The sequence below is a fragment of the Miniopterus schreibersii genome (assembly GCF_964146895.1).
Source record: "Miniopterus schreibersii genome assembly, chromosome: 4".
Lineage (NCBI taxonomy): Eukaryota > Metazoa > Chordata > Mammalia > Chiroptera > Miniopteridae > Miniopterus > Miniopterus schreibersii.
In genome coordinates, this window is record NC_138105.1 from 66768738 (window position 1) to 67038583 (window position 269846).

General features: G+C 50.0%; 6 protein-coding genes across 17 annotated transcripts; 3 read left to right on the forward strand and 3 right to left on the reverse strand.

Annotated features, from left to right (window-relative positions):
- The first annotated feature begins 2039 nt into the window (after positions 1 to 2039).
- FEM1A (fem-1 homolog A) lies at positions 2040 to 5995 on the forward strand. Its single transcript, XM_081134164.1, has one exon. The coding sequence runs from the start codon at positions 2180 to 2182 to the stop codon at positions 4172 to 4174; it is 1995 nt and encodes a 664-aa protein (XP_080990290.1). The 5' UTR covers positions 2040 to 2179; the 3' UTR covers positions 4175 to 5995.
- A 3447-nt stretch (positions 5996 to 9442) lies between these two features.
- On the reverse strand, positions 9443 to 21791 carry TICAM1 (TIR domain containing adaptor molecule 1). Of its 4 annotated transcripts, none has more exons than XM_081134162.1 (2): positions 21666 to 21791; positions 9443 to 17903 (listed from the first exon to the last, which is right to left on the reverse strand). In XM_081134162.1, exon 2 carries the CDS (start codon positions 17763 to 17765, stop codon positions 15690 to 15692), a length of 2076 nt encoding a protein of 691 aa, XP_080990288.1. In that variant the 5' UTR covers positions 17766 to 17903; positions 21666 to 21791; the 3' UTR covers positions 9443 to 15689. The 4 variants fall into 4 exon arrangements, with proteins under 4 accessions (XP_080990288.1, XP_080990286.1, XP_080990285.1 ...); XM_081134160.1 differs by lacking the exon at positions 21666 to 21791 and adding an exon at positions 21447 to 21534; XM_081134159.1 differs by lacking the exon at positions 21666 to 21791 and adding an exon at positions 21373 to 21534.
- A 7293-nt stretch (positions 21792 to 29084) lies between these two features.
- PLIN3 (perilipin 3) lies at positions 29085 to 45312 on the reverse strand. Of its 4 annotated transcripts, none has more exons than XM_081134170.1 (8): positions 45235 to 45312; positions 42337 to 42418; positions 39890 to 40088; positions 39650 to 39732; positions 36860 to 37157; positions 33659 to 33858; positions 33060 to 33185; positions 29085 to 29898 (listed from the first exon to the last, which is right to left on the reverse strand). In XM_081134170.1, exons 2-8 carry the CDS (start codon positions 42400 to 42402, stop codon positions 29557 to 29559), a joined length of 1314 nt encoding a protein of 437 aa, XP_080990296.1. In that variant the 5' UTR covers positions 42403 to 42418; positions 45235 to 45312; the 3' UTR covers positions 29085 to 29556. The 4 variants fall into 4 exon arrangements, with proteins under 4 accessions (XP_080990296.1, XP_080990294.1, XP_080990297.1 ...); XM_081134168.1 differs by having other exon boundaries at positions 29085 to 29901; XM_081134171.1 differs by having other exon boundaries at positions 45210 to 45306.
- Positions 45313 to 60075: 14763 nt separating this feature from the next.
- Positions 60076 to 69841, reverse strand: ARRDC5 (arrestin domain containing 5; the record flags this gene model as incomplete). The annotated part of the gene is made up of 3 exons (XM_081135449.1): positions 60076 to 60603; positions 68138 to 68343; positions 69589 to 69841. 3 exons carry the CDS (start codon positions 69839 to 69841, stop codon positions 60076 to 60078), a joined length of 987 nt encoding a protein of 328 aa, XP_080991575.1.
- On the forward strand, positions 68207 to 106414 carry UHRF1 (ubiquitin like with PHD and ring finger domains 1). Of its 6 annotated transcripts, none has more exons than XM_081135963.1 (17): positions 68207 to 68292; positions 74849 to 75015; positions 83056 to 83319; positions 83990 to 84150; positions 86938 to 87153; positions 92370 to 92470; positions 92583 to 92769; positions 93549 to 93672; positions 93770 to 93877; positions 94156 to 94260; positions 95045 to 95151; positions 96503 to 96665; positions 96743 to 96880; positions 98857 to 99016; positions 99092 to 99249; positions 101513 to 101611; positions 104968 to 106414. In XM_081135963.1, exons 2-17 carry the CDS (start codon positions 74863 to 74865, stop codon positions 105112 to 105114), a joined length of 2391 nt encoding a protein of 796 aa, XP_080992089.1. In that variant the 5' UTR covers positions 68207 to 68292; positions 74849 to 74862; the 3' UTR covers positions 105115 to 106414. The 6 variants fall into 6 exon arrangements, with proteins under 6 accessions (XP_080992089.1, XP_080992087.1, XP_080992090.1 ...); XM_081135962.1 differs by lacking the exon at positions 68207 to 68292 and adding an exon at positions 73429 to 73587; XM_081135961.1 differs by having other exon boundaries at positions 98857 to 99249.
- A 4615-nt stretch (positions 106415 to 111029) lies between these two features.
- KDM4B (lysine demethylase 4B) lies at positions 111030 to 240583 on the forward strand. Its single transcript, XM_081136619.1, has 24 exons — positions 111030 to 111141; positions 140150 to 140247; positions 144980 to 145145; positions 150598 to 150773; positions 151855 to 151969; positions 154744 to 154937; positions 178666 to 178715; positions 183433 to 183536; positions 187878 to 188015; positions 207425 to 207621; positions 215770 to 215871; positions 216231 to 216430; positions 223375 to 223817; positions 224079 to 224199; positions 226188 to 226366; positions 228887 to 229106; positions 230694 to 230770; positions 231079 to 231134; positions 231367 to 231475; positions 235227 to 235412; positions 235491 to 235655; positions 236076 to 236195; positions 237082 to 237174; positions 238421 to 240583. Exons 3-24 carry the CDS (start codon positions 145005 to 145007, stop codon positions 238592 to 238594), a joined length of 3360 nt encoding a protein of 1119 aa, XP_080992745.1. The 5' UTR covers positions 111030 to 111141; positions 140150 to 140247; positions 144980 to 145004; the 3' UTR covers positions 238595 to 240583.
- Positions 240584 to 269846: the final 29263 nt, after the last annotated feature.

The window sequence follows — 269846 nt, forward strand, 5'->3', positions numbered from 1 at the left end:
GTTCAGTCCACAGCAGTCACTAAGTCTGGGATAGTTTGTTAAGCCAAACTAGATAACTAGAATGATATGGGCACTGCTTCTTTCAACAACTCTGCCTGAAAAATTCCCTATCAGTGAAACATCTCCCAACTACCTCCTTCCCTCCCGAGTCAGGTACAATATATTCGTCCTCTGCGGTCCCACATCCCACACACCTGACTTAACCTACCTTCCTTGATCAGATTCTGGGTTCTTGAGAACAGTTGTCTTGAGAACAGCTTGTAGCAACTGACCCAAAACATAGTAGGTGCTTAGAATATCAATAAATATGGCCGATTGAATGAAATAAAGGCATATATCAATACCTCAGGCTGAGCTAAACGGAATAGATCTATTTAGTCCCTTCAGAACACAATGAGACTGTTTCTTAGAAACTAAACCATGGCATATTTACCCACTGAACAGGCATTTCCCCAGAGAGGAAACAGACATAGTAAACAAACTCTTGTGATTTGATTAGTAATTATAGGCAGGCAAATTAAAGCCACAAGCTACATTTAACATGCTTCCAGTTACTATTGCTGCATTACAAACTACTCCAAAACGTACAGGCTTAAAACAATCATTTTCTTATATGTCATGGATTCTGCAGGTCAGGAATTTGGGCAGGGCTCAGTTTGGGGGTGGGGCAGGGAGCTTCTGTTACCTGTGGGTGGTATCAACTGGTGGATGACTGGTATGGAAGATCCAAAATAGCTTCACTCACAGGGGGAACACCTCAGAGGGGATGGCTGGAAGGCTGGGCTCAGCTGGGAGGGTGGACAAGAGGGTCTCACTGGTCTGTCCAGCATGATGGTCCTGACTTCTTTCATGGTGGCTGGCTTCCCCAGATTGGGCATCTCAAGAGAATAGTGGATTTCATAGAATTGATCATGAGTACCTCTGATTAGTACCAAAATTGAGAAAAAGACTTTTCTGTAATCCAGTTGAGTAAAAAATTCTTTCAGAACCTTAAAAAAAAAGAGAGAAAGGGGAAGCTGGTGAACTTTTATGCCCTAAATTCAGAAATCCCAGTGCCACTTCTGTCTTACTCTATAAGTAAAGCAGGCACGTGTCCACCCACATTCAAGGAGGGGGTATGTAGTCCTCACCTCTCATGGGAGCAGTGTCAGGGATCAAACTGTGGATTTGAACCCTCGTTTGCACAGAAATGGACCAATCAAGGACATGGGCCAGCATTCTTCTCTATATAAGCCAGATTCACTTCTGCCTCGACGGATTCCCTTTCAGCTTCCTCAGCAGGAGCTGTAACCCCTGAACTGAAGCAGCAAGAGACGCTCCCCGGAGCGGTTTGGGCTGAGCGGTCTCGCAGCTAAGATGTCTCACAGCCCAGCCCTTCCACACTCAGGCTGTATCACAACTGAGCTATTTTCACTAAAGCCTCCCCGCATTACCGCGCCTCAAGAACTTCTGGTGGTATTGACATGGTGGCAACCACCTTCAGTTGACGGATTAATGGGTGAGTGAATGAAAGAATCAATGAACGAGAAATGAGTGCAGGAGATTGACCCTTAGGGCCACCTGTACTTCCGGCACCCCTAGCAACCTCGCCCCGCCGGCTTTCCTGCCTCTGCCGAGAGCCCCCTATCGGTCAGCAGCCAGAGTCAGACCGCTTGGCCGGTTCACTCTCACTCTCGATAATAGTCGCCACGTTGCTCCCGATGCCTTTTGGAGAATGTAGTCTTTGGCCCTTGCTTGCGTTTCCTGTTGGCACCGGCACTGAGACAGCCACAAAACTTCCTTGGGTCCCATAAGCTATCGCGATGGCGATGCATCTCGGGAACTGTAGTCCTCCGTTGACAGATCCCGCTATGATCGGCTGCACATGGAACGACAATTCCCACCATGCACCGTGCTACCAGTACGCCGGGACTACCCCGCGAACTTCTGGGAGACATAGTCCTCAAACCTCACAGTTCCTTCTCTATCCTACCGAGTAGGCTGGCTCAGAGGACTACATTTCTCTCTGCGCTCCCATTAGACGACGGCACCAGGCAGCGGCAACCATTTTGTTCCGCCTAAGGACCCCTAAGATGGCGGCGGGGGAGACGGTGAAGGTTGCAGTCAGCCTCTCCGGGCTCTAGCCTGCAGTTTCCCGGTCTCCCGGCGGCCGGCCCATGGCCTGGCAGAGGTCCGGACCATGGACCTCCGCACCGTCGTGTACAATGCCGCCCGCGACGGCAAGCTCCAGCTTCTCCAAAAGCTGCTCAGCGGCCGGAGCCGGGAGGAGCTGGACGAGCTGACGGGCGAGGTGGCCGGCGAGGGGACGCCGCTGCTCATCGCCTCCCGCTACGGCCACCTGGACGTGGTCGAGTATCTGGTGGACCGGTGCGGCGCGAGCGTGGAGGCAGGAGGCTCGGTGCACTTCGATGGCGAGACTATCGAGGGCGCGCCGCCGCTGTGGGCCGCCTCGGCCGCCGGCCACCTGGACGTGGTGCAGAGCCTGCTGCGCCGCGGGGCCTCGGTGAACCGCACCACGCGCACCAACTCCACGCCGCTGCGCGCCGCCTGCTTCGATGGGCACTTGGAGGTGGTGCGCTACCTGGTGGGCGAGCACCAGGCCGACCTGGAGGTGGCTAACCGGCACGGGCACACGTGCCTCATGATCTCCTGTTACAAGGGCCACCGTGAGATCGCCCGCTACCTGCTGGAGCAGGGCGCCCAGGTGAACCGGCGCAGCGCCAAGGGTAACACCGCCCTGCACGACTGCGCCGAATCCGGCAGCCTGGAGATCCTGCAGCTGCTGCTCGGGTGCAACGCCCGCATGGAACGCGATGGCTACGGCATGACCCCGTTGCTGGCAGCCAGCGTAACTGGCCACACCAACATCGTGGAGTACCTTATCCAGGAGCAGCCTGCTGGGAAGGAGGCGCAGCCAGGGCTGGCCCAAGAAAGTCCCTCCACCAGCCCGGGATGCGTGAAGCCCCGGGAGGCCAGCTGTTGCAGTTCCTCCCCGGAGGAACCCCTTAGCAGTGAATCTTATGAGAGCTGCTGCCCTACCAGCCGGGAAGCTGCGGTGGAAGCCTTGGAATTGCTGGGAGCCACGTATGTGGATAAGAAGCGTGATCTGCTTGGGGCCCTGAAACACTGGAGGCGGGCTATGGAGCTCCGTCACCAGGGGGGCGCGTACCTGCCCAAGCCAGAGCCCCCGCAGCTGGTCCTGGCCTATGATTATTCCAGAGAGGTGAACACTGCCGAGGAATTGGAAGCACTTATAACCGATCCGGACGAAATGCGGATGCAGGCCCTGTTGATCCGAGAGCGCATCCTGGGTCCCTCTCATCCAGACACTTCTTATTATATCCGTTATAGGGGTGCAGTGTATGCTGACTCAGGCAATTTTGAGCGCTGTATTCGCTTGTGGAAATATGCCCTAGACATGCAGCAGAACAACCTGGAGCCTCTGAGCCCCATGACCGCCAGCAGCTTCCTTTCGTTTGCTGAACTTTTCTCTTACGTGCTTCAGGACCGGGCGGCCAAGGGCAGCCTGGGCACACAAATTGGCTTTGCAGACCTCATGGGGGTGCTCTGCAAAGGGGTCCGGGAAGTGGAACGGGCCCTGCAACTGCCCAAGGAGCCAGGGGACTCTGTACAGTTCACCAAGGCGCTGGCCATCATCCTCCACCTGCTCTATCTGTTGGAGAAAGTAGAGTGCACGCCCGACCAGGAACATCTGAAGCACCAGACCGTCTACCGGCTGCTGAAGTGTGCCCCCCGGGGCAAGAATGGCTTCACCCCTTTGCACATGGCCGTGGACAAGGACACCACAAATGTGGGCCGATACCCAGTGGGCAGATTCCCCTCCCTGCAGGTGGTCAAGGTACTGCTTGACTGCGGAGCTGACCCAGACAGTCGGGACTTTGACAACAACACCCCGTTGCACATAGCCGCCCAAAACAATTCCCCGGGGATTATGAATGCCCTGATTGAAGCGGGGGCCCACATGGATGCCACCAATGCCTTCAAGAAAACAGCCTACGAGCTGCTGGATGAGAAGCTGCTGGCTAAGAGCACCATTCAGCCTTTCAACTATGTAACCCTACAGTGCCTTGCAGCCCGCGCCCTGGACAAGAATAAGATCCCCTACAAAGGCTTCATCCCTGAGGAGCTGGAGGCTTTCATTGAGCTGCACTGATAGGATTCTGAGAGGGGAGAAACCCAGAGAGGTGTAGCCCACACCAGTCCTTGCCCTCTCTTGGTGAGCACTTCAGGTGGCATGAAACAGGAAGAAGGGCCCTCCAACCTCCATGGCCCTTCACCTCTGCACAGAGTGGGGAAAGGAGTTAGTTTGGTGCTAGAAGCCTTCAGAATCATGTGCTCAGAGAACTGTCTTTCTCCAGGAGGGTACGCACCCATCCATAATTGGGAGAAGATGCACGACTTTCCACACATCCCATCTGCCTGGGTCTCAGAAGATTTTGCCTTCTTACTGAGAGACAGAGGGATTGAAGCCATTGCCTTCCTCTGCTAGAAACAGAATTGGGTCTGTCCTTCTTTGCCCCTTATGTGGCTGGATAAACTCAGCCACAAAATACAGTATTAGGACTGGGGGCTACCAAGGTGGAAAGTTGGAGACTCTCACAAGACCATCTCTCACTTCTTCCAGCACAGTCACACCCTGCTCCCTTCTGCGTTTCCATAGTTAGCCTGCACAGGCAGGGCGCTCTGTTCAGGGCAGCCTGCCACTTGCATAGCTTTGGGCTGGTTTGGTGTTCTGTTTATTTAGTAGGTGGTCAGGCTACAGGCATTGCACAGGAGTTCTGAGGTTTTGCTGCCATATTTTTTTTCTTAAGAATTTGAAATTTTCTTTTAAGACTTGATAACTTAATTTTGTGCATCAAGGGTTTTGTTGTGCCTGAGGTAGCCGAGGCCCTCAGGAGCGAGCTTTATTGTGTGAAGAATTTGGTGGAGGTGGGAGACCATGGTATTGGTTCCTAAAACGCAGGTGGCTGTACATTTCTTAAAACTTCACTAATTTGCCTTTTACTTGGGCCTCTCGTATTCCCATCCTCATTAGGGAAGTGTTTTTTCGAAACAGGTTCAGGCCAGATGCCCAAGGCACTGAGCTTGATGTGAGTTTCCCACTGAGTGAGAACTAGCAAGGTTGCTTTGGGGGTTGGTTTTTCACAGACTCTGAGAACTGCAGGCTGCTTCAGCCCCACAAATCACGTACAAGTGCACAGTATTGTGGGCATAGCCACCCCAAGTGGCTTTAGCCACTCTTACCACTGCTCAAGCACCTGAATCCAGGTCTTCCTAAGGAAATCCTAAGTGCAGCGTTAACTCAGTAAATCAGCTGGGTGAGACAGTGAATGCTGAGAGCTGAGGTGATGCAAAATCTTTGCTTCCCATCACTCAGGGTATAAAGTGCCTGTGTTAGAGAACCTGCTGCCGGGCGGTTTTTCTTGGGTAGTACTGCGTTTGCCCTGACAGGCAGAAGGGGACTGTTCCTGGCCTCTTTGGACAAGAGTGAATAGCAGAAGGGGACAGCAGCATCCTCACCCCACACCTCTCCTTCAGCCTTGTCAAATGGCAGCTACATGGAGGGCTTCAGACACCACAGCAGGTGCCTGGGTATTCTGCCCTCTGAGAAAACTGGGTCTCTCCTGTGGATTTGCAGTATTACTTAGGATGCTCTTTATTTACAAGACCAGGTTTTACCTTCTGTCGAGGTGGGAAACAGCACGGAATAAAGAAATGAGGCCGTTTAAATTGTGAGTCCTGGTGCTGGTGTTTAAGTCATTAAAAAGACAACATTAGAAGAAAACCACCAGACAGTTCCTTGCTGGGGGAGAAGGGGGAAGGAGGATGCCCCTGAGAGTAAAAGGCCATGGTGCCAGTCCACTTAAAAAAGCAGCCCTTGGGCCTCCATCTCTAACTGGAGGAGTTTCTGTGTACTGGGGCTCTGTGTAAGGTTTCATTCAAATGGAGTATTATGCATAAAAAGAAAAAGTGAATACCACTGAGAGTCCAAACCCCTCACTTTGCAGTACGGTTGCCATGGAAAAGAGGGTGGCTTGACCATCCTGAAAGGCAAGGAAGGGCTGAGGAAACAGGAGGGCCGCTAACTCAATGAGACCCAGCGATGGAGCCGGTGGAGCGCTGTGGCCCAAGAGGTCTGTCCATGAACTTGGGTTTCCTGGAGCTGATTCCAGCTTAGGAAAATCCAAGGTTCTTTTTTTTTTTTTCTACTGCCATCTCACTTGTGAAATTCTGGTTTCCTCCACATTAGTACAGTCAAACTCCTACCCAAAAGTACTGCCTCACTAGGTGGCCGTTGAGTTTTCCCCGAGCACCCACTGTTTGCCAGTCCCCTCAGAGGTAAGGATTGAGCCGTTAGGTCAATGATCTCTCCCTGTTCTCACCTCCTCTGGCAGTAGGGAAGGACATGCCCTGGTGACATTTCACCTCTAATAGTTCATTGGGCTGGAGGGTCCTCCGTTTCTGGTTTCTCTGGGCGTCCAACAACTCTCAATAGCTAACACCCACTGAGGTACAGCATGAATATATCCTTGTCTTAAAGGAGTGGATTTCAAATCAGCAGATGCTCTCAGAGCCATGTTCTAGGAGACATATAACAGTGCAAAAGCATTTATTGAGCCCCTACTGCATGCTGGCACCATTCCATGTGCCACCTCATTAACTCACAGCAGCACTGTCAAGTAGGTTTCATTATTCCTGTTTTGAGGTGATTCAGAGGTGTTATGAGGCTCACCAAAGAGGAAAACTGATCTGTGCCAAATGCTTTCTTTACAAGCTCAGACTCCCCAATCAAAGCCATCTTAAAACAGCTCAGGTAGGTTCAGGTGAGGGTTTCAGGGCTCAAAACAGGAATAACGGTTCCTCCAGGTGTCCCAACATGGCAGCCAGCAGAATGGAAGGCATCTTTCTGCCAACCAAAGTCCTAACGTTCACTTGGATTGGACCAATCAGTAGCCCAGAAATGGGGGATGGAGGAGGAGTCCACCTCCCCAAAACTTCTGTACCCCAAGTGATGTTGGGGTGCTGTAAAATGGAACAGATCCCACGGAGGGGGGTCAAAACAAAAGATAAAATTATTACCTATAACTTTTGGGTGAAGAAACAAGCTCAGAGAGGCCAAGTGGCCTGCCCAAGGCCACACAGCCAGGATAATGACCCACTTCACTGATAGCTGAGCAAACTGAGGCTCAGTGAGGGGTAGGGGTTGCTCAAGCTCAGCCAGGATGCATGCAGCCCACCTCTGGTGGGAGCCACTACCCCCACTCACTGTCACTTCCCACCTTCCTGCCTCCACAGAAGTGAAATTCTTCTCATTTGCTCATCTACTTGCTTAATGCTTTCCTCAGAACTTCTAGAGCTTTGCGAGGGTCTGTCTTAGTCACTGCCATATCCTTAGCACTCATGTGTTGAGTGAGTAAATGGGTGAATCTCTCTCAACTCCCAGAATTCTAGTAGAGGCAGGATCAGGGGACACAAGGAGCGGGCCTGACGGCTTGGCCATGCACAGAGCCTGCCACCCCCCACTGGATTCCAGCTCTGTCATCTGAGCAGTGTTTACCAGAGGGGAGGGGAGCGGAGTGTCCTGGCCCAGAGTTAAAGATAGCACAGCTCCGAATCATCACAGGCTGGAAAGGTGAGATGACCAGCCCCTGGGACGGCTGGCACAACAGGGCACTACATGTGCCTGGAGAAAGGATGGGTGGGGGTGTGGATTCCTGTGGGAGATTCTGTTGGGACTGGAGAGAGGGTGATTCCATCTAGTGGTTGTCACAACACGTGTTAGGCAATTCCCAGCCCCAATTCAGGCAGCACCACCCCTCTTGCAGGGCTGGGGAAGAAATGTTCCCTCCCCTGACCCCAGCACCTGTGGTTCTTGTAGGTCACAGAAGAGACTTTGAACTTAGATATTGAACGAGACATCTGAGATCCCCCAGGGCAACCGTCTCTCTCTGACCTATGCCCTAATGTCCTCTACTGTAAGCCCATGAAGCAATGATCTTGATAAAATGTCACCTCCTTCATGAAGCTCTCCCAGATCATCAAAGGCACAGCCCCAGCCATCCTCCCTTGTGTATTTCCTTCTCAATCCTTATAACCTTAACTCCTATAATTATCTTTTTCTTTACACGCTTCCTTTGTTCATCATGTCCCTTCCCTAGAATGTCCACTGCACAAGCTCATTCCCTGCTGTGTTCTCGGTGCCTAAAAGAAGGCCTGACACAGAGTAGCTCTTTAAACGTTTGTTGAATGAGTAAATGAACTCACGTGGTTCGTTTTAAGAGCAAGGAGGCCTGCGTGACTGAGGGAGAGCAGGAGGAGCTGGGGGACGCAGGCAGATGGTGCAGGGCTTTTAGGCCCCAGGGAGCTGTTTGGGTTTTATCCTTAGGGAGACAGGCAGCTGTGGCAGTTTCAAGCCGAGGAGAGGGGAGATCTGATTTAAATTTTGAGGTGGTGGTGGGTGAGGCTGGAGGAATGTTTGGGGTAGATCTAGACACCGTGGGGGGTGGCGGGGTGAGCTATGCAGGTGACCCAGTGAGCACTGGGGAGAAGGCTGGACCAAGTTGTGCCATGGGTGGAGAGAAGTGGACAGATACCAGATCTGCTTTGAAGTTGGGCTGGCAAGAGTTGTTGATGATCTAAGTTGGAGAATGGAGATTGAGAGGAGTCAAAAATGTACTCCTAGGTCTTGAGCCAGAGCCAGACCAGTAGGTGGGTGGATGGTGGGGCTGTTTAATGGGCTGGAGAGAAATGGAGCAGAGTTCTGGACTCGATGTGGCTCAAGGGTCTCATCAGAGCCCCACATAGCTGCCTTGTTCACCACTGCATACCCAGTCCCAAGGAAAATGATTGGCACATAGTGGGCGCTCAATCAGTATTTATTAACTAATAGAAGGCTCTCAGTCCCAGGGAAAATAGGCCTTTGAGTTGCTGAAGTGGCTTAGTGTTGACTTCTAAAGGACCTCAAACTCAGATGTCATTTGGGGCTAGCAGGTAACACAGGGTGGGCAGCTGTGACCCAACTTCAGTCAAAGAAGAAATCACAAAGAAAACTAGAAAAATATTTTGACCTGAGAATAAAACAGAACATATGAAATGTGTGGAATGCAGCAGCTAAAGCAGTGCTAGAGAGAAATGCATAGTTTTAAATGTTTAGAAGAGAGTAAAAATGGAGAATCGATTATCTATGGCAAGAGTCTGCAAATTCAGGCCCGTGGGCCAAATCCAGCCTCCTTTTTGTAAATAAGGTTTTATTGAAACCAAAAACTGCTTCAAAAAAATTATTGATTGATTGATTTGAGAGAGGAGAGAGAAACATCAATTTGTTATTCCACTTATTTATACATTCATTGGTTGCTTCTTATATGTGCCCTTACTGGAGATCAAACCCATAACCTTGGGGTGTCGGAAAAATGCTCTGATCAACTGAGCTACCCAGTCAGGGCTTTTTTTTTTTTTTTAAAGTTTAAATTGAATGAAACACAAGGTGAGGACAGGGGTATGGATTCGGCCGGGGCCACCAACTTGCCATCATTTCTCTGATTTAGCTGTTTCCTCTTTCAGAGCATGGGCATACTCATTGAGCGGTGTGTCAGTGGTGAGAACACAGGCCACATGACCTTGGCATCATCATTTCCCCTCCCTGCGCCTCAGTTTCCTCATCTGTAAAATGGGGTAATGGTAGCAGCTGCCTCCTGGCGTGCGAAGGATTAAATGAGTTTACCCATGAAAATGTCCTGGCACACAATAAGTGCCCAGTAGAGCTCTCATAGTTACAGGGCACCTACTGTCTGCATGCCCATTTGTACATTAAGATGTGGATGAAGTTTTAAAATTTTTAAATAGTTATGTATTTATTTGAATGTGTCTTAAGGAACAAAGTATAGCTAGCTCCACCTAACATGTGAGTTCACAGATGCAAGTGACCCAAGTTTAAAACTAAAGACGAGTTTGTATTCTATACAATTTTTTTCTGAGATAAAATTTGCCATTGTAAAGTATACAATTCAGTGGCTTTTAGTACAGTCGCAAGGTTATGTAATGTCACCATTATCTGATTCTGGGGGAGGGGAAAACATTAATTTTAAAGATTGCTTAAAGAAAATGATCTAACTACTCGAATAGAAAAAAATAAGAGGGCAGATGGCCAGCAAAGATCATGAGTACAGTAAACAGATAGGCAAAGTTTGGGGATCAGCAGGAGAATGCCAAAGAGCCGCACAGCTCCGTATGAAAAAACGGACTCAGACCCCGCAGGGGATGGGGTCAGGCACACCGCACCACTCCCGCCTGCTGGCCTCCAGCACCCAGGTACCAGTAGAGGAGATGGGCTTCACAGGGCGGGGATAGGCACAGAGCCCCCTGAGGGGCCTGAGGGACCCCAGGGGAGCCTTGGGGAGGAGAAAAGATTGGGCCAGGCTCCCTTGAGAGGTCTCAGGCAGCTCCTTTTCTTGGGAAGAAAATTTTTTTTAACTTCCCTTGGAAATTGGAAACCCTGGGTGCCTCCCAGGGCTATAATAAGGTTGTGTTCACTGACCGGGTTAAAAATAAAAGATCCCCACCCAGGGGCACTTGGGGCTGGGAGGAGGTACTGTGTAGGCAGGGCAGGGATAGAACCTGCTCTGTGACTTAAGGCACGTGCCTGCCCTCTCTGGCCTCTGATCCCCAACAGCATTAGGCTGAACGATTTCCAAAGACCCGGTTAATGGGGAGATTTATATGGCTGCTGTGTTAAGAAGGCTGTAAGCTGGAAGAGGGGGCTGTAGGTGTGGTTTGGAACTTGGCACTCTCTGGGAGTCCCTGCCCCGCGGGGCTCTCTTGGGAGGACGACCCCACCCCAGCCACCCGCAGGGGAGAGGCAGGAAACACTGGCCGTTAGCGCCACCTGGTGGCCCGGAGCGCTCATCGCAGCACCTTGGTCCCCACAAAGGAAGCATCCCGTTCCCCTGGCCAGGCAGAGCCAGGTCCTGCACCCAGGTCATCACGCTGGCTCCTCGCCCTCCCTCGGAGGCACCAAGCTCCCTCCCACCACAGGGCTTTTGCCTGGACTGAACCTTCCGCCTGGAGTAACCTTTCCTCCCTGGACTGCCCCCTCCCCTGTCAACCCCCCAGCAACTTCTGTGTGACCCATCACACCCAGGACTACCTAAGTTGTAACCGCCTTATGTTTGATTCCCTTACAGAGCTTTGAGCCCTGTGAGGGCAGGAACAGAGTATGCTTTAGTCAATATTGTGTCCCCTGAATCTGAAACTGCCCTGGCATGGGTGCTTAGGCACATACTGTTAAGTGAATAAATTAATGGATGATGGAATGAATGAACTGCCTGCCAGCAGGCAGGAAGAGAACACGGAGTCAAGAGGCTGTTTTAAAGATAAAAACAAACTTAAGCAGTAATTCAAATTCATTTATTGAGCACCTGCTGTGTGCCAGGCACTGGGATCCAGCAGTACAGTCAACAGACAAAATTCACATCCTCATGGAGAAGGTGGACAACAACGTAGGCAATAAATAAATGATTTATTTTGTCCAAAAGTGCTAACTGTTATGGAAAAATAGAGCAAAGTCAGGGGGATCTGGTGGAGGCAATTGTAAATGAATTTTAAATAAGGTGCTCAGAGAAGCCTCCATTGAGAAGGTGGCATTTGAGCAAAGATTTGGAGGAGGTGAGGAGGTTTCTGGCTGAAGGATGTTCCAAGCAGAGGAAACAGTCTGTGCAAAGGCCCAGAGGAGGCCTGTGTGGCTGGAGTGGAGTGAGGGGGAGAGAGGAAGTGAGGGCAGGGGATGGGGGCAAGTCATGCAGGGCCTTGTGGGCCTCTGGGATGGCTTCGGATTTTATCCTGAGGGAGGGAGTTGGGAGCCCTGGAGGGCTGTAGGCAGAGGGAAGACAGGACCTAACTTGGGTGCTCAGAGGCGTCCTCTGGCTGCTGCAGGAGAACACACTGTGGGGGCAGGGATTGAATACAAATCAGTAGCGTCTCTGGAATGGAGAACTGGGTGGCTGGGGACAGGGAAGAGAGGGCAACTTTACCCGCATTCCTCTTTGGTGCCTTTTGAATTTTGAACCATGGGAGTGTACTCCTTGTTCAACAGAAAATAATTTTAAATACACATCTGTTGATTGCATATTTGTGTGTAGTGTTACATTGATTTTGGGGGAGGCTGGTGGGTGCGGGGGAGGTCTGTCATCTCCTCTGTGCCTCACCAGGCAGTAGAACAACCAGACTGTGCTGGATATATAAATTTGTGAGATTCAAATGCGGCCCACCTCCCCTCCCCGAGTTCTGCCCAAGCCAAGTCACAGCTGCACATATGCTGTGACCTGGGCAAAGCACTACTCTCTGTGGGCCCAGAAGGTGGGAGAACATTTGTAAACTATCTAACCGTCTTAGAAAGACATCATTCCAAGCAGGGACACAGTACTGACCTCAAACAACAAGTATCTGTTATTTAGTCACATTTCACAGTTTTTAAAGGGGAAAGTTTTGAAAAAAATTTCCCTAGTTTTCTTTAAGGCTGTTTGGCCTAAAGGGAACATGGGACTTCCCCAGGAAACACCCAGGCCTATGGGGCCATGTGGGGAGGGCTGACCTTGGGGCTGGCAGTGGTCACCAGGGGGCGCCGATGCAGCAGGAATTATAGCTGAGCCCTCAACTCTGGGAAACTGTGGCCCTCCTGCCTGGAGTTGCCCTATCCTATGTGGTCTTCCCTGCAGGCTTTTGCCATACTCTGCTCACCTCCAGGAACACTTTTCCCAAGCCATGACTCATTCCTCAGGTCTTAGCTTACCTTATCCTTCCAGAAGCTTCTCAATCCCCTCAGGCTGACCAAGGGTTCCCTTTGGGCTCCAGCAGCCTCCTACATTTCCCCATCATAGCCCTAATTACCCCATAACAGTCTGTCTCTGGCACTGGGCCATGCACACTGAAAGGACAGAACGGGTTTGTCCTGAGTCACCTCCAGGGGCAACCACTCAGTCATCACTGTGCCCACAGGGCCTGCACAAGTAGGATCTCAATAAATGTTGGCTGGATGAGCAGATAGATGAACCGACATTTTCCTCACTCACTGCAGGAAGTAGGTCTGTGTAGCCAGAGTCCCCCACAGGCTCACACACAGCAGGTGCTCAATAACTGTCTATCAAAATGACTCAATTACCACCCACTTAATATGTGCCACACCCTGTCTGGCTTCTGAAAACACCACAGTGACCAAGGCAGATCTGTCCCCAGTCTTCTCAGGGTAGGAAGGGTGTGGTGGAGAAACCACGAATAGTAAAATTAACAAAAATATTTCAAAGAATTTAAAAATCAAGACAATGAATTAACAGGCTGCTCAGTCTCTGTATGGGCTAGAGTTCAGCAGAGACCTCTGGCTCTTTCTCCTGATCCTGAAGGTTACATATGTGCTGTGTGACCTTGTATAAGTAACTTCACCTCTCTGGGCCTCAGTTTCCTCATTTGTAAATTGGGAACAATGACACTCTCCAGCTCCTGGGGCTGTTGGGAGGATGAAATGGGCCCATCTGACCTAGTCCCTTAGCTCCCATCCTGGCCTCTTCTGTCCTTCCCGCAGCAGCCACCAGAGGACACCTGTGAGCACGAGTCAGATCCCAGCCCTTCTCTCCCAGCCCTCACCTCCTCCCTCCCTCACTCCCCTCCAGCTACATGGGCCTCTTAGCTGTTCCTCCAACAGGTCAAATGTGACCTTATCCCAGGACTTTTGCACTGCTGTTTCCCCTGCCCAGATCATCCCCACCCCATTCCACCCAGTTCTTTCCATGGAGAGCTCCTTCCCTTCCTCCAGATCTTGGCTCCAACACCATTTCCTCAGAGAGGCCCTCTTTGGCACCTGGGCCAAAGGTCTCTCTCCTGAGATACTCCCATCACCTCCCCTGTTATCTTGCTTCCTTATTTGATGACTCATTCGCTGCTCCACTTCCAACTGAAAAGAAAGCAAGGGACAATCACACCCACCCCTCCTGTACTCCACTCCCTGGGGAAATCGTGGCAGGATCTCAATAAATGGTCAGATGAGCAAATATTCACTGCCACTGTCCAATTATTTGCCGGTGGCTCTTACCTCCAAAACCCTCAATCTCCAAAACCCCATCCTGCCCTACCCCACCGCAGAATCTAATTTCAGGCTTTCCTCCCCCAAGTTTCACTTCATCATGGCTGGGAGGCCGGGAGCAGAGCCCTCACAAAATCTGAGTCAGCCACTAAAAGCAAGTGGGGAATGACAGACTGGGTGATTCACACCAGGCCTGACTTTTTGGGTGGCAAACACTAGAGAAAATGGAATGCAAAGTAAATGTTCAAATCAGACAGTTGGGTGAAGGGGGCCGTCAGCTATTTGGCTCAGCCCTCCCCAATTCCGCCTTCCTGGGCCCTCCTGTAATTTCCTCCCTTGGAAGTTTGGCTTCTTCAGTCGTAATCTCCCCAGTTCCAACCCATGACTTTTGGGACCAGAACTCACCTCTTTGGGTCTCAGTTTTCCCCTTCTGTAGAATAGGCCCAAACATAGAAGCTTCTACGTCGGGGATCACTTGGGGAGATTAAAGCCTCTAGTATCATTAAGTGTTGAGTGCTCAACAAACCTTAATTCTATTTTTCTCAAGAAAAGATGAGCCCTAGCCGGTTTTACTCAATGGTTAAAGCATCGGCCCTCGGACTGAAGGGTCCCGGGTTCAATTCCAGCCAAGGGCACATACCTCGGTTGCAGGCTCTCCCCAGCCTCGGCTGGGGTGCATTCGGGGGCAACCAATCAATGTGTCTCTCTCACATCAATGTTTCTCCCTCCCTTCCACTCTCTGAAAAGCAATGGGAAAAAAGAAAAGATGAATCCCCTCCTTGACGGCATGCAGTTAACAAGCCCTTACACTGACCCTGGTATTTCAGTGTTATGGAGCGATTTACTGATGACCTTGAAACACAGGAATCATAAAACCATTTCTGAGAAAGCAGAGGCTCAGGAGAGGTGAAGACACTTGCCCAAAATCACACGGTGGGATCTGAGCCCATTCTTGATGAGGGCATCAAGGTAGACCCATCGCAACCCCCCAAAAAGAGCTACAGCAGAAATTGCTAAATATCCCCCAATATCTTTTCTCTCCACCTCCTTTGGTATTAAAAGTAGTTTTAGCAAAGTATATAGCCCATCAGAAGACTGCTTTTCCCAGTTACGCTTGTAGCCTGAGAGGAGCCCTGTGACTATGTTCTGGACAATGAAACGAGCAAATACAGGAAACTTCCAGTTCATGCCATTCACAGGGAGAAGTGAGTTTCTCTCTTCAGTTTCCCTTTTTTGGGTACAGTAGGCATGTTGTTATCTTAACAAATCGCCTAGCAGAGGTCTCCCAGAGAAGAGTACTAGAGAAGCATTCAATAAATATTTATTATAATTAAAACACAGTACTAATATCCCCTAGCCCATTCCCTACCACCACCATACACAGAGTTTATAAGTACCGTGTCCAATTCTGGCTTCTCCAAGAGCCAGAAAGGCATCAGGGCCCATTTTGCACAATTTCCTGAGACATAAAGGTGTCCCCAGGAATGTCCTGAAAACAGCAGATGACCCCATCTGCCACTGCACCCCCTGGAGATGGGGGGTCTCCAAGGTCCAGCCCAGAGGGGGTCTAAAGTCAAGGTCATCAGGCTTTGTAACTTGGTCATTCCGCTTCCTGTGTCTTGTCCTCAGGGGCCTGGGCCCCTCTTTGGTTCCACATGTGGTTGTTGAGCCCCAGTTGCACCATCTGTGCGTGGTGGATGATGAGGGGCTGCAGCCCTGGGCTCTGAGGGGGCCCAGGCGAGGCTTGTGGGAAGACCGGAGGCTGAGGGAAGGCTGGGCTTGTGGTGCCAGCTGGCTGTGGAGGCAGGGTTGGCGGCTGGTGGCCGGGCCAGGTAGGAAAGGGTGGCTGGGCTCCCAGGGGCCCCTGAGCCCCATAGGGCACCTGAGCCCCAGAGGGCAACTGAGCCCCAATTGTCATGTGGTTCCTGAAAGCTAGCTGGAGCTGCTCCATCTGCATCTGCCAGGACAAGTAGGTCTGGAGGTAGGCTGAGTATGTGGCATTCAACGCCGCTGCCTGCTGTCGCTCGTTCTCCAGATGTTGGCGCTGCTCCCGCAGGGCCCGAGCATCCTGTTCCTTTCTCCAGTTGGCCTTGCGAGCCCGCAGCTTATGAGGTGTGAAGGTGTTGGCTACCCTTTTGGAAAAGACCGAGGAGTGCTCATCCAGCCACACCAGGCTGGCGAGCAGGTTGGCCGTATCAGGACTGAGCTGGGACAGGGAGCTCTCCTCTGGCAGGAAAGGGACCACGCAGTCTTGCCACCCTTGCCGTGTAAGGCTGCACATCAGCGCCTGGTTCACCTGGTGCAGGCTCAGGCGACAGTCGAAGTTGGCAGTAAGCAGCAGGACGGTGAAGGCCGAGTGGTCTATGGCATCCTGCAGGCAGCGCAGCTTGCTGCGCCCAGGCACCTGGAAATCCTCGCAGAAGGTGGCTCCATCAGGCACACCCAGGGCCTCAAGCTTCTCCCGCACACGCAGGGCAATGTGCTCGTCCGCCTTGGCATGCAAGACCACAAAGTTATAGAATTTCTGCTCCGACAACTCTAACTCGGAAGAAGGGGGACATGGGGCCAAGGGGGCCGGGTGAGCCGAACAAGGAGTCGATTGAGAAGAATAGGGAGGGGATGTCTTTGGGGCCGAGGAAGGTGGTGGGCATGGCTGGACTGTCGGGGAAGTGGTATCTTCTACGGGAATTTGTAGTGGTATCTGGTCCTTGACAGGGCAGGTGTCTCTGGAGGGCGAGGAGAGAGATTTGGGGGCTGGTGACACTTCTGTACATTCCACTGGGTAGTGGGTGCTGGTGTCTGGAGCGTCAGGGGGGTTGGAGAGGCCAGCAGGGCTTACATCTAAGGCCACCTCAGGAAGCATGGGGGCTGGGCTATCTGGTGGCACCAGGATGTCAGCAATTTCTTCCGACATGGGCCAGCTCATCTCCTCAGGCTCCTGGAAGCCTGCAGGGACAGACTTGGGCACCGGGGGTTCATCACACAGCTTGCTGGGCCCACGAGGGCTGCAGTGCTGGCTGAGGAGGGCCATGGTAGGTGACTGGCTAATTTCCAAGTTGCTGGCCAGGGAGGCTGGGCTGCCGGTGGATCTCAGGGAGCATCCTCTGCTCCAGCCCAAGGGGTCCTCAATGGGCTGAGGACAGCTGCAGGTCCCAGAAGGCGATGCTGAGGATGGTGAGAGGCAGCCCAGAGCAGAGTGGAGGGGCTGGAAGTCCCCAAGGTCTCTGACGATGTCCCACCCGCACAGGTCCCGGGCCTCCTCCCGGAGCTGCCCGAGCTGGGGGTCATCCCTGGAGCTGAAAGAGTGCAGGGCTGCCCGGTAGGCCACATCCCGCATTGAGGCTGGGCACAGCTTCTCCTCAACGAGCAGGTGGTACAGCCGGGCAACAGCCCAGGATTCATCTGGGGGCTCCTCCGTGGCCTCAGCACTGATGTCCATGCCAGCCCACTGGCGGGCCACACGCTGGGCCACCGCATCTGCCTTGAGGGCGTCCAGGGAGATCCTGGCCTCTGTCTCCTGGCCCAGTGTCAGGAGCACCATGGCGTGCAGGAGGTCTGCCCCCTGCCAGCCTGGGCGCAGGGTCTTCAGCTTGTGCTTAAGATACAGTAGCTTGTCCTGGCCCGCCGTGCCTAGAATGCTAAAGGCATTGGAGAGTGACGGGCCCGTGCAGGCCATGGGCAAGACGGGTGCGGCCTCTGATGGCAGGAGAAGCGCTGGCTGGTGGAGGCATGTTCCACACCGCCTGCCTTCCTGCACGCCCAGCGTCCCCTACTCGCTCACCATACCAGACTCACGGGAACTACGGGAGCAGACCTGTGGGAAGCAGGAAACGCGTGGTCACCACCAGAAAGGGGGAAGCCCTGGGAAGCAGCCCAGACACCCATGCCTGCCTGCTTTCAAAGGCCACCATGACCTATCATATCAGTAGGACCTTGGGTCACCTTCCTCAACCTGTTTCCTCCTCTGCAAGAAGAGAGTGTCCAACACTTGCCTGATGTCACCAGGTAGACACTACTATTCCCCCACTTGCAAATGAAGAAAGTGAGCCAAGAGGTAAAGTCACTTGCCCAAAATCATACAGCCAGTGACAGAGCTGAGATTTTAATCCAAGCAGTCTGGTTCCAGAGATTGTGTCCCTAACAGTAGGACTATACTGACACTTATGGGATTGTTTCAGGGAACTGAGTTGTGTTAATATATGGAAAGTTCTGGGTCCACTGACTGGAAGCCAACAGGTGCTCAATACATGTTTGAAAGGAAAGTAGTCTGCCTCCTAGATGGCCCCAGTGAACCCCACACCCTGGCGTTCACGGCCTTAGGTAGTCCTTCCAACACAGTGCCAGAGCTGACCTCTGTGACTGAGAGACAACGGCAGAACTGATGGGGTGTCACTCATGACATTAAGTTATAAAACACACTGGCTTTCTTCTTAGTCACTCTTTCTCTGTCATGCTGTTGGGGGTAAACCATGTTGTGAGCAGCCCTGCAGAGAGGCCCATGTGGTGAGGAACTGAGGTCCCCACCACCAGCAACATGGGAAGCAAGCTTGGACTCCCATCGAGTCCAGCCCCAGTCAAGTCTTCAGATGAAGCAGCCCAGCTGACAGCTTGACTGCGACCCTGTGGAAGACTCCGAGACAGAGCCACTCACCTATCTGCCCCTAGACACCTGACACTCAGAAACTGTGAGATCATACATGTTTGTTGATTTTTAAGCCACAAAGTTCTGGGGTGATTTGTTACACAGCTATACATAGCTAACTGATATAAGTAGCATTATTAATATGGTGTGCTAACAATTACCGCATGCTGGCTCTATGCCTAACAGCACTGCCAACCCATATGGAGGCTACATCTTCTTCTCTCTCAAAAAATGCCATGCTGATTCCCACTTCTGGCTCTTTGCAGACACTATATTCCCTCTGCTTGGAGCACCTTATCCCCAGACCTTTACCTGAGTAACCTTACTGTCGAAGCTCAACTCTCAGGTACAACAGCACCACCTCAGGTACAATGGAGCCCTCGAGGACCACCTCAGCTCCCCATACCAGTCTGTCTCTCCCACATCACCCTGTTCCCCCCACAACAGAGTCTGCCACTGGGCAAACTTTTCTTGTGTATTAAACTTTTTGCATTTATTATCTGCCTTCTGACCAGTGGGCATCAGAGTATAGGCTGAGTGTTTCCTGGGCACTGCCGGGACTCTGAACCACAGAACAGGTACCTAACAAATACTTGTTGAATGAACAAATGAGCCTAGTACTCATATCCTCCCAATGTTGTGGAGGGAAAACAGGGTCAGGGAGAAGACCTTTCCAAGGGCATATAACAAAGACATCAAGGAGGGTATCCCAAACTCTGTAATTTAAGTCACCAAATGCTTAAAGCATGTCATATTCATGGGAAAAACACAGCCTTAGCTCCATTCCAGGGGGCCAAGGACACTGTATCTGCCCCTTAGCTTGGCAGGCTGAGGCCTACTGCCTGTTCCTGACCAGTACCCACAGTGGGTATTTACAGACTAGAGCAGTACTTCTCAACTGGGAGCAACTCTTTCCCCCAGGGGACACTGGGAGATGTCTGGGGACATTTCTGGTTGTCATGACTATGGGGAGAGGTGCCCCTGGCATCGAGTGGGTGGAGACCAGAGATGCTGCTCAACACCCCACAGTGCCCAGCACAGCCCTCCACAGAGAATGATCTGGCCCCAAATGTTGCTAAGTGCTGATGTTGAGGGACCCTAGTCTAGGATTCAAGATTTTAAAAAAATTCATTTTAAGTAGATGTCATATGGTCCACTGGGGCACCAGGGCCAAGGTCGGTGTTTCTAGGAAGGTCAGCCGCAGGGAAGAGAAAGCATGGGGGTTGCCAGCTTCAGGGAGTAGAGGCTTGAGGGGGCCTGACTGGGCAGAGGACAGGAGTGGTGCAGACAAGAATGGCAGCGCTGGGGGGAAGGAGGTAAGGAGGTAAGTGGCTGCCTGGAAATGGCCTGACGTGTTGAAATGCTGGTCAGGAGAAGGAAATAGCAGAGACCCAAACAGAAGAGCTGACTTCCTAGTGTCGGGGACAATCAACGAGTCTAGTCTGCTCCCACCAGCACTGGTGCATAGTACAGGCACAATTCACTCCTTTTGGCTAATTAAGAAATATTACAAGACCTGGAAAGCAAAACATAACCAGACTGCCTCTGAAACATGTATAGGAAACTGAAGGGGCAGTTATTCAATAAGTGTTTACTGAGCACCTATGTGCAGGCCAACTTTCCATGCCTGGCTCAGAGGAATCCTCACGCCAGGCCAGCGGGGAAGCTGCCTGACATCCACCCTCTGCGTTTGGCACACACTGCTGTGACCTTTCACAGTTTTTGCTTATTGTCTTGACTGTGGGCTCCATGGGGGCACTACTTGGTCCCTACTGTGTGCCCAGCATACTGAACAGTGTCTCCTGGCATACAGCAGGTACTTTATAAACATTTGTTGGAGATTTAATGAATACTCCTTAATCAGAGGGGAAAACAGAGGCCCAGTTTCGGACCCTGCTCCATTCACCTACCCAACCCCAAACTCTGGAACCCACACTCTAGACCTCCAGCCTGCCAGGGTCACAGTGTGGCACCCCTCCCCCAGCCCTCTACCTTAGCCACACTGAGAGGGAAGACAGATGTGTCCGCCTGGGGCCACCTAGGCCCTGACTGGTGCCAGCCTCAGTCCTGAGCAGACTTGCAGCGGCTCCTAGTACCAGCCCCCTACACCCCACGGAAGAGGAGGAGGGGTGGGGGGCTAGACATTCCCGAGCTCGGCTGACCCAGGGTGGACCAAGGCACCTACCGCGGGAGGGCGGTTCTGGGGGCGTCTGGGAAAGGTGGGGATTCGGGGCTCCCAAGGGGCTGAGGAGGGGCTGCAGGGGCAGCAGGGGCGACGTTCCTGGGGCAGAAGGTACAGGGGCCGAGGCAGAGAAAGCTCTGAGATTTGGTTAGAAATTAGAAACATGGGGGAGAAATGCGGAGTTGGGGGAGATCTGGGAGGCTAGGAAGAGATCTGGGGGGCTGGGAAGAAATTCGAGGAGTTGGAAAGGAATTCAGGGTGTGGGAGGGATGGGGGGTTGGGGAGGACCGGAGCCACCGTGGAGTGGAGCTGGAGACTTGAGGGGGGCCCTGAAAAGGCGGTGCACGGACGCCAGGAGCTCTGAGGGCGGGGCGGCTGGCCTCGAACCCAGGCGAGCAGCCCCGGGCGCCGGGCTGCCAGCAGGTGCCCCCGACACACCCGCGCCCCTCCTCCACTCACCGGGGCTCCGGGGCGGCCTCGCCCCTCCTCCACTCACCGGGGCTCCGGGGCGGCCTCGCCCCTCCTCCACTCACCCGGGCTCCGGGGCGGCCTCGCCCCTTCTCCAGTCACCCGGGCTCCGGGGCGGCCTCGCCCCTTCTCCAGTCGCCGAGGCCCGTCGGCCGCGCCCCTTCTCCAGTCACCCGGGCTCCGGGGCGGCCTCGCCCCTTCTCCAGTCACCCGGGCTCCGGGGCGGCCTCGCCCCTTCTCCAGTCACCCGGGCTCCGGGGCGGCCTCGCCCCTTCTCCAGTCACCCGGGCTCCGGGGCGGCCTCGCCCCTTCTCCAGTCGCCGAGGCCCGTCGGCCGCGCCGTCGGGGCCCGGGGTCTGCGGCCGGACGCGGGCGGGCGGCTGGGCGGCGGAGGGCCGGGCGCAAAGGGCGCCGGGCGGGCCTGCCCTCGGGGTCCGCCCGCCCCTTCCGCGCCCCGGCGGAGGGCGGAGGGAAGTGAAGTCACGCTCTCCCCGAGGCCCGGGAAAGTCCCGGGGACGCCCCGCGGCGCCGCCCCTGCGCCCCGCGCCTCGCCCGACGGCCGCTGGGGCACCGCTGGCGCGCGGCGCTCCGGGGACCGCAGCAGGGGCAGGAGGGACAAAGCCGGGCCCTGGGGAGGGCGAGGCAGCCCAGTGAGAAAAGAACCACAGTTTAAAATTAGATCATTTCAATTAGTGATCAGTACTGTCCAGGAAATCAAACAGGCTGGGAAAATGGTCGGTGGGGCGCCCCCAAAGCAGGAGGAAGGGGAATTGTGGCCATCCCGGAGGAGTTGGGGGAAACCCACGTGGTGGGAAGAGGGGAAGCGAGATAGCGTACCTTGGAGCTGCTCACAGGGCGTCTTAGAATTCGCAGGGGCCTAACCTGTCGGGTGTCCTGTACCCAGAGGGACAGATCCGCGGGGAATAGCTAAGACACCCTACTCAGGGCCATCCTACTTTTAGGGGCACACAAAAATGTTTGCATTTCTTTTAAAATCAAAAAAGTGAATAGAATTCCCAGCTGGATTATATTCATCTTTATGCCAATGCAGTTGTAAAATGTATTATTTATTTATCTATTATTTATTTATTTAAATGGAGAAAGGGGCCTACAAAATTATAAATGCCTTTGTCTGGGCCCCTTTGTCTGCCTGGAGATCTGAGGAGCCTATTCTCAAAATACCGTTTGTAGATTCATAAAACAAAATACGGGAGGTTACAATGACATTATGTTGAAATGCATTTATTAAAATATTTTCAAAAACAAATTAGTAATCCTTCATCGGATGAATGGGTAAACAGAATGTGGTGTATCAATCCAATGGCCTTTGTATTGTTCAGACTCAAAAAGGGAGTTCTGACACCTGCTATAACATGAATGAAATTTGAGGACATTAAGCTCAGTGACATAAGCCAGACACGGAAGGACAAATACTGTGCGATTCCACTCACAGGAGGTCCCTAGAGGAGTCGGAGTCAGAGACAGAAAGAAGACGGTGGAAGCCAGGGGCTCCTGGGGGGGGGGGAGTGTTCAGTGGGGACAGTTTCATTGGGAAGATGGAAAAGCTCTGGAGATGGATGGTGGTGACGGTTGCGCAACAGTGTGACTGTGCATAATGCCACTGAGCTGAGCACTGAAAAATGGCTAAAATGGTAAGTTTTACGTTAAGTATATTTTACTACAATTTTTAAAGCTTAAAAAAAAAACTTGTAAGACAATCACTTTAAAAATACTTTTGAAATAGAGCTATACTGAAACAAACAACACTTAGGGATACACTTTGTCACAGTATTCCCTAACAAGACCTAATAAGTGCAGGGACTCTAGTGTCAGCTGTATTTTGAGCCACCTGCAGCAATGCAATCTGATGTGAAAATACCTATGGTTTTCAATTAGGGACAAAGTCACAAGTCCTGCTGTTGCCTTTGTTCATAATTAAGGAAACGACAAATATCAGTTAAAGTCAGTGAAAATAAAGATGTGCATTCCCCCCCCCCCCCCCCCCCCCCGCAGTTCATGGACATCCTGAACTCCAGTATCACGTTCCCCAAGATGTCCATGGATCTCAGGACAAAGTTCACCTAGAGGTTCATGGGCAGGGTGGGGTGGGGGTGCTGCAAATGAAAGTTATACAGATATAAACCCCCAGGGGGCCATTACTCAGTGCTTCACTCTGGTGAGAGATAAGTTTTAATGAGCACCTACTGTGTGCTAGGCATGGGCAGGCTTCAGGGATACATCAGGAAGAAAGAAGTGGTGCCTGCCTTTGGGGCTTCCGGAGCTGGAGGGGGAGAGTGCATTGAACCTACCTTCCTTTGCCTCTCTGCCCCCGCCCCACCATCACTGATTTTTGGTTCCTGTCCCTAAGCCAAACACATCTGATCCATGTCTTAACCTTTCCAGGAAGGTTTGAATATGCCCATTTTATAGGTGAGAAAACTGAGGCTCAGAGGAAGTAACAGGGCTGGAGCATGCCAGCTCCCAGGGGAAACCCTGAGCTCCAGATAGGTAAATCTGACCACTTGTAGCCAGGCTGCCCACTTCCCTGCTTCAATGAAAGAAAGACCACATTCCAGCTGACGTCCAGGTTCCCATCCAACTTCTCTTCCTCCTGCACCAGGAAGGGGGCCTTCCACTCGGGTGCCCATTACTTCAGTTTTGCATATATATATCCATGAATGTGATATTTATTTATTTATTTTTAATAATGAATATTTAATAATTTTTTAAAAAATTTATTGATTTTTAGAGCGAGAGGAAGGGGGAGAGAGAGAGAGAAACATAGATTTGTTGTTCCACTTATTTATGCATTCATTGGTTGCTTCTTGTATGTGCTCTGACCCAGGGATCTAACCTGAAACCTTGGTATATCGGGATGATGCTCTAACCAATTGAGCACCCAGCCGGGGCTCATGAATGTAATATTTAGTGTTCTTCAGTCTGGTTTGGCTTTATAATTCGTATTTGCCAGAAGTCAGCAAACTTTTCTTCTTTAAAGGACCAGATAATAATTATCATCAGCAATACTGGTCAGACCATCTATGTTACAACTACCTGATGCTGTCCTTGGAGCAGTCACAGATGCTGTGTCAATAAATGAGTATGGCTGTGTGCCAGTAAAACTTTATTTATAAAACCAGGTGGTGGGCTGGACAGTGGCTGTAGTTCACTGACTCTGGACATAGGTGGCATCAATATTTCGTTTTATTCCATGATGTCAACATCTCTTAACATTTTTGTAATCCACTATATGGAACCCAACCTTGTTCTTTTTAAGTGTGTTATGGTCTCACTAAGCATGGCTATATCACAATTTATTAAGTCCCCTGTCATTGGCCGTGCCGGTTGCTTCCACTATTCCCCAACAGGCATTGCTACCTTACAAGGTGGTGGTTATGAACACAGTGCTGGGTCGGGGTGGAGATCTGAGTGCTGAGTTTAAATCCTTACTTAGACACTAACTAGCTGTGAGGTGGGGCCAAGGGCCAGCACTCTGAGTTGTGCCTCAGTCTCCCTCCTTTGTAACATGGAAGTGATAACAGCATCTTTCAACAGGGTTTCTGTAGGGTAGCTGCCGAAAAGGGGACCTTCTGGGACTTCTCCAATGCGGAAAAGGTACATTCTCGCTCTTACTAAATACCACTGATTGTTCTCCAAATCGGCACTCCCTGTTTGGACTCCCACTGGAAGTAAACATAGGGCTCATTTCCTCCATCCACCACTGCATGTTACTTTCACTTTCTTAATTTGTGTTGAAGTATAATTCATAGGTGCTATAGCATATAAGTCTTAAATGAACAGCTCAGTGGACTTTTGCATATGCATACACTTCCTAGAGCCAACACCCAGACCAAGATGTGGGTCATTTCAGCCTTGAGAAGTCCCCACCAGCCCCTTCTTCATCTTTACCCACTGGGCAACCACTGTGCAGTTTTCTTTCATTATAGTTTAGTTTCACCTGTCTTGAAGCTTCATTTAAATGGAACCAAAGTGTGGATTCTTTTGTGTCTGGCTTCTTTCACTCAATATCATGCCTGAGTTTCATCCATGTGGTTACAAAATGGAAAATTTTATTCCCGGCTGCATAATATTCCGCAGAGTGAATCTACCCGTTTGCTTATCAGTTCTCTTCTGGGTGTACACTGTGGTTGTGCTAAGCTGGGGGCTGTTACGAATAAAGCGTCTATGAACGTTTGGGGCAGGTCTTTTTGTGAATTTTGCCACAAAGCTTGGGTACAAACACAGGAATGGGGCTGCTAGAACATAGGGGAGGTGCCCCAGGTTGCTTTTTATTTTTTAAATATATCTTTATTGATTTCAGAGAGAGGAAAGGAGAGGGAGAGATAGAAACATCAATGATGAGAGAGTCATTGATCGGCAGCCTCTTGCAGGCCCCCGACTGGGGATCAATCCCGCAACCTGGGCATGTGCCCTGACCGGGAATCGAACCCCGATCGCTTAGATCCTAGGTCGATACTCAACCGCTGAGCCACACCCAGCCTGGCCCAGGCTGCTTTTTAAATAAGGCTTTGTAAATCCTGGCCCATCCTACCCAGAGCCCTGAAGAGAAAGCGGCATTGCCCTGCCCTCGCTAATGAGAAAGCACAAGTCATTTCCGCCCTCTAGTGGGGGTGGGGGTGGGGTTGGGGGTGGGGGTGGGGGTGGGGTGGGGTGTGAACCAAAGTCCCCCTCTCACTTTTGTGCCTCAGCTGGGAACAGACGTCATGCTGGTTCACCCCGTTGCCCCTCAGCATCACCATTGTGAGCCACTGCTGGAGAGGCGCTACACCGTTAGCCCTAAGTGTGGCACGATGTTTACCATTACTGTAGCAACACACATGGCAGCTTTTAAATCCTGGGAGGAATCGTTAAGTCTAAGCAGTAAGATATAACAGGAAGCACAGTACAGTGGTCTCCAGCAGAGGCTGGCAAGCTTTTCCTACAAAGGATGGGATAGTAAAAATTTTAGGCTTTGTGGGCCATGCACTTGGCGAAAGAGAAGATCCTCCCTCTTCCCATCCCACCCGTTAAGATAGAGGGGATTTCCCCAGGGCCACCAACAGTGTTCTTTTTATTAAGAAAAGCCTGCAGGCCCTGGCTGGGTAGCTCAGTTGGTTAGTCCCAATATGTCAAGGTTGTGGGTTCAATCCCGGTCAGGGAACACACAAGAAGCAACCAATGAATGCAGAAATAAATGGAACAACAAATCGATGTCTCTCTCTCAAAAAAAAAAAAGAAAGAAAGAAAAGCCTGCAATTGCTCATCCATCAGACTAGGAATGAACACAAAAGAGCAGACTGGATGCTGCCTGTGATGAATTAACAGTCCTCTGACTTTATGAAATAATGTGGGAAAATGTGTTGAAAGCCACTAAGTTAATGTTAACTTGTTACATGGCAGTAGCTAATTAATGCATCCTATTTTGCAGAGGGGAGGGAGCAACGATGGGCAGAGGGGGAAGCTGGTCAGCCAAGCTCCTGCAGCAAGTCAGGGTACATACAGAAAGATAAGAACCCCAACTTGCTTGCCAGGCCCTCGTGGGCTCCAGGGCCGGCTGCCTTCATTCTGAGACCCAGGTCCACCACTTACTGACCAGGAGACTTTGAGGAAATTATGTTTTCTATCTGCCTCAGTTCCCCCACCTATAAAATGGGAAGATTAGTAGCAGCTACCCCAGAGGGTTGAGATGAGGCTGACATCCACAAGTGCTCAAAACAGCACCCGCCTCACAGCTATGCCCAGTATTAGCTTAGCATCAACACGAAGAGATTTGCCTACTGCCAGACTAACGGCCTAGTTTGGGGAACCCCAGTGACTCATTTAAGCAAAAGGCAGGAAAATAAGTGTTTGGGAGAAAATCAGTTAACTCAGTGGTTCTCACCCGGGGTGACTAAGTATCTGAGGACCACTATGGTTGTCATGACTGGGGAGGGGTTGTCCTGGCATCGAGTGAATGGGGGCCAGAGATGCTGCTCAACACCCCATGCCCACGGCGGCCCCACAGAGAATGACCCAGCCTCAAATGTGCACTGTGCCAAGGGGGACAGACCCTGAGATAACCTAAGCACCAGGCCCTTTAAATGTGCAGTCTTGCCCTAGCTGGTTTCTCAGTGGTTAGAGCGCTGGCCCGTGGACTGAAGGGTCCCGGGTTTGATTCCGTCCAAGGGCATGTACCTCAGTTGCAGGCTGGATCCCTGACCTTGGTCAGGGTGCAGGTGGGAGGCAACCAATCGATGAATCTCCCCCCCCCCCCCACTCTCTGAAAAGCAATGGAAAAAATATTTTCAGGTAATGATTAAAAACAATAATAATAAATGCACAATCTTTGCACCAGAACTATGCTGAAGCTGGATCTCAGATGATGACACTGAAGGATACGACAGGCAAAGGCCTCCATTTAGGGTCCCACACCAGGGACTGGTAACTGGCCAGTAGACCCATGTCCTGTCACTGAGTTGGAGCCCAGTGTGGCCCAGCCAGCACCGCGGAGCACAGAATGCCTGGCCCTCAGGACTGTGCAGCAAACAGAACAAGCACAGATTGGTGGCATTGCGGACATGGCCGAGAGGAGGCAATCCCGGAGCACGCAGTTCCCAGCTGTGTGCTTCCATTTTGTCATCTGTAAAGTGGGGACACCTAACCTGCAAGGCTGAGGCATTTAAAGGGATTTGCATGTGAAGTAAATGGAACAGCCTGGGCCAGAGTGGGCAATGAGAGGATTTGGGTTCAGAGTTGTAAGTAAAGGTCAGCACAGCAGTGGGAACACAGCCAGTGACACAAGTGGACAAGCTGAGTTCTGTTCAGTGGCAATTTGAATTCCTTGCACCCGGTGTGAGTTCCCTGCAGCTGCTGTAGCCAATGAACCACAAACTTAGAGGCTGAAAAAAAAATGCTTCATCTCATAGTTCTGGAGTTCGAAAGTCTGAAATGAGTCTTATGGGGCGAAAATTAAGGCGTTGGCAGGCTGATTCCTTCTGGAACCTTCAGGGAAGAATTGGTTTACTGCCTTTTCCAGCTTCTAAAGGCGCCTGCATCCTTGGCTCATAGCCTTGTCCATCTTCAAGGGGAACAGCAGAGCATCTTCACACCTCCGCTTCTGTCCTCACACCTCCTCCAGCTCTGACCGTCTAGCCTCCTTCTTACATAAGGACCCTTGTGATGATGTTTAAGGCCCACCTGGATAATCCAGGATCATCTCTTATCTCCAGATCCTTAACTGAATCCCATCTGCAAAGTCCTTTTGCCATGGAAGGTCCTGGGGATTAGGAAGTGGGCATTTTGGGGGGTCACCCTGCCACAGTGTTCCCCCACACACCTAGAAAGCTCCACTAGAAGAAAAGCAGAAGGCTTCTCGTTTCTGCCACAGACCTATGACATGGCATGACATGGGTCAAGGTTCCGGCATGCCAGGATAGGGCTGAAAGGCCCAGCACCCAGCTCTTCTCGGCAACGTCCAGGACCAAATTTGAAGACTCAAGGCTAAGCAAGAATGGAGAGCACATCGCTGACAACCAACATGGGCCCTGCCTGAGGCACTGAGTGCCAAATTTCAAGTTCAGTAGGAGGTCCATCCCTGTCCCACCTTTGTGAGCAAAGCAAAAATGGGGCCAAGGTGGCCACACAGAGACACCAGAACTGCTCAGCTGCTGGTAACACACACACACACACACACACACACACACACACACACACACACATTGTACTTAGCTGCAGATAAAATTTATTAAGGCAACACTGAAGCTCCAGGCACCTACGGCTTGCCAGGCAGGCCTCAGCCCCCTTCTGCTCTAGAATGCACCTAGGTAGCTCCACCTCCAACCTGCTGCAGAAGGCCCACTTCACAGACCAGAAGTCCAAGTCTGGTACCTAAACACTGATGTTTGTGGCCCTTGATGTAGTTTTTAAGAAAGAAAAAATAAGTTTTTGGAACCTTCTTTAAAACAATTTTTTTAAAACCTTCTAGAAAAAAAATTTCCACAAACCTCACATTAATAACTGATGAAGTAAGGTTCAGAACATGCTTCCTCCAGGCTCAGAGAGGAGGAGGGACTGGTCTGTTTGGAGGACCCCAGTTTCCCAAGGCAGTAGCTAAGATGAGCTGGGGGGCAAGGGGTCCAGGGCTCCTTTCTGGCCCCTCAGGGAGGGACTGAGACCCCAAGCCTCTTCCTGTCTATCCTACTTCTTCTCTTCTGGGGCTTTCTCAGTAACTCCGGGGGCGAAGGGTCCCACCACCCAAGTGATTGGTGTGTTCTGGGCCACATACTCGACAATGTGGTCAAGGGCCTCCCGGGCCTTGGCAACTCGCTCGCGGCTCTGCGTCAGGATGCTGCTGGACAGGTCCTGGAAGGAATGAATGCCAGAAAAGGTGGCTTGAAGGTCTTCCACCTGGTGGCGAGCCTGCTGCACCTGGTCCTTCACATGGGTGGGCAGCCCCTGGATGCTGGACCCCAACGAAGTACAGGTGGCCTGCAGCTGCTGGGCAATGTCACGGAACATGGTGAGCGTCTGGGACTCAACCTGCTGAGAAGGAAGAGGGGCGGGGGGCGATTAGGGCCACTGCTTTGGGGAAAACTGGCTCTAAAGCCAGGGAAAAAGAAAACGGGGGCTCTACCGCTCACTTTCAGGAAAACCCTTCCATAGGGAGGCCGCTCAGCACTGTTATTTGGGATACCCCAGCTCTTAGAGTTTTTGTTTGTTTTTTAAATAAATTTTACTGATTTTTACTGAGAGGAGGGGAGAGAGAGAGAGAAACATCAACTGGCCCCCTTCTACACAGTCCCCAACCAGTGATCGAACCCAAAACCTGTGTATGTGCCCTGACTGGGAATCAAACGCACCACCTTTTGGTGTATGGGCCGAAGCTCCAACCAACTGAGCCACACTGACCAGGGCTGGCTCTTAAGAGTTTTGAACCATGAGATATACACTAGTCACACTGAAAAACGGGCATAGACATTTCTCCAAAGATGACACACAGATGGCCAATAAGTACAAGATGTTCAACTTCATTAGCCATTAGAGAGATGCAGCTTAAACCACAATAAAACACCACTGCACACTCACTGGGGCTACTAGAATTACAAAGACATAGTAACAGGAGTCAGGAAGGATGGGGAGCAACTGGAGCTCTTGGACTGGCCAGTGGTGCAGTCACTGTGGAAAACAGACTGGTGGTTTCTCGAGATATTAAACTATAGCATTATAACCCAGCAGTACTCCACTGAGTATCTACTGAAGAGAAAACACATCCACACAAAAACTTATGCACCAGTGTTTTCATAGGGGCACCACTCACGACAGCCCAAAGTAGAAACAACCTACATGTCCACCAGCTGGTAAATGGATCCAACACAAGGTGGTCCCTCACTGGAATACTGCTCAGCTATGAAAAGGAGCGAAGCAGTGCCCTGGCTGGTGTGGCTCAGTTGGTCGGAGTGTCGTCCCGTACACCAAAAGGTGGCAGGTTTGATTCCCAGTCAGGGCACATACCCAGGTGGTTGGTTCAACCCCTGGTTGGGGCATGTGTGGGAGGCAACCGATTGTTGTTTCTCTCTCTCCTTTCTTTTAAAATCAATTTTAAAAGGGGGAGGGGAGGGAGAAAGAAGTGAAACACTGACACTTGCTACAACATGGATGAACCTTGAAACCATGATGCTCAATGAGAGCAGCCAGACACAAAAGACTACACAGTGTGTGATTCCATTTATGTGAAATGTCCAGAACAGGCACATCCACAGGGACACGAAGTGGGTTGGTGTCAGAGGCTGGGAGAGGGGGATGGGAGTGACTGCTCATGGGTACAGGGTTTCTTTTTGGGGTGATTTGAATGTTCCAAATAAATTGTGGTGACAGTTACACACCCTATGAATACAGATGGTCCCTGACTTGTGATGTTTCAACTTATGATTTTTTGACTTTATGATGGTGCAAAAGAGATAGGCATACTTTAAATTTTGAGTTTGGATCTTGCCAGGCTAGCAATATGTGGTCTGATACTGTCCCATGGTGCTAGGCAGCAGCAGCAAGAGGATCTTGCTCAACCGAAGGCTAATGTACGTGTTCTTAGCATGTTTGTGGTGGGCTGGGCTAAGCTGTCATGCTCAGTAGGTTGGAATGTATCAAATGCATTTTTGACTTATGATATTTTCAACTTAAAATGGGTTTATCAGGAAGTAACCCATTGTAAGTTGAGGAGCATCTATATACTAAAAACCACTGAATCATACACTTTAAATGGGTGAATTGTACAGTATGTGAACTATATCTCAATTATAACTTTTTAAAGAAGTACAAGACATTTTTATATCTCAAAATTGTTTTTCTTTTAAAGTTAAAAAAAAGAGGGAAGGTCTGAAAGAACTTTCTAGGCAGAAGTTGTAAGCAGTTTAGATCAGGTCCCTGAAAATTTCCCCAACCAGGAAAGAGTTCAGAGCAGACTGCCCTGAGCGCTGTCAGCTGAGCTCTGGACTTGAACCAGGAAGGGAGGTGTTGATAAGAGAGTCAAAATCTGTATCTCTGGTTGCTGCATTCAGCAGAGGGGGAAAGGAGGCAGTTTTCAGCAGTTTGGCTGAATGCTGAGCAGTTATGAATTTATAGATATTCATCATATTTTCATAAATATCACTTTTATAGCAGCATGTGCTTTACTTATGACCTCATTTAATCATATATATATATGATTCACATATCAGAAAATTCATTTTAAATGTATGATTCAGTGGTTTTTAGTATATTCATGCCATTGTGTAACCATCACCTCTAATTCCAGAACATTCCATCACCTCCAAAAGGAAATCCCTCCCCTAGCCCCTGGCAACCACAAATTCACTTTTTGTCTCTGGATTTGCCTGTTCTGGACATTTCACATAAATGAAATTATACAATACGTGGTCTTTTTTGTCTGGTTTCTTTGAGTGAGCATAATGTCTTCACAGTTCATTCATGTCTTAGCGTGTATTAGCGCCTCACTCCTTTTTATGTCTGAGTAATATTCCTTTGTATGGACGGGTCACATTTTGTTCATCCATCCATCAACGGACATCTGAGCTGTTTCCTCTTTTTGGCCACTGTGAATAATGCTGCTGTGAACATTCACGTACAAGTTTAGCTAATTTCATCTTAACCTTACAGAAAGCCCTATATCCCATTTACAGAGAGGCTAAGCTGAGAAGCTCTAGTGTTAGTACAGACCTAAGACTGGAGGGGTATCATTCAGAATGAGGTGTGAGAATTGCGTAAGGCATTGTTGATTCAATGAAAGCTGAGATGAGTGACAGTACAGGTGGCAAAAATTAGAGCAGGGTACAGAAGGCCAATGCTTGAGAGAGATTTGAGGAACCAGAAGAAGCTAGTAGTTACTAGGGGCAAGGTAAGTAACTATGAAGGATTCGATGGGACACTGTGATGGGGGAGGGAAGGTTACAAGAGTTTCAAGACATAGCTTAGAATTTAGCAGGTTGAGACACGTCACTATCAAGTGTCCCAAGTTCAGAAGCAACACCCACACCCAAGAGTAGAAAACTAGGCAGGCTTCCCAGAGGGGGTGTTGGTGAGTCCTGAAGGCGGTTAATGGGAGGCAAGGCTAGGGGAAGCATTTCAGGCAAGTGAGTCCATCAAGCAGAGGTGTGGAGAGGGAAGTCAGGGCCCCAAGCACCCTATGCCCCTCCCCACACAGGTACCTCTGGCTTCTCTGGGTCCCCCTCCGTGCCCTGGAGCTGCTTCTGGTTCCAGTTGAGCCACATCTGGTGTAGTTTCTCCTGACCTTCCACCAGCTTCTGATCAACTCCCTGCTTGACAGTTTCCATCTGGAGTAGGAGAGAGAGCAGTGAGAGAGGCTGCCTCCCCTGCTTGACCAAGGTCCGCAGAGCCCCTGCACATCCTGGGAGAGAGAGGATTCCAGAGGGAGCCTGGGGAGTCCTCCTCCTTTTATCTGAGATAAGGGGAGGAAAGGAGGGAGGGGCGCTGTTTTCACACATGGTTTCCAAAGTGGCCACAAATTTTCTGCAGCTCCACCCATTCTGTCTTGTTTCTTCCCTCCCCTTGCAACTGGGCCTGGACACCTGGCTGGCTGTGGCCAACAAAAACATGAGCAGAGGGAACAGAAGCAAAGGCTTAAACAGTGTTTGCGATAGAACATTGTTCAGCCTTAAAAAGGAAGGAAATGCTGTCCTGGCCGTTGTGGCTCAGTGGTTAGAACGTTGGCCCGCACACCAAAGGGTTGCGGGTTTGACTCCCAGACGCCGCCGTGCCATGCCCCACGCCGCGGGCGGGGCCTTACCAGGCTGAGTGCCTGCGCCAGCTGCAGCAGGGCCTCCTGGGCCCTCTGCCTGGTGTGCTGCAGTTTGCACAGTGAGTGCTTGTAGGCCTGCTGGCGCAGCCGCTCCGACAGTGAGCCCAGACGCACGAAGTAGCTCTGTTCCTGCCGCTGCTGCTGCACTGAGGTGATGTCGAAGCCTTCCACAGGTGTGGCGAGGTGGGCTGCATGGGGGAGGCGGGGGAAGCATCATGAGAGCTGGTCTGCAGACAGAGCAAGCAGCTCAGGCTTCCCTGGTGCATACTACAGAGTGTGGGCTTTAGTTTCACATGGACTACCCAGGTTTATGTGGGTCTTACGCTTGCAAGCTTTGAGGCCACGGAGAGACGGGTTTCCCTGCCTTACTTTTCCCCACCTGCAAAATGGGTACAATGAGAACCAAACTTCCAAGGATTAAGAGGCCTTAGACTAGCATAAGGGTCTGCAAACTATACCCTGCAAGACACATCCAAATTGTCTGCGGTTTTGTACAACCGGTGAATACAACTATAAATGTCCATTATGTATTATCTTTGACTACTGTCAAACTACAACAGTGGAATATGTGGTCTCTTGCCCAATGGCAACTAAAATATTTATTGTCTGATCCTTCACAGAGAAAAGTCAGCTGACCTAGTACTGTTGCCTGGAATATATTAATAGTGGCTAATCTTTCACAACGTTCTAGGTGCTTCTCGTGACTTCTTGTCAAATCTTAACAGGCATTCTTGTCAAATCTTAACAACTCTGTGAGGAAGGCACTGTTCTCTCACTTTTACAGTTGAAAAAACTGGGGCTCAGAGAGGTTAATTGTCTTGCCCAAGGTAACACAACTTGAAAGTAGCAAATCAGGATTTGACGCCCGGCCATCTGACCCCATGTTCTCAACCATACATGATGGGAGAAGTTTGAGTCATAGGAGAACCATCTTAAACACCTTGCTGACCGGTCACGAGTATACATGTGTTCCCACGTCTGAACGTTGCTGACCTGTCATGAGATAACTTGTGTCTGTACTTACGATAACTTAAGTAATTTTAAACACCTACTGAACGGTCACGAAAGAAAAGAAGTCAGCCACATGGGTCAGTTCTGGCTCAAAATAGCCAGTCAGCAAGGTGTTTAATAAGTCAGTGCTATCTAGTCCAGAAAGTGCTTATGAGGTTACAAGACATAGCTGCCTTCAGAAGCCAAGACCCATAGCTGAGTCTTATGGAGAAACTGAACACCTACTAGGGCCAGCAGGCACTGAACTTGGGGTTCAGCAGGGAAGACATCAGCCAGATCCCATCTTTCAAGAGGTTCAGAGTTGGGTTTTGGAAACTCAAAGGACAAGTAACATGCTACACTCAAGCCACATGCTGTAGGGCTGAAGCTCGCCAGCCCTGCCTGGAACATTGAGATTTTCCATAAAGCAAGGGACTTCTCCTTTCCACTGAGGGTTCTCAGGGAGAATCATGGGACTCACAGCTAGCTTGAGGGGGGCGCCAATTGGCCGAAAATAATGGGATAAAATAAACACTTCGGATTGGAATATGCCGTGTTAATCCATGTGTTCAAACCTATAAAGTAAAAAACCAAACCACTACAGACCCATGGAGGGCACTGATGAACCAGGCCATGATGCCAAAATAAATAAGTTAGCTATTTTCCCTGCTTTTCCTCACTAAACTGTACCTCGGGGTAATCAAAATTGGAGAGAACTTTCTCCATGGAAGTGTTCCAGCTACAGAGAAAGAAGTGACACTTTTAAGAGCTACCTGTAGCAATCCCAAATGGAAAAAGAGATGGAGATAAAGATTAGCTATTCACCCATCAGGGAACCACTGGATTCCACAGACTATATATGAAGTTCTAGAGTAGGCAAAGCAGCGATTCTCATCTGGGGGCAATTCTGGTCCCCAGGGGACACTGGGCAATGTCTGGGGATATTTGTGGTTGTCACAACTGGGGGTGCTCCTGGCATTGAGTAGGTGCTGCTTAACCCCCCCCCCCCCCCGTGCCCAAGATGGCCCCACAGAGAGTGGCCTGGCCGCAATGTTAGCAAGGCCACAGTTGGGAAACCCTGATCTAGCCTGTCTTCAACTTTTTTCTGTTCTCCCAAATATTTGGCTCCTCATTCAAACAAACCAGCTCTGGCCAATGGGCCAGGGCCACACTGTCCTCTGGATGGAGCATGGTGTCTAGTTACTTGCAGCCCTCATGGGCTGTTGCTGCCACGGGCATTGGAGGCTAACATGCCAGCACACTGAAAGTCCCTGGCATGTGTACAAAGGAGGGCCCTCTTTCATATGCAGCGTCAAGACCACCGCAAGAGCCATGGGTATGAGAGGACAGGTACAGACCATGAGTAGGGCTGGCTGCTTTGTCTCCAATGGTTTCATCCCCAGTTTGTCTACTTGTCTTCATTTCTACTCTGACCTGGTTCAGGCCCCATTTTCACTGCCCTGGTCCCTCTGCTCCCACCCTTGCCTCCAGGCCTGTCCTCCCCAAAGCAGCCACCTGAGGGCGCCTGTAAGCACCTTCCTCAGGTCAGTGTCCCTCCTCTGCCTTCAATCCCTCAGGGTAAGACCCTCAGTCTTCCCCTTGGCCCATACTGCCCTGCATGACCTGCTTCTGTCCCCTCTCCCTGCCCTCACTTTCTCTCTCTCTCTTCCTCGCTCATTCTTTTCCAGCCACTGGGGCCTCCTTGCTGTTCCTCCAACACACCAGGCAAGGTCCTGCCTCAGGGCCTTTGCACGGGCTGTTTCCTCTCCCAGGACCATTCTTAACCTAGACATCTAGATGGCTCACTCCTTTCTACCTCCACCTCTGTGCTCAAATGCCACCTTCCCATGGGTCCTCTAAAAAATGCAAACTTCCTCATCCCTATTGTTCCCTGAAACCCCTTCCCACCCCCTCAGCATGCTGTTTTTTTCTCTTGAGCACTGATCATCGGTTCTGTCATCAATTCAACAAAGCAGAGGCTTCCATCTTGCTCACAGATTGTGTCCCTATGTGCTCAGCAGGTACTTAAATCCCTGAATAAAATCACCCAGACTCTCCTCTGTTGTTCTCATGCCCCACCCACCCCGGCATTTATTTGTTCATTTAAACGTTCAATCAAGTGGACAGACTCCAGGTAGCCAAAAGGGGCCCAGGTTGGGAGGTGCAGGGAGGGGTCTCAGGCCCAAGGGCCACACTCACCCAGCTCAGAGTCTGTCATAGGCAGGTGGTTGTCCACCCATTCCTCCGACTTGCCCAATACTGTGTCCACCCCGCTCAGCACCATCTGGCCCACACGGGACCCCATGACTGAGTGGACACTGCTGGTCACCACGGACTTGGTCATGTCCATGCCGCTCTGAACAGCTCCCCGGGTCACGTCTACTGCCTCTGTCACTCGGGTGGCCACTGTGTCCTTGGCGTTGGACACCCTGTTGGATACAGCTTCTCGGGCCCCTGACACCTTGGATGACACGAGTTCCTTGGTATCCGCCAGGACCTATGAGTCAGGCCAGCATCAGCATCTCTGCATTCCCTCCATACCTGGGTAGCCCCACCCATGCACCCCAACCTCCAGGGAGCCCAAGGGGGTAGTTCTAGCTACCGGGTGATCTTAAACCCAAAGGGTCAATGTTGAATCCAGTATCGCAGTTAAGACCACTTGCTCAGAAGCCAGCCGGCCTGGTTAGAATCCCTGGCTTAATATTTCTTAGCTGTGTGGCCTGAGGAAAGTCACCTCCCTTTTCTGTGCCTCAATCCTCCCAAAGCTACACTGTCTAATAGAGTAGCCACTAGCTATAGGTGACTATTTAAATTTAAAATAATTAAAACTAAATAAAATTTTAAAATTTTATTGAAAGCAGGGTCTGAAAGATACAGACACCAATGTTTATAGCAGCCTTGTTCACAGTTCACAACAGACAAAAGACAAAAGCAGCCCAAAGCAATCCATTGACAGACAAATGGATAAATGCAGTGTGGCCCATCCAGACAATGGAGTATTATTCAGCCTTAAAAAGGAAGCCCAGCCCAGCCACGCGTGGCTCAGCGGCTGAGCATCGACCTGTTATCCAGGAGATTGCGGCTCAATTACCGGTTTGGGTGCATTCCAGGTTACGGTACATTCCCCGTTAGGGTACAAGCCCGGATGGTGGGCTCAATCCCTAGTAAGGGGCATGCAGGAGGCAGCCAGTCAGTGACTCCCATCATTGATGTTTCTATCTCTCTCCCTGTCCCTTCCTCTCTCTGAAATCAATAAAGATATATTAAAAATAAAAAAAATTACTAAAAAAAAAAAAAAAAAAAAAAAAAAGGAAGCACAGCCCTGTCCAGATAGCTCAGTTTGTTAGAGCATCATCCTGTGCACCAAAGAGTTGTGGGTTCGATCTCTGGTCAGGGTGCATGGGGGATGCATCCAATCGGTGTTTCTCTTTCTCTCTTCCCCCCTTCCTCTCTTTGAAATCAGTGGACATATCCTCTGGTGAAGATTAAAAAAAAAAGAAAGAAAGAACATTCTGACATGCTACCACATGGATGAACCGTGAAGATATTACACCCAGTGACATAAGCCAGACACAAAAGGACAGATACTATGTGATTCCACTCATAGGAGGTCCCTAGAGAAGTCATATTCATAGAGACAGAAAGTGGATGGTGGATGCCAGGGGGTTGGGGGAGGGGGATGGGGAGTGAGTGTTTAATGGGGACGGAGTTTCAGTTTGGGAAGCCGAAAAAGTTCTGGAGATGGATGGTGGGGATGACTGTACAACAGTGTCAACATGCTTATTGCTAGTGAGCTGTACACTTAGAAGTGGTTAAGACGGTAAACTTCATGTTGTGAAAACACTAATGTAACTTGTACACAAATGTTCATGGCAATATTATTCAGAATAGCCAAGAAGTGGAAGCAACCTAAAATGTCCATCAATGGATGAAAGAATAGACAAAACGTGGCCCATCCACACACTGGAATCTTACTCAACCATAAAGAGGAGGGAAGCTCTGACACTCACTGCAAGGTGGATGAACCTTGAAAACACAACCCTCAGTGACAGAAGCCAGACACAAAAGGCCACACAGTGTGTGATTCTATTTATGTGAAATGTCCAGACCAGGCAAATCCAGAGACAGAAAGTAAATTGGTGGTTGCCAGGGACTGGGATGTTTGATGGGAAGGAGAGTAACAACTAACGGGTGTGAAGTTTCTTTTTGGGGTGATGAAATGTTCTAAAATGGGTAGTGATGGTTACAAATTAAAAGTAGCTATTTAAATTTATAATAATTAGAATTAGTAATTGAGTTCTGCAGTCACCCTAGACACATTCTAAAGATTCAATAGCCTCATATGGCTGGTGGTTTTCATATTGGACAGTGCAGAGAAAGAACATGTATCTCAGAGAAAGTTCTACTAGGCAGTGCTAAGCTAGAATCTTTAAGAGGGAAGGGAAGGCCTCTGAAGAGGTGTGATTAGAACAGAGATCTAAAAACCTGATCCACGAAGAAGAAACTGCATGTGCAAAGATCCCAGGGTAGGACTGAGCCAGGTGTGTTCATTGTCTTTGCTTCTCCCACCTCCCTAGAACGAGTTCCATGAGGGCAAGAACTGTTTCCACCACTGTGTCTGGTACATACAGGCACTGATGTTACTGAACACTGAGTATGAAGGCCAATGTGTCTATAGTGGAGTAAGAGAGGTGCATGACAAGGGCAGGGAGGCAGTGGGGCCAGATCAGGTAGGGCGATGTGGGCTGTGGGGAGGGTTTGGCTTTTTCTCTGGGCAACGTGGGAGACACTTGGGGGTTCTGAGCAGATCTGGCTGGCATTGAGGACACTTGTCCAGCTCCCCAGTGGGGAACAGGTTTGCAGTGTGGGGGACACACAGAAGAGGGGTCAGGGAGTAAGCTGTCACACTTGTCTATTCTAGTTAAGGAGCACTCAATACCCAGGTAGGTCCCTGTTCCCACGGGGCTCCTGATGGTGGAAGTCTGTTACCTTCTCCGTCTGCTGCTGTAGGATGGGCAGGTTCTCCTCCAGCTTATCCAGCCCCCTATGGGCATATCCGCTGGCTGATGTGACTATAGGTGATGGGAAAAAGACAGAAAAATGATGGTTACTGCACATGAGCGTCCCTCAGGGTCCTGGGAAGGTCAGCCGCTGGCTGGATGGGGCAGACCCACCCCCCGCAAAAACAGCCAAGAAGGGAGGTCCCATGTTCTCTGGGGCTTCACTCACTCTGGGGCTCCAATTTGGACAAGATGGGCTGGGCCCCACTGACGGCAGCCGCTGTGAGGGTCTTCACACCTTTCTCTGCCACATCACAGACGGTCTTGACGTGGGGGTGGCTCTCCTTGGTGGAGGTGTAGGCTGCCGATACCATGCTGCAGGTGGAGCTGATGAGGGGCATGTTGGCCACTCGGTCCACCACGCTGGGCTACAGGGAGAAGTAGCTGAGGTGGGCAGGGCAGGGGGTGGGGAGGCTGGGCCTGAAACTCTGGTGCTGGCACTTCTGCTCTGGTGCTGGCACTTCACAGCTAGGGAAACAGCTTAGTTCACCCCTGCTTTGGATCCACACAGTTGCACAAGCCAGGAACTTCAGGGTTCCACCATGTGCTTCCTTTTTCTTAGGTCTGCAGCTCATTTGTTTGTGTCTTTGACACCTACTGTGTGCCAGGTAGTGACAAGAGAAAAGAACCCTACTCTCTCTGAGCTTACGGTCTAAAGCTGGGGTCTGCAAACTATGGCCCACAGGCCAAGTCTGTCCCACCAACTGATGTTTTTACTCTTGTCTGTTTTTTTCCTAGTAGCTTTATTGAGATCAAGTTCACGTATTATAAATTTCACCAATTTTAAAGTGCACAATTCAGTGGTTTTTAGTATATTCACAAGGTTGTGCAATCATCACCACTAATTCTAGAACTTTCCCATCACCCCAAAAGGAGCCCTGTACCCATTCACAGTCACTCATTCTCCCCTCCCTCCAGCCCCCGGCAACTACTAACCTGCGCTCTGTCTCTCTGAATTTGCCTATTCTGGACATTTCATATAAATAAAATCATGTACTCTGTTCTTTTTCTGTCTGGCTTCTCTCACTGAATAATGTTTTCAAGATTCATCCATGTAGTAGTGGGTGAATTTTTTTAAATTGTAGTAAAATACAGGTAACAATTTACCATTTTAACCATTTTTAAGTGTATAGTTCAGTAGCATTAAGTACATTCACATTGTACAACCACCACCACCATCCATCTCCAGAACTTTCTCACCTTCCCAAACGGAAACTCTGTCCTTATTAAACACACACTCCCCATGCCCCTCCCCAGCCCCTGGCTCCCACCACCTACTTCCTGACTCTATGGATCTGACTCCTCTAGGGACCTCCTGTACTTGTCCTTTTGTGTCTGGCTTCTTTCACTGAGCATATCTTCAAGGTTCATCCATGTTGCAGTACGTGTCAGTATGATATTCCTATATATGGCTAAATAACATTCCATTGCTGCCTGCTTTTGTAAATAAAGTTTTATTGGCATATAGCCACACCAGAGCAGGTAAATCCACAGACAGAAAGCAGAGTAATGGTTGTCAGGGGCAGAGGGGAGAAAGAAATGGGAGTGACTATTAATGGGAACGATGAAAAAGTTCTGAAATTAGATAATGGGGATGGTTGCACATTGTAAATGTACTTAATGCCACTGCACTGTATACTCTTTAAAATGGTTAAAATAGCCCTAGCCAGTTTGGCTCAGTGGTGAGAGCATCGGCTTGCAAACTGAAGGGTCCCGAGTTCGACTCCGGCCAAGGGCCCGTACCTCAGTTGCAGGCTTGATCCCCGGGTCAGGGCGCATTCGGGAGGCAACCAACTGATGTGTCTCTCTCACATCAATGTTTCTCTGTGTGTGTGTCTCTCTCTCCACCTTCCACTCTCTCTGAAAAGCAATGGAAAAAATATCCTCAGGTGAGGATAAAAAAAAAATAATAAAAAAATAAAACAAAATGGTTAAAATAGTGTATTTTTTGTGAGGTGTGTTTTACCACAAGTTTTAAAAAGGAATAAAGCACTGACACACACGACATGGATGAACGTCTACAACATCACACTCGGTGAAAGAAGTCAGACAGGAAAGGGTCTCAGAGACCAAAACTAGAGTAAGGTTGCTGAGGGAAAAGGGGGGTGAGGGGGGTGACTGCTACTGGGTAGCTGGTCTCTTTTGGGGGAGATGAAAAATGTTCTAAAACTGTACGGTGGTGACGGCTGCATAACTTGATAGCTCACTAAAGATCACTGAATAGCACCCTTCATAAGGGTGACTTTTATGCTATGTAGGTGATACCGTAACAGTCTATGAAAAGGTCTTTATTTAAATGGGGGAGGGGGGCATAGGGCCTGAATTCTTGGAAGGAGGACTCTAAGAGAACCTCCAGAGGCAGAGAACATTTTTTTTTTTTTTGGGGGGGGGGGCCATGCAGTTTCAAATCATACCCCTGTTCTTCTAAGAGCCTGAGAGTCCCAGTTGTCCTGCCCCCATCTGTTAGAGGGGCACCTGCTAGAGGTTCGTCGGCTGACTCTCCTCCACCCAGTCAGAAAGATCTCAACCCCCTTGTGCTGCCAGCAGTTCCCTGGCTCCCTTCCATGGTACCATGACACGGGAAGCCTTACCCCATAGATTCCAGACCTTCCTCACCTGCTGTACCGGTTCTTCAGCTGCCACCTGGGTGTTGGCAGGGGCTTCTGTCTCATTGGTAGACATTTCTCAGAAGCACGAACTGTGGAGAGATGGACTAGTCAGGTACAGCCTGCCCTGCCTCTCCCTCCAGGAGGAAGTCCGGGTCACGCCTGCACTCTGACAGCGTCCAGTTCTGAGAGCCCTGCCTCTCAATCGTTAACATGCACCCATGGGCTTGTCCAAGCGCAGGTGATGATTCAGCAGGGCTGAGAGTCTGCATTTCTAACAAGCTCCCGGTGCTGCTAATGCAGCTGATCCAGGGCTATACCTCGAAGGGCAAGGTCCTGGTACAACCCTTTGAGGGCTCACCTGTATCGGTACTCCAGAGACACCCATGGAGCAAAACCTCTGTGGATGGCAATTTGCCAATAGCTACCAAGTTTCAAGAGACATCTTCTCTTTGACCCAGAAACCTCACTTCGAGGACCATCCCACACTTGTACTGCCAAGTGGCCAGAGGCGAGTATATCTGTTTTGGCCACAAGAAGACACTGATGACCTGTTTGTCCAGCAGAAGGGGAATAAAGAAGATACCAGGTTAGCCCAGTGCCTGGCAAAAGAATGAGAATTTACATATAATTGACATGGGTCAAGATACTGTAGAGATAAAGGTGTGAATGGGGTAAACAGGTTTACTTGCATTTATACAGATTTTTTTTTTTTTTAAATCCTTATCTGAGGATATGTTTTTCATTGATTCTAGAGAGAGAGGGAGAGGGAAAGAAAGAGAGAAACACTGATTAGTTGCCTCTTGTATGCACCCCAACCAGGGATCGAACCCAAAACCTGGGTATGTGCCCTGACCAGGATATTGCTCCAACCAACTGAGCCTCACTGGCCAGGGCTATACAGAATCTTTAAAGAGACATAGTTAACTGTTAAAGGTGGCCACCTTTCAGGCAGGAAGATCGAGTAACTGGGGCAGGTTTCTGACTTTTGAGCTAGGTAAATATTACCTGTTCAAAAAAAAATAAAGCTTTGGAAAAAGAAAAAAAAAAATTAGAGACACCATGCCTGGCCCCACTGCAAACCAATCAAGTCAGACTCGGCTGTATAAAGGGTGAGGGAGGCTCCCCTGATAAGTCTAGTGCGCACATTTGCAGGTTAGGTGGGAGCCACAGGTGTGCTTCATTTTCCTGGCCAGGTGACATGAGATGGGTAGAAGATCCTCACACTAGATTCCAGGAGTCTCAGCTCTGCCCAGTCTGTGCTAATGTGTTGGGCAAGGAGCTTCCTCTGCCCTAGCCTCAGTCCTCTCACCTATAAAATGGGTCTAACAGTAGTGCTTAATAGCTGGTGCCACAGGCAATTCTGGAGTGAGCCTGTTGAGAACCCCTGACCTTGATTCTAAGAGTTTCTTTCTAGCGGAAAGAAGCCCAGATGTGTTTCACCATCTCCAAAGTGAAACTTGATGTTTTGAGAGTCTAAACTGGGTTCTTTTAAAAACAAATTTTTTTAATTGCGTTTGAGAGAGAAAAAGGCAGGGAGAGAAAGAGAAACATCAATTTGTTGTCCCACTTATTTATGCATTTGTTGGTTGATTCTTGTATGTGCCCTACAACCTTGGTGAATCTGGACGATGCTCTAGTCAACTGAGCCAGAGCTAAAGAGGGTTCTAATCCCAGCTTTGCACCTCATTAGCATTGGGAGCCTGGAACGGCAGCACCCTTCCTTGGAGCCACATCTATACCTATTAACTTAGATAACCATTCCTAGCTCAGAGTCCCTGTAGATTGGAGGAGATGCTGCATATGTGGCGCTTAGCCTGGCACAAAGTAGTTGCTCAATAAGCAGATCCATGCCACACCACTCTGGCTGCAGTGTACAAAGGGTGAAGCCAGCCAGAAATGAGATTCCTGCTTGTTACAGAGGTCCGAACTTGTTACAGAAGCTCCTCACCCAACTGGGAAGTGGGTTGAGGGGACACATGCCCCTGCTGATCACCTGAGTCCCCCTCCCCTTCCCCTGAGCCTGAGCTCACTTAGTCAGCTTAGAGGTCCTCCTTCCCATCCTCCTTGAATCGGTTTAACCAAGGGCGACCGAGCGAGCGACCGCTGTAGATGTCAGCACCCCCTAAAGTCCTTGGGGCCTAAAACCAGCCTGCAGCTGGCCCAGCTGCCAGAGCAAGAGCAAGAGCTGGCTGGAACTGGGTGGAGTCGTGCGGTGGCAGCCAGAACACGCTAAGATCTAACTTCCAAAGTTCCCAGAGGTCGAGGTCCCAAGCCCTCAGTCGTGAGACAGGTCCCAAGGACTCCGATAAGTTAAGGTGTAGGCCTCCCCTCCCCGCCGCCTTGTGCAATCCGCCGGCCACACCAGCCCAGGGGGGAAGGGGCGGGGTTTACCGCCGTCCTCTGGGGGTCAGGAGCTGGGGCAGGGGAGGGCCCCAGACAGCGACGGGATTGGCGGGGGAGGGGGCTGTGCCGGCGAGGGGGGCGGTCTCGGGCGAGGGGCGGGGTGGGCTCTGAAGCCCCCGCGAGGGCGGGATCCCGGAGCGGGACGGCCGCGGCTCGCCTCCAAACCGCGTCTGGAAAGCAAACACTCTCGGAATTTGGCGAGGATGTGGTTTTGGACGCGGGATTTGTCCCCCACCCCCTGATACTGCCATTTCTAGGGGCTCCTTCGCCACTCCCTCCCGAAAGTCCCAGGAGTTAAGAGGAGAGCGTCTGAGAGTGCGAGCCCGGCGCAGAAGTTGGACGGGGGGAGGGGAGGAGCGCTCGGCCCGGCCGGAGACCCCTCCCCAGGCCGCAGAGCCCAGCAGAGCCCCCGGGAAGGCCCTCCCCGCTGCTTCCAGCCCTGCGGCGCCCCAGCACTCGGCGGGCCCCGTCTCCCACCTCAAGCGGGCACCCCGCCTCTCACCGCGGCCAGCGGGACGTCCGGGGCGCGGGGACCGCGACTTTGAGGAGAGCTCCCAAACCTCGGGCCGGCCCGGGGAGGGCCTTTATACGGGGGCGGGCGCCCGGGACTGACGGTCCCAAGGGCCAATCCGCCTGGGGGCCTCCAGGCCACGCCCCCCTCCGTCCCGGGACCTTGGAGCCGCTAGTGAAGTCCAGGAAGGGCCGGACTTGGCGGGGAGCTGGGGGCAGCTGGAAGCGGGCGCCCGCCCTCTGCCTGGTGCCCAGGTTTGGAGGAGACTCAATACGACACGGGATCCGGCCAAGGGCGCCCCAGCCCCACCCCATGAGCTTGGCCCTGGGAGGTGAGCGCGATCCTGGGGTCCCCCGGGCTCCCTTTTCTCCAGTGGCCAAACCGAGGCTGTAAGAACTGGGTGAGTCAGGGACCATATCTCCACCGTGGGCACAAGGGTGAGGGAGCCAAACCCCACCCAGCATTATGAATAGCTTTAACCACAGGGGTGAAGAGATATCCAGTGCCTTCTGCCCTCCCTGACCTGTGTAGGCCCACTTAATTCTCTATCGCCTGTGTCCCTTTATCCCCATTTTACAGTAGAGAAAACTGAGGCTCAGAGACTGCCCACCTAGGGCAGTGCAGTGAGCAACTCCTGAATCTGACTCCTGGATCAACCCCTTCCTGAAGCCACACCCACTTGGATTTTTTTTTTTCCTCTCCCAAAAAACTAACATCTATCCTCTTGGTGTATAAACCAAGGCCTCAAACCCAGATGTCCCCAGGGGCCAGCAGAAGGTAAATGGGGTGGCAGCATGCCCTGCCTAGACAGGGCGGAACATTGCCCTGTGGAGAACCACCCAGCCATTCGTAGATCCACAGGAGTTCCAGACTGTAGGAGCACTGTCCTGCCTCTTAGAAAACTATTGGACTAAATAAAACCCAGTCATGGCCACCAGTTTGCCACCTCTGCTAAATTATGTGGGTTGAGGTGAGACTTCTGGAACCTCCAGAAAAAAACATGGAAAAAATTGGGTATCTATGATTAAGTGCATTTTATTGAGAGGTTCTACACTCACACTATGCAATAGAACTGTCTGAGATATTAGGAATGTTCTAGAACTCTGCCTCATCGAATATGGTGGCCTCTAGTGCCATATGGCTGTTGCACACCGAAACACTGAATATTCACATTTAAGTCACCATGTGTAGCTAGTCAGATTTGCAAGTGAGTCTGAGATCCCAAAGTGATTTAAGCAATAAACTATAACAGATACAAACTTCTCATTTGCTTGCATCCACTTTTTTCTACTTGTTCATTCTTTCACTCAACAGTTTTTCTTGAGCCGCTGTGCTGAGTGCTGGGGACACAGCTGTCAGTAAAACAGATCCTGGCCTTATGGCGCTCACCACCCAGTGAGAGAGACGGACAGTAAACAAAAGTGAGTAAAATGTGTAATAGGTCAGGCAGTGTTACGTGCTACTGTGAAAAGCAAACGACTGAGATCCATAATGTTGGGGCTCCACTTATTTTCTTTTTTAAAAAAAATATTTTTATTGATTTCAGAGAGAGAAAGAGAGAGGGACATAGAAACATCTATGATAAGAGAGTCATTGATTGGCTGCCTCCTGCATGACCCCTGCTGGGGAATCCAGCCCACAACCTGAGCATGTGCCCTGACCGGTAGCCCAACTGTGACTTCCTTGTTCATGGGTCAATGCTCAAGCAGCCAGGCTGGGGCACTCCACTTTTAATAGGATGGTTAGGGAGGCCTTTCTGAGTGCCATTTGAACACTGAAGTCGGAGGAGAGGAGGGAGCCATGTAAAGATCTGGGAAGAGTGTTTCTGATGACGGGAACAGCATGTGCAAAGGCTCTGAGGCTGGGCCATGTCTGGCGTGTTGGAGGTGCAGCCAAGAAGCCAATGTGTCTGCAGAAGGAGGGGGAGAGCTGGAAGAGAAGGGGTTGGGGGATTTATAATGCTTAGAGAGGTGAAGTGACTTATCCAAAGTCACACAGCTCTAAAATCACTAGGAGATATGCTTGGTAGTCTTCAGCTTCCATGTGGCCTTCTGTGCTGGGACATGGCCAAAATATTCCTGGTCAAGGGGATGTAATCCAATTCTGACTTGGAAAATAAGTCCTAGTGATTTTGCCCCACATCTGAACAAAAGGAGAAGAGTCACGTTCATTTCCTTCCCTGGGGTGGAGATCAACCCCCACCCTCCAGTCCCCTGTGAGCGAAGTCAAGGGCATTTGCCATTGAGCTTGTGCACATGTGGGTGGAGGGGAAGGAAAGCGCGGACCAGCCACTCCCTTTCCACGACCACTGCCCCCTCCTCCTGGAAGCCTTCCTGCCTGCCTCCCCAGTCTCCCCCATGGTAGGGTTGCCAGATGAGATACAGAATACCCAGTTCACTTTGAATTTCAGGTCAACAATGAATACATTTGGGGGGTATAAGTATATCACATGTGATATTTGGGATATACTAAAACTAAAAAATTATTCATTGTTGACCTGAAATTCAAATGGAGCTGGGCATTCTTTTCACTTTGCTGGTTTTGCTAAATCTGACAACTCTACCCCCCAAACCCATTTCCCTTTCTCTGCCCCAGCCATGTCTTCATGGAAAATCTCTCACCTCTCAGCCTTGGGGGGCTCCTCGAGGACAACACTTGTCTAGGAGCCCCAAGGTGGAGGTAAGAAATAGCTGCTGTTTTCTGAACTATTTCATCACATTGTTCAGAGGCCTGATTTTTTTTCCCCCCCAGCTTTCCTGATGAGGAAGCTGAGGATCAGAGGTGATGTCATACCCCCATCACACAGCCAGAAATGGGCAGCCAAGGGATTTGGACCCAGAGTTGTCTATCTTCAAAGTCTCTGTTCCTGAGATTTCTTCCTGCTGCCACCTTTGCCTCCTCTCCCCTCCTGCCCATCTTCCTCATTCCCCCTCTTCTGTTCCTCCCCCTCTTCGTCTCCTTCCTCCACTCCACCCCCTTCCAGTTGAAAACTTCCTTCTTTTCTAGTGTAGTGGAGGGAGAAGCAGGTCAGCATTGTGCCACAAGGTGGCGCTGCTGGTCGCAGATTGGTCTCTGCCTGGTCCAGGTATACTCTCTGCCCTCTGACCCTTCCCTCTGTCCATCCATCCATTTATCAAGCATCTTCTATATGTGTGAGCCATGCCAGGCCTGGCCTTGAGGACCCAGCAATCACTGGATTTTCATCCGTTCAACAAACAATTATTAAATACCTGCTGTGTGCCAGACCCTTGCTGGCCAGCCTTGGGACCCAATCTCCAACACCACCTTCCCGGCACTCATAGTTCAGTGGGGAGACACACATGGGACCAGCAGGACCACATTAAAATCTTCATAGGCCCAAGGCATTTTTGCCAGTACAGGTCCCTCCCTCCATGAAAAAATATTACAACTTACCTTTTACAACTGCGTTGGTATTTATGAATTTTTCTCTCCTGATTTTCAGAGAAATTAAAATAAAACAATTTTGTACATCCCTAAAAGTGTTGCAGGACCTGGGTCTCCTATGTCTGATGGGTGAGTTGGCTCTAGTGACCAGGTGGATAAAATAGAGGGTGATCAGGGGCTGTGATGGGGGTGCACAGGCATGGTGCACAGCCCAGAGGTGGGGCTGGACCCAGCTGGGTTGGGGTGGGAGGTCTTGGAAGGTTTCCAAGAGGAGGTGACTCTAAGCTGAGGCCTGAGAGATGAATAGGGGTCAGGCAGATGAAGGTATTGGAGAGCAGTTCTAGGCAGAGGGAACAGAGTGTGAAGGTGCAGAGTGAGGTTGGAGGGTAGAATGTGGTGGGGGCAGGGGTGTCAGGGAGGAGAGATGGAGTTAGAGTTAGGTTGGCAGGGCCAGACTGACAGAGTCCTGAGGGCACTGGGTAGCCACAGAGGATTCTGGAGCAAGGGCAGCAAGGGCAGTTTAGAGCATTCGAAAGATCTCTTGGGCTGCCCTGTGGATATAGAAGACAAGCCCACCTTTTTCAGGTGAGTCTTGAAGAAAAGGTAGTACTTAGAAAGGTGGAAGGGGGTGTAGGAGGACACATCCCAGACATCGTAATGTTGCGTCTTATAGGAAGTATTTATTAAGTGTCTCCTGTGTGCCCTTCTGGGGATATGACAGTGAACCAGGAAGAGAAAAATCCCTGCCCTCTTGGAGGCAGATGGACCAGATACAAAACTACAAAGTACACATTATATAGTCTATCGGAAGGTGGTGTGAGCTGTGGAGAAAACTACAGCAGGACAGGAGGACGGGGAGCCAGGGTGGTTTGCAATTTTAAATAAGGGGAACAAGGGAGACCTTACTGAGGAGGTGATGTTTGAATTGAGACCTTCAGGAGGGAGGCCGTTGAACTAACTGTGTGGCTCTCTGGAGGAGGTGTACATCAGTAACAGCTGGTGCAAAGGCTCTGGGGTAGAACTGTGCCTGGCTGTTGGAAGAACAGTGAGGAAGCCTGTGTGGCTGGAGCTGAGTGAGTAAAGGGAAGAGAGGGAGGAGGTGAGGGCAGGGAGGGGATGGGGCAGGTCCTACGGGGCCTTGGGGGAGTGGGGAGGACTTGGGCTTCTTCCCTGAGGAAGATGGGAGTGCTAGAGGTCTGTGGCAGAGATGGGAGCACTAGAAGGCTGAGGGCAGAGGAGGGACAGGACCTGACTCAGGTTGGGGCCGTGGGCCATGTCTGGGGTCCTGAGAGAACAGAAAGCTTTTGGGAAAGCACAGCTAAGCAAGGAAGAGCAGTAGTGTGGGCAGGTGGGAGCTCATGTCCCATGGCACAGGGTGCAGGTAGTAGGGGCAGATGGGACAGAGACTGCAGAGGGAGAGTGAACAGGCTATGGTTCAGAAGGTGAGGTTGACTTGAGCCTCTGGCTGGAGGCTCTGGAGTGTGGGAGGGAGGGACAGCATAGCCATCCCTGAGACTGAGACCAACTGAAGAGCAAGTTTCGGGGGATGATGGTGGGCTCAGCTTTGCCTCTCCCAGAGCCCCTGGCCAGGATGGCAGGCTTATCAAATAAAAATACTCGACACTCAGTTAAATGTGAATTCCTTATACACAATAAATACTTGTAGCATAAGTATGTCCTAAATATTGCAAAGGTCATGCTTCTGCTAAGAAATGACTTTTTTACGAGTGTCCTGTATTTTTTTCTGGCAGCCCAAACCCAGCCATCACAGGCTGCCCATGTCTTCCCCTGCACTGCAGAACCCGCCAGTGGGAGGAGAGCCTGACTGCGGCTCCATGGCCAGAAGGCAAGGTTTTGTCTCCTTTGGCCAGCTAGCCAGGGAAGCCGGGGTCTTTTAACAGGCAGGCCCTGGCCTGTCCTGCATCCTGCGCCACCCCCGAATCCCTCCCCTCAAGGCCTCCCTCATGGCGCCAGCTGTCCACTGCCTCCTGCCTGGTGGTGGCCAGGTTGGGGAAGGGGGAGGGGGAGATGTGCTAAGATACACTGTCCCCTGGGCCAGCCCATTCCAGGCCAGGCTGGTCCCACTGGGCACCCTCAGCCCCAGAATGCCAGGCCAGGGCTCTAGGCTGCAAGAAGGCCTCCACAGAACTTTCGTTCCTTCTCCCTGCACCCACCCCCCTTCCCTGGCCTTGGTGGCCCATCCAGCTCAGAGCCAGACATCTGAGGCCCCCTGGCCTTAACGTGAAGCTCTGCAGGCAGAGCGGGCAGACTTCCTTGTCAGAAGGTACCGGAAGGGCAGAGGCCTAGGGGCAGCTTACCAGGAACTAGATCCCTCCCGGCTACAGCCACCGCCCCCACACTGAATGGCCTTGTCTGAGGTGGCCAGGCCCAGAGACTCAGGACACGGCCTCCCAGTGCCAGCTGCCGGGATGTGCCAGTCACGTTGGCAGGGAAAGAACACGCAGTTCTTGACTCTCCTGGCTGCCCCTTTGTTCCCAGGCAGAGGTGGGGGGCTGTTGTCCTGGAAACCAGCTCCCCACCATCAAACTGTCTCTTGAGGTAAAGATCGGAGGCACCTGGGATCTGGGAGTTCTGACCAGAGAGGGTACCTTGTCACCCAGGGTGGCAAAGGAGGCCCCTCCCCCAGCCAGCCCTGTCTGCTCAGAGCTCATGAGTCTCAGACCAGGAGGGAGGCCAGGTCACCCCCTCGAGATTGGAATGCTGGAGGTAAGGAGGCAGGGGAAGGGGGGGCACATTCCCAGAAGGGCAGGCTTTGTGGTGGCAGTTGCTGGCCCCTGCCTGTTCTGTGTGTCCCCGGTTGGAGGCTGCAGCTGGTGCTGGTAGCTTTGGTTGGGAGTGGGGGTGGATCGGTGGGATATGTTATTTTGGGGGTGGAGGCAAGGGAGTGTGAGAGGCACCTCCTGGGGCAGGAAGTGGAACAGCCCCAGCTGTGTTCTCTGGTTGGCCCACCTGGTCCTGTGGGCACCACAGGCCACCGCACAGGAAATGTTCCCAACGCCTGCCAGTGTGGTGCCCTGAACCTGGGGGCCTGGAGGGGAGGCAGCCATCAGAGAGCGTGAAGGGGCTGCTGTTGGGGGTCCAAAGTGTCCAGAAGACCCCAGCTGTGGTAACAAGAGCGCCTGTGGAGTGACCACTGACTTTGGCTGATAAAGTTTATAGACGTTGGCTCGTTTAATTCTACGTCTTCAGGAGGGAAGGACTATTGAGGAATACAAGTTTTACAGCTGGGGAAACTGAGGCTCGGAAACAGAAGTGACACGTCCAAGATCACACAGCAAATAAACAGAACTGGGATTCTCATTAGCATTTACTCTCAGATATACTAACTCAGCATAGGCTCCCAACCCGATGATGTGAACAGGGTTTCCCAACCAAGGTGATCCTTGGCATCCTTGGGCTGTCTGGAGACATTTTTGGTTGTCCTGACTAGGGGGTGCTCCTGTCATCAAGTGGATGGAGGCCAGGGTCCCAGTACCCAAGATGGTCCCACCCAGGAAATAATCCAGCCCCAAATGTAGAGTCTTGCAGAGGTGAAAAAGTAATAGAATTAATAATAATAGTATTTTTATTAAATATTATCTCCATGTTACAGTTGAGGAAACTGAAGTTTGCCTATGTTTTGGACTTCTGGGTCTCCCCAGGTACCCTTCGCTGCTTCCATAGTGCCTTTTTAAGCTTTGCAGTAAGGGAAAGAGGCCCAAAGTGGAGATATAAATGAAGACTTGAACCTAAAACATCAGCACAGTCTCTTCTGCTCTGTGGGTGGAGAAGCCCCCTTTTCACACATCAAGCCTGCAGTGGCTGTGCCAGCTCAGACACTCCTGGGACCCCATCCCAGCTTGGGACTGATGCTGAGGGACCCTGGTCAGTGATGTCACCTGCCTCATCTGTGCATCTCTGTGACAGGTCCCTTCCTTTTTAGCTGAAGCAGTAATAATAAGGCTCTGTGGTTCATAAGTGGTATGTACAGTGGCTAGGGGATCTAATCCTGGCTGTGAGAACTTGGGCAAATCACTGTACTTCTCTGAGCCTCAGCTGTCCCATCTGTAGAATGGGAGTGATGATTGTTGTCCCTGACAAAGGTGATGGAGCCTTGGCTGGTGTGGTTCAGTGGTTAGAGCGTCAGCCCATGCGCCAAAGGGTCCAGGGTTTGATCCCCAGTCAAGTGCATGTACCTGGGTTGTGGGTTTCCTCCCCACCCCCGGTTGGGTTGGGGTATGTGCGGGAGGCAACCAGTCAATGTGTCTCTCTCACATCTGTGTCTCTCTCTCCCCCCCTCCCTTTCTCCCTTCCACTCTCTAAAAAGCAAAGGAAAAATTATCCTCATCAAAAAAAAAAAAAAGGTGATGGAGAGAATTAAATGAGGCAATACATATCTCAGCACAGTGCCTGGGGCACAGTAAATACCATATAATGGTTGGATATGATGATTATTATTATTATTTTAAAATTTTTAATTTGTGGTAAAATACACCCAACATAAAATTTACCTTATCTCAGCCATTTTTAAGTGTACCATTCAATGGCATTTAGTCCATTTACGTTGCTATGCAACCATCTTCATCACCCATTTCCAGAACTTTCTCGTCTTCCCAAACTGAAACTCTGTCCCCATTAAACACTAACTTCTCACTCTCCTCCCCAGCCCCTGGCTCCCACCATTTACTTTCTGTCTCTGGATTTGACTCCTCTAGGGACCTCCTATGAGTGGAATCACATGATATTTGTCCTTTTGTGTCTGGATTATTTCACTGAGCATAATGTTCTCAAGGTTCATCCATGTTGTACATGGGTCATAATTTCCTTCCTTTTAAGGATGAATAATATTCCATTGTCTGGATGGACCACATTGTGTGTATCTTTTCATCTGTTGATGGACACTTAGGTTGCTGGACCAGGGTAGTAACAATGGAAAGGTCAAGAATCTGGAAGAATTTTGAAGGTGGATCCAATAGGATATGCTGAGACATTGGTTGGGAAATGTGTTTTTAAAAAATAGATCCACAAATTTTTAGAAGGTGGAGGCTAATTCTCTTCTCCGTGCATGTGGGCTGAACTTAGTAAATTGTATCTCACAAACAAAATATGGTCTTAGTCACTTCTGAGACTTCTGAGACCAGGTCATAAAAGGCCTCTTGGCCTCCTTTCTCTCTGTCTTCGATCACTTCCTCCAGGGGAAGCCAGCTGCTGTGTTGTGAGGACACCCAAGAAGCCCACATGGTATGGAACAGAGACCTCCCACCAACAGCCATGTGAGGAAGCTATCTTGGAAGCGATCTCCTGCAGCCCCAGTCAAGCCTATAATCTCAAATGCACTTTGGAAAGCTCTCTTTCTGGCTGCTGCATTGAGAATGGACTGTAGAGGGAAGGAGTAAAAGCAGGCCACCTGGGAGTGGCTACTTTAATGGTCCAGGCATGCATTGATTGTAGCCTGAATTCAGGTGGTGGCAGAGGAGATGTAGAGAAGTAGACCGGTTTAATAATTATTTACAAAGCAACACAAACAGGACTTGGGAAAATAAAAGGTCAGTGATAACCCTTAGGTGGGGCCTTCATTGCAGTGGAGAGCTGAGGGCTGAGGGAGAAGCAGGTAGAAGTAGGAATGAGGGAAGATGGGATGACAGGTTTAGCTGTGGCCACATTGAGTCCGTGTCCCCGAAATGTCCAAGGGCTTCCATAAATGTAGCTATAAGAATAGATTAGATGCTCTCAACTGGGAGTGATTCTGCCCACCCAGGGGACACTTGGCAATGTCTGGAGACATTTTTGGTTGTCACAGCTGAGATGAGGGGATTGCTATTGGCATCTTGTAGGTAAACGCAGGAGATGGTAGTCAGTATCCTACAATGCACAGGACTGTTCCCCATAAAAAGGATCATATGACCCCAAATGGCATGTGGTGGTGAAGTCCTAGGGTAGACCAATGGCTGGAATAAACAAATCTCAATTTCAGTGGAGGTTGTTTACTCAATAAAGTTTTATTTCTTGTCATATGTGACAATCAAGTGCAGATCAAGTTTCCTGGGCAGCTCTCCTCCAGTCCTCTCCAAACAGCTGGCAAAAGGGGAAAGAAAGAACAAGACACCTGTGGAAAGTTTTTAATGGATCTGATTGGAAGGTATATCACTTCCTCTTACATCCCATTGGCCAAGTTAGTCACATGGCCTCTCCCAACTGCAAGGGATTCTGGGAAATGTAGTCTAGCCATGTGCCCAGGGGGAAACAACTTGACAGAGGTCCAACCTGTCTGTGCCACAGTATTATTGTCCTAATTATTTCTGTTATTATTCAGACCTAGCAACTTCCTGAATATATTTCTACTCCCATGTTCTTTCTCAACCCTATTCTATCCACAGGGTCAATGGAGTGATTTTCAAACCTATTTTCTGAAATCCTTACTCTCTATCCCATCAACAAAGAAAAACACTCCATTTCTTCATAAACCAAGTTCAGTGCCCTTGGCCTACCATTTCTAGAGTTCAAAATGTTGAGCAAACAGTGGAATATGGATGTCTGCGGAAGTAAACCTTGAAGGTCATATGTATTTCAGGACCTAGAATGGGAAGCAGGGAGGCTCTGCTTGTCGTGGCTGGAAGGCTTCCTGGAAGAGGAAGCACTGACCCTGTGGCTTTGAAATAAAGCAGAAGCCAAAAATCCAAAACTGAGATGTGGGAGAATGAGAAGGATGTGCCATCAGGGAAGCCATGGGAAGAGGATGTTTGAGGAAAAAGGGTATGGTCAGCTCTAAGGAATGCTGGAGAGAGACTAGAGAGGTCGCAGGGGTGATAGTGGGGTGGGAATGGCATAGGGAAAGCTCCTATTTGCAGAACAATTCAGGTAGCAGATATAGAAGGAATCTTTCAGATTAGAAAAATCATTGTTTTGCAACCACCAGTGAACTAACTGATTCAGGCAAGGGGCACCCATGGAGGCAAAACGTACTGGGTGACAGGTCGTAAGAGACAAGGTGGTCACAGGCTTGAAATATCCTTCCCACAGATTGCTTATTAATTGTAAAGGCAAGCCCTAGCCAGTTTTCTCAGTGGTTAGAGCGTTGGCCCTCAGACTAAAGGGTCCCAGGTTTGATTCCGGCCGAGGGCATGTACCTCAGTTGCAGGCTCAATCCCCGGCCACGGTTGGGGCGTGTGGGAGGCAACCAATTGATGTGTCTCTCACATCAATACTTCTCTCTCTCTCTTCCACTCTCTCTGAAAAAGCAATGGAAAAAATATCCTCGGGTGAGGATAAAAAAAAATAATAATTATAAAGGCAAAAAGGAACCTGCAATGGGGAGATCTGGTTGACACCACTGGAACCAAGTGATTAAGGTTCACATCACTAGTGAGCTAACAAAGCAGCATCATGTGCCTCCTGGTGTCATGCACTGAGGAGGACACAGAATCACTTCTGAAATCTCAGCCTGAATCTAATCAGGAAGAAACACCAGATTGTGGGTGATTCTACAGGACAATACAAGCAAGGCAAGGGGAATGTTCTAGATGAAAAAGGAGACAAAAGAAATGTGACCAAAAAAAAAAAAAAAGCAATGTGTGATCCCCATTGGAGCCTGGATTTGTCTCTACCTCCTTGCCACTCCCCTCCCCCCCCAAATTCCCAACTATAAACGATATATTTGGTGAGAATGTAAAATTATACAGTTGCTGTAGCAAATGGTATACCAGTTCCTCAAAGAATTAAATAGAATTACCACATGATCCAGCATTTCACTCTGGGTACATACATAAAAGAATTGAAAGAAGGGTCTCAAAAAATATTTATTTGTACACTCATGTTCAGGGCAGCATTATTCACAAGCACCAAAAGATGGAAACAACTTAAATGTCTATCATTGGGTGAGTGGATAGACACAATGTGGTCCCCATCTACGCACTGGAATACTATTCAGCCTTAAAAGGAAGAAATTCTGACCCATGCTACAACGTGGATGAACCTTGAGGACTTTATGCTCGGTGAAGTAAGCCAGACACGAAAGGACAAGTACTGTGTGACTGCACTCACAGGAGGTCCCTAGAGGAGCCAGGTCCATAGAGACAGGAGGTAGATGGCAGGAGCCAGGGGCTGGGGAGGGGGATGGCGAGTGAGCGTTTAATGGGAACGGAGTTTCAGTTGGGGAGGGTGAGAAAGTTCTGGGGATGGATGGTGACGATGATTGTACAACAATGTGAATATTGCTGAATGCCACTGAACGGTGTACTTAAAAAGGTTAAGATGGCCCGGCCGGTCGTGGCTCAGCAGTTGAGCATTCACCTAGGATCCAGGAGATCGCAGTTTGATTCCCGGTCAGGGCACATGCCCCGGTCTGAGGGCTGGGTCCCCAGTTGGGGACGTGCAGGAGGCAGCCGATCAATGACTCTCTCATCATTGATGTTTCTCTCTCTCTCCCTCTCCCTTCCTCTCTCTGAAATCAATAAAAAACATTTCAAAAATGGTTAAGATGGTAAATTTTATGTTACATATATTTTATTACAATAATAAAGATATGTGGGACAGCGGGCGATTGGAATACGGAGCACATGTCTGAGATGGCCGCGTTGCCCTGTGTAAAGCCCAGAGAGTGATAATGGCGCTGTGGTTTTCTAGGAGAAGCTTCTCGATCTTAGCGTGTGGGCTGGAGCACAAGGCCCAGCAGTGACGTCCTGTGATGCTGCAACTTACTTCAAAGCAGTTTGGGGGAGAGAGGAAGAGGTAAAGAGCAAAATTGGCCGATATTGCTGGAGAATTGAGGGGGGAAGATCAAGTGTTTATTGTATCACTCTCACCTCTTTTCCGTAGGATTGGGATTTTTCCTTAGGATTCTTATCCTAAGACAATAGAAGAAGACAAAGACAGTGAGGTGACAAGGTCCTCCAAACCCTAGTGGCGAATACTATTGTTCTCTCCATTTAATAGATGGAGAAACTGAGACCCAGAGAGGAGAAATCACTTGCTATAAAGCAGAAGGAAGTAGGGATAGGATAGTGAGGTGAAACAACCCGGAACAAAATCTGAGGCCTCCTCATTGACAACACCTGGCCTGCAGGGGACATTCACCAGCTGACTTATGACCTCCTCCTGGTGTGCCTGAATTGCTGCTTCCCAGCCCCCAAGATGAGTCCTCAACGCTGCTGTTATGCAGTTGACCCTTGAACAGCGGGGTTTGAATTTTGAGGGTCCGCTTATACACAGATTTTTGTCAGTTGACCCACGTAGTCCAAACTGGTGCTGTTCAGGGGGCAACTGTATTTCGTTCTACAAGTACTTGGGGGTTGGGGTGGTGCTGGGGCCCCGAGAAGGACTCTGTGGTGGTTCCCCTCACCTTAACTTCCCCCAGGCGCAGAGCAGTTAGACACGGTTCTTTGCAGTGGATGTGGTCAGGATTAGATGCAGGAAGGGGACTGGACATCTGCAGCTTTGAAGAACACAGCCCTTCTGGACTTAGTTCTAGGGATGTGGGGATGGCTCAGACTTGGCCTCCAGAGCCTCAAGGATGCTCAGGCTGGGGCTGAGGACATTAGGCCAAGTAAGACCATCCCCATGTCTCCCCTTCCCCCCAAAAAAGCTTTTTTGTGAGTTTCTGGGAAGCGGGTCAGCCAGATGATACCACCCCAGGGGTGGATCTTTTTGGCCTCTGCAAAGGGAAGATCACATACCCAAGCCAGCAGGGGTACATCATCACCCTGGCCCAGCAGCAACCTGCTCCAGGGAGCCAGGACCCACCCCCACCCCAACTAGCTTTTTTCAGATATCCTAAGAATGTAGTTATAAGTGAGGGGCCTCTCCCTCGACACCCCCAAAAGTTAAAAAATAATTAAGCCTGTGCATCCTATTCACTCTGTCGTCCCCCCCCAAATTTTTTATTTAAAACAGTGGCTCAGTTGGAACTACCCACTTCCTCTTCTGGAATCTTCCAGGATGCCAAGGGGGGGGGGCTGTATATGCCTCTTGCCTGCGTCATGGGTGAAGTAAGTGCAGGTATTTTGTAGCCTGTGGATACCTGGAGAAATATTTTAGAGTCATCAGCCCAAGACGACACACTCTGGTCCATTCCTCTATTCCTGACTATGCAGGGCCTTGTGGGCCAAGGTGAGTGCTATGAGGACCTGATGGAGATTTTAAGTCAAGGGGCGAGGAGGTCTGATTTGAGTGGGGAGTCTTCTAGTTGTTTGGGGAGTAAGATTACCAGATAAAATCCAGGCTGCCCAGTTAAACTGGAATATCAGAGAAACAATGAATGAAACAATGAAGTTTTTTTGTTCTGTTAATCCTTACCTGAGGACATTTTTTCCATTGATTTTTAGAGAGAGTGGAAGGGAGGGAGGGGGAGAGAGAGAAATATAGATGTGAGAGAGACACATCGATCAGTTGCCTCCTGCATGTGTCCAGACTGGGGCAGGGATCTAACCTGCAACCCAGGTACATGCTCTTGACTGGGAATCCAACCTTTGACCCTTTGGTGTGTGGGCCAACACTCTAACCATTGAGCCACACCGGCCAGGGCTGAATGAAGTTTTTTAAGCAAAGCTATCTCCCAGGAATGGTGTGGGACGGATTTATGCTAAAAAAAAAATTATTGTCCCTTTGAAATTCAAATTTAAGTGGGCATCCTAGATTTTTATTTGCAGGGAGGGAGACAAGGACAGGAGCCAAGAGATTCAGGTGCAGGTGACTACACTGGTCCAGGTAAGCGATGATGATGAACTGATGGGAGCAAGGCGGAGACAGAACAGGGGAGAGAAATGGGAGGATTCTGGATAGATTTAGGAGAAGGAGCCCCTATGTCTTGATGATGAATTGAACATAGCAGATATGCTTGCCCTTTGCTGGGAGGACTTCAGATGGTGGGGGGAGCCCCAGGAGGTCTGTGAGTGGATGAGGGGGAGGAGCTGATATGGGTTAAAGGCCTGCAAATGCAATCCTGAGACTCAACAATCACCTGCCCACCTGAATTGCTCCAGCCCAGGGTCTCCCCCCTCAGCATCACTGACATTTGGTTATGGGTCAGTCTCTAGGTTGGGGCCTCCCTGGACAGTATGGGGTGTTGAGCAGCATCCCTGAGCCCCCACCACTCGGTTAGTGCCAGGAGCGCCCCCTCCCCTAAGTCATCACCCAGTGTCCCCTGGAAGACAGAACCACCCCTGGCCGAGGAACCCTGGTTTGGGCACCAGAAGACCCCAGTGAGGAGATGGGTCTGGAGTTGGGGTCCTGGAAGGCTTGTCAGTTCCCTTTGTTCCCTCCTGGTGGTGAACTTTCTGGGAATGGGAGAAATGGATACCCAAGTGGCTGGAGCTTGGGAGGTTTAGGTAATGTGCTCCCCACACCCAGACTCATCTGAAGGCTATCTGTGCAAGACAAAGAAAGGGCTGCTGGTAGAGTGATAAAGCTTTTAATATTTAGAAGTTTGGGCACTTAATTCTGGTAATCCTCGCTCACGGGTAACGCTTCCTCATCCTGCAGCGTGCAGCTGTCTGAGTCCAGGGGGGTGCTGGTGATGATAATGGGAACCTTGGCCTTCACGCTGGTCAGGGACCAGGGCAGGTGGACGGTGCTGACCAGCTCGTATTGGGTGCTCATGATATCACCATCCTGCATGTCGCTGCTCACAGACAACACCTGAGGGAGGTTGAAGATACTAACGATCTTGGTGGTGTTGAAGGGTGTGATTTGGGTGTTGGCCTCCTGCCGGAGCAGCTCCCTGCTGTCCACCCGTGACCGCCGCTCCGCCCTGGGTGTGAAGCCCTCATACTGCACGTGGGTGTAGAGGGCAAAGATGACAGTCTTGATGCACTTGCTGGTCTGGTTGTTGATCTCCGTGGTGAAGATGACCCTCTCCCCTGGCATGAAGGTGTTATTTTCCATCTGGATCTGTAGACAGATGGTGCCCTGGATGCAGCAGTTGTAGGAGACTTTCTTCTCAGTCTCCACAAACACAGGATTCTAGAACAGGTTGGGTTGGGGGCAATGGACAACTGTGAGGGATTGTGGCCACAAGATCCACTCCCCTACCTTACATCCCACTATTTTAGCTCTTCCAAGCCTTGATTCTTTTAGGATTCTCCTAGTAAAAGGCATGGAGATGGAATCTGGAATCTTAGGGATTTTGTAGCCAAAAGCCTGGAGTCATCTCCCAGCTTCCTTTAATTAAAGCCCTTTGTCATTCTGAGTATCAATTTCCTTATATGTAAAATAGGGCTAAGAAATCCATAAGAGCCTAGCTTTATCCCCAGCTCCATTAAAATAAATGCTTCAGCCTGGCTGGCTGTGGCTCAGCAGTTGAGCATTGACCTAGGATCCAGGAGATCGCTGTTCGATTCCCAGTCAGGGCACATGCTTGAGTTGCGGACTCTGTCCCCAGTCAGGGCCATGCAGGAGGCAGCCGATCAATGACGACTCGCTCATCCTTGATGTTTCTATCTCTTCCTCTCCCTCTCCCTTCCTCTCTCTGAAATCAATAAGCTATATTTAAAAAAATAAAAATTAAATTAAAATGAAAATAAATGCTTCAAAATGCAGCCCTTATATCAACTAGTCAGCTGCTGGGTTGCAAACAAAGTCACATATACATTATATTTAATGTGTGGCTTGAGAAACTTTTTTTTTTTTTTTGTGGCTAATATTTAAAAGATTTGATGTAATGTGGGTGGGCTTAGAATTCGCCTGTGAGCTTATTCCCTTTAAGCATGGGGGTGGGGGGGAGAATAGTATAACAAATACTTGCAAACTCCCCTCCAACTTCCCATTAGTGACATGAGGTTGGTAACTTGAAACTGACCATGATGGGAGTATTTACACCATAGAAATTGGCAAACATTGCACATTAGAGCTGTCTTGCACCAGAGCAGGTTGTTAACCATTTATTGGCACAGCACTGCTGTTTCTGTTTTATTAGCAGGTAGGACTTCTCACAATTTGCTTCAGAGCTCTGTTCACTTAAGAAATAAAACATCAGTATTGCACAACCATGTGAATGTAAACACTACTGAACTGTATGCTTAAAATGGTTAAGATGGCAAATTTTATGTTATGTATTGTTGCCACAATTTAAAATAAAAATATATAAAACATCAGCAATCTAGTTGAAGCCCCCATGGACCTCTTCCCAATGCCATCATCTGCTCCCTTCCTGGAGGTAACCATTACCCTGAATTTGGGGGTTATTAAATCTATTCATTTTTTAAAAACTAAAAAATTACTTAAAAATACAATTCAGATACAGAAAACCCCACAAAGCAAATGTATAACTTTGTGAATTATTATAAGGCCAATACTCTGTAATAGCCACCCAAGTCAAGAAGTAGAAATTTGCCAGTTTCCCCCCAAAGTCCTTCATATATGCCCAGCCACCCACTCAGCCCCCCAAATGCAACTATCTTGAATTTTATAGTAATCACTTTCTTTTTAAAAGTTTTTTAAAAATTGATTTTTAGAGAGAGGAAGGGAGAGAGAGAAACATCAATGTGAGAAAGAAACATCGATCTGTTGCCTCCTTCACACACCCTGACTGGGGATGGAACCCACCACCTTTTGGTGTACTCCGGGATGACACACTAACCAACCGAGCCACTCTGGCCAGGGCAGTAATCACTTTCTGGTACCTGCACATGTTTATAAACAAGATATGTTTTAGGAAAAAAGCGTGTAAAGAATAATATAAAAACCTAAAATGTATCTTCCAATAAGTTTGAGAAATAAAGCAGCATCAATTAGACTGAAATTTTGTGGGTTCTGTGGGCTTTACCTCACTGCTCCCTCTTCTCTGCACAGGCAGCTATGATCTGAATTTGGCATTTGTGGTTCTCATAGAATTTTATATTATTTAGGAATACATCTATTTGCAACATAAGTATACATTATTGTTCTACATATTTTAATGTTTTCAATAAGTCAAACTGCATATGTCTCCCAGCAACTTGCTTTTTTTAGCTCAATATTCTGTGTTTGAAATGCATTCACGTTCGTGCCTGTCATTCTGAAGGTTCTTTGTCTTCACGAATGCAATTGAATGTGTTGCAAAATAATTTATCCATCCCCCATAGTGGACATTTATTTCCATGTGTTTGACATCACAAAAGTGCTAAAGGAGCAGCCTGAAGACAATTTTCTTGGGCTTACACCCACAAGTTTCTCTAGGGTATGAGTTGGCAAACTTTTTCTGTAAAGGAACCAATAATAATTATAGTTTAGGCTTTGCAAGCCACATACAGTATTTACCATATATTATTCCTTTTTTTTGGTAATCCTTACCCCAGGATATTTTTTCCCATTGCTTTTCAGAGAGAGTGGAAGGGAGCAAGGTGGGGGGGAGAGAAACATTGATGTGAGGGAGACACATCAATTGGTTGCCTTATGCAAGCGCCCCAACCGAGCCAAGAATTGAGCCTGCAACAGAGGTATGTGCCCTTGATGGGAATAGAACCCAGGACCCATCAGTCCGAGGGCTGACACTCTAACCACTAAGCCATTTGGCTAGGGCTATTCCTTTTTTAAAAAAATATGTTTTTATTGATTTCAGAGAGGAGAATGGGGGGTGGGGAGAGAGAGAGAAACATCAATGATGAGAATCATTGATCGGCTGCCTCCTGCATGCCCCCTACTGAGGATCAAGCCTGAAACCTGGGTATGTGCCCTGATCCAGAATTGAACCACGACTCCCAGGTTCATGGGTCCACGCTCAACAACTGAGCCATGCTGGCCCGGCTTATCCTTTTTTTAAAAACCACAATTCACAGTTAAAACATAGATTTTAACATTGCGGCAAAAAATAGAAACCTAGTATGTACATCTCCACCTAGACCTGTGAAAGAGAAACAAGTTTTATGAAATTCTGTTTATCCTTGTTACTTGCCTGCAGATATTTCCTGTTCTACTTTATTCTATTTATTCTATTCATTTAAAAACTGTTGGTTGCAACCCTCAGAATTTATTTTTGTTATTTCAAGTCTACTTACTCTATTCTATTATTTTGTTTTATATAAAATAAAAAATTTATAAAAATTAGCTGGTTGTAACTTACCAAGTTAAATTTTTTCTGGAAAACTCTGTTCTTTCACTTCAAGTTGATTGCAACCCACCAAACTGATTGTTAAAAATATTTTCTATTCTACTTATTTTATTCTCTGTTCTTTCTCCATATATATATAATTTTTATAAATTTATATAAACATAAATGTTTGCAACCCACACAATTGACATTTTCTATTTTGGTCTTTCCTAGCCTTTCATTTTGCAGAAATATGCTTGCAACCTGCTAAATTGATTTTGTAACCCACTTATGGGTCATGATCTGAGTGAAGTTTGAAAAGCACTGCTCCAGGGCCACCGTGTTTCCTTTTGGAGACCTCGGGCGACCCCTGACCCCTTTGGCCCGCATCTCCTGCCCCGTCCCTGCGGCCCCAGTTTCTCTTTAGCCTTCCCGTGCTTCCTGTCCTCTCGAAAGGCTCAGTGCGGGGTGCTTAGGTTCTAAATCCTTCTACTGTTATTCGAAATTCCGTTGCATGCGTTAGGACCCTGCAGCATTAAGGAACTCTCTGCTCTAACTCATGGCCAAGTTGGCAGTTCTGCCCTGGTCCTGAAGGAGGGGTCAAGAGGTACCAACTGTGGTTCAGGAGACCTCCACGCCTGACAGGCCCGGTGGGGCAACCGGCCCTGATTCCCGGTAACATTTCCAATGCAAAGCCAACACTAGCGTTCTTGGACCTGAGAGGTTTTTGAAACCTGTATTCCTTCAGCACGTATGAAACTTTGGGGGGCTTCGTTCATTCAACTGGTTTTTATTTGTATCTACTTGGTGTCAAGTTTAGGGAAAACCCATAGCAGGGAAGTCCTGCTCTGGTTGAGGAGATGGACATAGTGGTGCATGTCCATCATTGCTGTTGGACACGGCCATCAGAAGCGGTACTCTCATCATTGATGTTTCTCTCTCTCTCTCTCTCTCTCCGTCTCCCTTCCTCTCTCTGAAATCAATAAAGATATATTTAAAAAAAATAAATAAATAAGAGTGGAGGGGATGTGGAGAAATTGGAACCCTTTGTGTTGCTGGCAGCAAGGTAAAATGGTGCTGTGGCTGTGGAAAACAGGCAGTTCCTCAAAAGGTGAAACAGAGTTACCACCTGTCCCAGCAATTCCACTCCAGGAATCCACCCAAGAGAAAGGAAAACAGACACATGCCCACACAAAAACTTGCACTTGAATGTTCACAGCAGCATGATTCACAATAACCAAGGAAGCAACCCAAGTGTCCATCAATGGGTGAACGGATACACAAAGTGTGGCCCATGCATGCACTGATTTAACCATAAAAAGGAGTGAGGCTCTGACACTCACTACAACGCAGATGGACCTTGATGCTCAGTGAGAGCAGCCAGACACAAAAGGCCACACAGTGTGTGATTCCATGCACGTGAAATGCCCAGACCAGGCACATACACAGAGACAGAGAGTGGAGGCAAAGGGAGATTGGGTGTGGCAGCTAAGGGATGCAAGATTTCTTTTGGGGGTGATGAAATGTTCTAAAATCTACTGTGGTGATGGTTTCATAACTCTGTGTAAGCTTTAAGAGGGTGAATTCTAAGGTATGTGAATTATATCTCAATAAAGCTGTTAAAAACAAAAAGTGGAAAGGGAAAAGTTTCTTTGCTCTTTGCTCCCAGCTCCCCTGCCCCCTCCCAGGAGGCAGCATCTGTTGCCAGTTGCTCTGCTCTCCTTCCAGAGATGTTAGTTACACCTGCAAGGAAGTAATTTGTTTTCACCACCAACTGTACCAGGCTAGACCTGCTATTCTGAACTTTGCTTTGTATTCATTCAACCCAGTGACTTGGAGATCCTGACAAGGGGGGCTGGGCTGCCTCTTTCTGTCTCTGTCACTCTCTCTCACTATTGTGGGGTGGTTTTTTTTTGTTTTGTTTTTTTAATACTCCTATTAAAACAATTCCCTTAGCAACAAACATTAGACTTTCCAATTTTTTGCCACTATAAACAGTGCTGTGGGAAGTCATGTCGCACATGCGAAAGACTATCAGTAGGAGAAATTTCTAGAAGGGGAATGGCTGGGGCAAAGTGCATGTTCGTTTTAATATGGATAGATGTGGCTAAATTGCACCGCATGGGCTTGTGGCAGTTTATTTGGCTATCAGCAATGCAGGTTAGTGAAGACATGGCTTCTGAGCAAAGATCAGAAGGATAGGAAAGTCACATTATAGTGTTCCAAACAGAGGGAACAACTTGTGCAAAGGCCCTGGGGCAGGACTGTTCCTTATGTGTTGGAGGAACAGGGAGGAAGCCCATGTGGCTGGAGCAGAGTGAGCAAGGAGGAGAGAGGGAAGAGGTGAGGGCACAGAGGAGATGGGGGCAGGTCATGTAGGACCATGTGGAGGACTTGGGCTTTTACCCCAAGGAAGGTAGGAGCCCTGGAGAGCTATGGGTGGAGGAGGGTCATCGCCTGACTTTGACGGTCTGCTCTGAGGACAGACTGTTGGGGGTTAAGACTCTGCCTCTAGCCCTAGCTGGTTTGACTCAGTGGTTGGAGTGTCAGCCCTCAGACTGAAGGGTCCCAGGTTCGATTCCGGCCAAGGGCGCGTACATACCTTGGTTGCGGGCTCAGCCCCATTCGGGGTTCATGCAAGAGGCAACCAATTGATGTGTTTCTCTCACATCAGTGTTTCTCTCTCTCTTTCTCCCCCCACCCCCACTTTCACTCTCTCTGAAAAGCAATGACAAAAACATCCTCAAGTGAGGATTAAAAAAAAAAAATTCTGCCTCTACTTGAACTTGAGCCTCTTCCCTGGCCCCCCAGCTCCTGCCCTCTCCCTGCCCCATACACTCTATCCTGCCTCAGGACCTTTGTATATGTTGTGTCCTCTGCCTAAAACACTCTACCCCCATGGCTTTCCCCCTCTCCTCTTTCAATTCTTTACTAAAATGCCACCTCCTCCAAGAGGCCTCCTCTGACCAGTCTGGTTAAAACAGTACTGGGTAGTTGGAAAGAAAACAGAATTTTCATACTCTCAAAACTTATCTGTGATAACTCACTTTGTTGCTGTGATAGTGATTTTAGCTCTTCCCACTTCCTGGGTACCTCCTATGTGTAGACATTGTGCTTGGTGCTTAGCAGTCCTCATAGGCACCCACTGAGGGAAGTGTTTTAGTATTATTGTTATTATTGTTAATTATCCCCATTATACGGATCAGGACAATCTAAGCTCTGCAAGGTGCTCTTAATTGCCCAAGGCCATCTGGCTAATGAAGAGTCTGGCAGTGGAGATATAAAGTGGGGTCTAACTCAGTCAGTGTTTTGCCCCTAACCCCTGCCGTGTGCCCGCTGCACTCCAGACTACTTCTGAAGGGAGGCCCAGAGAAGGGACATAGTCTGCTCAAGGTCACACAGGGAGCAGGGAGCCAAGCAGGCCTTGAGCTCAGATCTGCTCATCTCAGGGCTGATCCACCCTCTAAGCATCTACCTCTCCGGGCAGCCCCGTAGACCATTCCATGAGGTTGGCCAAGCTAGAAATAACCCTTGTTACACAGATAACAATACAGGTGGTGGCAACAGCGACAAGATTTACTGCCCCTCGCCAGGCACTCTGTGAAGCCCCAGACTTACTTGCACTAAGTCCACTCATTGCTCCCTCCTCAACCTAGGAGGCAAGCACTATCTCTAAGCCCAGATGAGGACATGGAGGAACAGAGAGGCAAGATCACTTCTAGAGGGTCACACAGCAGGTAGGTGGGGGATTTGAGATTTTAATCTGGGCCTCAAAAAACGAAAATGCCAGCCCTCTCAGCCACCACACAGATAGCAAATGAGTCCCCAGGAAGGTGAAGTGACTGTGGCCAACGTTCCTCCACCCGCCCAACTTCCACCTCTGTACCAGGGCCTCCAGAAGCCATCCAGAAAACCTCCTCTGCTCAGGCAGACTGATGCGACATGACCTTCCTTCCCCTGGGATGGAGGCTACCCCCTTCCATTGCTTCTTGGGGGGAGGGTGGGAGACACCATCTGCTTTGTCTGAGTGCTCAAAGCCTGAGGAGAGTCACTGAGTGTCCAAGCCTCTCTCTCATCCAGGGGGTGACAAGGGGACCTCAGCTCAGTCTTGACTTACTGCAAGGTCAAGGATATTGGGGCCTGATAGTTCTCTGTGGGGGCCCGTCCTGGGCATGTAGGGTGATGAGCTGTATCCCCGGCCTCCACCCGCCAAAGCCAGGAGCATACCCAGTTGTGACAATGACAGATGTCCCCAGACATTGCCCAGTGTTCCCCGGTGGGGCAGGCCAGAATCACCCAGGTTGAGTCCACTGGCTTAGTTACTGCCCTGGTTTCTGATTCACACTTGTGAACTCATTGGACCTGGGGAGCCTCCAACACCTTTCCCTTCTTCCCTGCCAGGGCCTTCTCTGTCCTTTGCTCACACACATGCCCCCTGCCTCCCTGGAGTTTTGAGGACAAGCCCCACCACTGCTCCTTCCCCATTACTACCTGCAGTGGGTTTTCTCTGTGGAAGTCAGAAGTCCCTTGAACCAACAAGTACATTCTCTTCTTTCCTAGAATGTGCTCCCGGCCCATGCAGGAGGCTTGCATGAAGTAGAAGACATGGCCAATTTTGCTGGTGAAGGTAGAAGGAAGCCTGGGAGGTAAGTTGAAATGGAAATCAAAGGTGTGGCTGCCTGCACTTAACCAATTATCTGAAAGCAAAACACACCGACCCATCAGAAGATTCTAGAAGCTTTTTGTTTTCATTTTGTTTTCCTCTTTAGTTATTGTTTTGGTGGAGCGGTTGTTCGGGACCTGGTCTGTCTGTCCCTGAGCTAGGCCGAGCTATGTGTGTTTAGGGACCTGAATGGCCCATAAGTATTAGGCCTAGGCCTCAGCTGGGCTGGAAGGGGATGCCCCCAGTGGGTGACAAGGCTGGTGTGGTCACTCCAAAATACTGACAGGGACTTGCTCAGTTCTGCCTTGGGCCTGAGAAACTGGTCCCCATGATTCAGTCACACATTCATTCAACAAACACATCCTGAGGCTCTTTAAGGCTGCGTTTGCAGCAAGACAGCCAAATCTCCTTGCCCTCATGGAGCTCAGTCTTCAGTGCACTGTAAGCACAGCATACAGTAGGTGCTTAATATTTGTTGATTGACTGAGTGGTGACTGAGGACCAAGGAGAAACTCACACTGCCCCCATTTCTGTGAACTTATTTTTTTTTTGCATTTCTCCAAAAACCTCTTATGATTGTGTTTTTCCTGCCTGAGGGCAACCCAGTGACACCAGGGACCATATCAGTTTTCTTCACTGCTGTATCCCCAGCACCTGGCACAGTGTTGTATACAGTAGGTGCTCATTAAATGTTGTGAAATAAATGAATGAACCTATTGCGGGCTTGAAGCTGATGCTTTGAGGGGAAAGGCGGACTCTTGGAAATGGGGAAGGAGGGGTGGTGCCTAATGCTGGGGTGGTGCTGGGCAGGGGAGTGTTTTGGTTGAAAGAATTAACACTTATCAAGCACTTACTGTATGCCCTGCACTATCTAAACCATTAAATCATTAAGCCCTCAAAGAAATCTCATGAGGCAGGACTTGTTATTTCCATTTTCCTGATGGCTTAACTGGGACACAGAGAGACTACATGATTGCTGAATATTAAGATCTGGCATCTTGCTATTCCTCCCCCAGATACCTGCATGGCTAGTGTCCCTCCTATCACTCATATTTGTGCCCTTGTTGTCACCTCTTTGGAAAGACCTCCAAGACTAGCTCCTTATATCTTATTTCCGTGTATCTGATGATCATTGTTTTACATGGATTTCTTGCTAGGGAAGAATCGTATCTTTGCCCATTTCTGATATCTCGGGGATTTGTTGATAACTACAGATGTCTTTACCTTCCAGACCTAGGTTCCTATTATGGTTAGGGTTGGCTGCTGGCCTTGTCCTTACCCTTCACTGGGAACGTCTTTGACTTGTGTACATAGTCGGCCTTGTTGTTGCAAATAACATCTCTGCTATAATCACGGGATGCCCCAGTTTCTTCGTTCCACTCCACGTAACCCCTTCCCACAAGCTCCACCTTCACAACGGGGTCCACCAGGGTGCTGTTCAGGTTTAGAACTACCTGCCCTTTTATGCAGGAGCCGGCCAGGTAGACCGCATCCTTGGGCAGCACTAGTTCAATTGACTTCACCACAGACATGGAGGGTTGGGCTGGTAGAGAAACATCCTCCCCTCTCCTCCATGCCACTGAGATGCCGGATTCCTTGGCCTCAGTGAGGTCACCTGTCTGTGACATCATCCAGCCAGGGTTCTGGGAAGGGATCCCCAATAACCAGGAGGAGGGGAGGCAAGGTTGTTGCTTGGGAGGGGGCAGCAGCTTGGGAATCCCAGAGTCCTCACTGGTTTGTGACATGGTGGCCTGGCCACCTTTTCCTAGAAAATAACAAGCAAACAAAAACAACCATAAGACGCCAACATTCCTGCCACATAGGGAACACCTGTCGTCATGCCAGGGGTTTAGAGGCCTTGGGTGGGAAGAATTCATCCAACCACTCTGCTGAGGTAGGTGTTATGAGCTCCATGTACAGATGGAGAGGCACAATAGAATGAGCCCAGAGATGTTTTCTGCCCCATCAGATGGCCCCCAAATGTGGTATGTGTGCCTCTCAGGATTCATTGTTTTTGTGTACACACAATCATTTTCATTTTAATGGTGTTATATTCATATCAGTCTGTTAGGAAAAAATTAAAAATGTGACCAGGACATGAAATCTGATGTGAACTGAAGCTTCTCAGGGCACTGTGTGGTCCACCTACACATGGACACAGTCATGAAGAACCATCTCCCTGCACAACTGACATTTCTCTTTATGCCTGTGTCTCCCCCATTGGGAGAAGTGCCTCTAGGGCGGGACTTTGTCCAAGTAAGCTTTGTGTTCACCAATCTCTGCTGGATCCAGGGCCTGATTCCGACAATGGAGGTCAATAAAATTTTGTTGAATGTTTTACTGACCTTGAAGAGCATATCATTTTGCAAAAGGGAAACAGGTCTTTTGCAACCTAGTGGTTATTCCTGGTGTCTGATTGGCAGATGGGCCAGTGCCTAAGTGGGAGTGACACTAACACAGAAGAGGCACTAGAAAGTGTCCATTCTCCAGACTCTGGCAGGCCTCATTCATCATTTTTGCTGTATCTTGTTTTAATTTATGTTGTGTCTTTTGTGGATATCAACATCTTGTCTCCCTGAAGGGTTTGTGTCTTTTGGAGATTCTTGGCATAGTATTGTTTTGTTTTGTTTTATTAATCCTCATCTGAGGATATTTTTTCCATTGATTTTTTTAGAGAGAATGGAAGGGAGCAGGAGAGACAGAGAGAGAAACCCTTGACCAGAATCAAACCAGCGACCCTTCAGTCTGCAGGCTGATGCTCTAACCACTGCGCAAAACTGGCTAGGGCTCTCTCTCTCTCACTTTTTTTAAAAAATTGATTTTAGAGAGAGGAAGAGAGAAAAAGAAACATCAATTTGTTGCTCCACCCATCTACGCATTCATTGGTTGACTTCTTATGTGCCTTGACCAGAGATGGAACCTGCAACCTTGGCTCATCCAGAAAACACTCTAACCAACTGAGCCACCTGGCCAGGGTACTTGGCATAGTGTCTTATTCATGTTTGTTAATTAACCCAAGCAAACCCACTGTCTCGAAATGACTAGAGAAATGGGGCCATGTGTCACTAGTCCTCGTGGCTTTTCTGCAGTGAAAGCCAGACACCTCTTTTTGGTTTTCACTGCAGAAAGAGGTGTCTGGCGTGGGCTGTGCCCTTCACCAAAGGTACACAAAGAATGTATTACCCATTGGGCCATGCTGAGTTTTTGCAACAGCAGGCATAGTAGATGATATGTTCTCAGCAGGAACAGACCAGGTTCCTGCAGCAGGTGTTCGCAATTTGGAAGGTCTCATTTGCGTCACAGCTCCAATAGACCTGCTTGATACCTGCTCACACCTGTGACATGATCTTTATGTGGCTGATGGCTGAGCACTCAGAAATGCATTTGGTAATACAGAGTCCTGAGGCTGGAAAAAGTTAGCAGCATCTGGACTTTGTGTATTGGAGTGTATTAGTTTCCTATGGCTGCTATAACAAATGACCCCAAATTTAGTGATTTGAAACAACACAACTTAATTCTCTTACAGTTTTGGAGGTAAGTCTAAAATGGGTTTTAAGGGGCTAAAATCAAGATGTTGACAGGTGTTTTAGGGGTGTAGGAGAAAATGTCCCTTGCCTTTTCTAGGTTCTAGAGGCTTCCCATCTTCCTTGCCTATTGATCTTATTCCAACCACCACTTCTGTTGTCATATCTCCTTCTCTGACTCTAACCCTCTCTTCTCTCTTTCCACTTATTAGGATCCTTGTGATGATATTGGGCCAGCTTAGATAATCTAGGATATTTCCCCATCTCAAGAGCTTTCATTTAATCTCATCTGCAAAGTCCCTTTTACCATGGAAGGTATCCTATTCACAAACTCCAGAGATTAGGATGTGGACATCTTTGGCGAGGCATGATTCTGTCAACACTGGGAAAATCAAAGCAGGTGAGCCAGTGCCAAGATGGAACCTACTCTACACAGTGTCAGAGAAACCTTGTAAAAACATAAATGGTAACACGTCATTTTTCTACTCACAGTCCTCCCATGCTACTTGCTGCTCCCAAGAGAAAGATCAAAGTCCTCCTGGTGGCCTGTGAGGTCTTATCTGACACCCCTCTGACCTCATCCCCTCCTAACCGTCTGCTTTGTCTGTCCAGCTACATTGGCCTCCTTGCTGCTCCTCCTACACCTCTCGGCCTTTTCCCGCCTCTGAGCTTGCCCTCCCTTCCTGGACCCATCTGTCCTTGGTTTCTCCTCTCGGATCTCAGATCAAATATCATGTTCCAAGAGAGGCCCACCTCTCCATCTCAACTAGAATATTCTCTCTCCCCACCCCCACATGGCCACTGGTCACTCTCCAGCTGTTGCTTCATTCTGAAACATTTTGCTTCATTTATTCATTACTTGCCTGTCTCCTCAGATAAGAATTTACCCTCCTGGAGACCACCCACAGGGTCAGCCTTGCCCACTTGGTGGGCCCCTAGCTCTGATCTCTCTGTCCAGACGCTTTGTAGGTGCCCAGCATGGGTGCCCGCCAAGACTGGCCTGAGCAGAGCAGGCAGGGCAGAGGGGGCAGGGCTGCCTTTCCCGCCTGGACAGCTAGGAAAAAGCGGGAAAATGAGGCGGGGGGGGGGGGGAACCAGCAAACAAGTACCACGGGTGGGTAGAGTGGGAGTGCTGGCGGGCTCCGACGCTAAGAAGTGGGACTGGGGGCGATAAGGCTGGCCATCAGGATGCCGGAGGTCTCCTGGAGGCCCCCCCACATTTTCCTGCAGTGTTTAGGCATTGATTGCAGCCTTCCTTGCCCTACTGATCAATGCGTGCTCTGGGCGGGGGGGGGGGGGAGCTGCAGGAACAGACTTAGTAGATCAGTTGGTCTCTATTCTGGGGGGGTCCGTAGAGCTCCGGAAGGGCACGCATGGTGGGGGGACCCAGGTCCCACGACTGGGCCCCGTTGCCGTGTTGTACGCTGGGCACACCCAGCAGAGCGCGCAGGACGGGGCGGGGCCGTGGCCCGCTGGGAGGGGGGGTGGACTGAGGCGGGGGCGCCCCCCACCCCCTTTCTTGCTTGGCGCCACTGCGGCGGCCAATCGCCACGCAGGCGCCCGCCCCCGGCGTGGCCTCCCGCGGTCCCGCAACTCCCAAAGCCGAGTTTTCGCGGGAAAAAGATCAGAGCAGCTGGCAGCGCGGCGGGCAGTGTTGGCAGGCTGGGCGATCCGGGTCGCACGCACGCGGCTCTATCGCCATCCTCAGGCGGGCCAGGCGCGCAGGCAGGCGAGTGGTCCAGGCGGCCGGAGAGGTGAGAGGCCGGGCGGATTTGGGCACCAGCCGGACCGGTGTGTGTGGGGGGGGGGGTAGGGGAGGAAAACCCAGCGCACTGGGCGCTGAGACTTTGCAAAACTTTCAGGAGCGGCCAGAGACGCGCGGTCAGCTCCAGTGCCCGCGTGCCCCGCGCCGGGCCGGCCCTGCACGCGGTCTCGGGCTCTGCCCCTAGCCCCGCCCGCCCTAGGCAGTCGCCTTCGGAATTCCGGACTTGGGCTCGGGCGGGCGGAACATCCCCAGAGCTCCGCGGGGGTCGCGCCGGCTGGGTGGGGGAGGGCGGGAGAGCCGCGGGGGAGCGTGTCAGGCTCCGCGCCTGCGCGCGGGGCGCCCCGCGATTCAATTGTCGCGCCGGAGCCCGATTTCGCGCGCCCTTAGTTCCCCGGGCACGTCTGGGCCAATGGGGAGCGAGCGGGGCGGGGCGGCCTGGCGCGGCGGAGCGAATGAACGAGGCGGATCAAGTGAGGGGGCGGGACCTGGCGCGAGGGGCCCCTCTATCGGTCCCGGGGGTGGGGGTGGGCGTGGGCTCGCTGGCTTGGCCCACTCACGCGGGAGGGAGGATAAGAGGGGCTCCAGGACGTGAGTCGGGGTCCGGGAAACGGGAGCCGGCGCGCGTAGCCGCTGTGGGACTGAGGTGAGACGCGCAGCGCACTGCGGGGTGGCCGGGACGGGGCGGCCGGTTGCCATGGCCACCACTGGGACGGCCGAGTCGCGCGCGCGCGGGGAGGGGGCGACGGGGGTCGCGTGTCTCCGGTGGGGTTCTTCCCCCTTTGCACTTAGTGAGTTCCCAGGGACTTCTGAAGTTCCTACGTGCGTCGGACTTTTGGGTTTCCCTCTTGCGTCAGTATTAATTCAGGGATTGAATGAATGAATGAATGAATGAATGAGCAAACTCGATCCCTCACCGTTTTGCTGTGCCCTTCCTCTTAACGTTAGTGTCCTTTTCCTCTGAAGGGGGAGTGTGGGTTGGACTGAGTGGTCCAAGGTGCCGTTTGCCTTCCCCTAATTAACCCTTCCTCCTAAGCCGTACACGGGTGTTAGTCATTTATGCATTAATTTCTTAATTTACTCTGCCAGGCCCTGGGTTAGCTCTGGCAGTCTGTGGGGACTAGGGGGCTGGGAAGGCGTTCAGGGAGTTTCTGGGTGCCCACAGACTGGACAAAGCAAGGATGACCCAAGGATGGTACTGCCTGGTGGTGGCAGCGGTAGAACTGACGGAAGGATCCACTCTCTGCCCTCAGCACCAACAGGCACCATGTGGATCCAGGTTCGAACCATGGATGGGAAGGTGACCCACTCAGTGGACTCGCTTTCCAGGCTGACCAAGGTGGAAGAGCTGAGGAAGAAGATCCAGGAGTTGTTCCACGTGGAGCCAGGCCTACAGAGGCTTTTCTACAGGGGCAAGCAGGTAAACCCGCCCTGCAGGCTGCCCGCCGCCCAGCACCTTTGTTCTTGTCTCGTCCAGGCTTTGCTCCTCCGCCACCAGCACATTCAGTCTCCCCCCTCATCCGGTCCCGCTTCATGTCTCCACAGAAAACTCAAATGCCTGAGCCAGGAACAAAGGCTCAACTCACAGATTGACACACTGGGCAGGCAGCTGGCACTCGAATCTGTAGCATTTGGACTCTTAAACTCCCTCTTTATTTTATTGTTTTTGAAGCTTCTCAAAATAATTTCTAGGAAAAGAAAGCTGACTGAGAGCTGACGAATTTCAAGAAGAGCCTAGAATAATTATTTGTTAAACACTAGGACAGAAGGGACCAGTTCTTTGAAACATACACTGGTGGCCCACGGCCTGCACCTATTTAGAGTTTGACCCCACAGGGTGTGTTTTCTAGAAATTTGGATCAGCTTACTCAGAGGTGGGAGATGATGCTTGCAAATCAGGAATTTCTGCCACTCTGGGCCTGCTCTTGCTGGGGCTGCCTGTGAGCAGGGGCTGGTGCCGTGGTCTGTGGCCTTGCTCCTCTGCCTCCTTTGCACTCTGTCTTCAGCTCCTTGTAGCATTTAAAATGGCCACCCTTGTTTTAGTGGCTGCCCGAAATTGGGACGCTTTCGCCAGTGGCACTGGGTGAGGTTTCCAATTTTGTAGTTGCCCTTGGGGGGATGGTGGAATGTACTGTGAATGAGATTTCCCTGAGTGGGTGAAGATGGTATAACAAAGTACTGGTCCCGTCTGGTGGGACCGTCTGGATTTGGGTGGACTGTAGGGACAGTGGTATAGAGATTGTACAGGATTAAGTGTCTTCAGTTAGGCCGGGTGCCGGACTTTGTTGTTGTCGCATTTTGAACTGGATCCTGCCGCCATCTGGTGTCTAGATTGAAAAATAAACACTCTGCGCTTGGGCATGATTTTGGGGGGTTGGGAGGATCCTGTGTGCTTACTTGAAATGAGACCTGATGATTAATTTCTTGGGCTTGCAGCTCACTGGGAGACCTTTAGCCTCCTTCCTGTGAGAGATATGGTGACTTGAATGTCTTAAGAATCTGAGTTAACCCGCCCTGGCTGGGGAGGGAAAGCCGATCCTGCAAACTTGGGGATTTAACTGTGCAGTCATGTGCGTGTTGAGAAAAGGCAGGGCTGTGAGTGGAGCTCCGCTGGGCTGCTGTCTCCCACCTCTTCCAAGGGTGGATCATTTTTGTGGCATCCGCACTGATTATGATTTGCCACTCAGTCTGTTCAGCAGAGGTCCTTTCACAGAGTTTCTGAAAACCTCTTGCATGTGCCTGCTAAGCAGTTCATGGTGTAGTTCAAAAGCAGGTTGGATCGAGTCCTCTCAAGTTCAAGAAAGTGCGTAATTTTGTTTGCCTGTTGTGTGCCAAACACTGTTCATTTTAATTTTTACATTGCAAACATGCAGAAAAGTTGAAAGAACCATGAACACATAAATACCTACCCCTAGATTTTACCACTGATATCTTGTGTGTCACTTTATCACGCAGCTTTCTGTCTTGTTCTATCTGTCCACTAATTTTTCTTATTTTTTGGAATGCATTTCAAAGTAAGCTGCAGACTCTAGTTCATATTACCCCTAAACACTCAGCATGCCTGTCATTAACTAGAGTTCACTATTTGTTTGTGGTTCTTGTCTTTTTAGGTAATATTTGTATATATCAAGACACATCTTAAGCAGACCATTTGGAGTTCTGACAAATGTCTACACCCACATAACCAAACCCCTGTCTCCCTTTATTCATCACATAATATTTGGTCCATTCAAAAGTCTCATAACATCTGTGTAAATTACAAAGCATGATAATTACAGCAACACCAAAGTGCGTTAGACATGTCAATAGTGCTTTTAATTTTAAGGCTGTTGGCGATGAGATACAGGGCTCTAAATACTGCCTTTTCACAGTACAGCTTTTATAGTTACCAGAAGCTGCCCATTCTCCTTCCCTGTGCCCCACTCGGCGGCTTTGTGAGGGAACGAACGTGTAGTTGTTTCTGTCTTCCGGGTAAGGAAGCCAGGCCTCAGAGCCTGATGCAATTTCCCCAAGGTTGCCTGGCCAGGAACTGGCCTGGTCACTAGGAGGTGTGGACATTGACAGGAGGGTGGGTGACAAAAGCACACAAGCAGCAGCTTGAAGCAAGTAAAGTCTGCAAACAGACCAGACTAGTAGTGATAGAAAGCAGTGCAATTTCCAGTGGGTATAAGAGAGCTGTTGTTTTTCCAGAATGTTCTAGAGAGTCTACACACTCTCCCCCCACCCCTTTTTAAAGAAATACGGCATAGCAGTCCAAGTTCTGCAGTGAGGTTGACTGAGACCATAAAGCAGAACATAGCTGAGTCTTCAGGATATGGGAGGGTTTTGTGGCAGCTTATTTAGGCTGAATGGGTTGGCGGTTATGCTGCTTGATTGGCGGAAATACAGGGAGCATGGGGGGAAGGGACTTCAGGGGCAGGCCCAGCCTGGGCAAGGGGAGAGGCATCTGGCGCCTGTTTATTGGCTGCCCATAGAAATAACAATCGCTGTCATTTGTGGCAAAGCCTTGAACAGGCTCAGGTACAATACTTTTCTAGTTATATAATCTTCCCTAGTCCCCTGGCCAAGTAGCTTGGTGCCATTGACTCTCTCAGTTCAAATGGGGCTACTCTTTCTGTTCACATTGTGGCATGGTAGGAATTCAGTGAGGTAATGGACGTGAAGGAATGAGCCCCGTGCTTGGCTTACGATAAAGGTGCAATAAATCAGCTTAGCATCTGTCCCCCTGGGCACTCCTGATATGGGGACCCGGTCATTACCTGTGGGGGGGCCAACCTGGGCACTGTGGGGTATTGAGCAACATCCCTGGCCCCACCCACTCAGTGCCAGGGGCACCCTTAGTTGTGACAGCCATGAATGTCCCCAGCATCACCAAGTATCCTCTGGGGAACAGAATCACCCCCAATAGAGAACTACTAATTATGTAGATAATTTAGGAGAACAGCTAAATTGACCTTGTTGGGCTCAAAGGCTCTGTTTAGGTCAGTTTGAAAGATCAATTGAAATGGTATCCTGGGAATGGCCTTTCAAGGGTCACTCATGTCACAGTGACCCACCAAATGTCCCTGCTGTTTTGGCCTTTTCAGAATGCTGCCTATCTTCCCAAAGGGCAGAGTCAGGCAGCAAATAGGACAGTCCTCCTGCAGAGACCTGTCCTTTAGGCTGCATGAGGGAGGGTCCCTTTTTCCCCTGGAGAGCTCCCAACTGTAGAATATACCCTCTGAGCCAAGGGTCAGCAGACCCTGTCTCTAAAGAGACTGATAGTAAACATTTGCTTCTCTGGGGGCTGCTCACCTCCACCACTAGAGCAGGAAAGCAGCCATAGACAGTATATAAATGAATGAACATGTTTCAATAGGAGTCACAATACATTTTGTTTACAAAAGTCAAGTGCTTGACAGAACTGTCATGCTGGCTGTAGGGTGCCAATCACCCTGTACTTTGATCCAGGCTCCACTCTGGTGCAGCTAGGTTGTACTCTCAGGGAACTCAACTGCTGTGGAATGTGCTAGAACAGGTCCCCCGGGGCACTTTGCTGCAGGAATTTTTCCAGGGCAGGGGTGCTCAGACTGTTTGGTCTCAGTCTCCCTTTCCACTCTCCAAAGTGATTGAGGACCCCAAAGAGCTTCTGATGATGGGGATTAGGTCCATCGGTTTTTGTTGTATTAGAAATTAGAAATTAGGCCCTGGCCTGCATCACTCAGTGTTTAGACTGTCAACCTGCACACCAGAGGGTCACTGGTTTGATTCCTGGTCAAGAGCATGTACCTGGGTTGCAGGTTTGATCCCTGTTCCCTGTTAGGGCATGTAAGGGAGGCAGCCAATCTATGTGTCTCTCTCACATGGATCGATTGTCTCTCTCTTTCCCCCCCCCCCCCCGCCCGCTCTCTAAAAATCAGTGGGAAAAATATCCTCAGGTGAGGATTAAAAAAAAAATTAGAATTCACCATGCACACGTTTCCTTAGTCATCAGAAGGGTGGCATCATCCTATGTCATGTAGGCTCCTCTGTACCCCTGTGGCACAAGAGGAGTGAAAATGGCCAGTGACAGTGGTGACGTCAGAAGAATTTTGGCCTTCCAGATCACCAGAATGTTGCTCCAGGGCTTATCCTCAGCTGTGACCCTGCAGGGTCAAAGGACAGAGTTGAGTGGTCATGCCTGATTTGCCCTCTTCATGTCTGAGAGGAGCTAGGATGTGAGAGAAGGGTCGTGCTTGTCCTTGAGGTGCTGTTCACCCTGCTCGCTCCTTCCCAAGTGGGCAGTTGTGTCGCCTCTGCCACATCTGGGATCCTGCTCCCTGTGTTTTCTTCTCTTCCATCTCTCTGTCCATCTATCTGCACCTCAGGTTTCTGCGGAGGCCTGGAGGCTGTGGTGGGAGGGGTGGGGGTGGCTGCATCTCCTAGAAGAGGGGCAGAGCCGTTTCTCACTTCCTCCCTCTCCAAGTTCCCTTTTCTTCTTCAGCTCTGGGTCCATCTTGGTACAAGGCTCACACCACCCTCTTTATGACCCTGCAGTCTGGCTTATGTCCCCTCTACCTCTCACCCAAATCACCACCTCTTAAGCTAACCAGAGAACCACCACATGCCAAACCCGGTGGTATTTATTTCCCACTCTTGGGCGTTGGGGCAGCAGTTGGCACCCTGAAAAATACCACCTAAAAATGTAACGAAGGGCAGAAAGTGGGCAGAAGCAATAGGCATGGCAAGCTTATAATACAATTTTCCAAAAGGAACCAGGTGCTTAGTTGTTAAATCGTATATGTGTTTATTTAGATTTACACAATGCTTATGGCATAAAATTCCAAATGTCCAGGAAGCGTACTTGGATTAAAAGAGAGAGAGAGACATAACTTAAATACTGTAGGTAGTTGGCCCTGACAAGGTAGCTCAGTTGGTTAGAGCATTATCCTGGTACGCCAAGGTTGGGGTTTCAACCCCCAGTCAGGGCACATACAAGAAGCAATCAATGAATGCATAAATAAGTGAAACAACAAACCAATGTTTCTCTCCCTCCTCCTCTCTTTCTCTCTCCCCACTTTCTCTCTTTCCCTCTCGCCCCCCCCTTCATTTCTCTCTAAAACAAAAAAATACCATAGGGAGTTTTGCCCTCAGACCTGAATCTGCAGGGTTACTTCCCCATAAACCCATCCTAAATTGAAAATATTATAAGTCAAAAATTTATTTAATATACCTGATCTACTGAGCATCACAGTTTAGCCCAGCCCATTGTGAACAGAACACTTTTATTAACCTCTGGTTGGGCAAAATCTTCTTGCTGCTGCCGCCCAGCGCCACAGGAGAGTATCAGACTGCATATCACCAGCATGGGACAAGATCCAAATTCAAAACTTGAAGTTGGCTGCTACTGAATGCATATTGCTTTTGTACCACCAAAAAGTAAAAAATTTGTTAAGTTGAACCATCATAATTTGGGACCATCAGTAGCTGGAACTATATATATGCAGCCTTTTTGGACTGCCTTTTTTTAAAAAAACAAAACAAAACAAAACCCAGCTTTATTGATATTGAACTCATATACAGTTTACCCCTTTAAAATATACAGTTCTGCCCTGGCCGGTCTATCTTAGTGGTTGGAGTGTCAGCCCTCACACAGAAGGGTCTCAGGTTGATTTCCCGATCAGGGGCACATACCTGGGTTGCAGGTTCAATCCCCGGCCCTGGTTGGTGTGTGTGCGCGGGAGGCAACCAACCAATCAATGTGTCTCTCTCATATCAATGTTTCTCTCTTCCCCTCCGTCCCTCTCTTCCATCTAAAAATCAATGGAAAAAATATCCTCTGGTGACGATTAACAAAAAAACCAAAAAAAACCTCTCTCTCTTCCGGTGTGGATTAACAAAAAAGGAGATAAATAAAATAAAATTTGCAATTTAATATTCTACTCTATATTTATAGCGATTTTCAGCCATCACCAAAGTAAATTTTAGGACTTTTTCATCCAAAGGAAACTGCACTTTTTAGCTATAACTGCCCTATTCCCCGTCTTCCTCCCCCAGCCCCTGGCAACCATTGACCCACTTCCTGTCTCTGTGGATTTGCCTGCTCTGGATATTTGATATAAATGGAATCACACACTACGTGGCCTTTTGTGTCTGACTTTTCTTACTGAGCATGATGTTTTCAAATCCATTCACATTGTAGTGAGTGTCAGCGCTTCACTCCTTTTCATGGTTGAGTAATATTCCACAGCATGGGTGGACACATTGTGTTTATCCATTCATCCATCAGTGGACACTTAGGCTACTGTGAAACATGCTGATTTAAACATGGGTACACACAGGTTGACTTGTCTCTTCCTTCCCATTCATGTTACCTCTAACCCGGTGTCATGGTTGTTCTGTGTTGCCCCGTGTTTGAGGGCTGGTATTGCATCTAAGTCTCCCTGGCTTTCCTGTGGTAGTTGGGCAGTGCCAGGCACATTGGAGGCTCTCACTTTTTGCTGGGTGAGCAGGTAGAGTGGGCCCTGGACATCTAGGGGGGTTTCAGAGAGGCCCTAGCAGCCTCTGCAGCTGTAGGCAAGTGATGATGTGTTCAGATGCATTTTTCCTGGGGGGAGGGGTCATCCTCCATCAGATTCTCAGATTTGTGTTGAAGGAAGAATAACATGATGGGGGAGAGCATGAGGGGGAAGGGGTCAGTGGAGAAAAAAAGGGGGATATCTGTAATACTTTGAACAATGAAGATAAATTTAAAAAGAGAGAGAATAACAACCACTGGACTGAAGGATGACCTTGGACCCAGGTTCTTGCCTCCACTGGGACTCTGGTGCTGTTCACATATTAATGGCAACCAGGTCTTTGAAACATCAGCTTTTGGTAAAAATTGGGAAGGAGGGAAAGTTGATCTTTTGGGTATGTTTTCCTTTTTCCCCTTTTCTTTAGGGCACTGCTTCTGAACCAGGTTGTTCTGCTGCAAGGGGACACTGGAAGTTTGGAGACATCTGTGGTTTTCATGACTGGGGGAGCTCCTGGCATTATGAGTGGGGGCCAGGGATGCTGCTCCACACCTTGCAGTGCTCAAGATGGCCCCTCACTGAGAACGATCCAGCCCCAATGTCACAGTGCCTTTGGGGCATCTGCATAGAATAAGGTGTACTTGTAGGTCCTTATAGGGTGTTGGCAGAGTGCCTTCGGATAGTTTCTAATAAAAGGTAATTCCTCGGCCTTTGGTGCCCTCGGGATTCAGCTCAGAAGACAAAACTCCTACACACCTGCCTAGTAACACCCATGATAGATTGCTGAGCTGTGCTGTTTACAGGGTCCTGTTAGCAGGTGGAATTAACATAAAGGAATTAATAGAGAGGGGTGGAGTTAATGGGTCTGAGAAGCTGCCCTGTGTGGGTAAGACCTGAGCTAGATAGAGCCTTATACAGGAGACTTGTGGATGTTTGAGTGTATGTCTCCTTGGGCTCACATAAGGTGGATCTCCTCCCTGGGCACCGCTGACATTGGGACCAAGTCATTGTCTTGGGGGGCCATCCCTGGTACTGTTGGAGGTTTTGCAGCATTTCTGGCCCTACCCATCCCAGCTGATAACCATAGATGTCTCCAGACATTATGTGCCAGTGTCCCCTGTATGCTGGATTACCCTTAAATTGAGAACTAGTGATAAAGACAACTCATGTTTGTTGTAACAAAAGTTGCAAAACACAGAGTACTAAGGAGACCTCTGACACCTCATCTGTGTCTGTAGCACAGCAGGGTTATGCTGTGTGCTCTTGGGGACATTTATCGTATGACACCATGAGTCCTCATTTGAGAGGGCCTGGCAATCCTGGGAAAGGGATATCAGTGTGCATGTCCAGGAGGTGACAGGTTTTATTGCCCCATAATCCAAGGACATATTCGTTCCTTTTCTCACTGCTTGTTCTTGCTGCCTGGCACCCAGCGTACACGCTAAATGTCTGGCGGGTGAGTTACTCCTGTCTTGGTATCTCTGTAGATGGAGGACGGACACACCCTCTTTGACTACGATGTTCGCCTGAACGACACCATCCAGCTCCTGGTTCGGCAGAGCCTTGTGCTCCCCCCCAGCAGCAGCAAGGAGAGAGACCCCGAGCTTTCTGACACGGATTCTGGCTGTGGCCTGGGTCAGAGCGAGTCGGACAAGTCCTCGAATAGCGGCGAGGTGGCTGTGGAGGCAGATGGGAAGGCAGGCTTAGCAGATGAGGATGACTGTGTTGAGACGGAGCTGGGCCTGTACAAGGTGAGACTCCTGCAGAAGATTTGGGGTCTGGCCGGTCTCTGTACCCCTGAGGAGCACTCCCCACAGTCCTCTGTCTTCTTCGGCTTCCCCACCACCCAGCTGTAAGCTCAGGAGGGTGGGCAGCTCCCCTCTATCCCTGTGGTTGGGCACCCCCAGTTCTGCTGTGAAAACCTGGTTTCTTTGACAGAAACATAAGCTACTCCAGATTCCTTTCTGATACCCTAAAGCAAAATCCTGGGTCTAAGCCTGTAGGTGTCTGCATTGGCCTTTGCAGTGGCTGTAAAATTTCTGATTTCGCTGCCACCCTCTAAGATCATGAAATTTCACATGATCTGAATTCCCAGCTTCTTTTGAGAAATGGACAGTTCTGGCCTCCTTGGGCTGATCCTGCTTCCACGACACTGGCAACATCTTGGGACATCTGTGGATGTCATGACTTGGGGGTACTACTGACAGCGGTGGGGGCCAGAGATCCTGCTGAAGACCCCACAGTATCAGGATGGCCCCTCTCAGTGACCCCAGTGTCCACATTATTGCAGCCGAGAAACCCTATTCCAGGCATTTGGGTTTTCGTCCCAGGCCTGAAGCAGCCAGTGCCAAGAACCAAAACCAGCCCTTGTTAGTGTTCCTTTCCTGGGTCGGATGAGAGAGTGTCCTTTTCCCTTTGCAGGTCAATGAGTATGTCGATGCTCGGGACACGAACATGGGAGCTTGGTTTGAGGCGCAGGTTGTCAGGGTGACAAGGAAGGCACCGTCCCAGGACGAGCCCTGCAGCTCTGCCTCCTGTTCCACGCTGGAAGAAGACATCATTTATCACGTGAAATATGATGAGTGAGTGTCATTCCAGGCAGGTGGGCCTGAGCTATTGGTCCTGTATATATAGGACCTAGTTTGGTATAGCCTTGGGGATGATAGTCAGGATTCGAGGCCCCCATCCTTATGCTCCCAAACCACACAGGAGGCCACCCCTAGAGGACTAGCATTATGGGGACCCAAAGCTAGGCCAACCTCTCCTCAGGTCTCCTTGGAGAGCGCTGCTCTGATCTTCCAGTCAGAGCTACCCCCCTTCCCCCACCTTCCCCTCCATTTCATGTTTTATTTCACTGGTACCACGTGAAACCATCTTACATGTTTGTCACCTCTCTCCCTCACTGGAGTGAGTTGAGTATTTATTGAGCATTTATTCTGTATGTCAGGCCCTGTGCTCGGCACAGGGAATTCTTGTCTTGAACCCAGAGGGTGTCTTAGTAGGTTTGGGCCACCATAGCAACATACCACATGCTGGGCGGCTTAAACAGCAGACATTAATTTTCTCACAGTTCTGGAGGTTGGAAGTCCAAGATCAAAGTATTGGCAGGGTTGCTTCCTGGTGAGGACTCCTCTTGGCTGTCTTCTCACTGTGTTCTCATGTGGAAAGAGAGGGCTCTGGTGTCTCCTTTTATAAGTACAACAACCCCATCATATTAGGGACCCAACTGTATGACTTCATTTAACTTCAGTGATTTCCCTAAAGGCCCCATCTCCAAATATAGTCACATTGTGGGGGGTGGGGATACGGTTTAGTCCATAACAGGGCAAGCATGCCTGCCTACAGGGAGCTCACATTCTAGGGGGCAGAGGAGCTTCATCTGGTTCTCTCCTGTGTCTCTACTGCCGATCCCAGTTTCTGGCACATACTAAGCTTATTAGCGCCATAAAAATTATTCAAATAATTGAATAATGAATCACAGTAGACACAAGATTCCCATCCTCTCCGTTAGGGGAATGCAAACTAAGGCCCGAGGCCAAATCCGGCCCACCTCCTGTTTTTGTAAATAAAGCTGTATTGAAACACATCAACACCCATTTGTTTGCATATTATCTGTGAATGCTTTCTCGGAGATAGCAGCACAGTTGAGTATTCCTGATAGAGACCTAGCTCACAAAGCCAAAAATACAGTTAACCCTTGATTTTGTGGACCTTGATTTAACAGACTTCGGATTTAATGGACAAAATTTCTGGTCTGTATGTCATACGTGAAAATTAACACCCTGTTAATTTTAAAATGCTTTTAACCAAGATTTGTTTATAATTAAACTAACAGGTCATTTTTGTGTTACTAGTTCACCGTTATTTTAAACAAATTTTAGTGAATAAGCCATATGTTGGAAAAAACACTGTAGTAATTTTGCCGACATAAATAAATATTACATATCTACAACTATAGTCTACATATTTAAATCCAAGAGTCACCACTAGTAAACAATGTTCGAAGAATGATTAGCATGTGATCACACTGCACGGTTTGAGGTAACTGGTTCTGTTGTCGAGTGGTGTGACTCTGCAGCAGTTTTCATGTGTGCCGGCTGATGTTCCACATGCGCTAAGCCACGCCCCAGCCGTGTGCATTTGTTTGCTCTCGGTGACTGGTGAATGCACGCATTTTCTAGACCTGATATTCAGTATAAATTTAAAATTACAGTAATACATATAGAAAATTCTGTGAAATTAAACTTTTCATACATACTTAATTTAATTACACAAACATGCCTACATAAGTAAAAACAGGTAAACTAACCAATTTGTCAATTTTTAACATTTGCATTCAGAAAACCTACTTTATCATATAACGGACTTTTGGCTTTAATGGACACCCCCTCGCCCGAATTAGATCGCTATATCAAGGTTTTACTGTACTTACTATCTGGCCCTTTACAGGAAAAGTTTAGCAACACTTATTCTTGGTGGTTTACTAGCAAAACCAGGTGATAATAGCTACTTATAATAGGTTTGGGATTGTCCCCTCACAGTTGAGGTTTAACTTTGTTTCTGATAGAATATGTTTCTTTCAGCCCAATTATTTTATGCCTTTTATGTGGCTGCTGGAGTATTTCCGCATATCCAGCATGATGACTTCCTATTGTATCCTAATGCCAATGCATTATATTTACATAAGTGAGATAATGTATGTCCCTCTGCAGAAATCATTTTCAAAATGCGCATGTGGAAAAAGTTTACCTTTCCAGATTTCTTTCTATATCTGTTTCCTAGGGCTGCTGTAACAAGCTACCACAGACTGGGTGGTTTATAATGACAGTTCATTCTCTTACAGTTCTGGAGGCCAAAATCAAGCTGTCAGCTGGGCCATGATTTTCCCAAAACCTGTAGGAAAGAATTCTTCCCTGCCTCTTCCAGCTTCTGGTGGTGGCCTGTGATCCTTGGCTTCTGGCCACATTACTCTAGTCTCTGTCTCCGCCTTCATGTTATTCTCCTGTGTCTGTGACTTGTTCCCTTTTATAAGGACCCAGTTATAATGGATGAAGGCAGTGTAACTTCATCTTAACTTGATTACATCTGCAAAGACTCTTATTTCCAAATTAGGTTCCATTCCCAGGTGCCAAGGGTTAGACCTCCAGCATAACTTTTTTGGGGACACAAGATCAACCCATAACACCTTCTGTAATTGAAACCTGTCTTCTGTACCTGTGTATTTTCGACACCAGCAGAGGGGAATTTACTTGGTGCTGTGATGAGAATAAACCACACCTATGTTGTGTGCGGCCTTCTCGCTTCTCTCTTCGAGGAGGGAAGGTGGTCTGCTGTTACCCTGGGATCTGAGCATGGGGTTTTCCTCCCAGCTACCCGGAGAACGGTGTGGTCCAGATGAGTTCACGGGACGTCCGGGCCCGAGCCCGACACATCCTCCAATGGCAGGAGCTGGAGGTGGGCCAGGAGGTCATGGTCAACTACAACGCTGACAACCCAAAGGATCGGGGCTTCTGGTACGATGCAGTGATCCAGCGGAAGCGTGAGACCCGGACAGCACGGGAGCTGTATGCCAACGTCAGGTTTGGGTGAGTGGCTATCCAACCAGTGCTCTCTGGGAAAGGCCCTTAGCCTCTGCCTGGCCTCCCCTCTGGGGCTCCTTTCCAACTTCCTGCTGTCCCACTGGTGATCTTTCTGAGACTGACCCCTTCACAGCCCTGCTCAGGAACCATAGAGCCCTAGGTGGAAATTTCAGCCTTCCTTGTTCTCTTTTGTTTAATATTGTTTTAGATTTGGCAAATAGGTAAGAACTTAAAATGTGTCAAAATCAGAAGGTACTGAAAGCCGCACAGTGAATATTCTCCCTGCTCTTTGTCCCCTAGTCACCAGTTCTTCTTTCTGGATATATGACTGTCCCTGTGACCTTCCAGGGACATTCTGTGCATAAACAAGCATAAACATACACAAACAAACCCACATAGTGGTGTGGTCCACATCCAGAGTCAGCAGACTGCAGACCAGATCTGGCCCTTTGCCTGTTTTGGCAAATAAAGTTTTATTGGCACTCAGCCACACCCATCTATTTGCTGATTATCTGTGGCTTCTTTTGTGTTGGACTTGCACATCTGAGTAGTTGGGAGACTGAAAACATTTACTGTTTGCCTTTTTGCAGAAAATACTTGCCAGGCACTGTTCTACTTTGCCTTTCTCTCTCTCTCTCTCTCTCTGTCTCTCTCTTTGTGTGTATGTTAGAACAATACATAACAGAGCCCTGGTTGGTGTGGTTCAGTGGTTAGAGCATTGGTTGCGCACCGAATCACAGGTTTGATTCCCGGTCAAGGGCATGTACCTGGGTTGCTGGTTTGTTCCCCACCCCAGGTTGGGGCACGTAAGTGAGGCAACCAGTCAGTGTGTTTCTTTCACAGCTGTATTTCTCACTCTCTCTCCCTCTCTCTCCCTCCCTTCCACTCTCCCTGAAAAGCAATGGAAAAAATATCCTCAAGTGAGAATTAAAAATAATAATAATTAAGTTTACCATCCTAACCATTTTAAAAAATGTTTTTATTGATTTTAGAGAGAGAGAAGCCTCCATGAGAGAGAAACATCAACATGGAGGGGCTGCCTCCTGCACGCCCCCTGCTAGGGGTTGAGCCTGCAACCTGGGCTTGTGCCCTGACTGGGAATCAAACTGGTGCATGGGCCAACAACCACTGAGCCACACTGGCTGGGCCTCCTAACCATTTTTAAGTGTGCAGTTTAGGGCAGGGATGGGGAACCTTTTTTCTGCCAAGGACCATTTGGATATTTATAACATCATTTGTGGGTCATACAAAATTATCAATTTAAAATTAGCTATGAAAAAAAGCTCCTAGATTTATTGAATTTCAAGCCCTGCTTGCGGTTGCCTTGGCAGCGCCAGACCAAATGATTTTGCAGGCTATATATGGCCCGCAGGCCAGACGTTCCCCACCCCTGGTTTAGGGCCATTAAGAACATTCACATTATTGTGGAACCATCAGCACTATTCCATTTCCAGAACTTTTTCATCATCCCAAACAAACTATTTTCATTAAACACTAACTTGCCACCCCCCTCCCCCAGCCTGACACCCACCATCTTCTTTCTGTCCCTCCTCCAGGGACCTCATATGAGTGGAATCACATAGTATTTGTCTTTTTGCGTCTGGCTTATTTCATTCAGCATAGTGTCCTCAAGTCTCATCCATGTAGTAGCTTGTGTCAGATCTTCCTTTCGGTGGCTGAATAATATTCCATTGAATGTAGCAAATCTAGACACATTTCTGTACAACAGTGTCCCAAGCACAGATAGGTGCAGAGGTTCTGGGGCAGGGCCATTCCTGGACTAGTGAGGAGGCCAGTGGGTTGGAGTAGAGGGAGGGAGGGAAGGAGGGAGGGAGGAAGTGAGGAGTGGAGACTGGAACCCTCTATGCATTTGGATGTTCAGGGTATGGCCAGGTGTGGCACAGAACTGGTGTTTATCCTCTATTGCTGCCAGTCATTGGGGTGTTTTGAGCATGGGAGCCACATGCTTTGATCTACAATGGAGAATTATCACTCTGGCAGCTGAGCTGGGAACGGACTGCAGGGGGCAGCGTGGCAGCAGGGACACCAGGGAGGAAGCCACAGTGACGTTATTGTGAAAAAATAACCAGCTTTTTGTTTCACTGCTTTTCTGTCTTGTTTTCTTGTTTCCAATTTCACTGATTTCTTCTCTCATCCTTTTACTTTTCTCCTTTCCTTGGATTGATTTTGCTCTTCTTTTTCTAGTTTGTTGAGGTAGCAACTTAGACGAGTGAACTGAGAAAAATTTCTTTTTTAATATAAGCATTTCAGGGCTATAAATTCCCCTCTAAGCGCCACCCTAACGCTTTCCACACATTCTGCTGTTGGAGTTTTCTTTTCATTCAGTTCTCTATTTCTTTTATTTCCTTTGAGACTTCCTCTTTGACTTCTGGCTTATTTAGAAGTATGGTGTTTAATTGACAAGCATTTAGAGATTTTTGCATTGTCTTTCTGTTATTAATTTATAGTTTGACTTCATTATATCCAAAGAACATGCTCCGTATGATTTCAGCTCTTCTAAATTTCTTGAGGTTTATTTTATGGCCCAAAATAGGGTCTGTCTTGGTGAATGTTCCACGGTTGTTTGGGGAAAAAACCTTTCTGTCATTGGGTAGAATGTCCTCCATAACAGTTAGATTGTGTTGGTTGTGTTTGTTGTTCACATCTTCTCATTCTTTCTGATTTTCCGTCTAGTTTTCTCTCAGTTGATGAGGGCCTGTCACAGTCCTCAGCTATAATTGTGGATTTGTCTCTTTCTCCTTTGAGCTTCATAATTAAGAGACTGTTGTTTGGTGTGTACTCATTTAGGATAGTTTTGTCTTCCTGGTTAATCGATCTTTATATCATTACATAATGTCCCTCTTTGTCTCTAGTAATTTTCTTTGCTCTGAAGCCTACTTTATCTAAGGGGTGGTGTATGTGTGAGTGTGTTGAATACACTTGCTTTTTAAAAAAAGTTACTGTTTGCCTGGTGTATTTTTTTTATCCCTTTACTGTCAACCTACATAGTTGAATTTAAAGTTAGTTTCTTGTAAACAGCATATAAGTGGGTAATTTTTGTGTGCGTTAATCCTCACCCAAGGATATTTTTTCCATTTTCTTTTTAGAGAGTGTGGGGGGGAAGGAAGAGAGAAACATGGATGTAAGAGAGACATATTGATTGGACTAGGTAGCAGGGAGATTGAACCTGCAACCCAGGTACATGCCCTTGACTGGGAATCGAACCCACGACCCTTGGGCGTGTGGGCCGATGCTCTAATCACTGAGCTACACCAGCCAGGGCTAATTGGGTCATTTTAAATCCATTTTGCCAGTCTTTGCCTTTTAATTGGCATATTTAAACCATTCACATTTAATGTAATTATTGGCATGTTAGGGGTTAAGTCTGTCATTTTATTATTTGTGTTCTTTCTTTTGTTCTGTTTCTGGTTTCTCTTTTTCTGTCCTTCCTGGGAGTTACTTGAATTTTTTTTAGGATTCTGTCTTGATTTATTTTAGTCTTTGGAGTGTGTTGCTTTGTATAGTTTTCTTAGTGGTCTTTCTGAATTTTACCATATAAACATGTGACATACTGGTATCCCCGCCCCCCAGTCACCTCTTACTGTCTTGTGTATTGGATGGTGCTATGATTGCTCTTTCTTTTTTTTTCCTTTCCTTTTTGCTGGAAGATTCTTTATAACTTCCTATTTGAAGAACTCCCATTAATTATTCTGTGAGAGTGGGTCTGCTAGCATGGAGTTGTCTTTGTTTTCCTCCATCTGAGAATGCTGCCACCCCATTGCATTGGCAAAACTCCCATGCATCCAGTCATTTAATCTGTAAATATTTTAGGACATAGTTCTTTAAAATTACTCTTGAAGGGACGTAGCTAGAATGCTATTATTACAACCTAATAGTAATGTTTGAATAACACAGATCTATTGTACAATCTTCCAGTTATCTCTCTTTTTTTTTTAAACCATTTCTTTGATTAGGATCTAAGTAATGTCCACAGATTTCAGTTAGGTCGATATGTATGTTTTAAATCTTTTATATTTAGGTTTTCTGTCTTCCCCTTTTTTCCCCTTTTCTTAATTTATTTGGGGAAATCTGGTCATTTGTCCCATAGAGCTTCTGCAGTCTGGCTGTTGTCATCTGAATCCTCATGGTGTCATATCCTGTGAACTGGCAAACAGATCTGGACCTGTGCTGTCTAGTACCATAGCCATGGGCCACATGTGCTACTGAGAACTTGAAATGTGGCCAGTGCACATTGAGATGTGCCATGAGTATGCAACGCAAACCGGATTTTGAAAACTTAGTACCAAAAAAGACTATAAAAAGCCCTTAATCTGTACTTTCTGTTGAATTTGGTTGTGAACCAAATACTGCTCTAAAAAGTAAAGCCTTTTTTTAAAAAAAAAGCTATTAGTAATTCTTTACTATTCATTACATATTGAAATATTTTGTGTACATTGGGTTACATAAAACATATTTACATTAATTCCATCTGTTCTTTTTGAATGTGGTTCCTAGGAAATGTGGAATTACCCACTTGGCACGTGTTTGTGGCTCACAGTCATTTTTGTTGGATGTTGTGAATGTAGATGTCGAATTGACTGGAGGGTCGTTTTAACTTAGAGGAGCTTTTGTATTTTGATGGTGGCAAATTGATCAGACTTTACCTTTGTGATATATATATTTTTAAATATGTCTGTTGATTTCAGAGAGAGGAAAGGAAAGGGGGAGAGAGAGAGAGAAACATCAATGATGAGTCATTGATTGGCTGCCTCCTGCACCCGCCCCCCCCCCCCCCCCCACACACACACTGGGGACTGAGCCTGAAACCCGGCCACGTGCCCTGACTGGGAATCAAACAGAGATCTCCTGGATTATTGGTCGATGCTTAATCACTGAGCCACACTGGCCAGACTACCTTTGTGATTTTTGCTTCATGGGCTCTGTTCAATCTGCCTCTCCTGCCTGAAGGTTAGAACTTAACTCTCTGTATTATGTAATGAAACTTTTATATGCTGCTTTCTTTTGTCTTGTGTTTGGTTTAGTAGGACCTGAATGGGCAAGGACAGTAGCTATGTGAATGCACAAGGGTCCTGAGAAGCCTCTTATTTGATGTCATTAGAGGTGCTCATATACTCTGAGAATGTGATAGGTGGCCAAGTCCTCTCAGAGGAGCCCTAGCAGGGCTGGCCAACTGGAATGTTCTAACAACTTGTCTCTCACAGGGATAATTCTCTCAACGACTGTCGGATCAAATTTGTGGATGAGGTTTTCAAGATTGAGCGTCCAGGCGAGGGGAGCCCTGTGGTTGAAAACCCAATGAGAAGTGAGTTCTGATTCTGCCCCCTGTATCTCCCACTTTAGGGGTTGGGTAGGGCCTCCCATTTCTTCTTTGTTTGGCTGGCCCTGCCCAAGCTGACCCTGGCTCCTGTGTCCAGGGAAGAGTGGGCCCTCCTGCAAGCATTGCAAAGATGACCAGAGCAAGCTCTGCCGGGTGTGTGCCTGCCACGTGTGTGGGGGCAAGCAGGATCCTGACAAGCAACTCCTGTGTGACGAGTGTGACATGGCCTTTCACATATACTGCCTCTGCCCGCCTCTCAGCAGCATCCCCAAGGAGGAAGAGTGGTGAGTGGATGCCTCGAAAGCTCCAGAGACGGGTTCAGGGCTGTGGTGTTCAGCTGTTCCTGATAGGGGGCTGGTAGGTGTCAAGAAATGACACTAATGTTGTCTGTCACCTCATAAACCCACGAGGGGCAATGAGAGAAATGGGGTGAGGGAATGTTCTGTGTTCCCGGTGTGGCCTAGGCCTATGGGTAACTGTGGGGAAGGAGACTCTACAGGTAGGAAGCAGAGAACCAGGCATCTTGGCATCGCCCAGGAGCGCGTCTGTTGGCCATGGTGCTTTTGGCACGGACCAATAACTGCCGACATGGTGGAAAGGTGGAGATGCACCAGGCTCCGGTGTCAGCACCCTAACCTGTTTACAGTTGTCACTATAACTTGGAGGTGGCTATCGTTCATAACCCCCCCTTGTGGAGTTGGGGGGAAAGTCTATAGCAGTGAGGAGGTGCCCATCGAATTTCCTGTTGAGAGGCGCTGTGAAATTTCCAGCAGGAGAGGGACAAGAGCCTGTTCAGTAGAATGTTCTGTGATGATGAAAAGGTTCTCATTCTGCACTGTCCATGACAGTTGCCACTCAGCACACATGGCTACTACCACTTCAGATGTGGCATGTATGACTGAGGAACTGGATTTGTTACTTAATTTTAATGAATTTAAATTTAAAAGGTTCCCCTTCTCGGACAGGTCAGGATGGCAGGGAGCTGGAAGGAGCCAGCGGTGTTTACAGGGCTAGTAGGAATGGGGTGGGCTAAGGACAGGCGGTGACATCCCTGTTGTCACAGGTACTGCCCTGAGTGTCGAAATGACGCCAGTGAGGTGGTGTTAGCAGGGGAGAAGCTGAAAGAGAGTAAGAAGAAGGCAAAAATGGCATCGGCCACGTCGTCCTCGCAGCGGGACTGGGGCAAGGTGAGGTGGTGTCCTCGTTCTTCATGCCCCCGGCAGCCCTGCCCACCCTCCCATGCTCCTCACACTCTTCTTCCATCTCTGTTTCTGCAATGGACAGGGCATGGCGTGCGTGGGCCGCACCAAGGAGTGTACCATCGTTCCGTCCAACCACTATGGACCCATCCCGGGGATCCCCGTGGGCACCATGTGGAGGTTCAGAGTCCAGGTACTCACAAACATCTGGAGTTTGGCTGACAGGCATTGGTCTTTCAGAAGCCCTTTTGCTTGGAGAGGGCCACCCCTCAAGCAGGTGGCACAGCTGGAATTCAAGCCAGCTCCTCCTGTGCTGTGGCCCAGATTCAGGGGAGAGGTTCTCATAACGGTGTGGTGCATTCAGACTGCAAGTTAGGCCACTGGCTCTCAAAGCAGCAGCAGGAGGATGGGGTTGAGCTTTTCTACAGCACTTTCCAGAAGGTGCCATTTGTTTCTCTGTGGTTTTCACAGGTTAGTGAGTCAGGGGTCCATCGGCCCCATGTGGCGGGCATCCATGGCCGGAGCAATGATGGGGCGTACTCCCTGGTCCTGGCTGGCGGGTATGAGGATGACGTGGTGAGTGTGGGTGGTTTTATTTATTTTTTAATTGTAAAATACACATGACATAAAATATGCCATATTGATCATTTTTAAGTGTACATCTCAGTGGCATTTAAGTACATTCACATTGTTGTGTAACCATCACCACCATTTATCTCTAGAACTTTCTCATCTTTCCAAACTGAAACTCTTCTCATTAAATACTAACTCCCCCCCTCTCTCCCTCAGACCCTGGCTCCCACCATCTACTTTCTGTCTCTATGGATCTGACTCCTCTAGGGACCTCCTGTGAGTGGAATCACACAGTATTTGTCCTTTTGTGACTGGCTTATTTCACTGAGCATGGTGTCCTCAAGGTTCATCCATGTTGTAGCATATTGCAGGATTTCCTTCATTTTTAAGGCTGAATAATATTTCATTGTCTGGAATGGACCATATTGTGTTAATCCACCCATCTGTCGATGGACACTTGGGTTGCTTCCACCTCTTGGATATTGTGAATAATGTTGCTGTGAATGTGAGTGTACAGATATCTCTGAAATGCCCTGCTTTCAGTTCTTTTGGGTATAGACTGGCCCAGAAGTGGAATTGCTGGATCACATTTAATTTTTTGAGGAACCTCTGTACCGTTTTTCATTCCCATCAGCAGTGCACAGGGCTCTAATTTTTCTACATCTTTATCATCACTGGTTGTTTTCTGTTTCTTTGACAGTTGACATCCTAGCAGGTGTTGTGGGTTTGTTTTTAGTGGAGTCTCTTTTCTTCTCTGGAGGGTTCAGCTTGCCCATCTCTATTTCAGGACCATGGGAATTCGTTCACGTATACAGGTAGCGGTGGTCGAGATCTTTCTGGCAACAAGCGGACTGCAGAACAGTCCTGTGATCAAAAACTCACCAACACCAACAGGTTTGCAGAAACAAGATTTTCTTATTTTTTCACCAACTCACTTCTGCTCCACCCGCTGGTGGCTTACACAGGGAAGGGGTTTGGTTCTGTTTTGGGGTGTCATGTGTAGGAAGTTAGATTCCCATTAAGAGTGTGGTAGAACATATGGATGCTGAAAATCCATGTCTTCCTTTCTCTGTCTGCTCTGAAAGACTTGTGATTCATTCAATGCATTAAAGTAAATTTTTCCCCAAAGAGACCAGATAATCTTTTTGGCTTTCTGAGTTGCATGGTCTCTGTTGCAGCCAGTCAACTCTGCCTTCGTAGCACAAAAGCAGCTGCAGAACTTGCATAAATTAATGAGCATGACTGTCTTCTAATAAAACTTTACTTGAAAAACCAGTTAGTGGGTTGGTTTTGCTGACCCCTCAATTGCAGGATAAGGAAAGTCTTTTTTAAGTATGAGATGTGGGTAGGAAAAAACCTTATGGGTAGTAATGTTTATCTTACCAATATGTAAAACAGCAAAGTATTAATACTTGAATGTTTCTTTAAAAAGGGGGAGGGTTCATTGTACAATTATTTGTCTAGTGGAATATTTTAATTTCAGTAGCTGTTAAAAGTCATGTTTTCAGAAAAGATTTAATGTGAGGAACTGCATGTAAGTTAACATTAAGTGACACTTGCTGGACACAAACTAAGAAATTTGTTTAAAAAGTACTGTTTGTACCTGGAAAACAGCTGCATAGTTGCAGCTCTTCTTTCTTTCACACCTGATAAAGAGGTCAGAGTGCTGAACCTGACCTCTGGTTGGTTTGCCCCAGGCCCCTGTGCCCTTGGGCCAGACAGATCTGCCTGGCTGGCCCAAGTCTGCAGCCTCCTTTTTTTCTCCTGATGACGTCCTCCCCACATGGTTGTTAGTAGCCTGTGGCTCCAGTAACAAAATACCACGAACGGGGTAATTTAAAACAACAGAAATTTATTCTCGCATATTTCTGGAAGGCCAAAGTCAAAATCAAGGTGTCACAGGGCCATGCTCCCTCTGAAGCTGTAGGCTGGTCCTTCTTGCCTCTTTCAGCTTCTGGTGGCTGCCAGCAATCCTTGGTGTCTCTTAGCTTGTGGCAGCATCACTCCAACCTCTGCCTTTGTCTTCACGTGGTGTCCTCCCCTGTGTCTGTGTCTCAATTTCCTTTTCTTCTAAGGACACTAGTCATTGGATTTAGGGTTCCCCTCATCCATTCTGACCTCCTCTGAACTTGACTATCTGCAAGCACCCTCTTTCCAAAGAAGGTCATATTCATAGGTTAGGATTCCCTCTCTTTTTGGGGGTCACAATCCAACCTATAGCACGTGGTCCCGGCTCTCCCTGCAGGGCGCTGGCTCTCAACTGCAGTGCCCCCATCAATGACCGCAAAGGGGCTGAGGCCAAGGACTGGCGCTCAGGGAAGCCAGTCCGGGTGGTGCGCAACGTCAAGGGCCGCAAGCACAGCAAATATGCTCCCACTGAGGGCAACCGGTACGATGGCATCTACAAGGTGAGAGGTCCTTCCTGCGTCCACCGGGGCCGCCTCCAGTCCCAGACGGCACTGACACCAGCTTTCACCTCTCACAGGTCGTGAGGTACTGGCCGGAGAAGGGGAAATCGGGCTTCCTGGTGTGGCGCTATCTTCTGCGGAGGGACGACAGTGAACCTGGCCCCTGGACAAAGGAAGGGAAGGACCGGATCAAGAAGCTGGGACTGACCATGCAGGTTCGTCCAGACCATGCTCACCTGACCCAGCAGTCCTGCTTTGAGCCTTGTCTTCCTAGTCAGTCACTGGGTATCACGGTAGGAGCCACCCCTAGGAGGACTGGGCTGTGAGTGCTCAGTCAGCCAGAGCCTGCCTTCTTGGCCTGGAAGCTCTCCCGGGTTTCTCTGTCATCCTAATTGATGTCCAGGAGCTGAGCTGGCCACACCTGGCTGCTGTCTGCCTCATTTCAATTCTGTAGCCAGTGGATATTGGGGATGGGCAGATCATGTTTATGCCTTTATGTTCATAGTTTTAGAGTTGAGATCCAGACTTGTCTTACCTTTGTTAGTAGGTGGGTTTATCTGAAATCAATTGGGATGTCCCCTCCCTCCAAAAAAACCCAGAAACAAACCAACAAAACTGGTGGACTATAGAGAAGTCAGTTTAAAGATGAGGATTGGTACCTCCCTGCCATTGCTTGCCGCTTTACAGAAATGGAATCTTCCATCTTCCGAGAATTCACCCTCTGCTGCAATTGGGCTTTTGGCACTGTAATTGTGGTGTTTTCTGTTCATTATGGTGAGGTGCTTTAACAGCTGATAACTGTTTTGGGACTATTTAAGGCATTTTAATTATCATTGAGAGTCTGATAGTGCCTACCCCCCTGGGGGGTTACAAGTAGTTGTCTTTTGTACCTAATGTGTGTACCACGGGTAATTTCAGAAGCTGAGGAACTAGGGAGAAAACTAGCTGTGGGATGGGAACATCAGCATCTGGTAGGAAGTAGGGTTTTTGTTTTCTTTTTTAATGTTTTTTTATTGATTTCAGAGAGAAGAATGGAGAGGGAGAGAGAAATAAAAACATCAACGATGAGAGAGAATCATCAGTCGGCTGCCTCCTGCACGCCCCGTACTGGGGATTGAGCCTGCAACTCGGCCGGGAATTGAACCTTCAGGGGTTGACACTCAACCACTGGCAACGCTTGCCAGACTTATTTCTGATTTCAGTTTCCATTGCAACTTAGTGATTCTTTTAAAGAAGGTTGGTGCCCTAGTGGGTTCAGCTCAGTGGTTAGAGTGTCAGTCCTTGATCTGAGGGGTTGAGGGTTCGATTCTGGCCAGGGGCACATACCTCGGTTACAGGCTCGATCCCCAGCCCTGGTTGGGGCTTGTGCAGGAAGCAGCCAGTCATTTGTTTCTCTCATGTCGATGTTTCTCTCTCTTTCTCTCCCTCCCTCTCTCCCTTCCACTCTCTCTGAAAAGCAATGGAAAAAATATCCTAGGGCGAGGATTAAAAAAATAAAGAAGGCTGGAGATTTCTTGGTGAAATATTTCCGAATCAGACATGACTCTAGGTGCCTTAGATATAGGTTTATAACCAAGTCATGCTTGTTCGGACTTAGAGCCCAAGGGCCATCAAAATGGGGTTGGAAAACAGCTAAGACCCCGGGGCAGTTGTTTGCAAATGAAGTTTTCTTGGAGAACAACCACACCCGTTCATTCACACCAGGCCCTACCTGCTGTTGGGCCATAGCAGAGCTTGGAAATATATTTACCACCTGACCCCTTGTGGGAAAGTTTGCCTACCCCTTAAAGGAAATAATAAAGATAATAAGGTTATCATATTGGCTGGATCTGATGCTAAGCGTTTTACCTGCACTATCTTGTGTAATGCGTCAGTCTCACCCGGCCTGGGCAGGTTAGCCCTGCATACTTGGTGAGCCCAGTGATGAGATTACTGCCCCAGGCTCAGGGGTTGAGTGAGCGGAGGCCTCACTCCTTCACGTAGAAGGAGTTAAGGCTTTTAAGGCTGGTGTGGGCTCGGGAGGGGGTGACTGTGAGGTGAGGAGAGATGGGAGGTGGCAGAAAGTATGGGGCAGTGTGGCACATGTCAGGGTGGGGCGGTCCCTGGTCCCTGAACCCCCATAGGGACCTGGGTCACCCAGGAGGCGCACTGCCCCAGCGTGTTCCTCCAGCCTGTGCCTTGGCCCCCTCAGTATCCGGAAGGCTACCTGGAGGCGCTGGCCAAGAAGGAGAAGGAGAAGGAGAACAGAAAGAGGACAGCGGAGGAGGCGGAGACAGAGGAGGAGGAGGAGGAGGAAGAAGAGGAGGATTTCACATCCCCCAGGAAGGGCAAACGGAAGAGCAAGTCGGAAGGTGTGTGTCTCTCTTGTGTGCAGCCTGTCCATGGGCCCTGGGCTTGCCTGCCCTCACCACTCTGCTCTGTCTCAGGAGGGGGCAGGACGGGTTCCTGGTCCCCGGGAAGGTCACCCAAGAAAACCAAGGTGGAGCCTTACAGCCTCACAGCCCAGCAGAAAGGCCTCATCAAGGAGGACCAGAGCAACACCAAGCTGTGGACGGAGATCCTCAAGTCGCTCAAGGATGGGCCGGTGAGCATCTCATTTGGCCTGGGAGGCCTTCCCCCCACTGCCCACTGCCAACTTCTTTTTATAACAACAAAATAGAGATAATATAAAATGCACCATCTTAACCATTTTTCGGTGTACAGCTCAATGGCATTAAAGACATTCACATTGTCATGCATCCATCGCCACCATCTAGCTCCAGAACTTCATGATCTTCCCAAACTGATACTGTCCCCATTATATACTCCTTCCTCATGACCCTCCCCTAGCCCCTGGCTCCCGCCATCTACCTCCTGTCTCTATGGATCTGACTCCTCTAGGGACCTTCTGTAAATAGAATCACAGAGTATTTGTCCTTTTGCGTCTGGCTGGCTTTACTCAGCATAATGTCCTCAAGGTTCATCCACACTGTAGCAGGTGTCAATGTCCTTTTTAAGGCTGAATAATATTCCATCGTCTGCAAGGACCACATTCTGTGTGTCCGTCATGTCAGTGGACAGTTGGGTGGTTTCCATCTTTTGTCCATCATGAATCATGCTGCTATGTGCACAGGTGTGCAACCATCTCTTCTTGTCTTTGCTTTCAATTCTATTGGACATATATAGATGTTCCTTGATTTACGGTGGGGTTTTGTCCCAATAAATCCATCATAAATCATGTGCATTTGATACATCTAGCCCAGCCTACTGTGAATGTGCTCAGAACACATATATTAGCTTCCAGTTGGGCAAAATCCTCTTGCTGCCGCTGCCCAGCACCCTGGGCAAGTATCAGACTGTATATCACTAGCCCAGGACAAGATAAAAATTCAAAATTCAAAGTACAGTTTCTACTGTGAATGGGTATCGCTCTTATACCATTGCAAAGTTGAAAAATTTTAAGTTGGGCCATCATAAGTTGGGGGCTGCCTGTATCCAGAACTGGGATTGCTGGGTCATATGGTAGTTCTAGTTTTAAAATTTTTTGAGGAAACTCCATACTGTTTTCTGTGGTGTCTGCATCCATATGCATGTTGTTGGTAACAACAGTGCACAAGGATTCCCTTTTCTCTGCATCCTTACCAACCCTTGTTGCTTGTTGATTTATTGATGGTAGCCATTCTGACAGGTGTGAGGTGATATCTCCTTGTGGTTAATTTGCATTTCTGATGATTAGTGACGTTGAGCATCTTTTCACATGTCTATTGGCCATCTGTAGGTCCTCTTTGGAGAAATGTCTATTTAGGTCCTCTGCATTTTTAAACTGGATTATTTGTCTTTTGGTGTTAAGTTGGTGAGTTCTTGACGTATATATTTTGGATGTTAACCCCTTATCATATGTATTGTTGGTGAATATCTTCTCACATTCAGTAGATTGTCTTTTAGTTTTGTTGATGGTTTTCTTTGCTGTGCAAAACCTTTTGTAGTTTAATGTAGTCCTATCTCAGGGTCCTCAATTTAATTCTATCTGCAGTTTCTTTTGCTATGGAAAGGAACATAAACACTGATCCAGGGGTTCAGGTGTGGCATTTTGGGGGCTATGATTTAGCCGGGCACAGGTCCTTCAGGTCACCTTCTCCACAGTGTTCTCTGACCTCGTGCATTTTGGGTTGGCCCCTCCCCGGCTCCCCACTGTACTTCCCAGCACTGTTGTGACATTTTTGTCTTTTCCTGTTTTATCTTTGCCTCCCCTAACCCCCATGGGGCTCCAAGCTCCATGAGGGCGTAGGGTTCTCCTGTTGTTTTGTTGTTAATCCTCATCCAAGGATGTTTTTTCCATCGATTTCTAAAGAGAGTGGAAGGGAGGGAGGGGAGAGAGAGAGAAACATCAGTGTGAGAGAGACACATTGATTGGTTGCCTCCCGCACAAGACCCTTTGGTGCGTGGGCCAACGCTCTAACCACGGAGCCACTCTGGCCAGGGTGAGTTCTTCTGTTTAATCCTCTGCTGGACCCTGGCACCTGGGCAGCACACAGAAGGTGCTCAGCATTATTTACTGAGTGATCCAGATTCACCCCCTTAGATAAAGCCTGCTCTTGACCCCAACCCTGGGCTTCCCACTCAGTACCACTGAGGCTGACCCTGGGCGGCTATGCCCATTGCCAGGTCCTGGGCAAGGCCTGCACCTGTGTGGGCCTCTGCTTTTTCATCTTAATGGGGATCACAAGCTTTCCTGTCTCCTGGGGTGGGGGTAGGACCCAGGGTGAGGCCCTAGCAGGGAGCCCCGTTTTCTGAGGATTTCATCAACGTGATTGTTCATTCTGGTGTAAGGCTCTGCTGGTCTCATGCACCCTCTTTTCTGATTTCAGAAATTCCTGAGTAAAGTGGAAGAAATGTTTCAGTGTATTTGCTGCCAGGAGCTGGTGTTCCGCCCGATCACAACCGTGTGCCAACACAACGTGTGCAAGGTGAGAGGAGTGGATACAGGAGCTGGGCTGCCACACACCCAGCACATAGTATGGGCTTGTTGGCTTGGCTTCTGCACACTCCTGGCTCCTGGCCCTTTGCAGGGCCTCATCGTCTCTTTTCCGAGTAGCCTTGATTATAGTTGTCTTCCCGCATATCGAAGGATCCCATTGTCCCACTTCCCTGATCCCTACCCTCCTGTGCCTCCCTGGTGCTATGGAATCAAATGCCAACTCCTTGCCCCAGCCACCTGGGCCACCTGGCACTCCAGTGTCACTGTCTCATGATTCCAGTCATACTGTCCTCTGCTGTGCATTGGCTGGCTCTCTCCTCCCTCTGGAACACTCTCCCCCAATCTCTCAAATACCTGGGGGTCCAGGGTGGGAGAGGACAGACGGCAGTCCTGGGCTGAGGCGTGGTCATAATAAATGACTATAAAGCAGGCATTAGAGGCATGAGGTGCTTGTCTGCTAGAGGAGCAGAAGGAAGGCTTCCTGGAGGAGGGGACCTTAGCCTGTCACCTAAAGAGGGCCTCCGGCAGGAAGCATTCCATGCAGGCAGAATGGCATGTGCAGAAGTCTGGACAGGCAGTCATGTCTGAACAGCTGGGGCCTGTATGGGACTTAGGGCTGGGAGGGGAGCCGTAGGTTCTGCGTGGTGGTCAGTCTCAGGAGAAAAACAATATGATTGAAAGAGAGATGGAGAGCTGAGTTTAGACTAGACCAGGGTCTCCCCCTGGCACTGCGGACATTGGAGCTGGAACATTCTTGGGGTGGGCGGGGCGTTCTGGGCATTGTGAGGGTTGAATAGCCTCCCTGGTCCCCACCCACTTGCTCCCCCAGTCATGACAACCACAGATGTCCCCAGACATGGCCCAGTGTTACCTGGGGACAGAATCATCCAGTTGGGAATCACTGGCCTGTGTAGCTGGTTTCTTTGCAGTGTTTTCTGGCCGAAGTCTGTCATTAGGAATTTATGGGCAGTGCAGGCAGATGGTGTTAGAAGGGACTATCCCAGCTTCTTGGTCACCCTTGTCTCTGAGCTGCTGGCGATTTTGTTCTCCGTCCTGGCTCCCTTCCTTGGGACTGTCTTAGTTTCTCAGCTGTCACACTAAGGGAGGGGCTGAGAGAACATTAAGCAGTTTGGTCGTTTGGCTGTCAGGGTCAGACCTTCACTTTTCTGCTCTTGGGCTGACGGTGTTCCTTCAGCTCTGTGACCTGGAGGAGAGGCTCGGGATTGGGGGACGGTGGTTAGATGAGGGCTTTGGAATCAGCAGCCAGGGTTTGACCCTCCCCCCAGCTCTGTCCCTCCTAGCCTTGGAAAGCCGCTTAACTCTCCAAGCCTCAGTTACCCCTCAGTGAAACGGGGCATAGCAGCACCTTCCTGGCCTGCTTCTGGCTGTAGGTGACATGTGCTCTAGTGCTCTAGGCAACCATGCAGAGGGGGGCATGAGATGCAGGGGGAGCTTGCAAAAGGTCAGCCTGGCTAGCACTGCAGAAATGGACTAGATTGATGAGGTTTCAGGGACCAAACATCTCAGGGGTCAGTCATATGTGTCATTAAGTTCCAAGGCTGCCCTGGGCGGTGTGGCTCAGTTGGTTGAGCATCGTCCCATGCACCAAAAGGTCGCTGGTTTGATTCCCGGTCAGGGCACATGCCTGGATTGTGGGGTCAATCCCATTGGGGTCCTTGCTGGAGGCAGCCTGTTGATGCTTCTCTCTCACATTGGTGTTTCTCTCTCTCTCTGTCCATCTCCCTTTCTCTCTCTCTCAAAAAATAAAAAAATTTATTTTTTTAAATGCCAAGGCTGTGAAGGAAGAGGGTACCGACATTTATGTATCTGCCCCGTCTGTCCATACAACTGTAGTTACATCTCCCAGAACATCAGCATGTGAAGGTTTATGGGAAAATAACCCTCCACCCTGATGTCCCAGCACCTGATTTTTAAATTTCATGAAATTATTTTATTGTAGCAAAATACACATAACATAAAATTTGTCATCCTAACCTTTTTTAAGTGTATAGTCCAGTAGTATTAAGTATATTCACATTGCTGTGTAACCTTCCCCACTGTCCATCTCCAGAGTTCTCCATCTTCTCCAACTGAAACTCTGTCCCCATTAAACACCAGCTCCAGCCCCCTCCCCAGCCCCTGGCGCCCACCATCTACTTTCTGTCTCTGGACCTGACTCTTCTAGGGACCTCCTAGAGTATTTATTCTTTTGTGTCTGGCTTCTCTCACTGAGCACAATGTCCTCAAGGTTTATCCACGTTGTAGCATGTGTCAGAATTTGCTTTTTAAGGTCAGATACTACTCTATTGTTTGGATGGGCTGCATTCTCTGTATCATTCATCTGTTGGTGGACATGGGTTATTTCCACCTTTTGGATGCTGTGAATCATGCAGTGATCCAGAACCTGATTTTTAAACGTGGACCCGAGTCTTAGGTGTGTTGAGCAGAAAGAGCTACCTTTTGTCTCTGGAATCAGGGCTATAAACTTTATATTGAAAAAATAATTCAGGAATTTAAAAAATAGGAAACAAAAGCCTCAGCGTGCATTCATGGTTGAATGTGCCGTGGCGTTAGCCGACTTTCCATTGTGTTCACATTCACTCCCTTACCCAGTTGCCTGATGTGATCCTTCAGGAGTGCACACCTGTGCAGGTGTCTGTGTACCTGTGTCCATTGTCTCTGCCCAGGTGGGTTTTGTCTTCCCTGTTTCTCTGATTGGGAAGTTGGCTCCTCAGGGCCTGTCCGCTTCGTAGCTCTGTCTCTGCCTGGTTAATTGGAAGCCAGAAGTCAGGCTCAATGCCAGAGTTCCTTCCTTTCCCCCTTTATTCTCATTGATGCTTATTTATCTGTCATCTACTATGTGTCTTGTCCTATGCTTGGTGCTGGATGGGCCTATAAGAAAGCTCCAAATCACAGGGAGTGTCTGACCTGTTAGAGATAAACATGTTAGTAAACAAAACAATGCCAGAAGGCAGAAGGTGCTGTTTTAAGGCAAACTGGGGAGATGAAAGTACTGAATGCAGTGGGCCTTCTTTTGATAGTCCAGGGATGTCAGGGAAGGGTCCTCTGAGGAGGTGACCTGCGCCAAGGCATGAGTGACAGAGAGAGCCTGTTAGGCAGTATAACCCGTAAGTGTCAAGGCCTGGGGGCCAGGATGAGTTCTCTGGGGAGGTCAGGCTGGCAATGGGCAGTGAGTGGTAGAAAGTGAGATTGAGGATCAGGAGGGGCCTCTGGACCCCATGAGAAGTTAGTAATTGCTCTCAACTCTGGCAGTGGGGAGAGTGGGTGGCCAGGAGTGGCCCTGCTGACGTGAACGGAATGTCTCGCCTCCCCACTCTCTCTTAGGATTGCCTGGATAGATCCTTCAGGGCCCAGGTGTTCAGCTGCCCCGCCTGCCGCTATGATCTGGGCCGGAGCTACGCCATGCAGGTGAACCAGCCGCTGCAGGCAGTCCTCAACCAGCTCTTCCCCGGCTATGGCAATGGACGGTGATTCACAAGCACTTCTCGCCGGGCGTTTTTAAAAAACGCATCAGAGGCATCCTTGGCCCCTCTTGTTTTTAGTGGGCTTAACTTAAATATGTAGTTTTTCCTCTACTTCCTAAAAAGCCTTGTCTTCCTGGTTTTGTTTTTTTAATCTATAAATTTTTAGGAATTTGTATTATGGCTCAAAGAAAGAAAGAAAGTTAGACTGCTCAGTGTTTCATCTTTGTTTTTAAAAATATATAAAGCCTGCAGTGTATCAGCAAAACACCAACTCCCCCCCCCCCCCCGAATATGAAATTAGAAATTACTTGGCCTGAAGGCTACTATGTTCCCATCATCAGGTTCTCAGAGGTTCCTGCAGGAAGGCATTGACTGCCTAGAACAATCTTTTCCAGGTGTGTGGGCTTGGCTCCCAAAGCTGAAAGCGAGCGCACCTCCTGACAGCATTTCATCGCCAAAACCCAGCAGGGTGGTACTTGATGGTGGCTCTGGGTGTGACATGGCCCCGCTGTCATCCCTCAGGACGTTGAAAGGGAAAAAGGAAAAAAACCCATTCAGTCCAGTTTAAACTCTGGCCTCAAAGCCATCTACCACCTGTCGGCTTCTGTGGTTAAGACCCACAAGCAGAGACCTGTGTCCCTTGAGCAGAGTTGAGGCCACACAGAAGCTACCTCCGCTGGACTCTCCTATGTGGGGCTGGGTGTGCAGCCAAACGCTGTCCGATCTGGAACGCCGCAGAAGCAGATGCACTAAGCCATGTTCAAGTGCCTTTGGTTCTTTCTTTCTTTCTTTCTTAACACAGGGCTCTTTTTTTAGCACTGAATTATTGAAAATGCCAACCAGATTCTCAGATTGGCCAACCAGTTCTTTCCAAAACTGGGTGTTTGGGGATAGGTTGAGTTTTCTTCCTTTACATTGAATTTTTAACTCGCCAATTGAGAATTACAAGAGGGAATTTGTTTTTAAAATAAATACTTTTTCTAAATGAAATGTTTTGTAGTTACTGTATATGTACCAAGAAATCTATAACTTAGGGATTTTTTTTGTATTTTTTGGAATTATTTGTTAATTTTTCTACAAACTTTACCAAAGTTTGCAGCTTATACCTCAATAGAACAGGGATATTTTAAATCACATTACTGCAGACAAACTGGAGCAATATTGTTTGAAAGTTTTTTCTCTCTTTGTTATTAGGTTGTTAATGTATTAGGAAGAAATGACAAAATCCTGTGTAGGCATTTTCTAAAAAGTTCAATATTTTTTGTCCAGATTTTAGATTTTCAGAATAAATGTCTTTTACAGATGCATTTGGTTTTGTCTTCTCCTATTTGTACATTGCGTTGTAGCCCACCAGGCACTTCTTTTCCTATTATTTTCTCTTCACAAAAACCCCAGGAGACAGACTAGGCAGGTAGCATCATCCCCACTTTACAGATGAGAAAACAGACCTAGAAGATCAAAATGATGGGCAGTGGTTCTAACTGCTGCTCAGGAGGGTTTGAATGGGGGCAGTCCTTAATCTCACTAAGGTGCTACTGTCTCCATTTCCATTCAAGGAAACCTAGGTTGCAGTTGTCCCCACTGGGAGACCAGTGTGGGCTGTGAGTCATTGTCACTAGCTTGAATCATTAGTCAAGAAGTTGAATGACCCTAGAAGGGGGTTGTCTGCAGGCCTGGGGAAATTTGAGCATACCTGGGTGCGGGGACTGACTATCTGAAATGCTATTTCCAGCAGAAGTCAGGCCAAGGATGAGGGACGGTACTAGTGTTGAATTCTGCAGAGGCTTTTATTTACATCGACATATTATCTGGCTCCTTTTACTGATGGTCAGGTAATGACATCGGCAGATCTGATTTAATAAAAAAGTTCTACCTCTTCGGTCCTTAAAAATGTGTCAAGAGTGTTCTTGAAAACATACTAAGTACAAGAAAGCAGTCACAATGATCATACATGATTTCATATGAAATATCCAATACAGGGATCCATGGAGACAGATTAGTAATGCTGGGGGCTGGCAGGGGGGAGGGGGTGTTAGCTGAAGGGTGCAGGGTTTTTGGGGTGATGAAAATGTTCTAAATCTGGTGATGGTTGCACATATCTGTAGATATAATATAGTCCATTGAATGTATACTTCGAATGGTTGAATTGTACAGTATGCAAATTATATGTCAAAAGTAGGTCATGTGTGGATATGAAATAAAAATAGGAAAGATAGCAATGAGGAATGGAAGCAAGTCCACAGTGGGTACCCGAGTGGGTCCTACACTGGGGACAGAACACACTGAGGAGGGTTCATTGTCAAGATTGTGGAATTTGGGGGGTGTTTCATTTTCAAAGTTAACAATGTCATTGTTAAAAATGGGCAAAACCCTGAAAAGTATATTCGTGGAACCACTATGTAGAAATCACAATATTAGGCATATTTCTTTCCTGGTAGATTAAATAAAATTTTTAAATGGCTTTATTGAAATACATTTCATGTTGTCATAAAGTCTACCCATTTAAAGTACAGTTCAGCAGTTTTTTAGCATGTTCACAGAATTGTGTGACCACCACTATTTCCAGAAGGTTCTCATCACCCCAAAAGCAACCCCCCCCCAGCCCCACACCCATGAATCCACTCTGGATTTGCCTGTTTTGGACATTTCATATGGATGGAATCATGGAATAATTGGTCTTTTGTGGTCTCATGTTTTCAAGGTTTATTCATGTAGGGAGGGCCAGTGCTTGACTCCTTTTCATGGCTGAGTGATACTCCACTGTGTGGATGGACCACATTTTTCAATCCATCTGGTTGACTTTTTAATGTAGAACTTCCTTTTTTCCCTTCATCTCAAGTTATAAAATTAATACACAATTCCTTTAGAACACTTGGAAACTGACTACATAAATAAAAATTCAAAATACATAGCCCTGCCACCCAGAGGGTTACCATTTTCAGGCTTTCTTTGTACATGTATATGTGTCGGTACTATAATTCTCAACCTCAGAACAGCCCTCTGATACAGTTTTGACTCAACTGTTTTGCAGGTGAGACATATGTATATTTATATATTTGTTTTATATGTAAATTTAAAGAACAAAATTGGAACAGAGCTGTATATTCTGCCTTGTGCCCTGTTTCCTATTGATTACAGTTCATTTATCAAGTAGCCACTTTGTTTAGCACCTTAGTAAACAAGCATGTGTACCATGGTCTGGTGTTTGCATATTTGTGTCTGTGTTCATAAATGTGAAACATGCTACATGTGTATAGCGACATCTGCTTGAAGTTTTGGAGTGTTAGAATTCCTTCCCCAAATGTATTTTTTTTAAAAAAACAGGACGTATCTTTCTATTCAATTCTATTCAACTCAGACACCTGGAAGTGGGAGTGGTCTGCAAAGCTTGAGAATCTCAGCTCCACACCTTACCCACTGGGGAAGGTGAAGACCAGGTATGTAAAAAAATGATCAGGCTGTTTGAAGGCCAGTGTCAGTGCACCTCCTGGCCTTGTTTAGGGAGAGATCCCCAGTCATGAGATTTGCACCTGTCTGCAAAGATGTGGGGGAAAAAAAAAAGCAATTATGTGTTTTCCTTAAACTAATTTGTCCATCGGAGAATTCTGGGAGTGTATCCTTCCTACTGTGCATGACACTTAAAAAAATTTGTTTAAAAAATATATCTTTATTGATTTCAGAGAGAGGAAAGGAGAGGCAGAGAGAGAGAGAAACATCAATGATGAGAGAGTCATTGATCAAGCCCGCAACCAGGCATGTGCCCTGACCGGGAATTGAACCCCGATCGCCTAGATCCTAGGTCGATGCTCAACCACTGAGCCACGCCCGGCTGGGCTGTGCATGACACTTTTAAAAAATGATAGTGATTATATGTTTTACTAACATTTTATCATGAAAACTTTTAAACAGAAAAGTTGGAAGAATTGTAGTGAATCTTCAAATATACCTACTGTTTAGATTCTAGAGTTGTTAATGTTTTTTAACTTAATAGATGGCATTAAAAAATATCACCGTAAGCAAAATAAGAAAGTTGACAACTTATTTAGGTGCCCCAATTAAGAAATCAAAATTTCAGAGTTGGAAATCCAAACACCTGTAATTCACTCTCTTACTATATGGTAAACTTGGAAGTAGGGGGAAAAAAAGGCTCGTGTGTAGGTGTGTGTCTGTCTTTCCCACTGGTTAGGGAGTTCCTTGGGGGGCAGCTACTATTTCCTATTTTTAAAGTTAAATTGTAACTACATGAGGATTATATGAATATGATCCCAGGAGGATTAAAAACACCCCAGAATAGATCCAAGCCCTCACCAACTACCTTTTTGCTATTTATTTATTTATTTATTTATTTATTTATTTATTTAACCAACATGGATCTCTCCTCTTTCCGAAGATTTAGTTCTTTCTGTTTGAGGATGGCCTTTTTCTGCATGTTGACACAGGTATGTGCCCCATAGAAGCCACATGACATTGGTTTCTGTGCATTTGTTTTCATAGGTTGGATACAGAATTCTGGGTACCTCGGCAGCTGCTCTGTCACATCTGTGGGGGATCATTTCAGGACAGCACATGTAGATCTACCTTCCTTTTCATTGCTACATAGTTAGTATTCCACACTACCCTCTGCCACAAGTTACTTGTCCCTCAGGGATGGATATTTAGAACAAACGCATGGTAAACAATTGTATACAGTAACTACAACAAGCATCTTTGAACCGTGTAAGCTCCGGACCCTTTCTCAGGGTACATGAACTCCAGGAATATAGTGTAGATGTACTGAAAATGTTACTGGAAAACGTACACTTGTCTGGTTTATATGGCTCCCTGCGAAGTGGGGGCGTGCCCACAGCCCTTTCTGATATGCAATTAATAATGATGATGACAATAGCAAACCTTAATTAAATGTTCACTGTGCGAAGTCACATGTTCAAACCTTTTACATTAATTCAAACCTCCCACTTAATTCAGGCATCATTCTTAGGAGAGGGGCAGACAATGGTGTGTGTGTGTGACCATCATATCGATTTCACAGCGGAAAACAGGCCTAGCGAAGTTACTTCGCTGGAGGCCACCCACGGCTAGGCGTGGAGCCCAGCTGAGCTTCGCACCTAGGTCAGGTAGCACCAAACTCCTCGTCCCCCCCTAAGTTTTAGGGGGGTCGGGGAAGGCACCTAACTTTATCTGGAGGCCTTGCATCCTTTGCAAAGGTTTGTTGATTGTGATGGAAATGAACTTGGTTAAATTTTGTCGGGGGCGGAGGGGAGACGCGTTTGCGGCTTGATTTTTTATTTCTCCAGTTCTCAGGTTCTCCAACTTTGCAAAATGGAATGCGTTGGGGCTATGCTTTCTAACTGGGGACTTTTTGAATTGGGGAACTCTGCGCCCAAATTCCGGCTACGGGTCTGCAACCCCATCGCCACGCCTCCCTGACCCGGTGCTGATGTTGTGCAGGGTCTCACGTACTCAGCTGCTGCTTGATAACCAGGGCGGGCCTGAACCGTGATTGGCAACGGCTTCAGCCAGCCCGCGTCTTAGGCTGACCGCGCAAGCCAATACTCGCTTGTTCCCTTGCGATCCCGAAGCGTCCTTGTCAATCCGAGGCCCAGCCGCTGTCCGGTTGGTCGCGACAGCCTTGACTGGCGTGTATTGCCACCAATAAAAATAAAGCCGGTCAGCGGGCACGTGGGTAGGCGCTGGCGTGTCCCCGCCTGCCGGCCAATAAGGAGGCGAATCCGGCTCCTGCGCCCGCCCAATCGACGCTTGCGGGAGGCGGCCCGTGCAGTGTTGATCGGCCCGGTTGAGGGGAGGGGCGGAGCTGTCAGCGACAACCAATGGGAGCGCGGGCGTGGGCTCGGGGGCCAATGGTAGCCGGGGCGGGGCTGGCGCGCGTCCTTATAAGCCCCGCCCGGGGCGCTAGCGGAGGGCTCGGCCGCCAGCGACCGAGCGGGGCCCGGCCCGAGCGGGACCTGGGGGTGCGACGCCGAGGGCGGGGGAGCGCGCGCCGCTGCTCCGGATCGGGCCGCGCGCGCCGCCTCAGGTGAGCCCGCGGGAGGCGGCCGCCGCATCCGAGCGCGGGCCTCGCCGTCGCCGCACCCGCTCCAAGCCGGGGGCTGTGGGCGGGCGGGCGCCCGGGACTCGAGGCCCAGGCCTCGGGTGAGGCCTGCTTTGGCCGCGGTCGCCGCGCTTTGTCCAGGCCTGCGAGGAGGTTGGGGGCGTTAACCGCCCGGCCCCGGGCGCCCGCTGGGCCTCGGGCGGGGGCGGTGCGGCTGGACAATGGCCGGGCCAGGGGCGGGAGGCGGGGGCGCCCTGCCTGGGCTGGGGGCGCGCGGGGGCTGGGCCGGGGCGTCCCCGTCGGCCCCGCACAAAAGATGACAGCGTGGGTGGCCCGGCTCGGCTGGCCGTGTTCGGCTGGGCCCTTCTATTATTCACAACCATCCTAATAATTTAAAAAAATGATAATTATAATAAAGAGAACCCAGGCCCTGGGTGGAACCCTCCTGCATTTCCGGCCCTTTGGGCACCGGCGAGGTTAACTGGGAGCTTCCCAGAGGCGCTCCCCGAAATAGCCATCATTGCATCCCACTCCCCTCCCCGAGTCAACCCGCAGTGCCATCGCGGCTTCCAAACTTGTCTCTGATCTCCGTTAGCCCCCCCTGAAATAAGCATGCAATCTGGATTTTTTATTTAAAAAATGTGTCCACTTGCTATGCACATCACATTACAGACGCGTCCCCCCAGTCCCTCCCCCTCTCAGCTCCATCGCCATCTCGAAGTCCCCCCTTGTCTGAAGCAATAAATTGTAGAGTCGCTTCTGCAACCACCCCCTGGGGCTGTCCTATCCACCCGCTTTGGGAGCTGGGGACGGATTCATTTTGAAAGAAACCTGTGCCCTGGGATGTGCAAGGGCCCAGGTCTGCGCCTGGTGGATGCTATGGCACCAGGTGCACGTCTACCTGGGCAAAGTGGAAGGTTTTACAGGGGATTCCCCCCCCCTCCCCCGGGTGTGGGGGAGGCGTGGACTGTGCTTTGGTGTGTCCCATCTGTGTTTTTTTTTCCGGGGAGGATCCTTTTGTTTTAATAATTCAGGTGCACCTGGGGAACTGTTTCCGGAGTTCTGTTCACTGGAGTCCAAGACCCTGTTACATGTAAAAAAGTGTGTCTTTTTCCATATGTTTCTGTCAATGGCATTTATTCAGCAAGCTCCTTTGGGTTCCACTGGTTGCTGGCACTGTCTTAAGGTCTCAGGATGCCTGCGCCATTGCTCTGCCTCAACAGCCATTTATCTGGTTGCCCCCAGGTTGGAGAAAACCCCTAAAATGGGCTCATTAGATGACTCCTATGCTGTTTTATCACTGCAGCAGTAAAAGAGCTAATGACTCCCCCTAATTCTCAAATAATAGCTTCCTTATGAGACATAGGGAGGGTTTGTCAACTCACTGGTCAGCTTTTTCTTGCCACCCTTGCAAAAGTAGTGGGCAGCCTCTCTCGTCTTTGCAGTTTGGTTTTTGGAACCCGAAGGACAGAGTGTGAAAGTCCTGTAGTCAACTTGTGATTATCTGAGTCCAGGGTTTCTGAAACTCACTGGTTCTCTTTCTGTGCTTCTGATTGGATGCTTGGCAGATTTTGCTGCTCCTGATGCAGGGGACTTGGTTAGGGTCAGACCACCCTCCACTGGGGAAGGTCACTTGGGGGGGGCGGGGCAAGGGGGTGGTTGCACAAATGTTCCCAGGTGTTGCGTGGGGTGTGCAAGTGGCTACTGTGTCAGTTGCCTCATGTACGTGTTTGATGTTTGTAGTTGTTGAGACTTGAAATGTATACAGATCTTACTTAGTAACAATTGACTTTCTTGCATTTTCTAATCCTTGTCTCGTTGGAGAGTAGGCTGTTAAGGAGCTGTTAAACATGTTAGAGCTTAAACTTATTGCTGATGGGTTGTTCAGGACCCCACCCTGCCTTTGTTCTACTTTCCTGTTTCTTAGAAAAGACCCTTCCTCAGGCCCTGTGCCTTCCTCCAGGAGCCTCCTGGGGCAGTCAGGGGCCCTCTGTGGTATCTGTAGCTCCCTGCCCCCCTGTCAGGTCACTCTGCCTATACTTGATCCTCCATCTCTCTGCCTCCTCTGCTGGTTTCTTGTGCTCCACCCCTTTCCCCTGGCTGCCTCATCTGAGCCTCTGCCCTGGAGAGCCCATCTGTTCCTTGGTTCCATCTGACACCTGTGAGGATGGACATTGGGGATGTTTGAGTGCTGATGCAGGTTTTGGGGAGTCCCTGACTTTAAGGGGGCTTCAGATCTAGTGAGGAAAAGAAAGGGGCGGTGGGCACAGCTATGATGGTGGTGTGGAGCCCACTGCCCTCTGGGTCAGCTCCTGGAGCAGGCAGGATGAGGTGATGGGCGCTAAGGGATGGAGGAGGGGAACAGTGCCTGGGCAAATTAGCATTTCCAATTGGCTTGCTTCCCGGGATCTGTATTTAGAGCCTCAGTGTGGGGTTCAGAACCGTGTGACCTTGGACTAGTCACTTGCTCAAGAACAAAATGAGGTGGTCACTAAACCTTCCCAAGTGTGGTTGGCGTGTGGAGAGCAAATGACCTATGGGCAGATGGAAAAACTGTGAGGGCTTCGTGTACCTGATTGGTCACTACCACACTATACTGGTGTTGCTGGCCCTGTCCCTCTATGGCCACAGCTCTTACCTGTCCTGCCACTGGGTACCTCTGCTTCTGGCTGAGGATGCCAGACAGAAGAGGACAGGGGCTGAACCTGGATTCTGTTCTGACCTGCTGTTCCTGGTAGTGTCCTTGGCTTCCTGCCCTCTTCATTCCCCACATAGACTTCTGAGTCTGAGGCCCTGCGTTCAGATCCCTCCTCTGGGGCAGGTCACTCCAAGTCTCTGGGCCTCGCTTTCCTCATTTGTAAAATGGGTATAATGAGAACCCAACCCCAGTAATTGTGAGGATCAAAGGGAATGAAAGGCTCTGAAGTGCTTTGCATGGCGCCAGGGAGCTGTGAACCTTGAGCCGATTTATTACCGCTGGGGTGCTGTCTGATTCTGCCCAGGTCTCCCCACTCGGGCTGGATTGTTCTCTATGGGAGGCTGTCTTGGGCACTGTGGGGTGTTGAGGAGCAACCACTTGAGGTCAACAGCACTCCTCCCCCACCCCCAGTTGTGACAACTGCACAGGCATTGCCTAGTGTCCCATGGGGGGTACAGTCACCCACAGGTGAGACACTCTCACTTGACCTTTAACACGGCAACAGTCTAATATTTGGCCATGTCCCTGATGTACCTCCAGTTCTAGTTCCCTTTGCCTCTTCCTCCCTTCCACTCTTTAATAGGGAGGGTCTTGTATTTGCAAATTGTGTCCAGCCCATACTCCTAGGCCTGCTGTCCAGGTTCTTCCAAATCATCACTCTGACTTTCCCCCACCCTTCCCAGCTTGCAGTTTCCACCTCCCCCATCCTCTAGGAGAGAAGCTCACACCCACGCCACCTGAGCCCTTGCCACCTCTCCCTGACCCTGTCCATGGTGCGGGGTTTTTCCCAACTGTTCTTGTCCTCTGGGAACCCACAGGTCCCCTACCCAGGCTTCCACACCCTCCTGGCCACCATACCCATTCCTGTCAGTTTGCTTAACAGTTGTTCTGGACTTTAAGGCAACTCACTTCTTTAATCTTTGCCTCTTCCTGAACAACTTTGTCCATGGAGTCATTGAACTGTTATTGTACTAGTTGCAGATACTTTTACACAATAAAATGAATTTAACTATGATAGTTTTCAAAAGTTTTTATTACTTTAATTACTGAGGCCTGAGTGGATCAATGAATTGATTTTGTTGTTGGATGAATTGGTTTTTGAGCTTACTCCCTGTTTTGACTTGGCCTGTGCTGGGAGCATCTTGTTGGTTAGATAAAGTGTCCTGACTCTCTTTTTTCACTCCTGCTCACTCAAGTAGCTTTAAAACCTTTATAAATGGTCTTCTACTCAGATTCCTCCAGCGACTTCCTCTTGCCTTTGGAAGAAATTCCAGATCCCTTCCCATGGCCTCCCTACTTTGTCCTCTTGGCACTCTCCTCTCTTCACTGTCCTACCACTCTCCCCTCCTGTGCCTGTACCCCTTCAGTCTAACCAGCTTCCATGCCTACTCTTCCCTGCTTCAGGGCCTTTGCACTTGCTGTTCCCATTGCCAGAATGCTGTTCCTTCATATCTCTACTCAGCTGGCTTCTTGTCGTTCAGGTCTTGGCTCAGAGAGGCCATCCCTGATCACACTGCCTAAATTCACCCTTCCAACCATCCTCACTTCCATCCTGCCTTTTTTTCTTTGTCCTCAGTACTACCAGAAATGCATATTAATCTGTTTATATGTCTACTGTCTGTTTCATTCACTAGGAGAAGCTTTTTCTGTAAAAGGTCAGAGAATAACTGTTTCCACCTTTGCAGGCGAGACGGCTTCAGTTCCAACTATTCCACTCTGCCACTGTAGCACAAAAGTACAGAGATGAGTGGATATGTCTGTGTTCCAATAAAACTTTACTTATGGACACAGAAATGTGAATTTCATATACTTTTCACATGTTACGAACTGTTTTTCTTATTTTGACACCCCCCCCCCCCAACCATTAAAAACGTCAAAACCATTCTTAGCTCGCGGGCTGTTCAAAAGCAGGCGGCAGGCTGGGTTTGATCCGCACAATGATGTCTGTCTTGGTTGCTGCATGTCTCCCTAGCACCTATAGCAGTTCCTGGTACATAGTTGATGTTCAACAAACATTTGTGTGTTAAATGAATGACTTTTCATCGTTCTTACATTAAAGCCTTTAGAGTCATAGTGTATACGTTAAAAAATGGTTTGTGGCCCTAGCCGGCTTGGCTCAGTGGCTAGAAGGGTCCCAGATTCGATTATGGCCAAGGGCATGTACCTTGGTTGCAGGCTCGATCCCCAGCCCTGGTTGGGGCACATGCGGGAGGCAACCAGTTGATGTTTCTCTCTTGCATCAATGTTTCTCTCTCTCTCCCTTCCACTCTCTGAAAAGCAATGGAAAAAATATCGTAGGATGAAGATTAAAAATAAATAAATAGAAAATGGGTTGTGGGTTGTTTCAAGGGGAATTAAAAGTGCAGGCATCCACCCCAAAAAAACTTCATAGTAAAGGAGAAAGAGTTGATGTAAATGGGCAAATACTTTGCTGTTTGCGATGCCCGATGTTTTCATTCTGCTTCACTCCACCCCTTTTGCATTGCACCCCATCAGAAGATTGGTAAGGAGCACACCTGGCCTTAAAGAGTGTTTTTGCCTGGCAGAAGCTGAGGGTTTAAAAGGAAGACACTTTCCCAATCATTTGGTTTTGTAAGCATCCGACCCATCTGCTTTCCCAATACCAGTGCCCCCTTCAGAAGGGATGAGAATGTAGTCCTGGGAAGTGCTTTATTCTTTTGCATGGGAACATGTGAAGAGGTGGCTTTTGTGGGTGCAATATTTGAGCTTTGTGGGGTGAGTGGACGCTGAGATGGCTGTGGGACGGCCGTGTTAGGTGCAAGGTGATGGCGCCCCCTGTGCTTCCTTGGCCTCACTCCTCTACCTCAGCTTTTGGGAGCGAAGACTGGCTGACGAGTGATTTCTGAGTCAAGCAGATCTTTAGCATCTCAGATTTGGTACGGTCCTGGGAACGTTCTGACTTGTTAAGGAAGCACACCGTTAATTTACAGTCATGCTTTCTTTAGTTGATTGAAATAAACAACCTGGAGAGGGGGTTATTCAGAACTTCTTGGCTTAACAAAGTTGCCTGTCTTTTTTTTTTTTTGCTTGTCTCCGTCTTCTTCTGCCTCTCCATCTATCTCTTCTCTCCCTTCTAGTCCCACCCCAGTGGTTCCAGTTTGCATTAAGCTGTCTTTGCCCCATGGTTGGGCTGTGCCTTTTGGACTGTGACTCTCTGGGGTAGAGGCCTTGAGTGTGTTTGTTCAGTGGACAAAGAGTAACAATCAGAATGCTAGCCACTGAGGGCTGCAGCCCCAAATGGGTCTCCAAGCACAAAAGAGAACAATAACCAATGTAGGATTTGGCTCCGTTGGCTGGTACCAGTGATGGCAGTTAGGGCTCTCAGGCAAGCCTGTACAGCAAGCTGTGAAGGGGTGGGCACTCAGCATTTGTACTCAGCACCCACTTCCCTTTGGTGTTTGCATTTGGACCCAGTAGATGACACCTTCTGGGCAGGTAGGGGTGGAGGTGGGCCTGCTTTCATGGTTTCATGGTTGCTGCCTCCACTCTCTGGGAAGAGAACATGGAGAGAAATGATTCATGTAAAATGAGCTGGCAGTGGATCTGGAACTGTGCTTTGTGCACAAGAAGTGAGAGGATGGATCAGGAGACCTCCTTAGAGCAAGAGCCAGCCTGAAGCCTCCAGCAGGCACAGTGACAGCCTGATAGCAGGGGCATGCCAGGGATCCCCAAACAAGTGGAACCCGGCTGTATGCTGAGCCCGAACTCAGGACCCCAGCATGCTCAGCACCTTTCTCCCCTTGGACAGCTCTAGATCTGCTAGTCGGGTGCCCTGAGTAAGTGCGGGGGACAGCTCACCTTGACTCCACAGGATGCGTGGGGCATCCCAGCCCAGCAGCTGGACTTGGAGATTCTGTCATATTGCTGGCCCCTTCAAGTCCCCACTGTTCCCTCATTCTCTTTTTTTAAAATCCCATCTGTCAGAAAGGGTTGACCCTAAGCAGAGTAGGCTTCCCATCTTAGGTCGGCAGCTGCATGGATCTGATTATCTTGGTCACGTGTCAAGAGAGAGAATTGCTCCATCTCTAGCTGGCATGTGAGTAAAACCCCTGAAATTTAAACTCTTGATTTATTGCTTTATCCCAACTCCTTCCCCCCAAGAAAGAGTAGGGAGTTGGTAGAGAAAGCTAGTTTTCTGACACCTTTTTGGAAGAGAAGTCATCTTGTTTCACTGCCTTTCTGGGCTATAGCAGGTGGAAGCCACAGAATGGTCTTGGCCACTCTGGCTTCTTCTTGTCCTTCCTGCACCAAAGGCAGAGCAGAGCCCTGATCTGAGATAAAGGTTGATGAGCAGTATCGTTCATCAAGGAACTGGCTCCTCTGCATGTCCAGTGCTCTCACCAGGTCCCATGGAAGGAAGGATGGGTGGTCAGATAGATGGACAGATGGACAGACAGACAGAGCTCATTAGCCACTCACAGAGCTACAGCAAGTGGGTGTGGTCAGGTTGAGGTTGACTGTTGCAAGGACCTTGGACAGAGTGGTCTCGGTGACGTGTCATATGGCCCCTGCAAACTCCCAAGCCATGTCATCCTCCAACCTCAAGGTGGAGATATACAATTGAGAATGGAAGAAGGCCTCTCATGCGTGGTCCTGGGGATCAGTGGCTTTTGTGATTCTGGCAGGGCCGGGGCTTTGTGGTGAACATACAGCCATTGGATATGTCCCCCAAGCCCTGGGTCTGGCTGAGGGTGTCTGCCGTTATCTAGTTGAGTGTGACAGTTGTTGAGCCTGTCTGCATGTAACCAGGTGCGTGTGATGGCCAGATGAACAATGTCTCCACTCACTGGGTCATGGGGCCATGGATGGAGCAGGGCCGGGGAGAGCAGAGGGAATGGTGGGGTCTGGTGGGGAGCTTGTGCAGGATTACGAAGAAAGATGGAAACCAAGTCTGTAGAAGTACAGGGCTGGGACAGTTCTTGTGGCTCAGGTGGTGACCAGGGAGGCAACCAAAGAGTCACCATTTGAGCTGAGTCTTGTCATCATGGGTGATGGTGAGCTGGTGGGCAGAGAAAGAAAGGCATTTGGAAGGGACACTGAGGGCTTGGCCTGGAAGACCTATGTGGAAGAGCATAGAGGAGGCAGAGGAAGCTGGAGGAGGCCCATTTGTCTCTTGGGTATCTCTGGGGTCCCCCAGTGCCAGACTTTGAGGGGTTAAGGTGAGCGGGGATGGGGGCGCAGCAGATCCGCCCTCAAGGAGCTTAGAGCCTGGTTGATGAGGCAGGACCAAAGTCATTCCAATCACCGGGGAGAGCCATGTGACAGCTGCCCAGTGATTTGCTCTGGTATGCTGGCCAGACCCTCTTAAAATGCTTCTGCCCTGTCTTAAAATTTTTTTTTTTTTAATTGTTGCTCTGCAGTTGAGCATTAACCCATGAACCAAGAGGTCCCCAGTTCAATTCCTAGGTAGGGCACATGCCTGAGTTTGGGCTTGACCCCCAGTATGGGGCATGCAGGAAGCAGCCGATCGATCTCTCTCTCTCTTTCTCTCATTGATGTTTCTATGTCTCTATCCCTCTCCCTTCCTCTCTCTCTAAAATCGATTAAATATATATATATTTATTTATTGAGATATTCACATACCATAAAATGTACCCATTTAAAATGGACAATTCAGTGGTTTTTAGAACATCACCACCATCTAATTCCAGAACATTTTCATCACTCCAAAAGGAAATCCCATACCTATTAGACTGTCACTCCCCACCTCTCTTCCTCAGCCCCTGGCAACCACTAACCCACTTTCTTTCCCTTGGATTTGCCTGTTCACATTTCACATAAATGGAATCACATACTATGTGATTTTTTGTGTCTGGCTCCTTTCACTGTTTTCAAGGTTCATCCACATTGTAGCAGGTGTCAGTGCATCACTCCTTTTTATAGCCGAATAATATTCCAGTGTTTGGATGGACATACTGTGTTGATCCACTATCTGTTGATGGACATTTGGGTAGCTTCTCCTTTTTTCTGCCCCATCTTTTCCCTAACTGTCTCAGAGTTCTAAAATTCCAGGGCTGGGGTGTGCAGACTGCTCACCTAGCTGACCCGCTGGGCAGAGGCAGCATGGGAAGCCTTTGTGGGGCTCTGTCTTGGTGGGGGGCTGAGGCAGGGAGGGGTCAGCAGAAGGAGGTAAGAATAAGGGAGGTCCGGCCTGTGGTGCATGGGTTGTAGGTTTGGGGTTGGGCTTCCAGGAGGAGTGAAGCCTGGCATGTCAGGTATGATGCCCAGCTCACCTGCAGAAGGAAGCTCCCAGGCTGTTCTTTGCACGTGTAGGTTATGAACTCCAGTATTCAGTGGTGAGTCCTCACCTCTCTGCCTTCCTCTTCCTCCAGTCCAAGTTGGTCAGGGTCTACTCGGAGTGGGCTGTGCCTGGGCCCCTGGTGGGCCCCTGGAAGGATCTCTAGTGCAGCCACTGGGCCTCTGTGTCCACTCTATGGAGCAGCCCTGTTACTCTGGATTGTCTGTTGTGTCCAGTATGTTTTCCTGGTAGGCAGGACTGGGCCCTTTCTGCCTTAGAGTCCACCACAGCCAGGGTCAGAAAGGTGTGTCCTGATTCCTGCCTGCCCTGGTGCTAGTGTCATCCCTGCTGGCCTCGTTGGCTGTGCTCAATCTGGGCTCTGAGCTGGCCTCCCTGAGAGCTCCATGTGGCTCAGGTGAAGACCCTTCTTTCTGAATTTCCCCAGTCCCATCCATCCGAGTGTCTGGCCAGCAGGTTTGAAAGTGAGCTGCCTTCCCTGGCCACTTCCCTTTCCTGGTCTGTCTGGTCTTGGCCCTGACAGGATTGTGAGTTGTCCCTTAGAAGGCAGCAGCTGCCAAGTTCTAAGCATCCCCATGGCCCCCACAAAGCCCCACTGAGCAGTCCTGTGGGTGGACTGTGGCTCCTGCCCTGGCATCCTCCCTCCCTGGATAATCAGGGACCCCCTTCCTTCCAAGGGTTGTGCTGTCACCATGCCAGGTGATTCGGCTCACCTGCTTTGCTGGTGTCTATCCTGTGGGGAAGAGGTATGTGTTTGTGTGACTCACAGTCCCCTGGCAGAGGATACAGGTGACCTGGGTGTCCTGAGTGCCAGGGAGTTGATCATGGCACTGAGAAGATTCCATGGGGGATACACATGGACACTTAAGTGTCAGACGTCAAAGTTGGACCCCCACCTCATGCCGTATACAGATACTAACTCTAGATAACCAAAGATCTAAATGTGAAAGCTGAACCAACAAAACCCTTGGGAGAAAACACAGGCACAAGTATAAACTGATGTTTGAGGCAGCACTGTCCACTAATGATACAAGGTAGCCCCATGTGTAATTTAAAATTTTCTAGTAGCCACATGAAAAGATAAAAAGAAAAAGGTGAAGTTAATATGAATAGTGTATTTTATTGAACCCAAATATCCAAAATATTATCGTTCCAACATGTAATTAGTATAAAAATTGTATTTCACTCTTGACATCTTGGTGTCTTTAACACCCAACTTCTTGGTGTATTTCCCATTCTGACATCCTGTGTCTATTTCACACTTGACATCCTGGTGTATTTCACATTCAGTGCTGCTGTGCTGGGCCTCCACAGGCTGGTCTTTGGGAATACTTATGCCTCTGGATGAACTGAGTGCTGTGATGGGTCAGGGATGCTGTAAATGGGGTACCTGGCATTTAGTTGAGGCTGGCCCCTTCGCAGCCCATCAGAGTTTCTGAATCTGTTAGCCTCTAGCTGGGGAGATGAGACAGACCCAACACAAACCAGCTATAGCCATGTGAGGGGTGAGTGAGGAGGGTAAGACCCACCATGGTGGAGTGTAGCTCAGGGGGACCCCTTTGGAGGGGCCAGGGAGTCCCTGAGGCTTTCATGGAGGTGGCAGGAATGAAGATGGTGCGTGGAGGAGGAGGCTGTGGGTTTGCCTGGACAGCACAGCTGACCTCGGGGAGGGCAGGGACTGACCCCTAAAGGGCCTGTGTTTGGGGGTGCTGTGGGGAAGTGGGAACAAGCTGAAAGCCCTGCTCTTGAGACTCTGGCTGAGCCTGCCAGCCTGCAGCACTGCCGCTCACTCCAGGATGTTGGGCTTGATGGCCAGCCCTCAGAGGGTCGAGCGGCCATGGCTGTGGCCCAGTCCTTCCCATGGGCCCTTGCATACAGCCTCTCATATTTGACAGGATCTTGAAACCTTGTCCTAGCAGTGAGGGCTGAGAGTCCTGAAGGCCGAGCCCATGGCAGCGTATTTGTGGCATGGATGCTGGGGGCTCTGAACTTGGGACTCAAGATGTTTCCATGGAGGGAACTGGAGGAACTTGGAATGCTGCTTTGGCCATAGGAAAGCCCAGGAGAGTTTATGTACAAGCATAGTTTGGAAATAACATCCCGCAGCTGCAGACAGTTTTAAAAGGCCTGAAGTCTCGAGGTTGGGTGGCCGAGTGGGATTGACAGCTAGAGGCTGGTACTCACGCACTGGGCCTGCCTGGGTTCAGATGCTGCCTGTGCTGAGTCTGTGCCCTCCTCCTAAAATGGGGATGATGCTGGAGGTTTCTACTTCAAGTGTGGGTGAGATTAACTGAGTTACTACATGAAAATCCCTTAACAAAGTAGTTCCCATCCTAGGAGTGATTCTGCACCCAGGGAACACGGGGCATTGTCTGGGGATATCTGTGGTTGGCATCAAGTGGGTGGGTGTCAGGGATACTGCTCAACCCCTCACGGTGCCCAGGATGTCCCCCTCTCTCACAGAATGTTCTGATTTCTAGCACACCTGGCCCAGGGATAGGCGTCAGTAGATTACAATAATGATTTTTCTCTGGGCTTCTGTTCTTTCCTTGACTGTGAGTCAAGGTATTTTCAGTAGCAACAGAAGCTTCTAAAATCACTTTCCATTCCAGAGCAGCCCATGGTTTTTGGTGTTGCTACTCCATATTTGTGCTGGGAAGTTAAAAAACAATTGAGGTTATTACATGCCACTTTGAAAATAAGTTGGGTTTTCTTCTTCTGGAGCTTCTTTATTTTAAAGGGACAGGTAGGAGGGTTTGACAGGGTTTTATATACCAGGAGTCTGGGTGGTGTTCGTAGGGGAGGCTGGACTGGAGGCAGCCAGGCTAGAACTCAGTCCTGCCGCCTGTTCCAAACATCTCTTCAGGTTTTTTCCCTCCAATGAACTTGGGGTTTGATGTGGAGCCACCAGCGCAGAGCACTGTGGTTCTGGGTTGAATGGTGCCTCAGGCCTGTGTGAGGGCTGTGTGGATTTGCAGACCGACTCCTGGCAGTGAGAAGATTGGGTTAGGTTTCGTGTTCTTCGGCTGTCTCTGCTTGGGCTCAGGTGTCCTAGGTGCAGCCACCATGAGACCTGATACCTGGAGATGCTGCCTCAGTGTTCTAGCCTCTGCTTCTTGAAGCCCTAGGTCTCCTGGATTAATCAATTTGGCCTTTAGCCAAAAGAAGTCCTGAAAACGTTGTGATCAGCCAAGTCACAGTGGTTGTTCCCCTAACAAGACTCCTAGAGAGATCTTCATTATAAAAATAATTTATCTTCACAGTTACAGGAAGGCAAAACCAAAACAATACAGGCCACCAATAGTCCCTGATAAGCTCCTGACGTGCGTGTTCAGTCAATATGGAATTTGTGCTGGTCCCTCTGTGTGTTCCTGGGGTCCAGCTATTGGTTTGGGGTGACAGGATATTTTCCTTGCTCTGAGAGGTTGATGTGGTCACTGGGGAGGCAAGTACTTGCATGGGGCTGGATGTGGCCCCCTGACCAACAGGCAGGGGGTCCTGTCACATAGGCTGGGCACCCGGGAGGGCTGGGACCTTAATGTGGTCAGGGATGAGGGAGTAGGTGTTGCTTAGTGATCCTGACCGCTGTGCACTGTGCAGGAGAGAGGTGAGTGTGCGTGCATGAGACTGGAGAGCTGGGCCTGACTGAGTCCCACACTACCCTTCTTCTGCCTGTAGTGTCAGCCGAGAATGTTCTTCCCCAGGTCAGTGGTTTGGCACTGAGCCTGGGCCGGGCTCCGGGGTGAACTTGGGTTGGGGCTGTGGAGGAGGCCTGGCAAGAGTGGGTGTCTCAGGAAACTGGCAGAATCCTCAGCTCTTTGCCTTGGAGCAGCCCCACAGTGAGTTGACTGGCTTAGAGAGAGCCTACTGAACTTTGATTGGTCTCCTAAATGCTGACATTACACTCAGAGGTGTGGGTGAGGCTGGCCAGGAAGCAGTAAGGGCTGTGGGACTTGGTAAAGTCTTCCGTGGAAAGGAGGGCTATGCTGGGGCCCCATAGTACCCCCTAGGTATGGGAACCCCTAGCAGTCCAGGTGCTCAGGAAGACCAGGGGACTTGTAGGGGGCCAGCATCTCTGTGGCCTCAAAGGGGCCTCCTGGGCTTCATATTGAGGCAGCACTGGGTTTGCAGTCTGGAGCCAGAGCTCACAATGGGACCTGAGCTTCCAAACCTTGTCACTGCCACTGACTTGGGGCAGATAACACAGGCTCCTTGGGCCTTGGTGTCCTCACATACTTTCCTCATCTGATGATGGTGAGCAGTAAACAGGGTGATGATGCATGTTCATAAATGCTCAGCATGGGAGCTGTCACCCCTGCTGCCAAGTAGAAGCTTCAGTGGCATTCTACAGCCTGCTGACTCTACCAGCCCCAACTATGCAGAAGAAGACAAAGGTATTCTACACGCCCAATGGCTCAGGGGTCTGTTGTTAGATGTCTCCATGTTTATTGTGCCAGGCTAGGTGCCAAGGAACGTTGGCTCCTATGTGATGAAGATGAGAGAGAGATTTGATTGCAGAACTTGAGGAGTGATGCTTCTTTAACTGGGTGTACAGTGAAGGCCTCTCCTGGGTGACATTTGGGAAGAGACTGAATGACTCAAAGGTGCTAGCCTTTGAGAAGATCTGGGACAAGGGGCTTCACATGGAAGAACAAACAGTGTGTGCAAAGGTCCTGAGGTGGAAATGAGCTTGGCATGTTTGAGGACGAGAAGTGTGCTGGAGTGTGATGAACTAGCAGGAGAGAGCAGTAGACCCTGAGGTTCACAGAGACCAGACCAAGTGGACCCTGCACTTAGGCTGCAGTGAGGCAGGGGGAAGCCTTGGGAGGTGGCAGTGATGTCAGAGATTCATGTGGCTGGGGGCTGTCAGGAGTGAAAGCAGAGAGGGAACTCCAGCCGTCATCCAGGTAAGCCATGATCCGTGACCATGGCTCAGAAGAAGGTGGTCTGGACTGAGGGTGAGGGGGACTGGACTTGGGGTGGATTTTGGAGGCAGCAGACCTGCTAAGCCTCACAAGTAGATTGGATGTGAGGGAAAAAGGAATCAATTCTGACTCCCAGATTGGAATAATCCCTGGCTTCACTACTTCATCCCCAGCTGTGTGACCTGGGGCAAGTCACTTAACCTCTTTGGGTCTCACCTTCCTTATTGTGATAAAGTGACAGAGGCTGACTACCTGAGAGGATTGTTTGAGTGGAAGTGAGTTACAGTTCTCCATAAGTGGTCATGTCACAATGTGGACGCTCAGCCTGGTGCAGAAGGTGCTGGGAGAGCCCTGGTTCTGGCTTCTCCCAGGATGGCCAGGGAAGGTTGGGCTTCGTCCTATTGGCTGTTTCAGCCACTCTTCCTTTCCTTTATTGTTCTCCCTTTTTAATCTCCTCATTTAGAAAGAATCAACAGCTCGGTGTTAGAGCAGATCATTTCCACCTGGAAATGGGGACTTTGAAAGGGAGACACCTCGTGCACAACCTAAGGATTTGCACAAATTCCCTGACTATGAGCAGTTCCTGTTTGCTCACTTGAATGAGGGCTTGGGAGTGGGTCAGTCCTGGCAGAACATGTCATCTTAGTCTGAAGGAGAAATAGTGGCTGTATTCTGTGCAGAAGCCTGGAATCCTGGTGCCTGGTAGAGATCATTTTAGAGGTCATCGTGTGTGTCAGGCAAATCTCAAATGCTGTTTTGAAAACTCATTATTAGAGATGGTGTTTAGACGATCCCGTGTCTCTTTAAGATCTGAGTTGTGAAAACACTCGAGCAGCCCTGGTCACCTCTCTGCCCATTGTTTCGGTCTTGATGAGATGGTCTTCAGTTGTGACGATGGAATGTGGATTTTTGTAAACTTGGCTGGAGGAGAGCATTGTTAGGGCCATTGTTGTTGCTTCCCTTTATTTTATTATTTTATTTCATTTTATTTTATTTTATTTTATTTTTAAATTACCGTTGACATTCAATATTATATTAGTTTCAAGTGTACAGCATAGTGGTTAGACGTTTTTATAACTTACAAAGTGGTCCCCCAGTTAAGTCTAGTACCCACCCGACACCATACATAGTCATTACAATATTATTGACTATATTCTCTATACTGTACTTTACATCCCAGTGATTGTCCTGTAACTGCCAGATATGTACTTCTTAATCCATTCACCTTTTCGTCCCCATTTATTTTATTTTTAAAACATTTTATTATGGAGAATTTGAACACACACAGAGGTAGACAGAATAGGATAAAGAAGCCCCACGTACCCATCACCCAGCCCCCATGGCAGTCTGTCCTTTCATCTTCCCATCCATGCTGAAATGGCCCCCATATTATTTTTTAAAACTTTTTAAAGAATTGTGGATTCCCAAGAAATTGCAAAAGTAGTATAGAGAGACCCTGCGTACTTTTCCCCCAGCTTACCACAACGGTGACATTTTATATAACCATCATGCATTGTCGAAACTAGGAAATTCACTTTGCTACAACATGCTGAAGCCTCACTGAGATTTCACCATTTTTAGCATACACTCATTTTTTTTGTATGTCTTTGTGACATCTACTCTATCCCCTGCATAGATTTGTGTAGCTACCATGACAAGATATAGAACTGTGCCTTCAACATGAACGAAGTATCTCATGCTCCCTTTTAAAGTCACCCCCACTTCCCACCTCCAGCCTGGGCAACCATTTGTCTGTTTCCATCTCTATATCCTTGTCATTTTGAGAATGCTAGGAATCCTACATCATATGTAACCTTTTTGGGGGAGTGGCTTTTCTCACTTGAGATCCATCTTCATTGTTGTGTTTTGTCAGCAGTCCATTCCTTTTTACCGCTCAGTAGTATCCATGCCAACATTATTTTGTGATCCTTTCATTTTTCTGTAAGGTGGGCAGTAGTACTAATAATCCCCCATCTTTCACTCCTGATTTTAGCAATTTGGGTCTTCTCTCTTTTTTTTCTTGATCACTCTACCTAAAGTTTATCAGTTTTGTTGATCTCCTCAAAGAACCAACTTTTGGTTTAGTTGATTTTCTTTGTTTTCTATTTTGTTAATTTCTGCTCTAATCTTTATTCTTTCTTTCTTCTTGCTTGAGGTTTTGATTTGCTCTTCTTCCAGTATCTTAAAGTAGTAGTTTGGAGTATTGAATTGAGATCTTTTTTCCTTTTTTAAATATAGGCAGCTATAAATTTCCCTTTAAGTATTGCTGTAGCTGCATACTGTAAATTTTGGTTTGTTGTGTCCTCATTTTGATTCACTTCAAAGTATTTTCTAATTTCTCTTGTGATTTATTCTTTGACCTGCGGTTGTTTAGGAGCGTGTTGTTTCATTTCCACATATATATATATATTAAAAATATATCTTTATTAATTTCAGAGAGAGGAAGGGAGAGGGAGAGAGAGAGACAGAAACATCAATGATGAGAGAGTCATTGATTGGCTGCAGCCTGCAACCCGGGCATGAGTCCTGACCAGGAATCGAACCCTGATCGCCTGGATCCTAGGTCGATGCTCAACCGTTGAACCACCCTCAGCTGGGCTCCATATATTTTTGAATCCGCAAATTTCTTTCTGTTACTGATTTCTGATTTCAGTTGTTTTCAGAGAACGTACTTTGTGTGATTTAAATTCTTTTCAGTACCATGAGGGTTATTTTATAGCTTAACATGTGGTTCATTCTGGAGAAGGTTCCATATGTACTGAGAAGAAAGTATAATTTTCTGTGGTTAGGTGGGATTGTCTATAGATGTCTGTTGGTTTATAGTGTTGTTCAAGTCTTCTGGTTGTTGGTCTTCTGCCTAATTGTTTTATCCATTGTTGATATTGGAGTATAACTATCTTCAACTATTATTGTTGAATTGTTTATTTCTTCCTTCATTTCTGTCAGTTTTTGCTTCATGTGTTTAGCCTTTTGTGTTATTAGGTGCATATATGTTTTATAATTGTTATGTATCTTCTTGATGGGTTGGCCCTTTTATTATTATTTAATGTCCATCTTTATCTCTACTAACATTTTTGTTTTAAAGTGATATTAGTATAAGCGCTCCAGCTTTCTTATGTTTGCTGTTTTCATGGTATACCTTTTTCCATTCTTTTTTTCTTCTTCAGCCTATTTATATCTTTCAATCTAAAGAGTGTCTCCTATGGCCCCGGTGGGGTGGCTCAGTTGGTTGGAGCATTGTCCCATACACTAAAAGGTTGTGGATTCAATTCCCTGTCAGGGTACATACCTAGGTTGTGGGTTGATCCACAGTCAGGGTGAGTTCGGGAGGCAACCGATTGGTGTTTCTCTCTCACATTGATGTTTCTCTGTCTCTCTGTCTCTCTCACCCTTCCTCTTTCTCTAAAATCAATAAAAACATATCTTCGGGTGAGGATTAAAATAATAATAATAAAAAAATAAAGAATGTCTCTTCTAGACAGCATGTCATTGGCTCTTGTTTTTTGCCTCCAGTCTGACAATCTCTGTCATTTGATTGGATTGTTTAATCCATTCACATTTAATGTCATTATTGATCCAGTTGGATTTATGTCTGTCATCTTCCTTTTTGCATTCTGTCTCATGTCTTTTTCCCCCCTTTCTTCCTCCTTTACTGCTTTTGCATTAAGTGAATATTTTCTACTGTAACATTTTAATTCTTTAATGATTTTCTCACTCTATTTTTGGAAGTATATTCTTAGTCGTTACTCTGGGCCTTATCATATACATTTTATCAGAATCTACCTCTGGTTCCCAGTATTATTTGAGGCAAATCTTTGCTGATTCCACTGAATAGTGCTTAATCAGGATTAAACTCACTTGATCAATTCAGTGACTTAGGTTTTGGGTTTTTCAAGGATGCTGATGTATCCCCTTGTCTGAATGGTGCCCTTCTTCTGTTCATTCCTTCTCACATTCAGTGAAGTGAATGTCTCAAAGCCCTCATAGGACCTGTAATGTTCGAAACTACTTGTGAGGCTCTGCCATATCAGGACTGGCTTGGGAAGACCCTCTCTAATTGCGCTCTTTGTGGTTCTGGCCTCTTCTCCCTTGCCCCATTGAAGCTGACTGGTTGGTGGCCCTGATCCTGCCACAGGATTCCAAATCTAGGTCAATGTGTCATGCCCACTTGGAGGCATGTCTTTGGGCTTTAAGGAGTGCCTGGTACTTAGCTTCGAGATCAATCTGTGGAAGGCTAGCAGGGCAGTGGGTTCTGACTGGTTTGTTGACTGTGACTCCTATTAGAGCCTAGGAGGGCAGCCTGTGGGTTCGAGGTCAGGATGGTGCCGGGTGGGCAGAGAACTGGGTGCAAATGGAACAAGTGCTTCTTGTCACCAACAATGTGGGCAGCTATGGTGTTCTGGATATGTTTAGTTGAATCTTCAAACTACCATAAAAATTTTGATCAGAACTTTGGAGAGCTCTTGTACATTTATTTTCTGATTTGGTATTTTTTTAAATAGCAGTTTTGTTAAGTATAATTCAGATGCCATACAATTCATCATTTAAAGTGTACTATTCAGTAGTTATTAGTTTATTTACAGTTGTGCAGCCATCATGACTATCTAATTCCAGAACTTTTTCGTCACTCCAAAAGGAAACCCCATACCTCTTAAACAGTCACTCCCCTTTTCCCAGTCCCTGATGACCACTAATCTACTTTATGTCTCTGTGGATTGGCCTGTTCTGGACATTTCATGTAAGCGCAGTCATACAATATGTGGCCTTTTGTGTCTGTCTTTCTCACTGAGCTTAATGTCCTCAAGGTTCATCCATGTTGTAGCAGGTGTCAGAATTACTTTCCTTTGTAAGGCTGAATAATAGTTCATTGTATGGATGGGCCACATTTTGTTTATCTGTTCATCCTTTGATGGACATTTGGGTTGTTTCCACCTTTTGGCCATTGTAAATAATGTACATAATGGATAATATGAACGTTCACGTACGTATGTTTTTATTTCTTTTGGGTAATATATAAGAGTGGAATTGCTGGGTGAGATCGAAACTCCATGTTTAATGCTTTAAGAAACTGTCAAATTGTTTTACAAAGTGGCTGTACCATTTTTACAATTCCACCAGTAGAATGTGAGTGTTCCAATTTGGCTTGGTGTTTTATTTATTTATTTATTTATTTACTTACTTACTTATTTATTTAATCCTCACCCAAGGATATTTTTTCCATTGATTTTCAGAGAGGATGGAAGGGAGAGAGAGAGATAGAGAGGAACATCAATGTGAGAGAGACACATTGATTGTTTGCCTCCCTCATATGCCCAGACCAGGGCCAGGATCAAGCCTGCAACCAAGGTACATGCCCTTGGTGGAATCGAACCCGGGACCCCTCAGTTCACAGGTCAATGCTCTAATCACTGAGGCAAACTGGCTAGGGCTGGCTTGATATTTTAAATTTGAATTAGGTAGGGAGTGGGTACCATAATCGTTCTGGTAATAGTTTAATTCCAGGACACCTTGCCTCTTTCCCTGAGATCTGCTTCTGTCTACTTAAATGGACCAGCCAGTGAGCTGCTTGGTCACAGGCACGTCTCTGGAGGCGAGCTCTAAGTACTGTTTGTTTTTATAAAAGTGATACATAAGTGTTGTCAGTAAAGACAGAAAGCTATGTGAATTACAAATTTCCCTAGATCGTGAAGGCTCTACGGTTGTCACTGTATCAGGTGGAGGTCTTTCTAGTTCATCTACTGCATACTCCTTTGTTTTTATATGGCTGTGTATGATTTCCTTGCCCGTTTTCCTGTTAACGGGCACTTAGATTACTTATATAATTTTCGTTTTAAACAGTGCTGCAGTGAGCATCCTTGCTGCTATCTCCTTGAGGTGATCTTCTGCGAGTGTGGTAGCTCAGAGCATGGACACCTTTATTAGTTTGAATATGTTGCTCAGTAGTCCCAAGAAAGGTGGTCTGAATTGACCTTCCTATAACAGCTGGAGGCTTTCATCATACCAGTGACAGTCCCAGCTTTGTTCCTTCTTTTAATCTATTACCTCCTAGTCCCTGCTTTTTTGAATTGTCAGTTTATAGCCATTGCCTACTTATTATATTGGGTGTTTATTTTTCTTTATTATAATAGGTTTCTCAGCCTCAGCACTATTGATATCTTTGAGTTGGATCTTTCTGTGGGGGACCATCCTGGGCACTGTGGGATGTTGAGCAGCATCCCTGGCCTCCACCCACTCAGTGCCAGGAGCACCTTCCCACTTCCAGTTGTGAAAACCATAAATGTCTCAAGACATCACCCAGTGTCCCCTGGGGGACAGAGTCACCTCTGGTTGAGAATCAGTATTTTATAATAACCCTTTCTATATTAGGGCTATTAGCATCCTTTTGTGTTACTTTTTTTTTTTAAGTATGTCTTTATTAATTTCAGAGAGAGGAAGGGAGAGGTAGAGAGACAGAAACATCAATGATGAGAAAGTCACTGATCGGCTGCCCCCTGCACCCCCCCCACCGGGGACTGAGCCCGCAATCGAACTGCAATCTCCTGGATCATCGGTCAACGCCCAACCACTGAGCCACGCAAGCCGGGCTATTACACATTTTTTTTCTCACTTTCTCATTTATTTTTATCTTTCAGCTTTATTTGTGATGTGTTATTACATTGAATATTTTAAAGTTAATTGCCAAATTTGTCTTTTCCTATAAAGTTCTGGTCTTGTGACCTGCGTAGAGAAGTCTTTCCCTCCCAAGATTGTAAAAACATTGGCCTGTGTTTTTCTCTTTGCACTTTTATGGATTGTATGAAGACCTGCAGTCTAGAAACACAAGGTGGGGACAGAGCTTTTTGTTTTCTATGTGTCTCCATGCTAGTCTGCATGGGCTGGTGAAGCTAGTGGGTAGGACACAGATTGAGAACTGGGCTCCCCTGTTGGCTGTGTTGCAAGTCACTTCACTGCCGTGTGCCTCAGTTTCCCCATCTGTGAAATGGACTGTGATAAACAGTACCTGCTTCCCAGGGTTTTGAGGCTAATCAGACATGCCAGGTGCTTAGAGCCATGCCTGCATGTAGGTGAACTGTGCCCCCATCACTGAACTTGTCATCCTTACTGGCCATCTCTGATCCCAGCATAGCTCTGAGGGAAGGCCCAGAGCAAACTCTAGAATGAAGGTGATATTCAGGGGGAGTCATTGAACCCGTCCAGGATCACCAGGGCAGTGAGTGAGGATGGAGTCCTCTCCTGGCCTGTAACTTGTGTACATGTGTGTCTTCCATCCCCACCCAGAGCCTACACAAATGCCCACAAATTTACAAGGCATATCTGTGGAGAAACAAAGATTATTTTGTTAATGATTATGGTTTTAAATGGTTAATTATAGAACATCTAAGACCTATACATGTGTATAAAGAATGAACTGGTAGCCTTGGCTGGCGGCTCATTTGGTTGGAGCGTTGTCTGTGCACCAAAAGGTGGTAGGTTTGGCCCTGGCCTGTGTGGCTCAGTGGTTAGAGCGTCAGCCTGCACCCTGAAGGATCGAGGGTTTGATCCTGGTCAAGGACACGTACCTGAGTTGTGGATTTGCTCCCTGCCCCTGGTTGGGGCTTGTGTAGGAGGCAACCAGTAGATATGTCTCATCGATGTTTCTCTGTCTCTGTCTCTCTCCCCCTTCCCCCCTCCCTCCTTTCCATTCTCTCTGAAAAAGCAATGGAAAATATATCCTCAGGTGAGGATTAAAAAAAAGGTTGTGGGTTTGATCCCCAGTTGGGGTGCGTACTGGAGGCAACCGATCAATGTTTCTCTTTCATATTGATGTTTCTCTCTCTCTCCCCTCCCTTCCCCCCATTCCTTTCTCTCTAAAAATCATTAAAAAACAAATCCTCTGGTGAGCGTTATAAGAAGAATGGATGGGTAGTATTTTGAGTGTCTGCCAGGGTACCCTTCTGGCTGTGTGGGGCGTTTGCTTGTTCCCCTCAGCCCCCAGGATGTTGGCGTCCCTTTCTGTCTCTGCGTGGCTCCAGCCCCTTGCCTGGGGCTGTGAGCCAGAGGGACAGGTGGCCTTTGCCCATGCTGTTTCCTTGACCCTGTTGAGAGCCTAGTAAAGACAAAGGTGGGCTGGGAGGCCCTGATCCCGTGGAGTCCATGATGTTCCGAAAGCAAGTGCTGGCAGCCATACCTGCCTCCCTCCTGGGTTCCCTGGCTTTTTGCCCAAACACTTCCCTTTTATTTTTCCAATCCACGTGCTCTTTTGTTTTTAAGAAAAAATTTTGGAGATGTAATTTCAGATTTACAGAAAAGTTGGCAAGAATAATATGAAGAATCCTGGATTCCCATTTTGCTACATCTGCCTTTATTCCCTTGGTCTTCTCCATTCTCTCTCTGTGCACTTTTCCAGCTCTTCCAGGTAGGTAGATACCCCTTTCTCTAAATACTTCAGTGTTTACTTCTTCCAGACAAGGTACTCTCTTATCAAATTATCAACATCAGGAAGTGAATTCTCCAAATTCTCAAAAGAAAATCCAGGATCACACATCGCATTCAGTTGTCATGTCACTTTTTTTTTTCTTTTGATCTGAAACAGTTCTGGAGTCTGTCTTTGGAGTTCATGACTGATGTTTTGAAGAAAGAGACCACTTATTCTGTAGGATGTCCCATGATGTGGGTTTGTTTGATGGTTCCTCATGTCCTGGTTTAGGTTACACACGTTTGGCAGGAATATCCAAAAGTGATCTTGTGTCCTTCTCGGTACATTGTATCCAGAGGTCCCTGGTGTGAATTTGTCCCATTTCTGGTCATGTCAACCTCGATCTCTTGGTGTCTGCCAGGTTTCTCCACCATAAAGTTACTATTTTACCATTTGTGTTTAATATGTTTCTTGTGGGGAGATACTCTGAGACTATGTCAACATCCTGTTACTCCTCCAACACTCACTGCTTGTCTTAGCAGCCATGCTGATTCTTGCCAAATAGTGATTGTCTAATTCCACCATTCTGCATTCACTGGTTGGCTTTGTACTGTAAGGAACAGATGTCTCTGTTTCCTCATTCATTTGTTTATATCACTGTGGACTCCTGGATTCTTACCTGATTTAGTAGGTTATAATCCATCACTCTCCTTATGTTGCTCCAGTGGTCTGAGATTTGCCCAAAGGGAGAGCCCTTGCTGGCTCCTTGTGTCTTTTTGGCATATCCCCGCCATTCCTTTGGCACTTCCTTGCTTTTGGACACAGTGAGATGTTCCAGGCCCATCCTGTACTCTCCCTGTCCAGCTCAGGGATTGACCACTTCTACAAGGAGCCCTGGTTCTTTTGTGGACAATGTCATTTAGAACTAAGATCTGGGTGCTCAGTGTGCTCATCGCCAATGGGGTGTCTTTGCATCTAGGCCCTCTCATAAGCCAGAGCTGGGAAATAGAGGTGTGAGTACCCACGTGCGTACATTAGCATGTGTATATATCTGTATATGTGTATCAGGCACACACACACGCACACACACACGCACACACACACACACACGCTATCCACATTTCTGCTTTTAGCTCTCTACATATACACACTACTGCCCATGAGTTCACACCAGTGCCTCCAGTTAGTCCCACACGCAGGCTCCTTGCTGGCTTCCCTTTTCCATTTTTGTAACTCCCTTCTCTGTTACTGCGAACCTGTCATGTCACCTACAGTAAAATAAGCTTTCGAACTAGAAGTCAGTATTTGTTTTATCTTTATTTCCAAAGCATCTAGTTCTAAAACTATGTTTAAAAGTGATGTGGGTTAGTTCTTCCTTTTCTCTCTCTTAACTGTGGTTATATTATTTACTTGAAATAGTTTGGCTTATTTTTTTCTGTTTGTATTTTGTAGTAGGATTTCCCCTCCAACTCTTGTTGATTTCATTTATACATTCCCATTCATTCATTTATTCATTCATTCAGTATGTGGGACATGAGCATGCTTCCAGGTTAGGACTGTGCAGAGCCTTTTTAGTTTGGATCTAGACAACACGGGATGCCCACCACTTCCCTAACTGAGCCTTCGCAACTCTGCGAATCCTCTGTTCTCACGAACATGGAGGATTTGGTGAGATATTTGTAAATAAGAGGCTCTATGCTCAGTATGCAAAGGCTGATGAAAAATGTGGGTTTTTAGTTCTTTCAAACAGGAAGGATCTGAAACTTGGGTTCAGCAGGTTGGGTCTTTAATGGGTCCTGAAACTGGATTGTAGTGTGGTGTCAGCTGGCTTTTTCTTATCAGTTTGGATCTTTTTACAGCCAGACTCTCCTCTTCCAGCTGAACCTGCTGTGCAGTGAGCTTCAGAGGACAGAGATAGAGGTTTTTTTATTTTTATTTTTTGACTTTTTATTTGAAATAATTTTAGACTTACTGAAATGTTCCAAAGACAGTACATAGAGTTCCTGTGTACCATTTAGCCACCTTCCTGAATGTTAGCTCTTAACCACAGAAGAATGACCTGAACTAAATAAGCAAGAAACATGGAGGAATAGTATTTACCAAACCATGGATTTTATTAGGACTTCACCAGTTGTCCCACTCTGTCCCTTTTCTGCCGCAGGGCCCCAGCCAGGACGCCACGTCATATTTAGTCATCTTGTCTCCTTAGGCTTTTCCTTATCTGTTGTGACCTTGACACTTTTGGGGAGCACTGGTCAGGGATTTTGTAGAATGTCCCTCAGCTTTATCCAATGTTTCCTCATGATTAGACAGAGGTTATGTATTTTGTGGAAGGCTGGCCCCAGTGATGATGTGTCCTTCTCCGGGCAACGTGTCAATGTCCCCTGGCTGGTGGTGTCAGTCTTGATCCCTTGGGTAAGGTAGTGCCATCCAGGGCTTTCCATTGGAAGGTTACTTTTTCCCTTTGGGATTTTGAGACAGTGTCAACACCCTGATTCTCCTCAAACCTCTGCCTGTGGATTTCAGATCGACAACAATTATATACAACAGTTATACTCTGGCCTTATGGTGACGTATATCATCCTCAGTCCTTCTAATTTATGAATTAGAATTCTTTTGTAGAAGAGGGCTGTCCCTTCTGCCTTTCAGATTTTATACCAGTAAAGACCTTTGCACATTTATTTTATCTGTGGGTTATAATCTAGCACCATCACTATTTGTCGTGTTGCCCAAGTGATCCTTGCTTGGTCACCAGGTGTCCCTTTTCTTTCCTGTTTGTTTCCCATGTCCTTCCTTTGTGTCCTTATACTCTAGTGAGGAATTCCTTCCTCCCTGCCCCCATGAGATGCTCATGCTCATCTTGTGTGTTCCCTGCCCCAACCCTGGAGTCGACCACTTCTCCAAGGAGCCTGTTTCCCTATGTTGGAGAACGATATTGAAAACCTGTGAGCTGGCCAATGGGTGTACTCACAGTGCTGGGGGTGTCATGGCTTCCCAGGCCTGTCAGTTGACAGAGCTTGGAGGTGTGAATACCAACCTGTGCATCCGTGCCCTTCTGTATTTATATCTGTGTCCATCTAGCTGTAGATATATATTTTTCAAAAACCCACTAATTCATACTGATCGGACAACAGAATGTTCAAGTCGTGGGTCCTTCTGAGGCTTTGTGTGGCTTCCCTGCCCTGTGAGGGGCAGAGATCCTCCAGGCTTCAGCAGGCAGCAGGGGACACCTGGTCCCTTTTGGGGGCACTTGGGGCTTGTGGCTGATTCGGGAGCTGAGCCCTCCTAGGTCAGGTAACTGAGTATACAGGTGACGGCTCCCTTCTTCTCTGGTCCATAGGTTGCCCAGTCAGCTCTCCGCCTCTCGGACCCCAGGCCTAGCTCTAGGGCAAGAATGGGTAGTGTGGCCTGGTGTGGATCCAGCCGCTGGACCCACCCCGAGGCTCAGCCTTGGGTGACCGAGAGCTAATAAGACCAGGAGGCCCAGGTACCCCCTCCCGGAGTGTGGAGGCCAAGCTGTGGAGTCCCAGGGATGCCTCTAGTCAGTAGCAGTTCCTGGTGCCTCAGCGTTTAGGTATAACTGGCTCTTTGTCTGGTTTCTGCTTTTCCTTTCTGGCCCCTCTGCCTGCCCTTTGCAGATGGGGTGGAGAAGTGAGCCACTGTACCTGCTGCTTCTGTCAGCATCTGTGGGCTCGTTGTTATGTCAGAATAACAACGTCATCCAGTAGTCAGACTGCACCCTTTTAAAGGAGAAATGGTCACACTGCGCTTTTTTAGGGGCATTGGTGTCTGATGCGTTGGGTCACTACTGCAGGCTCTTACCTGGCTGCAACCGGACTCCCTCTTGAGTTCTATTCTTAGTGCCCCAGATTTCCCAGGACCCACAGCGAGGTCAGCAGCTGGGCTGGGCCAGCCTGGGCAGCAGGAGGCATAAGACCCAGACTGCCCGGGCCTTTTAGATTTGCAGAGAAATTAAGCAGATAGAGTTCTCATATCCCTCCCCCCGCCTGCCGTTTCGTTATGAATATCTTACATTAGGCTGGCATATTTGTCAAAATTAATAAACATAATTCTTGTTAATTAAAGTCCATACGATATTCAGATTTCCTCAGCCCTTCTCTGTTCCAGTACACCATTCAGCGTCCTACATGACATTTAGTTGTCACATCTCCTTAGGCTCCTCTAGGCTGTGACAGTTTTTCAAATTTTTCTTGTTTTTGATGACTTTGGCAGTTTTGAGGAGGATTGGTCAGGGATTTTGTAGGAAGTTTCTAAATTGGGGTTTGTTTCATGTTTTTCCCATGGTTAGATTGGGTGATGTGCTCTGGGAGGAAGACCCCAGAGATGAAGGGCCCTTCTCATCCTGCCATAGCCAGGGTCATGTATCACCATGACTTATTACCGTTAATGTTAACCTTGATCCCTTGGCTGAATTTTGTTTGCCAGGTTTCTCCATTGTAAAGTCATTCCCCCTTTTGGAAGGAAGTCACTCTCATAGCCCACATATAGGATCCTCTGATCCCTTAACCCAGGCTGCCTTGTACTAAGTGGGTCTGTGGTGGGTCTGAGGCCAGGCCTCTGCATCCCAGAGCCTGTGCGAGATCCTTCAGAGGAGCCATGGATGTGGGTTAGCCTGGATTTCATCCCTTGTAGACATAGGTCAGGATGGATAGAGGCCTCTTCTCAGCCTGTGGCCTGAGAACTGGGCCTTGACCTCAGCCCCAGAGCTTCTATCCTTCTGGCTTGGGGGTTGATACTTTCAGCCCCCAAAGTGTGAGAGCAGAAGAACCCACAGTCTCAGTGGCCCAGCAGCCATGGGCAGCAGCAGATTCAGGTCTGCCCAGCTGAGAACCACAGGCCCTGGGGACTTCTCTGCCTTTTAGACCATGATCTGGTAGGGGAAGCCCATGTCCAGAAAGGGAGATAGCAATGCTAAGAGACAGTTACGAGTGACAAGGGAGACATGTGATCCTATTGAGACACAGGCGAGAGATAGGGGCTAGCAGTTCATAGCAGAGAGGTCTGTGTAGTTAGTGGAAATGAAAAGACACCTCACCACCTCTGTGATGAGGAAAATACACATTGAAGCTGTAGCATTAGTCACCTTTGCTACCCTGACAGATGACCACAGACTTAGTGACTTAAACAACACACATTTATTGTCTCACAGTTCTGGAGGCTAAAAGCCTGACATGGTCTTACGGGGCCAAGATCAAGGTATGGTCAATGCTGGTTCCTTTGGAGGCTCTGGGGGAGCACCTGTTTGTCATTTCTAGCTTCTAAAGGTACCTGCACTCCTTGCTTTATGGCCCCTTCCTCCATCTTCATAGCACATGATTCTGACCTCTGCTTCCACGATCGCATCTCTTACTCTGACCGTCCTGCCTCCCTCTTATATGGACCCTTGTGATGACAGACAGAGCCCACCTGATAACCCAGGATACTCTTCCCATCTCAGGATTCCTCACTTAAGCCCATCTGCAAAGTCCCTTTTGCCCCAGAAGGGAGCATTGCCACAGGTTGTAGGGATTTGGACGTGGACATCCTTAGTGTCTCTTATTCTGCCAGCTACAGCTACATGGAGAGATTTCACAGTAATTGGATCCTCTGACTTAAAGCTCTGTCAGGTGCTGGCAGGGCTGTGGAGCAGGGCAGCCTTCAGCCATGCAGGTGGGAGAGGCCCAGGAGCCCTTGGGAAAAACAGCGACAGTTAATGTGTTCAGAGGAAGATGTGTGCAGCCTGAGGTCCACAAATTTCACAGCTTCATGTGGCCTTTCAAACAGGGGTTGTGACCTGTTAAAATATAGTGAAATCACTAAAATGGATTTTGCACAGTAATTTTAAAAACCAGCTTAAAATAAGATTTAAAATGCTAGTGTGCATTTTTTGTTGTAAGAGTATTGGTGAAACCTGTGCTATTTAAAACTCCTGGTGAATTGGAGAAAGGGTGTGGGATTGAGTTCAACCAGGGCCCTGAGGGGCAAGCTGCCCTTCCTGCAATGTCAGGCCCACCTCAGTGCTCTGGTTGCAGACATCATGTGCAAAGGGCCAGAGGCAGGGGACATCTGGTAGACCTTGTGTCATTGGGATTCATGTGTCTGGAGAGCTGTGGGGAGATGTGGGCGGGAGGGCTGGTGAATTGGCGTAGCTATAGCCCAGGTTGTCAGAGGTCCTGGGGCCAAAGCGAAGTTTAGAGTCTCAGGCTGCATCCATTCAACAAGTACTGGAATGTCTCTGCCCAACTATCAATTTCTAGGTCAGGACCCTGACCTCGGTGGGGTCTACACAGCCCCTGCCATGTTCTCCCTGTGTGTTCTCCCTGTGTGCGTCTCCTGGGGGTGCAGATGGTGATCACCATGCAGTGTTGCCCATGTGAGTTTCCTCCTTGGAGGCACACCTTCCATGGCTTCAGGGTTTCACAGGAGGCAGAACTTGTTATAAATCTCCCAGAAGCTGCCTGTCCCTTAAGGTTTCTAGAAGCTTCTCTGGTTTAATTTGTTCGTGGAGGTCCTCACTTCCTCAGATACTGATTTGTGGAAGATGAGCTTAAAACGGATTTTTGTGTTCCTGCAAAGTGGCAAGGATTTGGAAACATCTGAATAAAGGGCTACATGCCACTGTTAGGAGTATAATGTGGAATTTAGACTTAAGCATGTGATAACTTTAGTTAATCTTGCTTTTATTTTGTGCATTTTAGGAACCATCACCATTGCTGGAACCTGACAGAAATCCAAGCCACTTACTAGAGCATCTCTCATTGCAGCCTCACCATCAGAATATACCAGGAACTTTCAAGTAAGTGCAAGAGCAAGGCACCGAGGCCCCCTCCCCTGCTCCCAGGTGGCTGTGAGACCTGCATGCTGGAGGCAGAAGGTGGCCCCGTGTGGTTCGGAGTTCCTGGGGTGTCCATGGTCTTCATGCCTTAAGACAGAGGAGCCTAGAACCTTCTGGGAGTGGCTCTGCTGGGTGTCCTTCTCTAGTCTGCACACTCCATGTTTACACTCTCACCGTTCAGCATCTGAGTGCCTGTCCACTTCTAGAAGCCCTGAGAACCATTGTGCGTTTTGATTGATGATGGGGTCACTTGGGACGGGTTGCCTTGCCTGTGTCTTGTGGATTAGGTGGGACACCACTTCTAGGCTCTCTGAGGGTCCTGTTCACCCCACTCCACAACCTGCCGAAGATGGTGACCAGTCACAGCCAGGGGTGGGGTGGGGGGTGGGGATATTTAAAATGGAAGACTCTTTTAAAATATGTCTTTATTGATTTCAGAGAGAGGAAGGGAGAGGGAGAGAGAGAGAAACATCAATGATGAGAGAGAGTCATTGATTGGCTGCCTCCTGCATGCTCCCTTCTGGGGATCAAGCCCGCAACCCAGGCATGTGCCCTGACCAGGAATCGAATCACGATCTCCTGGGTCATAGGTCAAAGCTCAACCACTGAACCCACCGGCCGGGTGGAAGATTCTTTTTAAATACATTTAAAAGAACCCCATTGCCCAGCTGCTTCTGGGTTTCAACTCCAGGATGTCCACCTTCTCCTATACTTTTCTAATAAACCAGGGACAGAGGACAGAGGGTTTTAAAGCGGTGGTCTCCAATGGTGTCCCAAGGTTGTCACTAGTAAGAGGAGAGGAAACAAACTAATCACCTCCCAGCTCACACCCACGGGGTGGGGGTGACAGGTTGGAGGACGAACTGTCCTGTTCACTCCCTGCCATGTTCGCTGCTCCCAGTGTGGCCCAAGAAAGGCTGCCTCATATTCAGTGTTGACCTCAGACGCAGGCCACATGGCTGATGAGGGCCAGGTGTGGACCAGAACGCGGCTTTTTCAAGTGCATTGAAGACCCCAAACCACTTCTCAGAAAAAGTGATCCTGCATGTACATCCCATGGCTGCTGCAACATGACCATAAACCTCCTGACTGCAAACAACCCATATTCATTCTCTGACAGTTCTGGGAGTCAGAGGTCTGGAGTGTCTTACGGGGCTAAAATCAAGGTGTTGGCAGGCCCACTCCTTCCGGAGACTTCAGGAGAGAATTGATTTCTTTGAATTTTTTTCCGCTTCAAGGGGCTGCCTGCTTTCCTTTCCTTGGCGCCCTTTCCTCGAATCACTTCAGCCTGTGCCTTCATTGCTCTGTCATCCAGTCTCCATCTCTCTCCCTCTTATAAGGACCCTTGTGATGACACTGGCGCCCCTGGGGAATCCAGGATTATCCCCATCTCAGGGTCCTTAACTTAATTCATCTGCAAAGACCCTTTTACCATGGAAGGGAGCATAGTCACAGTCTACATTAGGATGTGGATATCCTGAGGTGGTGGTGTATTATTCTGCTGATCACAGTCTTGTCTAAACCACCAAACTTGCACAATGGGCTCTACCGTCTTACATTCCCACCTGCAGTGTATCAGGGTTCCAGTTCCTCCACATCCTCCTCAACGCTTCTTGTCTGTTTTTCTTGGCCTAACCATCCTACTGGGGGTGAGTGGTGTCTCACTGTGGGTTTGATTTGCGTTTCTGGCTAATGTGTTCAGCCCCTATACGCCTGCTTGTTGACCTTTTGTGGATCGTCTTTTGAGAAATGTCTACTCAAGTCCTTGGCCCACTTTTTCTTTTTTTTAAATGTATTTTTATTGGTTTCAGCGAGAGGATGGGAGAGGGAGAGAGAGATAGAAACATCAATGAGAGAGAGTCATCTATCGGCTGCCTCCTGCATGCCCCCCACCGGAGATTGAGCCCGCAACCTGGGCATGCGCCCCGACCAGGAATCGAACTGTGACCTCCTGGATCCTAGGTTGATGCTCAACAACTGAGCCACGCCCTGCTGGGCCTTGCCCACTTTTTAATTGGGCTGTTTGTCTCTCTGTTATTGAGTTGTTAGAGCCCCACTTTTTGGCAATGGCACTGTCTGGTAAAGAGCGAGTCGCTCTTTCTGGAATGTTTTGTGAGTTCCCTCCTTCCGGGCTCTTAGTTGGTCCTCTGTCCCTCCCCCCATGTTTCCAGTAAACTGTAAGAATGGCCCAGAGCTGGCATCCAGTCAAATTCCTTTTTTATTTTTTAAATATGTGCACATATGATTTTTATTTGTCATTCAGAAAAATGTGTCCAGGGTTATGGAGTGTTGAGATTACAGACCATTTTAATTTTCTTCCTTATATTTACTTACTAAAAAACTTCATTTCATAAGAGAGAAAAAAATCCTATAGAATTCTCTGTGGAGCCGAATCTGGATGATGGTGGTTGGAGGAGTGTCTTGCCAGTGTGCATATGCAGAATACTCTACCTGCTGTCTCATCGTCTGCTTTCCCACCTCTTGGATGGAACACTCATCTCTTTGTCGTGATTTTTGACATGAGGGAGAGCTTGTGTGGGCAGGGCCCTGGGGCTGCCCCAGCTCTGCCTGGGACAAGCTGGCATTGGGGAGGAGACTGGCATACTCTGTCACCTCCTACCAGTGGTGCCAGGTGTTGGGGTGGGAGGCAGCCCCTGCAGGAGGCTGTGTCCCCCTCTCTGTAGGCTACTCAGGAACCAGCCTCAGAGGAGAAGCCGCCAACTGGCCAGGACCAGCCAAACCAAACATGAGAGCTGTTGGGTGTTGGTAGGTCCTGGCACCTGTCACCAGGGTGGGAGAGAGATAGGAGACTCTGGCTGTCTCAGCAGAGCCTGGCTGGACATCTGGCCCTGCCACATACCTGCCATGTGGCCTAGGCATGTGACTTCCCCTCATGGGGTCCTGTATCCTCAGTGAACTATGAAAAATGGGCTTATTGTGTGGAGTGGACGATTCACCCATGTAAAATGCATAGAACAGGGCTGGGGGTCTGTGAAATGGTGATGACCTACCATGCACACTTCAGCTTTGTGGCTGCCCATTGAGAAACCTTTAGACTTGTTGTGGACATAGGACACAGGGTCATAGTGGATCCCAGCCTGGACACAGCAGTGAAGCAATGCCCCCCCCATGTATGTCAGGATCCTTGGGGGCCCTCACCAGCAGTCCAGTGAGAGTGTGACCCTCAGAGGGGGGCTTTAGATGCTGTCCCCCTGGCCCCAGCCTTATGTGCTCCAGGCATGGGATGGGGTATTAGGGAAAAGGCCATAACAGGTTACGTGTGAACCTAGGGCCTCCAGATCCCAGGGTGAACTGACCACCTCAGTGGCAATTCCTGAGCTTGTGCTGCCCTCTAGTGCCTACCTCAGGGAGTGCCTTTTGGAAGCCTTTGGTCGCATCTTGGACCCTCCCTCCTCTTTCTGGGACCATTGGACTTCTTGGGTTTCTCATTCTCCAGCTCACTTTGGGGTGGAGTGGGGTGAACTAGGTTAAATTGTTCTCCAAGTTCGCAGGTCTTTGTGCACTTGGATTCTGACTTTTTCCAAATCCTGAAGGGAGTCTAATCTTTTGGAACCAGAATTTAATCGACCAATAGGGACCCTTCCTGTTGAGTCCCTGATACATTGATTTGAGTCCCTGAATCTGTCACTGAGTCCCTTCCTGTTCAGAGTGGGCCACCAATAGCCCCACTGGGTCCCCTTAACTCCAGAGAGAGGAGGGGCCACTGTAGCCTGCACCCTCCTCCCTGAGAGGAGCCCTGGTCTCCAGTTATCTGCAGGCACCTGCAGTGACTCTTAGAGTGCACAGACATAGCCACTGTCTCCCCTTCTGTGCCAAAATGTCCAGATGTGGTTATAACCACACCTTGTAGCATCTGATCGCAGGAATGAGCCATTCTGGCTGGGCCTTCTGTCCTTCTGGTTCCAGATTCCTGCCTTGGGTTGCCCATGGGTCCCTGGGCCTGGATTCACTGATAGTAGCCAGGCCGGCCCTGGAACTACGCACACGCTGCTCAGGGTGGACCTCGCCTGGAGTTGTCATTCCCCCGCTTGCAGGCTTGCACCTCAAAAGAAGACAGATCAGCCCAGCCGGGCGTGGCTCAGCGGTTGAGCATCTACCTAGGATCCAGGATATCGTGGTTCGATTCCCGGTCAGGGCACATGCCCGGGTTGTGGGCTCTACCCCCAGTTGCTGGGCCTGCAGGAAGCAGCCGATCAATGACTCTCTCATCATTGATGTTTCTATCTCTCTCTCTCCCTCTTCCTTCCTCTCTTTCCAAAGTCAATAAAGACATATTTAAAAAAAAAAAAAGAAGGCAGATCACACACAACCTCACTTTCCTTACAGAACCTGCTGCGTGATACTCTCTCTTTGGATGTCCAGCTCTGAAGGACATACATTAATTTGAGTCCCTGATATGAAAAACTTTTATTTCCTAGGGCCCCAAGCTTAAAATCAGTGCTCTGGCTTCCAGTATCACGTTGGCTTTTAGAAACTAGGACACCTCTGTTTTTAATTAGTTGAAGTCATTTTGGTCTTTTGTGCCAGAGCAGAGCAGGGAAGTCAGCTCCAAGTCTTCTCTCTGCCCCGCATTGCTTCCTGGGGCCACGAGTACTTCTAGTGCGGTCTAAGGGAGCAGAGCACCCACTGGTGGCAGCACTGCCACACTTACACTCTCTGTCTTCCCTTGCAGGTGTGGCGGTGTCTCAGCTGCAGCCATGGGGTCTGAGGATCATGGAGCCCAGAACCCCAGTTGTAAAATCATGACATTTCGCCCAACCATGGAAGAATTTAAGGACTTCAACAAATATGTGGCCTACATCGAGTCCCAGGGAGCCCACCGGGCAGGCCTAGCAAAGGTGGGTGACATCCTGGTCCTGCGCAGCTTCTGTGTGTGTGTTCATGTCCAGCGGTGGTACACCCATTAACCTGTTCACTGAACCATTTTGACCTCATTTATCTACAAACATGATGGGGTTCTTTCCCCTTGCCAGGCACTGTTCTGGGCACTGGAAGTCATAAATGACTCACACGGCCCCGCCCCTGCAGGAGTTGGCAGGCTGCGGTGGAGACAGAGCTGTGCTGAGCCCAGCCCAGTGGTCAGTGCTGCCCAGGGCATCACGGCAGCAAGTTTCACCGCGCCCGGGGAGAAAGAGGTTGAGAGTCTGGAGAGCTTCTGGGCAGTTGATGCCAGGAAGGCCTGAGTTTTCTGCCTTTATATTCCTAGTGAAACAAGTTTTTGTTTCGTTTTGCTTTGGTTTTGAGGTAGCATGCACATGTGAGGCAAATTCAAACAGTGCGAGAGGCGGAGATTGACTAGTGAGCCCTTCATCCTCCTGTCCCCCAGCTCGTGTCTCTGGAAGCAATGTTGTTACCAATATCCCGTTTCCCTTCTTGGCATATTATACACATATGTGTACATACGTGTGTGTGTACATGTGTGAAGGCAGATAGACACACAAGCTCACCTTGTGAGTCTCTCTTTTTTCTTTTTGTTTTGGTTAATCCTCACCCGAGTATATTTTTTCCATTGTTTTTTGGTTTTTGTTTGTTTGTTTGTTTTTTAGAGAGTGGAAAGGAGGGAGGGAGAGAGAGAGAAAGAGAGAAACATCGATGTGAGAGACAGGTTGATTGGTTGCTTCCCGCACAGGTTTCAACTGGGTCTGGGGATTGAACCTGCAACCTGGGTACATGCCCTTGACCAGGAATTGAACCCATGACCCTTTGGTGTACCAGCTGACACTAACCACTGAGCAACACTGGCCAGGGCCTGTTTCTCTTTTTAATATAAATGGCTGTGTTTCTTTTTTTTAAAATCCTTATCCAAGGATACGTTTTTATTGACTTTAGAGAGAGCGGAAGGGGCGGGGAGAGAGAAAGAGAAACATCAATCAGTTGTCTCCTATATGCCCCCCAACCGGGAATGGAACCCACTCCTTTTTGGTATACGGGCTGATGTTCCAACCGAGCATGGCTGTGTTTCTTCATGTTCGTGGGAACCTGTGTGTGGCATTACTCACCTAATGATTGGGAAGATTCGTAACCTGTTTGCTTAGGGTTTTTCTAGTTGCTTCCAGGATGAGTATCACTTTATCTAAGATTCCTAGTTGTCTATTCCTTAAACCAGAAGGTTGGTAAACCTTTTCTACAAAGAGCCAGATAGCATTTTCAGCTTTGTGGGCTGGGCAGTCTCTCTCGGACCACTTAGCACTGCCACCTTAGACAACCCATAAACCAAGAGATGTGCTGTACACCAGTAAAACTCTATTTATGGGAACTGAACCGTGAATTTCACAGAACTTTTACGTGTCCTGAAATATTCTTCTTTGAAAAAAGTTCCCCAACTGTTTGAAAATGAAAAAACAAACCCCCAAACAACACACTCTTAGCTCACAGGCTGTACAAAAGCAGACAGCTGGTGAGATTTGGACCACAGGCTGCTGTTTGCTTACCCCCCCCCCCCCAGGAGTTTTGGTTGGTTTTGTTGCTAAAGCAGTTCCTGTCCTGGTGACACCCATACCTTCAACCTCAGCCTCAGGAGAAAAAGGCAGTATGCCTGCAGCACCTTTCCCTCCTCTTCCTCATGATTTTTGTTCATTGTATTCATAATAACATAGACAAAACAGAACATTTCTATGTGGTTTGGGAACCATGGCTGCCACCGCCATATTAACTTCAGTTCTCCCTTTAAATACCTTCAGTGCTCACCGCCTGTGTCTTACTTGCCTGCAGTTTGTCATCTCATATGAGAAGTGCTCTGGAAACTCTGTACTTGGGGTTCTAGCAAGTTCAGAAGCGTTCTTTCTACCTGCCCACCAATCCCCACCAATCCATAGTCTCGTGTCAATTGTCAGGTGACACTTTCTGCTGCTCTGCCCATTGCAGTTCCCCAGTGGTGGGGAGATTCTGGTGCCTGTGAGAGGGGGAGCTTGGGGTTCCTTTCTTTGTTGTCACTGTCCACTTTTCGCAGGACACAGTCAACCCATCTGCCTTTGGATTCATGTCATCTTTTATGTCAGGAAACTTGTAGCAAATTAGTATCTTGTACTATTCTGTTAGAAGTACCTTTAAATCCCAGCCCTGGCACTTCTCCGCTATCCTTTCACCTCCGTCACATCTGCTGCCCCTCCTTTACCTCTGCAATCCGCCCCTTTACCTTCTCTCTCCCCGCTCTTTTATCCCCTTTGCTGTCTCAGTGCTTCTTCTTTGAACCCAGAGGCCTCTGCTTTAGGCTTTTAATTCCAGTGGACCAGTTTTTCTCTAATTTATTTGGATCGATGGAAAACTGCACTGGGGATTTCGTGAGGCAAATATTTTTATTCTCCCTTTTGTTTTGCATGTTCCTTTTCTCTCTTAAGTGGTGGTTTATTTGCCACTTTCTCTCTGACTGATGGCCACCTTTGGATGCGGGAATTCTTTCTGAGTCCGGCTGAGGTGAAGGCAACCTGGGGGTGCAGGCACAGGTTCTGTGAGACTCTCCTGGGAATTAGGGTTACACCAACACACATGAATACACATGTCCCTTCTCCCGTCTAGCAGGGACAGTGTGTGGTGCCTCTAGTCCCTCAGCGGCTTCCCTGCCACTCTGGGGACACATGGATCCAGGGAAGCAGGGGCTTCATCCCTGGGCACCCCCCATTTCTTTCAACTAGAACCCTTGGCTCTCAGGGCTGCTAGTATCTTTGAAGAAGAGACATGATTATGATGTCCTGCTGGCCTGAGTCAGCTCCGCAGACATGGATGTCCCCCCACCCTGGTCTCATCAGTCTTGACTGCCCTTCTTTGTGTGTGTGTGCATGTGTGTGTGCATGTGTGTGCTCGTGCTTGTGTGCATGTGTATGTGTGTAGGTAGGGGTTTTCTTCTTTCCTAAAATCTGTATTTGGACCCCTCTTCCAAAGCTGTGTGGGGCTTGGTAGAGCTGGGTAGGGGGTGGGCACTCAGCAGGCATAGGTAGAGCCAGGGCCACAGCTAGAAGTGGGCCAACACTCTAACCACTGAGCCAAACCACCTAGGGCAGAATGCTGGAAGTTCTTTAGGTGACATCTGTCAGATGTCCTTTGTCTGGGATCCTCCTTTTAGATCTCATCTTGCAGAGATGTGAGGGTGTTAGAAAACAATACATTGCTAAGGGATTTTTCCAGAAGCTTCATGTTCCAGACCAGCTGGAAGTGGCCGTCCTTTTAAGCAGCCTTTTCAGAGCCTGCTTTGAATGTGTCCAGGAAGGAGTAGTCACATGTATGCAAACCAGGCATTGCACTGTGTCTGAGATCCCTCCCTGGTTTCCAGATGTCTTCATACAGCAGTGTGTTAGGGATGGCGTAAATGAACAGAATAGCCTCAGACTCTTGTTTGAAAGTGGGGAGTTCAGGAGTGACATATTTTGTTCATTTTACCCCAGACTGGGATAAGGGACAGACTTCTAATAGAACTGAAGTGGGTCTGGAGCTGGTCCAGGGTCACGGCACTTTCCTGCAGGAGGAGTTCTAGATTTTCTGTCAAGAGGGGACATCAATAGTGTAATTAAAAAGCAGCTCAAGGTCACAGATTCTTCCTTATTGAAGAACATCTTGGATCCTCGAGGCATAGCCCCTTTCATTTATTTTTCTGTTTTCCAGCCTTGAATGTTTTAGTTTAGCACCTGAATCTTCAGATTTCTCACTTGAAATCTAAGAAAACCTTCTGCTAGCAGGCTGACCCTAGCTGGCACCCTGTTGTCACATGGCCTTGCACCAGATACAGGTAGACAGAGCAAGAGCGATGTCCTCAGAAAGAGCCTTCACTGAATAGCTGTGTCCTCGTCCCCATTCAATCCTACATGAGGCTGCCAGCCTTGGTGGGCAGGGCTGACATCGAGGTCAGGTCACACTGGGGAGGGCTGTCCTGCTCACTGCAGGGTGCTGAGCAGCATCCCTAGCCCCTACCCACTCGATTCCAGGAGCACCCGTAGTCATGACAACCACAGATGTCCCCCAGACATCACTCCGTGCCCCCTGGGGGCAGGATTGCCCCAGGTGAGACTCACTGACTTCCTCTTATTGTTCTGTTGTTATTTATTTGTATTTTGTAAATAAACTTGTGTGTGCTGACGGGATGTAGCGCCTTTTTGTTGTTAACAGGCAACTGGAGAATAAGTGTTTTTGTTGCCAAGCAAAACATTTTCTCCCACAGATGTGTTAGATGTGACAGTGGAATCCTTGGGGATGGTAAATGGATTTCAGCCCTTCTGGAAGCTGTCAGCAAACTTGGGCATCTGTGTCGTGTTCTTTCCTTATTGGCCCTGAGCAGGGTGAGGGTTCAGCCTCTTTAGAGTTCATGCTGATGCTCTAAAAATGGGTTGGGTAGGTCCTTTTCCCAAAGCTGTTAGGTGCTGGGCACCCTGAAAGGAGACTTGAGGCTTGCAAACACCCACCAGGATTGGAGAGACTAGTCGCCGTCAGCCCTGTGGGGCTTGCCCAGAAGTGTGCCTGGTGCTCAGGACGCCCTTGGTTCAGCCCAGAGGTCGCCCCCAACCAGGAGGGTGAGGGGGCCAGGAGTGGATTTCTGAGCCCAAGCAAGCCCAGCACAGTGCCCACTCAGGGTGTGCCCAGACCCAGTGCCCTGACACCAGATTTCCTGCTAACTCTTAGTGTTCCCTTATGGAGAAAGGCAGAGAAGGGAGGGGAGGGCCTGGAGAGCTGCCATCTGCTTAGGGTCAAGGCCTGGTGGTTGCCTGTTAAATCTACTTCCAGGAAATACCTGAACCTTTTCTCAAGGGTGACCTTCTCAGATCTCTTCCCACTTTGAATTGTCACCCTCCCTCTGCCTCTGGGCTTCTTACCCAGCCCTTCCTTATTTTATATCCTTTGTACTTACAACTGGTTACCTTCCCACAGAGTTTCCTCATCTCCTACTGGTATTTATCATCTGCCCTCTTCCATGGAATGTAAGGCCCACTTGGATCTTTGTTTTCCCATGTTTCCCCACCCCAGCACCTAGAGCCATGATTACCCCCAGTAGGTGTCAATGAATTGGGTTCCAGCCTGCTCCTTTCTGAAGCTAGAGGGTGCAGTGGCCCTGCCCTCCAGTGACAAAGGTTTTATAAGAACTTCAGATGTAGCTGGTGGTGCCCACGTTGCTGGCACTAGATCGTTTGGGTGCTCGATAAAGGCACAGATGGTTCCTGGTGCCCCTGGGGGGGCAGTCCCTGGTGTGTTTCCCAAGTAGTAGCTGCTGGTCTCCCAGGAGTGGGGAATGTGTCCTCTGCTCATCCTTCTGTTCTGAGTGGACATGCCTGTCTGGAGGTGCCACTGACTTCCCCCTTGGTCTCGTAGATCATACCCCCGAAGGAGTGGAAACCACGGCAGACATATGACGACATCGATGACGTGGTCATCCCAGCTCCCATCCAGCAGGTGGTGACGGGCCAGTCAGGCCTCTTCACACAGTACAACATCCAGAAGAAGGCCATGACAGTTGGGGAGTACCGCCGCCTGGCCAACAGCGAGAAGTATGCAGTGGGGACCCCGGTGGGTGTAGGGTGGGCCCCCTGAAGGCCTGGCTCTAAGGTGGAGCCACACCTTGAAGGCATCCACCCCCCTGATATGCAAAGCCCAGTCCACTAGGGGCTCTGGGGGTACAGAGATGGTAGGGCACATGGAGGCCCCCATGAAGCTCATACCGTCTGCTCTGGGTGCACTGGGTAAGTCTTGGCACCTTGTGCTCAGATCCCTCCCAGTTTAAAGAGAGTGAAATCCAGACCCTCGCCAGCTCACGGCCACCTGTCCACCTCACACTGCCTTCAACACTCACCTCTGAGGGCTGCCCGCTAGGGGTTTGCCCTTGTCCCCTGTCCCTGGAGTGCGTCCCCTACACCCTCCCATAATGTCTTGGTTCTGATGGTGCCTCCTCAGAGAGGGGCTCTCTGACACCCATTCCCAAGCGCTGCTTCCTGGTTCAACACAGTGCATACACGGGCACACTCCTGATGCACATTCTGTGTGCTCATGGATGCTCTTGTGGGCATTCACGGGCACACTGCTGTTTTCTCCTCCCTGTTCTTTGTTACTGCCAGCTCCCTGGCTCTCTGAAATCATTTGTGCATTTCCAGCAGTACCTTTGCTCTCAAACATAAGTGTACTGTGAAGGCAGGGTGTTATCTGCCCGCTCACGCGCTGGCCCTGGTGCCCAGGACAGTACCTGACCCATAATCGGTATTCTTAGCATGTGCTGAGCAATGGGATGATGAGAACCGTCAGAGCCTGTGCCCATCCACCTGTGCCACCTGCCCCTGGTGTGTGTTGTGACTTGGATGCTACAGGCCCAGCTAGCTGATGAGATAGGATGAAGGGGCATCATTCCAGGCAGGGCTGCCTGCCCATCCTGTACACACCTGCTGAAGTAAATGCTCTCCCAGCAACAATGGGACCACATTTGTGTTCCTTGGGGCTGTGCCCTGTGGTGGGGACAGTGGGTGGTCTGAGCAGAGCCCCTCCCTCGGTGTATCCAGCAGATGCCCTGGACCTGGCTCAGCTGTGAGCATCAGGCACATGCTCTGAGCCCCCCATTTTCGGTGTGCTGTTTGCTCACAGATACTGCACTCCCCGGCACCAGGATTTTGATGACCTGGAACGCAAGTACTGGAAGAACCTCACCTTCGTCTCTCCCATCTATGGGGCTGATATCAGTGGCTCCTTGTATGATGACGTAAGTTCCCGAGGCCAAGAGCTTCTGGGGAAAATAAGGACTCAGTTTCCATGGCAGAGGTGAAGGAGTATGAATGGAAATGGAATTGAAAATGGAAGTTAAAAATAACAAGCTTAGCTGGGCTTTCTGTTTGGGCTCCAGTTCCAATTAAATGCCTAGGCTTAGAATGAATGAAGTGAATCCCGTGGTTTTACTCACTTGCAAAATCTTTCCTACCAAATCGTAAAGCCCTGTGTGGCCTGATCTGCCATCCTCAGAATCCCAGGAACCCCAAGTTCTCAGCCGGTCAGGCTGCTATTGGGTTCACTTATGCCTGGTCCCTATGCTGGGTTGGGGGGTTCTGGGGACACCCAGGCAACAGGGGGCCTAGCCTTGACCTGTCAAAGGACATAGACCAGATGCTGGTGACAATGACACAGAGGCCCAGAGAGGTGCTGGTGTTAAAGCAGAGGGAGGTTTGAGTGGGACCCTTATTTTTTAGGTGACAGTTTATTAATATATATGAGACCTCAGATAACCCTGGGATGGATGTCCTGGGGTTAATTTCAGAGTTATTGCCCGGCCAGGTGTGGCTCAGCGGTTGAGCATCGACCTGTGATCCAGGAGATTGTGGTTGGATTCCCGGTCAGGGCAGGTTCCCAGGTTGCAGGCTCGATCCCCAGTAGAGGATGTGCAGGAGGCAGCAGACCAATGACTCTCATCATTGATGTTTCTATCTCTCTCTTCCTCTCTCCCCTCTTCTCTCTGAAATCAATGAAGATATATTTAAAAATATTTTTTCTGAGTTATTGAACATAGCTCTCTCCTTGGGGTGTTCTGCATGAGGTACCCTGGGCTAAAATCTGGCCTTTTCCACTCCCTGGGGTGGCCCTCTCTGTCCCCATCTGTGCCCCTTACCCCATGTTGTCACTCTGAAGGTCATCTCTTACCAGGACACACTATTTCATCCACTCAGCCCACACTCACCATGAGAGCAGCTGGTGGGTGCCACCTAAGTCCTGGTCTTAGGCAGGGCTGGAGTTGGGTGGAAATAGTGCCCCCTCCTGGGAGGAGTGGGGACCCTTTTGGACGCCCAGAGAGGAGCTCGTTAGAACAGACAGGGCTTGTGACTCCAAAAAGGTATCAGAAAAAACAGGACTACTGCTTAGGTTCCCACATGAATCATTGCCCAGCATTTCATTTTGCCGAGCGGCTGCACCATGTTGCATTCCACCAGCAATAAGAGAAAGTTTCTGTTGCTCCATATCCTCAGAATTTGGTGTCAGTGTTCTGGGTTTGGGCCATGCTGATAGGTGTGTGGTGGTTGCTCACTGTGGTTTTAATTTACATTTCCCCAATGGCATACGATGTGGAGCTTCTATTAATGTGTATCTTCCTTGGTGAGGTCTGTGGCTCATTTTTTAAGTAGATTGTTTGTTTTCTCATTATTGAGTTTTAAGAGTTCTTTGTCTATTTTAGATAACCATCCTTTATCAGAAAATATCTTTTGCAAATATTTTCTCCTGATCTGTAGCTTGTCTTCTCATTCTCTTGAAGACCCTGCATTATTGTTTTCAAATAAAGATTAAAAAATTAGAGCCTTGTTCAGCAAGAACCTCTGGGTTTGCTCCCGTGTGCTGCCTGCAGTCGGTTGTAGTGATGGCCCTATGAAGACCTCTGTTGCCCAGTGAGGCTCTGTGAGACCAATGCTAAGATCGGAAGCAGTGCCTGCCATAGGTTCCTGAAGAGGATCTGGGGCCCTGTGTTTCCCTTGCCTAACCTAGTGCAACAGTTTCCTTTTACAGATGTGGAAATGTAGGCTCAGAGCAGAGAAATGACTTGCCCTGGCCACACGAGTTATTGCCTGGCTTAGACTAAACCTCAGGTCCCCCGCCTGTGTCTGCATTGTGGATGTGTGAGCTGGACAGTGAGGTGTATTGGACAGGGCAACGACCTGTTTTTGATGTGCCCTGACCTTGGGCAGCTTCTATTCAAGGTGACCTTGGGCTTTTCTTTCTTATACTGAGGGGTCTGGTTACTGCCCCCACCCCATGTCCTGGGCTTCTGCCAGTACTCACCTTGCAAAAGCCAGCCACTGGTCTTACCACATCAAGGGCCTATAATATGGACAGGAGTGGGTGGTACAGGGTGGATTGGGATGGGAAGAATGCTGATGTTCACTCAGCATCTCCACAGGCTGGAAGGGTTCTCTAGGGAATGGGAGTTGATTAAAGCGCATTTTATGAGCTCTTATGAAAGGATACAGTTTGTTTGCTTGTGGCATTAGGAATAGATGGGACTGGTAGGTGAGGATTCCAGCCTTGTTTGGTTCTGAGAACCATCTCCATCTTCTCCATGGGAGGTTCCAGAAGGACTGTCTGGCACCTTAGCTGGTCTGGCCTCACTCGGCAGTTGTGTTCCTCTTTCCATGTCATTGACTTTGAGGCACATTAGTTACTCATGACCAAACTGAGATCTTTACTACCAAGATTAACACACAGCTCAACATGGAAACCAGAGAAAGCTCTGCCCAACTGCATTGCACAGGGCAGTCTGTTGGCGTGTGTAGTATGTGAGCAGCCCAGAATGTGTTTTGGATACTGGGGTGGGTGAGGCTCTAAAGTGGACAGGTTTGGAGCTAACACCTGGGCTTTTGGGTCCTCATGGGGGTCACACTGCAGCCGGGGGCTTAGAGGGAAGGACATTCCCTATTCTCCCTCTAGTATCTGGGGCTAGCAGGGCCCGGGTGCTCCTGGGATGGCCGAAACACTGACTGTGTGCTTGCTGCCTTACAGGATGTGGCCCAGTGGAACATCGGGAACCTTCGGACCATCCTGGACATGGTGGAGCGAGAGTGTGGCACCATCATTGAGGGCGTCAACACCCCCTACCTGTACTTTGGCATGTGGAAGACCACCTTTGCCTGGCACACGGAGGACATGGACTTGTACAGCATCAACTACCTGCACTTTGGGGAGCCCAAGTCATGGTGAGTGTCCAGCCAGCGGCTTGACCTGCTTCATAAGGAGGAGGGTCTCCGCTGCCGGCAGGGCCAAGGGCAGGGGGAGGGCAGGTGGATAGGCTCCTCAGGGGTCAGGCAGGCATTGGGGTGCCTTCTGAGTGACTCCCTGTGGCCAGGGCTGTCAGTCAGGGTGGGCCAGGGTTGGAGCTCTGGTACATCAAGATCTGCTGGCTCTGCCCCCACTGGCTTCAGGGCAGCCTCAGTTTACCCATCAGTTTGGGGATGAGGGATACGTGCCCCTCAGAAATGAGCTTCCTGATTTGTGGAGCTTGGGGGGACCTAGAGAGCATCCCACTGAGCAGTGGCTGGTGCTGGACTCCCTCAGCCCCTCCCCAGGCTGAGTCAGGCATGTGGCTATTGTACTGGGGGCTCTCTTGGGGCCACGGGCTTAGGGACTGGGTGGCCTTGAGCACTGAACCTCCCCTTGCCTTCCTCTTGGCCTTCGAGTTGAGGGGTGAGATTAGCAGTAGGCCCCTGCTGTCTGGGGTCCCTGCTGGTTTGCAGGTATTGGGCAGGGGTGGGCGAGCTGCCCTGAAGGCCACTCCGTGAGTGCTGGGCCCCTGCAGGCTGGGCCATATGTCCAGTGCGTTCTGTGTTTTAGAATCTCTGAGCTGAACACTAACCTCACATCTAGTTTCTGCTGGCAGGCCAGGGGGCAGCTGCCTTCTGTTTGTTCACTGTTGTTTCTGAGCTGGGGCTTTGCATTTATCTCCCTGCCTCTGTTGTCACAATAATTGGCGAAGCTTAGAGCAGTGGGAGGGGGGAAGCAGGAGGCAGGAGGCCCGGGAGCAGATTGTGGCACTCACGACCTCAGCCAAGCTAGCTAGGGGCAGTGGAGGGCAGGGGACAGGAGAACATAGCACAGCTGGGGACACAGGCAGCAGACCCTGGCCAAGACACCCCTTTGGCTGAGCCTGTACCCATAGGCACGTCAACCCCTTTATGTAGCTTGGACCTCCTGGAGCCCTTTGCTGAGTGGGGTGGGAATAGGAGCTCTGTATAGAGGGCCCAGGAGCCCGGTGGAGATTGCAGGTGGGAAGCCAGGCCTCCCTGTTCTGCCCTTGGCTGTGTGACCATGCTCTCCTCACCTCTCATGTGAACAAAGCAGTTCCTGCTCAGACAGGCAGGGAAGGATAGGGAAGGAAGCATTGGACACGGACATGGCAGAGGCATTTATATGAGTGTCCCAGGGCTACTGTAATGATATGAATGACCCACAACCCTTAACACACACCTTTATTCTCTTACGTTCTGGAGGTCAGGAGTCTCACAGGGCTAATACCCAGATGTGGGCTGGGTTGTTTCTTCTGGAGGCTCCATGGAAGAATCTGACCTTTTCCAGCTTCTAGAGGCACCGCATCCCTGGCTCTCAGCCCCTTCTTCCTTCTTAGTGAGCAGCACAGCCTCTTCCATCTCTGACTCTGCCCCTCTTGCCTCCCTCTTATGAGGACCCTGTGATGACCTTGGCCCCCTGGGGAATCCAGGGTGGTCCCATTCCAAGGTCCCTTATCTGAAAAGTCTCTTGCCATATGAAGTGCCATGTCTACAGGTCCCAAGACTAGGACTGGGATGTCTTTGGGGCCATTATCCTGCCAGCCCTGGGCCCTCTGGCCTTTGAACTGTGCTACCCTGAGTGTTTTGGGGGGTCCTGTTACAGTTCCATGAGCTTCTTGTTTTCAGTCTGCTTCTCTCCTCTGGTGGCATTCTGTGGCTTTGCATTGGCCCTTGATCATCGAAACCTCCAGGTTGGGAGGAGTTGCCTTTCCAGGACAAATTTGGAGAGAGATTGATGAGTTGGTGATGCCCTTTTCACAAAAGCCTGAATCTCACGCCCACGAGCGTGGTTCTGAGGACTCTGGTAGAAGTGTTTCCTGGTCAGTGGCACTGTCCCGGTCCTGCCCAGGAGGTCCCAGTGGCAGCGCAGCCACCCTGTCCCCTCCTCTCTCCATGACAAGGCTAGGCTGTGACTCCACAGAGGCCCCGGTCCAGGCCAGGTGGAGAAGAGGCCATGCTCTGCCCCAAGTCCACATCTGCAGGCAGGAGGGCAGGGCCGGGGAGTGCAGCCTGTGGTGCGAGTGGAGCTGCCTCTCCCCTGGGGCTCTGCCTGATGCCTCCAGGCAGTCAGTGTACTCTCCTTGGGCTGTGCAGGCTGAGTGCCTATGAGCAGCTGACTACCCGTGCAGATTCGTGTGTTTGTGATTTTGAGAGTATGTCTGAGTGTCTGTTTGAGTGCGTATATGTGTGCTTGTATGTGTATGAATATATGTACATGTGTGTCTGTTTGTGTGTATTTGTGTTTATGTATACGTGTGTTTCTGCATGTGAAGTGTTTTTGTGTGTGTGTGTGTGTGTGTGTGTGTGTGTGTTCTGGGCATGTACAATGGCCTGGATGGTACCTCATGGTATTGGCCAGTGACTTGGACCCACATCTGAGTGTCCTCTGTCCTCTGCGTCCCAGTTCAGCAGGGTGCAGCTCCCCTGAGGGTCACTAGATGGCGCCCCTGCCCTTCCCCATGGACCGTTGGTTCCCTGCACCAAGGTGGAAATTTCCTAGGTTTTTTTTTAATCACTTTTAGACTCCGCCTTTTTAGAATCCACTGGGCAGTCATCATCCCAGGACCCCTTGGGAGCCACAGTAGGAGGAGAGCAAGGACTCTGTTGGGCAGGCGAATGGGCAGTAGGAACACTGCCTTTAATCTGCTCAACTCTGCGAGGACACCCTGGTTTTGGTTGGGGTCTGCCAGCCAGAGGGACCTTAAGGGAAGAAAACCCACCTTTTCCTTAAAAAGCAAAGAGAGAGAGAGAGAGAAAGAAAGAAAGAAAGGGAGAAAGGAAGGAAGAAAGGAAGAAAGGAAGAAAAAGAAAGGAAGGAAAGAAGGGAAAGAAAGCAAGCCAATGTTGAGTTTCAACATACGGTAGCTGAGGGCAGGTTGAGCTCTCAGACGTGACCCTGGGGTAAAAGTGTGTTCTAGGGGCATGAGGCCCTGCAGCAGGCAGTGAGGCTGCCAAGGAAAGGCTCTGGTCTCAGGGAGGCTGGTGCAAGAAGTGGCGTCAGGGAGCCTGGCAAGGAGGCTGGCTGGTCATGAGAGGATGGTGGGGCCATTGAAAAGTGGCTGGGATGGAGGATAGTGGGAAGGTGGTGGGACTGGCTTTGAAGGAGGTGAAGTGCGAGACAGTGCAGTGGAAAGTCCCTGAGAGTTGTCCATGGGAGGGGACCTTGGGAATGTAGGGCACAGCAGCCTCTTCTTTGGGTAATGCAGCAGGACAGACACCTGGTTTTGCATGCTCGTCTCCTGTTGCCAGCACTTGGTGCTCTTCAGGCTGTAGTCCCTGAGGACAGCCCCCCTGCTGTCCCATGCTGCATCACTGGTTTGCTTGGGATGGCTCTTGTGTCCACCCATCATCTCACCTCTACCCTTCCCCACAACCCAATTCCCAAGTGGGGAAGCCATCAGCAGGGCTGGCATTGGACACAGCAGCATGCCCTCTGACAGAAAGAGTGTTCCAGGAGGCACCTTGACCTTGGTCTGTTTCTGGTCCTGAAGGGGGGTAAGATTGCACTCGGAGGTCTCTCACGCTGACCAAGTATGCCAGTGGAAAGGGGCTTCTTACAGTGTGGCTGTGTAGGGTCCAGCTGCAGGGGCCTCTGCCTCCCTCCCCTGCCAAGCTCCCTGCTCCATGCCTGGTCTGCTCAGCCTGGCTTGTGCTGGGCACCCTTCCAGCTCTCCTCTCCTCAGGATCAGGGTGGGGATGTTGGCATCAGTGCCTCCCCACCAGACCATGGGCCCTGTGAAGGCAGGACTCTCTGTCTTCCTTTCGTACCCAGCTCCCAGCAGGGGCCCGGCATAGAGAGGGGCTCGGTAACTATCAGGAGACCTGGGTACTGGGACCACAGTAACCCCTCAGCCTCTCAGAGCTCCAGTGTGCTGTGGTTTCCATCTTGTGGAGCCAGTGCCATCCCTGTGGGAGTCGGTCCTCCTGGTCATGCTCCATCATGGGCCTGACATGAACACCAGCCTGGGGGGCAGGTGAGGTGCCCTCTTGCCCCTGGGCTGGGATTCAGGGAGCCACTTGGCAACCCCCTGGGAGGGTAGTGCCCTGCTCCCACCCCTCCCCTGGGCCCTCAGAGAGGAGACATTCTCTGGCAGATTGTGCTCACACGTCTGTCTCCTTAATATATGTATTGCTCCGCTTGCGTCTACAGTAGCTTAATTGCAACCATTTCAGAGTATTTCGGTAGCACTTTTTTTTAAAGTGTCAACATCCTCAGGTTTACAGCATTTTATGAAAGCTTTCTGGGTCTGTTGCTACTTCGGTAGTGTGATTTGTGTGTCAAAGTGACGTGAACAGCCTGGTGTCGATAAAAGCATGGAATTTGCTTTGAAAAGCTGGCAATACGTGGTGCTCTCAGGCAGCGAGGCTAAGAATACCTGAAGCATTTGAGTGCCTCAGAGCTCCTTTTGAGATGGGGATTTAAAATAGACTGGTACTTGTACTCATACGAGGACCGGCCTCCCCACTGCCGGGCCTTCCTGCCGCTCTGTCTGTTATTGAGGCCAGAGGGTGGGTGGGCATGGGCATCAGGAGGCAGGGCTGGCTCTGCAGGGTCCAGCCTGGGCGGTGGGCAGCCTAGGGCTCAGTGTCCAGAGGTTGTGCCCTGTAGAGCCTGCTGTCCTAGGCCGGACACTTGCCTTGGAGTCCATGGATAGTAGTGGTTTAGCCAGAGATGACATCCCCACAGCCTATCCCAGGGCCACTCTGCCTGAGGGCCTCCCCTTGGCCATCTGCCACCTGGTTCAGTCCCTGTCAGTCTCAGGCCTGGTCTTCTCCCATGCCCATCATTGGAAACCTCAGCTCCATGTGACACACCCACCTTGTGTTATTTCACACTGTTTTTCAGGTGTAGCACTAAACAGTGTTTCTAGCAGTATCGCCACATGTAGCACCTGCCACCTCCTGTCCTCCCTGCTGCTTCCAAGTGTCCCCAGGAAAGAGTTCTGGGCTGGGAATTGGAGAACACTGGGCTCTGGTCAGCCCTTGTCTCCCTGGGCACTTCTGGACCATCTGGAGTGTGCTGTGCATCCTGAAGAAGAGAGCAGAGTGCCTCCCGCCCTGTGCCAGGGTACCCTGGCACACACTACTGTCATCGTAAGGAGTCAGTCCCCTGGCCCTGCTGTGGTTCTGGCCTGCCCCCCAGGGTAGGGGAAGGTGCCTTGTGGAACGTCCTGTGTACCTGCATGCCACACAAGGGCTGGCAAAGGCTTTGGAGTGCCCTGCTACCCCTGAGTCACAGAGCAGGCTTGGGAGATGACAGCCTGTGAGGGTGAGGCCAGCATGGCAGGTGGGCTCAGTTGCAGGAGCCAAAGACCACTGTGAAGAGCAGAGGCCGGCTGTTTCTACGGTGTTGGGCAAGGTGGATGAGCTGCCAGGAGCCTGGTGCTCTGGGCTGCCAAGAGCTGCAGTCAGACACCAGGGCCTCTAGTGGGCTGCTACACTGTGATGGCTGGGATGCAGGCAGAGCTGTCCAGTTGTGGTTTTTCCTTTCTATATTTTAAATGCTGCAAGCAAGGGAAAGCCCCTTCCAGATGACTGAGGACACAGCAGATGTGTTTTAGCTGAAGGAACATCAACACGGTCTAGGCAGGGTCACATACCCAGCCACCCCTTTCCCCCTTCCCTCTTCATTCTCTGGTTCTTCTTGCTCTTGGAGGAGGTGGAGATACCTATTTCCCTCCGGAAGGGGGTGTTCCCCAGTGGAGGATGCTTTCCTTCCTCTAGGAGTTGGCCCTCAGGGCTGTGACCTTGGCCTTTAGGCCCCAGACTCTGCAGCATCCCATGAGGGTGGCGGTGCAGGTTCCCTGAGTTGTCTCTGGCTTCCCCAGCCCCTCCATCCTTCCCACTTTGATTTATCTGGGATTCGGTCTTCCAAGTCTTTGGAGTCAGTGTCCCTGAGTGGGGAACAGGGGACAGAGTCTGATTGTGCTCCCATATGGGGCATGGATCCCTCACTAGCTCATGTCTGGTCCTGAGGTACGATGAGTGGATCCTTCTGTGCAGGGGTTGGTGGAGGGAATGCTGGTAAGAGAGCCTGGGAGTCTGGGAGATTGTCTGAGAGCTCTGCCCCTTCCTTGACCTTTCAGAAGCCTGATTGAGGCTCCCACGGGGTTGGAGAATTTTTCTCTTTGATTCAGCTACACCTAGAGTTTTTCTTTGCCATTTGCTCAGGGGAGTTTTATAGGGAAAGGATTGGGCAGCCTTTGCTGCCAGGAAATTTCCAGCAGGCACAGCCATCTCTGCCTGTGCTTGGTACTCTGGAGGTGTGTGTGTGCCCGCGGGTGCATGTGAGTGTGCATGTTTGTGCGTACACCTGTGCATCTATGCACATGTGCCTTGCATGCATTGCACCTTTGTGTGCATGGCGGCCCTGTGTACATTGAGGTGGTGTGTGCAAATGTGCTTGTATGTGCACATGTACTTGTGTGTGCAGGCCTGAGTGTATATGTATACATTTGAGGACATGTACTCCCTGCCATGGGGGCACAAGGAGTAAGTGTGTATGCACTGGCTAGCACCTGTGTGACTTGCTCTCTGACTGTAGCCTGTGTAAGAGGCTGGACGGGCTGGGCCCAAGATTGGTGGGTTTGTTGCCCAGACAGAGCAAGGCTCTTTTGGGGGGGAGGGGGTTGCTGCTGGGCCACTCCCTTGCCCCTTAGCCAGCCCCTGGGGACCTCTCTGCAGGCCCACCTGAGGTAGCATCAGTCCTTTTCTCAGCTGTACCTCCTGCAGCTTTGAATAATCCCTCCCTTCCCCTTCCCTCCCTCCCTCCTCCCTCCTTTCTACTGGGCTCTCCAAAGACGACAACCCAGGCCTGGCTGTAGGTGGTGCTAGTGGACTGGTGGACCACAGTGCCTGGTCCAGGCCCAGGGAGTCCTCTGCATTGTTGGGGGGGGGGGGTGATGGGGGGTGCTGAGGTGGGTGATGGAGCCATGGGAAGCTGACCAGGCAGCAGTTCTGAAGGCCCTTGGTGGAGAGTGCTGGTGCCTGGAGGCCTCATTGGTCATGTGCAACTTCGTGGCTTCTAAAACTCCAGGGCAGCAGCCACCAGGACGTCCCCATTCCCTCACTCAGGCAAAACCCCTCCTCCAGTGACAAGGGTAACTTCTCATATCCACCTTGCTCTGGCAAGATCCCGAAAGGCCCCATGTGGCAGGGAAGGCTCTGTGCCAAGGTTGGTAGGAGCCTGACAGCTTGTTGGTTTCAATAACACCACACCCTGTCACCGGTACAAGATTCGAGAGCAGATAGATGTTCCACCTCCTCCCCTCACTCACCCCCAGCCTGCCAAACCCCCACTTGGTGTCTGGGGACAGAGTTGGTATGGCTGTGGTGCCTGGGGAGGTCAGATGGATAAGACCTACCAAGATGTCAGGAGGCGGCTTGTTTTGTACCTTGATAACACGCTGGGGAAACCTGGGTCCTGAGCTAAGATGACAGAAATACAGCAACAAAGAGTATTTTAGAGCAGAAACCTCCTCCTAAGAGCAGATGTAAGCGTGTTCAGTGGAGCTGTGTGTTGCTGGGCTCATGCTGGGGTGGGGTTGTGGAGAGGCAAGGAGCACCTTCTTGGTCACCTTTCCAGTGTCTTCTTTTGACTGTGACCGTGGCCACAGTACCAGAGCTGGTTGTCCTTTATTCCATTTGTGTCTAACCCACTTGCCCACTGCCTCCTTCCAATGCTCCTGCGTATATGTCAGGGTGACCAGCATGACTTTCCCTGCTTCAGAACTGAAATTCTTGCATCCTGGGACACTGTCAGGTCCTGGCAAACCTTGCGGCTTGTCACCCTAGAGTGTGTGAGTGCGCGAGAGTGTGCACTCACATTGCATGAGTGTGTGTGTGTGTGTGTGTGTGTGTGTGCACTCACCCAAATGGCTGCTGAGAACCCCAGGCTGGGGCTTTTGTTTCTAGTTGGGTGTTACAGCTGAGAGCTCTGGAACTTGGGATCATAACAGTGGTGCAGTGCTAGCATGGCCAGGAGGGTCTGTGCATGCGGGTGCCTAGGGGAAGGATAGCTGTGTCACCTCAGCCCAGATCCCCTCCCAGCCCTCCTATTCATCCCTCAGCCTCGCTCTTGCCAGAATCACACTATCGCCATGATGCTCCCACCCCTGGCTTTCTGCTTGTCAAGATTTGTGCAATAAATCTAAAACTGAGAGCTGGTTTTGGCATTTGAAAAATTAACTCCTGTTGTTGGAGAGACCTTCGAGTCTCACACTGGGCAGTCAAGTGCCATCAGACTATGAGACTAGGATTGTGTTGTTAATCACCATGGTGGGTATGGCAACGGGCAGTTTTAGAGCATTTCGTGCAGCATGGCACCACATGGTTTAATCACAGATCCTACTATTCACTGGACTTGCTTCTCACCAACCTTCCCCTCACTAAACTCTTAACACTCTGGCTAAGCCTGGCAATGGGTCACTTGAGAACATGCACCCAGTGCCACTCAGAGCAGGGCACCTAGGAAACCCAGTGTGTTTAGGGGCACTCACTCAGAGCTCCCACACTTCAGTGCCATCTGTCCCCACGGGCTGGTTCCTCACATGTCACAGCACACTGGCAGGGACAGACACAGTTGGTGTTTGTTCAGGGAATGCAAAGTGATTTTAGCATCGAGTAAAGCAGAGGAAGGTTAGCCTTCTGCTATGGAAGAATCTCGCCATGTGCTGTCCTCCAGAGTCAGCAAGACTAGAGTGGGGGGTTCTGATATTTCGGATCAGCTATTGCTATACTGTGAGCCTGGACAGCTGGGTGTCACTGCAGCTGATGGAATTGGGAAATTGGCTTTTTGTTCAGGGGTGGAAGGTCCCAGGATGAACTGGCCAGGAGTGCCCGATACAAACTATGAGATTGTTTCCTTGTGCTTTAGACATTTGTTACAAGCTTGTCTGTTTGTCTACTGTTTTGGTGGTGTACTCTCTCTTTTTCAAACTGTTCTAGATTTACGGAAAAGCAGAGAATGATGGTACAGAGACTTCCCATGTGCCGCACACCTGGCTTCCTTATTCTCTTTTATTAGCCTGGTACATTTGTCACAGTTAATGAACTCTTACTGATACATTTCTACTAACTACAGTCCATACTGTACTCGGATTTCCTCTGTTTTCCCTAATGTCCTTTCCCTGTCCCAGGATGCAATCCAGGATCCCATGTGACATTTAGTTGTCACATTTCCATAGTCCTCTCTGGGCTGTGACAGTTTCTCAGTTTTTGGTTACCTTGACAGTTTTGAAAAGGGATTTTGTGCAAAGTCCCTCAGTTGAGGGTTGTCTGGTGTTTTTCTCATGGTTAGACTGGGTGATGGGTTCTGGGAGGAAGACCTCACAATGAAGGTCACTTACCATAGTTGATGTTGACCTGAGTGTGCTGGTCAGGCTTGTCGACTGTAAAGTCATTCTTTCCCCCTTGCCATGCTGTCCTCTTTGAAGTGTATTCTTTAAAAAAACCCAAAAGACTTCCAGTATGAGAATAGGGAAGAGAGTAATTAGCAGAACAGCCGTGTGCCCAGTTACCCAGATGGGACAGATGTGAACCTTCTGGCATACTTCTGTCAGATATTTTTCGTTTCTTTCCTTTCTTCTCTTTTCATGCTGGCTGATTTAGTATTTCTGTTGTTCCACAATAACTGAGCCTAGAGTTGTGGCTTGCGTTGATTAGCTCACACTCCTGTAGGTCAGAACCGAGGTACAGGCCAGCCAGGTCCTCAGTACAGGGGCTCAGAGGCTGAAGTTCAGGCATTGGCGGGTTAGGCCCTTTTCCGGAGCTCTGGGGAGATCCACTTCTAGGTTCACTCAGGCTGTTGGCGGAGTGAGGTCCCTGTGTCCTCAATGGCTGTCAGCCTTGGGCTGCTGCCTGCACCTAGAGGCGCTCTTAGGTTTTCCCCTACATCTCCAGGGATTCCTTGGGGGATCCCCTCACACTTGGCATCTGTGACTTGAGGAAGGCCCCACCTCTCTTAAGAGCTCACCTGCTTAGGTCAGGCCCACCAGGATACTTTCTCTATTTTAAGGTTTACTGATTTGGGATTTTAATTTTAACAGCAAAACTCCCTCATGGAAGCACTGAGAGGAATATTTGAATAACTGAGAAAAGGTGTGTGAGCCACAGGGGCCAGAAGTCTTGGGGACATCTGAGAACTGTGCCTGTCATAGTGTGTTCCCTTTTTTGTAACCTTTTTAAATCATGAAACATAACATGGTACAGAAAGTATACAAAATATGTATGTACTAAAAATATATGTATGTACAGTTTACCAAATGGCTCTACAGCCAGCTCCTGTGAAAGCCCCATGATGTCAGGAAAAGCATCTTCTCCTCTACCCTGCACTAGTGCCCCCTCCTTTTGAGGCTCTCTCTCCACCCAGAACTGACAACCACCCTCTTGTCTTTGATGGTGCTGGTGTCTATTTCTTTGTCTCATTTTTCTGCTTGCGTCTGTGTCCCTGGGCAGTTGAGTATTGGCCATATTTGAACTCCATACAAATGGACTCATTTGTATCTTGCATTCATCCATGTTATATGTGGCGATAATTTATTCATTTTCCCGGCTGTAGAATTTTCCATCATATAACTGCTTCTCCATCTGTTTATTTGTTCACTGTTGATGGACATTTGGGTTGTTTCCAGTTTGTGGCTGTTGCAAAGGATGAGTCACCTTTTACCTGTCATTGTGTAAGAAGTCTATTACTATACACGATGATGAGATGAAAAGTAATGATACTAGTGGCCTCTTGTGATGCTTCCTGCATGCTGGGCAGTGCTTGGAGTGACTCCTTGTACTTGTCTGCTACCCTGTGCCAGCCTCCATCACAGATGAGGCATAGATGCTGGATTGGGCCAACTGGCTCGGAAGTGGTGGGACTGTGGCTTAAACTAGGCTGTGGCCCCGCTGGTATTCCTAACTACTGCTCTGCCTTGTTCCTCAAAGCATTGTCCTTTGAATCAGAAGAGAGGTGGCAGTTTCTGGCCAGGAAGTCGCTCAGCTTTAGGGACAGGATGCGTCCCAGCTAGCAAAGTTGGTCCAAAGTTGTAGGCCAAGTTCAGGAGAGAAGAACTCTTTTCTTACAGGGTCCTAAAACTATCAGTGAATCCGACTCCTCTAGCTGAACTTGAAGCTGGTAGGTTCTTGTGGGAGATGGAGGGGATGATGCAGGAATGCAGGGCCCCAGGCTGATAGAGGCTCTGTCACCTTCCACACATGGCTTCCAGGTTATGCTGGGCATAAGTGTCCAGGTGGGGCAAGAGGGATGGAGTGTTCAGAAAGCTTTGATAGACAGGCCTGGGAGGCAGCATCCATGGCTTCCACCCACATCCCATTGACTGTTGTCCAGTTACATGGCCACACTTTAGTGTGGGAGGCTGGGAAACATAGTCTTACCATGTGTCCAAGAGGAGAAGGGAAAGGGGTGGGTGCTAAATGAAGGTGGTTGCCAGGTTGTAGAGGGAGACCGGTCTACTCAAGCCCTGGACTCACATGAGGACAGATGCCATCTGTTGGGAAAGGAGCTTACAGAGTGGCTGGATCCCCCTCCTTGCCCCTGTAGCAGGGCCAAGCCTGGTAGTCTTGGCAGCCTCGGAGCCCCTGAGATGGAGACAGAGAAGCTGCAGGAGTGAGGAAGTCTGTGGAAGGAGAGGGACCAGGGCGGCCCATGGAGGGGCCCAGCTGGATCAGGAGCTGGGAGTCTAGAAGGTTCCTGGGCTAGAAAGCTACTGCACTGAGGCATTCCAGGAAGATTCCTCTGGCCAGGAGGGTGAGTTAGCGTGCAAGGAAGGGTCCAGGGCCTGGGTGGGAGCAGGCAGGGTGGGTTAGCCCTGCTGCCTGGTCGCCAGCCCTCCCCACACGGGTACGATCATCCCCTGTCCGTCTGCCACTCACGGCTGTGGCCGCAGGCATCACTGGCTGTTGCATAGCTCCTCTGGCTTGCTTTGGCAGGAGCAGATGGCCCTTCATTTTAGAGTCTTTTGTTCAAAGTAGATGCTTTAGAGTTGGCCCAGTGGTGCTCTGCACTGGCTGGCACTATTGTGAGGCTGCAGGATTTTTGCTTTTGGGCAACTAGAGCCAAGGAAGCCCTCTTGGCCCCCACTTTCCTGGTTCTGGGCTGGAGCATACCAGGCAAGAAGCCGGAAGCCTTTCCCTGCCCACCACTCTAGAAACTGTTGGTTCTTCTGTTTGAAATGTCAATATGGAGATCCTCCTATAGGCAGTGTTTAGATTTGTAGTTGATTCTAACTGTGGGGGGTCTGTGGCTGCTGCAGGTGTTGTAGTGAGGGGCTTTCTGCCGCAGAGAGAGTATCCTGGCCCAGAGTTGCTTACCCCCACACCTTTCATTCTAGCTGAGCCATGAGCGATTTTGGGTTCTGTTTGCAGGGTATGGTTTCCATGGCAAGGTTGCTGCCAGCAGATTTCAGCTCCCCAGAAGGGAGGTTCCTGTGAGTCTGTGAGTAGGGGAAGTCTGCATTAGCTTTGCTTACAAATCTGGCGGTGAATGTGCTCCTCTCATGTTGGCCCATCAGCAGCAGATGGGAACCCTTGTGGCCTTAAGGTGTTGTGGGGCTGGCGCAGGATGGGACCAGAGGTGGCCGTGCCACCAGGATAAGACACGCTAATGGCCCTTGTTCAGCAGCTTCCCCTTGAGGCTTGGTCTTTCTGCTCTCTCCTGCCTGATTGTGAGCTGAACGGAGCTGAGCCAATGTAATTTGTGTGTGAGCTTAACCCTTCCCTAAGTGCCAGGGCCCAGAGCAACTTGGAAGTGACCCGGAGTGCCCTGTGGCTTTCACCTTCTGGGCAGGAGGCTGAGACCCAGATGGTCTTACACATGGAAGCTGGAACCCCTAGTGGTCACAGGACCTGTTTGTAAAGATTGTGTAACCCTCATGCTCACCATTCGAGAAAGCTAGTCCCCTAGTTAAGAGAAAAGGTCAAGGATACCCAGGGCCACCTCTGTCCTCCCAGTTGCCAGGATCCTTGGTGGCCAGTGTGTATCCAAGGTTCAGTAGGCCTTGTGTGTCTGTGTGACAATGAATGCAAACACCAATGACATCGGAAGTCATTTTAACAGACCTGGAGTCTCCCACATTGAAGGTGTCCTGACTGCTCTCAACCCTGAGAGACGTGGACTTCAGCCACCCTCCCAGGCCTGCCCCAGTTTGTTCCCACATCCCAGGCTTGTGCTGGTACGTGCTGGGGGTGGCTGACGTCGGCCTAATTCCTCTCCACTCTGATGAAATGGAAACCAAGATTATTCTCTTTTGAGCCAGCAACCCCTGTCCCTTCAGACACTCCTGCCCTCTCAGTAGACCTGTCCTCGCCTTTTCTGTTCAGACCATCTTGTATGTTTCAACAGCAGTAAATCAAGGGCATCCCCTGCTAAGGCACACACGCTGCTGGAGGAGGAATTTGGTGGCGGGAGCAGCCAGTGTCACCAGCCTCTGCAGGGTCAGGGCACAATGGAAGGCTGCCCCTTGGTGGTTTTATGAGCAGAAATTGAGGCCAGGTCTATGAGGAGGAGATTGAGGTCTTTGTAAATGCCACTGAGTTCTCACCAGCTTGTATTCCACGAATTGGTCTCCCCCACGCTAGCAGCATAGGCCATTTCTTTCCTCTCTTACTAGATGCTCAGTTGTCTGCACCTGCCTTTCAAAACCTCACCTGAGAAGGACCCCCCACAGCTTTAAAAACAGCATCAAAACCAAGCATGCTTGGCATCCTTGGTCCTGTCACATAACAGAAATGATTCACAGGCCTATAATAAACTGGGGCTGGGGATCAGATGCCTCCAATTCAGTGATTAATTGCATGCTCAACACCACTCACTTTGTAAAGTCTGTTCCTTTAATTAAAGTGGCCGGCAGTGTGTGCAGCCAACTCCCACTCCCCTAAAGCTGGGCTCTATAACTGGGTCCCCTAGGATGCTGGTCCATCCCAGGTCCCCATGGGAGGTGCTGCAAACAGCTGGGACCCAGTAGAGGTGGGGCGCAGGCTGGGTGCAGCCCTGGTGCCCAGAGTGCTGACCCCTCCACACCCCTAGCCCCCACCCTGGCCCTCTAAGGCTATGGTGTCCCTTCCTTCCTGCCCCTTGCTTTTGTCTCCTGCCAGCAGGCCAGTTCATTTTGGCATTCCTTCTGGCGGTCGTCTCCATCTGAGGCATCCCATTTTCTCCGAGCAGATGCTCCCAGGACTCTCTTTATCTCATGTGTAGGTTTCAATAAAAATGTCATTATTTCAAATCATTGACATTGCTGGTGTGAGATACCAAATTTCATTCTCTGTTGTCCCTGAAAACGATCCATTAAAGATAAAACTACCATGGCTCAATAAGGTTCTTTCCTGGGAACAAGCCACCCTGGTCCTGGGCTGATCCTATCTCCCCACCAAGTGTTCATATCTGTCCTGGGGTGGGGCCAAGTGGGGGAGGCTGCTTCCCCTTTGAACGAGGCTCTTCAGAAGGTAAGATGGGATTTCCTGATAAACTGGGCTGGTATCCATTTTGCTGTCAGACAATTTGAGTCACTGTCTTAGGGAGGTAGCTGTGTAGTCCAGGCTGAACTCTTTTGTGTAGCAGTATCCAAGTGGGGGTGTATGGGAATCCCCCCCCACCCCGGGTTGTAGCTTCTGTGTGTGCACCATCTGTTCAGGGGCCTGGAAACATACTTCTGTTTCACTCTTTTTGTTTGTTTGTTTGTTTTTTAAATATATCTTTATTGATTTCAGAGAGAGGAAAGGAGAGGGAGAGAGAGAGAGAAACATCAATGATGAGAGTCATTGATTGAGCCCACAACCCGGGCATGTGCCCTGACCGGGAATCGAACCCGATCGCCTGGATCCTAGGTTGATGCTCAACCACTGAGCCACGCCTGGCCGGACTGTTTCACTCTTGAGTGTTTAGGAAAGGGCCTTAGCCTCGCCTTTCCTCCCTGGGCCAGGTCCTCTGTAATCTCCCTTCCAGGCTCATTGGGTTGGTGACAGCTCCTCCTCCCCTCCCAGCGGGGCAGGTGGACCCCAGGGTGTCTCAGTGGTTCTAAGGCCGGCTATCCATCCAGGCCTTTGGACCTACTCCTCCCGTTTCAAGGGCAAACCTATCTGCCAGGCGCTTTTTCTGACATCTTTTCTTTTGCTAGACAATATATGGGGTGACCACTTGTCCTGCTTACCTCTGCCATCTGGGCGACTATTAGCAGTGCTTCTTTCATATTTCAACCATAATGATAAGGCCACCCTTCTCGTACCCAAAGTAATGACCCCCACCACCATTGCAGTTGGTGCTGTTGTCACAATCAGTCATCACCACTACCTCGTTTACCGAAGTACTTGATCACAGGTGAGTTTCTTGCCATCTCCTGCTCTGCACAGAGGCACCAAGTGGTTGGGTCACCTAGCAGCATCAGCCTCGCAGAGATGTGCATCGGCTCTCCTGGGTCAGATTCTGATTCTGTCAGTGGCAAGCACTCACCCAGCTTTATGTTTGACTTTGTTTGTAGTGAGGAATTGCTGCTTTCGACCCCAGGCAAGGGGTAGGTGTCACCTTAGTAGGTTTTAGTCTGCTGTGAATGTTTCTGGTGCAGAGGGAGCCTGGCTGTTCATGTGTTGATTTTTAAAATTCTGTGCCCTTGCTGGACTGTTTCATCTTGTAGTTCACCAATTTCTCTTAGTTTTCCAAGTAGAACATTGTGTTACTTAAAAGAGAAAATTTTGTCCCTTTCCTTTTAATTGTTACTCCCCTTTTATCTTTTTCTTGACTTATTATATTGGATGGTGACTTTAGTATGGACTGTTGAGTGGCTGTAATAACGGGCAGCTTGCCTTGCTCCCAACTTCCCGGAATGTGTTCCAACTTCCTGGAGTGTGACCGTGGGAAGGTCCCTCCTAGTCTTAGTTGGCTAAGACATTTTATACTGAATGGTTTAGAATTTTATAGAGTTTTATTTGCAACCCTGGGGATAAACCCTTGGTCTTGTAATACACTTTTGTGTCTGATTTGCTGATATTTTATTTAAGACTTTAGTGGCTGAGACTAGCTTATCATTTTCCTGTGTATCCTTGTCCTCTGTTGGTGGCAGGGTTTCTCACTCATTCATTCCATTAAACAATATGCCATATTCATAAAATAAGTTCACTAACATCTGATGTTCCCACCTGCTCAGGACTCTCAGTAAAACCACCAGGGCTTAGTTCCATTTCCAGCATCCATGACCTTGTCTTTTCAGGGTTTCTGGTTTGTCTGATGGGGCTTATATTAACCTGGTGGATGCCTTGGTCCAAGGCAAAGAAGATGCTGAAGAGCTAAGTGTATCTGTGACACTGAGCTTAGCACCTGGGGTGGGTACTGTGACTCACTACTCCTGTGTCCTCAGGGCTGAGATATATTATTATTATTATTATTATTATTATTACTTTGTTGATTGTCACTTGAGAATATTTTTCCATTGAGTTTGAGAGAAATGGAAGGAAGGGGGTGGGGCGAGAGAGAGAGAGAGAGAGAGAAAGAGAGAGAGACATTGATTGCCTTCTGCATGAGCCCTGACTGGGACCAGGGATTGAACTTGCAACCCAGGTACGTGCCCTTGACTGGGAATCAAACCCATGACCCTTTGGTGCTCTAACCACTGAGCAATACTGGCCAGGGCTGGGCTGGGACTTTTTTTTTTTTAATATATTTTTATTGGTTTTTTTTTAGAGAGAGGAAGGGAGAGGGAGAGAGAGAGAGAAACATCAATGATGAGAGAGTCATTGATCAGCTGCCTCCTGCAGGCCCCCGACTGGAGATAGAGCCCGCAACCCAGGCATGTGCCCTGACCGAGAATCAAACCACGATCTCCTGGATCCTAGGTCAATGCTCAACCACTGAGCCATGCCCGGCCCGGCAGGGCAGGGACATTTTAAACAGCCTTATTAAAGCTCAACTTACATACCACACATAAATGTCATACATGGTTAAGTCACTTGACCTGTTTGCACATTTCAGTAGATCAATTGACAGGGTTGGTCTCAGTAGCCATCACATCAGGGGTGACTGCTTGTGATTGTGTTTCTGGGTGCTTCCATGCCACAGCGTAGACAAGTGGAGCAGTGAGGCCACCCTGGCCCAGCTCAGTCATTCTTCTGGGCCCATCCAGACCTTGGGGCCGCGTGCTAGAACCGTCCCACTGACTTGTGGTAAGAGAGGTCACAGGCTGTGACCACATAGGAGCTTTGTGTTTGGGACTGTAGTAATAATGACTTTAATGTCTACCCGGCACGCAGGGCCCTGGCAGGGCCTCTGGCATTTGGAACTGCCTCAGCTTCCTGGGCTTGTATGGGTTGGCTTGCTTGTGCCAAGTGGCCTCCAAGTTGATACGTGGTCTCGGCATTTCCAGTGGACCTGCCTTCTTGTTTCTGTTTCCGTAATTATAGCATGTTAAACGGTGATGGGCCTGTCTGCCCAGGCCTTGTGCAGACACTGTGAAATTAACTTTCTTACCCTCCGACATGTGTCAGGCTGAACTGGCATTTCCAAAGGACTCCTGGCTGGACCCCTGCTCTTGGCATGAGTTTTCAGTAGAGAGGGAGGGGAAATGAGCCTTCTTATCACTGGCACCTAATTGCAGGGAGCCTTGTGCCAATGGAAGCTGTCAGACTGGCGATGAACAAATTCCAGGTGCTGTTGTCACCAGCAGAGTTGAAAGAGTCTTGGGGGGAAAAGGAAGTCAGTGCTATGGTGTTGCAACTCCTGATTCTGAGCAAGATGGTCCCAGGCAGGGGCCCCACAGAGACTGGGGGCCTCTCGAGGAAGGGTGGTTGGGGATTTAGAGCTCTGATTTGAGAGCCTGGCCCCCAATCAAGTATCATTATCCTTGCAGTGGGGTGGGCAAGATGGGGTGCTGGGAATTACCTCATTACCATGTAAATGCTGCTCTCTTCGAAAGGGAGCCAGTCCACCTGTGATAGCCCTGCAGCCCAGAGTGGCTGGCAAGCGCGAGGAAATGAGGGCTAGTGGCCAGACCAGCCACCAGGCCTTAGGGTGGGTGAGAGTGCTTCCATTGGAGTTTCACATTCCTTGTCTTGAGGATTTGTCCTGTGGCAACGGATTTTCTTGCTGGTCCAAGAGGCCGCAGCCCCTCTGGCATTGCCTGTTCATGGCCCAGGAGAGAAAGAGCAGAGGCCAGCCCCCCACCCACCTTGCTTTTTGGGGTCTTGTGTGGCTATCCTAGGGCAATGACACGTAGGATCCCAGGGCTGCTGGGGATCAGCTGGGTGACAGGTACCATGGTGCATGCACCCTAGTGTAGTCCTCCCCTGGGGAATCACATCACTCATCTAGGGAGGTGGCCCCAGGTGCCCACTCCTGGTGGATACCGAAGCTGGTGGGAGTCTACGCTGAGAGCCAGTTGGGTTTCTGTGAGGCCCAAAGCCCTGTCTCACGTCCTCATAACTAATGGCCCCTGAGCAGGTCTCTGCTCTCCAAGACACTCTGTGTTCCTCTTCCTGACACACTCATTTAATTTTTAACTCACAAGGCATTTGCTTATTTATTTTCATTGTTCTTGATAATAATTCTAAGCCATTAGAGGGGAAAATTATATTCAAAAATGCTGTTTCACACTTTATTTGTTTGATGATTTAGAGCGATAGAAAGTAGCACATTTGCTGGCTTTTATAGTCTGATAATTACTCACATCCATCAAGCCATTCCAGGGGAGTAAACAAAACACCGAGAAAATGACACTATTAATAGCATCCTCCTCGGCGGACGGGAGACTTCCCCGGCCGTGTTGGTGGAATGAAGGCTGCCTGTCCCCTGGCCGAGGTAAGCAGCCCTGCCCACAGAGGACACCTCTCCTTTTAATCTCCTGGCTCTGTCAAGAGCCACCTGGCCAACTGGCCGAAGCCTCCGCCCATCCAACTCCCACAACGCATCCAGTGTCACAAGCCCTGAAACTTCTTTATTGGTCCCCTGGAGTCTGCCATGACCTGCTCAGGTGGAAACCCCCTGAGGTCCAGGGCCTCACAGTGTCCCCAAGCCTCCAGCCTGGACTCAGGCCTGGCCTTAGCAGGGCCCGGCGAGATGTCCCATCCTCTGGCCTCAGTGTTAAAACAGGAACATTGGGCTGAATGATGCTCCTCTCCAGTGTCCAGTCTTTCCCATATGTCCCTGAACCCCAGTAAACAGGTAAGACTCTTGAACGAGTGTCAGGCTGGGGCCCAGGCCTCTACTCTCACCCTGTGGGCTGGTTTTTGGGTTTCAGCTTTGCCGTTTTTGAGATGGCTATGATTGGAGGGGGGTGCATTCACAACCCCAAATACCTCGAAGTATAAAAAAAGAAACCTGGAGAGGCATAGGAGGTTGGGGACACCCATCTTCCCTGGGCTGGCCCAGCCCTGGAAGGTGGCATCTGGACCTCAGTCTGGCAGTTCATTGTCCTACCACCTGAAGCCTGTTTCCTTCCTCCCTTCCTCTCTCCCTCCTGGTGAGTGGATCTGTTGGTCGATCCTTCATTTGAACCATGAAACTGCTGGACTGTAGTTATTTCTCAACCATCATGTGGCTTTTCACGTCTTGGGTCCCCATGGGGGCACCCGGTTTCTGGGCTGCTGTCTCTGCCGTTGCATCCCATGAGCCTTATACCTAGTCTGAAAACATGTTATTTTCTCACCGAAGCCCCTGATGTTTGCAGTCAACTGCCTTCCTGACAAGGGTGTCTGGCAAATGATGCCCAGGTTTGTCTCTCTTGGCCTCTTTGGCAATTCCATGACATTAAACCAGAGTTATGGAGCCTGTCGAGTCCTGCTGCAGCCCCTGCAGGGTTACCTGGACTGGTTGCCAGGATACTGTTCCGACCATGCAGCCAAAGATATGAACTGAAGTTTCTGTGACTTTCTGGTTTAGAGTTGTCCAGAAGTACTTTGTGTAAAAAACCTTCAAAAGCAGAGAGAAAGTGTGTGTGTGTGTGGGGGGGGCTTTTAAGTATGGAGATAAAGACACGGGTGGATGAGGTATAGCTCTTGAGAAAGTTCCAGAGGGGCAATTCCGGCCTGGCTAACCTCAGGGCTGGGACTTGCCGTGTGTCCCAAGTAGTGGCCAACATGTCCCCTTGCTGTGACTGCTTTCAGCCACTGACTTAGAGCCAAACTCTCACAGGGAGGGCCGGGGGCTGTGGCCAGAGAAAGCTGGGTGACCCTGCACAGGAGGCCTGTCCCTTCTCCCATTTCTGCCTCTACCTTTGAGGCCCCTGCTCTGTTCTCCCTTCCACTCTGCCCTGTTTCTTTCTCCTCACATCTCCAGATTGTTCCATCATGACTTGTGTGCTGGGCTGCGGTCCCTCCATGCCCTACCACTGTCCTGGAGAGTTGACTGCCCAGAAGGGCCCAGTAGATGCTGCTCTGTCCCGCAGGGGTGACTGAGGCTGTCTGGGGTGGGGCGTGGCCAGCCCTGGAGGAGGCGTGGGGGCCGATGTGTAGCAGGATGTGAGGGGACGCCAGCCTTGCTGGAGAAGGCTTGTGCTGGTGGAGAGTGGGCTGGGGGAGCCAGGGGAGGTTTTGAGCAGCACTGAGCTGAGCCAGAAGAGGGAGAGAGGCCAGGGGACTTTGCCCTAGCCCAGCCCCAAGACAAACGGGCACCCAGAACAGGCCAGACCAGAGCACCCCATGGCTGTCTGTCCAAGGAAACCACATAAGAATCCTCTGCCACTCAGGTGATCAGGGCTGTCACATATAAAGAGAGGCCGCCTAGGGTTGCAGGCTGGCAAAACTGATTGGTTTTGGTCTTGAGGTGTGACCTTGTGATAGGGACAGATCTCCTGGGGAGTGAGACAAACTGCCCCCATGTTGGTGACCAATATACCAACTCTGTTTTATGGCTCTGAGAACTCCCCCACTAATGTCCAGACAGATGCTCCCTGCCTGGAAGGTTAGTGAACACACTCTCTCAACCCCAATAGCTGCTGCTGCTTTCCTTTTTTTTCTTCCAGAGTCAAGCCTGAGAGTCCAGATGCCCTGAACTGGTGGCATGACTCTGGGTGGGACTGTGACAAGGGTACCTTGGGGGCCCTAGGTGGAACCCCCACAAGGCTCTGCTCTGGAGTCCCTACAGTCCCAGTGACTTCTCTCCAGTGGCAAATGTCAATTCCTGTTGGGAGGCCAGCTCTATAACTGGCTCACTGTGGCCCCCATGTCATCGGGCTCACCTGGGGCACCCAAAGGGTCATCCTTGGTGAGAGAGGGCCCAGTGGGAACCTGTGGCCCATAGTTCCAGAGTTTCTCCCAGCCATCGGATAGCTGTGGAGTCTTTACTCTCCCCTCCTCCTCCTTTGACCCCCTCATCGTCAGTGCTCTGTGTTAAGAACCCGAGCCCCAGTTGTGCCTGCCTTTCCTTGACAACTGAGGGGCTGCCCGGCCGGGTGTGGCTCAGTGGTTGAGCATTGACCTGGGATCCAGGAGATTGAGGTTCGATTCCCGGTCAGGGCATATGCCCGGGTTGTGGGCTCAGTCCCCAGTAGGGGTCCTGCAGGAGGCAGCCGACCAATGACTCATCATTGACATTTCTCCCTCTCCCTCTCCCTCTCCCTCTCCCTCTCCCTCTCCCTCTCCCTCTCCCTCTCCCTCTCCCTCTCCCTCTCCCTCTCCCTCTCCCTCTCCCTCTCCCTCTCCCTCTCCCTCTCCCTCTCCCCCTCCCCCTCCCCCTCCCCCTCCCCCTCCCCTCCCCCTCCCCTCCCCTCCCCTCCCCCTCCCCTCCCCCTCCCCTCCCCCCCTCCCCCTCCCCCTCCCCCTCTTCTCTGAAATCAATGAAGATATATTAAAAAGAAAAGAAAACTGAGGGGCTGGTGTGGCATGTCATTGGCGATGGAGCTTCTTGGCACCACCAAGGCTGTCATTGGATTGTTCTAAGCAGTGAGAGACACTACTCACTTGGGGACATTGGAGCCTAGGAGTCCCCGTGGCTCTGGCTTCCCATCCTGGAGTCCTTTCTAATCTCCCTAGGGGCTGCTCTCCTGAACGCTCAGCCCAGTGTCCTGCAGTCTGTACTTTCCGATAACAGAGGAGCCATGTTTCAATGTATTAAACTTTTAACATCCACCAGATTCAATTAATCTTATCTTTACAACTCCCAATTACAGGCGGTAATTAAGTGAAAGCAGCATTGTAGACTGGGGATATTGCATTAATCATCACAGCCTTGGTGCCATGAGTTAGTCCTTCCAGTCCGCTGGCATCTTCCCAGAAGGGACAGAATGCTTCATTTCCCCGTTTAGGGGGATGGTAATCCCAAAAGGTGCTTTGGATTGGGGTTAACTTTTATCGTCTTTGTGTAAGTGATAAAAAGCTGTTTTAAAAAGACTAACCTCATCTTTGTCCAGACGATGGAAAATTCTGACAACAGAATCGAAGGTGCTGCAGCCATCTCCTCAAGGGCCCCAGAGGGTGCCCAGAAATTAATTATTTTTATCCTGTTAGATTAGAGACAACACAATACTCAACTTACCTCCCACCCCCACACTTTTATTTTATTAAAAAAGGAGTAATAAACCTCTTAGTTGCAATAGACTTAACCAGCTGCAGCATCTGGGCGATCTTCCATGTTCCGTGTGGGTACCCATCCTTTGCCTGCACCATGAGGGAGGGAGTGGCCCGATGATGCATCCTCACATTTGACTCATTCCAGAATGTGCGACAATGGCCTTTTTTATTCTGGAACAGGGTCTGTCCTCCTCAGCACTATTGACATTTAGGGCCTGATTATTCTCTGTGGGGGCCATCCGGGGCATTGTGGGGGATTGAGCAGCAACCCTGGCTCCCACCCATTCAATGCCAAAAGCACCCCTAGTCATAACAACCATGGGGACATGGCCCGGTGTCCCTTGGGGGGAGGATCACTGTGGTTGAGAACCATTTTTCTGGAGTTCCTCCTAAATGGGGCTCAGGTGTGCTCAGCACTTTGCATCATTAAGGACTTGCTCCCCAGTTCTGCCTGCCTTTGTTTGAAAATTGATGTTTTTATCTTACCAAATCCCCTGAAGTGGGCTGGGGGTGGCATGTCAGTTGGGTTGGGGTTTCTAAGCACCCCTGCCCTCGGCCTCTCATCCCTCCAGCTTCCTTACATGGCATCAGCAAGATGTCACTCTTGCTGCATCTGTTTGCAAACTTCCACCTCACATTTCTTTAAATTTATGATGGAGCCTCGTAATCTTTCAAATGTAAAATATGTAAAAATAAAACTTATGAAACGAGTGACAGAAATTCTTCTCCTTCCTGAAGCTTCTTTCCTCTTCGGCTCCTCGGACTGGGAGGACAGGCTGGCAACACAAGGCAGCCAGTGTCCCCACCCCTACAGCTCCAGTCCAGTGCTTTTATTTTATTTTTTGCTTTTAAAGCCTCATCGAGGTTTAGTGTCGCTTAACTGGGAATGTTTTCACTCCTGGCATTTGAGAGTGCCGTCACAACCCACCGGGTCCCTGATCCTTAGCCCTCCCGCCTCACTAACCCCTTCTGTGTGGAATTCCTCCCCTTACAGCTGCCACTCACCTCACAGCACTGACCGCAGCAGCAGTCACGTCTGCTCTGTGCATGAGCTGTGTGTCTCTCTGAGGCCACACAGGCTCCCCAGGGACTCTCAAGTGTATGGTGGCCACATGAGCTCACTTCTGACATGCCTTCCTTCTTGTAGGTACGCCATCCCGCCGGAGCATGGCAAGCGCCTGGAGCGGCTGGCAATTGGTAGGTGTCTGCAGCTGAGGACCGGGGCCTGAGACCTGGGACCTGGGTAGGGTGAGGTGGGGCATGTGGGGTGGGGAGGCAGCAGTCATCCCTCTCAGGTTTTGCTGTGTGTTTAGGTTTTAATTTCTGGGAGCTGCAAAATATCACTGTCTTAGTATACCATTTTCTTGCACCCTCATGATCAGATCTGTGGTCCCTCTGCTAGGGTGTTTGTCACTTCATAGATTCTGCACAGAAATGCTGTTGCTTTAAACAGGCCTTTGTTTTCCGCTTTCTTAGCATGGAGTTCTTGGACGTGGTGGCAGGCTCCTGAGGGTCAGGGAGGGCGGCTACGTTCTGTCTCCCGACGCCTGGCACTGTGTCTCACTGTTTTCTAAGTCTTCAAGTCTTTGTTCAGCCTCCAGTCTCGAAAATGAGAAGTTAGTTAGGAGCAACCTCACCTGGGCCTCGGAGCTGCGTGGTGACCACAAGGCCCCTACCCTCTTGTGTGGGGTTTTGACTCACCTGGACTCCCTCATCAAATGTCCCTTCCAGCAGCCACTGTCTTACCACCTGTATTCAGACCCCTGCTGGGGCCTTATGGGACCAACGGATTTGTCTGAGGGAGTCCCAGGGTGTGTCTGGAGATGGGGCACTGACCACTCGAGGTCAAGGCAGGACCTCAGGGTGAGGAATTGGCAGAGACCTGCCAGACATCTGGCTAGGCGGTGCTGAGGCCCCTGACACCCTGATGTAAGGACTGGGCAGGTGACCTTCCAGTGCTCCCCTTCATGGCACCCTGCTTTCTATCCCAATGGTCTGGCCCTCGCTTGTTACCTGGAGAGCCAGCCCCTCCCTCGAAGGCAGCACGTAGGTGGGGGTGAGGTGGGCAAAGTGATTGGTTAGGAGCTGCTCCAGTAGCACAGGGTCCATCTGATCATCCTGACCTTCTGGGCTGCAGTGACAGGTAGCCCAGCCCTCCTGAAGTATCCACAGAACCTTCTGGAAGCCATCACTCCATATTGGTGCAGGCTCTCTCACTGCTGGCCTCAGTCTTCTGACCCCTCTTCACACCTCACCAAAAAATGCCCATCACATTCTCTTCACCTTCCCATTCGTCTTTTGACTTTGGAGATGGGAATGGTGGATCAGTCTTTCTGGAAAAATAGGGGCCTCCTGTCCTAGCTACACTCAGAGCTGTGTGCCTGCACACCAGTGACACAGGTCCTGAGAATGGAGAAAGGGTGAGTGGGGTAGGTGTCCCAGCCTCCCAGGTGGAGGGCGGCGGTGTTGGTTAACATTTCTGTTGGAGACCTGAACTCTGTCCTCATGGGAAGAGCTGAGCTCCTCTCTCCAGAACATGCTCTCATAGAAATGCCACAGTTACAGGCAGCCCTAGTCAGGGTCTATTTCACTTATTGTGCTCTAAAATAAAACCAAATTAAAAATGTTTTCCCATTGTATTTTTTTAAATAAAATAGACATTTAAAATACAATTTTTAAAAATCCTCATCGAGGATATATTTTTTTAATTGATTTGTTCTAGAGAGAAAGGAAGGGAGAGAGAGAAGGAGAGAGAGAAACACCAATGTGAGAGAGAAATATTGAGATCGGTTGCCTCCGTACACTTCACAACTGGGATTGAGCCCATAACCTAGGTATGTGCCCTTACCAGGATTGACCCCTTAAACTTTTGGTGTATGGGATGATGCTCCAACTAACTGAGCCACCCGTCCAAGACTAAAATACAAATTTTAATTTAAAAATATGTTAAAAAATATTTTCTCAATATATTAGGTTACTCTTGCTGTTGTAAAAAATTATCACAAGCTCAGTGACTTAAAGGAACACAAATTCCCTCAATTTTGCTGTAAACCTTAAATTGCTCTAAGAAAAAGTTCTAATTTAGCCCTGGCTTCTTTGGCTTAGTGTTTAGAGTGTCGGCCCTCGGACTGAAGGGTCCCAGGTTTGATTCTGGCCAAGGGCATGTACCTTAGTTGCAGGCTCCACCACAGTCCGAGTGAGAACAGGAGGCAACCAGCTGACGTGTCTCACATCTATGTCTCTCTCTCTCTCCCTCCCTTTCACTCTCTCTGAAAATCAATGGAAAAAATATCTTTTAAAAAGAAAAAAAGTTCTAATTTAAAATAAACTCACAGATTCATTTCTTTACAGTTCTGGAGGTCAGAAGTCCAAAATGAACCTTATGGAGCTAAAACCCAGGTGTGGGCAGGGCTGGGTTTCCAGGGGAGAATCGTTTCCTGCCTTTCCCAGCTTCTAGAGACACCACATCCTGGGCTTGTGGCCCCTCCCTCCATCCTCACAGCTAGCAGCACAGCCTCTTCCATCTCTGACTCTGACCTTCCTGCTTCTTATGAGGATCCTGTGGTGACATTGGCCCCCCCCGGGGAATCCAGGGTCATCCCCATCTCAGGGGCCTTAATTTAATCCCATCTGTAGAGTCCCTCTAGCCAGAGAAGGGAACATAATCACAGGTTCTGGGGATTGGGTTAGGGGCATCTTGGGTGGCCACTGTTCAGCCTCCAACACCTATAGAGACACGAGAGAAAACATCTTCAGGCAGTCAGCAGGGACATGCTCTGGTGACCCCATGACTGACGCTGCCTGACCCTTGCCCACAACTTCTCTAAAATTCAGCAGTTAGCCATGCCCAGACTGTTGTCACTCAATATGCCTTTTCTACTAGAAAATTTCTGTTTTGGATGATCTGAGTGCAAGCTAGTGAACCTAGATATACTGTGGGAACCTAGATAGGGGCTCTTCCTGGAACTCAGCCATGCTCCCTGAACCATTCCTGCAGCCCTGGCTGTCCATGTATTTTCTGACACCCGGGGACCTGTATGGCTGGTAGGAGCTTATTGGCAGGACTGGAAGAGCAAGAGTGAGCAAGCTCTGAGGTCTATAGGAGGTCACCCATCATTGCTTTTCGAAAAATAGGGACTCATTAAGTCACTCCTCGGCAGGGTGGCCAGAATTCGAGAAACTTGGCTGTCTGCACTGGAGGAGGGTCGGGAAGTCGTGGTGATTCCTCTATAGCCCCTCAATGAGGTCTGCTTTCCCCTCCTTGGAGGAAGGACAGGAAGGTTCTAGGGCATGCAAAGCCTGACCTCTTCGGTGCCCCTTTCAAACTTTGACACCTGCATCCTGTGGTTAAAGGGGCAGGCGTCTCTGACTCCATTATTGAGATGGGTGGAATGAGTTTGCGATTAATATGGAAAATGAATAGCAGCACTCCAAATGGGCTCACTGGGAGAGTTGTGGAGCCCACAGAGCATTAATGTGTTGGCGCATTATTGGTGCTAATCACTTAAAATGTGCGCCTTTATTAGAGCCTTAATGAGAGCCACTTAAACTGTGCATTAAAAAGAGGAACTGCAGAGAGGCCGGCGGGCCAGGCGGCAGGCAGCCATAACTCTAATTGAAACGCTTTTAGTACAGAAGAAAGTTGCAGGATTCAGTAGTCTTTTGCACTTTCCAGAACCTTGCCATTGTGTCCTTGCAGCCAGGCACCATCTGCCAGCATGGAAAGTGTCAAAGCCTCCTCTCCCCGTGTCAGCGTGTGCGTGGGGCTGTGTGCTTGTGCACACCCACACGTGAATGTGCCCTCTCTGACCAGTGACACATTGAGAGTATCAAGGTCTGGGTCAGCTTCTAGAAGGATCCTGGGGCTGGTTATGCCACAGTCATGGAGGGTGGTGGATGCTTAGGGGCACATCCCATACCTCGTCCTCACCGAGTCCTCATGGCAGCCCTTCCTTGCCTCTTGGTGATGGTTTGCGATGAGGAGACCAGCTGCCTTTTGGTGGAATTCTGGAACTTTCAGGTGGAATTCCAGAACCATAGGATGCAGGTGTCATTGATTTGAGGTTCAGCCAGCAAGTGGTTTGGAAGCATCTCTGAACTATGTTAGTTAAACATGATTTCTGAGCAGGTAAAGCTGATGGTCTGAGTTCCAATGTTTACAAATATTACCTTAAGTTAACTACATGGTATATAGTCTTGGAAGGGAGCATGTGCACATGCAAACTTTGTAACAGAGGATTAGGGACCTGAGCTGTGGTCACAGCCAGGATCAGGCTGCTCTGTGGTTTCCCCACAGGGCTAGGGGCCTCGGGCGGGTTGGTTGATGACCTGAGCCTCTGTTTCCTCACCTGCCCGGTGACCATGGGGACCATGTGTGCAAAGAGCCAAGAGCAGAGCCTGGGCCACTCAGATGGCCTCCTCTTTGTTGCACACTTGGTTGTGGTGTGTGTGTATGTGGAGAGCACCACTCCTTATTGATCACAGCTTGTCTGATTTGAGAACATCAGCTTCTGTGTCCTGTCTCCTGGGCTTTGCTTTCAAGTGGCTGAGTGACCACGTGGATATAGCACAGTTGGTCCTTTGGAGGAGGTTGGAGGGGAAGTCTCTGTGCAGCCATGCCATGCCCCATCCCCCATCTGTGACTGCGTGTGTGCCTTGGGCATGAGCCTTGTCACACAGACAGCCCTGGATTGTTCTCCATTCCAGATTTACTAAATGAAGGCCAGGGAGTATCAACATCACTGTCACCAGTAAGCACATGGCTGTGTGATGGGGTTCATGTGTTTGGTTCCCTTGGAGCTGCAGGTGCCTTGCTGTATGCTCCAACAGAAGGAAAGAGCTGCCTCCAGAAAGAGTTGTCCTGGCCCAGCCCTAGCCCCGGCCCTTAGACTGATGCCCATCTCTTTCACTCCAGGGTTCTTCCCCGGGAGTTCCCAGGGCTGCGACGCCTTCCTGCGGCACAAGATGACCCTCATCTCGCCCATCATCCTCAAGAAGTACGGAATCCCGTTCAGCCGGGTACGTAGGGGCTGCTCCAGGAGGGTCTTCTGGCCCAGGTGACCACAAACATCCCAGGAAACTGGCTTTTTAACCCTTAAGAAGGTTCTAGAACAAGGGCAAGCTAAGGGAGGGCCACATTGGCTGGGCAGTCAGCCTTCAACTCTTCCAGGTGGAGATGAGAATGGGACAGGGGAGAATCCAGTGGGGCCTTGACTTTCCCTTCCACGCCCTCCCAAACCCAAACCCAAACCCAAATCCAAACCCAAACCAACCCAAACCTGTACTTGGCCAGATGTGGCCAGTAGGCTGTCCCTCTGCAGGGTCCAGCAGGGTCAGGTTGGAGAGTGGAGGGGCTGCTCCTGCAGATTTTCCAGGAAGCTGAAGAATACCCCAAGACCAGGGGCAGGCTCCTCTACTCCCCAGAGGGGAGCTGGGTTCCCACTGCCCTCTTTGCCCTTGATCTGGCCCATACCACAGTCCAGATTGAATACCTGGTTAGAAATGAACTATCTGGGTCTCCCGCAGAGGGAAGACTAAACTCATTTACTTTACTACTCCAAGGGCAAAGGGCTGTGATGAATAGGCCTGAAGCCAGGGAACCTGGTTGGCAGAGAACCCACTTCCTGTGGAGGGCAGGTGGTGGGAGCTGAGCACCTGAGGCCCGGAGGTGGCTCTACCCTGGGGTTGGGCTCAGCAGTTGTGCATTCTAGGTGATTCCTTCTCCAAGGACAGGCCTCCTGGGCAGGAAAGTCTAAGCTTGTGTCCCCAATCAATCCAGGCAAGAGGCATGTGCTGGGAACCTTCCAAATAGGCCGAGCAGACTGGGGAGGAGGGTCCTGTGGGAGCCTGGGTTCTGAAGGTTTCCCCAGAAGAACGATTTGTCAAGTATGGTGGCAAGTTCTGCTATCAGATCTTCATGCCTCACTCTCACCTGAGTGTCAGCAAGCTGGAAATTGCTTCTGATATTTCAATCAAACTGCTGGCAGCATTAGTGCTCGGATCGGGGATTTGTTCTTTCTGTTGGAGCCACAACCAGGAAGCGACTTGCAGCCATCACTTGTTCATCAGGTCATGAGGTATTTTGCTTTGAGAAATGCAGGTTTTGCGTTTTTCTCTTCTCCCTGTTTTTGGTCAGAACACCCTTTGTTACCAGGAACCTCATAGACAGATCATGGAAGTGAGAAGTCCTTGCTCTCCTGTGGTTTGTCAAGAACATTCTCCAAGGCTATGCTTTTTGGACAGGGATCCAGGAGCTGGCTGGCAGGGCTCTGTTTTCTTTCTGAGGCCAGCAGGGCGAGGGCCCTTGTCTTTGGGCTCCGATGGATGCCCCAGTGAGGGTGCGATGTGGATTCCTGATCTGAGTTCCTGGTGGCCTTGAAAGGAGTGACTCCCACACCACTTATAAATCTCTGAAATGGTATTTATGTCTAGAAGAAAAAGCAGATCAATAACAAGCTTTTTAATAATTAAAAGTGTGTATTTCTGGAGTCTGCCATTGACTTCCTCATTTATTCTATGTGAGCTTGCACAAGAAACCAAATTCCGGGCTTTCCCAGTGACTGGCATTTGGGGCTACTACTCCCTTCACTCCTTATTACTTTGCCATCCAACCTGTCCATCATCCCCAGTGCCTTCTAATTTACTGTCGGGATAATGTTGACAGCAGTGACATGGAGGACAGACACTGTGGACTCAAAATGAAGTCACTGGGATGAAGATTTCTGACAGGAAATAATCTTCTGTTGTCCTAACAGAGTGCCTCTTCTTTTCTAGGCCTTGATTCATGGCCAGGGGTCGGGCAGGGGGAAGTAAGCCCCAAGTCTGCCCAAACCTAGAGTAGAGGCACCTCCCGTACCTCCTGGGGATGTTAGGCTTGGCATCCCCAGTACCCTGCTATGCTCCCAGAAGGCTCTGTACTTGTGCCACATGGGGCCATGCCCTGGTGGAGAGAAGGGGAGCATGCAAGTTGGCAGTAGAGGAAAAGTGCTTTCCAGGTCAGCTCAAATAAAATAAGCAAAACAGTAACTGCATTTAAAAAAATAGAAGCTCTAAGTCTTGTGTCAGAAGTGGCCCAGAGAACCCTTGCTGTAGATGGGGTGGCTGGGACCTTGGGGACACGTGAGTGTTCTCTCCCCCCATCTCCTGCTGCATGCTTCATTCCCCACACTCAGCTGTCACTTGGACAGGAATTTTAAAATATAACTTAATGCACACTGACTTCCCTTGATTGGTGCAATTCATTATTTGAAAAGAAAAATATCTTAGTGTTCTTAAGGGCTGGCTTTTCTCCAGGCTGTGTCAGTTTTGATTGATTTTTGACTCTGTGGTTGGCTTCTGGAAGTCTCACCCCCCCTTCCCTCTCCCCTTTCTCCCCCCACCAGAGTTTGACATCTCTCTGGTACTTAAACGAATCTAGTGATTTCTGCTCATCTCTCTGGGGGAATAAGTAAAGATCAGCAGCCCCGAGAACTTCTACAAATCAACAATAAAAAGATGAGCCAAGAGATTAATAGGAAGGGGTGAAAGGCTTGAACAGACTTTGCACAAGGAGACGTACACGCAAACCAACATGTGCAACATTCTGTGGATTTTGGAGAAAGGAGACCAAAGCCAAGGAGATCCCACTGCACATGCCCAAATGCTGAGAGGGGAGTAGAGGGCACTCTCGCTCACCACCAGTGGGGCTGCAGACGAGCAGCCACTATGGAAAAGCAGTTGGCAGTTTCTTAGTGGTGTGGCCATGTACCCTCCCTGAGACCCTGAGGCCTCCCCCTTCCATGTCTGTTTATTCAAAAGAAATGCAAACACGTGTTTGTGAGAAGACTGGCCCAGCAGCTCTATTCACCTGAGTCCTAAAGTCTGTCTACAGGAGAATGGGTAATAGTGACACATCCCCACGACAGAATTCCCTTTAGAAACAAAAAGGAGAGAAAGACAGATGTGCACGCAGGATGAATGCATCTCGAAAAGCAAAAAGAGCCAGACACAGGAGTAGATCATCTGATTCCATTTACATGAAACCCTAGAAAGAAACAGAATCTGTGGTGGCAGAAAGCACACTGGCTTGAAAGGTACTGGGGTACTTCAGTTTCCAGGGTACCAGAAATGTCTGTTTCTGTCTAGGGTGGTGGTTACTCAGACTCTGCACAACCTGTCATCTGTGCCTTCTCCTGACTATAAATCAAGGAAAAGATAAGCCCACCTGGCTGCAGAGAGAGTTGCTCTCATGCCACCAGCCTCAGCTTCCACAACCATGAATTGGACCAACAGCTCCACTTCGAGTCCCGGAGAGTGGGAATGTTGTGCACTCTTGTTTGTGCTCTGTCTTTCTGTATAGTCGCCTCTTGGAGTGCTTGGTTGATGGGCTCAGTGACAGTGGAGGAGGGTGGTCAGTGTGGTCATAGAAAGTGTCTCTTCCCTGGATGAGGGGATGAGGCTGCAGCCCCCGCCTTTTCCTCCAGGCTTTCAGGTGGTGGTTTCAGAAGCATTGATCTGGTGTCATTGTGGGCCCCACCCCATCAGTCATGCACAGCTCCTGGTTTTAGAGTCTCTGTTGCAGTATCTGGTTGTCCAGACCATTTGAATTGGTCTAGAAACATCAGCTCTCTCGTCAGAGCTCTGACCTTGACATCGTTTTCTTCCACATGCTGATGTCTCTTCAGTCTCTTTGACCTCATCTGGAAGGCCCCACCTCTTGGAATAGAAAGGATAGATTCTGTGCTTATGATGATGAGGGACTTAGGTCATCTTAGGGCAGGACACTGTAATGTGCATACGCCTGTCCTGCGCTCAGAAGTTCTGCAGCTGCCATCAGTGCCATCCACCCCTCTGATGTATGGGAACATCTCACAGCAGACGGGAGGTGTGACACGGCCACCTTCCTCCAAAATGGGAGACCCCCTCCTCACCAAAAGCGAGAAGTGCCTAGAATGGTAACATCCAGCTGTCCCTCTGTATCTGCAGTTCACTCCTCTGAGGAGCGCTGTCTGTCGCCTCAGGGTTCCAGCTGGGCTATGGGGAGCAGGGCTGGTAGTGAGCTGTTGACCTGGCTGCTGCCATACCTACTTCGTCAGCCCATGGGAAATGGGCGGGAGCCTGTGAAGTTAGGTAGAGCCACCTTTCACTTGGCAGACTCTGTTGACTCCTGAAGTAAGGGCTCCCTGGCACTTGTTGGGAACTCCTTGAGCCCCCATCCCCTTCTGTGCTCCTTGGTGGCTCCTGGCTCCAGCCCGTCCCTGCCCCAGGCCAGGCATTGCTTCTGGCAGGTGAGCCATGCATGAACTCCTCTTCCTTCTGAGTCTGGGCCTTATCCTCCTCACCTGTCAGCCTCCCCTCACCTGCCGGACTCTTCTTCCTTAGATCACACAGGAAGCTGGGGAGTTCATGATCACCTTTCCCTATGGCTACCACGCCGGCTTCAATCATGGATTCAATTGTGCTGAATCGACCAATTTTGCTACCCTGCGGTGGATTGATTACGGCAAGGTGGCCACTCAGGTAAGTGCCCCCCGACACCATGAAAGACTAAAAAGGGGGCCAGTCCTTCCGAGCCAGCTCTCTTGGGCCCAGGCCTATGTAGCAGCTGGGAGCCCAAACTTTCCATCGGTCTGTTTCTGAGATCCTCAGTGAACTTGTCCCCAGAACATTTTTCACCTGGAAGAGTGGGGACAAGGCATGAGTGGGATGGGTGGACATGCAGCAGATAGGGCCTGGGAAGGCCTAGGGTTGGGGGCTCCCCGTCTCCTGGAAGAACCCAGACATGGCACACCCTGTGCTCTCTGGGCCTGAGGGCTGCCTGCTGCATTGCTGTCCCTGGAGGATACTGAAAGGTGAGAAGACTCCTTTGATTCCTCCCACCCCCAGTAATTTGCCATTTCTGGTCTCCAAAGGCTGATTATTATCCAAAAGATGTGACATCTGAACTGAGTGCTTGTTCTCAAATTGCCCTAGCTCTGAGTGCACCTGTCTTTGTGGTTTTGATTGACAGCTTGGAGGGCTCTATGGCAAGTCCATGGAGTTGTTGGGTGTAGGGCTGGGTCGTGCCTGCCTCATTTCCTTCCTCTTGCTTGTCTCCCCCTGGAGGCTTGAGGTGTGGCTCTGGAGGTCCAGGTGACAGGATGTACACAGGGCTCATGAACTGCAGGCCTACCCAGTCAAGTGGGGGATGATGGAACTTTGGAGGGAGTAGCAAGAAAGAGGACTGTTGGGCTAACAGTAGGCCCAGCCCTTTCCTAGCTGCTGCCAGTACCAGGGACCTTCCTCCCGGGACTGTTACTGAAACCTTCAATGTCTGTCCCATCTGCCACAGAGGAAGATGGCAGGCTTCTCCCATCCAGCTGGACTCAAGTCGATCTGCCCCAGCTCACAGGTTTCAGCCCCTTCTGGCCCTCTCTCTATGGCAGAGGCAGGCCCAGCCACTTGTGGGAGTCTTGCTCTGGCGTTGGGGCACAGGGAACAGGAGAAGCCCCTCCAGCTGGCTGCATACAGGGTAAAAAGGGGCGTTTCCTGCCAGCCTCCCACATTGGAGCCTTGGGTTTCTCCGCACAATTGCTTAGTTGTTCCCAGTTATGGCCAAGGGTCAGGACAAATGGTGGGGTCAGTGTACCTGAAACCCAGACCCTGACTCATGTAGCATTTTCTAGACCTCAGACCTTTGCAAAGAGGGTCTAAGCAGTGATGTTCAGTACAGTGGCCAGTGGCTACACACGGGTGTCGTGGCCTTGAGATGTGGCCCAATTGCACGGAGATGAGCTGTGAGGGTAACATACATGGTGTCTAAGACTTCAGGTGTAACAAAGAACAGGAAATATCTCACCAAAAATCTGTTTTAATTGGTTATGTTGACTGATATTTTTGTATAGCTTAAGTTATACAAAATATATTATTAAAGTGAATGTCACCTGCTTCTTTTCACAATTTGAATGTGGCAACCAGAAAGGTGGCTTGCGTTATATTTCTTTCTTTCTTTTTTTAAAAAATATATCTTTATTGATTTCAGAGAGAGGAAGGAAGAGGGAGAGAGAGAGAGAAACATCAATGATGGGAGAGTTGTCATTGATCAGCTGCCTCCTGCACGCCCCTGACTGGGGATCGAGCCTGCAACCCGGGCATGTGCCCTGGCCGGGAATCGAACCTTGATCTCCTGGATCCTAGGTTAATGCTCAACCGCTGAGCCACGCCCAGCCAGGCTGTGTTATATTTCTATTGGGCAGTACTGTTCTAGACAAATTGGCTAGCCTTTATTTTTCTTATTATCTGTTTCCCTGGCTTTACTATTTCAACGAGTTTAGAAAAGGAAATGGGCTTTGTAGCAAGGAAGATGGGGGAGGTGCTCCCAGGATTTAAAAGCATTGGGCTTTTTATACTTAATTCAGAAAATCGTGATGGGATTGTCACAGGTGGAGACTCTGGGTGTCACTAAAAGAGGAGACATGCGAATGTTAGGATTTGCCCATCTGATCTAAAGGAGTAAATATCCAGGGTGTGTGGTTTTGTTTGCATTACCTGGGGGTACCATGGATGGTAAGACTCAAGGTAGAGAGAACCTTCAGGACTTGCGTGTGCCGTGACCTCCTGCCAAGGCGGGAGCTGCCATGGAGCCAGGAGCCCAGGACCAGGTTTTTTTCTGGAGAGGCTGTCAGAGCCGAAACTGAGCAGGGCCAGGGGACTGCCCAGATATTAGAAGCTATTTTAGGTTCAACCATGTGTTCACAGACAAGCGACATTTGGGAAGTACAGCCTTAGATTGGACCTCCACGCTCACATCGCCAGGTGGCAGAGCGTGAAATGACTGAACAAGTGGCGCTTGGTGCTCGGAGCAAGCTGGGGTTCAAAGTGGACATCCAGGCACCGTGCAGGGCTCCCTTGAAGAGCCGTCTGGGCTGCCCAGGCCCCTGCAGCAGGAAGGCAAGGGGTTCAGCCAGGGAATGACCATTGGCCATTGGTCCTGGATGTCATCTTTCAGGCTTTGGGGTACTGAAATGGGGCAGCAGTTCCTGACTCTTGTAAGCTCTGCTGTCCCCATAACTAGTCCAGGCTGCAGATACTGCCAAGGTGCCTGGCCTTAGAGATAATAAGCTGAGGCATGTCAGAGGCAGGTCCGGAGAGAGGCAGGGCAATCATTCAGGTCAGATGGCACACAGGGACCTGTGAGTCCTCAGCCAAATTTTAGGGAGTGGGGAGGATCTCAAGATTCCTTTTCCTGTAAGTCAACCTGAGCTGCCCCACTCCATCTGTGTTTTGGGCCAGTTTCTTCTAGCACCTTCATCAGAACATAACCTAGGGGAGAATTTCCACTTCCTAGATTTTAGGGACTATTTTACTTGTTGATTTGTTACCTTCTTCAAGCTCCTGCCCTCTATTGTCTCTTTTCTGTCATTCTGACTCTTGCTAACACATTAAAAGCCAGACTGTCATACTTGGTTAGTCTGTATGAGTTTTTGGTATCTCCTTCCAGAGCAGGGGTTGCAAACTGGCAGGCTGACTATTTTTGTATGGTCTGCAAACAGAGAATGATTTTTACACTTTTAAAGAGTGGGGTGGGGTGGAATCAAAAGAAGAATATGCAACATACAATTAGATGAAACTCAGATTTCACCTTCATAAATAAAGTTTTATGGGTGCCCAGCCTCACCTGTATCATTGACCTGTTGTCTGCGGCTGCTTTCACCTGCAATGGTGGAGTTGAGAAGCTATAACAGAGCGTCTGGCCTGCAAAGCTGAAAATATTTGCCATTTGGTGTGGGCCTTTCCTGCCAGCCCTGGCTCTAGCCAGTTAGGGCTAAACAGTCACCTCCTGTACTCCCAGAGCCAAGGCCACTGCCTCTTGGGTTCAGATGGACCCAAGAGGGTGCCAGTAGTTGTGGCCACCCAGTAGGGTATGCCAAATGCCGATGCCACAGCTGCCACCTGCAGAGCATCAACCCTCCCCCCCCCCGAATGTCCTGACTGCAGGGCAGAGGGGCTCCCAGGTTCCTCCTGGGCATAAAACCCTGGAGAAAAAGCTTGCAGCCTGTCACTGGAGCCCCTCTGAGGGAGTTCCTTTGGGCCCCATTTGCAGCTGGAGGTTGCCTGGGGAGTATTCTCTCTTCCCCCTCTCACTGCAGCACAAACACAGAACACTGACCAGCTCTGTTCATTGTCAAGTTAAGATGGTGTTTTTCTCCCAGATGGTTTCCTTTCTGAGCCACTTTACCTGTGTTAACCCTCATTACCCATCTGTGCATGGGAAGAAAACACATGGCTGCCTGCACCTGCCCAGCTACCCTGTGGTGGTGGGGTCCTGTTGTATCCCTGCCTCAGGGTACCTGGGGATATCAGGACTGCCTCCCTCACACCTACAATCTTTGGACTACCCTGAGCTTTTCTGTCTATTAAAGGGGATGCCCTTTCTTGGAGCTCTCTTAACATAAAGTGGGAAGAGATATACAAGAACACTCTGTGTGGCACTCTGTGCTCAGCAAGTGTCCCCAGTCCCTCAGACTCTGGCTTGTTGGTCCAATCTAGGGTTCTCCTCACCGCTGTGGAAATTCGCGACCATCCTGGGCACTGTGGAGGGTTGAGCAGCATTCCCGGCCCCAACCCATACAATGCCAGGAGCACCTCCAATCGTGACAACCACAGATGTGCCCAGATGTGGCCCAGTGTCCCCTGGGGCCAGGATCAGCCCCTGTTGAGACCCCTGTTTAGCCAGACCAGGTTTCTTCTTTCTCTTTTTGGGCAGTGGGTGGTTGTCCAGTGATATTTGTAGACTCTCTGATACAGATGTCATAAGCTCGATGTATTTTCTTTCCAGATTTCTCCTAAGGGCATCTCCCAGGGCATCATGTTTGGGGCTGTAAGCTTCCTTTTCCTACTGAAAGTAATTTCCTCTCCTGTGTTTTGCAGCCATGGGATTTGAGGTCCCTTAAGCAGGTCAGATAACAGATATTGTGGCCAGAGACTGGAAACCTCTCTTAACGCCATCCTCTCTGTGAGCAGGGAGACATCCCCCCTTCCAGCCTCCACCTCCTTACTCCTGCTCCAGGGATCATGGGTTTCATTAGTCTCATGTGCTTCTCTTTTCTAGAGGGGAGGCTGGGCCAACAGGAGTTGTGGGAATGAAACAAGGACTCCACAGAGCATCAATTTGCCTCCACCTTAGAAACTGTTCCTCTTTGAGGAGCTAGATGTTAGAGTGAGTGCTCCTCCTCATTCTGGGATTCCAGAGTTTTTACCAACCTGCAAATCACCCCCTCATACACAACAGTGACTGGATGACATCCACCCCCAAGGGCCCATTGGCTGCAAGAGCAGGGAGCAGCAAGCAGACATTTAATTTTTTCTGGCTGGAGGTTCTTTCCGTCAAATGCATTCAAACCCAGTGCCAAGAAGCTCCTGCGGAAACCCACCCTAAGCAAAGGGCGGGCTCTTCTTCCTCACAGTTTCTGGACCACAAGTTCCCATTTTGCTGTGCTTCCCAGGCTGTGGCAGAGCGTGGGTGGTGCTGGGCCTCCATCTGGAAATCTATGGAGGGAAATTGCCCTGCCCAATGCACTGCTGACAGTAAATAGCAAGGGCTCCTACATAATGACTCAGAACCCAAGCCAGTCTGCCGGGTGAGCAGAGGGGAGCCTGGGACCTCAGAGGAGGAGGTGTGGATTACCAGATGATTTTTACAGCTTCAAGGAGGGGGTTGGTAACATCCTGCCAGCTTCATCTATCAGTTAGGGGAGACTTAGAACTGAAGGATATACATTGTTGAAAATTAGAAAATAAGGCAAGTAGAAAGGAGGGAAAACAGACCTTCCATTTCTACCACCCACCAGCTGAGAAAAGGAGTGAAGCTCTAACACTTGATACAACGTGGATGGACCTTTAACACATGATGCTCAGTGGGAGAAGCCAGACACAAAAGGCCACACAGTGTGATTCTATTTATGTGAAATGTCCGGAACAGGTAAATCCACCCCTGAATTGTATACTTTGGACAGGTGGATTATAGGGTATGTGAATTGTATCTCAATAAAGCTGTTAAGAAAATTCTACCACCCAGATTAGTTCTTATCATATTGAGATAAAGCTGTTAAAAAAAATCTTACCACTCTGAATAGTTCTTATCAGATCGAGAAAGATAACCCAGTATAAAAAATGGGCAAAAGATGCTCAAGCATCTCATAAATGGTTGGTACACAGGGTGTGGGCAGGTCTACAAGTGGATCCCTGTATGCACCAAGCAGACTCTCCTATAGTCAGCAAACACTTGAGCATATGTTATGTAGGAGGCAGACTAAACACCAATGGGATCATTTCTTTTTACCCATGCAATTGGGAAAGGTGTTTGGGACCAGGAGGCCCTGGGGCCTGTGGAGCCCCGAGCCCTCGGTAGGCTGCTGGTGGGCCCTAAGGGACAGCCTCTGCAGGGTGTCTGCCATCAGTTGTATGTGTGTCTCCTTTGATGTAGCAGTTCTTCCTTTCAACAGTGTGTGGTGGTTTCAGGGATAGTTGCATTGTTAGTTATAATAGTGGAAAATTTATATCTGTGACCAGATTGGGTGAACTATTGGAATATTATGCAGCCTTGAAAATGGATTCACTGAGTATATTGGTGTGGAAAGATAGATACGGCACTTTGAATGAATAAATAGGCTTTGGATCATGAAAGGCAATCCCATTTTATGTGTATGGGTAGGGGTGGGGATAGGGGAATTTGCCCAAATGTTGGTCGGTGTTAGATACATTAATCCTCAATATGTTTCTTTTTCTACAACTTAAAAAACAAAACAAAACAAAACTAGTGTAGCTTTGGGGGAGCTTGGAGTGATCTTGGCCCTTTCTGGGTACTTCCCCCATAGACTGCTGCAGCCCCTTGAGGTGAAGGGGTTTTGTTTCTGTCATTGTCATTAGTGGTAATTTGTTGGTTTGTTTTTAAAATGGGAATTAGAAGTCAAATAAGCTAAAACCATGAGGACCTAATAGCAAGGCCAGCCATCGCTGCTCTGAGCCGGGCTTCCTTTTCCCCCCATGTCCTGGCCTGGAGAGAGGGAAGCAAAGAACATCACGTGAAAACCCAGCCCACTGAACACCTACTATGGGCTTAGGAGGGGTTCCAGAATGAGCTGGACTGCCCGCCGGCAGGAAGAGGGTAAGAGTGCAGAGCAGGAGGGCCCTGTGGACCCAAGGACTCGATGGGGTCTGAGGTCAGAGTAGGCTGCAGGCCTGTCGCTCAACCAGCCATCCTCATCACCATGTGACCATGTGTGCCTGTGGTCACACGCTGCTGCTTTTATTTTATTCTGAGTGGTCCCTTTCCTCAAAGCAACATCTCCTGGGTATCTTCCACTGCCCCTATCCCCACTGCCTCTTTCCCTTTCCTTCTCCCTCTGTCTCTGTCTCTGTCTCTGTCTCTCTCTCTCCAGCTTTACTGATGTCACCAACATGCATCAAGGTCACAGTAGCAAGAGGGCCAGACCTGAACACCCTCAGCCTTCCTCTGTCTCCCTTATTCCACTTGGAGGCCTATGCCTGTACTTGGTTTGGGAGTGGGAGATACCCTCCCTGCCCTGAGTATCTTCCAAGCCAGTGGCCTCCTCCATGTGGGTGTCCAGTGCTCAGCTGAGGTGTCTGGAGCAGCCTCGGGGTGGGGTGGGGGGATGGAGCGTTGCTTAATTCAGAGAACAATTCCTGGCACATGCTCAGATGGCAGGCTTTGCAGTGGAATTACCAACAGGGAGATCAAAGAGATGCTCCATTCTCACTCAGGGAAAATAAAATGTGCATGTACCAGCCATTTTTAGGTCCGAACTCGAATTAGTCCTACAATGCTGCACTCCATGTTGGATTAGCTAAGCATGGCCCTCCCTGCTTTCTAGGTGGGTGGTGCTGGGTGCAGCCTCACAAGGTCTCTCCCCTCCATCATGGGCTTGATGGCTATGCCAGAGTTGACTGCTGGATTAAACAGAGCGAGAGAGATTTAAAACCCAGTTTGCAAGATCAGGAGCTTGGCTGCACTTAACTAGTTTTCTACCAGCTGTCTGGGCACTGCCTGCTGAGCACTCAGCCTCCCTGGAAATGTGAGCTCCCCCTAGAGGCATCAAGTAGGGAGGGCTTCTTCTCAGTGTGGAGGAGGGGAGAGGTTTCTGGAGGTAGCCCTCATTCCCTCCACTCCCACATCCAGGGTTGGGGCCTCTTCCTGAAACCACAGCCTGGGGTACATCAATTTAATCACTTGTAAAATGTGAACCAAATTTCTGCTCCCTCCAAGAACGTGTGCCTTTTGTTTGGTAAGGCTGCCTGCTCCAGGCTGTTAACCTGGAGCCCAAAGGGAGGTGGTAGAAGGTGGAGTGGAGGTGGAGATGGGCGGAGAAGGCTGGAGTGGGCCCTCGCCTTCAGCCTCCAGGATCTGAGATGCTTGCCTTGCCTGCCTGCGCTTCTGTGCCCCCCTGGCCCTCTGATTTATAGGTTGGGTGGCTGGGTGCATGGGGTCCGCAGTAAATTGCCACGTGAAATATATTTTCCTTTTGTTCCTTCCCCTGGAGCTTCCTGTCACTGTCCCTGGTTTGCTTAAAGCCCGTGGAAGCTCAGGGTGTTGTAACACCCACAGTGGTGCAGAGAGGGCCAGAGACTGTGGGGGAACTCCTGAGTCTGGCCTAAGACACGTTTCTCAGCCTTTTTTGCATTGTTGCCACCCCTACCCAAACCCTTGTACACCATAGACATGCGGTATGTCTGCTTACATAGAGTAAGGTTTTTCTGCCCCTAGCAAGGAGGACTGTGAGAATGCACAGGAGGACTGATCTTGAGGACTCCTTTATAACCCCACTGGCTTGGCATGGGCAGGACTTGATTCCTTGGTGGGCTCCCCTGAGAAGAACCTTCTCTTTAGTTGTGGGGTTCTGAGACCACAGAGGCCTGCTGCCCTGGCCCAGCCCTGGCAAGGCTTGAGGTGGGGGCCTGTGTTCCCCACCCTTCATTTTCAGTGCCTCCCTCTCTGTTGCCGTGGCTGGGAGGGTTCGGGACTTGCACCAGGCCCAGGCCCGGGATCTACAGGAGATTTCTGCTCCTCCATGTGTTCCCTCCTCCAGCACAGCTTCCCTGTGACAAGCTTCACATTAGTCTAGGCAGGAACGTTGCAAAGAATCACAAGTGTAATTGCAGCCCCCTCCCCTCGGTGAACACACCAGCCTCTGTCTCATCTTGCTCCTGTGGCTTCTGTTAATTCTGTTCACGGTAGTTTGAGTGCGTCCTGAAGAGCATCAGCGCCTATCTGTGGTTCCTTGAGAGCTGGATGCTTGGCGTTGTGACAGGCCTCCACTCTGCTCCTTGTCCTCCCGGGAACTTTGCAGCTCTCATGTGGTGGGTGACAGACAGAGGTCCCAACCTCTTGTTGGCCCCAATCCCTCTCTCTTTTCCACTCCTGTCCCCGTGTCTGGGGTTGTCCCTGGATTACAAGCAGCTAAGTTCAGACTTCCCATTTGCTCAGAGGGAGGGCTTGAGAAATCCCTGCTGGTCCACACACCCAAGTCTCTCTGGGAGTGGGGGCTTCAGGTCCTGCATGGGGTGCTACCTATTCCTGTGTACCACTTCTGTCTCCCCTGGTGGGTTGGCAGGCGTGTGGCCAGATGGCACTGGGAGAAGGATGCTTGCTCATGTCAGTGCGCCTGCCACTCCTCATCATCATGGCTTTGCTGCTTTTCCTGGTAGAACTGGGAGCCTGAGATTCAAATCTGCAGACTAGGTCTCTCCCCCTTTGCACTGCTGACATTGGGCTGGGTTACTTTGTGGGGCCATCTTGGGCACTGTGGGGAATTGAGCAGCATCCCTGGCTCCCACTCACTTAATGCCAGGAGTGCCCCCAGTCATGACATCCACGGATGTTCCAGACACCACCTGGTGTCCCCTGGGGGCAGAATCAGCAAGTAGACCCCTTGGGCTAGCGAGGCTCCTCAGTGGGTAAGGTCCTCCTTCCCCATCGTCCTCTTTCCTGCCCAGGCCTCTGTTGATGCTACTAGTTGGTGAGCTCCAGGGGACAGAGGCCTTTTTTAGATGAGGATGTGGTCTGGGTGGAGGGGCTTCATGGGCAGATTGAGGATGTGTCCCCCCGTTCTGCCTCCTGAACCTGCCTCCACCCCCACCCACCTTCCATGGGTGTCCTGCTGTCCTGCTGGGGGCAGAGTTTGTTTCTTAGCTGAAGTAAATGCTGTGGTGATGGATGAGCTTTGTTTCGAGGTCAGGCTGGGCTGGCTCCCCTCGAGGTACTAGCGATGGAGCCTGGAGGAGAGAGAGATAAAGTCTCACTCAGCAGAAGGGAGAGCCTGGAGATGAAGAGGGGCCAAGGGCTGGTGTTGTGGCCCTAGGGCCTGGCTCTGTCCTCAGAGCCAGTGCCTGGCTCAGAGCACCCTGGGTTTATTATTATTATTGTGATTGTCATCTGTGCAGGAGGGTTGGGAAGGGATCATAGATAGGCAGAAGGAACTTCTTGGCTCTCCAGCTGCTGCCAAGACCTCCCCCCGCCCAAGGACAGGGCATAGGAGTGGGAAGGGAACAGGTCCTGAAGGGCTGAGATCATGCCAGTGGACCCTGGGGAGGCTGACAGTGACATGTGGATGAGGCTTCCTTTCTGTAGAAAGGAAAAGAGGGTGACATTGGGGCTCCGGCCTCCTGGGGGTCAGTGTTGTGCCAGTTGAAGGTCCTCAAAATCTTGCCTGGTCCCTGGCTGTTGGGTCCAGCTGTCTGTCAGGAGTGGTGGGAAGCAGGCCCTGGGGCCAAGAACCAAGGGAGCCCCTGCCAGTGCCTAATTGTTTTGTTTATGAAGCGCTTCTGAGAGCTTCCAGTGGATTTCCTAATGAACTGGTTTGTTGTGGCATCTCTGCTGCAGTGCTGGTAATTACATCAGAAACAGGGGGCCTGTGTCTGTGAGCCTTCAGAGCAGATGCCACCTTCTTGGCTGGTTTTCTGCCCCCATCTTTGGGTGGTTAACGCTTTGTGGGCTGAAGTGCCAGGTATACCCCCCAACCTTTACCCAGATCGTTCCTTGAGAAACAAACTGTCACTCCTGTTGTTTGGCACCCACTCAGCAGTCATCGTGCAAGTCACTGCTCAGCTGCTGAGAGATATGGAATGAGACTGATGAGGTACAGAGGAGGAGATGGATAAGGGACAAGAGTGCCCAAAAGATTTCTGACCCTAGAGAAGCTGCAAAGAGCAAAAGGGATGGTGGAGCTGGGCAGCGACAGCAGGGCCACAGGTGCTGCTTAGAGGAGGGGAGGTTCCAGTCGATGCTGCAATGATACCCTGATGTGTTCATGTCCTGGGGCCACTGTCACAAAATACCATAAACTGGGGAGCTGGGCAACGGCAGTTTGTCTTCTCCCCATCTGAAGGGCAGAAGTTCTAGACCAAGGTGTCAGGCAGGGCCATCCATCCTCCGAGGGCTCCAGGGAGGGTCCCTCTTTCCTCTCCCAGTTTCTGGGGGTGGCTGGAAATCCTTGGTGTCCTTTGGCTTGTAGACACGTCTCTCTAATCTCTGCCTCTGTCACTACATGGCCATTTCTCTGTGTAGTTGTCTCTCTTATAAGGACATAAGTCATTTGATTTAGGGCCCACCCTAATCCAGTCGGACTTCACCTTAACCAATTACATCTGCAAAGACCCTATTTTGAAATCAGGTCCTCTTCTTAGGTACCTGGTAGGCAGGAATTTGGGAGCACTCTTCAGCCCTGTATCCCTGGGAGCACGGGGGTTGGAGGGCTTAGAAGCTAGAGAGCATTCCAGACCAGGAACAAAAAGTGCAAAGTCCCTGAGGGAAGCAGAGAAAGGAGGTGAGACTGCCCGGATGTGTGCAGGGTGGGGTGGAGAGGAGGGAGAGTTTGGGCCTAGGTTTTAGGGTGGGGCCTGTGGGACTTCAACAGAAGGAACATGGAGGGTGCAGGGAGTGAGGGGGGCAAGTATCTGGGTGCACAGTGAGGCCACTTAGTCAGCAGAGAGAGAAGGAGGGACAAGTGCCAGGTCTGCACTGTTCAACACTAGCTGAGCACACAGTCATTTAACTGTAAATTAATTAAAATGAAGTAAAATTAAACATTTTGGACCTTGGTTGTAACTACAAGTTCTAGGTAAGAGCCATGCAGGCTAGTGGCGACCACACCAAACAGCACAGATATAGGACATGTGGAAGTGTCTTGGGCACTGAATGGTCACGGGGTTTGCACCTCAGTGGCCAGGGCCAGGAAGTGCTGATGGACTAAAGGGGGCCTTTCAGTTTGAATGTATGGCCCTGCAGGTGACAATGAGTCGTCAGCTGGGAGACAGGCCCATGCCTGACCCCCCTCTCCCCGCCATTTCGTATGCTGTTTCTGAGGGCCCCCACCTCCATGCACCACAGGGCAGTCTCAGAGGATGTTGAACAGTCTGCTGGGCCCCATGTAGCCCTGCACATCCTGTCTGGTTCCTGAAATAGAGCCAGAGTTGGTGCTGCTGCTCAGATTAGAGAGAGGGTCCCTGTAGTCAGATGCTGTTTGGGTTGATAATTTCATTGAACCACATTTAATAATTTTCTCTTTAGGCCCTTATCTCTACTTTCCCACTTTGTTATTTTATATGAGCAAACCCTAATGTCTAGTCAGCCTTTTAAAAAGAGGTGGCCTCTGATTAAAGATCAGTGCTGTTTAAATTGGGGGAAATGTGGCAGATAAGACCCCAGGGCTCTGAGGTAGCCCAGTCTCAGCCGTCAGGGCCCTGGTGCCTCAGTGTTGCCAAGGATCAAGGCCAGAGAGGAGTAGAGAATGTGGAGCTGGGCACCCCTGGGGGAAGGTTTGGAGAGGGACCAGGCATTGGGGGTGGGGGGTAGGACTAGGAGATGAGAGCCTCCCCTTACTGATTGAGACCCACTTGTGGGTAATGGCCCATGAGTGGTGGTGAAGTGCTTTGCACGCCTCATACCGTGGAAATGTCAAATAGTAAGATCCTCTGGGTTATATTGGTCATTCCTACTCATTTCTATGAAAAGGTTACATTTATTTTGCTTTCAAGCCTAGAGGGAGAGGTGGAGTCGAGGCTGCCAGCCCTCCGTTATAATCCTGCATTGGGGACCCCAGCGGCAGTCAGGGTCTTGTGCTGGTGGCTGATTGCTCTGGGAGGTCCCCTGCCACGTGCCCTAAGCCTGGGGAGTCCAGGTGCCATGGGCCCTCTGAGCCTGCCCTCTGCCCTCTACCCTCCGCTCTCTGTGGCTGGGACAGCTCCAGCCTAGTGCTGCTGGGCCCCACGGGCCACCAGCTCTGAGCCAGATGACATTCCAATTTCTGTTTTTCATGCTTTGGAAAGAAGAAATCTATTTGTTTCTGCTTGGGGCCCTGCTCTGATAGCTGATGGCAAACCTCTGCCCTGCCCTGTTTCTCATTTTCCTCAACTTAGCAGCATGTCCTGGGAGACCCTTGCACGAATGTCGGGCTGCTTGATGTGTCAGTCTTCTGACGTAGGGTGACAGCCTCCCTGCTCTTGGTTCGGTGTTCACATTAGGCCAAGGGCCCCTAGAGTCAGTGGTTGTAACTCTTGTCATTTGTCATTTGGAAGTGACAAGTGTGCATCTTGTTGAGCTTCTGGCTGGAACTCTCAAGACCCCCGGCCTTTTGTATGAGCCTGTGACAGGCTTGAGCCACTGGGTTCACATTGGCCGATACTTGTATGACAGGAGGCTCTGTGTTGGGGCACACTGTGTAGGGAATGGCCTGAGCCCTGGTGGCCAGGGTTCTGCCCTGTGAGTCTCCAGCCTTGCCAAACTTTCCCAGCCTTGCCAGACCCCCCTTTGCCAAACTCTCTCTGTCCCCTCTCTTCCCCTTCCCTTTCCCCTTCCTCTTCCCCTTCCCCTTCCCTTTCCCCTTCCTCTTCCCCTTCCCCTTCCCTTTCCCTGTGGCTTCCCTTCCCACCACCTTTCTTCCCCTCCCCTCTCTGCTTGTCCTGTCCCCCATCTCCTCCTTCTTCTCTCTCTGCCCCCTTTTCCCACAGACCGGAAGCTGGGCACAGGCACACCAGGGTTCTGGGGGACCCTGGTGAGTCCATGAGCCTTAGTTACGGGATGGATGAGGAGACAAGAGAAGGGACTCTCCCCCAGGGCCTCATCTGGGCAAAAATGCCAATAACTGGAGTGGCAGAATGAGAAGAACACATAGTAGGTGCTCCTTCCTGGCAACCAAGGGGGGGAGGGTCAAGTGGACCCTTAGTGGATGTAGCTCTTCTCTGCACCCACATTCCTGTCTCCTCATGTGTGTATTTCTCCACAATTCCACCGTAAGCTACTGCAGAGCAGGGCTCAGTGTTGTGTGGTAAAACTGCATCAATTCAGCCTTATTAGTTCAGAGCATATAATAGTTCAGACATGGGAAATGGGACTCATTTTGAGCTAAAAGTTGGAAATAGTTTTGCTCTGGGTTTTTATGACTTCAATTGCAGAATCTCATCTAAGATCATTGCCTTTCTTTTTAGACACCTAAAACCTTGGGAAATTGAAGGCCCTTAGTGAGTGCATCCACTCTCAGTCAGACTGTTCTGAAGGCTCAGGAAGTTTCACTCAATGCTCTGTTGTTAGGGAAGCTAGACCTGTAACTTGGACCTCACCTTAGACGCTTTCCTTAGCAGCACACAAATGTTGCTTGTAGGGGTAGCATATTGGGACTGATTCAGTGAGAAGAGGGACCCCCCCACCCACACACCCATCACCACAAAAGATAGAACAAGAAGACCCCATCACGAAGGCTGTCCGTTTTTCACCTTCTGTTGTAGGTCCTGGCACACTTCTCAGTAAACTGGATGCCCAGGGGCCTGACCGTTTCATTCCTTATGTGTCATTTCAAAGACCTGGATCCTGTGTTCCTTTAGTTCTGAGTGTCTGAGTTCATTAACACAAACAACCTTGGGGCAGTCCCAGGCAGATTGTGTGAAATCTGTGGCTTGGGTTAAGAGCTGGCACCTCTGCTAGGAGGGGAACTGTGCCTCCAGGTCCCATTGGGCACCAGGTCCTGTTTGAGGCTGGTTCTGGGCTCAGATGTGGGTGAAGTGCAGTTGGCCCAGCCCACTGAGGTTCCGATGGGCTCTGGGGGAGTGTTCCTCACCGTGAGTGGCAGCTCGGGTTGCAGATAGGGGGCCAGGTGACTTAGAGGTGGAACCTGAGACCAGGCCTCTGGTCAACAGGCTCTAAATGCTCCTGGCACATGGTGAGAGTTGGGTTCTGGAAGCAGGTGGGGAGTGTGCAGCCCACCATACTCAGTAAAAAATGGGACAGTTGTAAGTTCTCTCTAGGATATCCATCTTGGTCAGCTCAGGCTACTGTAACAAGGTACCGAAGACTGGGCGGCTTAAACAACAGACATTTATTTCTCACAATTTTGGAGGTTGGAAGTCTATCAGAGTGCCAGTGTCATCGGATTCTGGTGAGGACTCTTCCTGGTTTGCAGATGGCCGACTTTTCACTGTGTCCTCACATGTGGGGGTGAGGGGCCTGGGAGAGATTTGAGGTCTCTTCCTTTTCTTAAAAGGATACCAGTCCTATAGGATCAGGACCCCACCCTTATGACCACATTTAACCTTAATGATCTCCTGATGCCCATCTCCAGATACAGTCACATTGGGGTTCAGGGCTTCAACATAGGAGTTTGGGGGGAACATATATTTCAGCGCATAGCACACATCTGTAGTCGCTTACACAGTTCACTAAAGTTGGCATGTGGGAAGTTCAACACCAAGGTCGTTACACCTCAAGGTACCCTGTAAAAATTACTTTATGACTTAAATCAGGGTTGGACCAACTTTTTGTAAAGGACCAGATAGTGAATATTTGGGGATTTGCAGACCATGCGGCCTTTGGGTGATTGCTCAGCTCTGCCTTAGCAGTACCAACACGACCGTAGATAGGGTGGTGTGCCAAAAAAACTGTTTACAAAAACAGGTGGTGAGCCAGATTTGTCCACACTCCATAATTTGGCCACTCTGACTTAAATCACTTACCTGCTCAATAAAGAGATTTAGAAAAATAAAATAGTACATTTTTTTTGACTCCACAAAGAACCATGGTTGGTGTTTGATGAATGTCCTTGGCTTTTTCTAAAGATTTTTGCTCTTAATTGGGGCTTTACTGTATTCTTGACTGTGCATTTTGTATTTTTTCAGATAACAGACCTGTCCTAAGAACATTTCTGTTATTTAAATGGCACCATCGGTGGGATTTATCATTTATGCAATCTGTCCACAATTGTTGAACAGCACGATTAGAGTTTTTCCTGTGTGTGTGTGTGTGTTTCTCTCAGTAATGAAGCAGAGAATGGCTTTGTCTAGATTTTTCACTTCCTTGGGCAAGATCCCTAGGAAGGGGAGGTGAGGGAAGCTCTTGCTGAAAGGAGCCGCAGTCCAAATTTTGTTCAGGGCTTGTCAGAGCTGCACCTCCGTCTCTGTCTGGTTGGTAGCTGGTGTCTGTTGTCTCCAGCTGCCTGGCCTTGCTGGGGGCTGCATGGGGCAATGATGGCCAGGCCATCTTGTCCCTCCTCCTCTGGGGGGGTGGTGCAGGGGGTAGTGCTGTGTCTTCTCTCTGCTGCTGTCACTTGAAACAGCACTTGTTCCTCCTGTGTTCAGGGAGCGTCATTGAATGCATTCTGCTAATTAAACTGGCGCAGACAGCTAGCTCCTGGAATGGTGGCCCTGTCAAGGGCTCTTTGAGGCACACTTTGCAGGCTGTCAGGCCTCTCTTGATGTTAGGCACCATCTGAGAGCCAGTTTCTGCTCATGAGTGTTGGGGGTGCTGAGAGGGGTGCTCACCCAGCAGCCCCAGCCCAAATCGTGCCTCTTCACTCTGCCGGCATCACTGATAAACGAGGAGGGGCCACAGGTGCTGGGCCCAGAATCTTGGGATGGGGTGAGCAGGTGAGGGGCTGAGCCCTCGGTGGACAAGCCCACTCTCTGGACGGGAGGCCCATCCCAACACAAGTAGGCAGGCCTGGGAAGGGGGCCCGCTGAAAACGCAGCTTGTCTCAGAACAGACCACCTGTGGGAACAGACCATCATTGGGACCCCAGGCCATGAACTCTGCATTCCCCATCCCACCCCCCCATGTCCCTGTCTCTTTACTCCATCTGTCCCTAGATGCCCCACTCAGCACTAATGGAACCACTAGCCACTGGGCCCTGACTGATTTGAGCAGGACTGGCCACTCAGAGTCCTCATTACTTAGTGCCTCTCAGAGCATGATCCCCTGCCTCTCATGGTTCTGGTGGCTGAGTGCTTTATGCCTCTGTATAGAGGGCCCTGGGGCATTCAGGGGACCCCTCAGACCTCCTCCCCCTTTTGTGCTCTATTTCTCCACCAGAGACTAGTGACATGGCCAAATTCCCTTGGGAGGTGTACTCTGTCTCTGTTGCGGTGCTGATGGGGGACCGCCAAGTCAAGGAGCTGGAATGAGAGCAGCAGAAGCTGTCAGTTTTAGTCAATCCAGCAGATCCTTATGAAAACACCTGACCCAGAAGATTTGGGAGCCCAAGAGGGGCTGGAGGGGGACTATTGGTGAAAACAATAGAGTACTTTGCTCTCAAACTCAGTTACCTCCTTGGGTGCTGCTCTGAGGCTGCCCTGAGGACTCCGCCACCAGCCTCTGGCCTCCGGCCTGCTCCCATCCCTTTCCCAGGATGGCCTGCGCTGGCAGAGGCGCTCTGTGCTTGCTCCTGGGCCGAAGCGAAACAGCACATGTGATGTTCCATATGCACGTGGCCCCACAACAGAAAATGGCCAGGTGTGGGGAGCTGTTGAGGGATCTGGCATGTTCAAGCCTCTGAAAGTTCCTAGTAGGAAGTTACCTTAGCAACTTCCTTACCCAGACTGCCAGGCTGAAACCAGAGTGAGGGGTCTGCAGTGCCTGCACCTGAGCTCAGCTGCTCAGTCCACAGAGGTCACTGAGTCCTAAATCCAGTAGGCTGTCACTTCCCTCCTGTGGAACCCACAGGACCCTGCCTTCTTCCTACTGCTTCCTCACCAGGTGCCCATGCTCCCCAGATCTCCACGCAGAACCTGCACAGCCTTGAGAGTGGCTGTCCCCAGTGGCTTCGTCCTGGTTGGGTGAGGAGGCCAGGCCAGGCTCCAGGTCATCAGGGCAGTTGTCTCCCTGGCTCTTGTCTATGTGTTCCCTTTCATGAGTGCACACAGGTGCTTGTTTCAATTACTTAAAGGAAAAGCAATTGTGGAGCTGCTCGATATAAATCCCTTAAGCTGCTGTTGATGGTGACACAGGGGAGGCCACGGCTGGGCCAGGATTCTGAAACACGGACACCATCTGTGGTCTCGCCATTCCGCAGCCAAATTACTCTGCTAGCCTTTCTGTGTTGTGCAGATTTTCATTAAATGAATTGAGTTTGCTGGGAATCTCTTGGCCATAAATATTCCCTCCCTCTCAACGTGCTTGTGTCATTGCTGTTCCAGAGTCCAAGCTCCCAGATCCAGGCTGGGAGGAGTGATGGGGTGGGGGAGCTGGGGCTGCAGGAATTTCCCTGGGACATTTTTTACAGCCTCTCCTGCACTCCCACCCCCAGTGGCCTCAGATTTGGGGTCATAAATACTTTACTGTTTCCTGAGGAAATTGAGGGAAGTTTGAAGGACTTGTCAGGGCAAGGTACATAATTGCCTCATTTAATTAAGTGTTTTCCTTTCTGTTTCCTGCATTTCCACTGAGAAAGTGGCAGTGATAGCAAGAAGGTTGTAAAAGGAGGCAGAGAAGTGCATTTAAAATGGAAATGAGTTTTTAGCCATGGTTGGAAATGGGCTTCTCCTGAGCATGTTTATTTGACAGAGAGTCAGATAGAGTAGCCACGAGCGTTCCCAGCTTTCGGGGGCTCCAGTGCAGGTGTCCCTGCAGGGCATTTACCCCAAGGCCTCCTGCCACGGTTCTCAGGACAGGTGTGTCCCCAGGTATGTGTGTCCTCAGAAGGAGGCAAGGACTGTGCAAGTGTGGCACCCCATGGTTAAGGCCACCCCTGAGATCCCCTCATCCTCTGCAACCCTTTCCTGAGCTTCCACACAGCTTCAGCCATCCTTGTGGTGACCCCTCTTCCAGAAGTCTGCCACCCATTCCAAGGGCTGATCGATCCTTTGGAGTCTAGACCAGAAGCCAGCAAACTACAGCCTGTGCCGAATCTGGTCCCCACCTCTTCTTATAAATAAAGTCTTATTGGTACACAGCCATGCCCATTAGTTTATGTAGTATCTATGATGATTCCTAGCTAGCCACAGTGCAGAGTTGAGAGGTTGTGACAGAAACCATGTGGCCCACAAAGCTGAAAAGATTATTGCTTGGCCCTTTATGTAGGTTGCCAGCCCTGCCCTAGATTAGAAGTCCCCTCTGTTTCTCCCTACCTCTCACAATAGGATGCTTTTCCGATCTGGTCTTGGCCCCATTCACAGGAAAGCAGGAGGCCAGCTCCACTTGAGTTCCTCTTGCTGACTGAGGGCTCCCTGTCGGAGCCCAGATTCTAGGATTCTTGGCTGACTTCTCTGGTCCACAACTGCCCCAAATGTCAAGTGCCCCCAGAATACGTGCGGTATGGTTACTCCTGCACATGCCCAGCCCTGGGGGCCACCATGACACTATAACATGGAGGGAGAGGCTCTGAGAACATGTTTGTTGGAGAGGGTGGTGTTCAGTGGTGTTTGAGCCTGTCCTCATCACATGTTTGTACCTTGCTTGAAGCTTCAGGACATAGGGACCTTCCTGTTCAAGGCAATGTCTGCTCCAGACCACCTGGCACTTGTTCCTTGGCACTATATGCCAGCTGGTGGACCAGAGGCTCCCATTTACCTTCACCTGGGAAAGGAAGATATGCCATTTCCTGTCTCATGATAGAAGTTCTAGTGTGGGGTGTCTCACTCTCGGGCTCATAGGGTCTCTCTCCTGCCCCCCATAGTGCACGTGCCGGAAGGACATGGTCAAGATCTCCATGGACGTCTTCGTGCGCATCCTGCAACCAGAGCGCTATGAGCTGTGGAAGCAAGGCAAAGACCTCACCGTGCTCGACCATACCAGGCCCACAGCCCTGAGCAGCCCCGAGCTCAGCACCTGGAGCACCTCCCGGGCCTCACTCAAGGCCAAGCTCCTCCGAAGGTGAGTTGCCAAGGAACTGCCCTGTGCCTGGCTCTGCTGGTGACTGTAAATGACCCCCACCCCAGCCAGTCCCAGCTGACAGGTGGCTGCAGGCTGCCCCCTCCCTCTCTCTCTTTTCCTTTCCTCTCCTCCTCCTCTTCTTCCATTTCTTGCTGCTTCTGAGTCAGAGTGTGTTTCTCAGGCCCTGACCTCCTCCAGTTTGAGGTTGGTGGGCCTTAACAACAGGCGGTGTCTTTGTTGTTAGACTCAGTTTCCCTCCTGGCTTCTGGGAGGCTGGCCCTTTGACCCTCCAGCAATCTGGTTTCCTCTCTGGGACTGCACACGCTGTCCCTCTTCCTCTTCTGCTTGTGACCTTAGGTGAGAGAGCCCTATGTCTCCATGCTGGGGCTGCCAGGCCCCTTCTTGGCTCTAAGTGATGGCAGGTACCTTGCTGGAGCCATGGGGCATAGGGGTCCAGTGCTTGGTCTGTGTGGGCCACCGGCCCCTGCCATTTTCTGTTTTGGTTGCTCATTTTGGCTTTTCCGATAATGTGCTGCTCAGATTCACAGTCATGGAGGTCACTGAGACACCTGTTCCCCCAGGGACATCCTTTGCCACCCCTGTTCCATCTCAGGGAGCCCCCTCCTGGCTTCTGCCTTTCATGACAACATGGTGGCTGCCCAGCCTTGCGCCTGGAGTCTACTAGGGGAAAAGAGGGTGAAGTGGCTGCACCCTCTTGGCATTAGCACCGTAGCCATGGGGACATGGGTGGCAGCCGGGAGGAGGAAGAAATTGACTTCCTGCCAGGAGTGAAACATCAGTGAGCGCTGTGCTCCTGGCATCACCCTGCAGCCCTGGAAGCATCGGTCCCATTTTGCTCTCTTCTCTGGGAAACGTCAAGGCTTTCAGGACTCTGAGCTGCTCAGACAGAGTTCCAACAGACTCATTTTGGTGCCCAAGGAATGTTCAGCAAATCCGCGCTGGGCCCTGGCTGTGCACTGTGGCAGGGAGGGACAGCTCAGAGTAGCCTGACAGCGTTCCTGCAAAGGACCAGTGTGGATGTTTTCAGCTTCATGGGCCAGACAGTTTCTCTTGCAACCACTCAACTCTGTGAAAGCCACCACAGACAGTAGACGTTGCATAAATAATGAACATGGTGTGCCCCAATAAAACTTTATTTGTGGACACTGAAATTGGAATTTTATATCATTTTCACATGTCACAAGGTATTATTATTATTTTAATTGTTGAACCCTATAAAACAGAAACAACTTTCTTAGCTGGTGGGCCACACCAAAACAGGCAGCTGTGGATATGGGCCTCGGGTGAGGTTTTCCATCTGCAGCCTCTTGGTCACTTCTGACTTCTTTTGATCCCACTGATGATGGACAGCTGGCCCCACTGACTGACCATTGAGGGGGTGGGTGCTCGGGCAGTTCCTTCCTTTGGCTGTGCCAGGTTGGCGGCACTCCCACACACTGTAGAAATGCCCTTGGAACTCTTTCTGGGAAAAATCATCCCAACCAAGTGGTTATGCCCAGTCCAGAACCTTTTTCCCCAACGGTGCTGTTCTAGTTTTCAGCACATTCATCTGTGAATCCAGAATCTTGGGCTGTCTTGGCTTTACCCACATATTTTTCCCACCCCCTGGCCTCTCTCTTTGAGAATGTTCCATCAGCCCGGAATGCTTTCACATCTGTTCCTGACAGCCGCCTGAAGGTGAGTCTCTCTTCTGATTTCTTTTGTTGTCTGTCCTTTTGATTCCCACTCTCCTGTGTTCTCATGAAAAGCAGCTTCTCAGTGAGGCCGATCTGTGCCGCTCCTGATCCCTCCCAGCAGGGTGAGCTTGCAAAACAGAGTCCGACGCAATATTTGCATAATGGCTAATTGATTGTGGCTCAGTCTAATTGGTCAACAGAGCAGACTGCCAATAAATAAGCTCACACTCCAGAAATGGATGGGCTTAGAGGACCAGGGCGCCCCAGCAGCTGTGCTTCCCTTAGCTGGAGACTTCTGTGTGCAGAGGAAGCTTCCCACAGGCCCTCTCCCTGCCACTGTCCTTTCACACTCCCCCAGGCCAATCAGCCCTCAGTGGAGGGCTCCTGGCCTGCTTGTCATGCTCTGTTCCTTTCTGGAGCATCCCTCTCTCGCTTCAGCCTCTTTTGCCTCTGACCTAGGGAGCTGTAATATTCCAGCAGTGGGATTGAATAACAAATTAAGTCCTGTTCCCAAGGATATAATTTTCTTTAAAGGCTTCATTATGTAAAATAAGACTGATTCCGCCCCTCCCCCCTTTTTTAAGTCATGGAGGGGCTTTCTCTGAAAAGGTTGACTGCTACCCCTCCACCTATGAGTCAGTGACTCTCAAAATTGCCTGTACCTTTCTCTCCTGGCCCCAGGCCCACAACATGTGGAGGTCCTGCCCCTCCGCAGCTGTGCCTGGTCTCCACTGAGGAGGGTTTGCTCCCCTGAGCCTCAGAGAGTTTGTTTTGAGGGAAGGGTGGCTTGGGCTAGATAGGGGTAGGGGCAAATGTGGCTTCTAGATCAGGGTTGTGTGCCCCCCTCACTGTGTCCTGTGCCCCTGCACTGTGGACACTGGGGATGGTCATTCTCTGGAGTGGCCTATTCGGGCACAATAGGGTGTTGAGCAGCATCCCTTCCCCATCCCAGTTAATGCCAGGAGCTCCCCTAGTCCTAATGACCACAACGTCTTGGTACCACCCAGTGTCCCTGGTTGGGAACCCCTGCCCTAGACAGAAGGTGTGGCATTGTGGTGGACCCCATGTCCATCTGCTGTTCCCCCCACTCCCAACCCTCGTGTCCCCCTGCAATCTCGTCCTTTGGCCCTGCAGCTTCTCCCTGGTCCCTGCTCAGATTGACTCAGCCAGGTCCCACCCCCCACACACTGAGGGTCTAGCCTTCCTGAGAGCCCCCCACACTGTGCCCCACATGTCATCTTGGAGCAGAGGCCTGGTGTAGGCCTCCCTGGGAGAGAATGATCTTCTAGTTCTTGTCACTCTCCCATGGATTTATCTTCCATGTCTAAATCTTGTTGAATAAACTGACCCTCCCCCATGACAAACAGGGCACAAAGCTTGGACTTCTTGCTCCTTGCTGTGTGGCCTCTTTGGCCCTCACCACCAGGTGGATCCCTGCTTCGCTGGCATAGGCCACCTTAGAGTCTGGCACCTTGCCCAGGCCTGGTCTCTGTCAGGCCCCCCTCCTCCTTCCTCCCATTCCTCCCTGAATACCTTCTCCATGTGCAGACTCGTTTTCTCTCACCTCCTTGTTACTTCCAATGAGAACATCAAGAAATGTAGCCCATCGACCACATGTTGCAGCAGGTGTGCATTCAGCTTGCTGCACACATGCTTATAGAACATCTGAGCTGCCACCACCACGCTAGTGCAAAGAGGGGAATGGAGAGAAGACGAGCTTCCTCACTGGGACCCACTGGTTCCCAACCTACCCCAGCCCCTACTGGTTCCACTGGCTGTGACCTCCAGCTATCCATGGGGGAGGCTATCAACTGACTGTGGCCAAGAGGCCCCCTGGCCCTGCTTGCCCACCCACACCACCTCTCACCACCACCCTCAGATCACCATGAAAACGAGACAGGAACAGCTCCAGTGCCCCCTTTGATGCCTCCTGACCGGACACTGGATGCCACTGAGTCTCTGACCCCACTCCCGCCAGGGCTGCCCTGGCCCTGCCACACTCCTGAGCCCTTCCCCATAGACACAACTTCTGGCCACTCATGGATGGGCCCTGTGACCCTTCTGGGGCCTGCCAGGCCCTGAAGGAGCTTGTTGCTCTGGTGACTCACTGAATGCTTCCTAAATTGTCCTTTTCCAGGACACCCTTGGCAATATCTCAGAGGCAAAGGCCTCTAAACGCCACACACCCACTTGTCTGTGTGGGCAGGGAGTGTTAGGAGGAAAGGCTGTGCATGTCCTGGGGCTGAGTGTAGGGGAGAAGGGCCCTGGGGTACACAGCTCACAGACCCTTGCACCCTGACCCAGGGACTACATTGGCACCAGCAGCCTTGGATACACCAAATTCCCCTTGTGGAGTCAGAAGTTCTGGGCAAAAGCTGGTCCCGTGAGAGTCGACAGCCCTGCCTTAGGGTACAGAGGGACTGTGTGCTTTGGGCCCCTCGGTGACTGAGCTTGGAGCCACTCTGAGCCCACTGCATAGGGTGGGGGCCCATGGGGAGCCCCCACTCTGCCTCTCGTGCCATCTGGGGTTCAAGGACACCTGCTTTCATCTTGGAAATATTAGTACAGGTGTTTGGACTTGGTTCCAATATTTGGTTTGTATAAACTTAACTAAGTGACTTCCAGTTAAGCCTGACAAGTGAAGTGCATGTTTATCTCCATCCTCCCCTGAAATGCCACTAAATGACCATAAAGGAGTGACAAAGAATAAGAGAGGGGACCATGACAGCTGCACAGCGACAGCAGACTTGGAAAAGAAGGGAAGGATGGGCAAGTGATACCTGACTTTGCAGCACAGAGGAAACTCTGTCCAAGGGCTCACAGGCGGGTGTGGCCAGGTTGTGCTGAGGAACTTTGGAAAGACATAGGATTCTGAGATATGGGCACGTCCTGGGACAGGGACCAAGGTAGGCTGAATGAAGGCAGGTGTGTAAGGAAATGCTGGGCTTGGGGCACCCCCCAGTAGAGGATGGTAGTCCTGCTGCCTGCTGGGGTCAAATCTGGGTGGTTCTGTGCCCAAGGGAGAGGCCTTCCTGAGGGTGAGGTTGTGGAAGCCTGGCTCCCAGCCCCATGTGCCCCTAACCCCAAGGTCCTCTCTGGGGTCCTCTCTGGGTCACAGAGTGGCCCAGCAGAGCAAAGCTGTGGATTCTGATGTTGGGGTCCCCCAAGAAGTGACAGGGCTCCTGCCTTCTCCATCCCCTTCAGCAAGCTCTGCTCACACACACACAGCCACTAACGACATTCTTAGTACCTCACACAACAGCCAGGGGTCCCTCAACCTCTGAGGAAACTCTCAGTGGAAGACAGAGAGTGTTTCAAACAAAAGGGAAAGCAGAAGTCTCTGGAAAGAGATGAGGCAAGGAGAAGAAGAAAACTCACGTGTTCTCCTTGGGGTGGGGGGAGGGGGGTGGCTGTGCATTTATGACAGAAGCACCTGTTGCTATAAAAAGAAGCATTTAGGAAAGAGATAGCTCTTGGACATTTAAAATGAGAGCAAAGAAAACATTTGGGGAACAGCTTGGGAAACCTTCTAGAGAGCAGGACAGAAAGATCAGAGGCCCAATCGAGGAACTCCAGCCTCTACTGGGAGTTTCAGAAAAAGAGAAAAGAACGTTTCCCAGGAACCAAAAACTTACGTTTTCAGATTAGAGTCTGGCACAGGGGATGAGAATTATGTGCACCTCGGAACATCGCAACTCTTGGGTGAAACTGAAGGTCTCCCGAGCTTCCAGAATGAAGAAATATGTCAACGTAAAGAACAAAGGACCCAAATGGCATTGGACTCAGTGATCATAATGCTACAAGCTAACAGACAGAGGGACAAGGCCTTCAAAGTCAGAAGAGAGAAGAGAAATAATTTTTAGCCCAGAAATATATCAAATTACCAGCTAAATGTGCAAGAGGAATAAGGATCTTTTTAGACATGTAGAATCCCAGGTTTCCCCTCCTTTCTGAAGAAGCTACTAGAGGGTGTGCTCTAGCTAAACAGTGGCATCAGCCAGGAAAGACACAGAACCAAGGAAACCAAATACAACCCAGGAGAATCCAAACCAGTTTCAAGGTAAGGATGCCATCGAGGAGTATGTGACACCCTGTGTAGGAGACCACAACAGAGCTTGGAAATAACCAAGAAAGTTAAGCATCTAAGAGAGGACCAGTTACTCCAGGAAGAGTAAACAAAGGCTACAGTGCAAGCAGCATGGATGAACAATATTTACAGTCAGAAAAATATAAACAAAGATGGTGGCAGATTTGGGCAGAGAGGGCAGTGGGTGGGGAATCAGGAAGCATGGCCACACCCTCAGTGGTGACTAAGTACAGCTTTGTAACTTGGCAAAGGAAGCCAGAACAAAAAACAAACAAACAAACAAAAAGAGGCAGCAGTGTAGGGGAAACACATGGAAGTAGCTAAGAGGACAAACGGCTAAAAGAGAGGAAGGTGTGTCTGGGGAGCACCCAGTGGCTGCTGCTGTGGTTGGAATATAATGAGGATGTGCCTGGCAGATGCCTTTGCCCCCAGCTCTGTGGCAAATTGGCCACAGGTTCTTCCTGCATTAATCTCCTAGCTTATGTATTCACAAAATGGGTATTTCTTTGCATGCTGACATGCAACTAAGCCTGTCCACCTAGTTCCACCCATTCTGGGGGTCTCTGCATTGGGGAGGACCGCTGGTACTGGAGGTTTGACACTGGAGCTTGGGGGCCCCAGAGCTCTGAGGCCAGTGGAGTGTACTGGGACAAGGAAAGCCTGGGCTCTCTGGGACAGATAGGTCCCCAGTGGGGACACCCCTGGTCAGCCCTGGGAGCGGGTGGGCAGGGTCAGAAGTGGCCTCCAGGGCCAGTTCTGGGGTGGGGTGAAAGAGAGAACCGAGGGCAGCTACAGGAAACTGAGGCCAGGTGAGTTGGTAGTAGGAGGGTGCCCCTCAACTGGGTGCTGCTTGGGGCCAGCTTGGAGGTTCACTTTGGACGCCTAGCCCTGTGGCCCCATAGCATTTCCAGACTTGGAGAGAAGCCCCTCCTCAGGTAACAGCTGGTGACAAAAGCCAGTGGCATCTACTGCCAGGTCTTGGGGCTTTCTGCCCGTTTCTCTGTGGGGGCCATACCTGGCATTTCCCAAATGTACCCGATGTGGATTCGCTGGTGGCTCTGCTGTGGTGGAGAGCATCTCTGGTCCCGTGTCCCCTCCTGCCCCTGCCCTGCCCCTTTCGCAGTGACCCTTGCACGCCATGCTGTGTGTGATGCCATGCCTCTGCCCATGTTGCTCAATTCCCACCCACCCACCCCGCCGAATGCTCCCTGCTTTTCGCCTTTGGTCATGGGGTGATTCATGCCGCAAACATCAAGTGGGGCTTGTCACTTGCCCACTGGGCTCAGGGGAGATGGAGCAGCAGAGACCAGGGCCCTTGAGTTAGGCAGCCAAACCATGAGAATGACCAGTAGAGGTTAGTGTCAAGGGACGGTTAGGAGGGGGCGCCCCAGAAACCAGCATGGAGAGCAGGGGCGGGCTGGGGAGGCAGCAAGGAAGCCATCAGGTCCTGCTGCTGTAGACACCACCCAGTGGGAAGTAGGGATCCTGGCATCCAGCGCCCTCGGGGCCTCCTTGGGCTCCGACCCTCCCCTAGTCAGATAGCCCTGCTTCTCCTTGGTGAATGTTGGTCTTTGGAGGTGTGACTGCTAACAGGGACTCCTCCATAGGGTCTCCATGTCCAACTCTGACCCACGGGGCCACATGGAGAATTCGTTATGGAAAGAAGCTGCAGCCAGCACCTCTCTCGGAAACATCTACATTCTCAGGCTGCGGACTGGGAAAGACAAAAGGGTAGTGGAAGCTGGTCATGTGGCCTGGAGCCTGCAGCCATGTGGGAGAGCACCCCCCTTTTCCTGGAGGGCATTAGTGGCCTGACCAAGGCTGGGCCTCTCCACACACCTACCTCTGCCTGAGCTTTTGGGGTACTATACTCCTCCTGTCGGTCTAAAAGCTGCTCTGTCCCCTCCCTGGAAGGCTCCAGGGCTTCATTTCCCAGGACCCCTGCAGGGGTGCCCTGGCCACTAATCTGCAGGCCTACCCCCTTTGTTGCTTTCTTTTCTTCCTTTTTAACCCCAGTTCTCCCTCCTTTTCACTAAGAAGCCATAGCTAAACCTCAGCTTGAATTCTCACTGGGGGCTGAGGTTTGCCCCCACCATCCCCGGGACTGTTATACCCTGAGTCAAGGCTGGATGTGGGGACCCAACATCCCTCTGGCATGGACCCTGCCTTGCAGGCCGGTGACAGGGTGATGAGGGGCATGGGTGCAGGTTGTTCCCTGGGTGTGGAGCTCCTGAGTGTGGAGAGGCACACAGGGAGCATGGGAAGCCGGACTGAAGCAGGTGCCCAAGTCGAGGCCCAAAGATGAGGCATCTTGGAGAGTTAACACCAGTCCTAGAGAAAAACTCCCTGACATTTACATTCTAGACAAATTAGTCTGAAAGAAAGCAGACACTGGAAAAAGACTGAGGAGGAGAGGAAACCAAATCTAGAGAGGAAGAAAGAGCAGAGCAAAAAGCCAGGCCTGTCGTAAGTGCACCTTTTGTTTCGTTTGTTGTCTAGGCATTTTCCACCCGCTGCTGTTCCCATTGTGTTCACATTCCCTGTCCCTCCCACCCCCACCACATGGGGGCTCCTGGAGTCCGGGGTTCGTCCAGTCATCCCATCTCCAGCTGTCATCAGCACCTGCTTTGACACAACCCCCACCATCACTATTACCCTCCCCTCCCAGGCCTCTCTGCCTCCACCACCCTGCCCTGCTCCCTGGAGCCACCTCCCGGGAGCCCTCTGTTCCCCAATTCTGGTTGTGGAGGCTCTGTTCTGCGGAGCGCAGATGTGGGGCTTCTCCCCTCTGCTCTTTTGCCTGTCTGATGACCTTCCCTCACCAGGTCTCACCGGAAACGCAGTCAGCCCAAGAAGCCCAAGTCAGAAGACCCCAAGTTGCCAGGGGAGGGGGCGGCTGGGGCAGCCCTTCCGGAGGAGACCAGTGGTAGTGTGAAGGAGGAGGCTGCACAGGAGGCCGACCCCGAGGACGAGGAGGAAGATCCCCAGCTGCCACCGCAGGGCCGGGAGGCGGAGGGCGCAGAAGGTCAGTTATAGCCGGGCAGGCCAGGCAGGCCTGTGTCCACGCTGGCCCCTTCCTGACCCCAGCTGGTGGAAAGAGCCAGCTTTCACTGTGGCCACAGAGTCTCTGCTCTTTAAGAATCCAATTCATGTGCTTTCCTGGCTGCGCGAGGCATTTCATAAAAAATGTACATTGTTAGGGGGTGCTGTGAAGAGTCCCTCTTCTCCCAGAAACTGAAGAGAGGTGGTCTCAGTGCATTTGGGCTGTCATCACAGGACACCACAGACTCGGTGGCTTTAAAACAACAGACATTTGTTTCTCTTGGTTCTGGATACTGGGAGTTGAGGTCAAGGTGCCAGTGTGGCCGGGTTCTGGTGAGTGCCCTCTTCCAGGTTGCAGGTGGCTGCCTTCTCGCTGTGACCACACATGGAGAAGCCAGCCAGCTCTGCAGCCTCTCTTGTCAGGGCACTGATCCAATTAATGAGGGCCCCACTCTCATGATCTGATTACCTCCCACAGGCCCCACCTCCTAAGACCATCACACTGGGTGTAGGTTTCAATATAATGCATTTTGGGGGGACACAGACATTCAGCCACAGCAGAGGTGTGATCTGCCCAGTTGTGAAAGAGGACAGCCTGCTGTTTGTGGCCAGATACTGTTGAGCCTACACTGGGGTTGTGGTAGGAGTGTCTCAGAAACATGCCCTTCACACAGCACGGGCTGTAGAATGTTAATATGTGAGCGTTTTAAAGGTTCCCACTCCCGTGCTTTACAGTGTTTCCCTTTCCTTTTTTATGGGTGGTTTCATTTTTCTAATTTACAGCTTCAACTACTCCCACATTTGCACATAGCAGCTGCTCCCAAGGGTAGAGGAGGGGCCCTCTCCTCTCTGGCCCTTTCCAGGCACCAGGCAATAATGGGAGCCAGACCCCAGTCACAGGCCATAGCTCACCAGAGGGTTCTGCTTGGTTCCTCAGTTCCCCGCTTCATGGCTGTGCCTTGGAGTGTTTGAGCCCAGCATGACCCTGCCTGTTTCAGAGTTGTGTGCTCACCAAGATGCAGCATCCAAGGTGACTATCCATGGGTCACAGTCGGAGATAGGCACATGTACCCGGATGGACCCACAGGCTGATTCTGGGGTTCCCAGTTAGGGATTGACTATGACCCCTGGCTGGCAGGCTGAGTGTCCCTGAGGACCCTCAGGCACTCATAAGGGGAAGAACAGAGTGTTTCTGGGTGAATAGTGTTCTGGTGCATTCCCAGATGGCCCAACACATGCTTGCCTAGTGGGGCGTTTGCCTAGTGAGGCCTCATGCACCCAGGAGGTCCAGAAGACAAGATGAAGGGAGAAGGCGCCTGGTTGGAGAGGAAGCATGTGCCAGCAATACCTGGGCATAGGCGTGATCCCCTACATAGAAAGGGATGTGGAAACGGAGCCATCCAGTCGCTCAGACCCAGCAGAGGAGCTGTGTGAGCCCCATAAGCCAGGTCTCATTCCCATGGGTCAGCATGGAGAGACAGCATCACTGTCGGATGCTACTTACAATAAAAGTAACCAGAGAGTAAGCACCTTGGAACAAAGCTAACAAAAAATTAAAGACCTTTATGGAGAAAATTAGAGACATTTTTGAGAAGCAAGGAAGAATTGCTAAATAAATGGAGCCATGTGTTGGGAGAACTCCCCCATGTGAAGGTACAGTTTCCCCCACACTATCTGGGTGTTCTCTAGCTCCTTTCAGGATCCCAGCAGGGTGTGTGGGGGGTGTTGATCTAAAAGTAGATGGAAGGAGAGAGGTAGAAGAAAGGTCAGGGCAGATCTGGAGACTGGCCGTAAGCTCACAGAACAGGAGTGAGAGCACCCTCCACTGCAGGTGGGAGAGGTGAAGGTCACCGTTCTGTGCCCAGGGGATTCTCAGATGTAGCCTCAAATGTCACAGAGGGCACGTATGCACAATGTCCCATTTACAGTTTATGGGACTCGCCAAGCTAGGCAGTGAATTACTGAGGGAGCATTTGAGTCTGCTTGGGCTGCCTAACAAAGCACCCAGTTGGGGGCTACGGGGGCTTCCAAACAGTTTCTCGTCTCACTGGTCTGGAGGTCAGAAGTCCACAATCAAGGTGTTGGCAGAGGTCGTTCCTTCTGAGACCTCTCTGCTTGGCTTGTAGATGCCATCTTCTCATTCACATGGCATTCTCCCTGTGCCAGCATCTCTGCCCTAATGTCCCCCTTTCATAAGGACACCAGTCATATTGGATTAGGGCCACCCTGATGACCTCATCTGAACTCATGACATCTACAGTGACTCTTTCCAAAGGACTACAGGCCCTGCACTGGCCTGTGTGCCCCAGGACGTAAGAAATACGAATGAATGCCCACGTTCTGTGAGGCAGTTGGGTGGTCGAGCTTGGGTTGTGATGGTTAATAATGAGCTCTCCGAGGCGGGCCCCTGGGCTGAGGGCCTCATGTGTGTGTTGCAGGGCTGCTTCCCCAATTGCTGCCTAAACAAGAGGTTCTATGTCCCTTGAGAGTAAAATGTGTGCTATAGACAAAACCACAAGCTATGCAGAGGGGGATGTGTGAGACATGTGCTCTCCTCGCTGGTTGTCTGGCATCCGTACTCACTCCCATTCCGCTTCAACAGTCTCATCCCAGGACCCCTGGGCTTCAGGGTCTGCATTTCAGTGATGGCCACAGTGTCATGTATGGTGTCATGTGGTGGGGCCTTGGTACAGTCCTCTAGGGCTGTGGCTTCCATGAGCTTCCAGAGGCATGTGGACCCAGGAAGGATGGGGCTGTATGTGGGGGGTGTATGTTCTCAGGGCTAGCAGTACTCCCCAACTTCAGATACTCGGTCCCTGTCCTATGATAGCCCCATTCCCAAGAAGGAGGAGTTGGGTTGTGGGGGGGGTCTTTCTCCAGAAAGGAAGTGGTCCCTTTAGGGTGCAAGATGTGGCAGCCACTGCTAGAGAGCTCTTGCCAAGGTCAGGAGCATCTTGGGAGCCATCTCTTGAACCCTTAGTAGGAAGACAACTCTTAACACTTCAAATAAGTGTTTGCAGTCAGGGGTGACAGCGAACACGTGTCGGGGAATGAACGAGTGGAAGATTTTAAAGTGGTTTCCAGACTTCCTTTAATACCAGCTTAATGTCTCTAAAAGCTATAAGTGCTAAGGATCATGTCAGGTGTGAGCAATAGTTTTCTGTTTGCAAAGGGAGATCATTTGCTGTTGCTCACACATGGGACACTCTCTGACAAGATCTGGGTGCTGGGGACTGGCAGGAGTAAGCCCCCTGGGGGTGGGAGGGGCTCTGGGATGGCTGATGGGGCTCTAGGCCTGGGAGGCTGCTTCCCCGCTGGCTTCCAGTGTCCACTCTTTGCACCTACTGCTGGATGGTCTTGGGAGAGCTGCTGCCCTGGGATGGACCAGCATCTTCCCTCTGCCCCCCACCCCATGCCCACCCCTGACCCGGGCGGAAGGCAGGAAAGCAGCCATGTCAATCCTGGTTTGCTGGAGCAGCAGGGGCTCCTTTCTCCTGCCTGGCTCCAGCCATGTTATAATGCTCTCCCCACACCTGTGGCTAGGCACAGCCATTGTCCTTTCTCACAGCTTGGGAGATGGCAGCAGGGGCACTGCCAGGACCCAGCAGGGCTGGTCCTACCACAGTGCCATACACTCCCAGGCAGAGCATGCAGGGAGAGGGACCCCACCCCGAGACCTCCCAGGGCCTTGAAGAGACAGGAGCACCCAGGAGTGTGACAGTAGGTGCTGTGGGCAGCTCTTGGTCATGGAGTACCTGGTTTCAGGAGTGGCCTGACAGCTTGAGATTGGCCCTAGGACAGGACAGCAAAGGCTGCTGTACCCAGCAAGGATCAGATGAACTGGGCCTTTATGAGGGGACTGCGAGTTTCACATCCTGCCATGTACACCCCCCCCCCCCAGTACAGTCCACCTAGGCCTCACGCACCATTAGTGTGTGCCCTGCCTCGGACTTGGGAAGGATACAGAGTTGGCAGGAGTGATGTGGGCCATGGGGACCAGGAACAGCTGGCCCAGGCTGGGCAAGGGTGGAGGGATACGAGGTGTAGTGTCCCTAAACCAGGTAGCAGTCGGTTAAGCTTGGGATCCCAGATCTATCAGGTATTCTCAGTGCACCCTCCCTCCCCCAGTGAACTTGGTGCCCTAGAGAAGGTGTGGGAACCCCATAGAATCAGACAAGCCAATAAAATCCAACAGTGGGGGTGTTCTTGGCCGTGACATCCTCCCCACTACTAAAAATAGTATTAGAAGGGCCTCAGCTTGTCTGCTGGGGAGGGACTGGCTGAGATCCTAAGCCCCCCCCCCCCCCTTTTCCCTTGACCCTAAGCCCTTTCGATGTGACATCCCTGCTCCATTTTGAGGCTGTCTCAGGCCCCAGCAGGTAGGGGGCTTGCTGAAGTCTGATAGTGTGGTCCCTGATGGGGGTGGGGGGAGCTGCCCCGATCTGGGGTGGGGGAAGTCCTGTGGTGAGGACAGAGCCCTGAACCCTCAGGTGTCCTTCCTGGCCTTGGGCTTGTCCCCTAAAGGGCCCTGGCTTCCCAGAGCCTGGGAGACAGAAAAAGATCGGAACTTGTTCCTTTTTGACAGCAGAGTCTCCAGCACGGAATGTAAATTGGACCCACCATCCTCAGGATGACAGGCTAGTGTGATTTCCATTCAATAGTTTGCACTATGAGGGAGGAAGAAATACTGAATTTGCTTAGAGAACAAAGCATTTATCTGAAAGTGCCTTTTACACAAATAGGACAGGGGCTCTAGGCCCAGCCTCTGTGCTGGTTCTGTAAATTAGCCCTGCCACTGCCCTGGCCACTGATCTTCTGGGGCCTGTGGTTACCTCCCGGTCACCTCCTGGGGTCATGCTGCTGTTATCATTACTGAGTAATGCTCCATGCCTCTGGATGGGGAAGGGACCCTTTGTTTGGGGGAGCCATCCAACTTCCACTTCTGGAGGGGAGGGAGCATCTATTATTTGCTTTCCTTGGCCAGATAACTTGACCAGACTTGTGAGAGGCTTGTGAGAGGGGGGACTGGGGAATGGTTAAGGCTCCCCTAGGTGGGGCAAAGGTAAGGAAAGAATCCTTGCTGCCTCCAGAAGGCTCAGGACCAGAGGGCAGGGGCGAGGGTAGGGGTGAGCATTCCCTCACCTTCTGGCTGATGGAGCCTGTCTTGAAAAACACAGGTTATGCTTGCCAAGGACACCATGGGCTATCCCAGCAGCCAGTGCAGGGCTGCAGCTGCAGATGGGGGAGGGCAGGAGCAGGGAGCAGAGGAGAGGAGAGGGAGGAGGACTGGGCCACCTCTTCATGGGTTCTGAGGCCTGGCTCAAAGCCTCTGCAGCCCCCTCATTGGGGTGAGTGGGGCGATTTGGCTCCTCCCGGTGCTCTGGGCTGGGTGTCTGACTGCAGGGAGGTTCCTTGCTTGATCCCTTCTTGGAGTCAGTGCCGATCAGGGGTTAAGTGACAAGCCCTCACCCAAGGTCATCAGCACTTGTTCCGTCATCTTTGGCTCAGGAACAGGGGTGACATATGGATGGGTTTTTATAGCAAGAGGTAAAAATGTGGTTGCCGTGCTGCAAACCAGAACTCATTACGCTTCCCGTTGTTACCAGTTTCGCATGGAGAGGGACAGATCCTTGCCCTCCATTTGTCCTTATTTTCCTAGCCTGAGACTGTCAAGCACAGCACAACCACAGAATAGATGGTCCCCTGGTTTCCAGCCAGTGTTCCTCCTTATGCGACATCCAGAACACCTGGGAACCTGGGACATCGGATGAGCTATGTGCCCATTCTCCTGGTGGGGCAGGCAAGGCCCGAGGGCTCCAGGGCTCACTGTCTTACCAGCTCTGGGCCCTGGTAGGCCGCCACCAGTCCTGTTGTCCTTGAAAGCAGGGTCCCTTACGCTGTGGGGCCTCACCCTGAGCATAGCAGGCTTCACGAAGGTTATCTCCTGCAGCGTCCCCTGGGGCTGCCATGACAGTGACCACACATTTATTTGCTGACAGTTCTGGAGGACAGAAACCTCACATAGGCCTCATGTGGCCTTATGGGGCTAAACCCAGGGTGGGCAGGGCTGAATCCTTTTTAAGGCTTTAGGGGAGAATCATTTCTGGCCTTTTCCAGCTTCTAGGGACACCACATCCTGAGCTCCTTCCTCCATCATCAGCATCTCTCTGACCCTTCTGTAGTCATGGCTCCCTCTGGCCACAGCTGGAAAAGTTCCTCTGCTTTTCAGGATGCCCCAGACCATCTTCAAAGTCATTGCCGTGTCAGGTTCCACATTCACAGGTTCCAGAGCTAGGACGTGGGTGTCTCCTAGGGCCATGATTCTGCCAACCACACACCCACCCAGGCTTCTACAGAAGACATGCCTCGCCTGCCTCCCACCCCGCCCTGTCACCCCTCAGCACCAACCCTTGGGGGCGGAAGGGTGTTTTGGGGGCGGAAGGGTGTTTTGGGCCCTCCAGGCCCATCTGGCTCTAGCCTAAGTGACTGCTCGCTCATTTATGGTTTGTTGTTTGAGTCTTTGTTTTAAAAAAAATTCTACAAGTTATGTGTTTTCACTATAGAAATACACAAAACTCAGATATCTGAAAGGAAAACAAATCCTGCCTCTTCTCCCCCAACCCCTGGGAACATCTCTTTCCTCCACTTCAAGCTAATTCCAGAAGGTGCTTTGAGCAGCTACAGAAGAACCCAGAGGGTGAGGGTGGGGGTGGGGGCTCCCCCAAGGCTCGTGTGTGTGACTGGTTTCCTGCCACCTGGCAGTGTGACCCAGCAGTGATTTGAACTTGGTTGAAGCCTGTGTTGTTTTGGGGAAGGCCAGAGGAGTTTCCCCCACTTCTAGCCAGCTCCTGCCTGGGTCAGGGGGCTCCCAGGAGGTTGCAAGGCCACTGGCCTCAGCTATGGCCCACCTTTCCTCTCTCCTCACAGAGGACAGGAGGGGCAAGCTGCGGTCAGCCAAGGCCAAGAGCGACCGGAAGAAGAAGAGTCCCCTGCACCCTCACCACCCACTCCTGCCCCAGCTGCCGCCACCCCTGCCTGCCCAGTTCCCCACCGAGGAGGTGCCGCCACCCCCGCTAGAGCCCCCGTTGCTGACCCCTGGCCCTGAAGTCACTGGGGAGAGCCCCTTGCCACCGCCCCTCAACGTCGTGCCCCCTGAGACACCTACCGAGGAGCTGGAGCTGAAGCAGCGCCCCATCATCCCCATGTTGTATGTGGTGCCATGGGCCAGCCAAGCCACATGTGACAAGGGCCGAGTGTCCTGCCAGCAGGCCTCTGAGCACTTTCCCCAGAAGGGCCCCACCTGGAAGGAGCAGATAGCCCCCATGGAGCTGACGGAACCTGAGGAGGAGAGTGGAGCCAGTGAAGCGCAGGTAGTATGCCCTCCAGGGCTCCTGGGCTGGGGATCCTGCTTGTCCCTGTGCATCAGCCACAGCGTCCCTGCTCATGAAATGGCCCCCATGGCTCCTCACAGAGGCCTATAGCATATTCATGGTTTAGAAACCACAGTGGCTCTTGCTTCCTCTTCCTGGGGTCTCTTACCCCCTCCTGGGGAAACTGAGGCACCGCTGAGCTGAACTCTGACTCTCGTCTCTGAGCTGTGACTGAAAGACACTTCCTGTCCTGTGTTTCAGGCGCCATCAACGTTTTCCAAGTTGAAGATGGAGATCAAGAAGAGCCGCCGCCACCCTCTGGGCAAGCCGCCCACCCGGTCCCCTCTGTCAGTGGTCAAGCAGGAGGCATCCAGTGATGAGGGTGAGCAAGAATGCTGTCCCCCTGCCTGCTTGGGCCCCAGGCTGTGTATAATTCCTCCTCTCTCACCCAGCACCTCCCCCAGAGCCTCCCTCTGTCATCTTCCCCACTGGTCACCCCCACCACCGCTGGCCTAAGTCAGGCCCTCAGCCTCTGCCACCAGACTGCCCAGCCCTTGGACCCATCCCCCTACAATTCCCCAGTTCAGCCTGCAGGACTCCCCGCAGGTCGGCCCCTCAGCTCTGTACCCCTCAACCCCATTTGCTCTGTTTCCCACTGTGGGGTACTTACTCATGCTGGGCCCAGGGCCTGAATGTCTAATGTGGCCTGTAAAAGACAGGCTGCAGCCTGCCTGGGCTCCAACCCTAGCCTGTCCCCCAGATCCCAGGACCATGAGTGCTATTTACCTTCCAGTGACTCGGTTTCTCCATCTGAAAAATAAGGGCAGCGGTACTGCCAGAAGGTGCATGGAGTTGAGGTGAAGTCATTACTGTGTGGCTGTTGTTGCCTTTGACCCTGGAGCACACCAGCTCTCTGCCATAACCTCTACCCCTTCCTCTAAGCAGACATGGTTTAAGCCCCGCCCCAGCTCCTGTGGCCCCTGTGCATTTGTGTCCCAGCCTGGCCCCCAAAGTGTGTGAGGATCCTATCTCATCCTCTGGATGAGGGCCCCAGAATCTGCTTGGATGGTGGGCGCAGAGTGGGGCTTCCACACATTCACAGAGCAGCAAATTGGTGAATGAGTGAAGGAAATGCCCAGCCCCATGTGCCACTGATGTGCCATGTGAGCTAGGGGCAAAATGTGGCCACATATCCCAGGTTGAGGTTTGAGAAATGGACTAAGCTAGAGGGTAACAGAGCTGCATAGGGCCTGAGAACTTGCTCATTTCCAAGTTCATTTCCAGCGGAATGTCCTGGCTCCCCAGTCCCCTTGCCCATCAACAGAAAGCACTGCACTGCCTTGTAGTGGAGGGAGGCAGCCCTTGTTTGCTTTGTGACTAGAGGAAACCTTTGCAACCACCCTCCCCACCCCCCCCAGGCAGGCAGCTGTTATTAGAGACACCCAGGCCTATGGCTGGGTGAGGTGACACAGGACTGGGGAGCCACTAGTCATAGCAGAGGTGACTCTTCCTGCCTCTCAGCCCAGCTGCAGGCCTTGGGGAGGTTGGAACAATGGGCTGTGGGAACTGGAGCTGGAGCTGCGGAGGCTTGGAGATGAGAAGCTTTTATTTAACACTCGGCTGAGTGTTGGAGCTGCTATCTCGTGGGCAGAAACCCTGGGAAGCCAATTTTTCATCTTTCGCTTGAGCCTTCGGCTTAAGATGCATGTGGAATTTGAAAATTGTCTGGATTGCTTCTTTTATTCTGAATCTAATTTGAGGGCTAGGGCAGGGAGGGTTCTAGAAGCTCTGTGGATCACAGGGCTGAGCTCCCAGGAGTGGAAGAGATCTCGAGGGAGATGAAATGCTCCGTGAGTCCCTTCAGGTGGCCTTAGCCTTACAGTCTGGAGGGCTGTGTGTTTATCAGCCGCACTGACCCAGCTGCTGTGAAGATTGGGGCCTCAGGATTAAGCGCTGAATCTCAGGTGCTCAGGAAACCTACAGTGGGACATTGGGGGATGGGGCAGGTAATGGAGCCCACCAGGTGATGACAGGCGGGGGCAGAAGAGACCCGGCCATTAGTGGTCTCCATCTTACCTTAATAGGACTTTCTGGTGACAGCACCCCCTTCCTGACTCCCAGCCACACTTCTCTCTTGGCTTCTTTGAGCTCAGGAGTCTGCACCTGACCTGCTGAGGCCTGACCAAGCCCATCTCCCACCCCCATACAGGACCAGCCCCCCCCCCCAGCCTGGGTGGCCTGGTGGCTTCTGCAGAGAGGCTCAGGGGCTGTATAAGTGGGTAGGCGTGACCACGATTGCTCTCAGCAGTAAAATGCCCACCTTTAGAGGATCCTCAGGCGAGGTTTAACCTTTTCTCCCCTTCCCTGTAGAAGCCTTCCCTTTCTCTGGGGAGGAGGACATGAGTGACCCCGAGGCCTTGAGGTCTCTGCTGTCGCTGCAGTGGAAGAACAAGGCGGCCAGCTTCCAGGCTGAGAGGAAGTTCAACGCGGTGGCTGCTCTGACCGAGCCCTACTGCGCCATCTGCACCCTCTTCTACCCGTACAGCCAGGTGAGCACATGGCCTCACAGGGCCACACGGGGCCTGGGCAGTGTCTGTCTGCTCCCCTAGGTGCTAGTGTTTGTTCTGCTTGAAAGGAACCCTTGGGTGGGGGGGGGGGGTAATGCTGAAGGAGAATCCATTTGCTGTAGGAGCCACAGTGGGATCAGCTAGAGCCTGGAGGACTGGAATGGGGCAGGCGGGGCTGGGACATTCTCAGTATGACAGGCAGAAGCCCTTGGCAGTTCAGGGTGTGCTGGAGCCTCCCTTGTGAGGGCTATAGGGAGAGGGCCCAGTTTCTGAGTTTTATCTGAAGGTGACTTGTCAATGGGCATAAAAATGAGGTATCAGACAAAGAGTTTGGGGGACAGCATGGAGGCGTCACAACCACTGTACTCAGAAAGTTCCTCAACATGGCCTGGGTTGGCGCTGGCTGGGGGCTGGGTGGAAGTGGGTGGTGACTAACCGAGTCCCAGAGGTGGGCTTAGGCCAGGGCAGAGACCCCATTACCCGACTGGGACACCAATGCTGTGAAGACCTGATCAATCTCCCCTGAGCTAGTGTCCTGCACACTTTCTAGACCAGGTCCCCCTCTGTCCCATGTTTCCCAAGTTGGGAATCTGGCCTCTCCCTGCACTCTGTCCTGGGTCATCAGCCTGCCCAGTTTCCCTCTTCACCTCTTATTTCATCCCCTTGTCCTCTTCCCTTGCCCTGACCAGTGCCTCACCATGGCCAGGACAGGCTTTTGGGAGGCTGCTCCGTCCGTACATTCCCTGGCTGGAGACTCTGCCAGGCTCACCACAGTCTTCAGCCTGGCCACATGCCCCTATGGCCTTCCTCAGCTGTGACATCTGCACCCTCCCCCCACCCCACAGCAGCAGTGTGCTCTTTGATGTCACTTAGGGTCTCCCACCCACCCACCCACCCAATTCCTTACCTTGTCAGACAGATTTTTGTTCATTTTTTGAGTTCACTCATCTGCTGCCTCTTCCAGGAAGCCTTCCCAGACCTACTATCCCCAGGCTGGCTCTGAGATACCCCACCCTGGGCTCCCCTGCTCTCCTCTCCTCCTCTCTCTGTGTATAGTGACCCCTGGATTGTGAACCCCTAGAGGACAGAGCCAGGTCTCGCTTGCTTTTTCGGTTGCCATGCTCCTAGCTTAGTGCCCTGTGCTTTCTGCACATTAGCTGAGCTGTCCCAAGGCCTGTGCCCTGTGCTGAGGGCGTTGTGCCCATTTCCAGACCTGCCTGGACCCACTGTTTATAAGCAGAGTCAACATCTGGGGGAGGAAACAAGTAATATTTAGATGTCCTCTCCAGGCACATCCCTCCTCAGTGCTGCTGGAGAGGCTGCGCAGAGTCAGAGTGCTGGGACCTACAACTTCAGATGTGAATTTTCTAAATTCCAGCTGTTAAGCAGAGAATCGTGGCTAACTTTAGTACTGTTGGGCTTTGTGGGCCAACCGCTTACAAAACCCAGAGCCCTTAGACTCAGGAGCAGGTCTTACTGGCCCTCCCCTTGCTGTAAGCAGGGCTGTGGCTGGACATTCTGCCTGTTTGGAAACAAGTCATTCTTGACTAGTGGGGGCAGCTTGGGGGAGTGGGGAGACTGATGGGAGGCTCTTATTTCAAAGCTGGTCCCCTAATCTGAGGTGCCACCATCCTCTCGACACCTGGCCTATGAGGCTGGAGTTCCGCAGTGGAGCTCTTTCTTCCTGGATCAGGAGCAGGGGCCCATCCTCCTGCCATGCCTTGGAGGGCATCAGGGAGGCTCTTTTGGGAGCCCCACTGTCCTGTGACAGGCCTGGGGGTGCTGGATCCTAGTGCCTTGGGCAGGGTGATTTCGCCACATTTTCTTCACGTGATGAGATCTGGAGAACTCATTGAGGACTGGGTACAACCATCATGGGGTACATATTGGAGGTGGGGGGATATCCACATAGGTACACAGATAACATGGCATCAGGTGATGATTAGGACTGCAAAGACAGATAGCAGGGTGACGGGCTGGGGCTACTGGTCATGTGGTCACGGCAGGGTCTAGAACAGAGATCTGAGTGCTCCAGGCAGAGGGGAACAGTATGTGCAAAGGCCCTGGAGCAGGATGATGTCTGGCATCTGGGGTGTTGGAGGAAGAGCAAGGCCATGTGGCTAGAGGAAGTGGGTAAGGGACAGTGGAGGCAAGAGGATGAGGGCAACAGGGTGGTGTCGGTACTATGTCCAGATGTGACCCTAGTGGAGGGTTTTCAGTGGGGGCAGGCCAGGATCTGACTATGTTTGGGGGAGCAGGGTTGAGGTCTGGGAAGGTGGGGTTGGTGCACTGGGGAAGCCCTTCGGGGTCAGCTGTAGGTGTCCTGGCAGCAGGCCCCAATGTAGTGGCTGGGAAGGTGGGAGGCAGGCTAGGGCTGTTTGGATATAGAAGCCGTGTGAGGGGCAGGCCAAGGGAGGTGGCAAGGATGGCCCCAAAGCCTGGTTTAATGATGACAGGTGGCCCCATACCAGGCTCTTCACTGAAGGCACCTCCCTTCTGCAGTCCCTACAGATGGAGAAGGAGGCCCCACAGGCCTCCCTTGGGGAGAGTCCTTCCATATCGCCTTCTAAATGTGGCCAGAAGACACGGCCGCTGATCCCTGAGATGTGCTTCACCTCCAGCGCTGAGAACACAGAGCCACTCCCTGCCAACTCCTACATCGGTGATGACGGGACCAGCCTACTGATCGCCTGTGCCAAGTGTTGCCTGCAGGTCCATGCCAGTGAGTGGGGTCCCAGACGCCAGGCAGGCTGGGCTGAAGGAAAACTATGGGGGCTACAGCATGCAGCCCCTGCTCACCCTCCTAGGGTGGCCGCCCTTGAGTCTGTGGAGCAGGGTGTCCCTTCCCGTGGGCTGCTGTTTCTGGGCTGTCGCAGGTCCTGGTGTCGTGGAGTGGGGTCCTGGTTCTTGGCCAGGGGGTAGGTTCCTACCCTTCCCCCTGGCCAAGGTGGGCCTGCCTGGTCAGCCTCCTTCCGGACAGTTCTGCTGAGCCCTGTCCTATCCTCTGGGACCTGGGAGGCAGCAGGAAGAGATTAGGTAACAAGGTGATTTTAAACTCTGCTTTGGGGCCAGAGTTGATGGTAAAGTTGTGACTCTAGAGAGGTCCAGGGTCTGATATGTCTGCCATCAGCAACCACCCTCTCCCAGACCCTGAAGCTCAGAACACAGCCCAAGGAGACAGGAGAATGGACATCTGCCCCCTTCTTGGGCATCAGGTCAGGAAATGGGAGATTGAGTTCTCAGGAAGAAAGAAAGCCTTCTGGGACCATTTAATTTTGTGTGCCCCCACCCTATGGAGGAAGGCAGCTATTGGTCTCTGTCCCTCATCTGTCCCTGCAGGGGCTCATTTTGTGTACGGTCTGGGAGCCTGTTGGCTCAGCCTTGCTAGGCCTGGTGTGAGATACAGCTCCAGGGGAGGCTCCCGGAGGACCACTCTAGAGGTTGGGTTCACAGTGGGAGAGGTACCTCAGTCACTGACCTCAGGAGACAGAAGGTTTAGCATAGGTGTGTTCCTTGGTACCTGGCCCTGGAGAGAGGTGGAGCCCCTACTTCCTCGAGGAGCCAGGCCCCCCAGGCCCAGACCTTAGCTGAATGCCTCAGGGGATAGAGCAGAGGGCCCAGTGTAGGCTCTTGAGCACCTTGCTGTCCTTTGGGATCCCTGTGGGGACACAGAATCGCCTTTCTGTTACCTTGCTCTCTCCCTGTGTTCCCACTGGGGACCCCTCGGCACCTGGCTGTTGCCCACTGCAGCCAGCCGAGCACCTCTTTGGTGGGTGACAAGCTCTGGAGGCTGAGGGACTTGCAGTGCTGCTGGGCAATGACCCGAGGGTGAGGCAGAGCCCCTTGTTCTAGGGCATCACCCTCCATTTGCCCTCCTCCTCTATGCTCTCTCCCTATTTCTGAACCATGACCACGTTCCAAAGCAGATCACCTTGGTGACTCAGAACCTCTAACTTGTGGTTTCAGAAGTAGCTATTCTGCCTGAACACTGGGCTAACCCTTCCCAGCTCTGCTGACCTGAACTCCAGTGTCCATGAGGCTGGAGTTATTACAACTTCTTGGTCACTTTCCTAGGGTCTCAGCTCAGCAGAGCTTGGGACGGGCACAGTGAAGGGGCCCTGCTCACCTTCCCAGCATCTGTTTCCAACCTTTCTCCTGCTTTGTGTGCCGTCGCCTGGACTGAGGTAGAGAGGGCGGTGAGAGCAGTAACCCTCAGAGCCAAGGCTGGATTCCAGAAGGCCCTGTCAGCTTTGTGTGCAGCTGCAGTAACAGATGCGTCCCGACTCAGCCATCTTCTGCTGTCTTCCAGGTTGCTACGGCATCCGCCCGGAGCTGGTCAACGAAGGCTGGACGTGTTCCCGGTGCACGGCCCACGCCTGGACTGCGGTAACTCACCCCTGCAGCTGGGGTGGTACTCTGAGAGCCATCCAGCCCCGTGGGGGAGCCAGGCCCGGGCCCTGGGCTTGTCCGATCCCGCAGAGTGACCCTGGGCTGGCGGCCTCACCTCCAAGGGTCTTGGTTTCTTCACCTTGGCAGTGAGGGGGTGGAGCCTGGCGCACTTCTGGCCCCTCCCTTTGGTGGCTGCTAGTTTGAAATGTAAGGACCAAGGGCAGGGGATGGACCAGGCCCCAGAGCAGCGTGGGGGCAGCCCTCCCCTGCGCCACCCTCACTATGGACTTATCTGTTCCCTGCAGGAGTGCTGCCTGTGCAACCTCCGGGGAGGAGCTTTGCAGATGACAACAGACAGGAGGTGGGTAGAAGGGGTGCTGCTCCTCCTGGGTGTGTCCTGAGAGGTGTTGGCACCTCCTCAGGGCCTGGAGTTGGGGTGGGGGGACCAGGAGGAGCAAACAATCATTCAGACTATCCCTTAAGGTCCTGTAAACCCTGACTGGCCAGCAGCAGCACTGTGGATGGGGCAGTGCCCAGGAGGGAAGGGGCAGGGACACCCATGACCTCTGACCCTACCCTTTCCCACCTCCCAGGTGGGTCCATGTGATCTGTGCCATCGCAGTCCCTGAAGTTCGGTTCCTGAACGTGATAGAGCGCCACCCTGTGGACATCAGCGCCATCCCTGAGCAGCGGTGGAAGCTGGTACGACCCCTGGATCTTGTCCTGTGGCGGGAGGGAAGTCCCAGGAAACCAGATGCCATGAATTTCAGTGTGGGCAAACCTATTACTTCCTGAATTGTCCCGAAGGCACAAGGTACAAAAGTCAGAAGGCACAGAGGTGCGCAGAGAAAAGCAAGTCTCCCTCTCAGGCTGGCTCCTGGCTCCCAGGTCTCTGTGCAGAGATGTCCTTTACACACTCCAGAGGCTCTTGCCGTTTCCACCTTTTTCATAAGCAGAAGCCTCACACACTCTGCCCTATACTTTTCTTGCTACCTAACTGGCCCCTCTTTTTTTTTTTTAATTGTGGTAAAAACACTTAGCATGAGATCTTCCTTCTGAACAAAACTTTAAGTACACAGTACACTATTGTTAACTGTAGGCACGATGCTGTGTGGCAGAGCTCTGGAATATATGCAGCGTGTGTAACTGAAACCTTATACCCGCCAACTAGCAATTTGCCCTCCCCAGCCCCTCCCCCTCTGGCTTGTGCTTCCCTGAGTCTGACTGTTGTATGCACCTCCTTTCAGTGGAATCCTGCAGCATTGTTCTTCTGGGTCTGGTTTCTCTCACTGAGCATAATGCCCTCAAGGTCCATCCATGTGTGCATGGCACCTGGGAGCTGGGACTTTGGCTGGGGCATGTTGTCACAAATGGTAGGCTTTCCTTCTTTATCACTGCTGAGTAATATTCCACTGTGTGGATGGACCACATTTCTTTGTCTATCATTGGACACTTAGGCTGTTTCCATGTCTTGGCTATTGTGAATAATGCTGCAGTGAACACGGGGGTGTATACAGTTGTGAGTATGCAAAACACAGAGTTTATTCCTGTATTATTATTTATTAATGTATTATTTGCCATACATATAACTATAAACTTTCTTTTGCCCCACCCTGTATATCTTTTCAGTATCCTGTTTTTACTTCTTTTGCATATATACCTGGAATTAGAATTGCTGGGTTGTACATCAGCTCTGTTTTTAATTTTTTTGGGATTCTCCATACTGGTTTCCATAGTGGCTGCACCAATTTACATTTCCACCAGCAGTGCATGAGGGTTCCCTTTTTTCCACATCTCTGTCCACACTTATCTCTTGTCTTCTTGATAGCCTGAGATGATGCTTATGGTGGTTTTGATTCGTGTTTCCCTGATGATCAGTGGTGCTAGGCACCTTTTCATGCACCTTTTGGCCACCTGTACGTCTTCTTTAGAGAAATGTCTATTTAGGTGCTTCACTCATTTTAAAATCAGGTTGTGTTTGCTCTTGAGTTGTTGGAGTTCATAACTGGCCCTTCTTGGTGTATGTCGAGCTTCCCCCTCTAAGGAGCATGTGGCTGTCCTCTGTCGGATGGTCTTGCTGATAATGGTCACCCAGTGAACCTCTGCGGCAGCGGGTGGTGTGGGCAGAGTCTGACTCTTAGCATGTGCTGGCTTCCATTCTTGGCTTGGCTGCCAGCCAGCTGTGTGACTCCAGACACACTCCTTGACCTCTCTGTGCCTCAGCCTTCCCCTCTGTAACAGTTCTCTGCATGGTGCACATTGATGGACCTCATAGTAAAGTGCTGATTAAGCTGTCTGAGTGCCAGTACATGCTCTCAGGTTGATCATTGCTGTGAGATTGTGGCAGCCATGCTGGGGATATGTCTCACTTGGACGTGGAGGTGGCAGCTCTGACAGGGATGTGTGCATGGCACCTGGGAGCTGGGACTTTGGCTGGGGCACCTGAAGCATGGCTGCTTTTTCTGCCTGGTTTATTTCCCAGCTGCCTGGGGCAGTCCCGAGGTATTGATGCTCCTCCAGGCTTATGGAGGGCAGAAGGCAGAGAACTTGGGCTGTGGGCAGTGGACCTGGTAGGAAGGAAGGAACAGGGACACCCACCTCATGCCCACAGGTGCTAGGCTGAGTGGGCACTAGCAGGAGCCTTTGGGGGACAGGGACCTCAATCATGGAGTGCCGGGCGCAGACGGCCATCAGGAAGAGGCTGTGGCCTGCAGGTGATTATGGGCATAAAGCCTTCATCATTCAGGTGGAGTGATGGTGTGGTGCACGGCCTGTGATCCATCCTCCCCCAGACGCTTTATGGAGCATCTGACATTTCCAGCTTGCAGCCTCTTCATTACCAGCGCTTGTAACGATGAATTAAAAATCCTTTTACACGAGGCTTGCTTGTACTGCTTAATGGAGCCGCGCAAGGAAGCCAGTGGTTAACTCCTGCTTGCCCAGCCTTCTGCCCACCTTCCTGGGGCCACACACAGGCCACATGCTTGGGAACAGTCACTCCTGGTCATTGTCCATCAATCTATCCCCAGTACTCCTTGGCCACTGCCTCTGGTACCTGGGGGGGTCCTGGTGAGTTGGGGCTGGCCCGGTCTGTACAGTGGCCTGAGCCATGTGCTCATCCCCCTCACCAAGCTGGGATGGGTTCTGGAAAAACTCAGACACCGAACCCACTCATGCTCAGCTTGTGACAGCTGGCATAGTGGGGGCCTGGCCACATTCTTCATGGTCCAGAAACTCAGAATAATGAGCTGCCACCACTGGGGCAGGGGGATAATTGTGCTTTGAGTCAGGCCAGGCTGTTGGGTTTCTCCTGGGCCTCGGGTGGGGCAGGTGACACATGGAAGATCTCAAGCCTGTGGGCTTTCAGGAGGGACAGCTCCTCCTGGGACCTCAGGGCAGCTGTGCTCACCTCTGCTCTGCGGAAGGTCCAGGACTCGAGGGTAATGCTGCATGGAGCATGTTGTATGTCAGTGCCCATCCCACAGGCCAGCAGGAGAATTAAGTATTGACAGTTTAATAATGAGATCTCATTGTCATCGATCGGTTTGGCAGCTCCTGCAGCGCCCTTGGCCACTGTGCTTATCTGGCTTTTGAACATGGTTTACAGAGCAATAAAAGCCACTTATTAAATGCTCAGAGTGACGGGCACCAGTGTGCCTGGCGACTGCTGAGCTGGGGGTGTGGGGGTGGCCCTGGACGCTGATGCCACAGGAGCAGGTCACTCTGGGTGGGGGGCATTCCCACCACAAGACCCCCACAGTGTTGAAAGGCCTCATTCAGACCCTCCTCCTTATGAAGGAAGCTACTCTGCAGTGCTTTTTATTCAAAATTAAGATAAAATTCACTATTTTAAAGTGAGCAATTCAGTAGCTCTTAGTGCATTCACAGAGTTGTATTGCCATCACCTCTAATTCCAAAACATTCTATCACCCCAAAAAGAAATCCCTCCCTTTTGCCCACCCCTGGCAGCCCCTTTCCTGTCTCTAGATTTGCCTGTCTGGACATTTCACATAAATGGAATCACACACTGTGTGGCCTTTTGTGTCTGGTTTTTCTCACTGAGCATCATGTTTTCAAGGTCCATCCATGTTGTAGCGAGTGTCAGTGCCTCCGGCTTTTTTTTGGCTAAACTGTATTCCACTTTGTGTCTCTTTGGTGCCTGTTGCAGGCACCTCTGCAGAGGGGTCAGTGTAGAAGGATCCTGAGAATGCCCCTGGGGATTGGAGCTACAGGCTGGGTTGGTTTGGGGGGCTTTCTGCCATGGTCAGAGTCCCACTACGTGGACTCCCTGGGCTTTTCCTAGGTTGCCTCCAGCCAATGCCAGGCTGCCAGGGCCTCTGCCTTCCAGTCCTGGATCTTAGGGTCACTCCCAGGAGACGGTCCTGGAGGCCCAGTGGGGGGCTCCCAGCACCAGGTGCCAGCATGAGCCCATTTCCTCTCCATGTCACCCCAGAAATGCGTGTACTGCCGGAAGCGGATGAAGAAGGTGTCTGGGGCATGTATCCAGTGCTCCTGCGAGCACTGCTCCACCTCCTTCCACGTGACCTGCGCCCACGCTGCCGGGGTCCTCATGGAGCCAGATGACTGGCCCTACGTCGTCTCCATCACCTGCTTCAAGCACAAGTCGGGAGGCCATGCTGTGAGTGCCCAGCCCTCCCGCCCCCTCCCATTACCCTAAGCCCAAGTGCTGACACAGCCTTCTTCCCTCCACCCCCAGGTCCAGTTCCTGAGGGCTGTGTCCTTAGGCCAGGTGGTCATCACCAAGAACCGCAATGGGCTTTACTACCGGTGCCGTGTTATCGGCACCACCACGCAGACCTTCTATGAAGTGAACTTTGATGATGGGTCCTACAGTGACAACCTGTACCCAGAGAGCATCACCGTGAGCTGTGGGCGGGCACAGGGTGGGCAGGGGTGCTGTTAGGAAGTCAGTAGGTGACCCAGTCCCTTAGAGGAGTCACTTGTGTCCAGGGTCACCTGTGACCCCACTGGACAGGTCCAGGCTGTAGGCCCCCTGCAGGGAAAGCACTGCCTGTTTCTGCAGAAACAGAGCAGAAAGCTTTGTCAGTCCAGATGAGCCTACAGCAGGGAGGCCCTCCAGGGTGGGCAGTGGCAGCCAGCCCCCATCCCCTGCCTAGCACCCGATTGTGTATGTTCATGCTGCTTGAGGGTTCAGGCAGAGAGCACCGCTGGCTTCCACAGGCAGCACAGCACAGGGAGGATCTAAACCCCAAGGAGCCCACGGGCACTGATGCCCAGGGACCTACCACCTCCCCTCCCACCACATTCTTGCCTCCAACAGAGTAGAGACTGTGTCCGGCTGGGACCCCCATCTGAGGGGGAGTTTGTTGAACTCCGGTGGACTGATGGCAATATCTACAAGGCCAAGTTCATTTCCTCTGTGACCAGTCACATCTATCAGGTAAGCAGGGCCCTGTCTCCCAGGTACAGGACACAGGGGGGCCCTCAGGCTTGGGGGACCCTTGAGTGTCCTGTTTGGGATTGATCGCTCTTTGTTCACCTAACCTAGAAAGTCAGGGCTTGTTATATTTTTCAGCTGGAAGGGGCCTCAAATTGTCTAATATTTTCCCCTTTACAAATGTTTTCTTGATTTTTTTTTTGGTGTGTGGGAAGGCATAGATAACATAAAATGTACTCTTTTAATCATTTTAAAGCATATACAGTTTAGTGTCCCTGATTTTTTCCCCCTCTTTAATTGCTCAATCCCTCCTCCCCCAAGCCCCTCTGATTTTTTTAAAATATATTTTTATTGATTTCAGAGAGAGAGGAAAGGAGAGGGGGAGAGAGAGACAAACATCAATGATGAGAGAGTCATTGATTGGCTGCCTCCTGCACGCCCTCGACTGGGGATCGAGCCCACAGCCCGGGCATGTGCCCTGACCGGAAATCGAACCTTGATCTCCTGGACCCTAGGTCGATGCTCAACCACTGAGCCACACTGGCTGAGCCGATTTTTTTTATTTTTTTATATGAAGATAGTTGTGAGTTTCTTCCCATGATTGCAGAAGAGAAAACATTTACAAGTGTGGACTCTTAGAAGAAAAACCATGCATGTCCCAGCAATCACAGATGATGGCTGCGAATTCTTTACTGTTTTGCTTTCTCTTATGTTGTCTGCACCCTCCATCATTTTTAATCACATCCCTTTTCCCCTCCTGCCCTTGGTGAGTGGGGCCATGAGTGAGCCAGCACCCTTCTTGGCAGTTGAGCAGCAGTGGCCCTGGGTGGGACCTTGGGAGTCAGTCACTGGCACCAGGCACCGGTCTGAGAACTGTGCCCCTGGGCAGGTGGAATTTGAAGATGGGTCCCAGCTGACAGTGAAGCGTGGCGACATCTTCACCCTGGATGAGGAGCTGCCCAAGAGGGTCCGGTCACGGCTGGTAAGTGGCTGCACAAGGTGGGCTGGGGGAGAAGCTGCCCTGAGGGGCCCTTAGTAGTCATGGGGATGTGGCCGTGACCTCCCTGCCTTGGCTTTTGCTCCCCCTGGGGGGCAACTGAGGGTAGTTCTCAGGGAGTGAGCATGTTCTGTGGCAGGTAGGGGCAAGTTGGAGGACCCTTCCCAGTGACAGCGCAGCGAGGAGGAGATAAAGCTGCACCAGCCAGACTCATTGTGACGCATCCTGCACTTGGTGCACCTGCCACCTGCACACTAAATCTGAGCTCCAAGGTTGGCGGTGCAAAAAGAAACACTTTTCCAAAGCTCATTCCTTTTCAAAGGGAGCAGTGAGTCCCTGAGGTTGGACGCGACTGTCCTTTTCTCCTAGCCTGTCACTGTTCTCTTTCTTTGAGATTAATCCAAAGACCAGGTTTTAAGGAGCAGGCAGCTGGGGCTGTGGGTGAATGAGTTCAAAGTGAGAGCTGGTGGGGGTTGCACAGCTGACCTCAGACACCAGGCTCCCTTGGGGAATGAGCAGCTGTGCCTCCATCACTCTGGATGGCACAGCCACTCCTCACAGCCACCTGTGGGACAGAACAGCCTGGCCGCTGTCCCTTCTAGGGGCCAGTGACTAGAGGTGTAGGGCCCCCTTTGTGGCCCGCCTGCTGGGAGGCTCACGCACAGGATTGGGGGTTTACACAGAGATAGGAGCACCAAGAAGCCATCCCCAGTGACTGATTGTCCCTCTCGGAAGGTCATTAGGTGAGAGACAGTGGCCTTTGGCCCCCAGCAGGGCAGGCATTTACTCCAGCTAGGCGCCCTGGTGGAGCCGTTTCAATCTGTTCAGGCAGCTATACAAATACCTTAGACTGGGCGGCTTAAACAACAAACATTATGCCCCACAGTCCTAGAAGCGGGACAGCCAAGACCAAGGCACAGGGAGATCTGGTGTCTGGTGAGACCCTCTTCCTAGTTCACAGCCAGCCCCCTTCTGCTGCCCTTATGTGGCAGAGAGATAGAATAGAGAGAGAGAGAGAGAGAGAGAGAGCTCTCTGGGGTCCTTTTACAAGGGCACTAATCCCACTTATAAGGGACTCGCCCTAATGACTTAATGCTTTCCCGAAGGACCCACCTCCTAATGCCATCACACTGGTGGGAAGAGCTTCAACACAGGAATTTGGGGACACACAAACTTTCAGCCCATAACACCCCCTTCTGCACTAACTCCTGTGCTGTCTGCTCCCCCACAGTCAGTCAGCACCGGGGCACCCCAAGAAAGCGTCTTCTCAGGAGAGGAAGTAAAGGCCGCCAAGCGCCCGAGGGTGGGCACCCCGCGCACCGAGGACTCGGGGCGGAACCCAGACTACCTGGCCTTCATGGAGAGCCTCCTGCAGGCACAGTGCCGGCCCAGGGCCCCCTTCTAAGACAGCCAGCCAGCCGCCCAGCCACCCCTCGGCCCAGCAAAGCAGGCGGCAGCGGGCCCTGGCATTTGCTTGCTGTGAATTCCTGTCCTCGCCTCCCTGCCCCGAGAGGCTACCTCCATGCTCTGTGGGGACAGGAGCAAGCAGGACGCTGGCAGCAGCCCGGACTCAGGGAGTGGGGCCATGCCGGCTCTGGGGGGGCCGGCTGGGGCTCTCAACACCCCCACTACTCAGATTTGTAAACCACGTAAGCTCTTCTCGAAAAGGTGCTACTGCGTTGCCTGCCTCCTGAGCAGCCTTTGAGATTGTGACTCCTGTACATAAATCACCTTTGTGAGGCTCTTTCTATAAATACCTATTGTTTAAAAAACTCAAGAAAAAAGGAAAACAAAGAAGAGGGTAAATTCCCTAAAGTTGTCTTCTAGATTTGTGGCTTTAAAAACAAAACAAGACAAAAAACGTTCTTTTTATCAGAACTGAGACATGCTGAGGGAGACAGAAGCATCTCATTTTTTTGTTTGTTGTTTTAAAATCTTACTCCTCTGCGGGCAGGCAGGGCAGCGCGGTGAGGCCTGGGAGGGGGAGGCGCAGGACACCCAGTGCCAGGCGCCAGGCAACACCCTGTCACCTGCCCTCTCCCCAACTTCATGGAGATCTGAGCGGCTGGCACCATGGTCCCCACCAATGTCCACAGTGCCGGACCCTCTCTGCCAGGCAGGAGGAAGACAGGAGGAGGCTGGAGTACCTTTTGGTGGCCGAGTGCTGGCCACGGGTATCTAGGAGCCTCCCTCCTGTCTGCAGAGCGCCTTTGCAAAATAAACAGTCTCTTCTGGTTTGTTCCATCTTTTGCTTCTTCCCCCGTGAGAACCATTCCACAGCTGAGGCCTGCGGTATGCAAGAGGGCTCTGTGCAGACTGAGTGTCCCTGGTGCAACCCAGGCGTCCCTCAGCCTTTTCAGAGGGAGGGAGCCCTAAAAGCCTGGGCGACTTCCTGCACCCGGAGCAGGTGGGCACCTGGCGTCCAGGGAGGGAGGACCCAGAGCCAAATCAGGCCTTCCAGGTGGCCCAAGTCCAGCCTGTGTCCCCGGACTCCCAGGTGCCCCTGCTTTGGATGGGGTCCTACGTAGGTATGGGGGCATGGGGAGGGCCTCCTGGGACCCTGAGGGGCTGGCAGCATCCTCTGTCCTTTTTGTGACCCTTGTGTCTGGGAGAGAGCAAGTGAGAGATGGAGAGGGCATCACTGCTTTCAACTGGAAGGAAATCTGCCTTTTAAGAGTTGTGGGTTGAATTTAGGAGAGAGAAAAACACGCTTTTCTCATGAGCTTGGGAAGGACACCGCCAGCTCAGCCCACTTTCTCTATCTCTGCTGTCCCTGCTCTCCCCTGCAGGATTGAGAGCGTCATTTGCGTGTATAAAATTTTTTTAATTAAAAAAAAGTGTTCTAATGATTACCAGGCCAGAGAGAACTATTTAAGGAAAATGGAGAGTATGTAAATGAGCCAAGAACCTTTCATTTCCTTGGTGGGGGGAGGAGGGCAGGTGTCCGAGTGGGCGGGGGCGGGGAGGGACTGAGGGGAGTCAGCCGAAATGTGGGGGTTTCCCTCTGCATGCAGCAGCCCCGCCTGGTGGTGCCGTCACTGTATTCATATGTAGTTTGAAAATGCTATTTATATTGTAAAGAAAATAAAAAGAAGCAGGAAGACACCCTTGTGGTCCTTGGGGCCCTAAGGGGTCTGAGGGATAGCCAGCCCTGTGGCGGGGTCTCTGGGTTGCACCCCTGTCATGGGTTCCGGGATGACTTGTGCAGACAAGTTGCCGCACAGCAAAGGGGAAACACATTTCCCCACAAAGATATATGTGTCTATGTGCAAAAACAACCCACCTGCCCTGATTTTTTTCCAACCTGAGATTAAGGATGTGCTGTATTTTTGCCTAATTTCCCTGCCTCTAGGTTCATAATGAATTAAAGGCTCATGAGCACTGCGATTACAGGTCCATGTCGTTGGTGTGTCTTCATTTCTGAGTGGTGCCTGGGAGGTGGGATGGCCGTCTCCTCCAGGGGGAACAGAACCTGCTCCCTAGGTTGTGGAGCTGCTCAGCAGGTCCTGACTCCTCAGGGACTCCCAGCCCCCAGGATGGAGGACAGTTCCTTCCCAAGCTGGATTTTCATAGCTTGTATCTGCAGACGACTCCACATAGGCTTTCTGGTCCCCCTCTCAGGGTTGTAGGTAGCAGAGGTAGCTGTGGCAGTGGGTCCCCTCTGCAAGACAATCAAGGCAGGACCTTCTGTCTTTGATCCCTCTCTTGTCTGGAAAAAATGGCCATCCTCTCCTACTGCCTTCTCAGCCTCTGCCCAGTTCCTGTGACATCTGAGTGGTGGGCATCTATTGGGCATGCGAGACAGTGGGGTCTCCCAGCCCTGAGATGTGTCTGGGCCCCTGGTATTTGTGAACGTGTCACTCATCTAACAAGTACTGGGAAACAGCAGCAACGCAGCAGGTCCGATCCTGGCCCTCAAGCTGACACCGGTGAGAGAGGCGGGGAGTAAGTAAAATGTATGGGATGTCAACTGTGATGTAAACAACAAAGGGGAATGTGGTAGGATGTGCGGGTAGTGGTGTCATATTTTTAGCTGGGAGTCCTGAAGGAGATGAGAAAGTGAGCCATGGGCAGCCAGTGCAAAGGTCCTGGGGCAGGACTGCCTGACATGTTGGAGGAGCAGCCAGGAAACCTATGTGGCTGGAGCAGAGTGAGCAAGGAGGAGAGAGGGAAGAGGTGAGGGCAAGGAGGTGAATAGGGGCAGGTCATGCAAGGTCTTGTGGGCCTCAGGGAGGACTTGTTCCTTTATCCCAAGGGAGGTGGGAGCCCTGGAGGGCAGTGGACTAAGGAGGGATGGGACATGCCTCTGGTGCTCACAGGCGCCCTCTGGCGGCTGCAGGGAGGACAGCCTGGGGGTGAGGGTGGGAGCTGGGATCAAGGTGGAGGGAAGGGCACTGAGCACCTGGAAAGATGGCATCGCCATGAACTGGGATGGGGCAGGCTGGGAGTAGGGAGAGATCAGCAGCTTGGATTGAACACAATCCCCTACGAGAAGAGACAGGGGTCTGGGGGCCAGGGTAGAGCCTTTAGGAGATGTCAGCTCACAGGTGATATGTTTACTGGACTGGTGAGAAGGGGACTCAGGACTAGGCCCCAGGGTGATGAGGAAGAGCAGCCAGTGACATGGGGTAACCCTCTCTGAGCCTCAGCTTTTCCTCTGCAGAGCGGGTGTCCTTATAGGGCAATGGTGTCCTGAGCAGAGATTTCCTTTGATAAAATGTCCATCCAGCCACGGCCACCCTCTCACCCCACTTCTCAGACCCTCCTTTTCAGAGAGAAGCTGCCTTCAACAGCACCAGGATTCAGTTTCCCCATTTGCTATGGGGGCCTCTGCACCATTGACTGGACAGGTCGGTGTCCTCTGAGCCTGCCCTGGGATGGGGCCGCAGACAGCAGACCCAGGTGGTCAGCACGACTGCAGATGGCCCATCATTCTCTGAAACAGTATAAAACGGAGGTGTTTGCCGCCAGGGCGGGGACACCGGGCTGGATCCCACTTGTGCAGCCATGTGGAGGCAATGGGGTCTGTTTTGCCCTGGGCACTGGGCCCTGTGCTCAGCACTAGAGTTGACTCATTTATTCAGGCGGCAAATATTTCCTGCACAGCTGCCCTGTGCCAGGACCTGAGGAGACTGCTGAACCAAAGGGAGACACAGGCATTGCTTTTGTGGAGTTTAGCGTTCAGGAAAGTAGGCAGAGCATGGAAGCATCAGGGACCACAAATACATCTCTGACATGTGCCCTGAAGGACAAAAACAGGTAGAGTCCTGGCAGAGAGGATGTCAGGGAGACTTCTAAGGGGGTGACATTTAAATGGATCCAACCCCTTAAGGAATGTCCTATCAGAAAACTCAGGGGCACATTGTGTCGAGTGTCCCCATCCTCCTAGGTAAAGGCTCCGGCAACCTAAAGCCCTTGGACCAAATCTAGCCCTCCACTTATCTTTATAAATAAAGTTTTATTAACACAGCCAAAACCATTCACTTAGCATCATCTGTGGCAGCTTTCATTCTACAACAGCAGAGCTGAGCAGCAGCAACTGAGGCCCCCTGACCCCAAAAGTCAGACATGTTTAGCATCTGGCCCTTTACAGAAAAAAATAGTCCTTATCCCAGACTTAGAGTAAGTGGGAGGTGGCAACCTCCACGCCTGGTGCCTCCAACAGCGTCATTCTCCCATGGGGCAGCCCTCAGTGCCCAGACCCACCTTGTCTCTCAAAGCTCCCAGCTAGGCCCCCTAGTCCTAGCACACTTCCCCCGACAAGAAGTGAGGCAGAAAGAAGACTGAGCAGGGACCCTCCATTCACCCATCATCCATCCACCGGGGGCTCTGCCCTCCGCGGCTTGGCACCTCTGCTCCTGCTCTCCACGGCTGGAGAACCACGCATGTCTAGTATCCAAGCCCTCCCCCCGAGTGACCACCTCAGCCGGGGCATCAAAGGATTCGGGCCTCTGTTGGCCTCTGCAGTCCGGTGTTCGTGCCTTTTATGATGGTGCTGAGATCTCCGTGTGTCTCCTCATCGCCAGTGGTGCCTTCTCTGCCCCCACCCCCAGGCCACCCCTGCCCCAAGAGGGGAGCTCTGGAACCCTCCTCAGGGAGCATTATTTATGAATTTGATTTACTTAGCACTTTAGCTCTGTTAATGGAGAAAAGAAGAATTATTTGCTGCCACAGGCAGCACGAGGCGGGGACACATGGTGGCTGGAGGAGGCGTGGCAGGGAAGGGTGAGTATCTGGATGCCTGGTGTCTCCTCAGTGCAGCATCCATTCTGCTGCTCACCAGGTGACAGGGACAGATGACTCCCCTCCCAGCAACTTCCTAGGGTGGTGGAGGAGGGGCCAACCAGGGTCTTCTACCCCACTAGCCACAGCAGTCTATTTACTTTAGAAACAACAGTAAAATGTGGGTACAAATGGGGCATTTGGAAATAGTTTATGTGGCACTGACCCTTAGTGGCCTCTGCTGGCCCCCAAACACTGCTCTGTTGCCCCATATTTAAGCCACCAACTGGTGGCTTAAAACAGGAGACATTTATTCTCTCTCTGTCCTAGAGACAGAGGTCCCAGCAAGATCAAGGTGTCATGGGGCTGCAGCCCTCCAGAAGCTCAAGGAGAGGATCTTTCTGCCTCTCTCAGCTTCTGGTGGCGACAGGCATCTCTTGGCTGTTGGCTGCATTGCTCCAATGTCTGCCTCTGTTTTCACATGGCCACCTCCCTCTGTCTGTGTCTGTCCTGTCTCCAGTGTCTCTCAGTCTTCCTCTTAAAAGGACACCAGTCACTGGATTTAAGGCCCACCTGAATAATCCAGAATGTTCTCTTCATCTCAAGACGCTTAACTTAATTACATCAGCAAAGACATTTTCCCCCAAGTAAGGTCATAGTCACAGGTTCTAGGAATTAGGACCTGGGGTATCTTTTTGGGGGCCCTCAGACAGAGCATTCCTGCATCCTTCCCCCATCATGGATCTAATGACACCCCTAATGTAACTCCCTGGTCTCACAACTGTCCCCCCATTTGACCATGAGCTCCTTGAGCATAAGGACAAGGTCTTAGTTCCCTTGGCATTTGCTGTGCTCAGCCCAGGGCCTGGCAGGTGGTTCTTTAAGTCCTGGGGTTGGTGACAGGTCCCACAGAGCCTAAGGTGGTTCGTTACCTACAGGAGGCTGGTGAGAGAGGGCTTACAAGACTGGGGGTGGGAACGGAGTAGCAGGAGTGAAGAGGGGGTGACCATCTCTGACTATAGCTTTTGAAATAGCTCTGACTCTTAAAACCATAGTCTGGTTTCATGTTCCTCCAACCATAACTTCTTAAAATCAAGCTACATTGGGAAAGGAGACAGGCAAAAAATGTCCCTGCCCCTGGGAGCTCTCAGTCTCTCAGGTGAGGCAGGCAGGATAAATAGCCAAGTTATGAAGCAGGTTAGAAGATTGTAAATGCTATGTGAAAGAAAGGGGTGGGGTACGATTTTATATAGGATGTTCAGGATCTCACTGAGAAGGTGACATTTGAGCAAAGACCCGAAGGAAGCGAGGGAATGAGTCAGGGGTACATCAGGAGAAGAGAGCTCTGAGTGGAAAGCACAGCCCGTGCAGAGGCCCTGGGGCAGAACCATGCCTGGGTGTTAGAGGAACAGTGAAGATGGCTGTGTGGCTGGAGCAGAATTAGCAAGGGGAGAGAGGGAGGAGCTGAAGGGAAAAGAGGCAGGTCATGTAGGCCTTGTGGGCTGTGGGGAGAACTTGGGATTTCACCCCAAGGGAGGTGGGAGCCCTGGAGGGCTTATAGGCAGGGATGTGAGACCTGACTCAGGGGCTCAAGGTGTTCTCTGGTGGCTGCGGTGGTGGGGACAGATTGTGTGGGGCCAGGGTAGGAAGGGAGAGAAGGGCTGGACCAGGATGTAGGGGACTGCACTGGTCCAGGCAGGCGATGATGGGGGCTGGGCTGGTGGAAGGAAAGAGGTGACCATTCTTTGGGGTCAGCAGTGTGGAGGTTCCCATGACCTTGAAAATGGAGAGTTAGGGTGGAGCAGGGGTGTGAATGCCTGGTTGGAGGGGCATCTACGATTTTATACACAGGATGGCCCTGTTCTTCGGTAAAAAGTAACATTCCATTGAATAGATGGACTGTAATTTATTTAATCAATACCCTGTTGATGGACACTGAGGTTGTTTCCAAAATGTGCCAATTAGGGATAATGCTACAGCCAAGCAGGTATCTTGTAAGCATGTTTTTCTAGAATGAATTTCTTTTATTTTTATTTATTTTTAATTTATCTTTATTGTTGAGAGTATTACAGGTGTCCCATTTTCCCCCCCAATTGACCCCCACCACTTCGCTCCCACCCCCTCCCCAGGCCTTCACCCCATTATTAACTGCGTCCATGGGTTATGCATATATGCATATAACTTCTTTGGTTAAACTCTTCCCACCCTCCCCCCCTTCCCTCTTTCCTTTGAAATATGATCGTCTGTTACATGAGTCAATGTCTCTGGGTCTATTTAGTTTGTCAGATTCTTTTGTTCATTAGCTTCTTCTTAAAGAAGACCCTTCAACATTTCCTGTAGTGCTGGTTTGGTGGTGATGAACTCCTTTAGCTTTTCCTTGTCTGAGCTCTTTTTCTGACCTTCAATTGTAAATGATAGCTTTGCTGGGTAGAGCAATCTTGGTTGTAGTTCCATGTTTTTCATCACTGAATATTTCATGCCACTCCCTTCTGGCCTGCAAAGTTTCAGTTGATAAATCAGCTGACAAGTATGGGTGCTCCCTTGTAGGTAACTAACTGCTTTTCTCTTGCTGCTTTTAAGATTCTCTCTTTGTCTTTAACCTTTGGCATTTTAATTATGATGTGTCTTGCTGTGGGCCTCTTTGGGTTCCTCTTGTTTGGGACCCTCTGTGCTTCCTGGACTTGTAAGTCTATTTCTTTCCCCAGGTAGGGGAAGTTTTCTGTCATTTTTTCAAATAGGTTTTCAATTTCTTGGTCTCTTTCTTCCCCTTCTGGCACCCCAATAATACGAATGTTGGGCCTCTTGAAGTTGTCCCTGAGGCTCCTTATACAATCTTCATATTTCTGGATTCTTTTTTCTCTTTGCTCTTCTGGTTGGGTGTGTTTTGTTTCCTCATGTTCCAAATTGCTGATTTGATTCTCAGCATCCTCTACTCTACTGTTGATTCCCTGTAAATTATTCTTCATTTCAGTTCGTATATCCTTCATTTCAAATTGGTACTTTATTATGTTATCGATTTTCTTAGTTATTTCCCTAATAGTCTGCTTAAACATCCTTATAACTGTAATTTTGAACTCTGTATCTGTTAGCTTGCTTGGATCTATTTCATTTAGTTCCTCTTCTAGAGATTTCTTCTGTTCTTTCCTTTGTGACATGTTTCTTTGCCTCCCCATTTTGGCTGCTTCCTGGTGTTTGTTTCTATGTATTAGGTAGAGCTGCTATGTCTCCTGGAATTTGTAGAGTGGCTTTGTGTAGTAGGTGTCCTGTAGTGTCCAGTGGCTCAGCCTCCCCAGTCACCTGAGCTGGGCCTTCTAGGTGCTCCCCTGTTGGGCTGTGTGCACTGTCCTGTTGTAGTTGAGCCTTGGTTGCTGTTGGTGTCACTGGGAGGAATTGACCCCCAGGCCAATCAGCTGTGAGGACCAGTTGCAACTACAGCCAGAGAGCTGCTGTGCTGGAGACACCCCTATGGATCAGGATTTACTTCAATGGAGCTTTGGTGTTCACCAAGTGTGCCCCTTGAGTGTGTCACTTGTGGATGTGGTAGGGTTGTAATCCAGCGTGGTCGAGTCTGACCACCGGGTGCACTGTCTCTGGGGCCTCCCGGGAGGTGCAAAGTCAGCCCCTGCCAGTGCCTTGCCCAGGGCCACCCAGTGTGAGCTACACAGCAAACCATAGTTGGCTGCTACTTGTGCTGGGCTTGGAGGTGTCCAGGGGAGGCCAAGCTATGAGCCAATGCAGCTGCCGCTAGTGCCAGGCCTGGGGCTGCTTATCAAGCCGTATGGGGCCCGCTGGTGCCTGTTTGAGAGATTTTAGGAAAGTCCTAAGCATGAGGCTCCAGAGGCCACTTGCAGAGAAAAGCCCCTGGAAATGGCCTGGATGAGCTGCAGGTGGGGAGGGGCGGGGCCAAAGGTGTGAGTCAGGTGCTGGCGATTCAAACATGGCGCCTGCCTGGCGGCTGTGTGCAGGGAGGACTCGCCACAGGAGCCATGGCCTCTGCCAGCCCCTCTGCCTGGGAGGAAGCCGCCCTCCGCCTCTCGCCCGATCTCAGGCAGGTTAGTTCCCCCCTGAGTGTCCCGGGTCCTTTCAGGCTGCTGCCCGGCGCTGGGCTCAGAGGGAGCGTCCGAGTGAGTCCGTGCGCGGGCCCTTTAGAGGAGCTGCTGGGGCTCCCGCAGCCTCCGCGACCCTCAGCCACAGTCCCCGCTGGTTTCACAGCCCGAACATGTGGGGACGTCTCTTCCCGGGCCTGGAGCCCTGGGCTGGGGGCCTGCTGTGGGGCTGGGGCCCCTCACTCCTCCAGGAAACCTCCACCGCCGAGATGTCCTCCCGGGTTTAACCCGCAGCACCGGGTGTGGGCCCGCGGCGGAGTCTCTGTGATTCAGCCTCGATCTGCCTGCGTCTCCGCCCCTCCTCCGGGTCTCGATGCTCCTTCAGTTCCCTGGTTGTGGGGCTTCTGTGCAGCCAGATCTCAGGAGACTCTGAGTGACGGTGGTTCTGTATTTTAGTTGTGATTTTGATGTGGTTGCGGGAGGTGGCGGGTGCAGCTGTTACCAGGCCGCCATCTTGTTTTTCTCTAGAATGAATTTCTTTTAAAAGGGATGGGGGGATTGTTGGGTGGAAGCACCTGCAATTTTTCTTTTAATTCCTGCAGCCAGATGACACCCCCAATGCCTTGTGTGCCCCGCTGGGCGTCCCCGTCCCCGTCGGGACATAAGCTATACCCAGCCGTGATCTCTGTTGGATAAGTGCAGAGCAGCACCTGATCGTGGTTTAAACGTTCATTCCTCTTATAACAAGTTGAGCTTCCCTTCATATGATTAAAAGCCTTTTGTCAGACCATCTTGAAACGTATTATTTAAACAGTTCTCGATGGCCATTTCCCATTGATTTGATGTTCAGTCCGTCACCTCTCTGCCCATCCAGCTCCGTGTCCTGAGCTCAGCTTGCCGGGTCCTGAGTCAGGGACCACACCCAGGCCAGCTCTTTTCTTGATTCTGGGAAGTTAAAAAAAACCCGAGCCCGTAATTACTGTGTAGTGAAAGCAGTGGCAAGCGGCTGATGACTTCATATCAGTTCAAACAAAGACCCAGAAAATGCGGATGCATCTTGCTGAAGACCCAAGTCACTGCTGTCCCCGGACAGGCGGGGATGTTGGCCCTTCCACTTGGGGAGGCAGCCACATACTCCGCGCCCTGTTGGTTGTGTTAGCTCGGCCAAGAATCCCATGCTGGTGTTTGCTGAAGCATTTGGATCTAGTTTTAAAATATACCCCTTGATGAATCTTCTGTCTCATTCCCCAACTGGAAAAGAAAATCCTGTGTGTCACTGAAGGGTCAGACTCCCGGCAACGGGGCCATTTGTGCAAAAGAGGTTTTCTTAAGGAAACCCCAATCTGTTCTCCGAGTGAGGCGGGTCAGCCCACAGGGACAGCCCCAGGCTGCTTGAGTGGCTGAACACCTCCCTGCCACACACCCGAGGGCAGCCCCACAAGCAGCTATTTGAAATAACAGCCGTGGATGTGGGTGGAGTGATCAGTGTCACCAAAAAATGTTCTCAAAACTTGTGTTTCAAAATTGTATGTGCACCTTTTCCCACCTGCATCCTTCAGCAAACAGCGAAGTCTTGTCACTGCTGCCCCGCTTGTCCCTCAGCTGAAGAGGGTGATGGGCCTGTTGTCATAATCATCCTTTTCTTCTTTGCTCTGTCCCCAGAAGGAAAATCACTGGTGCCAGTCATTCTTGATGTGTAAAGTCGCGTACAATTTGCAGTATTTGTGAAGCAGTGGCTCCTCCTGGTTGTCCCCCAAGCTGACGGTCCCTCAGTACTGGCTTCACCCCACCTTCCTGAAGCTGGTCGCAGCTCTCAAAACAAAGCTTAACTGTCAGGACCCTCTTCCTTGTAGAAAAGGTTTTCAGCGACTAAACAGGGCAGACATCCCTAACTGCTTCTGCCCCATTCCTCTGCTTTAAAGGCTGGGAAATCAAAATACTTGCCTTCCCGAGCTCCCTTACAGCTCTGCATGGTCATGTGACATGGTTCTGGGCAATGAGGCATCGGTGGTTGGAAAACTCTGGGAAAATTTTTTATTTCCTCATGGAAGGGACAGTGAGGGCTGGTGCTGCCCCTTTCCCATTCCTCTTACTTCTTCCTCCCATATGGAATGTGGGAGTGATGGCTGGAGCCACAGCAGCCATTTTACAATCATAAGAGCCAGAGCCTGAGAGGTGTCTCTAACATCATTTATTTATTCCTTGGATTGGTAGTGTTTGTCTGTTTCCATGGTGTAAATACTCCCACCATGGCCGATTTCAAGCTACCAACTTGTTGTCACTTAATGCAGAATTTGAAAGAGAAGCAGGGCAGCACACCATGATAAAATGTTTCCACCAAACAGCCCTGGCCAGTGTGGCTTAGTTGGTTGGGTGTCATCCCATGCACCAAAAGGTCTCTGGTTTAATTCCTGGTCAGGGCACATGCCGGGGTTGCTGGCTTGATCCCCAGTAGGGGGCATGCCAGAGGTAGCCAATCGATGTTTCTCTTCTCTCTCTCCCTTCCTCTCTCTAAAAATCAATAGAAACATATTTTTTAAAAAAGTTTCCACCAAACATACAATAAATATAAAAAACCTCAAGAGCATAGATGATAGCAAAATGTTATAAAATAATTAGCAAACAATAAGCTTTGAATATTCAGCTTTAGTTTTAATGTTTTAATTGTAAGTTTTTATAATTTTATTTTTCATAATGGCTGTTTGACCACCAGTTTGCAAAATTCCTGAAAATGTAATGATTGACGGTTGCAAGCTGGGATGAGCCGGTGCTGTACACCATTGGTGACTTGAGCTGGCTTTTGTGTGAGCAGCACAGTGTGGAATGGGGCTTCCACAGTCAGGTTTTACTTTGATCTCTAGCAATCAAGTCTATTCATTCATTACTGGAATTGTACATTTGGTTGAGCCCAGAGGTCACAGTATTTCGTTTGAGAAGTGTTGTGTTGGGTTCTGTTATATTTTTGGCAGCTCAGATTGCCAGTGGCCCCATGTCACCTGTTAAGAGCATCTCCCAACCATCCTCTCACCAAGAATGGGGCTTGAGTGGCCACCGATCTGATAAACACAAGTTTGACTCTGTACCCTTCATTCACACTCTTTCCAGTGCTGGCCCAAATCCCATCACGCTCACGGCTCGGAGAGCCCTGGCATGTACAGATCCTGTTTCCTACTTGGGCTGACCTGTGACCACTGCACGTTTCTAGGTTGCAGTATTTTCCTATGAGGCTTATAAACAACAGACATTTGCAGTAAGTCCTCACTTAAGGTTGCTGATAGGTTCTGCAACTTTAAGCAAAACGATGTATTATGAAACCAGTTTACCATAGGCTAATTAATATAAACAAGGGTTAAGTTCCTATGGCATCTCATCAACATTATAATTAAATGACATTGAAAAAAATGACGTTATTTGAGGACCTGCAGTCTTTCTCATGGTTTCAGAGGCTGTAAGTCCAAGATCACGGTGCCAGGTTTTGTGTCTGGTGAGCGTGCTCCTGGTTCACAGACGGTCTTCTCACTGGGTTTTCACACGGCAGAAGGGGCAAGTGAGCTCCCTGGAGCCCTTTTATAAGAGCACTAATCCCATCCATGAGGGCTCCACCCTCATCACCTAATCACCTCCCAAAGGCCCTAACCTCCTAATGCCATCACATTGGGGTGTAGGATTTAAACATATGAATTTTGGGGAGACACGAACATTCAGTCCATAGCAAAAGGTGATCTGTAATACATACCATTGGGAAGTCATTTGGTTGTGACCATTTCTGTGAACTGCATGAAACTTAACTTTACACTGTGGACACTTCATCTCATTAAATATTCATGCTTCATATTTTAATGCCACTCTAATATTTTCAATTTCTTTTATTGAACCATAATTTAGATTCCAAAAACGTATGTTAAGTTGTACAGCTCCATAAGTTTGGTGAATGCACACCCTCGAATAATTACTGCACAAAACAAAATAGAACAAAACATTTCCCTCCTTCCAGAATATTTCCTCATCAACCCTCCGTGGTCAGAGACAACCACTGATCTGTTTTCTGTCACGATAGATTAGTGTTACCTGTTCTAGAGCTTCCTATATATGGGACTATTCAGAATATAGTAATTTGTGCCTGGCTTCCTTCCCTCAGCACAGTGCATGTGAGATTCACCCCTGTTGCTTTGTGCTTCTGCAGTCCGTTCCTTTTTCACTGCCGTGTAATATTCCATCACAAGGCTGGATCACAGTTCATTCAATTGCTCACTGGTTGATGAACATTTGGTGGTGGAAAGTAAAGCCACTGTGAACTCATTTTTGCCCATGGGTGTTTGTGGATATTTTGTCAGATTTTAGCTCGGATTTCACTTCCTCTCACAGAACCTTCTCCTGTTTACGGGACACATTGGAGGGGTTTCTAGAGAACATTGCAACAATGACACTTGCACTTAATTGTAGAGCAGAGGAGGGGCAAAGCCTGGAAGGTCAGGGGTATTACCGGCAGCCAGTAGCAACAGTGGGGACAGAAGGTGATGGGGGCCAATGACCCAGGGAGAGCTTTGCTTTTGCTCATTTTGCTGGGAGAGCAGTGGGGAGTGCTGGGAGGAGGCAGAGTGGGGAAATGTTAGGACCAGCCCAGGGTTTGTTTTGGGGGACAGAAGTGGAAGGCAGGAGACCCTGTAATCTCCTGAAGGACCACAGTGAGGGAAGCAGGTAGGGCTGACGGTCCAGCCTGCAACCCCGAGAACAGCCTGGAACCGTGGCCTCAGCTGGGATAAACACTGTTGACACCAGGGCCATGACCATCCAATAATGGAATCTGTTCGGAACAGCTGCCTGGTGACAAGTATAATAAAGTGTATTAATGAGGCCATTATTACTCCCTAATTAAAAGCTAATAACTAAGAGTTAATTGCCTTTAAAAGATGAAGCTAGGCTGGGCTGGGATTTATATCTGTTTGCCTTTGCTTGCCTGGATAGGCTGATATTTGGGAACTAATTAATTGAATCAAATCTTACAGAAAACTAATAATCTCCTTGTGCTGTTTGGGCCATTGAATTAAAAGGTGTTTGTTGCATGTAAGGTATCTTGGGTCCTCTGCTCCTGCGGGGGAGGCGGGGAGTTGGCAAGGCCCAGTGGGGGGGTCTGCGGACTGCTTGTCTCCCTGATTCTTGGTCATCTTTGGCTGGTCGGGGTCCAGGTGTCGATTCAGCCTAGAGTCAGGCCTCCCAGAGGCTGTTCCAGGGAACAGATGGGCCCAGCCGAACCTCGGATCGACTTCCATTATTATTATTATTACTTTTATTGTTATTATTACCTTTTATTTTGAAATAGCTTAAGAGTCACAGGAAGTTGTGAAAAATAGTACAGAGAAGCCCTGTGTACCCTCCCCCCAGTCCCCCCTAATAATTATGTTTTATTCAGCCGTAGTACCTCCTAAAGCCAGGGAATCGCTATAATATCATGAACTCAGGCACAAGCCGTAGATGGATTTTACCATTTTCTTCTTAAAGATTTTTTTTCTGTATACTTTTTAAAATTGGGGGGATATAAGTCACATACCAGAAAGTTTGGCCTTTTCAGGCGTACAATTCAGTGTCTTTTATTGTATTCACAAGACTGGGTAACCATCACCTCTATCTAATTCCAGATCACACCATCATCCCATGAGGAAGCTCGTCCCCATCAGCAGTCACCCCCCCATCCCCCGTCCCCCGTCCCCAGGCCAGGCAGCCACTAAGCTGCTTCCTGTCTGTGGATGTGCCTGTTCCGGGCCTTTCACATAAATGGGATCGCACCCTGTGTGGCCTTTTGCGTCTGGCTGCCCTCACTGAGCATCATGTGCTCAAGGTCCATCTACGTTGTACTAGTGTCAGCGCTTCACTCCTTTCTGTGCACAAGTTTTTGTGTGGACACGTTTTCCATTCTCGTTTTGCACAAATACAAGGCTCAGCGGCCACAGAACACCGTGAGCGGCTGGCTTCCTCCTTCCTGCCCTCTTCTCCAGCCTGGACCCTTCTCTCCAGAGTAGGACCTCGCCACATTTGTTCCGTGTGTGTGTAGATGTCTACGTGCCCCCCCGGAAATGCACTCAGTGTCTTGGGATTGTTTTCACGAGGATGAAATCTCAGGTCTAATGAAATCTGGCTGTGCTCCTTGTTGTTTTCTAGAAAATCCCCATAGACTTACCTTTTTACAAATTGAGTTACAACAAACACAAAACTGCTCTAACCGTAAGAGTACAACTTGAACAATTTTGCACATATATGTATTGGGTTACCACCCCCCTAAAAGCATAGAAGAGAGATCAGCAAACTCTGGCCCACCAGCCAAATTTGGCCCCCTGCCTGTTTTTAATACAGCCTGCAGATGAAGAATGTTTTTACAGTTTTTAATGGATTTTTAAAAATCAAAAGAAGATAAATATCTCACCACACATGAAAATTGAATGAAATGCAAATTTCTGTGCCATGAAGTTTTATTGGATCACGGCCACAACCATTCGTTTTCCTAATGTACAAGTCTGTGTTCACACAACAGTGTCAGCACTGAGCGTTTGGCACAGAGACTCTCTGGCCCACAGAGACTACAGTGTTTATTCTCTGGCCTTTGACAGAAAATGTTTGCCGACACCTGCTATACGACGGCCTGATTGGCAGGCCTCCTTCATGCTCTGAGGCTCAGAGAGGTTAAGAGCTGTGCCCAAGGTCACACAGCTAATGCCCTTCTCCTTGGCTCTCACTGGATAATATTCAAACCTTTGCTCAGTCATTTCTTTATGTGAGAGATATTTAATGTTGCCACCTATGTCCCTCCTGTGCTGGTTGAAACTGCGGAGGCCAGGGTGGGCTGCAGTGGGGTCCCCAGAAAGGTGCTTGGGGGAGCTGCTAATGGAGCCAGTCTTTGGAGGATGAGGAGGAGTTCTGTGGACAGAAGGGTGTGAACAGGTACAAAGACACCACGATGCAAGGTGGGGGGTGGCAATCAGAGCTTGAAGGCAGCCAGAGAGATGGTGGGATCTTGGGCTCCATGTTAAGAGGATGCACCAACCCAGAGAGTGACAGAGATCCACCTAAATCACCAAGTTGGTAGCACCCCTCCGCTGCTCAATAGCTTTCCATGGCTCCCACCCTTGGCTTTGAATCCATTTATGTTCAAAGTATTTTTGATAAGGTAAGATCTTACTATTGTCACTTTGTTCATTGTTTTCCACTGTTTTGTAGATTTGTTCTTTCTTCTTACCATGCTGCCTTTTTGTGTGTTTTGATGTCTTTTGGTATCAGTACGCTTTCCCTGTTTCTTTATGTAATTACTCAGGATTTTCTCCTGTGGTTACCAGGAGGCACACATAAATCTGTTAGAGTGATAACTCCCTATTTTAAACTGATAACAAGTTAACTTTGATCGAGTTCCGAAACTTTACTTTTACTTCTCACCTTCATGTTTCAAGTTACAGTTTATAGATATTTTTATATTGTGTATCCACTAACAGATTATGGTAACTATGCTTATTTTTACTATGTTTGTTTTTTAACTTTTAAACTAGAGTTGTGTGTCAATTATACACCATTATCTTATTATAGAATCTAATTTTGACCATATACAGGGTGGCGCAGAAGTAAGCTTACAGTTGTTCGTATGGAAAATAATACAATAATTAATAGATAATGATAGAAAAATAAACTTTTGTGTACTCACAACTGTAAACCTACTTTTGCCCCACCCTGTATTTACCACGACCAGTGAGTTTTATGCCACTTTCTTATGTATTTATGATGTTACTTAGCGTCTTTTTACTTCCACTCAAAGAACTCCCTTGCACATTTCTTGCAAGGCAAGTCCAGCTATTGTTTGTTCAGGAAAGTCTTTCTCTCTCCTTTTCTGAAGGACAGCTTTGCCAGATACAGAATTCTTGCTTGACAATTTTTTTCTTTCAATATTTTGAATATATCATCTCACTCTCTTCTGGCCTGAAAATTTTCTGTTGAGAAATCTGCTGGTAGTTTTATGGGGGTCCCCATGTGTGTGACTTGTCACTTTTCTGCTCACAGGGCCTATTTTGGGGTGAGGTCATTGCCTGAGCTCTAAGGTCAGGGTGAGGGCTGCCACTGACTGAGAACAGTTGGACAGGACTGCTGGCTCAGTTCCCTGCCCAAGGAAGCCTGAAGGGTGAGCTCTGCCGTTGCCTGGCTCTCTGGTCAGACTTCCTTTCCAGTGGGACTGGGAACCACGCTCAGCAGTAGGTGGAGCTATGAACTAGCTTCTCTGTCCTGACTGAGCAGCAGGATGGGCCCTAAGGCCGGCAAAGGGGGACCTAAACCAGGCAAGACTGTGCACTGACCAGAGGGGCCGCTGGCTTTGCTCTGCAGATGGAAAGCCACAGGCTGTGCCCTCTGTTCAAGTGCTGCTGTAGCAGCGCTGTTGGGTGGCCCGTGCAGCCTCCCATGTGCTCTGGGCAGGTTCCCTGGTCAAATGGGCCAAAGGTTGCACTTGGCAATGGGAAGAGCTATGAATTCGTTTTCCTGCCAGGTGGGGCAGGAGAACCAGCTCCAAGGGTGGCAATGATTGCTGTAATCTTGACGTAAGCCCATCCATGCCCCGGGTTTCCTGGCTGAAGGGGGCTGCGGGCTTTGCTCTGTGGACGATCGGCTCTGCATGCGAGATTCTGAGCTCCAGCATGGCCGGGCTACATGGCTTTCCAGGTGTTCCAGGTGTTCCCAGTCAGGCTTTCTGGTCAGGAGGGGCTGGTAGCTACACTCAGCAGTGAGTGAAGCTATAAACGAGCTCCTCTGGTTGGGCAGGGGCAGCCATACCAGACTGCAGGACCAGTAGACCTGCACCCCCTGGCCAGTTCTCTGGTCAGCCTGTGCCAGCCTTGGCTCTGCAGATGAGCAGAGCTGCTGGTTGGATTACTCCTTGGACACTGAAGGCAGGAACTTGGTCTGCCAAGACCAGAGCACTGGTTTTTGCAAGCCCCTCCCCTTCTCCATCACTGTCCTGTTCCCAGGGGTCAAGCCCCACAGATTCCCTGGCACTCCCTGTGGATTGAGACCAGAGTGGGGGTTCCTAGGAAGTGAACCAGAGTGCGGGGTGAGCCGATGTCCACCCGGGGCTCTGTTTTCCCACAGGAAGAACCTCAGTTTCAGGGGACCTCCATGTGGTGCTTCCCCACCAGGGGAAGGGGAGATACAGTCAGAGTGTAGTTGCTTTCCTTACCCTTTTGATGCAGTTTGTCCTGGTATCTGTGGTGCAGAAGGGTACTTTGGGCTCAACTCCATGTTCTAGGACTTTCTCAGTGGGTTTTGAAAACATTGAGAATGTTGGTGATGTCACCTCCCTGGTTCTTTGCTTTTATACTCCAGGCAGGGCTACTTGCAAGTCCCCAAACTCACCTCCTCTGGGCCTTTGCACTTGCTGTGTGTCCTCTGCCTGGGACACTGGGCTCCTCTTCTTTGCCCCTCTCTCTCCTGTTTATTCTTTGGCTCTCAATTTGGATGTCACTTCCTCCAGGAAGCCTTCCCTGCTTCCTGATTTTGATGTGTTACATACCCATCTCTGTGAGCTCCAGTTGCCAAGGACAGCTGTGTTTACTGCTTAGATCTGGAGTTGTAGGTATGTTCTTGAGTATACGAGAGTAGTCAATCTATAGAGGATTCACAGAGTCCTTAGAGGATTCCTGGAGAGAGGAAGATGACTTTGTAGACTGGGATGAAAAGCAGAAAGGGCTTGGCAGGACAGGAAAAGGGCTCTCAGGCAGAAGGACCAGCCTGAGGAGGCAGGACTCACCAGAATTAGTTTAAGGGGGAGCGGTCCCCACTCTCTGCCTGTCTGGGCCCAGCACACGTGGCCCTCTGGATGTGCTCACCACATTGCCTCGATTACCATGCACTTGTGCATCATGGCCACCTGCCAGGGCCCAGGGCACAGCAACAATAATGGGCAAATGCTGGGCTGTGCTTCTGTTCACCTGTTGTTGGCAAGGCTAGTTTAAATAAAGCTTCTGCCAGGGTCGTGGGCAATGTGTGGAGTGGCATTTCCCATCCCTTGACCCCATGAAGTTCATGTGAGTGCCCATTACATGCAGGTGGAGCTGTGAGCTCTGCCGAGTTCCCTCCCCTGAGCTGGCTCATCCTTTGTGATGGGATGTCCCAGGAAATCATTTGATCTGTGCTTGAGGCTCTGCTGCTGGGAAGGTTTGTCATATATCAGACCACAGATGTCAGTCCATCTCTTTTTTTTAAGTCTTTATTTTGAAATAATTCTAGATTCATAAGAAGTTGCAGAGATAATACAGAGAAACGGTATATGCTTCACCCAGCTTCCTCCAATGGTTAAATCTTAAGTGGTTAGTATGATATCAAAACCATGAAATTGACGTTGGTACAGTGCGTCTAATTCTATGCAATGTTATCACATGTGCAGATTCTTATAACCACCAGTGCACTCCAGATACAGAATCCACAAAGCTCTTCCTAGAGCTATCTCTCTCTTTGTAGCCACTCCATTCCTAACCCCGGCAACCACTGAGCTCTTTTCCATCTCTATAATTTTTGTTATTTCAAGAATGTTCCATAAAGGGACTCCCACAGTGGGCAGCTCTTTGAGATGGGCTTTTTTCAGTCCAAGTCATGTCCTTGAGATTCAGCCAAGTGCGGTGTGTTAGTAGCTCATTCTTTTTCATTACTGAGTAATATTCCACGGTAAGGACCGGCCATGATTTGTTTAACTGTTCACAGCATGTTGAAGGACATCTGGATCGTTTCCAGTTTGTGCCTACTATGAATAAAGCTGCTCTGAACATTCACAACCAGGTTTTTGTGTGTACTTCAGTTTTCATTTGTCTGGGCTAAATACCCAGGAGTACAATTGCTGGATCATATGGTAAGCGGTTTGTTTTTAAAGAAACTGCCAAGCTATTTCCCAGGGGGGCTGTACCACTTTACATTCCCACCAGCAAAGCATGGGATCTGGTTTCTCTGGGCTCAGAGCATCTTTCATCTCCATTCAGGCTTGTCCTGGAAGCCCCACATCCCAGGTGCTGGGGGAGGGAGTGTTCCTGGGTCCCAGAGGAAGGGGTTGGAACAGGAGAAAATGTGGGCCTGTGATTCTATTTTAGGAAATTGCATTAGGTTTCTTTCTCTCTGGCATTGTGCTGTGGACTGGATGTTTGAGGCCCCCCACCCCCACCCCTTTATGTTGAAGCCCTAATCCCCAGTGTGATGGTATTTGGAGGGGGGCCTTTTGAGGTAATTGGGTTTGGATGAGGCTATGAGGTTAGAGTCCCCGTGATGGGATTAGTGTCCTTGTGGGAGGATGGGGGGAGAAGAGCTCTCTGTGTGCATTGTTGGGGGACACAGGAGAAAGCGCTGTCTGCAAACCAGGGAGAGCTCTCACCAGAACCCAACCATGCTGGCACCCCGGTCGTGGACTGCCAGCCTCCAGATCTGTGAGAAATAAATGTCTGTGGTCTAAGCCCCCCAGTCAATGGGATTTCGTTATGGCAGCCTGAGCAGACTATGAGGGGTTGGAGAGCGCCCAGTCCCGTGGCTCTGAGCCTTCCTAAGCTTATGGGATCAAAGATGCACCAGGCAGAAAATCCACACAGGTCGGGTGCCAGAATTTGTAGCAACAGTTGGAGGGGTTCAAGAAGGACTTTATCTTCAAAAACAAACTATGCGACTTGCTTTATTTTATCCTGTGGTCCATACAGTTTAATTTACTCTTGTAGCTATGTGCAAATCCTTCTCATAAACAAACCGTCAAGTGTTTAGAGGGCTGTTTGGGCAGATTTTTCTCCTACTCGTGACACACCTCTCTCTGGCAGTGTAAATAGTCACAGGGGCATTTTGAAAAAGAAATTGAGGTTCCATTAGTTTTCTCCCCTCATTCCTTCCTTCCTTCCCTCACCTGAGGATATTTTTTCCCTTGCTTTTCAGAGTGGAAGAGGGAGAGAGAGAAACATCGGTGTGAGAGAGACACATCGATTGGTTGCCTCCTGCACACACGCATGCGCCCTGACCGGGGCTGGGATCGGGCTTGCAACCGAGGCACGTGCCCTTGGCCGGAATCGAACCCAGGACCCTTCAGTCTGCAAGCCGACACTCTAACCACTGAGCCAAACTGACTGGGGCTCCTTTAGTTTTCCTAAAAGCCTCTCTCTTAATTCATTGCTAGTCAGATCTTTCTCTTTTTGTTTTTTAATTTTTAATTTTGATGTAGTCATAGTCTCCCAGGGAGCTGCAAAAATAGAAGGCGGTCCCATCTGCCTCGCCCCCAGCTGCCCCAGTGGTGACACCTTGTATGGCTGGAGGGCAGTATGAAAGCCAGGAGACAGGCCGCGCGCCACGGCCCTGCTTACCGGGCGGCGAAATTCAGTTTCACAGCTTTTGAAACCTGCCTTCCCGCGTGCGCACACGCGTGTGGTTTCACCCCACATGTAACTTCGTGTGCCCACCGCCATCACCGAAACACGGAGCTCTCCGCCCCCACCAGTCATTCCCTGGTGCCCTTTCTTCCTATTACCCTGCCTCCGCTTCCTTGTTTCCAGGAACCACTAATCCACTCTCCGCCTCTATCGTTTCCTCATTTCGAGAATGCGGCATAAATAAAATCAGACAGCGGGTGGCCTCCCAAGGTCGACCGCTGTCCCGCTGCCCTGTCCAGGTTGCCACATGTGCCAGCCAGTTTTCCCTTTTTATGGCTGAGCAATAGTCCAGGTATGTTTTGCCGGAGTTGGTTCAACCATCCAGGCGTTGAAAGACATCGGTTCTCGTGTTTGTTACGATGAATAGAGCTGCTATGAACACTGCGTACACGGTTTTGCCTGAACATATGCCTCCGTGTCTCTGGGATGAATGCCTGGGGATGCGCGTGCTGGGTGGCGTGGCAGCTCCGCGCTTACCCTGCGAAGGCTGCAGAGCCGGGCGGCGGCTCCCCGGTTCAGGTTCACATCCCCGCGGCCGAGGGGCCAGCTTTCCCCGCCCCGCCCTGCGGCCTCCGCTCGCTCCTTTTGAGCCCTTCCGATAGCTGTGGGGGGCATCTCACTGTGCTTTCAGGCTGTGTTTCTGGGATGGCTAATGATGTTGAACATCATTTCATGCGCTTATTTGGTATCAGATCATTCTCTTTAAAGAAAATGATGGAGCCCGGCCAGGCGTGGCTCAGCGGTTGAGTGTCGACCTAGGATCCAGGCGATCGGGGTTCGAATCCCGGTCAGGGCACATGCCCGGGTTGTGGGCTCTATCAATGACTCTCTCATCATTGATGTTTCTATCTCTCTCTCTCCCTCTCCTTTCCTCTCTCTCAAATCAATAAAGATATATTAAAAAAAAAAAAAAAAAAGAAAATGATTGAGCCCTGGCCAGTGTGGCTCAGTCGGTTGGAGCATCATCTCATACACCCAAGGGTGGTGGATTCGATTCCCTGTCAGGCTACATACCCAGGTTGTGGGTTTGAAACCCTGGTGGGACATGTGCAGGAGGCAGCCAATCTATGTTTCTTTCTCATCAATGTTTCTCTCTCCTTCTCCTTTCTTCTCTCTCTCTCTAAAAAAAAAAAATCAATAAAACCATATATTTTTTAAAAATGACTGAGGCCTACCCTACAGGAAAGAACATACATCTTTAGTGGCTATCTCAATGAATTTTTACGTTTGCATAGAGTATTGTGACCACAAAACGTAGCCAGCCACCAGAAGGTTCCCTGATGTCCCCTCCCAGTTATTTTCCTCCCCTAGCAGTAACCAGTGATCTGATTTTCAGTGTTTCAGTGGTACGCAGATTGATGCCTATAGCTTGATCCCCGGAACCTGTGAATATGTTAGATTATGTGGCAAAGGGCAATTAGGTTTGCAGATGGGATGAAGGTTACTAGTCAGCTGACCTTAAAATAGAGAGATTATCATGGATTATCCAGGTAGGCTCAAGGTGATCACCAAGGTTCTTAAAAGTGGAAAAGGGAGGCAGAGTGAGAGATGCGATTTGAGAAGCACTTGGCCCGCTATTGCTGGCTGTGGGGATGGAGGAAGGGGCCATGAGCCAAGGAACCTGAGCCTGTACGAGCCAGAAGAGGCAGGACACAGATTCTCCCCTGAGGGAACCAGCCCTGCAGACACTGTGATCTTAGCCCCGTGAGACCCTCTGACCTCCAGAATTGTGAAAGAATAAGTTTGTGCTGTTTTCAGCCACTAAATTTTGGATAACATTACAGCAGCAATAAGAAACCAATACAGCTGAGTTTGTCCTGTCTTGAACTTTATATGAATGCAATCACAAAGAATGTCGTCTTTTGCATCTAGCTTCTTTTAACATAATGTTTTTTAAATTCATCCATGTTGTGTGAATATTTTATTCCTTTTTATTGATAAATGGTGCTCCATTTTATAGATGGACTACTTTGCTTATCCATTCATTCACTTGTCGGTGGGTGTTGTTACCAGTTTGGGGCTATTATAAATAAGGCCACTGTAAATACTTGTGTGTTGGTTTTTGTGTAAACATGTGCTTTCATTTCTCTTGGGTAAATACCTAGAGTAGGATGTATGGGTCCTCACTAAGCAAGTCATCAGATTTATAGAAATCTGCCAAGCCAGCTCCAAAGTGGTTTCACCACATTTTGCACCCATCCCCCAAGCGATGTCTGAGCATTTCAGCTGCTTCACAACCTCGCCAACACCTGATGTGGTCAATCTTTCTAAAATTAGGTATTCTAGAGCTGCACTGTCCAATACAGTAGCCACTAGCCACATGGGGCTATTTAAATTCAAATTAATTCAAGTGAAATAAAACAAAACAAAAAATGCAGCTCTTCAGTCATGCTGATTCAGTAGCCATGTCTCAGTAGCAGCTGCTGTGGTGACCAGCACAGCTAGAGACCTTGTTCATTGTCACAGAAAGTGCTGTTGGTGATCTTCTAGAGGGTACAAAGAGGCATCATGTTATGGCTTTAATATTCACTTCTCAATATCATTTTGTAAATCTATCTTTTTTCTTAAAACCATCCAGAGTTACTGTCAGCCAAGGAGGAGGAGAGACCAGAGTGGTAACCTCTCCATCAAGTCTTCACAGAGCATGAGCCCACTGTGCTTTGCTGTAATGTGCACGTGTGTGTGAGGGGGCAGGCAGAGTCTTGGGCGTGGCCCCACTCCCCTCCTCCTCTTTGGGCCATGACCCAGGACTCCCTGTCACCCTTGCCACCTTCATAACCAATCCCTCACCACATCTTTTCCCCCTGGTAACTGCTCCTGCTTCCTGCTTCCTGCTCCCAGCCCCTACTTCATTCAGCACTTTCTCCACACAAAAGCCAAAGTGATGTTTTGAAAATATAAATCTGATCATATATCCCTATTACTAGAATGTCAGCTTCAAGAAGGCAAGGAGTTTGCTCTGATTTAATCACTGTTAGATGTCAAGAGCCTGATATACAGTAGGTGCTCAATAAACATTTGTTGATTAAATGAATGAATGGCTTAAACCATGACAGCAGAGATTGTGGGCGGCCCACGCAATAACCATTTTCCTTCTCTTCTTTAGTCATAGAGTCCAAGTTTTATTTGGGGTACCGATGCATCAGTTAAAAGACCATATTTCCTAAAAATGAGAACATGACAACCCAAAATCTATGGGACACAGCAAAAGCAGTTATAAGAGGGAAATTCATAACATTACAGGCCTACCTCAAGAAACAAGAAAAATTTCAAATAAACAATCTAACTTTACACTTAAAGGTACTAGAAAAAGAACAACAAAGCCCAAAGTGAGTAGGAAAAAGGAAATAATAAAGATCAGTGCAGAAATAAATGACATAGAGTCTTTAAAAAACAATACAAAAGATCAATGAAATCAAGAGCTGATTCTTTGAAAAGATAAACAAGATGGACAAACTTTTCACCAGATTCATCAAGAAAAAAAGAGAGAGGACCCAAATAAATAAAATCAGAAATGAAAGAGGAAAAGTAACAACTGACACCAAAGAAACACAAAGGATTGTAAGAAAATACTACAAACAATTATATGTCAACAAATTGGACAATCTGGATGAAATGAATAAATTCCTAGAAAAATACAACCTTCCAAAACTGAATCAGAAAGAATCAGAGAATCTAAATAGACATATTACAACTAGTAAAATTAAAGTAGTAATCAAAAATTTCCCAACAAACAAAAGTCCTGAACTGGATGGCTTCATAGATGAATTTTACCAAACATGCAAAGACCTAGTACCTATCCTCAAACTATTCCAAAATATTCAAGAGGAGAGAAGACTCCCAAGCTCATTTTATGAGGCCAGGATTATCCTAATTCCAAAACCAGATAAAGACACTACAAAGAAAGAAAATTATAGTCCAATATCCCTGATGAACATAGATGCTAAAATCCTCAACAAAATATTAGCAAACCGGATCCAGCAATACATTAAAAAGATCACACAACATGATCAAGTGGGATTTATTCCAGGGATGCAAGGTTGGTACAATATCCCTAAATCAATAAATGTGACACACCACATAAATAAAATGAAGAATAAAAATCACATGATCATATCAATAGATGCAGAAAAAGCATTTGATAAAATCCAGCACCCATTTATGATCAAAACTCTCAGCAAAGTGGAAATAGAGGAAACATACCTCAACATAATAAAGGCCACATATGACAAACCCACAGCCAACATCATATTCAACAGGCAAAAATGAAAAGTGTTGCCCTTAAGATCAGAAACAAGACAAGGATGTCTGCTTTCACCACTTATTCAACCTAGTACTGGAAGTCCTAGCCACAGTCATAAGACAGGAAGAAATAAAAGGCATTCAAACAAAAAGGAAACAGACTCATAGATACAAAGAACAGACTGGCAGCTGTCAGAGGGAAGGGGATTGGGGAACTGGGTGAAAAAGGTTAAGGGATTGAGCAAAAAAGCCAAACAAACTCATAGACATAAACAGTATGGTGATTACCAGAGGAAAAGGGGGGGTAGGGGGAGGTACAGGTGGGTAAAGGGAGAGTGAATGGTGATGAAAGGAGACTTGACTTTGGGTGGTGAACACACAATATAAAATACAGATGATGTATTATAGAACTGTACACCTGAAATGGATATAATTTTATTAGCCAATGTCGCCCCAATAAATTCAATAAAAATAAAAATAAAAACCCAACATTTGCAGTAAATATGAGAATATATATATATTACTATATTTTCCAGTCTCCTCTGCAAGTAGATGTGATCTTTTGACTATATTCTGGCCAATGAGATCCTAGCAGAAATTTTGTGTGGTATTTCTAGGAAGTCTCCTTTAAAGGAAACTGATTCAGATGAAAGACACAACATTTTTATCCTTCCCCCATTTCTCCTTCCCTCAGTCTGGAATGTGGATGTGATGGCTGGAGCTCTGGCAGCCACTTTGGATTCTGAGGTGACTCTGAGAAAGGTGGAAAGAAGAAGCTGGGATCCTAGTGACCATGGATGTGCTCACTTTCAGATACTTTATCTTTTTTGAACCACGATTACTTTGACATTTACTATTTATCTTAGTTTGGGTTCCCCAGAAGGGGATCCCGAAACAAGCATTTGGGAGCAAGTAGTTTACATGAGAGGTGATCCTAGGAAGCTGGGGTGGGTGGTGGAGGCAAAGTGATTTGGGGAAGGAAAGGAGCCAATACAGAGTGTGTTTATGAGCAGGTGTGGGTAACTGGAACTCAGTCCACTGGGGCCCCTGGAGACTGTACAACCTGGTGGTCCCACTTGAAGGGTCAGAGAACTGGGATATTTAATCTACCAAATCCTGCCATCCGATGAGTGAGGGGTAAGCGAGAGGTGAGCTTCATATTGGGGCCAGCAGCCCTGGCTCACTCTGCACAGGGTTGAGCTTGCTCCTGCAGCCAGAAAAAATCCTATAGACTGAGTTGGGATTTTGCAATCAGCAGCTTTTGGTGTTAAGGGGCGTTTGAGAGTGTGACCAAGATATGAGCTGTATCCACTCACTTAACAGTGACTGAGGCATCTTCCAAGGCTTCTCATTGCTCTTAGGACAAACTCTTTAATGTGGGTCTCAAAGTTCTGCATCCCTTGCTTCCCCACCCTGGACCTCATTTCATGCTCCACTTCCCACCCCCAAATTCTTAAAAATAACCAAGCTCTTTCCACCCCATAGGCCCTTGCTCAGGCTGCTCTCTGGAGCACCTTTCACCCCTCCTTCTCCTGGCCAATTCCTATTTGTCCTTTGGGTCACAGCTTAAACATCGCCTCCTCCAGGAAGCCTTCCCTGATACCATCATCCAGTTTGATGGCATCCATCCTGTTTTAGATTCCTGCACTTTAGTGTGCTCATTTTTGGAGAACTTCTCATAGACATATTTATACAATTATTTAGAGTTTTGTCTCATCTACCTGCTCCCTTAAGGGTAGAAAACCCACCCTGGCGGGATCTAGGGCACCCAGCCTGGGGTCTGGTACACAGCAGGTGCTCAATACCTACAGGCAAACTCAGGAGGGCAGGCCTTCCTTGGCCAGGAGAGTGAAGTGTGCCCCAGATCACACAGCACAACCCTCGGGCCTCCTTCCTGAGGCTTCCACAGAGCCCCCTGGGGTCCCCTTGGCCCTTTTCTCCAGAACTCCAGTCATTGAAAGCAAATGTTCCTTCCAGAAGTTTACCCTATCTGTGTTCATCTTCTGTGCGGGCTAATTTTATTAAAGTTCCCCAAAGAGAGAATTGTAAATTCATTAGCGCGCATCTTGGACCAGACCCTCCTGTACGCCGGGTAAAAAGAGATTAGAAGTCAGCTGGGCCCTACGATAATGAAACAGGAGACGCTGAGACATAATTCTTAATTAAACGGTAATGAGATAAGAAGTTGTCGCCGGCTTGCGGCCTGGCCTGAGTTGCCCGTGTTCTCACTGTAATGCTGTGATTTACGATTCTCCTCCCTCCAAGATGTAATTAGTTTTTTCTTCCTTTTTTTAAAAAAAATCTTAAACATTATTTAGATTATGAAAGAAGGAAAAAAAAAAAGCTGGGCAACCATTGGGGATTGTTTTTATCCGAGTGGAATATTAACTTCAATTTAGAAAAAATGAGTGTGGCAGGCTGGAGGAGGAGATTTGAGGTGAGAAAGTGGAATGTGATGGCAGGAGACGGTCCAGTTCTGTCCCGAGCCAGCCCACTGGACTTGGTACATGGACGTCATTTTTTCACTGCAGACTAGGGTCATTCAAGGGTCCTAAACCCTGACTTCCCCTCATGCAGATTGACATGAGGTGAAGGGAGGACCAGTCTCTTCACCAACAGATGGTGTCACGATACCCCCAAAGCCACATGTAGTGAGAGGCTCCCTAAAACAAAACCCAGGTGCGATTGAGCATGGTGTTTGGGCCCCAAATGGTGTCTGCTGTGGGACTTACTGTAGTTTGCTTGAAGACAAGTGTGTGTGTGGGGGGGGGTGTCTGGATCCCCACTAGGACATTTCATTTCTCTGGAGGTGACTCATCATGTTCATCTGGACATCCTACCCCATGTTAGGAGTAATCAAAACCACTAACCTTTGCTGAGCCCCGCTATGGCCCTGACGCAGTGGTCCGGCATTGTATCGGTCAGCTATGCTGTGTAACATGAGCATCTCCACGTGGTTGTTCATCACAGCAAACGAGCGAGTGGGCCAGAGAGTGTGAACAAGACAGAAGTCCTAGATGTTTTCAACCTCATCTCAGAATCACATTTTGTCACTTTTGTCTTGTTCTGTTTGTTTGAAGCCAGTCACCAGGTCCCGTCCACACTCAAGGGGTGAGGATCACATAAGGGCATGGCCACCAGGAGGCAGAGATGAGGGGCCATGTCTGAAGCTGCCCGACCATACTGTATTTGTCTCCTATGCCCAGTATTGTTCGCTGCTGTGCCCTCATACCTAGCACAGTACCCGGCACACATTAAGTGCTCAATTAACAAATGTTTGTCAAGCCAACGAATGATCACAGACTTCCAAGTTCATTCACTCACTCACTCCTCCATTTATTCATTTGTTTATTCAACAAATATTTACTGAGCAACTACTATGTGCCAGCCCTGTGCTGGAGACTCAGGGGTGACCAAGAGGGACCAGATCCCTGCCTTTGGGGACCTTACAATTAGTGGCGGGAAACCAACATTCAATAAATAACCACGCACAAAAATACAAAATCACAACTGTGATCAACGTTGAGAGGGAACAGGGAACTAGGAGGATGTTTTAAGGGAGCCTGACCCTGGCTAGTGGGGGGTGTGTCCTTGAAGACTTCTGGAAGGAATTTGAGCTGGGACCTGAAGGATGGGTGGGAGATGCAGAGCCGGACAGGGAGGGAGAGGTGCTCCAGGCAGAGGGAACAGTCTGGGCACAGGCCGTGAAGTGGGACAGCAGGAGCAGGATGAGGTGGGCTGGTAGTGAGGAGTTTGCCTTGGGAGGCCCCGAAAGGTTAAAAGTTTTAAAAATTGAGATAATTTACATAGGATAAAATTTACTACTTTAAAGTATACAATTCAGTGGTTTTTAGTACATTCACAGAGTTGTGCAACTATGATTAGTATCTAATTTCAGAATATTTTCATCACCCCAGAAGGAAACCCTGTCCCCATCAACAGTCACTCCCCACTCCCCTCCTCCAGCCCCTGGCAACTGATAACCCAATTCCATCTCTGTGGAGTTGCCTGTTTTGGACATTTCACATAAATGGAATCTACACTGTGAGGCCTTTTTGTGTCAGCTGCTCTCACTGAGCATCATACATTCAAGGGTCATCTGCCTTGTAATGAGTACTAGGCTTCACTCTTTTTCGTGGCTGAGTAATATTCCACTGTGTGGTTGGACACATCTTGTTTATACACTTGACATTTGTGGTCATTTGGGTTGTTTTGGCTATTGCGAATCATGCTGTCATAAACATTTGCATACAAGTTTTTGCGCAAACATGTTTTCAATTTCCAGGAGTGACATTGCCAGGTTATATGTTAATTCTACATTTAACCTTTTGAGGAACTTTCAAACTGTTCCAAAGTTGCTGCCTCATTTTAAATCCCCCCAGTAGCAAACAAGGGCCTGATTCTTCCACGTCCTGGTGAACACTTGTTACTGTATTTATTTTGTAAAGTTAGTATATTGAGTGTGGAGTCGCTGGGCTTATAACCCTGGAGGACACTGGTTGTAGAAAGTCACTGCAGAGAGCTCAGACCCTATGATAGTGAGTGGGTCCTCGATAGGCTGTGACTTACAAGTGCTTCAGCTCTCTGCCACTTTCCTGCCCAGTGTCAACATGAGGGCTCCCAGGGTGGGAGGGAGGGGGTTAAACCATCCCAGAGCTGGGAACGTCAGCGTGGTTGGCTATTCGGGAGGTTTATTCAGCCATAGCCATAGCCCCCTCCAGCTCCTTCCAAAAGGGCCGCCAGAAACGCTGGAAGCCAGGCGGCTGCTTGGGAACAAAGCTCTGAGACTAGGGCCCCTTTGTAGGGGTGCAGACAGCCTCGCCTGAAGCCCTCTGGCTTCAGCTGCCCATTGTCTGCCCTGATTGAAATGCAAAGAGAAAATTAGAATTCCCCGCTTCCTTTCTCCTCTTCTGGATTTAAATGAATTCAGTGGTTATAGGCTGAACAGGTGAAAAAAATGGCTTTTGAGATGTTTTATAAAAAAAGAATTTTCAATTCCAGGCTGGTTCCCCCATGTTGCGTGGTCTGGATGGCTATCTCTCCATTTCTGGCTGCTCAGCCAGGGTCCCTCATCAACTCACTTCTCCTTCATAAGAAGACTTTATAGAGCCGCAGATGTCACCTGTGTACCAGACAGATTGTCATGAAAATAAATATATGAGAGAATATGTTTGTAAAAGATTCACCTGACAGTGGACTGTTGTCCAAAATATACAAACAACTCTCAAAACTCAACATCAGACTCAACAGTGAAAAGATAAATTAGGGCCACCTTTTCATGTGGCCAACAGGTACAAGAATGCCCACCCCCTCCATGTCTGTTCAGCATGGTCCTGGAGTCCTAGCCAGAGCAAAGGGGCAAGAAAAGGAATCAAAAGCCATCCTAATCCTAAAGGAAGAAATAGAATTGTCTGTGTGCAAATGACATGATACTATGTTGTAAAAACCCTAAGGACTCCACCAAAAAAAATTGTTAAAACTAATAATAAATGAATTCAGTACAGTTGCAGGATACGAAAATCAAAATACAGAAATTAGTTGTTTCTGTACACTAACAATGAACTATCTGATTAAGAAATTAAGAAAACGCCCCATTTGCAATAGCACAAAAAGAGTGAAATACTTAAGAATAAACTTAACCAAGGAGGTGAAAGACCTGTACACTGAAAGCTATAAACCACTGATAAAAAAAATTGAAGAAGCCACAAGTAAATGGGAAGATATTTTGTGTTCATCA

Excerpts from the sequence above, each read along its gene's own strand:
- FEM1A (XM_081134164.1), top strand. The coding sequence starts at position 2,180 with ATGGACCTCCGCACCGTCGTGTACAATGCCGCCCGCGACGGCAAGCTC.
- TICAM1 (XM_081134162.1), bottom strand. The coding sequence starts at position 17,765 with ATGGCCTGCACGGGCCCGTCACTCTCCAATGCCTTTAGCATTCTAGGC.
- PLIN3 (XM_081134168.1), bottom strand. The coding sequence starts at position 42,402 with ATGTCTACCAATGAGACAGAAGCCCCTGCCAACACCCAGGTGGCAGCT. Across the intron at positions 33,859-36,859 it reads TATGACAGACTCTGAGCTGG|CCCACCTCGCCACACCTGTG; the intron begins GTGAGTGTGGCC and ends TCCCCCATGCAG. Across the intron at positions 29,902-33,059 it reads GGGACCCAGAGAAGCCAGAG|CAGGTTGAGTCCCAGACGCT; the intron begins GTACCTGTGTGG and ends CTTCCTTCTCAG.
- UHRF1 (XM_081135961.1), top strand. The coding sequence starts at position 74,863 with ATGTGGATCCAGGTTCGAACCATGGATGGGAAGGTGACCCACTCAGTG. Across the intron at positions 83,320-83,989 it reads CGGAGCTGGGCCTGTACAAG|GTCAATGAGTATGTCGATGC; the intron begins GTGAGACTCCTG and ends TTCCCTTTGCAG. Across the intron at positions 93,878-94,155 it reads TGTGGAGGTTCAGAGTCCAG|GTTAGTGAGTCAGGGGTCCA; the intron begins GTACTCACAAAC and ends TGGTTTTCACAG.
- KDM4B (XM_081136619.1), top strand. The coding sequence starts at position 145,005 with ATGGGGTCTGAGGATCATGGAGCCCAGAACCCCAGTTGTAAAATCATG. Across the intron at positions 151,970-154,743 it reads GTGGCTCCTTGTATGATGAC|GATGTGGCCCAGTGGAACAT; the intron begins GTAAGTTCCCGA and ends GCTGCCTTACAG. Across the intron at positions 154,938-178,665 it reads TTTGGGGAGCCCAAGTCATG|GTACGCCATCCCGCCGGAGC; the intron begins GTGAGTGTCCAG and ends TCCTTCTTGTAG.